Raw genomic sequence first — 288358 nt, forward strand, 5'->3', positions numbered from 1 at the left:
CTGTTAGCTGAATACCTGCTATCTGCCAAGATTTGTGTTGTGCACTTTGCTTTCGATTAGTCCCTGTAATAAGTCTGGGAGGTGGGCACATTTTTAAAAATTTTATTTTATTTTATTCTATTTATTTATTTAAGAGAGAGAGAGCATGAATAGTGGCGAGGGGTAGAGAGAGAGAGAGAGTAGCAGATTCCCTGCCAAGCGGGGACCCCGGTGCAGGACTCAAACCTAGAACCCTGGGATCACGACCTGAGCTGAAGGCAGATGCTTAACCGACGGCGCCCCCCAGGAACCCTGGTGGTACATTTCTTATTCCCATGGTACAGATTAAATAAATGAGGCAGATGAGATGAAGTGGCTTCCCAGATCACAGAGCTCTGTCCGGATCACCCTGGGAAGGGGACCCCGTCTGTCCTCACAGCCACAGTCTTGTTGGCACGCCACGCCACGCCACTTGAATCTCAGATTTTTTTTTTTTTTTTTTTTTAATATTTATGTCTCTTGTGATTTTTCGTACGTTGCTACTAATAGATATGGAGAGAATGTTTCTGGAATTGATTCTTGGCTTCATGCTTCTCCCAAACATGGCAGCCATTCTGCCATTAAAGATAGAGTAAACATGACCTAGAGGTCAAGTCCTGCTCTAGGTTCTGGGGACCCGGGTATGATGAGACACAGCGTTCCTGGCTCTTAGTTTTCTCGTGGAGAAAGGGTTGTTATCTTTTTCAGTGGTTGTCCACCCGCTGTCCACAGCTTTCCATGACCCGATCTTATACCCCGCAGGTGACCAAGGCGCAGCGGGATGGCAGGCAGCTCTGGGACTCAGGGACTGGACCTGGAGGACGGTCAGTGCCGCAGGCTCTTCATGGCCAACTGAAAAGTGCCTCCAAACCCACTTGCCCTCTGTCGTCGCCTCCCTCTCGTTGCCGTCAGCGGGAGAGCTGGGATCTCCTCCCTCTCGCGCACGCCCCCGACATGGGCTCCAGAACCCACAGGCTGCAGTGCTCAGGCTTGGGTGGAAAATGTGATCTCTGATGTCCTTGGGGGGACAAACCCACAAACCAAAAGGACTCTGGCTTTCCAAAGCAATGATTCCCTTGTTTGCAAGAAAAAGAAGAGAGAGAGAGAGAGAGAGAGAGAGAGAGAGAGAGAGAGAGAGAGAGAAGTTTGGGGCTTTCTAAAATTTCCCAGATTTTCTCTGAAATCAAATGAGATGCTGTGGCCTCGGCCGAACACTTAGGCTTTGTTGGGGACAGAGTGGCCCAATCACGACATCTTGGGGCTTGTGGCCATCAGCCCTGGAGCGTAACGCTTAGCTGTGAAACTTGTTGCTGGAACTTCTCCGACCTGTGGCCGCTAAGCTGGAACTTCTTACCATCTCCCTCTCCCCAGACTAGTCGCACATTTTGGGGCAGCTTAGATGATCACATCACATCCCTGCAATCTATCTTTTCTCTTTTCTTTTCTTTCTTTTGTTTTCTTTTTTAAAGATCTTGTTTATTTATTTGACACACAGAGAGAGCGAGCACAAACAGAGGTAGTGGCAGGCAGAGGGACAGGGAGAAGCAAGGAGCAATAAGCCTGATGTGGGGCTCGATCCCAGGACCCCGGGGATCATGACCTGAGCCGAAGGCAAGTGCTTAACTGACTGAGCCACCCAGGAGCCCCTGAAGTCTATTTCTAAGGTAAAATGGAAGTCTAATTGGGAAAAAAAAAATCAATTTTTAATGAAACAAAGTCCCCTCGAAAGCAGATGTCAGATGTTACTGTGCCATCCCCACTCAGTTTTTGACCCTGGGGCTAAGCCACCCCATTGAAGTAAAAACACGTTCATGGCTTCTTTATAATGTCTGGGTTCTCTAGACACAATCGCGTAAGGAATTGTGGAGGAAGCATCAAAATGTCTCTGCCATATAGTGGCTATTCTGTTTTTTCTCTCTCTCTCTTTTTAACCTGCAAAATCAAGGCATTGGACTAAATAACATTTAAATTCTCTTAACATGCACCAATGTCTGTGTTAACCCAAAGGTAAAGGAAGACCTTCTAAGTTTATCCGTACAAGTACTTCAGCATAGATAATTTACATGCTATAGGAAATTGGATTCTGTCCCACACTAAATATATTTTCAATAAAAGAAGGCTTCCTGATGCCTGTCTTAACACCAGCGAAGAAGAAGTTATCTTCTTTAGCCTGCAAAAGCTGGGCCATTAGCAGAGGACGGAGCGTGAGGCCTTCAGTGGGGTGATCCTGAGACCCAGATTCTGAGTAGGGCTAAAATGTTAGGGAGCAGTTGCACTCTGGGCCAGTCAAATCCTTCTTTTATCTTTTTCAAAATGTAGGAGACTAAGCTCCCTCTAGTCCTTCTAGTAATCTGAGGGTTCCTAGAATTGGCCGATTCCCTAGAAAGCCATCTTGAGTCTAGGTTGGTTCTTGGCTTGGCATCAGTAATGGTGACAAGGTAGAGGAATAGATTTTGCTGGACAACAGTTTAAAAGAACAAACAAGGGGAAAAAAAAAGAACAAATACGAAAGTACATTCAACAACCTCCAGACAAAAGCCTGGTGGCTCCAAAGTTCTGACCCTGTGACAAAACTTGAAATGACTTCCGCCTTTTCTCTCTTGAAGAACATTCTAGAAACTAAAGGGGCCAAGCCAGGCTCTTCTGCAGGAACCACTAATGGTCACAGCGCCCACCGGCAGACAGTCTGAAAACATTCCAATTCTTACCTTGCGATTAGCGTAGGTTTACCCGGAAGATGGCAAAGTTAAAGGAGTTGTGTTTCTGAGATCCGAGCTGTACCATAGTTCAAAGTCGCCTCAAAGGATTTCAGAGATGGAATGAGATTTTATTATGTAAATCTCCAGTTAGGCTCTGGCTCTTATTAAAAACAAAACAAAGGAACAACAACTGGGAGTATTGGAAAAGGTCCATAAAAACAATTTAAGTTTACTGAGTAAATAAATAGTAGACAGTTTAAAATTCTCTTTGGGGATAATTGAGAAAGTGACTCAAAGAAATTAGAGATGGAAGAAGCTTGTTTTATACAGCCCTCCAGGGGATGCTTTCCTTGGGTTCTTTCCTTTTGGATTAAAAGGTCAAAATGACAATAACACTAATAATAAATTATATACTCCCAGTGCCTTCTTTTAAGCCCTTTAATAGCCTTGTGAAGAGTGGAGACATGTAGCGTTCATGTTTAATGTGGCTCCTGTTGGAATTATGACTTCCCATAAGCCAGCTACATCTGAGGCCGAGACCCAAGAGTATAGATTATGACACTTGGCCAAGGGGAGGGAGTCTAGTCCCATGATTTGTTCTGAAGGCAACCTCTCTTACTCTGATCCAAGGGGAGGTCTAGCAGAAGAATTGAAAAAAGTTTTTGGTGGCATTTTGTGTTTTAGAAATTATATAGATGAGTGGAATAAATTCTATGGTAATTATATACTGTAGTTTACATAATAGACAATTTCATTTCCTCTTTCATTGTAACCTCTGACCTGAGAGAGCATCTTTCCCATCCTCGCTGTGGGTGCTTTCCTTGGAAAACAGGGAAGGAGAAAGGATGCAATTATGCCAATGAACATGGCTACCAGCCTCCCAACCTTAACCGCAGGTATCAGGCATCATTTTCTCTGTTTAACAAATTGCTTTTAGGATTTGGACAGAATATTTCCCACATAGTTCCCAATCACTAGCTCGCGAGGGGACCTTCTAGGGAACTCAGTACACAGAAGCATTTTCAAAGGCCAGTGAGGGAAACAGAGCATTCTGATGGCAAAACATGTATATAGAGAAGCCAGAGGAAAAAGATTGGCTATTAACAAGTACCTCTAAAATGAAAATCTGTAAGGCAAATTATTTAAATGAGACAATGTAAATAAACAAGGCAAAAACAGGAGCCTTTGGATCATCTTATAGTAAATAAATTATCCTAAAGCACATAGATAGGCACAGGACTTTGTTTTTATTTATTTTATAGCCTGTTTTTTTTTTTTTTTTTTTAAGTCCTTGTAATAACTCCTGGAGGAAAAACAACAACAACAACAATAAACTTTTTCTTTCTTTCTTTCCTCCCCATTCTGCTATTATGTCAGCTTTGATGAGCTCGTGTGATTGGACTCCTGTAAAATCACAAGGCTCATTTATCCAGAGAGCCGTCGGGGGTTACAAAGTAAAAGAATCTCCATTTCTATCCCTGTTGTGTCGCTGCCAACATGGCTGGACCGTTTGTCATAAAATGGAGGAAAATACACTGGTTTTTGCACACGTGGCTGTTCCAGTCCATCAAAACAAAAAGATCGTAGCCTCTGGCCATGACTGAAGGCAGAGGACATAGGACATGTCAGTGTCCTTTATCTCAAGGCCCAAGTCACTCATCCTGCTACTTTCTGTGCTTCTCCACATGGAGACTTCCTCTAAATCTTGGCTAACGCACAGGAATCTGATGTTTAGAAAGTCACTTTCCTGTCCTTATAAACAATTCGACCATAATAACCTGGCCGCTGGCACCAGAGCTTCATTTAAATTTTGCTCAGCTTGGTTTACAATTAAGATTTAATTAGTAAACTCATTACAAAGACAGGAAATCTCTGACTTTCCCCTAATTCTCTCGCAGGCTTTAGCGAGGACCCAGCCTGTCCCTTTCGGTTTAGGCACTCGCACAGTTTTCTCTAAACACTGTTATTTATGTCAACCTTAATTTTAAGATAAAATATTGTCCTTTGCTTTTGAAAATAGAGGGAGGTAGCCCAGTCACTTAGAATTTAGGGTTTCAAATTCTCTACTTTGAAAATAGCCCTTGTGCGTATTTTTAAACCTTCTCAATGCTAAGAGTCTGTTCAGATCCTTCCAGCTTGTCTCAAATGGTAGAAAGAGCCACTGAGGTGGGGGAATGGGGTGAGGAATGTCAGTAGAGGTGAGGACAGCAAGGCCAGAGTAGAATCACCCCATGGTGACACCATCAGAATCTTCCAGAACACTGGGCTAGTTTGCTATCACTCTCAGAACACAACAGGATGGTGGCAGAGCTCTATAAAATGGGGAAATATATAAAACAGGGTGATGCTTTCATATTTTGCCTCAAAGAACAGTGGGAAAGTATCTGCTACGGAGTTAGGAAGCATGAGGGGTCTAGTTGAATTTTCAGCTAAGACAGAAGCTTAGAAGAAGAAGCAATTTTAGAAGCCTAGGACTAAAATATTTGGTAATATTTTTATGGGGCCAAAGCTACATAAATTCATTTTGTTCTCAAGGTCCCGATGGGAAAATGATGGTGAACTTTTGGATCAGAGCTGAAGTGTTTTACCTCAACTTGCTTCCTATAAAAAAACAAAAACAAAAACAAAAACAAACAACAACAACAAAAAAAACCTGAAGCTTTTTGTGGGAACTTTGATCCTTAAGGTTAGATAAGTGACTCTGTTTCGGAAATTCAGTGTTTGAAAACTTAGTCATTAGAAGTAACCATAAGTGGTCCTCCGTTTTAAATAAATACTTGAAGTCACGAATTAAATCCTTTTTAGATCAGTTCAATTGTTACCAGAGAGCCTTATTCTCTAGTGATTTCTCTACCCATACTATTTTTTTTTGGTCCTAACAAAAAAGAAGCTATTGATCAGAAAGGTTAAGCGACTTCCCTGAGATCACACAGCAAACTAGTAGACAAGACAGAAATAAGGTTTGTTGGTTTGTTTGTTTGAACTATGTACAGAGCTCTGAGCCAACTCAAAGGGAAAAGTTATTAGTAGCCGTAAAAATCAAGAACCATGATACTTAACGGGTGTTTCCCTTGGGCAGTCTCTGACAGCTTTTATGAGGCTTTGGAATGTGTCAATACATACCACTGTGACCCTCTGGGAAGGAGCAAACCCGACCTCTCTCCTCTGGGAAGTGTCAATCCTGTTTGCTGTGAACATTCTCAGTAGGAAGAGGAAATGTGAACTTTAAGTTCAAAATGGCTCAGAAGAGCTTGGAGAATCCAGGACTTAAGCAGGTGCTAGTCCAATTAAAGAGAAGTCTATACAGCGTCAGATAGGCTCACTGTACAGTTTTGAATAATCTGGAAGTAAAAAGAAAGCTTGTTTCCCTGTCTCGTTGGCCGGTGGTTTGGAAGAGTCGATCCCCCAGTGTGGGAACACGAGACAGGCCAGCATCCCCAGATTTCTAGTCTCATCTTTGAGATGCGAGGTGCCAGGTTGATGGAAGGGACCGCAGTGCAAAGGAAGAAGGCAGAAGGATGCCCAAAATAACAGTTGAAAAAAAAAAAAGACGACAGAAATAATGAAGGCACAAGGGACTATAAATCTCCCAGGAAACATTAGCACTGAGACGGGTGAGGACTGGACTCCCGAGGTTGCTGTTTTCAATTGAGGTTTCATTTAATGGAAATACACCCATTAGAAACCACAACAGATGTCCCTCTGAGCTGCGTAAAGACCAGCAGAAGTAAACAGAAAGAGATCTGAGCCAGGGGTCCCCTAATTTCTCCGCATCAGGAATTCGACTTGGGAAGGTATATTTAAACATTTTACTTTGGAGGAGCCTTTTGCAGTTATCAGAGACATTAGGTCCCAAATGCAACACATGAATCTTGACTGAATCCTGTTTGGAAAATAAGGGCTTTAAAAAAAAATTTGGGGGCGCCTGGGTGGCTCAGTTGGTTAAGCAGCTGCCTTCAGCTCAGGTCATGATCCCAGCGTCCTGGGATCGAGTCCCGCATCGGGCTCCTTGCTCCACAGGGAGCCTGCTTCTCCCTCTGACTCTGCCTTCCACTCTGTCTGCCTGTGCTCGCTCTCTTTCTGACAAATAAATAAATAAAATCTTTAAAAAAAATAAAAATAAAAAAAAAATTGGTACAATTAGGGACAATGAAATATGGATTTTGGGATGTAAATTATTACAAATATATTTTTATATATTGTATAATTATGTATATTATATTAGCCTTGAATATAAATTATTACTATGGATAAAATGTGGATATAGATATTTAGATATTTTGATAGATTATATTAGGGCATTATTTTTTTTAATTTTTTATTTCTTTTCAGTGTAATAGTATTCATTGATATTATGGAATTATTATATACTTTCCTGGGTGTGATTATATTATTGTGGCTAAGTAGTTTATCCTATTTTAGGCACTAGATCCTAAAGTTGGGCTGATGTACAATTATGCCTGAAACTCAAAAAAAAGCACGTGCGTGTGTGTGCATGTGTATATGTGTATACGTACATATACATAGGTGTAGTGCTCGCTTCGGCAGCACATATACATAGGTGTAGACACACTCAGACTTAAGCAGAGGCTGGATGGAAGAATAATGAAGTCAGGGGCGCCTGGGTGACTCAGTGGGTTAAGCATCTGCCTTCAGCTCAGGTCATGATCTCAGGGTCCTGGGATCGAGCCTTGCATCGGGCTCTCTGCTCAGTGGGGAGCCTGCTTCCCCCTCATTCTCTGCCTGCCTCTCTGCCTACTTGTGATCTCTCTCTCTCAGTCAAATAAATTAATAAAATATTTTAAAAAATAATGTTGGGAAGCTTCTAGACATCGTTGGTTAATTATTTGCTCATGTTAGATTACTAATAGATTCAACAAGAATAGCAAATAGTTATGCAGCTCTTGCTGGATGTTTTATGTGCATAATACATATCTTCCCAACCCCCTCTCTCAAAGCCACAGAGAGGGTTAGCTATCCACAGTTTAGCTGAGGTAAAGAAGTGACCCACCCAAAGTCACACGATACCCAGGCTATTGGATTTGGGACTGAAATCTCAACAGTTGCTGTCAGAGTGTGTTTTTAGCTTGTACACCGTATTTTCTATATATCTTGACAATACCTGTACTAAAGAGTATATGACATTATGTTTATTGGATCAAATCCTGGAATTTACCTAGAATTTGTCCTAGAGAAATGATGGGGGAAATGTGATGAGATATACCCAGGACAAAGTATGGCTCCTTTAGGTGTAAGGTCTCAGGGGCTTGCGGCTGGAGCTGGGAGGCGTCAGGCTACTACCACCCTCAGCTGTGAGACCGTGAAATCGATCCTCAGGGAGACAGACGGGCATCCCAAGTGTTTTCCCAAATCATGTCCCCACTCAAGTCAGGCATTGTTTTGGCAACATCCTGTGTGTGTGAATTTCTCAAAAATGCAGAGGGAGAGAGAAGGAGAGAGAAAGAGAGAGAGAAGTGGTGGCCAAACCAGGAAAATGTACAGAAGTTCGGAGAAGAATATATTTACGTTAAATGCTTTTAAAAATTTTTTTTTTAAAATATTTTATTTATTTATTTGACAGACAGAGATCACAAGTAGGCAGAGAGGCAGGCAGAGAGAGAGGAGGAAGCAGGCTCCCTGCTGAGCAGAGAGCCTGATTCGAGGCTCGATCCCAGAAGCCTGGGATCACGACCCAAGCTGAAGGCAGAAGCTTTAACCCACTGAGCCACCCAGGCGCCCCTATTTATGTTAAATGCTTAAACAAAAAACTGCCAAGCCCTTGAAGGGAACCCTTCCCTTCTCCCTTAGAGCATGCCGGGTCCATGGTCTGTGTGAACAGGATGAACTTTGTCTCTAACTTCTGTCCAGACACTCACATCACTCTGTTGACCTCTTTTGTCTTCTTGGATGTCCAAACATACAAATGCCTCAACTCTTGACCTTCTTCTGTCTTTTTCTCTTCTTGTTCATGTGTTTAGAGTGGCGTGGACATGCAGGAAGCTTTGCCTTTCTTCCTTCTTTTGTTGGAGCCCCAGAGTTAGAAGCCGCTGAAACATTGAGACTCGCGGTCAGACTTAAAATTCCAGATTCCAAGCAAAATCTCCCACCAGGTCCTTCTTCCAACTCTCCAGACACCATCTCATTAAGCAGTGTGGCCATGCGGTCTGTTTCCAGGGGGTAGATTCGACCCGTAAGTCCCTCAGCACTCAGGATGAGGCCATGCCCATCGTGGATCTTCTCAGATCTGTTTTACCTGTACTGTGGTTTTCAAATAGCCTGTTCAAGTAAAGACAGCATGGAGGTATATTACACCTCATGCAGAGAACAGTGATGCTCTCCCAGACTTTTGCACCTGATCAGATGTTCATGACAGTTCGATGAGTTCGGGAAAGATAGTAGGACTTCCTGCAGATGTGATGCTGCTCTGTTTCTCCAGGTGTGGGGGAGACAGGACACTGCCCAGCGGGTAAGCTCTCCCAAAGTTTCTCCTATCTAATCAGAATATTATCAGTGGGTTTTTTGTTCAGTTCATTAATGAATATATGTTTGATGTTCCTCCTTAGGACTATTATATAAATACGATGGAGGATTGAAAAAACGTAATAAATGAAATTGTTCTCATCTGCAAGGAGCTATGGTATAATTAGAAAGACAACACGTGCAGTCTTTGTGGTATTCTTACGAATATCACAGGACGTGTAAAGCAAGGGATAGATATTTAAGAAAGCTTTTTTTTTTATTTTTAAGAATATATTCCTTTGAGAGAGAGAGAGAGCTCGAGGACAAGTGGAGCAGGGAGGGGCAGAGGGAGAGGAAGAAACAGACTCCCCACTGAGCAGGGAGCCTAATTCAGGGCTCGATCCCACGACCCCAGGATCATGACCCAAGATGAAGGCAGACGCTTAACCTACTGAGCCACCCAAGCGCCTGAAGAAATCTTGTTGAGTACCTACTGTGTTCTAGGCATTCTTCCAAGCGCTAAGAACTCAAGAGTGAGTAAAAGAGATAAAAAGCCTCCCCTCTTAGAACTAACATTCTAGATGGGAAGAAAGACAAGGTAGATAAAAAAGATAAATAAGTAAAATGGGCGCTCGGTTAGTGGGATGACACGGCAGAGGCTGACAGTGGTTACGGTTTTAAGTAAGATTTCCTGGAAAAGCCTCAATAAAAATAGAGTCATGTGAGTAAAGACCCAAAGGGAAAGAGGACCGAGTTATCCAGCAGTGAAGGGAAGGGCATTTCAGGCAAAGGGAACAGCCAGTGCAAAGGCCACAAAGGACCCTTTCATCTGTGTTGAGGAAGAAGGAGGCCAGTGGGGCTGGAGTGTGTGGCTGCGTGAGAGAGGGGGTAGAGAAGGGATCAGAAAAACAACCGGGAACCAGACCCTGCAGGGACTGTCCTTGGCAGGGACTTTGGAGTTTCCTCAGAGTGCAATGGGGAGCCACTAGATACTTTTGAGCAGTGCAACAACATATGTGACTTGACAGGTGACAGGAGGTGAGGTGAGTGTGTCCTTGGGAGGGCTATCGTAATAATGAAGGCCAGAAATGACGCCCACTAAAGCTGGGGGTTGGGGGGGTGGAGTTAGTTTAACTGGGCTCAGTCCTCACTCGGCTTGCGCGCAGTCGCACACGGGGATGCCGTGGTGGAAGGGTTGTGTTCACCAGGCTCAGGATTTGGCCAAGGATGAGGATATGAGAGAGGCAAGGAGTGGAGATGAACGGAAGGGCATGGTTTTAATGAGGGGCCGTGGAACCAAAATGGGGTAAGGGGAGAAGTGAGAGTGTGAAGGGAATGAGGAAAACAAACAGGCCGCGCAGCGAATAGCAGGAAATTCTGGGGTGGGTGGGGCATTCTCTTCCGTCAGGTCCAGTGGTAGAAGTGAGAGGGCTGTGGCTTCAGCGGAGTCTGGAAGGACAGCCAGGTTTCTGTTAGAGCAAGACGCCAAGGAAGTTTTCTGAGGAGATCATGGGGATATAGAGGTGTGTGGATGGCTGAATGGAAGCACCAGAAGGCACGGTGAAAGGGCTTCACAAGATGGCGGTGAGGGGTGGGTGGGGGTCAGAGGAGGCTGTGTGTAAGCTCAATGGGAGTTAGCCTGTGGGGATTGGGAGAGCATGGGAGTTCTGAGTTTCTGACATGTCCTGGAGTCAGGGGTGGGCTAAAATTACTCTGGAGGGTCCCAAGTCAAACATTAGGGGGGGGGGTTATGGGAGGATGGTGGGGTCTGAGGTTTCTAATGGATTTCCCTTGGCTCTCGTAGGTGCAGACTTGGAGTCCTGAAGTGAGCTGGTGTTCCTCCCTCCCGGGAGCACTCCTTGACTCCTGCCAACAGTGGCCTGCGTGGGGGAATGTCCTACGCTCAGCTTTGGGCCAATGTTGAGAATTCATCCTCCATACATCATGGGTTCACAACAGACACACTCGTTCCTTCAACTGCTTTGAGCCTATTTGAGAGTCCGAGGTCCAGCTGGGTGCACGAAGATGAAGCGAGTGGGTCCCTGTCCACTTCCCACCATTAGCGTCGTCAATGGTCTAGAATAGGTCCGGCCACCTTTTCTCTATAAGCACTCCTTAGGTGACATGTATCCGGCTCCAATTTTTGAAAGGATTTTATCCATCAGGTTAAATAAGATGCATCTTTTGTTCTGTTGACTCCAGAACTGAGTTATCTGACCTGACGGCCTGGGTCAGAGACAGGACACGGAGGATCACCTTCATGTCTTACCTCTTCAGCAGAAGTTTTGGTCCTTGACACCAGATTCCCAGGGATAAGAGGACCACTCTTTGTTCAAGGACCTCTAAGCGACTGAACCTTTGTGGAAGCTTTTAAAATTTATTTGCAGGAAGTAATAATTCATTTCCTCATTTTTTATTATTCAAAGCAAATAAAATTGAATGTGTAATGGGAGCCAGTGGTGTTTGGCAAACAACACATGACAAGAAGAGATAGTAAACTGATTTGTCTAACAATACAATTAAGGGTTTGAGTTACATTATGTGTCTTCTTCAAAAGCAACACAACTATTTCTAAGAGGGTCTTTGAACTATTGGAAAGGGTCATCAAATTCTCATCAATATGTTTGGAATTCAAGGACCCCAGTTAGGGAATCTCCGTAGTGTAATTAAAATACAGAAATAAAATGCCCCCAACAGAAAACAAAAAACAAAACAAACAAACAAACAAAAAACCCCTACAGTTATGTTTCTCAAACTCTCCAATCAACACCAGAATCAGTCATCTGTGCTTCCTTGCCACTCTCCATGAATGTGAATATTTGAGAAGCATGGTTAGAGTCCTAAAGATTATCCTTGTCAAGTGTGAGTGCCTTTGGAAAAGCACCAATCTGGGGAAGATTTCTCAAACTGGATTGGGTAGTACCATGGGTCATGGTGCCATATCAGAATATTCCATTTGAAGATGGTTTAGAAAAGCATGTATTCTTAATGCACAATCTCTTATTTGAAACGAGTAGAAAAAATATTGTTTTCATAGCACAAAAACGCCAAATAAACCTTTACAAAATTGTCTTGGTTGTAAGAATGTGAAGAAGTGAGTCTTCACCTTTGGGACATAATCCCGACAGACTGGACTATGGGAATCCTAGCAGAGAAAAGGTATGAGATTTTTTTTTATCTTTATAGAAAGAGGACGGACATTAAAAAAAAAAGAAGCTGAACAAAATGGATTTAAGGCATGACAAAGTTTCCCTCACAGAATATTCAAGAATCGCTTTAAGAATCATCTTACTGGTAAAAAAAAAAAAAAAAAAAAAAAAAAAAAAAAAAATCATCTTACTGGTAAGATGAAGCCAGAGAAGATCCAACTGTGCACTCCAGAAGAGGGCAATGTCAAAGCCCAAACATTCCCTGAGAGTAGAACAAGCCATTGCAACGGTCATAGCTTCTCAATTTGTCAGCAACGTTGAAGCCACTGAACTCTTCCGAGAGCACAGGATTTCATGGACTAGACGAAAAAATGCTTTTCAAGTAAAGGACATTTCCAGCTTCTTCCTTGAATTCTGCTCTTTGTTTCCCCTCCCCTTTTCTTTTCTTTTCTTTTCTTTCTCTCTCTCTCTCTCTCTTTCTCTCTTTCTCTCTTTCTTTCTTTCTTTCCTTTTTTTTTTTTTTTTTTTTTTTTTTTGTAGCAGTGTTTGCCGGTGACTCAAGTATGTTTAGCCTTAAGTGAAACTCTTCATTTTTCAAATTGCCTGTTCTTGTGTCATGGAAATCTCTGGAAAGAACTTTACCTGATCTCGAGTCCACACACGTTTAGACGTGGCCCAGGAGAGCTCCCTTTGTTTTACCCCTTGACCTGTAGGCTTAACTTTACATTTGCTTTCGGGAACAGAAAGGGTATACTCTCAAATATTGCTTCCCAGGCCCGTTGTTGTCAACATTTAAAACATTTTCAAAGGGAATTCCTTGATGAAATGGAACTCTCCCACACTGGTCATTAGTCACTACACGATCATGAAGCTTTGGTGTTATCCTCTGTTAGAACGGAAAAGGATTTGTGGCAAGAAGAAAGAAATCACCTTGGGGTGCCTGGGTGGCTCAGTCATTAGATGTCTGCCTTCGGCTCAGGTCATGATCCTGGGGTCCTAGGATCGAGCCCCGCATCGGGCTTCCTGCTCGGCGGGAAGCCTGCTTCTCCCTCTCCCACTCCCCCTGCTTGTGTTCCCTCTCTCGCTCTCTCTCTCTCTGTCCAATAAATAAATAAAAGCTTTAAAAAAATTAAAAGAGAAAGAAAGAAGTCACCACCTACAATATTGGAGTTGCAGGGGGAGTGAATCTACATTTCTTAAAAGTGGTGAATTATGTGGAATTAGTCTTTTCGGGGCCTTGGCTCCCCTTCCCATCCACAGGCCCAGGATGTGGGATTAACTCACAAGACAAACAACTTGGTGCAGGGAGTTCCATGGCAAACAATGCCTGTCCGGCAGCCTCCTGATTGCTTTTGTCTTCCTACGTCTAATCCCACGATAAACCTTGTTTCCTACACTCGATGTGCCTCTCTTTCACTAACCCCAAATCCATCAGCCGCATTGTGGTTGGCTCACGGTGCGCAAACAGAATGACAGTTTCCTTCCTCAAAGCAAACAGTGCTGGTGCTTAGCCACAGTTCAAAGGGTTTAACACCCCACGGTGCCTGTTCGTTTAGGGGGCCAAGGAGGGTCAGCTCTGACTTCTAATTAAACCACTTCATTCCCTGCCATCATTCCCAGTTTTTCCTAAGAGAGAAATACCGTGTGATTTCTTAACCAGTGGCCTCTTGTCCCAGCCCCCGCTTCTCATTTTTTTTTTTTTTTTTTTACTGTTCACTAAAATAACCATTAACAGGGCACCTGGGTTGCTCAGTCGGTTAAGAGTCTGTGTTCGGCTCAGGTCATGATCTCAGGGTTTTGGGATCGAGTCCCCGTGTCAGGCTTCTTGTCAGACTTCTCCCTCTGCCTCTGTTCCTCCCCCTGCTTGTGCTCTCTCTCTCTCTCTCTCTGTCAAATAAATAAATAAAATCTTAAAAAAAATAAAATACCCATTAACCCTCACCCCTGTTTCATTTTCTTCCCGTTTTCTGCCAGATCTCTCTCTGCTTTAATCCACGATCAATTGCTAAGAATCCGGTCAGCATGGTTTTTTCTCAGCCTTCCCCCTCTTCTGCTTCTCATGGTTGGTTTGCTGGAGGAAAGATCAAGAAGGACCCGGGGCGGCCCCCTGGCCGGATGGAACGCTGCAGGTGTGTGATGTCATGCCAAGGGCTCGGGAGAGCACGCTCTGGGAAACAACATTGTACCATCAAGCAGGAGCTCCGACTGCCAACGGAAGACCCGTTCTCATGCTTTCCAGAAGACAAACCATCACATTTCCTATTGTTCCTTCAGGCACTTGCTTCCTTCTGTTTGTTTCACTTTTCGTAAACCAATGAGTCATGTCACTCGCTTCTGACTCCAAGTGACTTCCCCCCCAAGGGTCATTCCAGAGCGAGCCCCATCAGAGATGGGAACAGGGGCTGGGACATGAGTTTTGTTTGGGATTTTGCTGTATTATTTGGGCTTTGCTTTATAATTTCTTGTAGGCAGGTGTCTGAAGGAAAGGACTTCAAGTGCCCTTTTTCTTCCGTGACAGCAAAATACTCACAACCACCAAACCCGGTAGAACCGTCTATAGTCTATAGTCATAGAACCAGTGTTCTATGACTGCAAGGAACATGTTTGGGACCCCATTAGCTGATCATTAGCTTACACTGCTCGGGGATTTTCTTAACACAACATCCATTATGAAAAATGTTGCTTAAGCATTCTTTAGGCAAGTGCTATGAATGGGCAGCAGGGTGGAGGGTGTTTTTCAGGAAGCTTCCCCAGGAAGTATGCCTTGCAGGGGCTCTGAGTGTCCTGGATCCCTGGATGCCCCCCTTCCTAAGAGGCAGCCCGTTTGAGCAAAGGATGGTGCTGACAGAGATCGTGATGCCGGTGTCGCACAGAGCTGCGCCGGTGGCCCACCGCAGCGGGCTTGGAGAGGACCTCCCGGTCCTGCTTTTACCGAAAGTAGCAGGTGGAAGAGGAGGAGAAAATGGGCATTTTATATCAACCCTAATATGTATAAATAGGAGACGTATGCCACTTTTGGAAAGAAATTGTTTTTGTTTGTTTGTTTTTAAGGGCACAAGGAATTTATGACCTTGTCTCCTGACAGGAGTGAGCTTTGAGATGGAGCTCGGAAGAGGCAGAAACAGCTGGCTTCTTGGTGCTTCCTGGGTCCTTGCGTTTCAATCCCTCACCTGCTTCCTTTTCTCTCCATGACGTCTCACCCCACCCACTCTGCCTGTATCAACATCTCACTTGGGTGTAGAGATTCTGTGAAGTGCCCTCAATTCTCACATCAGGAAATCTGGGTTTTTTTTTTTTTTTTTTAAGATTTTATTTATTTATTTGACAGACAGAGATCACAAGTAGGCAGAGAGGCAGGCAGAGAGAGAAGAGGAAACAGGCTCCCTGCTGAGCAGAGAGCCCGATGCGGGGCTCGATCCCAGGACCCTGAGATCATGACCTGAGCCGAAGGCAGCGGCTTAACCCACTGAGCCACCCAGGCGCCCTAGGAAATCTGGGTTTTATTTAGACCTGTCTCTGACACTGACTTTGGGAAAACCACAGGACTTCTCTCTGGAGGCTGTGATATCTCCACTCTTTGAAGTAGGGAAAAGATCTCGTTGGGGGCAGGCGGATGGGGGGGGGGCTAGAGCGGAAGAAGAGGGTCCTCCCGGAAGAGGTATTCCAGTGAAGGTTGTGAACAGAGAGGGGGTCTGGTGTTCAGGGAAATGAAGGAGGGGCTCCGTACCTGGAGCGTGGGGTGGGGTGGGGGGGGGAACTAGGCCAGATTAAATCCAAGGAGGGAAGCAGAAGCCAGATCAGAAGATGTTTATATGAGTATTTTAAGGGTTTTTGATATAATAAAAATAAAATAAAATAAAATGAGAAGCCAATGAATCATCTTAATTAAGGAATTAGCTAAATAGAGCATGACACTGACCTATTCTCAACCCATTGGCACCAGAAGAGCTGGACTCAGGCATAGAATTGTGGACTTCACGGACCCAATATAAGGGTTTTTAGATTGCAGGCATAAATATAATATCACCATCTTAAGAAAATTCTGCCAAAAAGGGACATGAACAAAAACAACAGAAAAGTCTATGATCATTACCAGCACTGTCCCCCACCACCATCATTCATCCTTTCATAAAAAAAAAAAAAAAAAGAAAGAAAGAAAAGAAAGAAAAAAAGGCAGGGGAGATTTTAACAGAAAACAACAGCAACAATAAAAAAGAAAAAGAAAAAGAAAAAAAGAAGGATGATTTCAGAATATTCAAAATTATTTAGATTTATTTAATATGCCTTTATGAAGAAAATGGATGTTGTTGCTATTACTATGATTTTGTCTTGGACCTGTGAAAACTTTTTTTACAACTGGCACTTGTCAGTGTCCTGACATTTGGAAACCATTGGTGAAGGGGAGCACTGTATTTGGATGGTAAGGAGAAACACAGGGCTTGCGGAGAAGGAATTGTTATGTTCGGTTTGGGCGCATTTAGGAAAGAAGGAAAGACTAATGGATAAGAAAAGTCCCTGAGAATCATCGCACCACAGCAGATAAGCAGGAATAGCAGATGAATTTTTGCTCGAATTTGGTAATAATAACAGTCAGTCTTTATAGGATGAAAATTTGTAACTATTGTTTTATTGGTTACCCCTTGAAAGGTAGCTAAAAGGGATGCTAATCTTCCTATTTTATGAGCCCCAAATCAGAAAAATTTAAATGACATGTACGTTTTTCGTTGTGTTTCTGACAGTGCTGTTCTAGACTGTGCTAGAAATGTTTCTTTCCTAAGATCAGAATTTTTTTTAGGGTGTCTTGGCTTAGGACGTGGAAAAGCTCTGTAACCCTGGGCCTTAACACAGGGACCTTCAAATCCTTTGGAGCGACGTAAGACAGTCAGCCTGTCTAGCCCATTTTGCCAATGAAATCGAAATAAAAAGATCACGTCTGGGTTATGTACAGATTCTTACCCGCCAGCATTTGTGGAAACAAAGCGAAGAAAAAGAAGGAACAAGCCCACAACATTAAAAAGAGAAATGGAAGAATTACAAGATCATCGGTGTTTTAGTGATTACGTGTGGAACTGAATATGGTGGAGAAGGTGACAAAAGACGTTGGTGTCTTGTACTGTGGGAGAATTGATACAGTTGAGAGTTGATCCTGTAATTTCTAATTAGCTCTCTCTGTCCCAGATACCGGCTAGAAATTAGTACATTTCTTTGGTGACCTTTAAATGTGATGCGTAACAAATTACTCAGTCAATTAAAAAAAAGTTGACATATGCATTAGTCCCCATATCTAATTTATCATGGTGTTGGCAATAAGTAATCCATCCATTTATTTATTCATTAAGAAACCTCTAGAAACTCCGTATACACGTTTATCCCTCTTTACACAGTATCCACATTCAGAAACTCGCCGGCCAATGCGCTGCTCCCCAAGAGCCTGCGCGGTCAGGCTGGGGCCTCGGGGGGACGAGTGTGGACCCCCCCGCCCCACGCCCAGCTCCTCTGGGGTCGGCCTTAGGTCAGGACGGCTCCTTTCCCGCAGCTTTTCTCCTGTGCGTGTTCTCCAGTGACCGCTGACCACACAGTGGCGGTGAGGTGCGCCAGGATGGGCTCATCCTCGGGGGACAGCCACCTGCCCCGGCGCTGGGCTCACGGCTGCACAGCGGCTCCCGGTCCTCCCGCCCCATCGGCGGCTGGTGCTGCGGTTCCCCAGGTAGGAGCTTGTGTCCTGAGCCCTCTCCTGCGGCTGTCGGGGAGGGTCGCCCTGCTGTCGTGTCTGCACCACGTAGTGGCGCGTGGCGCGCTGGCCAGGGTCACCGCCCGCTGCAGATGGCTTTCCAAGATTCCCCCCCCCCCCCCAGCAGCCCGGATCTTGGAGGGTCGAGGGGTCGAGGGGGTTGGGGGTGTGCTCCAGCAGGAAGCGGACCCCTTCCCCGGGGTGGTGCCCACGCGAGAGCCAGGAGCTTGGGACTCTGCTGGCCCCGCGCACGAAGTCACCCCCAACTCTGTGAGGTTCCCGGAGCTCCCACCTGCAGAGCCTTTGGCAGCCCCCATCCGTGTTAGGGGCAGCACCCCCTGGCGGTGACCGGGCATGGGGGGAAGGGAGGGGTGGAAGACGGGAGGTGGGGCTCAGGAGGTCGGGCTGGGTGGATGCGGCAGCCCAGCAGCTCTCCGTCCGGAAGAGAAATCGTGTCCTGTGTGATCTCAGTCCCATAACGGATGTGCTCGTGGGCCCACTCAATCCTGCGGAAGGGACTAACAGTGGTGGCACCACTTGGGGGACTGTTTCTGGCAAGTGGAGGACTTAGCTCCAGCACCCTTGGGGGCTCTTGCTGGAGCCTCTGGAAGGGGGTACAGCAGAGTGCGAAGTCACTGTCTCCTAGGACCTTGGCAGTGCCAGTGGCCCGAGGCCACCTTGAGCTCTCCTTGTGCTAATGTAGGGCTTGGTAGTAGCACTTAGCACCTCATCTGGATCTGCACAGGTGGTATTCGGCTGCCTGGCCTGCTGCAGTCTGAGGGCAAGGTTGTGCAGGCTGAGGCCGGTGCAGGAAGCCGAGACCTCACAGGGCTCGCCATCACCTGCCCAGGATAGCCTTGGATGTGGTCAGCACTGCTTTGGAGCACTGCCTCAGTCCCTGGCCGTGCCTAGCCACTTGCAGCCCTGCCAGGGACTTCAAGGTGACGCTGATGACTTGGCCATAGCCATCACGGAACCACTGGGGCTAGAAGTCTTGGTGCTTCTCAGGTTGGCCCCAGGGCACAGTGCCTGCCCCAGCCCCTTACATGGGGATGCTTGGGAAAACAGTGCACTGGGCTTTCACGGGGTAAGCACCCGATTCTTCTAAAAGATTCCCGGTGGGCCAAGAAGAAGCCACAGATCTTCACTTTGGGTTTTTTTTTTTTTTTTTTTTAAGATTTTATTTATTTATTTGACAGACAGAGATTACAAGTAGACAGAGAGGCAGGCAGAGAGAGAGAGAGAGAAAGGGAAGCAGGCTCCCTGCTAAGCAGAGAGCCCGATGCAGAACTCAATCTCAGAACCCTGAGATCATGACCTGAGCCGAAAGCAGCGGCTTAACCCACTGAGCCACCCAGGCGCCCCTTCACTTTGTTTTGACATGCGCATAGAACCCTGTAGGAAGAGGAAAAAAACCAGGTTTTTGATGGAATTGTGAAATTATAAGGAATTTTAATGAAAATGGACATTTTTAGTTTCTTGCTAAATTAAGCTTTTTTAAAAAAAATTGTTTTTATTTATTTTATTTTTTTTTAATACTAAGCTCATAGAGCTTATCATCATGATCTGTAGGTTTTTCTAAAGGATGTTCAGCCCAGCCAGCCAGACGCCTCTGCAGGCAGGTCCTGGTTACCACTGGGGGCCTCCTGAGCCGCCCTGGGCATGGACATCTTCCCTCTGCTGAGTCAAGAGGGTTTACAACCGGGCCCAACTAGCTCCTGATCTGCATTTTACACCATCAGAAAAGTTATGAACTGAAGTCACAATGAGTCAAATGTCCCAGTGAAATTGATGGGTAAATGTCATCCACCCACACGGCCTCTTGAAACTAACTCCTTTGAGGTCATCCAGGGGACTAAATCCAAGGGGCTCTTTCCGCTGTGTTACTCGACTTCCGTCCTGCATTTGACACCGTCTTCCTCTGCTTACCTTGAAATCTTGTCCCTCATCTCCTCGTGCCATTCTAGGTTTCCTCTCTAGACTCTCTCCACTGACCCTCCCCACACGTAGGTGTTTCCCAGCGTCTAACTGTGGTCTTCTCTTTTTACTGTGTGCTTCCTACATGAGCTGCCACGAGGAGCAGATGCAGTCCAGCTTCTTATTTCTACCTCTTTTCTACCTTCTTATTTCCGGGTCCCAGCCCGCTGGTCATCTGTACCCGCACGGATCCTAGGACCTGCAGCTCCCGAGGTGAAACGGAAGTCATCTTCCTTCCCTCTCTTCCTTGGCAAATGGCGTCTTGATCTGCCCATTTCCCAAGCTGAGATCTGGGAGTCTTTCTTGACTTCTCTGTTATCTCCCACATACCTTCGGTGAGCAAGTCCTGACGATTCCAATCCCCTCAAAAATTCTCGGAATTATTCAGAGAACGCCTCAAGGCGTTGACCCGTGTTATTCTCATTCAGAGGACTAACGTCATGACGTATGCTATAATTTTTGAGTAAAAATGAGATGTTTTCCTGCACGTGTTTCAGTGTTCTCTCCCCTCCACCTCTTTACCTCCCTCACCCCGTCGTCAGACTGTAGTTTCCGAAACTGAAATTTGATGGTATCCTCCACTGTGTAAAGTCTTACAGTTTTCAGGAAATAATCCAGACTCTTTAACAGGTCCTTCTTTTTTTTTTTTTTTTTTTTTTCAAAATTTTATTTATTTGTCAGAGAGAGAGCATAAGCGGGGGGAGCAGCAGAGGGAGAAGCAGGCTCTCCTGGTTGAGCAAGGAGCCCTAAGTGGGACTCCATCCTACGACCCTGGGATCCTGATCTGAGCTGAAGATAGACACCTAACCGACTGAGCCACCCAGGAGTCCCTAGCCGGTCGTTCATGAACTAGCCTGGTCTTGTTTTTACCTTTGAGCGTTCAAATCCAAATCCCTCCCTCTGGCCCCACCCCCCGCACACCCTACCCCGCCACACACACACACTCGGGGGATCACACCGTGCCCTAATCCTGATCTCTTGTCTCTGCTTACAGCTTGTCTCCCACGTACAACCCCAGTTTCGGCATGAATAACTCCTACTCATCCTTAAAAGTCACCTTGGGGGTCATTAGCTCTGCGAAGTCGCCCCTGTGACCCTCTTGCCTTGAGTTAGCTGCTCCTGTCCCTCATCTGTATTCTCTCTCTTCACACACGTTGACCAGGATTTGTTTTGACCAATGAGAAACGCCTGTTGGCTTTTCAGGCTGCTCAATCCATGAGCCTACTGGGCAGTCCCTGTACCTTCAGTGCCATCATAGCAAAATAAAATGCAAGTTACCAGAAAACAAAGGAGTCAATGGTGGCCAACCTAGGCAGATTTAAAGTTACAGGGACATGGAGTGGAGAAGAGATAAAGTGAGAAAATTAACCAAATCCCCTCTTTTGCCCTGATTAGAGATGGAAAAGTTCTCTGTTTTATTCCACAAAGTCCCTTAAAATCACCATCCAGCCTTCGGTCCCTCCATGTCTAGAGGTTAGTTAAGGGGAATGACTGGAACTGAGGAGTCATTTTGCATTACTCTGGGTAGACTGAAGGTCCAATTGTTTCTGGGACTCTGGACTCCACTCCAGGCTGAACTCAGTTTCCCAACTTGGTCCTGCTATAACCCAACCCCCTTCCTCCGGGACTCACTTGTGATCAAGCTAGGTCGAGGGTTCCGGAATGCCCACACCTACTCAAGTCTCATTCTTTGGCAGATCCCTCTAGGTTCAGAGCTCGTGTGTGTGTGTGTGTGTGTGTGTGTGTGTGTGTGTGTGTGTGTACCTGAACAGAAACACAGATGGAGAGAAAGAGGGGGGAGAGAGAGAGAAAGACAGAGGAGGTGGGAAGTGAGAGAAAGACGGGGCCGCGGAGGAGGGAGACAGACAGAGGTGACGTACTCCACCTCCTCTACCTTTCATTTTTCTCTCCCCTTCCCTCCCCTTCGATTTTCCACGCACTCAGTGCTAATTAAATGCCAGGCATTCTGCTAAGTCCTATATATACGCTCCACGTTGTGCACACACTGTTTAATCCTATTTATCACACAGACTGGATCCTCACGAAGTTTTAGACCAAGGTTTAGACTACGGAAATCGTTGGCCAGGTCACCCCACTTGCAAACCGCAGCCCCGCCCTGAAACGCCGGTCCTTCGGACTCCACAGGGGTCTTCCTAATTTGTCTGAGCTTTGACATTAAACTGCATGTAAAAATCCAACTTGCAAGTGATGGCTGATGGAGGCCATGCTCTGCTTTTTCCTTTTTCCCTTATTCCTAGGAAATGGAGAGTGAAACCGATGACCAGCAAGGTGTGTTGTCCCACAATAAATGATGTCGCTTTGGGTCTCCTATCAGGAAGCAGAACGCTTGCCGTTACGTGGGACTGACTCACTCTCATCAGTATACTCGAAGGAAACAGAGACCACGTACTTCATTTGTTTATTTTTTTGCTTGGTACCAAACCTGATGAGCCAATATTGACTCTCAACAGGACATTTATGCTATGAACTCCTACCTGGAACCTGGAAACCATCCTGTGCTGTCTCACTTCTGCCCTTCTCCCGCCCAGGCTGGGCCTGATTTTCTCATCCTTTTTCTCTTGTTGCGACTGGGGGACAGGAATGGGCTTTGGAGGGAATTAAAATCAATTTAAAAAATGTGGGCTTGGGTCCCCCTGCTTGGTTAAGCCTGGTTGTCAAATGTGGCGGGAGCTTGTGGAAGGGCTTGGGAGGGGAAGGATGCCGGGAGAAAGGAGAAGTTTGCACACACAGGCATGGGGGCGGGGGTCGCTTTGCAGTGGTTGGAACTCCTTTGCCTGGGAATGTGGTCCCTGAATGAATTCTAGAGCTGCTCAGCCCTCCTATCTCCTGAGAATCAAATGTGGCTTTTGCTCCCCCATCTCACAGGCCAGGACTGACTTCCCTCTTTTGTGCTTCTTGAGGCCTCTGGTTGGAAGTCAGTCACCTGCTTATCTCCCGAACCCTGGCGTGGAGAAAGGACAGACCAAGGACATCCTGGCTGAGCTGTTTGCTAGGGCTAAGAAGAGTGAAAATCTGCCCCTCATCCTTGCAAATGTGTTTTCCTTTCCTTTGAGTTTTGAGTGACTGGAATCTGGGACCCTAAACATATTTTGTTATGTAAATGCATCCTCAGCCCCTTCCAATCCCTTCCACAATTCCTTAATTACAGAGCAGGCGAAGAAGAGTCCTTAGGAAGGCCTGAAGGAACTGGCCAGGGTTGCCCTGTTCAGAGGGCGAAATCTGGGTACGTATTCTAATTTTTGAGCAGAAAATGGGGGCATTTGTATGCACCCAGGTTTGGGAAAATCCCCTTTGGATTTTTCTGGTTGTGTGTTTGAATCCACTTCGTTTTGGCTGCGGGCTCGCCTCCCTGAGAAAGGCAGCAGGGCAGTGGCTGAGCACAGTGAGAAAATCAAGCAGAATCACAAAGGTCGCTGGCCCTGCAGGGTTCTCAGACTCCGAGGAGCCAAGCTGTTTACCCCAACAGCCTCCGGACCACTCAGAGACAATGTCTGTGTTTATACAGCTTTGTGGCCTGAGCTCCTCGCAGTGCCTGGCACCTGCTAGACATTTCAGTATGGCTCTCGCGTAAAGAAATGGCGCACAGTGGAGAGACGTCATCCCTCTCAGTGCCAGGTGAGGGACACTTCTAGAGATGCTCTAAGCGTGACTGGGGAGTGTTTCGCCCATATTTGAGCTCCTTCTCGCAGAAGGAGGAGATTAAAGGAGTAAAGTGGGGAAGCCTGTTCCCTGGGGCGGGGAGATGGTGGGTACACTGAGCCTCACTCTACCAGTCCGGGCTCGAGAGAGTTTATGCTGGAGAATGAGCTTTAAAAGCACTGGGGATGCCTAAATATTGAGTGCCATCAGCTCAAGGCATGTGTAATTATGATTTTATTTTTTTCTTTCTGTTGAAGATCAGCTGTGGTATGAGATCGATGAACATGGTCATTCTTACTGACTGTACGGGGCTGCCAGGAGTCTGGGTCTGGGTGAAGGGCGCAGAGGACGTGGTCGATTGATTTAATAGAGGTCACGGTCGTTCCTAGACAGAATCCAAGACCATGCTCCACCGGGAGTGTGAATGGCGATGCCTTTGCCTCAAAGAAGGGTGTGTTCGTTCCTTTGAGGTATTTCAGTAAATGTTTAGCCTATTCCTTTCAGCTTGACTTCTTGCTGTTTCTTCTTGTTGTTGTTGAATGGTTAGCTCGGTTGAAGAGTTCATTTGGTGTGTTTGCAGTAGGATGTGGGTATTTTCCACATCCTTGAGTTGTGAAACCGTCTTGGAGCAGTGTTTGCCTCCCATTTAAATGTGTGAATTTGCAACATGGAGAGAGGTAAAGTCCAGGGCTAACCTGGCTCTTCCTAGCACCCAGGGTAACCTAGGCCTGGGTAACCACCAGGAGCTCCAGGACTTCCAAAAAGCACTTCTAGGAAATCCCATCATCTACTCCAGCTCCACAAATGAGGAGACTCGTTTATGAATACAATCAAATAGGCAAATGCAAATGAAAGACCAAAAATCCAGCTCAGAGGAAAGTACCGAGGGAATCCCAGCTTCCAATGAGTTTATAATTCATTGGGGATGGGCGTACCTCATCTGCACGGCGCGGGGGTGTGGACGGGGAATGGGATCCACATTTCTAATGGAGAAATATACAAATATATACAAATCAGCAAGATGCAGATGAAGCCATCATTTCTGAAGGAACGCAGAGGAAAAAGAGATAAAATGTGTGCTTAAGGGGAAAACATCCCAAACATAAAATGGCTTGAGTGGATGCATTTTTGTCGGTACGGTTGGAGACCGAAAGGTTCTGACTCAGAGTGGAAAATGAATAAATTTTTTTGTACGAGTGAGGATAAGTTACAGCCACATAACCAGATAGGGCCCTGAGCTATTGGGAGGACAGGAAGTAGGTTGTATACTTTGCTCTGCATAACCTTCTGTGCAGAAACACAGAGGGATTTGCATGAAGCTTTTCTTTTCCATTTTGTTGGCTGCTTTCAGTGTGTTCGATGAATCAGTCATGCCAACCTTTAAAAGTTAGGGAGAAAAAGATTTGAAGAGAGAATGGTGGCATTTCTAAGCTCCACTGAAGCCTGCTGGATTAGGAGAGCTTCAAGGATGATGGTATTTCTTATTTTCCTCCCTTGACACCTTGCAAAGAGCGCAAGGCCTGTCAGAGACACTATCTCATTAACTCTTTCAACATCCCAGTGAGAGAGGTGATGCCAAGAGCAATTTGTTATCACTTTACAGATTCAGAAATAAGACCACATCACTTTCCAGAAGCTGTTTAGGAATCTGGGCTATTTCATAAAAGTCACCAGGAGATGTTGGTCCATTTCTAGTCTTTGTCCAGAACTCTCATCTCCTGCCCATGTCTCTTTGATCAGATGTCTGAAATGATAAAAAAGAAGAGAATATAAACACATTTTTAACAGATTATGATCTTCTACGGTTTCAGCTTTGGGCTTACTTGAATGGAAAATCTCTAACCTTCAGACATGGTCCATATCATTCTAAAACCCCAAGATTCATGAGCAAGTCTTTCTGGGAATTTCTGCATCCCGGTTTTGCATTTCCACCGAAGGGCCTTTCTTTCCAACACCGCCCTCGATCTCCTTGACCGTACTGTGGGCTCTGGGGAGGGAGACATCGTGGGCTTTTAACTTCCTCAGCGCTTGATGCCTGGCAAGGAGTCTCTCCAAGGCAGGCATTCAGCGAACAATAGTTGACTGCTTGAGCAGTGGGCTTGTTGACAGGTGGGACACCCCTGGCCAGCCCCCGAGTTAGTGATTTAACTTCAGTCTTTGTTTTGTCCCAGTAAAGGCTTGGGGATATTCCGTCCAGAAGAGCACATTGTGCTGTCTATGCTGTTGTTAATGGGTGAGTTTTTGGAGGCCCAGCCTAGCATAACAAAGTGTAAAGAAGTTGGAACTTTTCCAAGACAGGCCCAATTTCTGATTTGAACAGAGACCCCCTGGGTCCCACCCAGCTGGTTCCATAATGGCGACGAGTTTAGATAGGACATCCAACGTCCCTCTAGAAACCTCACTGCTTCCCCGTCCCCAGTCCCCACCCCCGCCCCACACTGTGTCCACACCAGGTGTCTAATTCGGTCAGTCAGGGACCCTGCCCTCACCGGGTGTGGACAGCTCACATTCCGTCCGTGGCTGACTATCAAGCCGAGTTACCTTGTTTTGGTGAAGAACTTGGGTCTCTGGGCTCTCCATAGCACAGACTGCAGCCTTGAGAAATAAAATGGGCTTTTCCCCATAAAATCAGCGGGCAGAAGATCCCTCTTAGCTACTCTGCTCATATCACAGATGACCCTTGACCCAGTTAGACCTCCAGGAGCCTCCGAACAGTTGGGTGTTCCTTGACTGTCCCAGAGGGCAGCTGTGCTCCATCAAAAGGCCATAAAGGGGTGTGTGTCTGTTGGGGGTGGGGGTGAGAAGAGGGGGGAGGGGGAGGGGTTGGTTCTCAGGGATTCCTCCGGGCTTTGGCCTTGAGTGGTTCCCTCTTTTCCTTGTCTCTCCCTGTCCTTTAAAGGATATCTGAACTCAATTTATTTTCTCGGCCGGGGATTCTGAACTTTGGGTGAGCAATAGAATTCATTTAAATAAGGTGAAAAAAGAAGTGACAGCGGAGGCACTCCCTATCTTTAAATTTCTGAATGTTTCTGGCCTCCTGAGGAAACTTCCACAGCTTTAAAGAAACCCCAGTGATATTAAAATGCAGAAGATTTGCTCCTTTTTCTTTTTTTTTTTTTTTTCCACTGGGCATGCGAGATTCAAATTCCTTCCCAGAGTATGGAAAAGTTGGCTGGTTTCAGCTTGTCCCTCCAGGAAACTCAATTAAATTGCATGAGGCAGGCAGGTTTTTTTTTTTTTTTTTTTTTTTTTTTTTTCTTTCTTTCCATTTTGTCAGCAGCTTCATTTATGGGTTTGTAGTGGAGGGACTGGCCCTTTAGGAGTAGGGTCCTAGAAAAAACTTTTGCTTCATTTGAAGTTAAAAACTTTTTTAAAAAAATGACCTTCTTCTTCTTTTTAAATCTGTGATGTTGGGGAGCCTGAGTGGCTCAGTGGGTTAAGCCCCTGCCTTCGGCTCGGGTCGTGATCTCAGGGTCCTGGGATCGAGTCCCACATCGGGCTCTCTACTCAGCGGGGAGCCTGCTTCCCTCTCTCTCTCTCTGCCTGCCTCTCTGCCTACTTGTGATTTCTCTCTGTCAAATAAATAAATAAAATCTTTAAAAAAAAAAAAAAAAGAAAAAAAATCTGTGATGTTTGCCTTCCTCCTGTCTACTGTAGTTTTCAAATTCTTAGTTTCACTTGGAATCTACCTTTTGAGCTACATTCATTTCCCTTGGCTACCTATGGTTTGCACAAGTTTTGTGGTTGTGTTGTCACTCTGGTCATCTTAGCAATGTGGAGTATTTGCACAAAATAGAACAAGCCTCTTATGTTCCTTTACATCTTATTGGGAGAGAGGTAAATTTTATGCACACCTATCAATACTAGAAACCTGTTCTCTTTCCCATCCTGCCAACAGGGAATGAATTTTCCTGTCTCGGTGTTTCCTCCCTCAAAAGATCAACAAGGATCTGTCTAATAACCTTGTTCTAATCTGAGCGAATGGATGCCTCTCTGCCCCCTTCTATTATTTTCCATCTGTCATCCTGTCTTTCTCTTTCAAAGTAATTGTTCTCTTCCAAACTCAGCAAGAGCTGACAAGGACAGAGCTTATCATCCAGGTATAATTCATGAGGACGGATATATCAAAGAGTCATCGGAGTGTGAATTCTGGAGTCAGAATGCCTGGAACTCTGGTTCTACAACTTGCCCGCTGTGTGACTTTGGACTTGTGGCTTAACTTCTCTGAGCCTCTTTCCTCTTCTGTAAAATGGGGATATCCTTAGAACCAACGTCACTGGAAAGGTTAAATGAAGTACAATGTGAGAAGCTCAGCGCAATGCCCACCACAGAGTAAGAACTCAAATATGGCCATCAATACTGTTACTAATGTCAGTCTGAAAGGGCATCAGTCCCATGAGATACCCTGAAAAAGAAAGCTATGGTCAGCTCAGGTGGGGGAACAGTGTGTATTAATCTACCTCTTGGTGATTCAGAATGACGTTAACATAATGAAGACTCAGAGAAGACTTGTCAAGAAAAATATTTATTTTATTTGAGTCTATGTTTACCCAACTTATTTGTCTCTGCAAACTCTCTTCTTCTCTTGAATGGTTCTTGGAACACACTTGGAGAAATGTTAAGCTGGTGTGATTTTTTTTTTTTAATTTTTTAAAAATTTATTTTTTTAAGATTTTATTTATTTATTTGATAGAGATCATAAGTAGGAAGAGAGGCAGGCAGAGAGAGAGGAGGAAGCAGGCTCCCTGCTGAGCAGAGAACCCAATGTGGGGCTCGATCCCAGGACCCTGGGTTCATGACCTGAGCCAAAGGCAGAGGCTTAACCCACTGATCCACTTAGGTGGCCCCCAAATTTATTTTTTTAAAGATTTTGTGTGTTTATCCTTGCAAGAGAGAGTGCACACAAGCTGTGGGGAGGGGCAGAGGGAGAGGCAGGCTCCCCATTGAGCAAGGAGCCCGATGTGGGGCTCTATCCCAGGACCCTGGGATCATGATCTGAGCCAAAGGCAGATGATTACTGACTGAGCCACCCAGGCATCCTTTACAATTTTATTTTATTTTTTTGAGAGTAAGAGGGTGAGTGTGAGTGAGTGTGGAACAGGCAAAAGAAGAGGGAGAGAATCCCCGCTGAGCGTAGAGCCTGACATGGGGAATCAGCCTCATGATGTTAAGATCACGACCTGAGCTAAAATAAAAAATTGGACACTTAACTGACTGAGCCACCCAGGAACCTCTAATCCAGTGTGATTTTAAACCACTCTCTTCCCCAAATTACAGAAGTTTGTATTAACCCTCTGTGGAATTGACTACATTGATGTATAACAGATAAACCCCACAATTTGCCCCAAAATGTATCTTGGTCAACTTGAGAAACACAAGGGCGCATGCCCTGAGGGCCACCTGGTGATCTGACGTGTTCACTGGTCCAAAATTTTTAACCATTTTTTTTCTCTTCCTCCTTGTAAAAGTATCAGTTGATTTTAAGCCACTTACGCCTAAAGTGAGTATCTAAATTCTTACCCAACTTTTCCCCATCGATCTGATTCTGTTATGAAGTCCAGCATCCTGGAACTAAAAATGTAGATATAGACTCATGGTGACCTTCACGGTAGATACAGAGGTATTTAGCGAGCCAACGGCGCTAACCAACGCACAGACCGGTGCTAGCATTGTGCACTGAGCAGGTGAAAGTGTGACCGAATGGTTATTATAATAAGGCAATCCTGTCCCCTACAGGTCCGCACTCTGATGGGACCCCTACAGTGTGTAGATGAAGAAACAGAGTGGTGCCTTCCACTGTTTCTTAGTTTTTAAATCCAGTGTCTTGAGGGCAGCGGGTAGTGGAAGAAAACGATTATAGAACCAGTGGGATTGCCTTTGTAATCTGAGATCAGGAGACTTCTTTATCTGGAAAGGTTTAGAACGAGGGCTGTGATCTCTGAACCATGCTCAGGTTTGGGATGTGCATGTGGGGAGCAGCTGGTGTAGGGTCCAGGTGAGCTGCGGAGAGGGACCGGGCAGGAATGCCACCAAGGGCGTCCCAGGGAAGGAGCTTCCCAAACGGGGACTTCTCTCCCGGGCTAGGCTCTGAGTAAAGGCAGAGCACAGTGTATATGCTCTTGCTGGGGAATGAGGATTCTCAGGACAACCCTCCCTGCAGATACGGTGTTCCATGGTCTCTATACCTGTACTCTGGAATATAGTAGCATCACAACCAGATCTTAAATTAAGACCTCAGTTACTCACAGCCCCGCCCCCCTGCCCCGGGGAAGGGTCAGGAAGGGCAGCCCTGCCACTCCAGCCGTGTATCCTTTTCCGTACCTCATTTTGCTTATTTACAACACGAGGGCTTGAAATAGATTATTTCTCCGTTCTCTTGGAGAACAAAGATTCTGGTGCTGTGTGCAAAGCGTTCTGTTATTCCCCTGTCTTCAGGAATTGTTACCGATTGTGGAGTACTCTCTGTTTTCCCGCCAGGTGGTTTTTAGTTTCCAGAATGGCATGTATTAATTTGGAGCTCCCAGCCCTGCCCCTAACCATGACAGCTGCAAATAACCAACTGGGTGATTTTTCACGATTGAAAATGTTGGAAGAGGTTATGGTAATTACTCCCTGGTTAGTCAATAGCACAGTTAGTAGTAAAAATGTCAACTATTTAACAACCCACCAGGTACTTTTCCTAAGCTGCCCTAAAGGCAGACAGTGCCAAACGCTATCAGTGTTGTTTTCTTTTTTTAAAAGTAAGCTGTATGCCCAACGCAGGGCTCGAACCCACAACCCTCAGATTCAGAGTCCTACGGTCCCCAACTGAGCCAGCCAGATGTCCCAATAGCTATCAGTTTAGATCTTCCTTCTCAAACCAAGATCCAACCCCCGATCCCAGTTTAAGAACGGGGCGAGTGTTTCATCTGGCCATAGGAGAGGACTTGGGAGGGAGCAATTTTTGTCAAAATGGGGCCAACTCTTGGGAGATAATATAATGAGCTTTATCCCTCCACCTCCTTTCCCTGTGTGATGTTTTGTTTGTCCTGTGGTCCTGCAAAGGAATGCCAGGCAAAGGGCATGAAAATGAAGATCAAGTGTTTCTTTAAGAGAGGCCCCGTATACAAACAGAACCCTGAAGACAAAACAGGCCTTCTGGAGCCACTGTTGGTGGGTGCTGGTGTATTCTATGGGAAGAGCACCTCAGCCCCAACGAGGCAAGTGCCTGTGAGTGTTGTCTCCTAATGCAAGAAGGGGGCTTTCTGATCTCTGCTCTAACAGTGATAATTGAGTTAAATCTTTCACTTCCCTGGTCTCCAGTCTGGGCACAACAGGTCTCCTATGAGAGTTGGTTCTAGTGGCTGAGACTCAGCTGTGCCCTAAGTACATGGACATTTACCCAACTTGTTTGTTTTTTTTTTTTAATTAATTGAGATACAGACGCATAACATTGTATTCATTTCAGGCATATAACATCAGGATTCGGTATTGTATATAGGGCCAAAGGATCACCCCAAAAGTCTAGTGAACCTCGTCATGTCCAACTTGTTTTTAAAGCCATGTATTCCAAGATTTTAAGAAAGTTATTCCCATTAGAAAAATACATTCATTTTTGTCATATCCCTTCTGAAAGTTTGAGTATAGAATTAAAAAAAAAAATAATGGTTGGGTAACTGTTGGATGAATACGTGAATGGAGGAATTCATGAATAAAAAGGAAAAATGAATGATGATAGAGCGAGATCAGTCTCGCAAACAGTGGTCCAGGAGTGTTGACGGGGCCGCATCTCCCTGCTACAGCGTTTGACCCCCGCCTGCTATTTTTACAGACCTGACAGCAGTACTTCAACCTCAGACCCATCCAGGGCCCTCAGGGGTCTCCTACTCCCTTTTTACTGGCCCATTTTCACCATCAGGCTTGTAAAGCACAGGCCAGAATGGAAAAGAAGAGACGCAAGTCGGGGCACGTTGTATTTCTTTCCGGCTCTCTGGCATGACTTTCCCTAGGTCCTGGCCTGGTTTTCTTTTACCCCTGGTCATGTAGTCTGGTGAATTTTATAATGATTGTGCTCAGAAGGTTTCTTCTGTACTGCAAGATTCCATTACCATGATTCGGTTCTTCTCCAAATAGGAGTGCCCAACGAATCACCCCTGGAGAATTAGAATGTCAGAGGAGGGGTAGAATTTAGTTCCATATCTGTCTTGAAATTCTCCTTTGATTTAGGAAGTGATATACATAACACCTATAGGATAAAAGATGAAAGAAAGGAAAAATCTCTTAAGTGAGATCGTGGATTGTGCGCTCAAGATACATACCTGTATTGAAAGAGGTTCTGATCCCCATGGTAGACTAAACCTTTTGGAGTGTGGCAGTTAGACCCCATAGTAGGTGCTCAGTTAACATTTTTTTTAAAAGATTTTATTTATTTATTTGACAGAGACAGATCACAAGTAGGCAGAGAGGCAGGCAGAGAGAGAGAGGAGGAAGCAGGCTCTCCACTGAGCAGAGAGCCTGATGCGGAACTCGATCCCAGGACCCTGAGATCATGACCCGAGCTGAAGGCAGGGGCTTAACCCACTGAGCCACCCAGGCCCCCCTCAGTTAACATTTTCTATGAATGAATGGATGATAAAATTTTAGAAATTCCTTCCTTTGATGTTATAACAGCCCATCTAGACTCTGTAGGATTTCAACATTTAAGTATTTTAATTTAAAATTTGTTTTTGTTTTGCATTATCTTTAAATTTACTCTAACTTACTCAGAGCGTGTACTCCATGCTGTATTCTGTGGTGTGTAACAGGCATACCAGGGAGAACAGAACAGATGAGTCCCCTGCCCCTCGTATGGCTCTGGTGTCATGGTGGAAATGGGCATCACACTCTATTGTAAATATGTAGTTAAAAATTCGGAACGTCCTATGAAGGAAAAGAACATAAGAATACACTGTGAAAGAAAATAATTGGCTGGAGGGGCTGGGATGTACTTCAGGTTCAGGTATTGTTGAGGTCCCTGAGCAAGTGACATTTCAGCCCTCATCTTAAGAATGAGGGATGAGAAAGCAGGGAGAGGAGAAAAGGCATTGCTAGTGACAGGATGGGTGTGTAGGAAGGACAGAGTTAAGAAAGAGTTTGAGGGCATTTGGGGAACAGGCAGAGAGCCAGGGTGGCTGGATCATAGAAGATAAGGGTGAAGGAGGTGGTCAGAGAGTACAAGTTGAGGCTGGAGGAGCAAAGAGGGGGCATCCAGGAGGGCTTCGTGGCCAGGGAAGTGAGTGTGAATTTTATTCTAAGTGCGATGAGAAGACACAGGGGGTTTTGCCTTGGAGATCGACCTCATCTAATTCATATTAAAATAATTTAAAAAGGCTCCATGACCAGTGTGTGGAGAATGAACTGGAGATGAGCAAGAATGGGAGAAGAAAGACCATATGGACAGCTGTGGTCGGATGTCTCCTCACAAGCTTCTTTTCATCAGAGAGTGAGGCTGGGCCATGAAGGAGCGTGGGTAACCCAGTGACAGAGCATTTGAGAGATGGTCTGAAGACCTGAGTTGAGGTCCAGGCTCTGAGACTGATTCTTTGTAGACGCCTGCGCGAATCAGTAAACTTGACTGGAATCCAGATTTAGAATAGTAGAAGCGGTCACCGGTGCCTGGAGATTCTCCTTCTCTTCCTCTTCAGAAGACCTTTCTTCTCTTACTCATCTGGAAAATGCAAACCATCCTTCATAGCCAGTCCTCACTTTCTCTTGTGGTAACATCTCTCATCCTAGAATATTTACTGGTGTCCCTGCCTCACTCCCAACACTGGGTGTAACTGAAATCATGTTTTAAAATCACTTTGTTGATCGGCTGATTGATTGATTGATTTACTGTTGCAATTTTGTCATCTAAACCCTATGTAGAGGGCTTTGCTTAGAAATGTCTGCAAGGGGAAAAAACTATTGCTGATTCATTTCTATAAATCAATGTTTATCTCCTTAAACACTCTTAAATTTTGGTAAATTTCGCTCACAATCAAGTTCTCCCATTCTGGATTATTTTGAGGGAAAGTTGTGGTGCTGTGGGTGAGATTATTTTAAACATTATTATAAAGGTTTTAAATATTATTTGAGAGGTCTACCATAAGATTTGTGGGGGAGAGAATTGTTCTATTATTCTTTTTCTAGAATTTGTTTACAAAAAATGCTTGGATTAACGCAAACAATAGGCTTCTGGCTGATAGCAAAGAAGGGACGTAGGAAATTACAGTTTGTCGTAATGGCTCTCTGGGGTCTTCCTGCTATTATCTTTTTAACCCTCAATGCTCACTTTAAGTCCCATATTCTTCACAAAGCCTTCTTGTCTGGGGGCCAATATTGTACCCACCTCCCCTGAGCTTGGGCCATTTAAATGAGGACAGTCTCCACCAGCATTGCGGAGAAACAACGTGGAAGGAAATTGGGTCCAAACAATGTGGAAGGAACTTGGTGACCATTGAAGGACAGCAGTTCACCTGCCTGGGCTCTGGGCTATCACAGGAGGCAGATGTCAGCTGTTCTGTTATTTGACTCACAACATTATTGATTTTTTTTGAGTGGGGGGAATAGCTAAGCCTTTTATTCTATCTATATAAAAACTGGTCCCTGGAGCAGAATGCTATGGTAACCAAAACCCAAAATATGTGTTATTGAATCGGATGTTGGTATAACAGATAGGATCATCTGGAGTGGTTTTTTAGAGTGTAGTAGCCTTTTTTAATGAACTAATCCATGTTTGAGTCTTCATTTTGGTCCATGTTCGCCTCTGCAGAACTTCCTTAGTACTTTTGATTTGAATCTTAGTTCTTTCAGTGACTAGTCCTGCATGCTGGAGGAACACTTAATGTGTCCTAATAATCATACATGGGCCTATTGTTTTATAGTTTTCAGAGTGCTTTTACATTTCTCAGTGCATTCAATCTTCCCCCAAATTATGAGATATTGGGATTTATTTATCCAACATTTATCGGATGTCTTTTACCTGCCATCTAAAGGACCGGGTCTGCAAGTAACTTCTCCAACTGGGGTTTTGTCTAAAAATGATTTCACTTAAGAACAAATTAGAAGGACAAATAGGAGTCTCCAGTGAAAATATTGTTATCATGCTATTTTTGCATCTCCCTCAAACCTGGGTCGTTAAATGATGTGCCGCAAATTGCACAGCTGGTTAATGTTCCATCTGTTGGATGGGTATTTATCAACTCAAATGCTAAGCTATTCAGAATTTCTAGAGGTTTATAAAATGTATTGATTAAGTACTTCAGTTCACAATAATTTTCATTTACATATTTCCATCCATGGATTGTAATGGTGGAGTAAAGAACAAATCGTATTGATTGTACCCAGTGAGGCTGTGGATCTCTCTGTCAATAGTGAGTTCATTAAATTCTTAGAGCCTAGGAAGTGAGTGCTTTTGGGGGTAAAATGTTGCAGACCAGTACCAACTTCAGACCAACTGGAAACAGCCCTTGAGAAATAGTTGAATTATGTTGTTTCTCAGAGTACCTAATACAGTACCTTTTTTTTTTTTTTTTAATCATGTTATAACTCAAAGGCTGATGGATGATTTGATTTCTTCCTGGGTCACCTTGTAAAGACAAAGAAGCAGAGGCATCACGACAGCAGTGAGGGTGATAGCAAAATAAAATATATGAGAGAGGAGAAAGAATCACCAGGCAAAAAGATGGTGGGTGGGCAGGGGAGGAAAGAGCTGAGTGGGGACCTGAGCAGGGAACAGAATAATTAAAAGAACTCAGGGCTGGTGGGAAAATGGGTGAAAAAAACAACTGTAAAAGGAGAAGAACTAGAAACACTGTCTTTAGCCCGAATTAAATAGCTTGGAACAAAGAAGGTGAACAAAATGAGAGACTCTTCTGTGTCTAGGTGCCTTGTTCAATGTAGCTTGAAAGTATAAGGATGTTGAGATACTGAGATTTAAAAGACCTTGAATTTATTCCCGAAATACCTGCTGAGTTCTTACTCTGTGAAAATCCTGGAAACTTAATGATGATGTAAAGAGAGTGAGGAAATTGCCCCCTTGGAGCTCACAGTCGAGATCAAGGCATTGTAACAGACCCACGTTCTTGCGACCCTCCTCTGCCTGCAGAAACGGGAGCTGGAGGAGGTGTGCTGTCTTTATCCCACCTTCGGGATTAGAACAGACGCAGCATTGAGGGGGTAAGGTCTGGACAGCCGAGGTTTCCAATTTCTTTCACCTTTCCTTGCCTAATGAGGAAAGGACACGGCCATAACTGGGTTTGAGATGGGGAAAATGAAGTGGTTTCCTGAGACATCTGTTGACCTCTGTCAGCTCAGTAGAAAAGGACCCTTGATCATAAAGGTTTTTGGCTTGACTTCTCTCTAGAAAGTGTCCCCCAGATCATCACTATGGTTTCTACTGGTGTCAAAGCATTGCTGAAAGAATTTGTTTGTTTGTTTGTTTTGACTTTAGGCTGACAGGCTTGCACTGTAACTATATCTGCTTTTCTACATCTTTTGTTTGACTCTGGGTTGACCTTCCCTTACTTCATACTTGCTAAAAAGAAACATATCTAATACCATCCACCTTTGTGATAAGAGCCAGGGAAAACAAACAGTGGAAAGACCTTCTAGAAGCAGATGACCTAATACGTATTAGCTGTCAGAGCCACGCTCTTAAAAGAGGCCAAGAGACTCCAGGGATGTCCACCATAGGGTTATCATGGGAAGGAAGCTCAGGGTTTAGAACTTTGTTCTGTGCAGTTCTAGGCTAACCCTGGTGATAGTTCGCCTTGCGTGATAGATTCAGTGGATCGATAAAGTGAAATGTAATTTCTTAGCCTATGATTCTGTTTTGCACCATAATTTCTACATTCAGGCAAGGACCAGTGAGCTCAGACAGATAGTTAGGTCATAGCATGAGGAGGAGCCTCCAGGGGTATCCAGTCAACAATCCAGTCAACAATTCCATCATCCCCTTGGAATGATGAGCTTCTCCCTCACCTCCATTTTTCTTCCCTTGGTTTGACACAAACTGCTTGAAGGTCACCGAAGCCCCCTAGGTTGCTCTAGGAAGAGGACTTTGGGCCACCTCAGGGACGGGAAGCTAAAATACAATGTGCGTCTGTGAAATATCAGTTGCCCTGAGTATTTTCGAGAAATGTTAATACTGACGATTTTCCTGGCCTCGCACTTGCACAAGTACCATTGTCTTCAGGCAGAGAGAAGAGGAGATTAAAAAAAAACCAACTTTGAGTTTAAGAAAGAAATCCTATTTAATTTATGTAATTGTTTTAACGTAGATGTCATAATGTATTAACTGACGCATCGACCGAGGAGAAAGACTTCTGAAGATGATTTTAGGTTTCAAAAGCCAAGTGTGGGGATTAGCGAATGTGTTGGAGGAAGGAAAAGAAGGAGTGCAGATATGCAGAAGGAGGCTCCAGCAAGGCAGGCATCGGAAAGTAGGTGAAATCCCAGGATTTCAAGCAGTGGAAAGCCTCCATGGGGGAAGGCTCCTAGATGTCGCTTCCATTTCATACCTTCACTCCTGTGCTGTCCATCTCCAATAGATGACTCATCACACTTCATGGCCAGCCCCGCCTTGGACTCTACCCCACCTCCCAGGCTTCTTCAACCACCTTCTGATCATTATACTTTGGTATTTAATAGGCATCTCAAAATTAACACTTAAAAGATAGATCTTGGTTCCACCTTCCTTGAAAACTTATCTATCTTTGCCCCTGGTGAACCTTCTACTATATAGATATAGATATAGATATAGATATATAATATTTAGTATATTATTAATATATAAATTTATATAGATTATATAATTTTATATGAATTAAATAATTTTATATAAATCATATTTTAATAACATACTAATTAGATACTATATACTAATTATATATAATATTTAGTATATTATTAATATATGATTTTATATAAATCATATATTATTATTTATATGTATGCTTTTATATAAATGATTATATGATTTTATATAAATCATATATTAATAATATACTGAATATTATATATTTATAGTCATATAAAATTTATATTTTATGATTTATATAAAATTTATGATTTATATAAAATGATATTTTATATATCTATATAAATATATATATATTATATATATATATTATATATACTAAGCACAAGCACAGTGACTGGGTGCTTAGATTGGGTGCTCCAAGTCCATCCAGTGGCCCGTGAGTAACTACAATGATCCCGTCACCTCTTCATTCGCATTTCCTTGCACTGGTCACTTCTTAGCCTGCCGTATTAATTAGCTTATTCCACAAATATTTATTGGAATACTTTCTGTGTGCCTCGAGCTCTTCCAGCACTCGGGAGAGATCAGAAAACAAGGCACAGAAGAATTCCTGTGCCCTCAGAGTTCACATTCGGCAAGGGGAAGTGGACACTAAGGTGTACACACAAAAAGTTAAGCTTGGAAATGACAAGTGCTTTGGAAAAAAGAACATGTTGGATGGATGAGGGGCCAGGGTCCAAGGGAAGGTTGCAGAGGTGGTCTGAGAGGCTATAACTCAAAGGTGAAAAGGAAGCAGAGTTGAAATAGTTGAGGGAAGTAGCCAAAGCAAGTTTTTGGGAGAAGAGTGTTCTGGGAGGGACAGCATCTAGAGGAGAGGTCCGCATGTAGGAATGTGTGTGTGGTGTGCTCTGGAAACTGTAAAAAGGCCAACGGTCTGGAGAGTTCAGTGTGATTTACTTTACATTTAAGAAGGATCTTTGTAGTTGTTGCCTTGAGCATAGACTGTCAAGGAGCAAGGATTGGAGTAGGAAAGAGGTCTAAATTTCTTGCAATGATAGGCCATGGCTAGGCCCCAGATGGCTTACCTTAACTTACGTATTTAAGGAGAGACTCACCAAGGGCTGTTTAAGTGGCCCTGAGACCGAGTGCATCCTCTTAACTTTATAGTCTAGGTGCAGACCGCCCTCATCCCCATTCTGGAAGTCTGCCACAATCTGGGTGGTGAGAACTGTCGTTTGCACTGGGTAGCAGCCGTGGAGATGGTGAAGAAAGATTGCATTCTGGGCTACTGGGAGAGTGGAGTCACAGTTTCTTGCCTGATTGCACAAGGTGGGTCAGAGAAGGAGAGGTGTCGAGGATGCCTCCCAGGTTTTGGCCTGAGCAAGAGCACAGTTGCCATGACTTGGGATCGGGATGTCTGTAGGACGCTACTTCTTTGATTCAGAAATCTGAATTCCAGATTCTGGCTCTAACACTTGCAAATTGTGTGATCTTAAGCGAATTGCTTGACTTCTCTGATTCTCCTTATCTATAAAAAACAATGATCGTGGGATGCTTGGGTGGCTCAGTCAGTGAAGTGTTGGACTTTGGTTCAGGTCATGATCCTAGGGTCCTGAGATCCAGTCCCATATTGGACTCCTTGCTCAGCTGGGAGCCTGCTTCTCCCTCTGCCTGCTGCTCCCCCTGCTTGTGCCCTCATGCTCTCTCTCTCTCTCTCTCTGACAAACAAATAAATAATAATAAAAAAAAGAATGATCGTTAATTTACATAGAATTATAGGAATTTAAAAAGGTGATATATGGGGGCGCCTGGGTGGCTCAGTGGGTTAAGCCGCTGCCTTCGGCTCGGGTCATGATCCCAGGGTCCTGGGATCGAGCCCCACATCGGGCTCTCTGCTCAGCAGGGAGCCTGCTTCCCTCTCTCTCTGCCTGCCTCTCCATCTACTTGTGATTTCTCTCTGTCAAATAAATAAATAAAATCTTTTAAAAAAAAATAAAAAAAAAATAAAAAGGTGATATATGTATTAATATGCTTGGAAGATAATAGGTACTCAAATGTTACCTAAGTGATATTCAAATCAGTTTAAAGATTCCAAAGTGTTTCCACTTGTATGAAAGTGTTTCCTAAAAATACAAATCCCAAAGGTACGTAATTCATTTCAAGTCCATGAAAAGAAATGCCTTTTCAGTCGGTTAGAATGCTTTAAGCTACACTTCCAAGAAGGTTCCCTTAAATAGATTTAAACAAGGAGGAAAACTTACCTTACATAAGAAAAGACACTATTTAGAGTGATGGCAGGGTTTCCTTGATACATTCTTCAGGGAGCCCGTACCTTTCCATGCTTTCACTCCGCTGAACCCAATATGTTGACTTGGTCTTTGGGTTGGGCGTATCGTAGTCCCAAGACAGCTGCTCGGGTTCTAGAGATCACATCTCTACACGGTCTGAGGCGCGTCAGAGAGGAAAGCTCCTATCAGACTCTGTGTTCTGTCTCTTGGCCAGAGTTTCATTACATATCTGACACCAGGCCTGTTGCTGGCAAAGGGGAGTAGGTTTGACACTGATGTTCCCAGGGGACGTGTACTGACGGCAACATTTTCTCCCTGGAGTTGGGGCGGGGCCCGTTTTCCACAAGCATATGACCTCTGATACTTTGAACAAAAATAGTGTTTTGCTAGCAAGGAAGAAAGCAGGGGAGGAAGGAAATGTTTGTGGTATAGGTAACCAACAGTGTTTTTCACACCATCCTCATCTTTTTTGAAGGGAGGAGGGAGCTGGTGGTTATGGCAGAACTCAGAAGGAGACTATGTCATGATGGCGGAGAGACTGGAAATTGCAGTTGTGTGGTCTTTCTGCTCCGCCATTGACGGTCCTTTTTCAGTGCCATTGGTTCTATAGCCCAAATACATCACGAGCACAGGAAAACGCCCGTCACTTGGAGAAAATGGCTTTCATGACTCTTCTGGTTTTGTTTTTATTTGGTGGGGTTTTTTTAGACAATCCATTTGTCCTGCAGACATGAGTGAAGGGACACAAAATCAGACCTTGATCTAAGGAAGGAGAGAAAATATAATACAAAGAGAAGGAACTAAAGAGGAAGTAGACATTTAGGATACAAATACACTAGAAGACACGGCAAGGAGAATTTAAAGGATTATTTTTCAGAGTAACTAGCGTGGAAAAAGCACCATTTTTCTGTGATTTTCCTGTTACCTGGTGTCATTTTCCTTTACTTCTTAACATTGGCCTCGTATTTAGCGTCGCTTCATTTTCTATCTGAATAGCTTGTGCTTAATTCGTTTGATGTTTTTAATAGTGTTTTAATCATTGTATATGATCATGCAATGCCCCAAGCACATTGGCTGGAAAATGGTTTATAAATAAAATTATTGTTATTATTGTTATCTTTATCTCTTGTAACAATACTCATTATATTAAGATTATATCTAGGGTAGAAATAGTTCGACATATGTGATTATATGTAATCAGTCTATTTTCTCTGCTTCTTTTTTTTAACACTGTGCTCGCTCTCAACTTTGTTCTTATCGCTAAACAAACTATGGCTTCTAAGTTGCGAGCGACTCTGATTTGCTTTGAACAGTAATTCTTTACAGGTTTCAACAAGAGTTTGTTCCTGGTAGGACTGGGTTCCAAAGGAACTCCTTGTTCCCAGGGGACGTATGTTGATGGCAGGTGTAACTGTACGCAGAAATTGAGTTGCCACCATTTCCACCCGGAGCCTAGGATCCTGAGCGTTTCCAGAGGCGAAAATTGTGATTCGTAAGAATTAGCAGGGAGGCCAGGTTTAGCTTGATAACGGAAATAACTGATAAATGTAACTACTGTCGCATACCGATGGGGCCGGCGGTGGTTGTGAGCTCCCCATCAGGGGGAGTGTTCAAGCCGACTGTCAGGCGACTGATTTGGGACTCTGTGCAGAGAATTCAGATGTTCCATGAGGGTGGTACTCAGCGGCCCCTCAAGTAGATTTCCTTCCACAGACTCTACGTGTCTTAGTTTGTCTCTGTGACTGAGAAACGACGTTGACTTAGGGCCACGTGTCCAGTGTCCTTCAAGGGCAAAATGCAATGCACTTTCCAGTCAGCACATTTTGATATGTTACAAAGAACATTATGATGCTTATCAGTCTTAAACAAGGGGTAATAGTTGTCTGGTGGTATAGCTGGTTGGTTTTGGGGGTTAGAGGTTCAACTGCAGATCAAGGTTTCCATCTCTGATGCTCTATGTGGGTCAGAGCATCTCCCTCGTCTCTGTGTCTGTTAATGGGTCTGTAGTACGTAAAATATTGGTAAGAGGAAAATTGTATTAGTTAAAGGTGTTATTTTGAAGGCCACTGCCCGTGCCCTCCACTGGCTCTGTGCTTTTGCCAAAGCAGGCTGCTGTTGGCATCAGAATTGACCGGAGAGGAGCATCAGCAATGCACATGCCTCCTGAGCATCCAAAAGACAAATCCAGGCAGGCCACTGAGAATGGTGCAGCAGTAGGAGATGTTAGGTTAAGGTGGACATAGCATTAGTGAGGAATCTGAGGCCACTTTGCCAGACTCTCTGAACAGAGATGCTGGTGGCTTTCGAGGGGACCCTAATTAATTAAAAAAAAAAATACAATGAAAATTATATTTTGGGTTGTCAAGTTTTCAAACCTAGCTCAACTCCAGATTTTTCCAAAACTCTTCCTGGGCTATGCCTTCACAAATTTGGAATCTTCTCTGGGTTCCAGACGGTTTAGGAAACCCATTTGGTCCTGAAGTATGTATTTTATTGCTACTAAACTCTCACAGTCTTAGACGTGAGCCAGGTGTAAATACCTTTAAAAAATCAACAAGTAATTTTTTTCCAGTTATTTTTGTAACCATCAGATTCTATAAAGCATTTATATATCTGGTTGTATGTATATATTTTTAAAATTTATTTTGTTTTAAAGTTAAAGTAAATGCCTCCTGGCCTCTCTCTGTGAAATTTTTTTTATACCCAAATTCCACTCCTCATATTTGAGTTTGCTCACTCCTATAGATGTGTCTGTTGAAGCTGACGAGTTCCTATGCTCCTAATCCCTTGTGATGGTAGGTTTCTTTGCAAGGCTGCTGCCATCGGGGCTAGTTCTAGGCAGACTCATGGTAGACCAGGTGTCCATGGTCTCTTATGGTTTTGCTGTTTTCAAGCATCCCGGAAAGATGCCAGTTTCTGTTGTTCAGAGTTTTTGATGTCATGCCAGGTATTATTCGTGTTTTCAAGTAGAGTGTAAGTGTGCAAATAAGAAGTAACTTAGTGTCAGACAGTACTGAAAGGCTGAGAGGCACCTACGAGATGCCCTTTTGGCAGGGATGCGATGCAAAGAATTGACCTTCTAACCCTGGACCAGCTGCAAAGAGGCACAGGAATTCTCACTTAGGTAAGTAAAAACTCCCTACGGTTCTGCTTTTTTAAGTTTTTATTCCTCTCTTGCTTGATAGATGGGGAAACAGGAATGGCAGCCCCAAACGAGCAAACCGAAACCTTCATTAGTCCAGTAAACTTGCACTATAATCTGTCACTTAACGCCCTCAAACCATTTTCTCCTCCAGCCCTGCTACATTACATCCCAGGGGCCAGGAGTTCTCTTGGGCAGCCTGGCTTGGCTTTGAGGGGTCAGAGGCTTTTCCAAGGGAAATGAGCAGCAGCTTCATTTCAACTCATCGAAGACCCTCTTTGTTAGAAAATCCTTGCCTCTGACTGGGTTGAGCAATGATAGCGTCTAGTTTAGTATCACAAGGAAGGACGGTCAGATGCCAGGTCTAAGTGCTGCTCTAGCTCAGCGTTTGGTGTGTTCGATACACGTGTCAGGTCATGGGAAGTTCAAGTTCTCATTTCACACACATGGGTTTTCTCCCACTCATCTAATTTTTCTTTTCTTTTCTTTTCTTTTTTAAGATTTTATTTATTTATCAGAGAGAGAGCGGGGAGAGAGCGAGCACAGGCAGAGGCAGAGGGAGAAGCAGGCTCCCTGCTGAGCAAGGAGCCCCATGCGGGACCTGATCCCAGGACGCTTAACCACTCAGCTGCTTAACCAACTGAGCCACCCAGGCGTCCCTCTAATTTTTATTTTCAAATTCTTTCACTCTTTTTAAATTCAGGTGATTCAACGTTTCCTTTTCAGGTTTGAGCAAGATTAAGCTACAAAGAGGGTTGTGTATCCATATGGAAAAGTCTTTTCCTTTGACACCTAGTTCTGTGCTATTCTCTGGAATAATTAAACATCTTTGATTTTGTGAAGAGTGACCTATGTCAGTTTATCCTAAGGTTGATAATTTCTTTTTCTGAATAGTTCCTTTCTGATAACTGTCCTGGAACTATCACTTTGCTTTTGGGTAAACCTGGGCCGATTTAATTTCTCAGTGGCCTTCTAGTGGCTTTGAAGAAAGAATCCCATTGGTTAAATTGGAAAATTAAAAATCAGGCTAATGGACATCCACTGGTTTGATACCCACTCTCCAAAGCAAAGGAAACAGTAGCCACTGAACTTCTTACTTGTCATGAAACTTTTAATTTCCTTAAAATGGCTATATGTAATGTAAACACTTGCTGTTCTTAATATTTAACTGACTATATGCTCTATTAGATTTTCTTATTGTTTTCTATATTGTATTTTAATTTTCCACTGGTGTGTCCCTTTTAAAATTTTGACTCTAGATACATGCTGTGTCTCTTCATATTCCTTACTGCAACACGCACGAGGCTGACCATTTGGTAGGTACTCACCATGTTTATTGGTGAGTTCATTGACCAAAGTCTCCTGAGAAAGAAGTTGTGGTATATATATATAGAATATCCGCTCTCTGTTGTTGGTGATTCCTTGCTAGTCCTTTTATTTGAGTGGCTTGTGAAGATCCTGATGTGTAAGGTAGGATGATAGAAAGAGGACTTTTAATGCTGGGACATTCTCTGGTGAAGTTCTAAAAATTTCTTGAAAATCTTTTCTAGGAAAAAGTAGAGACTTTAATTTTTATTCCATCCTCTAGGGCAAAGTTTCTCCACCATGGCGACATTGCTATGTGGACCAGATCACCCGCGGTCGTGGAGGGCAGTCTGTGCACTGTAGGAATTTATCCCTGGGCTCTATCTACTAGATGCCAACAGCAGAGTGACAAACAGAAATATTTCCAGACATTGCTTGGTGTCCCCTGGGAGGCACAATCACCCTGCTTGAGAACCTCTGTTCAAGAGCAATGTCTACACTGGAATCATTTTGACGTAAAGAGCCAACAGAAAGACCAGAGATTATTGCTGTCTGAATGACAATGTTCTGGCCTTTGGGGGAAGTGATCCCAGGCCATGTGAAGCCTAATCAAGGCGAAAATTAATAGCAATTGATAAAAGTGTCATCGTGTGTCCCCCGCCCTCCTCCCTTCTGTCTTCATCAGGGAGAAAATATTGAGGGCTCCATGCCGAACACTGAGAAGCCTTGCCCATTGGTGCTCAGCACAGAACAGGTAGAACCTTTTCCAGAACCTCCCTGGCTGCTGGAGTTCTGGCCTCTGTGGGAGAAGACTACTTTCTCCATAGCTGATGCTAGGTTTTTGGTCTGGGGGCTCTTGTATGGGAAAACATGATTTTGTTTTATTATTATTATTATTATTATTATTATTATTTTTTCTTCCCACGGAGCTATGGAAGGAGAACCAGCAGATAGAGCATCAAAGCAATGAAAAGCACTTGCCACATTCGGGAGTTTCCTTCTCTATGTCAAATTCTACTTTCCTCTTTTTGTCTCTGGTCCCCAAGTCCTACAGTGGCAGGTGATGGTTTGACTCTTGGGGGTATGCTACCTCTCAGGCATGGAACCACTTCTCAGTGACCAAGTCTGATGAGCCCTGAATTGGAGGTGGAGGATGAAGCCTTAAGTTTGCAGCTGAATATTTGAAGAGCTGCCAATCAAAAGCAGAGTCACTGAAACTTCCCACTGACCCAGATACTCTGCTATCTTGAAAGCTTTATCTTCTAAGACAATGTTGACTAACAGCTTTTCTTTTCTTCTCCTTTCTGTTTTAAAAGAATAACAAATAAGCTTAATTCTTCTCAAAATCTTCAGCAAATGCCTTTTAATCCAACACAATGGTAGTTATTTTAAGAAGGTTGGCAAAGGACTCTGGTGGTTTTCTACTTTTTGGTCTGAGTTTTTTTCCTCATACAGAAACATTCAATCACATTTAATCTTGGCTCACACCAAGCCACATTAACTTTGTTTGCACAGAACTGATATAACTGCTTTCAGCTTTCCTATTCTCTCTTTGTCTTCCTCCTAAGCCTTACAATTTAAATAACAGATTAAAATGCACGCGTGCGCACCTGTGTGAACACACACACACGCACAGAAGAGATTGATAGATACCATATATCTTTGCTCACTGTAACTTCTAGGACTGGATTCCACACACAGGGTATATTTGTTGAAGGAAGACAATGGTTTACCAAAGCGCCATGTTTACATGGAGGGAGGGAGGGCGAGAGAGAGAATGAGAGAGAGAGGGAGAAAGAGAATGCCCTCGGGAAAATACCTGATGTTTGAATGAAATGACCCTCTGAGAGGACTCCTTGCAGAGGCTGGAGAGATGTGCTGCCAGGTGTGAAGCGATTGAAGTCTTCCTTGCCCAGCAGAGGTGTTGGTGACTCCATTCCCCAGAGATAAGAGTAATCCAGACATCACTCATCTATGTCACCAAAGGGACGGATCCTCTGCACACCTCAGGTGGCATTCCTCTGGTTATTATCTGTCATGTAAGCTTGGAGTTTTGAACAAACCCTTCAGTGCTCTTGTGGCCCCAAGTTTCTTCTTCCCACCTTCCAGCCCCACCCGATTTCTTTTAAATGATTTTTTTTTTTTTTTTTTTTTAAATCATGGAAACACCTTAGGTTTAGAGAGAAAGTGAAAGGATAGTGCAGCGTTCTGGTCTACCCCTCATCCGGTTCTCCCCTAGGGTTAACATCTTATATTACTTTGGAAACCCACCCCCACCTCATTTTATGAGCTCACTTTCCCTTCCACTCAGAAGGAAAGCACAGACTTCCCTATTAATACCAGTGATGATTAGGATAAATAAGTACTTTAATATTTTGCCAGTTGTTTCACAGTGTCCAATTGGGGTATCTCCTGTTCTTCTAAAAGGCAACATTTCGTAGTTAAGCTCATTCTCAGGGGGCTCCTGGGTGGCTTGGTTGAGTGTCTGACTCTTGTTCTTGGCTCAGGTCAGGATCTCAGGGTCGTGAGACTGAGTCTGCATCAGGCTCTGTGCTTCGCGTGGAGTCCGCTGTAGATTTTCCTTTCCCTCTCCTTCTGCTCTCTCTCTCCAAAATGAATAAATAAATCTAACAAACCTTATTCTCAGGTAGGCACACTGTGAAGTATGAGAGCGAGACGGCTTTCTTAATGAAGGATGGGTAGGCAGGGTTAGATCAAGGTTTGGATCCACAATCTTGTTCATGGATTAGGCCATCTTACAACCCAAAAATCTTAGCAATTGCCTTCAGTGCGACCCCAGCCATTTTATTTCTGGTAGCCTTCTTTGAGTCAAACATACATTGCTAAGAGGAATAAATGGATGTAATTAATAGAGCTCCTGTCCATAAAATGATTTAAAAGACATGTTGGAGAAAGAAACCATGAGAGGTGGTTAAGCTTTGGCTGATGTCTGGTACACAGTAGTTATAAATAACATTGCTGTATCAAGATCTATTTCTGGGTGTGGGAGTTTAAATAATGAAGTCTCTAGAGAACCCTGAGTGGCAGATTTATTTTGCAAACAAAATGAAGTGATTATAAAGAACTAGAAAAGACTGACCTGGGAAGGCCTCACCACCATGGATAGACTCCAAGGAGGTCACTGTTTCTCTTTGTCTTCTTGAAGTTGTAGAAATAAGGGCACGGACGAGAGAGGGCAGTTACGAAGGAACTGTTGTCCTATTGCACCAAAGTATAATGCATGTTAGGACAAGGAGAGAGTGGTTCACAGGAAGCCTTCCGGTCCCAGCCATGTTCATTTCCAATCCGCGTCCACTCTATTTCAGATTGAGGTCCTGAGTCTCAGAGCCTTGTGTGGAATTTGCTTGCTTAGGCACACCTTGCGCAGGTACACGCCCCCCCCCCCACTTTCTTCCACTTCCATCTTCCCACTCCTCAGTCCCATCCTCTGAAAGATCTTGCTTGTGCACCTAGGAAAAACCCTAGATGAAATAAGATCACCTTGCTAAGGAGGAAAGATGGAATTATGGCTATCAGGTGGATTCAGATTTTCTCCATAACCCTTTGACTGTAGTTAATAAAATGATTGTTTCTTCTAATCCCGGGGAGGAGGCTTAAATCAGTACAAATAGTGCAGAAAAATGAACCATGGGTTCCCTTGTCATAAACCTCGTTTCACCCCAAGAGAAGAGTGGAACCAGTGTACTTCAGACATAGGCACTTTTCAGGGAAAAAAAAAAAAAAAAAAGCCAACAAAAACAAGAATAAAACAAAACAGAAAGCTTAGGCTTATAATTCCTCTCCAGGGGTTCTCGTTGGGGAATAAATGTCGACAGAACATTCTCATTTCATGTGTCATGAAATCATTATACAGATCTCTTGTTATATAGGAATCCAAGCAGAAAGCTAAATTTTGCTCCACTCAAAATGAAACAGGGACAGTGACAAATGAATGGGGGCTGTTAACGGAAATGGACGATTTAATTTCCAAAGTGGATTTTTATCCCTGTGGATCAGATTGATCTCGACTTGGGTGGATGGTACACTTTACGTCTTCCGGTTCTCCGTTCCATTATCCGTGTCAGGTAAGGGCCACGGTCGAATGCCGCTTCTCTGTGGGAGCTTTCCATGGTGTTCTCCAGTGCCCTTCCTACTTCATTCTTCCGTGTTCCTTGACACAGAATCCTCATGTGTTCCTTGACATCATGGCAATATGGAGCCGGCCTTCTCATCCGGGTCATTGTGGGATCCTCATCACACTGCAGTTGGAATACTGGTGTTACTGGTTTGCCTGGGATAAACGGCAAGTGTTGTAACACTAATGAAGACTCACGTCTCAGCTTGTTAGGTGGTGGGTAGTGGGGTTGCTTAACACAGCACTTCAGTTCAAAGTGAAGGCAAGAGGGAGTGGAGATCGTAGATCATAGATCACAGAGCAGATGCTAACCCAGAAATGCTTGCACTCCCCAGTTGCAGAGCAAACTTGCAGGCACACGAATTATCAATGGAACTCACCAACATGTGTGCGGGGAAAGGGAAGCCAGCAGAGCAGTTGGAGGACTCCAGCCAGCGACTAAGAAGCTTATAACTCTTTGGCAATTTGTTTAACTTGGGAGTTATTGCAAAGTCAGAAAGGTATGGGGCCCTGGGGATATTGGCAGTGTTGCTGGGAGTCTCCCACTGCGAAAAGCAAGCTTTGCTAATGTGATGGTTTTTTTTGTTTTTTTTTTTTTGTTTTTTTTTTTTAAATTCAGGTGTTCAGTGTTGAGTTTTTCGGGCCAAGACTTCTGGAAAAAGCAACATTAATCACCATGGCATGTTAGGTTAATGGGACTGGTGGCTTCGCGAACTTGCCTATTCTAATAGGTGCTACTAAGATCTTCCAATTTAGATGTTCTGATTCATTTATTCACTTATTCATCATTAAACAAATATTTATTGAGGTCTTACCATGTGTTCCGAGCCATACCAGATACCTGAAGACAGACCCGGCTGAGACCTTCCTTCCCAAGTCTCTGACCGTACTTCCCACGTGCTTACGCTCTATTTCTACAACTGCATCCTTATGTTCTTTGTTATTTTCTTTTTCTTAGCTCCTCGTTCTGGAGTTCTGGTTTGGAAAAAAGGTGTGGAGAAAATCCTCGCAAGGAGAAAGAGGTTGTAATACTAGTGGCTTATTTATTTAATCATTTGAAACCTATCAATTAAGCAGCTTTTAAATGCAATGTTCTTCAGGAATTGGTGATTGGGATAGACTTTCTGTAAAGGAAAAGTTGTCGATCTACATTCTGTATGATAAACTTTCTTAGGCTACACTTCTTGGACAATACAGAAATACACATTAATTGCTTCCATATCTTGGGGTCCCAGGAACATCTGAATTTGTGGGATTCATAGTTTAGGGTGAAGAAAAACATTAGGAAAACTCACTCTTTGATGCTTCTGGCTCTGGGGGACGGGGTGGAGGCCACACTCTGATTTGGGGGGTTCCCACACACACTTTCCCTTTATTCTCCTCTCTTTCCCTTTCTCCAGTCTCTAGCCAGGTTCTGGTGAGTTTACCTGTACAGTGTTTTCTCCTACGTGTCGTGTTTTTCTCCCTGTGTATGTCGATTGCCGATTGCTTTAGTCCTGAGCCTTTCCTGGCTCTCGCGTATCTATCATTACAATAGCATTCAGGTCAAAGCGCTCCTCGTCTCCAGACTTTCCCAGGTCTGGATCATTTTCCGTCCCGCTGCCTAGTCCGTCTGCTGTGTTACGCCGGCTTCCCCTTCCAAAACATCACTGCTCCCATGGCCATGCGGGCGAAGCGTATACCTCCCAGCTGAGGGCCATGTACGGCACCCTGCACGAGAACGGCTGTGAAGAACGTGGACTCCGAAATCAGAAAAACCTATGCCGACATCCCAGAGTGGGGCCAGTCGAGCCTCGCTGTTCCCATCTGGAAAAATGAGGATGATGGCCGTAACCCCAACGGGCGGTGAAGGGTGAAATAGAGCACTTGGAATTCTTGGCACACTGGGTAGGCAGTCAATAGTGATATTTATAAAAGCATTAATAGCAATTACTATTTTATTCCATAGTGCGTGTGACTTCCTTCCTAAAACATCTGTATTCTCCCACCTGGTTTGGAGCAGAATGTTCTTCCTCTTTGTTAGCTCTGCCTTTCAATGGTCTTTTCAGCTGGACATCGTACATCATGAAGCCTTTTTTTGGATTCCTCTGTAAACCAACGTTTTCCTCCCTTTCGTCCACCCCTTGTCTGCATCCCTCTCTGTGCTCTCCACTCTGCTGGGTTTGCAGTCAGACCTCCCCTGTCTCTCCTTTGCCGTTTCCCTCTGTCTGGCCGCGGCCTCCTCCAGGGCGGACAGAGGCTTTGCCTTTCCCCTAGCACAGAGTCTGCCGCAGAGGATTCTGGGAGTTGGCTTGTTCACTCGTCAAACGTTGACATGGACTCCTGGTGGCTTGGGAGTGACCGGATGGGACGGCTACCTGTCCTCGGAGCTCTGCCCAGCCGCTGGGCCCCGAGCAAGGATGAGATTGTATCACTTTCCAATGCCAAAAATTCCCAGGCCCCTCAGAAGTCCTCCTGACTCTGGAAGTTCCTGATTTTCAGGATTTCTTGGATTTATCTTCAACACTGGTGAATTTCAGAGAAGGCTGAGAGACACATGGAAATCTTTTACCTCAGCCTTTTTGTTCCTCATGTGAGTTTCTTGCTGAGCTAGCTCTCCCTTTCCTGGAGAAACGTGCCCTAAAACTTATCTGCAGTGAATGAGTAATTTTGTCCAGTACTTTCTATGCGTCTGGTCGTCTTCCTGCTGAGGCATGGTCATCCAGTATCGCAAGTATTTTTGAACATAAAGCCTCCCACAGTGGACCTCAGTTCTCTGAAGGCAAGGCAGGGGCTCGTTGTCTTTACATCTCTCGCACTCGTGCAAGGCCCAGTACACACCGAAGAGCTGGTCAGTATTGCCTGAACTGAGCGGAATCCAAGGAGGTGAATCGATGGGGCTCTTGCATCTCATAACCCAATTCCCGGGCCATGACCTTTATAGGGTACCAGTCTGGTTCCCCCCATCGCCTTCCTGCACTCTTCATTCTGGAGGCCTAAGAAAAAGGCAAGTTGATAATTTGATAGTTAAAGGACTCGTAAAAGCATAAGAAAAGCTCTGAGCAAGAGAAATCACTTACCTCTGACAGGAAAAAAAAAAAACCCAAAACAAAAAAAGTGATTACATTGATTACTTTGGTAAGTAAGAAAAGCCACATGAGACATAGACAGGTGCACTAACAGTTTTTCCTTCCTAAATATCAGCTCTGGGGTACTCGAGAGGCGAGGAAACCAGGTCCCATTGCTGTATCCTGAACGTGGTGGTTAGAATCACTAGCAGGGTTAATAAAGGCTGTTGAAGTTGAACTTCCGTTGGTGGTTAACCCCCTCTTGTCTTCAGGTTCCTGTGAGACACCTGACAGGGACTATGAGCTACAGATGCGTCCAAGCTCGTTGAGTAAGCTCCTGGTAGAAATTCTGTGGGGTAAGCTGGTGGGCTGAGGGAAAAGCAACATTCATGATAAGATGGTTTTTCACTCTTGTATAATTTAGAACTCATCTACGCATACGAATAAGGCTTGCCCTTGAATGGGAAATGCCAAAGAGGCACCAAACATAGAAATTCATACCAATCGAAGTAGGGACCAATAAATGAAGCAGAGTCGGGGGAGAGGCTCTGACGTTGAGCTGTAGCTTTACCGGAGTGTGGGTAAGTCATGGCCTGAGATGGTAATTCGTGAGGTCATGGATAGCCTTCCTGTCCAATGCTCCTTCCTAAACTCTGTGGGCTAGGCCACTTTAGAACCAGGACCACAGAATTGCCAGAGACACAAAATTGTGGAAGGGAATTCTGTTTGCCCCTTCGGTCAAGTGTTGCCAAACTGTATTCCTTAAATATTTCCGATGCCTCAACTGGGACTAAAGGGCATGCACAAGTCTCTGCCAGGGCAGAGTGGGCACAGTGGATTTGGAGGCAAGAAAGAAGTAGGTTTGAGTCAATGTCTGTTGCTTTCCCAGATGAAAGATAGTAGTGGGAGTCAAAGACAGAGTCACCAAGGGATGGCTGGTGGAGGCCAACTCTCTGAAGCTTTCTTATCTGTGAGATGGGCTCATCCATACCTTTCTTGCTGGGCAGTTATCAACGGGGCTTTATATATTGGATTTGTTGGGATTCTCTCAAGAAACAGAACCAATATCAGGCATATGTGTACAGAGAGAAATTCATTTTCAGGAATTGGCTCATGTGATTGTAGGGGCTTGTGAGTCTGAACAGACAGAGAGAGAGAGTCTAGGCTATTGGACCAAACAGCTCATTCCATCACTTAATGAGTTGACTCATGAAATTACCCAGCAAATATGCTGTTGTGAAAATGCTGAATTCTGCCCCAAGATTGCAACATAAAAATTCTACCTAGCTTCCATTCCAGCCTGCTATCCCAGCATATTTCCATCTCACTTCCCTTCGTAAAGTGACATCTAAAAACTGACAGTCATCTTTGAAGAGAGGGAACTTGTAGGCTTAAAGCCTAGGGCTGTTTTTGAGAGACTCTCTTTTCTGGTCCCAGAGGCACCCCTACTCACCAGAACGGTATCTTCTTTTTTTTTTTTTTTTTTTAAAGATTTTATGTATTTATTTGACACAGAGAGAGAGATCATAAGTAGGCAGAGGCAGGTAGAGATGGGGGGGGGGAGAAAGCTCCCTGCTGAGCAGAAAGCCCAATGCGGGGCTCAATCCCAGGACCCTGGGATCATGACCTGAGCCGAAGGCAGAGGCTTTAACCCACTGAGCCACCCAGGCGCCCCCAGAACGGTATCTTCTTAATGCCAGATTTTAGGGACAAGATGTCCAGTCATCTTATAAAATCAGAAATTACCTCCCCTTCTTTTCTAGTATAGAATTGGGTACCAATCAGGTAAAAAGTAACTTTTAATAAGACCCATTGTTAGGCTCCTATTTTCCCAGAATAATTTTGTATCCCTTTCCCCCTCTGCATTCATCCATTGAGAATGATCAGGTCCATAATAGTTTTCTCTGGGTTCTACATTCTCATTTCCTCTGCTCTGAGACTCACACATGTGGCTATCGGTATCTACCTGGGCCGCTAAGAGAATATTCAACCTGCAACCAGTGCTTGTGTCTTGCTTTCCCCACTAACAACAAAAGCAACAACAAAATCCCAGAAAAATCTAAAAAAAGCAAGAAAACGAAAACTTCAGAACATTATGTTTACTCAAGTCCCTTCAGATATTTTGCTTGGTTTCACCTAGGTTTGAGCAAATAATAGGTTAACAAGTTTACTTAATCAAATCTGTAAAATTTTTAGTTCTACACTTTTGAGTATTTATTTCCCCCAAGGCTCCATATTTAATTTTATTTTAAAGAAGTGCCTAGGTGGCTCAGTGGGTTAAAGCCTCTGTCTTCGGCTCGGGTCGTGGTCCTGGGGTCCTGGGATGGAGCCCCATGTAGGGTTCTCTGCTCAGCAGGGAGCCTGCTTCCCCCCCTCTCTCTGCCTGTCTCTCTGCGTACTTGTGATCTCTGTCAAATAAATAAATAAAATGTTTTTTTTTAAAGATTTTATTTATTTATTTGACAGAGAGAGATTACAAGTAGGCAGAGAGGCAGACAGAGAGAGAGAGGAGGAAGCAGGCTCCCTGCTGAGCAGAGAGCCCGATGCGGGACTCGATCCCAGGACCCTGAGATCATGACCTGAGCCGAAGGCAGCGGCTTAACCCACTGAGCCACCCAGGTGCCCAATAAATAAAATGTTTTAAAAAAAGAATAATTTCTTTAGAGTATAGCTTTTTTTTTTTTTTTTTTTCTATAAACACCTACCTGCCCTTCCCTCTAATTTATGAGTTCAATGTGCAGCGATCATGTCTGGTTGTAATTTTTGTAATACTCTTATTATTGGAAATGAGTTAAAGCATCACAATAATACAAATCAGCTACAGCAATAGTATTAGCAATAGTATTAGTATTAGCAATAGTATTAGTACATTTGTTGAACACCTGCTATGGGACAAGTTTTATATCTATCATTTGTACACATTTTTAAAGATTTTATTTATTTATTTGAGAGAGAGAGAGAGGAGAACAAGCAAGAGGTCTTGCTTCCCCTCCTCTCTGAGAACACTGTGGGTGCTCCAGTCAGCCATTGCTGGGGGAGAACATCTCCAAACTTAATGGCCTAAAGTAACTACATCATATTGTTGTCTCTTATGGCTCTCGGCTTGGTGCAGTGATCCTCCCGAGAGGAGGGTCAGGTGGGACCTTCAATAGCACCAGGCCTCCCTCATGCTTCTCCCTGGTCTCTTCATGACTTCTCTTCGGTTGTTGGCTTCTGGAAAATCGGAATTATTTCATGGTGGTTCAGGCTCCAAAGATGTGCGAAGAGAGGTAGAGATGGAGCGGGAGAGAGAAACATGTCCGTCCATGTGTCCGATGGTGAGCTAGCCCCGGAATTCACGTGGCATTATCTTGTTCCGTCCACTTCCTTGAAGCTGTCCCGGGGGGCAGGGGAAGTACACCCCCACTTCCTGCAGGAGTTGTGACAAAAACCAGGCGGAACCCCTAAATCCCGCTCCTAACCTTCGTGGAAGACACACTCCGCTGTTTGTGGTGTTGCCTCTGAACCACTGGCTTGGCACGTGGGTCTCTGTTTTCTACTCAGTGAAGAGAATGAGTTCCACCAGCGGGGGCTCCAAGAGCCTTTGCGGATTGTGCCCTCAGGTGTCTTGCAAATGAGTCAGTCCATCATCACACTACACAGTCTAAGACCTCAGTGGCTGACAAGTTCTCCGGAGACCACATCTTCTGCGGTGGCTTACCATGCAGTCCTGGTCTCATTTCAACAAGTTGGGTCTGAAGACAGTGCTCCCTGCGGATGGTCCCTGGAGGTCTAGAGGCATCTGGCCATTGCAGGGCAAGTCTGTTCACATCAGTGCCTCTAGTGATGGCAGGATATACGATCACGTTAATCTTGCCTAACTTCGCCATCTCCCTCGCCCCCCGAATAAGAAGAAGGAGTTTCATAGCGTGAATGCGCGTAGGCTAGTATCACATTAAGGGATAGGCTCAAAATGGGATGGCATTTAGAAAGAGGAAGTTAAGATGGGGGATGATTTTTAAGATCTAGTCATAAGAGAAGTGGTTGAAGAAATCTTTTCCTGGAAAAAAGAAGACATGCAGATATTACTTTTGAAAATATTGGTGCTTCATATGGAATCAATGATGATTTAAAAACATGTCTGAAATTTGGCCTAGAGACAAGGCCCACCTTTTCTTTCCAGTGGTTTTGTGTATGTTAGTTTTGCCTACAGTTTATACTCATACTTATTAAGTGAATTATGTACTCTTTAAATATAGAACGAGTGGGGAAAATGTCTCATAGTTATGTCGCATCCTTTCCCAACACCAAGTAATATTCTGGGCACAGACTAGATAGATAATAGGTATTTATCCGGTGCTACTTGTTGATCATTGATTATTGATGGATACTCAGTGTTATTATTGGGACCTACAAGGCAGCGCCTAAAGGAACAGGGTTTTCTGAAAGATACACCTGCCAATTGTGAAAAACTGAATAGCCCGGATGTGCCTCAATCAAGTAATTGTCCGAGTAACTGACAGAGAAGTCCTTTACCATGTATGATGCTTTTCATTACAGTTAACATTACCCCGAAGTATTAATATAATGACAACAGGATTAAGAAACAGTCGATGAGCACAGAAGCCACATCTAAACCGGCTTGTTTTGTTATAATTAAACAGACTCTCGAAAGGGACAATTGAAGAAAAAGGGAATCCTGTCTATCCTCTGCCCCCCCGGACAGTCATTGTAATTGATTAATTTACAACATAATCATTTAACGACATTTTTAAACAATGGAGTTATGACTTAAAAGCATGTCTGAGACTGGGGCTGCAGAGCGGGTCCACTTTCTATTTCCACTGACCTGTGTATTTTGGTTTTGCTTATAGTATACACGTGAAAGTTTTTATTGAGTGCGTTCGGTACTAAATATTGACTAAAGACTTGACTTTGGCCCCTCATATGGTTGATGCGAGGGCGATGTAATGCACAGCTCACGTTGGGTCTTCTTAATGTGGTGAAAATCACAGTGATTTAGCCATTATGTTACTTTCAATTTGCCAGCCGTATTTTATGGGCACACAGTGGGAGACACTCTGTTAGCTGAATGTTAAAACCATATTTTGTTAATTAGAGGCCTATAATAAATACATCACTCATTTTTATGGTGTATGAGCCCACTTGATTCTGAAAGTTTGACATCTGGCTCTGATTAGGTCTCACGGTGTGGCTGGGGAAATTCCCTGACCCTTTTTTTCACCTGTTTGGGGAGAATTAGGATGGAAATTTAAATTCTACCAAGAAAAGGTGGAAAAGGAGGCTTTGATCATTATAAACAGGGTTATATGGGATGAATATAGCAAGTTGAGCAAACACCCATGACATCAGGACCCTGGGGAAGATTTTCAGGGTTTGCAAGATTTTACTATTTCTTTCCTTTTTTGTTCTGTCTGTGGAAAATACCAAACGATATGCTTCCTTGAATTCTTTGTGGGCTGAGACAAAGTGTAAATAAATCAATATACTATTTGTATAGCAATTTGGGGCAAAGTATTATTTCTCTTTAGGGAGGTCCAATTAGAGCAGTAAAGTGTGTTTTATATAGTGATTTTCCTTATTTGTTGTTCAAATACAAGCTAATAGCCAGTGTGTCATAGATTAGATTTGGACAGCTTCTGAACAGGAGCTCAGATCTGTGATCTTTAGGTTTGTATGACCTTTACGTGCGTCAGGTTACCTTTCCGCAAACTGGGCTGGGGGATAATCATAGGTTGTGGGAGCCGATTCTTTGTGCAAGCTTATCTCGGTGTGCTCGCCGGTCTCAAAATGCAAAAAATCTATTGTAATTATGAAGAATAAGGACAGGCTGTTTTCCTGAGGAATCTGGGAACCCTTGGGAACTTGAGTCTCTCAAGACTCACAAGAATCCATAACAGAGCCTAAAAAGCTTCTCTCTCTTACTTATCAACCAAGTATCTATTGCTACCAGTAGAAGCTTCTTTGCTCCGTATGCCAAGAGGTGCAATGCTATATACACTGATGCCATCACTTCAAGATGCTCATAAGCCTGATTTATGTAGCCCCAAGGTGAAGGGGCAGGGATAAGTCTTGGCTATGTGTGTTCAGTCCTTCATGCAGTCATGATTTAGCCAGTATTTATCAGGCATTTTTGCTAGGTGCTGAAAATTCAAAAATGACTAAAAGATATCTATCTTGCATGGAGCACTGGGTGTGATGCATAAACAATGAATCTTGAAACACTGAAAAAATAAAATGAAAAAAAAGTTTTTTAAAAAGATTTTTATTTATTTATTTGACAGATCACAAGTAGGCAGAGAGGCAGGCAGAGAGAGAGAGAGAGGAGGAAGCAGGCTCCCCACTGAGCAGAGAGCCCAATGTGGGGCTCGATTCCAGGACCCTGGGATCATGACCTGGGCAGAAGGCAGAGGCTTTAACCCACTGAGCCACCCAGGCGCCCCTAAAATGATATCTATCTGAAGAACTTAGAAAAAAAGGTTAAAAAAAAACTAAAAGGAAAAAAAAAAGAGCTTAGGATTTGGTGTGGAAAATAAGATGAACAGCTACCTAAATATTCTCTGTGTGGGGGGGGCGGGGTTGGGAGGCAGCTCAATGGTTCACAACCTCCAGGGGGCGCTCAAGGGAGCCTTAGTCCATTTCTTTTCTCCATTCACTGCCCCACTCTCTCTTAGACTACTGCATACCTTCTCTTTCTCAACATCCTGGCTAAAGATCCTGCTTCCTCAATCATTAAGAAAATAAAAACAATCACAAAAGAACTTCCTAGTGTCCTCACCAGCACAACTACTACCCTATCGTGAGCACCTTCTGTTTGACAAAAATGTTCCTTTTTCAAAACGAGGTCAATCTCTCTTTTATACACTAGATCCCTCTCTCTCTGACCTACTCAAGAACTCGGGAACCTACTTGAGACCTTAGCATCTCTTTCCTGTGTTATCAACTTTTTTTCACTCTTCTGGTGTATCATTCCCATTATTATCAAACTTGCTGAACTCTCTAGTCTAAAAATCCCTTTTCCCTGCATTCATTTATAGAAAACTCTTTGAAAGCATCTTTTACAAATCACTGTCTTCACTTCTTACCATCTTATTCTTTCTTAAATCAACGCTGATCAGGATTTACCTCCACCAGTTGATTAATTTTTTCTCAAGGTTATCAATGGCTTTCGTATTACCAAATCCAGTGGTTAATGCTTAGTTCTCTCCTTACTTGACAGCGCTTGGCCCATTTTGCACAGCTGATCTTCCTTCTTGCTTCATGAGGTCTAGGACACCAACATCAGTTCCTCTTTACTAACACAACTTTGGAATATTGCAGGGTCCTGAAGCTCACTCTTGGATTTCTCTTCCATATATACTCCCCACCCCACCACCAGTGATTTTGCTTAATCTTATGGCTTTAAATACCTATATAACCTGTCAAACTCCCCACACTTACATCTCTAAACTAGACTTCTTCCCTAATCTCCAAACCCGAATATCCATTTGCATAGTCCTTATGTCCTCTAGGGTGTTTAGTAGGTATCACAAGTATTCACCAACGAAAAGGAATGGGTTCTCCCTTCCTCCTCCCAGGTTTTTTATCTCAGTAAATGCTCCCTTCGTTCTCCAAGTTAATCGAGCAAAGACTCTCCAAGTTACCCTTTGCTCCTTTTTTTCTGCCATGTACACTGGATATATTAGTAAAACTTCTCAGTGCTATCTTCAAAGTATATCTCGACTCTGATACTTTTTGTCGTTTTCCCCTTATATAGTTCAGCCACCCACATTTCTTTCTTTCTTTCTTTTTTTTTTTAAGATTTTTATTTATTTGACAGACAGAGATCACTAGTAGGCAGAGAGGCAGGCAGAGAGAGAGCAAGGGAAGCAGGCTCCCCGCTGAGCAGACAGCCCGATGCGGGGCTCCATCCCAGGACCGTGGGATCATGACCCAAGCCAAAGGCAGAGGCGTTAACCCACTGAGCCACCCAGGTGCCCCAAGCCACCCACATTTCTTTCCTGTATAATTGGAGCATCCCCCTTCTTAACTGGCCTATCTGCATCCGCTGTCTTGCTCTCTTCCACAAGCTCTTTGTAGACTAATTCTTCTGTGTCAATCTGTCCCTGTCATTCTTCTGCTCAGCGTTCTCCAAAGGCTTCTCATCTCATGCAAAGAAAAAGCCCATCTTCTGTCTTGTTCTGCAAGTCCCTATGGAATCTGCCCCCTGTTTCCTTCCTAACTTCATCTCCTGCCCCTCGTTTGCTCCACTCAGCTCCCAGCTTCTTGGAAGGTGCTGACCACAGTCAGTAGGTACTTGCCTCTGGACTTTGCACGGCTCTCTGCTGTCTGGAGTGCTCTCCACTGGAAATTGTACACGAGTCCCTCCTTCTTCTTTCCAGTATCTGGTCAGTCTCACCTCTTAAAGAAGGCTCTCTTCGTCCACCTGATTGAAATTGCAGTGCCCTCATTCTACCTCTTGGCTCTCCTTGTCTCCCTCACACTCTTCAACTTCTCTCTAGAGTGCTTATTGTCCTCTGATATATTTTCTTACAGATTTCTTTATCATTTGTTTCCCTCCACTCAAATGTAAGCTCCTTACAGGTAGGGACTTTGTCAGCTTTGTTGAATGCTCAGTGCTTAGAATAGCAAGTAGCCCATGGTAGATGTCCAGTGAAGAATTGGTAAGTGCATGAATAAATGAATGGCCAAGGTACTATGAAAACATAAAGGACCATATGATTATTTTTGTCTGGAAAGTACTGCAAAGGCTTCGGGATAGCTGATGAGCTGGATTTGAAACATTGCAGAGGTGGAAGGAGGTGTTTCTTTGCTGGTCCACAGGGACTGATGTTAAAAGCAAATCATGACATAGACTTAGTGGGGGGAGATGTGGACAGACTGTGAACTCTGTCAATCCCTTTTTTTTCACAGGTGACGAAAGCCAGTGAACTTCTCATTTCTGCAGGGGTGTGAGCTGATACGATTTAGATTTCAGGTCATTTGGTGTGAATGTGGAGGGTTAAGGGGTACAGTGGGGGAGGGGTGGGAAAGTGAAGCTTGGAATGCATGACATGAACACAATTGTCCAGGAAAAAGTCTCCTAAAGACTCGGGGTGCAGCATAGACTTAGCTTTCCAGCTCAATACGTGTGCTCATAATGGTCCTTTGTAAGGGTAACAGCTCCAGTCCCAGACAAAGGATTTACCCTCTCAAACTGTAAAAGCTCACATTATAGCTGGGGGGTATTTTGGTCACTTGTCATGTGGGTAGACAAGTCTGGGGTAGTACGGCTGAGGTTTGGGGACAAGCTCTGTTCTTAATTTGGGCAGGGGTGGTGGTGGTGGTGTGCATATAGTTATGAATGGGGTTTGGGGGGAGAGCACATCCCCCCTGACTTTTCATAGAACACAAACAAACACAAAACCCTGGGGATGGATAGACCCTGAAGCTGTCTCAGGATGGTACCATCTTTTGAATTCCATGTTAAAATTGTTGTGCTTTGTATGCTGAGATGATAACTGAGCCAATATGTGGTTCTTTGGGTCATATCCCATCAATATTTTTTATTTCCACTGCAAAATCTCCACACAATTGTTATGATCACTTGTTTACCTTGACGATTGATACTGATCACCATTGTAGAATTCATGTATCTGCATGGATCCCTAAAATGGCTGCAATGGTTGGCCTAGCTGGGACATGGTCCTGGTCATTTTCCAAAATTCTATTATAGTTTTAAGTCTCTGGAGCTATAAACATATAGATACAGATATTGAAGTACATATACATATGAACCCTTGGTACATTTTTTTTTTTACTGCAAAACATATACTTTATAAACAGTAAAAGAGCCTGAGAAAATTAGAAAGTCATTCCATAGATGTCAACCCCAAATTCTGTACAGGAAGTAAAACTTTCACAAATAAAAAAGAAGACGATGGTGAAGACAAAGTCGAAGACGGAGAAGGAGAGGGAGAGGGAGAAGGAGAAGGAGAAGGAGAAGATGATGGTGATGAACATGCGTGGTATAGAGAGAGAATAGGTACTTTTTTCCCAGTTTGGTGAAACTGAAATTCGTTATCAACACAGTTGAACCTAAACGGCAGTTTTCTTATAGTGAAATGATCTCTTGTGCCATGTAGGTCTGACATATATGCAATCAGTTCAGCATCTTTTTCTTGTTCTAATATTCCTGGTGTCAGTATGATCCTGTCTTCTACTTTAACCTGACCTACTCAAAGATTGCTCCCCACCTTCTCCCCTCCTTTTTTTTAAAGCCACTGGTTTTGTGTTTGTTCCCCCCTCTCTGTGACTTCCCAATGTGGGCCCTCTTCTTTTTCTCCACTAGCAAAGGGAAACTTTCTGCAGCGGCAAAAGCTGTTACTTGCCATAGTGGGTGGTACTTATGGTTACTGCGTTCCAAGGGCTCCTCCCTGCTTTTTCTCTCCTGGGATTAACTTGCTTCTTTATTTTCATTGTAGCATGGCTTAGAGGAACTGGCATTCCAATATCACCCATTGTTGCATTCATTGTCTCGTTCTTTTATTTATTCAGACAATTATCTTATTTAGGGAGGAAATAGTGAAAGCTAGATGACATTTCTCCCAACCCCTTCCTTTTCTTATGTTTCTGTCTTTCCCATATACATCTGAAATATTGGAAACAAAACGTGGTTTGCAAGTGTGATGTGCCTTTCAATAATGCTTAGAAAGGGAAAATCTACCTGATTATTTCCTACTGGGAGGAGAACAGGGTTGCAGAGCAGACATCAGCTCTCAGGAAAATGTTTCTCTTGAAAATCGTCTACAAACACTCAGGCAGCACTCAACCTCAGCCGGCTAATGCAGTGTGGCGGCCAAGAGCATGACCCTGGAGCCAGAATGCTGGGCTTAAAGACTGGCTTTGCCTCTGACCTCGGGATTCCACTTAATCCCTCTGAAACTCAGGCTTTCTAAACTGCAAAATGGCAATAATAGTGCCTACTCAATGACATTGTTGGAAAGGTCAAGTGAGCTAACACCCAGGATGCACTTATTCCTGCTACCCATCATAAGAGATGTTTGCTAGGGTGGTTCCTCTTCAGATTTCGCATCCCAGCTGGGAACCTCAGTGGCTTGGCTGCTTGGTTCCAATTCCCATCACTTTTCAAACTGGTGCTTCCACTTTCTGTTGCTCTTGTCTCCCTGCATGCCACTTTCTCCCTTTCCTTTGGATTAATCATTTTCTCCGTACCCACTTTCGTAATATGCCATCTCTTCCACTTACTTCCATACCTCCAACCATGACGGTCTGGGTTACCATCTGTGGTTATTTCCAACTCTCTCCACACATCATGGTCTGCCTATTGGACCAGATGTTTCCCCAGCACCTTGTTCTGGCTCTGCTTCCCCAGTAGCTCCTCCATTCCAGCTGATTTGTCCAATTCTGGGTCTTGGTCACTCTCAGCAATGTCTGAGATAGAATGTTACTCCTTCCCTCTTTTCTGTAATCTCTTTCTTTATAAAATAACTTATTCCTTCTCTGAATCTCTTGATTAACTTGGGTAATTCCTTCCCATGGAACTTACAGTCTCCTGTTTTATATCAGTGATTTGCCAGTCCTTCTCTAATACATTATTAGTTCCATGAAGGTATGGCTTTGTCTTAAACTCTATGCTCCCTTAGGTATCTTAAATATTGTGGACTGCAGAAATTGCAAGAAATATTTAAACCTCCCTTTCAAAAAATGTTAGACTTTGTGGGCCAACATAAGGTCTGACCATGTTAGCAATTCAGAATCTAAATATTCATTGGCAGCTTTCAATGTGACCCACCCTGCTACAAGAATCTGCCTGTGGAATTGGGTACACATCAAAACTGAGGTGGTAATGATACTCTCCTGAAATTCTCACACTTTGGACTCCTCAACTTTCAAGTAAGCCAAAGTGGGAGAAAGAAATGCTAAAGCAGCAAGACAGCAAAATTTCAAGCATTAGAAAGTTAGATTATTAAATACAAGTGAAATGAGTGGGAATTGTTTACATCTAAGAAGGCTGTTGAAAAGTAACTTAGTGTTGCTGAGCCCCAGACGTGTTGCAGTATAGAGAACTTTGGGCCCAAGCTCATTACTATCTCTAATGAAGACAAGTAAAGAAGTTCACTGATACTCTAGAAAGGAGAATGAAAGTTAGTTATGAAGCAAGTGGCAATAATTACTTGCATGTGATGCTGGTGAGGTAGGGTGGGGAGAACACAGCTGCCGACATCTTTTAAACTTATCTGTATTGTAGGTTCCAAGGCTCCGAAGCAATAGAAGGGCAGGCACAAGAAGAGCACACATGCCTTTTAGAGGTTCCTTTCAGTCCCATTTTCTTTCATTTTATTATAGCTTCCTTAAATTTTACCAAATGCTTCCAGATTAAAAGATCTTTCCTACCTAGACAGTTCACACCAGGACTGATTCGTAGAGGCCCTGAGTATTCCCAACAGCGCTCTGGTGGCTGGTGGAAACTCTCAACCACAAAGCCTGTCCAAGTCATTCCCCACCCCCTTTTTTTTAATACTTTACCAAGAACACTTGCCTTATCAACAATATTTAACCTAAAGAAGAATTCCCAGAGTTATCTTAAAACCACTACTTCCTTTTTTTCTAGAATCTAGAAAGACAAACAAGACCCCAAAAAGTGAGAGAATAAAGTACTGAGTAAGTCTCACGGAAGTATGCATTTGATACATTTTCTGGTTTGGCTTTGTGATTTGCATAACTTTCCTCTTCAAATATTGTATTATTTTGTACTGGGCTGTTGGCCTAAAGCCATGATATAAGCTATGTTCGAGATCTATTACTTGTCAATAATTAATTAGCATAGGTTTCAGTTATGAAGAGGAAATGGATGGTGATATATAGCTATTGTGTTTGTGTTGCTTCACCTTGAGGCTTAGTTGGTTAATATTTCAACTCTTGGAGGTAAGAAAGAGATGACATAATTGTTTGTATTTTTCACATTAACGAGGAGAAAAAGTTTCTCGGTGTACACTCAGAAGAACGGAAAAAAAAAATGAGGGGCCTCCAATAATATAGAGAGTGTATTTTCACTACTTCTCTCTGATACCGTTTTATTTATAGAAGTGGGAGAAATGCAAATGTCATAGAGGTTGTTATAGGGTATCAGGAAGGGGAGGGGATTATGGTAAAAAATAATAAATTAATATAAATTATATATAAAAATTAATATATAAAATATAATTTAATAAATTAATGTAAACTAAAAATACCAATGGTGCCAGAAAACATGGGATATATCTCCAGAAAGCTGATGACAAAGAGAAAGTGTAAAAGCCAAGAAAGTGGGTGATAAAAAAGGACAGAATTGAGAGGGTTCTTCTGAAAAGGGTGTTGGGCAGCCTCCAGTAGGATACAAAGCCATTGCACGCACCTTCTACCTAGAACAACTTCTGGGATTAGGCCAACTGGAGGTAGTCAGGTGCCAAGGGTATCTTCATTTGGAGGAAAGAAAAGAGCTTTTAGGCCATTCTTTCTGATTTCTATCTCCCCAACACCCCTGAACTGAAAGTTAGCCTGTTCACTGTAAAAGTTTGACTCACACTTACTATGGGTTTAGGAATTCCTCAGATCTGCTCCTGGTGTCCGTCTGTCTGCTTGTTGTCAGAAATGCCTTCTATAGAGCATCAGACCTTTTCATTCGATAGTTAGGAACTAAAGGCAAATGTATGAATGGGAAAATACTTTGACATGCATCCATGCTCAAGTGCAACGGACCAGTAAGTGAAGAACGAATGAACGAGTGAAACAATATGCTTGAATAATTGGTATCTTGGTATCTCTTTTCTGTGTGCACGTAGGGGGGTAATTAAACCGAGGTGGACAAAGGGAAGTGTCCATGACAGTGAGGCTGGGAATGGCCAGGAACAGTTCAATAGTTTGGGCTAGAATCAGTTCCTTGTATTTTTCAAATGGGAGCCCCCTGTGGAGCCGTGTCGCTGTCCAGCTGCATGCGGTGAGAGGTCTTAGAAGGAATACTTCCACTAACTATAACTATAAAGTGCTTCTTCACACTTTGCACAATTGCTGAGGCTTTGTTTTATGAGGTTAAATGCACTGCAGAGGGCTTCATTTCCAAAGGAGTCATTCATTCATTCATTCATTCATTCATTGCTAAATTCACAAATACTGGTGGACATCTTTAATGTAAACCTTCCAGATTTCTCTCCCTACACATCACGTAACTCTAGAGGAGTAGGACGCTATGTGACTTGGGCCACAAACAAACAAACAAACAAACACAGGGTCAGCTAAGGAACTAGTTGGGTCTGAAGTCCAAGTCCCATTTCCTCAAACACAGAGAGCCCTGGCGTCCCGCTGACCATTTAGAAGTCATTGCATAGTATCAGTGGACTTTATCTTTACGCTTCCTTTAAACAAATGCTTCTATCACTGAAGTCTCTTTGAATTCCCATCCCTTTCCAAGGTCATTCAGTCTGACTGCTGCTTCCATTTTGGCATTTTCCATCATTTCATTAACACGTAGCCCTTACTCCATTACTGAACCAATCCTTCTTCCCTTTGTACTGTTTCCCATTAATTACACAACCTTTTCTTAATGCTCTTTGCTACAAGTCAACAGGCAGTCTTAACAACTGTGATACAGGATGTCCTTCAAGGTAGCCACTGTAGGGGACAGCCTAGATGGCTAGTCAAAGTACAAGTGAAATATGCCTTATTTATTATTAAGTCTGAAAACATGTCATTAATTCATATCAGTTAAATGATATAGTCATATTTTATAAACATGGATACCTACCTTTATGAAAAGACTAAACAGGTTTCACTAGGTCTTTAAAAGTTCTCAGTGGGGGGCCTCGGTGGCTCAGTAGGTTAAGCATCTCATTAGGTTATGAACCCAGAGTCCTGGGATGGAGTCCCACATTGGGTTCCCTGCTCAGCAGGGAGTCTGCTTCTCCCTCTCCTTCAGTTGCTCTGCCTGCTTGTTCTCTCTCTTTTTCTCTCTCTCAATACAGAAATAAGATCCCAACTTGCTTTGAATTTGTATGGAAAAATTGAATGGTTTCTCCAGATGAGCAAATGAACACATGAGGAGACATTCCCTAAGTGAGTCTTGCTTAACAAATTGACAATTTTATTACCTAAGAATTTTGATGTCTGACACATAAAGTATGAGGACTCACAGAGATAAGTCTTAAAATCTAGTAAGTAATGCAAAAAACATAGTAAACAGAGTGGGGGAAATCTAGCTTCTGTTGAGATAAGCTAGATGATCTGAAATTAATTCATTTTCCTGTCCCTCAAAATCTCATCTTGACAAGAAAATGTGGACTATGTAAAAAGGGTAAAGAATAAAGCACAAAAAATGGTGTTAAATTTAAAGAACTTAGAGATTGCCACTAAGTTTACGAGAAGTTGTTTCTTCCTAGGTCCTAAAGTTCAAGTTTCAACAGCCTAGCCACAAGCAAACAGACACTAAACAGAATTAGCTGGAAGTTAGAGGGGTTGACTGGAGTCTTCATCATGTCTGGACTGATGAATTGTGGGCTTACAGGCCACACAGTCATGGATGGCTTGCTTGTGGTCCTGATTTTGTAGACCTCTCTGTATAAATGTCTGGAGAGTTGGGGTGTCTTACAAGGCCAAGAACAAGGATTTTTAAGCCAAGGCAGACTTGTCAACCTCAAGATTTAGAGAGCATTTATGGGAGCTGCAAGCCCGTTATGAGAGCATCTTACCAGCTGAAAGGCACCTGAATGGATGTTCATGGGATAGAAGATCAAACTTTGAATTTCAATAAATTTTAATAAACCACCAAAAAAAAAAAAAAAAAAGGAAGCAAAATATCACACATCAGTTCTTTACCCAGATATAACATTAGTTAATTTGGTTGGTTACCTTTTAATTCTTTGCCTCCTTTTGTGCTTTTGAGATTTTTACATGATGCATAAAAACAAAGGGAGTTGTTAAGAAAGTGGATTTATCAGGTTGATCAGACTCATGTTCCCTCAGACTTTGGGGCTTTTGAAGGCAGGAGGACATCTGGGATGAGCCAGATTCTCCTCTCCAGTATCAGCTCTAAAAGGCCACAGAGACACCAGTAAATCAGCAATCTTCTGAGCTCCCTTTACTGTCTTGCATAAAACTAAGAAAGAGGATCTAGGGTCTTCTGTAAACATAAATTACCAGCACACTGAGCAGGATGATTACTACAATAAGGACCGGGATTTGTTGACTGGTTACTACTTGTCCTTCTGTGGAAACCCTCACAAAAGACAGTGAGATTGGAGAGCGTATTTCGTCTGAATTAACCAGGTATAGACAGGTTAAAGAGCCTTTGCAAAGTAACTCAGCTGGTAAGCAGCGGATCTGGGATTCAAATGCAGGGCATCTGATTCCAGAGTCTGCACCCGTGAAAAACTGCGTAAAGCTGCTTGTTAGAGTACTTGAAATCCTGTATTTTTAGGGAACATTCCGAGATAGCTTTTGCAGAAAACCTGTTTCCGCCTGAGGAGGTCCTGGCGTATCTATTTTCAGATGCCACCATAGTATTTATGTCTGGTGTCAAAGAGTTACTTAGATTTACTCTGTTTTATGGGGTCTCAGTAAAATCCAAAACTAGTGCATGGACAAATTTAGTGCATATGTAATACACCAATAAAAATCTCAATCCTTCCACTTTTAATCCTCTTAGTTACTCTCATTGGTTCATTCCCTATGACAATCTTCTCCCTTGACGGAGGAGTAAAGTCCTTTCACTTTTGCCCCAAGATGTCTGCCATGGAAGGACACTAAGCATGTGTAGACGTCCGTAAGCCTCTGATCTGGACCTGGCCTCAGAGATGGAGATGTGTGTTAGGTTTTTTTTTGTTGTTGTTGTTGTTTCCATGGATTCCTCCATGCCTCTGGGAGATAAAAAAGTATAATTGTCTCAAATTTTCCTATAACTATTTCTAACATTTTATCCCTCATGGACTAATCCTTATTCTAGCATCTTCTTCCTGTTTTAGCATAATTTCCTTTTTTTTTTTTTTTCCTTTAGTCTTTATACAAATACTGTTCCAATTCCCCTATGTCTCAAAGCATAGAATTCTACCTCTGGCTCATCTCACAGACATTTATTGAGCACTGCCTCGGCAATGCAAACGCAGAGAAGAACGACCCAGTTCCTGTCCTAAAGGAGCCGTGTGTCTAGTGGGAAGGCGAGAGGCAAGGACAGAAATGAAAGTATGGCCTGAAAGATGCCCCGATCGGAGTGAGCACATGTGACCGTGCTCAGGGACACGCTCTCAAATGCGAGAGGCATCAGGAGAGCTGTTGTCTGTGGGTATAAAAACTCACCACATAAATTTTATTCATAACACGACTTCCACTTCTATTCTTGAATTTTTCTCCCAAGCTCCGTAACCTCAATGACAATAGTGTACAAGCAAGGAAAATGCAGAAGGGATTGAAAACTGTGCTCCAGAAAAGCAATTCAACGTTCCTTTTGAAAATAATGAAAAGGAATATATCCCCAAACTCAGCAAAACACATTTTATTAATAGAAATGGCCCTAGGTGGTTCAGTATCAAAAAGAAACAAAAGTCCTTCAAAGATCTGACATCACCAGGTGATGATAATGTGGCCTGGCCTGCATACCCTGACAGGCCCAATGCTGAAAATGAAAACACAGGCACACAGCCCATGGCGGGGAGGAGGGGGTGATCCATGCCCCTTTGCTAAGGCTTGGGCTTTGGTATGATTTCCTATCGCTAGGCATTGCCTGTCATGCGATGTACCACCTCCCCTGGTGTCTTCGCTCTGGGCAGAAACACCATGGGAACTGCTATTCTGGAAACGTCTTCATTCCAGAAGGAGCAGTTTGGAGTGATTCTATGGAACAGCGGTGGTCTGCAAAGATGAATTCCAAACAACTAAGAACTTCTGTTTTTCCCTATAAATGTTCGAATCACAAAATGCTGAAGTCGTGGGCTTCATGATCTTACATAGGCTTCGTGGGTCTTTCACTGAGATGTAGGTCCAGTCAAGCAAGGGAGATGCACTTTAAGATCGAGTCTTTTGGATTTTTTTTTAAAAACCGTATTATCAGGACGCGCTGCTTTTCCGAGGCCCTGTTACTGTTTCTTACTGTTTCCTACTCCTCTGAATTTCCTTGGAATGAGCAGTCTTTGAAGTTAATGAGAGTCACTGAATCTGGGTCAGCAGCACTGTGTACATCCACAGAAGTTCCCGTGGAGATTGGCGTCGACTCCTGTTTGCCTCTGTGGGTGTTCTTCATTCTGTCGCGAACGTAAAATGCACTTTATGATTTACTTCACAAGATTTGTCTTATAAAAATTAACTTTAGCCTAGCTCCATTTTTGCACTGACCTTGAAAACAAGGGCACTTTGGGACAGTGGCATTTGTCCTTACCCCGATGGGCATTCCGGCATAGGTGGAATTTGGGTAAGCAGAGAGGACACAGCTCAGGAATGAAAGAGGAAGGAAAGGCAGACACTCTTACAGGCATCGTCGGGGATCTAAAGTCGGAAAACTAGTGTAAAATCCATGGGTGATGTGTCTTAAGAAAAGGGGATTTTCGTTCAGAGTGGTAGAAAATGGAGTCGCTGGTGTGTGTGTGTGTGTGAGAGGGTGTTTATCAATTAGAAGGCAACAGGCCGAACATGATCTTCATGCAAGTTTAGTCTGTCAGTGATGTACAAGGAAGTGAAAATAAGGGTGCTATTAGTCAGTAGTTCACACTGGCAAGAATGTGAGGGTCTAGTAGCTTCCTTTCTCTGTGGTTTCTGCTCCCCATGGTCAACTGTGGTTTGGAAGTAGAGGATCCTCCTTCTGACGTCAGGTCAGAAGGTCACTAGTAGCCTCCCACTACGTCACAATGCCTACCTCATTCACCGACCTCATCTCATCGCGGAGGCACTCTGTCATCTCATTCACCACAAGGAAAGTGAGTACAGTCCAATCTGATACCTTGAGAGACCAAGAGAGGAGGGAGATCACATTCACACGAATTTTATTACAGTATATTGTTATCGTTGTTCTATTTTATTATTGTTGTTGTTAATCTCTGAACATGCCTAATTTATAATTTAAGTTTTATTATAGGTGTGTATAGATGGATGGAGAGGGGAAAAAAACAGAAAGCGCAGTATATATAGGGTGTAGTTTCAGACATCCCCCGGGGGTCCCGGAATGTGTCCACACGGCTGAGGGGGACTAGCGTAGAGTAGAGTTCCTGAAGGGGCAGAGGAAGGGGTGCGTGTTGTACCCGCGTGTGAGAGAGAACTTCACCACATGATTTCTAACTTGATCCAGGAAAGAACGAGAGCCACGCAAAGGCTTTGAGCTTGGGCAGGAAAAGAAATGGCGGCACCACTCCCGAACCCAGTGGGCCTGGAAGGTTGAAATGATTTAGTGTGAGCAGAGGATGATTTCAGTGTGCACATGCCAAATATCGGGGCTGACGGACCATCCGTCAGAATGTAGAGTTCAGCAGGCTGTTCACGGCTAGGAAGCCACCAACCTAGGAGAAAAACAAGCAAAAATTCCAAGGCCAGTCAAAAGAGTCCATCTCCTAGGGGCCTGAACAAGATTTCAAGGAAGACTTTCTGGAGGCTTGGTATTTCCGCACCTGAAAATTTTGAGTAACAAACTTAATGAGATTTCTCCACAAATACCTAGTATGTACCCAGTCTTAGTCTGTGTTGTCTAATTTGACGAACTGGTCTAAGAACACATTTGACTCCAAAAGCTAGAGCCCAAAGAGAAACTCCTCTTCTCTTTTACAGTCTTGGGGGCAACTGTAGCCCTTCTCTCTTGAGGTTTCATATTACTGAGAGCCTGGCTATAATTTTTCAATCAACATGTTCCTGATAAAGAACTACATAAGGGGTCATTTGGGGGGCTCAGTCGGTTAAGCATCTGCTTTGAGCTCAGGTCGTGATCCCAGGGTCCTGGGATGGAGCCCCACATTGGGCTCCCTGTTCACTGGACAGTCTGCTTCTCCCTCCCCCTCTGCCCCTAACCCTCCTCGTGCTTTCTCTCTCTCAAATACATAAATAAAATCTTTAAAAAAAAAAAAAAAAAGAAAGAAAGAAATGCATGAGTGTAGTGACGGGTTTAGAATTAGTAGCAATAATAATAATTCTTAAACTCTGGGTGTCTGTTGCCCTGGGAGTTTCTGAACATTCCTGACCCCAGACCAACGAAATCAGTGTCTCCAAGGGAAGTATCTGGACATCATTGTTTTGTGAAACTTCCCAGATAACTCTAACGTAGATGTAGGGTTGAAACCACTGGACAGATGGAAGCAGTGGTTCTCAACTTTCCACTTCACCGTGGAATCACCTTGGGAGCTTTAGAGGGAGGCCTGAGACCTACCCCTCAGGATCCCAAGCCTGAGGAGTTTTTCCAGGTTCCCAGATGATGCTCTTGTGCAGCCAAATCTGAGAACCACCAACGAGTCTCTGGCTGTCTTAAGGCACACTTTCCAACTTCACCATCTCAAACAAGTTTTTACATCTGTCTCGGAGGGCAGGATGAGCCCAGCTGGGGGAGGAGGCATTTGATATTTTTGCTGTAGGCATAATGAACTCAGTTGTCAGCTAGCTTCGGATTGTGGTGTCCTGGTTGATAATGATGTCAGAGGCAGGAAAACATCACGAGGGTTCTCAGATCCCAGGCTGACAGAGCCGTGTTGGCCGCTGGAAGGTTCATGTCTTAACTTGTATACCTGAACCAATTTTCAGTGAAAATAACTGTGACAATAAATGTCATTTTACAGGGAGCTTCTCTGGGGGAAAACTCTTTCTAAAACTCTGTGATGAAAAGAAATGTACACATCTGTGAACCCGGGCCTAGAGCTTCAGTTTCCTACAGGGAAATTTGTGATTCAGCCAAGATTCTCTTCTGATATTATAGACAAGAGGGCTGTACGCAGAACTCTCTCATTATTCATTTTTCTAGCCCACACACACACACATCATTTCCATGTCCGTACATCTATGCGTGTTTTAGATTTATTCTGAATATCTTTAAGAAGCAGCATAGAAATTCATTATTCTCAAGTTCAAGAAGAACTCTTATTTAATATGCTGTATACCTATGGGCTGATGTGTTGTCAGAAGGGAACTCCCCCTACCAAGAGTGCCCCTTCATTTATTAAAATGTTACTTCTCCTGCTGACTTGCTTAAACCAATTTGTCTGTTGTCTAACTCTCCATGGGCAGCTCTGACAAAATATCATAGACTGGGTGACTGACACCACAGATTTTTATTTCTTGCGGTCTGGAGGCTGGACGTCCAAGATCCGGGTGTTGGCCAACTCAGTTCCTGGTGAGGACTCACTTCTGGTCTGGCTTGGAGAAAGAGAGAGAGAGAGAGATAGTGTGTTCCCAAGCTCTTTGGTCTTCCCTTAGAAGCACCCTAATTCTGTCTTAAGGACCTCCCCTCATGACCTCATCTAAATCTAATTAGCTCCCAAGGGACCCATCCACTGATTCCATCACACTATTGGGTTTTGAATTTCAACACCGGAATACCAACATTTAGTCTATGACCTCTTCCTCTTTCCATTCATACCGATTCCTCCCTCCTTTGTGTTCTTACCATGTATGTAAACAACCTTGTTTGGGCTTTTCTTTTCAACTAGATTGGAAGTCCTTTGAGAGCAGAGGTGAAGGATGGTGTGATTATATGTTCTCAGCCCACAAAAGCCTTTCACATAGTAGATGCTCAGTTAATACATATTGGCTGGTAATGGATTCCCATGTTTTGTTCTGTGATTTGGGACAGGTTACCTAACCTCTTTGGGATCAGTGTTCCTTATCTGTGACATGGATGTAATGATGCAGATCTTTGGAGTTGTGGTGAGAATTTAGAGATATATAATTATTTAGCAAATCTGATACATAGGGAACATTTCATGAGGGCTTACTAAGTATTACATAAATGGACTGCAGCTGAGAAAGTCAGGTTTCTCTGTCTCCATAGAGCCAGAGAGGGCAAGGAGTGTCAGGCAGGGAATTCATCCAAGAAGGGAACAGAGTAGAGTGGAGGTACAAGCTGGGGAACAGCTGGCCGGAGAAGGGGACAGCAAGTGCACAGGTCTTGAGACAGGAGTGGGTTTGATACACTAAAATAAAGGATTAGGGATTAATGAAAGAATGTCAGAAAATTTACAGGCTCTTGGAGCACTTTAGGACAGTGGAAGGACCATCTGCAATGGGTGGTCCATAAAACATTCCCTTTTCTGTAAATTCAACTTCAAGTTTTGTGTATGCCTGGCATCTTGACATATTTCAAAGTGATGGTGATGGAGGCAAATGGTTGTGAGTTGTGAGAGCATCTGACTTTAGCATCTGTCTTCGTATTAATACCCTGAATGTATTTGGTTGAATATGCTCTATTCTGGGCACATATCACTTCCTGCTCTAATACTGGTTTCTCCCAGAAGCTGTGTCCTACTTTGAGGGTGATACATTCATTGAATGAAAAAAAGACAAATTTGAATAAACTGTGTTTGAAAATCCTTTTTCCCCCCCTTTCCTGCTGCTTTAATTTCCAAGTCAGTTCTCCTTATCCAAATGAGTTAGGTAGAGTTGGTACTATTCTCTCCACTTTACTGATGAGGAAACTGAGCGATTTCACGATTTTTTCCCAATTGATGCAAGCATAAACGTTTTTATAGAAGTGATTTGTAGAGAAGTATTTGTATACGTGACAAATGGAGGTCAAACCATTTAAGCTTCTGTCATGAGATTCTATAATTTTGAGGCAAAAGGCCTTTCATGAGATGTTTTGGTTGGTGAAAGACCATCTCTTGAGAATATTTTTAGGATGCTTTATCAAGCTCATATGGGAAGATGGTCTATGGTGAATTTGACATAAGTTTGAGAAAATGTAGTTACAAACCTGTCGTGGTATGGCATATAGATCATTCAGAAAACCAATGTTAAAAATATGTAGAATTCGGGACATTTGGGTGGCACAGTTGAATAAGCATCTGACTCTTGGTTTGGGCTCACGTCCTGATCTCAGAGTAGTGAGATTAAGCCCCACCTCAGGCTTCAAACTCAGTGTGGAGTCTGCTTGGGGTTCTCTCTCTCCCTTTCCCTCTGCCCCTCCCTGGTTTGCACACTCTCTCTCATAAATAAATGTTTAAAAATTATGTAAAATTAAGATTTATTTTACTTGTGTTATCTGTGGAGAGTTAACTGTCAAAGTTATTATGAACTTTCAAAAATTATGTTAAACTTACTGTGTTAAAGCCCAGCCACATGTATTCTCTTTTCTCACCACAAGGAACACATTGAGAGACCAGGTCACCACTCAGAGAAACAGTTAAGACTCGCCATGCTGGATTACAGCCATCAAGGAGTCATTCCCTGAGAGACCATGCTTACAAAATTTTAAAATATGTTACTGTTTTATCTGTCTTTTCTTAAGAAAAGACCTTTTCTTCTACACCTTTTCTTAAGAAAAGACCCCTTCTTCTACACCTTTGGCATGGAGTCCTATTTATTTTTATTTCTAGAATAAAAGTGAACTCCTTTCCTGACGACATCAAGCAGGAAGTATGTGGCAGCCATACTGGGCCAAGAAAAGACACTAGGCTTGAGGTTCATCTCTGGAATGTTGGGTACCAAGCTTGGCTCTAGTCAGTGTTCCACTGGACTCTTCAGTCCCAGAGGACAAAAATTCCACTTGCCACAGTTGAGACACTAGCAAAGGAGCTGCTATTTCCTTTAACATGGGTGCTACATTTCCAGTTTTCTTAAGCTGAGTCTGCACTGAATTTTATAGAGTTCTAGAAGCATCTGTTTCTGATACATTTTCCATGAAGTCTAGCACTTCATAGACTTTTCTTGTTTTGGATGCGGTTATAACTAAAAATTATCTTTATTTCTTATTTTTTTAAGTGAAGATATTTCATGATTTATTTTTTAAAAGATTTTATTTATTTACTTGAAAGAGAGAGAGAGAGCACGAGCTTGGGGGTGTTGGGCAGAGGGAGAAGGAGAAGCAGACTCCCCACTGAGCAGTGAACCCTATGTAGGACTGGACCCAGGACCCTGATATCATGACCTGAGCCAAAGGCAGATGTTTAACTTATTGAGCTACACAGGTACCCTAAAAATTATTTTTAAAAAGCAGTTCATAGCAATTCCTATATTTCTTAATGACAGATCAAAAACTATCTATTTTGGATTTTTTTCTCAGTTATTGATCGTATTCTACATTGGAAAAAATCTAAATCAATATTAGTGTTCTGGTCTTATTGGGGGAGGCCACAGAATGATTCAATGATATACATATCACATATCATGGCTGTTGATCAACATATGTTAATAGGATCATTAGTTACATCAAGGATTAAAATTCTTAATGTGATAGTACAGTGGTAGTATTTACCAGGCATTCTGAAATTTCTCTGTTCACTTGCCAGTAAGTTCCATCACCTAAACAATGTCCTGGAGCCAAACTCTCCACCTGTGGAGGAAAAGTACAGAGGTTTGCTGTTGTCACTAAGTCTAGGAGACTCCATCCAGAAATTCTAAAGCCGATAATCCCTCTCACACTGCTCATCCCTCCCCAAACTGTTCCCCACACAGACACTCCCTGAATTAATAAGGAAAGAAAACAAGAACATCTTTCAGAAGTTTAGCGACAGTAGAATATATACTTATGTGAATAAACAAAGAATTTATTATATAAAGTAACTCAAGCTTTTTGAAACCATAATTGCAAAATATTACCATCATAACAAATTTCTACCAATATTCAATCATTATTTTCCCTCTTCTTTTCCATACAGGGAATTCAAATTTTATGTTCTGTGTTTGTAATAAAATTATTATACACGTTTTCTCATGGGGACTCGGTGATAAGTAGGCAGAACAGGAGGGAGTAAGGCTTAGGGGTTGAGAGGTGGCAGTTTGGATTCAGAACAACTTGGATTCACATAGGTGGCTCCTAGTTTACGAATGAATCTTCTACCACTGTATAGACAACAACAACAATAACAGCAGCAATTGTTGAGTGGATTTAATGAAATAATACAAGGCAATTAAATAGTACCTAATTAAATGCTCTTTGAGTGTTGGCTATTACATTTTATTCATTTACATATCTGCATAAATGTATCTTATTTATATATATTTATGTTAAAGGATAACTATAAATTTATTTTACATATTTGTGTTTTACATGTTAAATTAGTTTTTGTGTTCTATTTTTAAAAAAATGTCCTGGAAAATATATACTTGATGACATACTATGTATTATTGAGGGAGCCAGTATCCAATCTTGTACAGATGTTATTCAAATCATGATGAAATAGAGGTATGTCTTTCTTTACTCTTCCATGTGCCTGGGGGGAGTGCCAGTGGATAGTATTGTTTTAACAGTTAAGCATCCAAAGGCATCAGATAGTCCCTAGAACATAGCTAGGATTCCCTATAGATCCAGAGGGAAGAACGCCACCTACTGAACATCAAGTTTTCAAAATTTATCTCTTCATCATGAGAACTTAATGATCATAATAAACTTAATAAGATGTAACACTTTATAATCATTAATTAGTTAATCTACAAAACATCTTTGTGAAGTAGAAAAGGGTCATTACCCTACTATGATGGCTTATAGGATTTACAGATAAAGCAGTTAAGACTTAATACCAATGAGCACCCAACATCAAATGCTCAACTTCCTTGGGTGACTCAGGAAAAATTTCATCTGGTAGGAAGGACTGGAATTCAATGTTTGTCCACGAGCACCTCACTGCATTGCATGTTTTGTTTTTATCTGCCTGAGAGATCTGTAGGGCCTCCAATCTTTGTTCCTATCTGGTTCCTCCAGTCATTTCTCACCATGAGAAACACAGTGCCAAAGACTTTCCTTTTTCTTGTTTGCTTGGATATTCCAAGAAATTGTGGATGTCATCAGCTGGCTTGCACATATGTTGTCTTGACTTTATGAAGGTAGTAGGCCTCCTATTTCATTTTCTTGAGGATAAAAGATATTTGATACCTTCCAAACTTCTTGGTATTTTGCCAAAATTCATGATCATAAGAAAGTTTATTGTGATTCCTTTATCCTTCAATATATTCTCCTCCAACAAGTCTACTTTAGAGGGCTTAAGAAACTCATCCCTCTTCCCCCGTCTTCATTTCTGCCCTTGCATGTTGTAGTAAATAGGCAGAGACTTGATTTATGGCGTTATTGGGCTGATATTGATATCACTGAGAAGAATTTACTTTATAACAGCTGACCTGATACAAACTCTGCTTACTCTGAATTATTAAGTCCATATTGTAAGTCAACTTTACAATATGTACCAAAATGAAAGCAGAGATGTTTAGAGCATATTAATTTTAAAATATCCTAGTTTTTCTTCATTTAGTCTTTTGTCAAGATTCAGTCTGTAGACATATACTTGTGCAGATTCAGTCTATAGACATTCTTAAGACCTTTGTATCAGGATATGCACCAAATATGGAAAAAGCAATTAGTGATTTCGGCTTATAAACATTTTTACAAAGGTAATCGATAATTTAAGATGAATAGAGCAGAGTAGTGCTTAAGAAAACCGGTTTAAGACTCAGTCTAGTGTAAGTTCACATCTCCGTTTTGACACATACCAGATGTGTGACACTGGAGAAGTTCTGCCTTCCTGAACCTAGTTCTCGTCATCTGTATGGTGGAAAGTATAACCTCTTTGCCATGCTGTTATCAAGAGGATCACATAAAATAACACATGTAAAGCAAATGATGTATTGCTTGAAATACTGCAATGTTCAGAAAGTCTAGATGTTTTTATTTTTGCTTATGTTTTTGTTTAGGGATTCCCTTTAGATTGAAATCTACCGGGAAGAAAATCTTTTAACCTGACCTGTACATCTTTAGGCCTGGAACTTCAAGTTCCCTTTCCAACTGTGATGCTGGAAAAAATTATCTGAAATGACTCTAGCTATTTCTAGATTGGCCAGAAAGTTGCCTGAGAAACCTAGAGATGTCTCCTTTCTTAGTAGGAGGGACTGCACCCAAGCCCAGAGTCCCACAAAAGGTGAATGCCTCCCAAAGTAAAGTATTATAAAATCCTATTTACCATATGGACTTCACGTGCTGGACACTTGGCATTACCAGGCAAATCCAATAAACAGCTGGTACCCTATCTCCAAACTGCTGCTTTCTCAGTAGCCTGTGTATTGCCCGACTGACAAGACTGCTTTCAAAAAAAAAAATTTTTTTTTTTTTTTTGTCCTATAAAAACAGTAAATGGCAGGGAACATTAGACCTCTAATGGAACACAGGCCTACACTATAGGAGCAGACGCCATCTAGACCATGCATCCCTCTCTGTGGGATAATAATCCAGTTAGAGGATTCATGTCTTCTGTTCTCTTGCTGACCTAGCCTCACTGGTTTTCCTTTTCCAAATAAATTCCATGCCATGTGATGATGTAGAGCTCACATCAAACCCACAGGTTGTGGCCCAGAAAGGACTCACCTGACACAATGCATTCATTTTTTACTTTCCTCATGAATTCCTCTTCAGTTTGCCAAATTTCCTAATGGGAATGATCACAGAATTGGCAACAAATCCTGGATTCATCCCATTCTGCAATTTTACTATTAGAATACTTTCTTCTCTCCTTTGAGGAATTATTTTTAAAAAGGCAAATTGGTTACTATTGCCATTTTAAGTATTTAGTTAAATTAAAAGTGGTTTTTCTTTTCCACAAAAAAAAATTGATATAAATTTGATATAAATTATACAAATAATTTAGTAGATTTAGGAATGTAGCCTGTTCTTAGTTCTGTTATTCCTATGTTAATGTGATAACTTGCTTTTGTCTCATTATCCTAATAAGTAAAATAAAGAGTGATTCTAATCAAGTTTACTATTTTGTTTGGAGATATAATCAAACCTATTGTAATATATATTTCTGGTGTTATCAAGACAACAGTCTCTCTAACTTGGTGAAATATTTGTGTCATATCTATACATGCTTTCTTAGATAGATAAGAGAAAAAGAATAGTGTAAAAAGCATAGGTTTTGGAGCTATAATAAATAGACTTGAATTCTGTTTTTGCCTGTTCCTAGCTCTGTGAACTTACTGACTCTCTTTTTGTTTTACTTTCCTCATTTATAAATAAGGATAGAAAGTGGTGAGAATGAAATAACTAGTATGTACAAAGTGCTTAAATTCTATGCATTATAAACAATATGAATATAATTGTGTAGTTGGAATTTGAATTCTTAACTTCTAATAGGAACATTAAGTCCAGTATCTCCCTTTTTTAACTTGTTATTATTAGCATGTAGGAAAGCTTTTGATTCCTGTGTATTTTATTGCTAGCCATCTTAATACAACTTCTTAGTAATTCTAATAAATTTTCAGTTTGTTATTTTTAGCTTTCTAAGAAAGTAATTATCTGTTTACAATGATACTTCTATATGCTCTCCAAAGTTTATGCTCCTTATTTATTTTTCTTGTCTTACTGCATTGTCTGGAGCTTCCTATAGATTAGATCATAATAGCATTAGGCATGTGGGGTAGTCTGCATGTTCACAAATATTTGTGGCTTCTCCCTAGCCAGAATTATGCTTTTCTCCTCCAGTGATTAAGACTTGGCTATATGACTATTCTGGCTAATGGTATGTGAGACATTATTGGAAAGGAGTTCTAAAAGCCAGATTTGATTCCCTATGCTCTCTTTTCCCTTCCTCAAGTGTTTATCAACTACTGCATTAGTCTGGCTCCTGGAGAGAAATCACATGGAGCAGAGTTAACTGACCCGTAATAGGCAGGTAACATCAGTAAGAAGCAAACCTTTGTTGTTGTAAGCCACTAAGATTTGGGGTTTTTTGTTTGTTTGCTTGTTTGTTTGTTTTAACAATACCATCCATCCTCAATTTAATTTTTCTTTTTAGCAGTCTCAAATTTATTCTCTGTGGTGACTTTTAACTACATTTTTTTCTTGAATTTCTTCTTTCTCACCAGATTAAAATTATTCCTAAATTACAAAGGAAATGCTATATCATTCTTATTTCAAGCAAGTAGGACCACATTTAGAATAGACACATACTTGACACGATGAGAAAACTGAGTGTAACTTATCATAACATTAAATCCTCTGAACACACAAGAAATAGTCTCTATCCCAAACTTGTGTTTTTATCTAAATTAGAGGAGCCAAGTTAGAGAATCACTGCAGGACATTCTCTCACGTCTACAGCCATTATTAGGCATCTTCATTGTATTGTTTTGAAAAACTTTTTTTTTTTTTAAAATCAGTGGTTATCTTTGGGAGGTATAACTGGGGGCTTAAAAAATTCCTTTATCCATTGTATAATTTTCAGACTTTCCACGGTGGGAATATATGTGGCTTCTATAAATAAGAATTTTTAAATTTTTGTAAATGGTCCCCAGAAGAGTTGGGTGTGAGATGCGTAAGATGGTGGGGTTTAGAAATGAATTGATACCAACATGAAAGCAGGGAGGGCATTTAGGAAGTGGTGGCAGTTGTAGAGGTGAGAGATGGAGGGCTACCGTGGTGGCAGTGGGACCACAGGATGAGCAGGAATAGGCTGGAATGCTTTTGATATATGTTTGCGAGTTCAAATCAAATATGACAGAATCTGATGATGGACATGGGACATTGCTGAGTTTAAGAGGGGGTTTAAAGGACAGATAGGAGTTTAAGATGATGCCCATGGTTTGATGGAGGTTACTCCGTAAAACCTCATTGTGAATAACCAAATCACAAGGAGGCCATCTTAGTTTGAGATGACTGTGGGAAAATATACATGTCAAACTGAATACATTTTTTCCATCTTAGCTTACTTGGTAGAATTTCTATGCGATGTAGACTATTGCTACTCCTTGCATCTAATGGTAACGTTGGAAAAACTGGAGTGTATTTTATTGAAATATTTCTGAATATTTTCTGGAGTAAACTTTTCCTGTTTTCTCACCAATCCTAGAAAAGATAAATTTTACATCTGTATAGGTAAAATTGGCAGCAGCAGAATACAGACCTCTCGGTATATTTTAATATTCCAACATTTTATTGAATGGAAAGGAGGGAGAAGATTGGAGTTTATTGGTTTATTTATTTTTTGGCCTCTGTGTTTTCTTCGGCCATCTATGCAGATTCCAGAGAATTTTGGCCATAACAGCATTTTCTTATTCAGAGCAGGATTCCTTTCCTCCATTTTGGAATATCTGAGGGTGTTTCCCTTTATCTTTAGGGCTGTGGTAGAGCTTTCAAAAGTATCAAAAAAGAAGTCAGTTTTAGTTCATTTGAGTTTAACAATAGAGTCTTGTATGGCATCTATTTAAAAGGATAGTAAAGAAGTCGTTTCTCAGGCTTGTCTTGGTAATTAGAAGCTGGGCAATTACTGGTGCAGCATCTCATGCTCAACTCAAGTGTGTTACGTAGGAAAGGCAGGGAACCAAAGGTCTTTTCCCAGGTCAGATGCTTAAGCTCTTTGCTTCCGAATTCCTTCATCTGTAAGAATGAGACCTGTATTTGCCTTCCCCAACTACATTACACAGCTGTTATTGAATGTTAAGTGTGATTATATACATGAAACTGCAGTTTATATGAAACTGTCTAGAACTCCAAAGCCCTATATAAATATTGGTGATGTTTATCATTTCTCAATTATCTCTTTATTTTTTCTCTCCTCTGGCCTGTTTGAGAATGTATAGGAATGAATTCTGGACATGGAGAAGTAGCATTTGGCTTTAGAGAAAATTAGGGAACAAGAGACATATCTTTTTGTTACTGGTTTGCACAAGAGTTAAGTATCTAGTTAAAATCAGAGATAAATGGGGCCCTCGTTCATGAATCTGTTCAAAGAGAAAGGGTTTTTGGAACACCTGGGTGGCTCAGTTTGTTAAGCCGCTGTCTTTGGTTCAGGTCATGATCCCAGAGTTCTGGTGTCAAGTCCCGCATCGGGCTCCTTGTTCAGCAGGGAGCCTGCTTCTCCCTCTGCCTGCTCTGCCTGCTGCTCCCCCTGCTTGTGCTCCCTCTCTCTGACAAATAAATCTTTTTAAAGAAAAAGAGCAAGGGTTTTACTTCTTACATGATAGATATTATATCATGTATATTATATATTAATATTTAATGAATACATAATTTAAATTTAACCTATAAGAATTAATAATATGATTTTAACTAAGATCTATATCATGTAAAATTATTCAGGGTTATGATGCACTTAGTTTATTGACATACTGATATATTATACTAATTAATTAAATATAATAATAAGCCTCTAGGATCACTATATAGAAAAGCCTCCATGGCTTATAATTTACTCATTTTCCAAAACATTCACTTCATCATCTATAATTCTTTTACCCAGTGAAAACCATTATTATTATTTTGATATAGATCTTGTTGCAGTCTTAGTCTTTTTCTAAACACATCATTATTATTCTTTACATAAGTCATGGATTTTTTTCCTTAAATATAATTGGGATTATATTGCATATACTACTTTGTAATTAAAAAAATATTGTTTGCAATTAATGATAGACGTTTCCTAAATCATTGAGTATGGACCATATAATTACAAGTAGCTTCAGAGTATGGTTATGTGGTTATTTAATCAATTTCTTAATATTGACAATTTGGCTTATTTCTAATATGTATGTAAATTGGCACTATATATGTATGTGTATACATATAGTTCAAGATGTATGTACATACATTTCTGCTGAGCCTCTTTGCAATTCAAATCTTACTTGAAATGTTGACATATTAAACAAGCACATGTTTATCTGCTCTGATTGGCCCTAAAATCTCACAGAGACTTTCCTGCTCTCTCTCCCCACGTCCCTTCTCATATTCCACCTTGAACCGGGTGGCTTTGGAGAAACTGTAAGTAATGCACCAATATCTCATTTGTGAATCCTAGTTTGCATACATGAATATTTTCTTAGGATGGAAGCATATATATGGTCCCTTTGCCCACCAGGCTGTACCATTCCCAACAGCAGTGAAGGAAGTGGCAAATTTTTGCCCTGTATTATCTCCAAACACTCTTTGTCAACTTGAATGGAAAGGAATGGCATATCTGTACTGTTTTAATTTTCATCTCTTTAACACAAGTTAGGCTGGACTTTTTTGGTCTTCACTGAGAGTTTTTATCTCTTCTTTTGTGATTTGCTTCTTAATATTATCAAAAAATTCAGATAATCTTATTATCTGAAAGCATGTTTCAGATTTGAAAATTCTTTATATGTTGACATTTTAAGTCCATATATCCTACTATTTTATCATTCTGTCATTTCTTCATTTATTTTGTTTAGGGGTCTTTCAGTCATGCGGGAATTCTACATCTTTGTATAATTTAGCTTTTTCTCTAGAGGTTTCTGTTTTGCTCATCTGTTTAGTGCATCCTTCCCCCTAACCCAAGATTGCAAAGATACTTACCTATATTTCTTTGTTTTAAAAGCTAATTGTATTTATTATACATTTAATTTAATTCATCTGGAATTAATTCTGCTTTAAAAGATCATACAAACATCTATTTCTTCCCAAAATAATTAAGGCTTTTTTCCTAGGATGATTTGTTGCATAATCCCTTATACATTTTTTATACTTACAGAAAGAACTCCCTCCTAGCTTCATTTTGCTCAGAAATCTCCTTCGTGATGGGGTACTTCTGGACCATTCCTTCCACCACAATGCCTCTGATCGCTCTCTCTCCGTTTACCCTATTTTTTTTCTACATCACATTTTTCATTACTTGACATTATACTTGGCATTCTGTATCCTTGTCTGTGTATTTCCTGTCTTGCTCATGAGAATGTAAGTTCTATGAGAGCAGGGGCTTTTGTGTTTGTTCATCACTGCATCTCCATGCTTTGAAAAGATCCTGCGTATATAAAAACACCTTGTCTCTAGTTCTTGAATAAATGCATACTAAAATAAAATGTACCTTTTCTGTCTTTCATGCTACCTGACCTTGTAAATATTTTCTCTCTTATACTTCATCTTTCTTCATACAAAACTGATCCAGTAAAAGATGGAATAAATTACTATTTTACTGTCTGTGCCCTTTTTGAGTAACTGAGTTCAATTGTTGCTTATCCTAGATTTCTTATTTTTTTTTTTTTTTTTTTTTTTTTTTTTTTTTTAAGATTTTATTTATTTATTTATTTGACAGACAGAGATCACAAGTAGGCAGAGAGGCAGGCAGAAAGAGAGAGCGGAGGAAGCAGGTTATCCGCAGAGCGGACAGCCCGATGCGGGGCTCGATCCCAGAACCCTGGGATCATGACCTGAGCCGAAGGCAGAGGCTTTAACCCACTGAGCCACCCAGGCGCCCCCTTAGATTTCTTATTTAAAAAAATTTTTTTTTGTAGTTATAGAAGCTCTGGAGATGTTATATGTTGCAGTGAGATTTTGAATGGATGCTCTTTTAGTGTGGACTGCTGAAGTAAATGAAATTAAATAACTTATTTTGTTATTTCAGATGCTCTTAAGAAAACAAAAGCAGCAACTTCTGTAAAAGGAAGTTTAACTTGTTCATAGTTTTTGTCTTTTTTAAACTCCTTATAATGTAGTGTTATCCTTAAGAGGGCCTGACCTTTAATTATTCTTTATTTTATTTTCCATGCAACAGTTGAACAGCACTTTTCCCCCTGCCCGTTCTTTTTTTTTTTTTAAGATTTTATTTATGTATTCGACAGATAGAGAGAGATCAGAAGTAAGCGGGTGGCCGGGGGGTGGGGAAGCAGGCTCCCTGCTGAGTAGAGCGCCCAACGCAGGGCTCCATCCCAGGACCCTGAGATCATGACCTGAGCCGAAGGCAGAGGCTTAACCCACTGAGCCACCCAGGCACCCAATCCCCTGCCAGTTCTAAGACACATAAAATCATGATAGAAGGAAAGAAGGAAATTGATCTGATTGTCCCTGCCATGGTAACTGGCCCTAGAGCAGGAACCTAAATCTATTCTGAGTTTCCATGTGCTTTCTTGGAGAGTTTTGTTAAGCAGTAGGGAGTTTGCAACTGGAATTCCAATCTATTGCTACCTTGAAGGCTAATTGGCTGTATATTATTACAGAACCATGTGACCCCAGCTGAATGCCATTTAGGAAAGGGTAGGGTCCACAGTGCTAAAGAGAACTGTATGCAATTTGTTAGGGGTAAGGTCTAAGTGCCAACTGCATAGACCTTTTAGTCCTCTTCTAAATTAGCTGAGGATTGAACCTCTAATTCATTTTACTAATTAATGGATTTAGTTTAATTGCTATACATGTAGTTTTGTGCAGGGATTTGGAGACCTTAAGGCACGTATACAGGTCCTACATCAGTCACACATCTAAGTCAACACGACATTTTGAGCAGCTTGTCTTCCCAAATGACCATCCACCAGGACCATCGTTCTTCAAACAAAGCGACAGAGGAAGGGCTCATTTATTCTTTCCAGGGAAATCCTCTTTGACTTTAAAGAAAAGGAATTGAGTCATAGGGCGAATCTGTGTATGCCCAAGGTAATTTCATCTGTTTTTCATCTGTTCTAAAGATTGTTTTAGCCTCGCTGTGGCACGTTTTGGGCAACTTTCATTAAGTCTTGGCTTATTTCCTTGTTGGCACAGAGCTAAGGAATCAAGGACAAGGATTTCTGAGAGAAGGCCACCAAGATTTGGGTTCAGGAGCAATAAAGTTCCTTTTTATGTATGAGGTCTGGGAGCCCTTCAGGATTTCCAGCTCTGGGGATGCCAATGGTCATCTCCAATGGGGCATTGCAGGGGTAATCCTATAAAGTTGTTCAGGAAGCCATGATATAATCAGGCCTGTCCAAGGTGGGTCAGACCAGCTCCCAAGATGGTGGGGTCCATGGCATATTGCTCAGAGCTGAAGAATCTTCTTGTACCTCACCACCTTGGAGACAAGTATCCCAAGGGAGCAGGAAGATACTGAGAAGTTAGTTCTCTCTCTGCCTCTTCTTCCTGTGTTCATGTCACTCTTTTCCTTCCAGAAGGGGTTCACTATGTAGAGACAGTATAGATGGGACACTTTTCCCATCCCTCCAAATTGCAGGGTGTGTGTGGGGGTGTGGAGATCCTCCAAAGCTGGACAACATCTTTATTCTGTTGTGGCTCATAGGTCACTGGGGACATGTCTGCCTGCAGATCAAAAGATTTGTCCTTTTGCATGGAGTGAACTCTTAATCTAGACTGCTGATTGGGAGTCACTATTAGCTCTCTTAGCACATGGGGCATGAAAATGGGACTTTTGGTTAAGGATGTTAAGTTCTCAAGATAAGTTAGCAAAAACGGGTTCCTTAATGATACATTTGAATCAAGCACATGCTAAATAAATATTTTGCTGTACAGTTCTCTGAGTTTTAACACATGCATCGGTTCTTGTAACCACTACCACAAAGAGAATACAGAACAATTCCAACACTCCCTCAATATTCCATCATGATTACCCTTTGTAAATTCCTCCCCACCCTCACTTTAATCTCTAGATTTGGCAAAGAGTTCTTAAATACGACACCAGAAACATTATTTCTAAAAGAAAAAAATTAATAAGCTGGACTTCACCCAAGTTTAAAACTTGGCTCCTTGAAGAACACAGTGTAGAATGAAAAGAGAAACCATAGATTGGGAGAAAACATTTGCAAATCACCTATCAAAGGACTCAGTGTTCAAGGCACTTTGAGAAAGAGAGAAAATTGAGTAAGTCATGGTCTTTTCCTGCAAGAAGCTGTACTGGAATGGTGATAGAAATCAATATGGCAAAAGCTGCACAGGAAGAAGGACGTGATTATTACTAACATACAATGCAGGAGCATTGGAGAGAGGGAGGGGCCACTGTTCTGGCCTGTGGGATTGGGTGTGGCTTTGGGGAGTCAGGCAGATGGATGGGACAGGGTATTGAGGGGGAGAAAATCACATGAGAAAAGCCATGGAAGTGAGAAAATGTGGAGCAGAAACGGGAAAATGCAAGTAGTCTTCACGGGTTAGCTCCTGATTTTGTCATTTGCGTTGCTGATGGCAGGATGAGATAGAACAGTATCTGCTTCTTTTTTTTTTTTTAATTAAAAATATGTTTTTTTCAGTGTTCCAAAAGTATCTCCTAATACATGCGTGTGAACCCGCATTGCAGAATTTATACCTTCTAAGGCCACGGGGTGGCGGGAGGAGAGGAAGGTGGTGTGAAGCGGAGAGCAGCCCTCTTGTAAGGAGCTGTTACTCCCTAAGAATGGACTCATTGGTTCTGCTGAAAGGTAGGAAACCATTAAGGGTCGTTTAAAACAGGCTGAAATGTCAGGGTGGTCTATTAGAAATGCAAATGTTAACTGCACTGTGATAAGCACAATAAACAAAACAATGAAACCAATTAGAAGGTACTTTTGAGTCCTTGGGCTTTGATTGGTTATAAAGGCAGAGAAAAAAGACCAGATTCTTTGATCTTGTTTATCTGCAGGTGGAGTCAATAATCTGAATAGTTTTGAAAGGTCCTAAATGTTTTGGGTCACTTAGACCCTGCCATCAGCTCCTTTGTTGTTAGATAATCAGCAGCTCGACTAGTCTTCCCAAGTCCTTTTTCCTGTCGTCCGGCTTGGATATCAATGACCCATCAGCATCTTTTCTATTGGGCAGATTTCCTGAAAGAACTGATTCTTTTGCTAATGATGGACAATTGAAATTAGCATACAATTAACACATAAATTATGTTAAACAATGGAGGAGTGTCAGAGTACAGATTTAGGCCACTTGCATGTTTTAGATACAGCGCGGCAGGGTTAAAGGCTGCTTTTTATTGTTTTCTTTAATAGAAAGATTTATGCTTGGGAAAGCTCTGATTCATGTCATTTACATTCATTTCCCCACAGATAAATTAGTTAGAGGTGACAGATTTTTAGAAACTTTGCATTCATCGTTTTTTGGTGTATAGTTCTCTGTGTCTTAACACGTACACAGATCCGTGTAACCCCTACTACAAACGGGATCCAGAATGATTCAACAGCCATAAGGAATTTCCTCATTCGGAGCCCTTGGAGATAAGCCCTTCCCGCCCTGGGTTTGGAAAACACTATCCATAAAGGAAAATCAGTGAGCTGGATTTCATCGAAATTAAGCATTTCTCTTAAAAGCATTAAACATTGCTGTTTGAGGAACACAGTGCAGAGACAGAAAAGACAAGCTCCGATTGGGAGAAAACATTTACAAATCACATACCTAGCAAGATCTTCTACCTGTCTGCCTACTTGTGATCTCTGTCTGTCAAAAAAAATAAAGAAAATCTTAAAAAAAAAAAATCTACCCAAAATAAAGAACTCTTGAAGTAAACAAGCAACTCAGGGAAAAGTGAGCAAAAAAATTTGAACAGAAATTTCATTAAGAAGATAAAGAGTAGGAAAATATATTAGACATTAGGAACGTATAACTTAAAACCACAATGAAATGCCTCGGGGGCTCAGTCAGTTAAGCCGATGTCTTCAGTTCAGGTCATGATCCCAGGGTCCTAAGTCCAGGCCCACATTGGGCTCCTTGCTCAGTGGGGAACCTGCTTCTCCTTCTGCCTACAGCTTTACATGTTTGTGTTCTCTCTCTCTCTTTCTCTCTCTGACAAATAAATAAACAAAATCTTTAAAAAAAAAAAAAAAAAAAAAATTTAAAACCACAGTGAGGTGCCATTACATGCCTGTTAAACTGCTAAAATAAAAAATACCACTGATACCAAGGAATGATGGATAATGGAGCGACTGGAATGAACTCTCTTACATTGCTGGTAGGAATGGAAAATGGGACAGCTTCTCTGGAAAACTCTTTGTGAGAGTTTCCTCACAAAGTAACCATATGTCCCATATGACTCAGCGATCCCACTTCTAGGAATTCATGTTAGAGAAATGAAAAGTTAGATTCCCACAAAGGCCTGTACATGAATGTGTACAGCAGCATCATTTATGATCATCAAATCTGGAAACATCGCAAATGTCTGTTAAAGGGCAGAAAGAAAACCACTCATGGTACGCCTCTCCAGTGGAGTACAAGAAATAACATGGCCGAATCTCGAAATACTCCTCTGAGGGAAAGAAGTTACATTCCATTCCATTCCATTACATTGCACCGAGGAGCAATTTCTAACTTTAAGGAATATCTCTTCTCATCCTGCTTATGAAATCTCTTGCTTCCCTCATTCTCTCAGGCTTCAAATTGTTTCTCCTTTTTCATCCAAGGGGCTTCCATTCTGATAATCTCATGTGTGCATGTTTCTGGTATGTTTTGCTGCATAAAAACCACCCCAAACGTAATGGGATAACACAACCACTTTTTTACAATACTCATGGATTCTGTAAGTTTGAAATTGTTTTCACCCCGAGACCATATCTTCCTGACCTAGGATTTGATCTTTGTCCTGGGGCCATTTCTTATTTTGCAGACCCTTGGCTAGCTGGTTAGCTCTTGTACCCTCTCCTAATTTGTTAGTTGTTAATTTCTTTCTATCATTTTCCCTCCAGATTATAGTCAAAACAGAGTAATTAACTCTTTAGTTTACCTCTTTTATTGGCTCAACTTATTTTGGGGTGTCAAAAGCAAGATGATACCCTCTACACTCTTCCTAAAATTCCTCTTGTCTTGATTATTGAGTTCATTATGTTTTCACTTGCTTTCAAGACCTCCCTGATAACTTCCATGGGGCCCATCAGACTTCTGTCTATTGATCACTGGGCAGAAATCCAAGGCCTCACATTCTAGATTTTGTTAGAACACAACCCACTTTTAGGTACCAAATGCTGTTCCAGTACTTGTCATCTATTAAACTACCCTAAACTGGGAGTTGTATCATGCTCATGTATTCTGTGAGTCAGGAATTTGAACAGAGCACAGTAAGGACGACTTGCTTCCCTTCCATGTTACCTTATCAAGAACATGGTAAACCATTCGAACAATGGGAGGTGGGGAAGTGAAGTCTTCTTCACTTATAATTCTGGGTATTGAGCTAGGATAACTCGAAGACTTGGTGTCACCTGACTTTCAACCAGAGCATTGGTATATCACCAGGGCTTCTCACAGAATCACAACTGGGGACATCCAGTGAATCAACATGCCAAAAGAAGCAGACAGAAGATGTGTAACCTACAAGGTCTAGTCTTGGATGTTACATAGCGTTGTCTGCTCCCTGCCATTTCAGCCATCCGTCTTCCCTCCAGCCATTAAAAAGCCTTTCCTCCAAAGCATTTATGAGTCCTTCCAGACTCACGGATAAGGGACGTCGATCTGGGCTCTCAACAGAAGTGTCAAAGAATTAGGAATCATGTTTGAAAACTCCCATGGTGCCCAGGACTACACCCATCCACCATGTCTGCCTCTCCCCTCCCAGATTGGTGTATCTGGCCTTGACTTTCTCCTGAATAGTAGAGGAGCAATTCACATGTCCAATAAATACGTCACTTGAATTTACCAGCTTCAAAAACAGAAATGGACCCACCCAGCATCCCATTTCAGAGCAATTTACTATAAGAAAAGTACATACATGTCCTCAATGTAAGGTGATTTACAATACCAAAAAGCTGCAAGTAAGCAAAATGCAACCATAGGAGAAACTATGTAGTGTATCCTCTGGAGGAGATGGATTGAATCCATGAAATGTAAGCATGAAGATCCTGCAGCAATGCCCTTGAGACAGCCCGTCACAAAAAGAAAAAAAGTGCCCTGCAATGGGTGCTCTCACCACAATTAAAAGCAAAAAGATATACAGTAAAAAATTGGAAAAAGAACATTGGAAATAATTGTGTTGGAATAAGTGACATTATGGGTGATTTCTTATTCTTTGTCACTTCTACCAATTTTCCCTTCTTTTATTACATTACGTTAATGACCTAAACAGTGTATTTTAAAAACCAAAAACAAAAGAAGGGGTCCCAGACTGAAGTTGTCATTTCACACCTGCTGCTAATCCCTTGTTTGTTTTCTTTCTTTTCCAGACTCTTACTACATAAAGCGACTGTCCTGGCCTTAGTGGCCCAGATTGGATACTTCAGAGTCATCATTCTGTCCTTCAAAAATTTTTTTTTCACAGTCTCTACCTACAATTAACCTTTGCATACCTTGAATTCTATTTCTCCATTGTCTTTGCAATGGATAATTGTTAAATAATTAATGGATAGATCTAAAATTACCTTTAGAATTACATAGAATTATACTAATATATACTGGATTCCAATCCCTACTTCTTTACTTATTCTCTAAGTTTGGGCAAGTTTCTCAAATCTCTCTGGATGCAAGTTTCTTCATCTTTAGTGTGAGGATAGCATACTTGCCTTGCGTATAATTTCCTGAAAGTAAATTATACTATATGTGTAAAAGCTAATACAGTGCCTGGGATATAGTAGGCACTTAATAAATGTTATTTATATGAAATGTAAGAATCTTTCCCTATAACCACTTATACTCTCATGGTCCCTAGCACTTCAATGAGAAAACCAAACACACAACACCATGTACACATTTAAAAGCACAACTATTCATTGCAATAGCTCTATCTAAATGTTCCCACTCACTCTCCAATATAACAACAAACCAACCAACCAACCTGCAAAACAGGTTTACCATCAGAAATAAGATGCAGAGAAAAATCGATAGCTTTTGGTCAATATTAATCTCCCGTCAATAAAGGCCCATATCTTTCCCTCTTTATGGTAATTGCCCCAATGATCTGCTTAAAGTCCTTTAAGTACTTAGAGGGGCCTGCTGATAGCATCTTATCAGGGCTGGGAGTAGCAGTGTCAAGGAGCACCCAGGAGCTGGGGCTGGTGTTCTTGAACGTGCTGTTCTAAGTCTGACAGAGGGTCCGCAGGTGTCACAGGCACTAGCTTGTGTTTGCCAGTGAGTTTGCCAATGGGTCTGACTTCCCTCCCTCCTCCCGGAGGCTAAGGTGGCTGTCCTTTTTTCCTAGTGAGGCTTTTGGTGTTCACTGAGACAAAGTAGGCTCAGGTCACCACTTAAGCCAGTGATGTTCGGACTCTCACTGAACATGCACTGGAAGGCTTTTGACGTGAAACTAATTACTCTGCTGGCAGAAAACTAGATGCATTTTCTCCATAGAAGTCTACTAATATGCACACTTAGAGCTTTTAAGTAATGACAGCTGCTGTGTAGACAGTCCCATTTACTGTATAGTAAAAGTCCGCTATTCCTAGAGATATCTTACTTCCTTCAGTGACTTGCCTTGTTCTCCAAATCAACATCAAGTTTGGGAATTTATAGATCCCACTCCCATGGGTTAGTATAGTTGAAGATGCCCAGCAGAGCACAGGGGGCGTGGCCTGTGAGATGCTCCGCCCCCCTCACTAGTTACTCCTTTGCTTCCCTTTCTCTGTGGCAACCCTCCCACTTCTGGATGTCAGTGTAGGTCTGGAGGCTATGTATGGAGGCAGGAACCCTTTTGAGCTCGGTGCTTCCAGAAACAAAAAACACACTTTTGAAGCCAGGAACCCATGCGAGGCATTTTTAATTGCATAGCAATGCCCCAAGTCTAACACACCCATACACACATAGTCTTACTAGAATTTAATGTCCAATGGGCTTGTCCATTTTTTAAATCGTCCTTTAAACTTTTTATGGGCAGAGTAATTCAGAAATCTACAGGCTATCTCACTTTCTATATGCCTGTATTCTATTTCAGTTAGTCGACCACATCCTTTTTTATATTTTACCCAAACCTTTCCAAGTGGCACATGCTATTTGAAATCATAGTGACAGACATTACTTTGATGTTACTTTTCATTCTTAACTTAGCCATCATTCACAGCTGCTTCTGCTTCAATTGAAGAAGGCACTTTTAAAAAAAGGGAAGATACTATTTAAATTAAATTTTCATTGCTTTGTAACATATCAAAAGATTGTACCATTTCTGATTTACAGTTAGGATTGGAATTAACTTCAAAAGACAAGAAATGGAAAAGTGGAGGCATATTCTTTCATGGTTATTACTGAGAAGGGAGAAGTGATGTGTTGATAACAACAACGTTTCTCCTCTTGAACAAAGGAGGAGATGAAATATCCATTTCTCTTGCACCTGTGTGTTTCTACCCGTTTATAAGTTTTGTCTACCTCTTAACCCCTGGGACCCATATCTATGATGCCAACCACTCTTATGATGTAATCCATTTTGTACCCAAGATGCAACTATGGAGCAACAGAAATAAGAGCTTGGAGACACATCAAGGGATTGAGAATGTCCAGTCTGTTGCTTTCAGGAAAACGTAGTATTAACAAAACCATTTGGATACATGACATTTATCAGAGTTTACCTGTCCCATATATACCTGGCTAGTGAGAAAGCTAACCTAGAACCAAGTCTTTGCATCCATCCTCCTTCAGTATTCTTCCAGCCACTGTACAAGGACCGTTTTGCAATATTAGTGCAGAAGGCTCTTTGGGAAATGGTTGATCTGGTGGTCCCAAATTCTGAGAGCCTCTAGATTCCTTGTGTACCTAATGTTGACTGCTCCCCCACCCCCAGGTCCCTTCCCTTGTTGTTGAACCTAACCCCCTGAATCTTGTGCCCTACCAAGTATAGCTGCCTTAGTCTTTGTTAGCACCAGGCACTTCTCTGTTGCTCTGGTCCCACACTTGGTGTTCCCAATCTCCAACCACACCCTTTTTCTTCTCCTCTCTTCCATGTCTTTCTCTTCTGCTTCTTCTCAGTCTTGTCTCCTTTTGATTCTTCTCTCTTGACAAGACTTCTCTGCCTTCAACTCCATACCATCAGCCAATAGGTAAGGCCCTGACTAAAACGCAATGCTCCATCCTCTATCCTCTCAGACACTGTTTTTAATCTCCTGATGGCTTCACCACTGGCTTTGTCATTTGCTGCCCTGAGAACCCACATCTTCATAACTTTCCTGGGACCTACCTAGGCACTTTGCCTTTGTAGGTTTTCTCCTTCACTAAAAAATATTGAGACTCATATTTTATGACTGCTTTGGTATAAAGATGACTCTCCTCTTCTCCCAAAATGTTCATTCCCCTCACCCATCTTAAAAAAACTTAAAACATTTTCAGGGAACCCTGAAATTATTAGAGACAGTAATTTCTGTGTCTACTCAGTTTGATGAATAAGTCAGACCTGGGGTCAAACTATAGCAAGGTACAGATTCAATCCTATTCAGAATAAACTCTTCAGAATGGACTTTGAGAGTGTCCAGGTGAACATCCAATGTTTATCTCTCAGTACTCCCTGTTGGTATCTGAGATTTCCCCATTCCCCACATGTGTGTATGTCTGTGTGTTCACAGAGCATAATTCATCAGCCTACTTACACTTCCTTTTATAGACAAAATTAAACCCCCTTGTAAGGTCAATTATCGCCTTGTCTGATTCTTACAAATCTTTCTTTATACCCAACCTCTTACCTTCCCCATCCCTTTCACCTTCCCCGAGGAGGAGGTATCTGCTCTTTGCTTCTTACTCAGTCCTGACTTTTATTCTATGCCTCACCTTTTATAACCCCTCCCCCACCAACACCCTTTGGAAGCTAGTCCCTTTCGAGAATCTCTTTTCTTTTTATTTGGTTGCCACTGGCTCCTCCTCTTCTGTTCCCCAACCATCACAGATCCTTCTTGCCTACAGTGTCTCTGGTACCTACCTCCTCATATTTCTTCTCTATTCCTCTCTTATATTCATACTTAAACTTCTGGTTTATTCCATTTGTTTCCATGTCTCCCTCAACACCTCTTTTCTTGTAAGTAAATTGATTGATCCCCAGATTATAATGCATGCTTTCTCTACAAATTAGAAAATACTGAACGCATAATGAAGAAAACACAGATTGCCTACCTGTGCTCTCTCTTGAACTGTGGCCACTTGGTTTCATGATTTATCTCTGCACTCATAGTTTATTTTCAAAGTCAATATTGACTCTGTTTTCAAAGAATAGAGACTGGCTTAAATTTTATGCAAGTCCATGTGCCTTGGTTTCAACTGTGCATATTGTTAAGAAACATTGACTGGAAAGACGAGAAAGACTGATAGCTATAATCTTTGTTTTGTTCACAGGTTTAATTGGATGCCTTAGCTGTTATCACCTTCTCCCCTTTTCCCTCCTGGCTCCTTCCAGGATTTTCTTTCTCCATGTTTCTACACATGGTTTCTTGGATATTGAGGCAGAACTATCATTCTGATAGTTCTCAAGCAATCCCAGTTTGAAACTCAGGATTCCTTGTGATGATTCCCTTCCATTCTCATTCATGATGCTCCTTTTTGTCTAATCGGTATCTTTGACATTTCTCATTCACATTTGTGTCCTATTTTGTTGAATGACAGAACTTGGAGAAGGAAACCAGCGAGAAGTATATTTTTATTTTCTGTGTGTGGCATATGAGTGCCTCAAATTCTTCATGATTTAATAGGAATATTTGGTTTGGAGCTAGAAAAACTTCATTTTAGTTCTCAATCTCCTATCAGCTAATTGGGTAACCCTGGGAAAGTCATGCCCTCTCTGGATCTCAGTTTTCTTATCTATGAAATGAGCCCAGTAGTATCTTATTTACCTAAAGGGAAAAGGTTATGCAACATAATCTCTTGAAAGCCCATCAAACATCATCTGATGTAATAATGACAATGAGAGGGTGAATATTTTTAATTTACCAAGACTATTAATTGCTGGGTTATCACTTAAGAATGTATCATCTCCACATAATGGACTAGTTTTAATTCCAATATAGATCTATATAGATACATAAACATATATTGATATATATATGGATGGATATACAAATATGCACACATATATATTTTATAACAACAATTTTTGTGTATGGTATGTGCTAACTTTTGGGCCACATCATGGATATCTTACGTAAAATCTATTAAACATAAATATTAGAATAATTATTGCTAAGTTTATAGTTGTTTGGAAAATGATCATCAAAATGTTGGGTCAATTAGAACATGCTTTGGCTTCTTGGTTGTAAATATCAGATTGTTCCTAAATAGAAATTTTCTATAATTTTGAATTCAGTTACAAAAATATTTAACGGATACCTACAGTGTGCGAAGAACATGGAAAGTTGAATAAAACACTGTTTTTGCAGAAAGGCCTGATGCAAATGTGCAACAGGACTAAATATAAATGGAAAAAGACAAAAAAAAAAAAAAACAAAAAAGGAACAGAAAATTCCAGGATTGGAGAAAACCCATTCTTTTGGAAGTATCGTGAATCAGGGGAATCATGTGTATTTGTCCATTTCTGATTTAAAAATTTATATTTACTCTAAAGAATGTATACTTAAAACATATTGACAAAAGTACTTTCTAAACTGGTTATATTATTTTATAAGCCCCATCACTGTATATGGAATTGTTCATTTCCTCATGCTCTTTCAACATTAACAACTATCCAGTTTTTAATCATTGCAGATGCTCATTCTCTAGGTCCATTTTACCCTTGGAGTGTTGGGTTTTTATTTATTGACTTATGACTAGTTTGTATCTTCAGGTTGCTATTGTGAGTGAGAAATTTCTTTTCCCTTCTATTTTCTAACTGGTTTCTATAGCCTACATGGATCCTGTGGCTTTGGGGTGGTTTTTGTAAGCATTTTTAAAAAATCAGTTTTAGGCTCACAACAAATTGGAGGGCAGTACAGAGTTTTCCCATGTACCCCTCCCTCCCCCCAACTGCCCCATTACCAATATCACTGGACAGAATGGTAAATGTTTTTGGTTTTGTTTTTGTTTTAACCAAGGATGAAACTTCATTATACATCATAATCACTCTAAGTCCATAGTTTACCTCGGTGTTCACTTTTGGTGTTGTACACTCAATGGGTTGGATCAACATATAATGACATATAGTCACCACTGTAACATCACGTGGAACTGTTTTACTGTCCTAAAAGTCCTCTGTGCTTTGCCCATTCATCCACCTCAGCCACTGCCTGTCAACCACAGTTTTGCCGCGTGACGCATAATTTTTATTACTCACTTTACTAAGCACTTTCATTTGTATAGTAGTTTTCAACTCGATTCTAGGTAGAGAAACATACATCTCTAAATGATAATTTTATCTTTTTCTCAATATGTATGGAACTCTTATTCATTTTCTTGTCCTATTTACTTGTCTGAAACTCTCAGAAAATATTAAGCAACAGTCAATTCAATGACATTTCCTTGAATAGTTCACTATTTGGTATGTTAAAGAAATTTTCTCCTATTCATATATAAAATCAAAAGTAGATATTAATTTTAACCAAGTATCTTTGTGACATCTATTAATAGTAGAACAGTATGGGGGGGGGACCCCAAACCAGGAGACAAAATAATACATAAAATGGTTATCTGTGGGATTTTTTTTTTTGGATATTTTTTCCATTTTCATTTTTAACATAATAAGTATCATTGTGTTAACAATAAAAATATTACAAGCATTCTAGCGTTATTAAATATTTTTTAAGTGATACTTTAATGCAGTATATAATACCACCTTTTGTATTTATTGTAATTTAATTAATGGTCTGTTAATGGAATATTTAGTCTATTTTTTTCCAGTATAAATGAAGTCACAATGAACATCCATGTACATGAAGATTTACGTATGTTACTGATTCTTTCCTTTGAACAAGTTCTCAGTATGATTTTACTAGGCAAGAGTATAAATCTTTTAAGGCTGACTAGATACGTTGCCAAATTCTCTTCCAGAAATGCTATAAATTTCAATTCTTACAAGCAATATGTGAAGACACCTACTTTTCTTTATCTTTGCCCACATAAGGATATTTAAAAAAATTACTCCTTTAACTTTTGGGGGATCTAATGGGTGAAAATAATTTCTCATCACTGTTTTCTTCGACCCTTCTTCAGTTTTTAGTGAAGTTAATCATTCTTTTATATGCTTATTGACCACTAAAGCTTTGTTTTCTAAGTTGTGTATTCCTATTCTTTGCTTTTTTATTGTTACGTCTCCCCTACACACACACACACACACACACACACACACACCCTGTGAAAAACCCTGTAATACCCCTACCTTACCCTCATTCTTTTATATTTTTGTTTCTTAAATTTTACTTTTTATTTGAGGGGTTAGAATCTTGATAGGTGAATGTAGTGAAGAAAGAAGAAGTAATTATAAAAGAACAGAAATAAAAGGCCACATGTGGGAGTATGTAAGGTATTCAGAGAAATGAAAACAGAACGAATTGTGTACCTAGATAATAGCTGATCTTGAAGGAGAGGTAAAAGGAAGGGAAGAGATTCACAGCCATCTAGCATAAGGGCAGATCTTTCTAGTGAACTTCTGATCTATATGTCCAATCTACATGTCCAATCTATATGATCTATATGTCCAACCACATATCTGTTTTATCCACATGGACATCCATATCATGTGGACACTCCTATTTAAACTTACACTCATACTCGTATCTACATGATTAAAATTGAAAACCCTTAATCATCTCCCCAAGTCTACTTGTGTATTTCCAACGTCAGTGACAGTGCTCTCCAAAGATTGCCTTAAGTCAACAGCCCCAGTGCTGTCCTGGACTCTTGCCTGCCCAGCTCACATTACTGCATTGGAAGAACCTGTTATTCTCACCTCCTCAATAGCTCTGGAACCACCCAGTTCCCTCCATGGCACCACTACCACAGTGGAGAGCCATTCATTACCTTAAGGCAGATTACTTTCTTCTCTCACCCAAATTAAAGCAACAGTTTCCTACTGGGTCTCCCAGATTTTGGTCTTACTCTTTTCCAAGTTATTCTTAGAGCAGCTGTGGTGGATTTCTAAAATGGAAACCTGAGTGCTTTAAAAAAAATCTTCGAGTTGTTACCCATGTCCTATAGGATAAAATTCCTTAAATCTTTTCTGGTCATCTGATACAAGATAACCCTCCAACCACTCCCAAGCCCATCTTTGCAGTCAATTTTCTTTGTCGTATTTACTCTTTTTTGCATGGAATTATATATTTGTTTGCTTTAAAACAATTTTTTAATGGAAGTATAGTTAATATACAGTGTTATGTTAGATTCAGATGTACAATACAATGATTTAAGCTTGCTTTAAAAAAAATACTGTTTTGAGCTCTCTTCACAAAAAGGTAGCATTCACGGGAGCTAGGATGGGCTGTCTCTTTCTTTTTTAGAATTAAAAAAAAATTTTTTTTTTATAAACATATATTTTTAGGGCTGTCTCTTTCATAACTGTATTCCGGCATGTGAAAGGTCGCTGGCACACAGAGGATGCCCATGAATATTTGTTGAATGCTTTGAATATCCTCTACTTGTTGCCATTAAGATTTATTTATATTTCTCCTTTCTCAACTCTACGATCTCCACTCTCTCTCTTTTTTTTTTAAAGATTTTATTTATTTATTTGACAGATAGAGATCACAAGTAGGCAGAGAGGCAGGCAGAGAGAGAGAGAGAGAGGAGGAAGCAGGCTCCCTGCTGAGCAGAGAGCCCGATGTGGGGCTCGATCCCAGGACCCTGGGTTCATGACCTGAGCTGAAGGCAGAGGCTTTAACCCACTGAGCCACCCAGGCATCTCTCCACTCTCTTTTTTAAAAAAATATTTTATTTATTTGTTTGAGAGAGAGAGAGCGAGTGAAAGAGAGCACAAGCAGGGTAAACTTCCCAATGAGCAGGGAGCCTGATGTGGGACTCGATCCCGTGACTCCGGGATCATGACCTCCGGGATCATGACCTGTGCTTAATCGACTGAGCCACCCAGGCCCTCCACCCTCTTTTATCTTAACTATTAGTGATCTTTTTACTGATTCCCTTCTCTTCAGTCAGTGGGTTTCCCTAATACCCAGCATATTCCCTTGACATAGCATAGATTACCCTGTGGGATAAATGTTTCTCTTCCCTGTTCTTGTGGTAGAGAGGAAGCTACCTTAGTGAACTTAGGTCTTAGTTATCATTGTATCCCAGGACCTGGCAATCACAGCAGCTCAATACATACCTACTGGAAAAGTAAATAATCGTATATAATATTTATGTTCTCCTCATTTGTCATTTACAAATATCCTCATTGTACTTAGGACTTCACAGAAATGTGCATTATGAGCAACTGAAACAAAAATGGTTAAATAATACAGATTTTTTTAAGAAAGTATAAAAATAGAAAGAAGTTATAAGTACATTTCTACCGCACTTGGTTAAAAATAATATAAAGGGATAGACCTCAGTTATCTAGAAAATTCCTCGACAATATTGGTGAGGTAAGTTATTATATAATAATTCACGTGATTACTTTCTTTTGTAATGAACACTATATTGGCTCACTTCTCTCTCGTCCCCTTAAAAACAAAGACCAAACGAGGGTTTCTGGCGGGAGGTTGGGGTGGTTGGAGGTAGTGTTATATCCAAGAAGTACTTCCCTGTTGCAAGGAGACTTGCTTCCCTCCAACATTCTGTTGAAACACATTTTATGCATTTCCGACATGTAGTTATGTCTGTGATTTACCTGCAACATTTTTCTAGGTCAGGATCTCTACCCAGTTGGTGAAATTTGATCTTTAGCTAATGAGCTGAATTCCATTTGCATTCTTTAGCTTTTTTCAAAAAAAAAAAATCTGCTCTGGGTTGGTCAATCAAACCTTTCTTTGGGAGGCAGGCGAGCTTCAGTAGAACGTCTGGGATGGCTTTCAGGGCAGTCTGAAATTACGGATGTGGATCTGCCTCATCACGAAGTCAACGGCGATGAAGGTATATGCCATCCAACAACATGGCAGAAACATCATCCCACGGAACCGTAACCACTGATGTGTTTTGTTATTTAAGATACGAGAAAGACCCCCAAACGTCCACAACTGGATGTTTCTTTCCATTTACCCTTTGCCCTCTTGGAGACATGTTTCATCAACCATCGGCAAAGGCTGAACATCCAGTTTTATTGTTCAGAACAATTAACGCACCTTCTAGTTTAACAAAGGAGCATGTCCCCCTCCCCCCCAAAGAGGTACCTATTTATTGACAATTCACTTATCAGGAAACAAAACTATGACTTGTTTGCATTTCTCTATTTGATTGGAGAAAAAATATCGGGGTGGAGGGGGAAGACAGATAAACAGATTGATAACATCTTTTAAAATAATAATTGCAGTCATCAAAGTTAACATATTTTGACAGGTTAGTATATTAAAAGCCATTAAAAAACAGCTGTTTCGCTGTAGGGAATTTCACTCTTAGGCTGAATCCAAAGATACATGTCGGTATTTATTCGGTAATCAATCATAGAAAGAAAAGACCTCGAATTTTCGTTGGAAGTTTTCATTTTCATCGTTTTCCCTACTCCTGGTCTTTAAACCTGCTCTGAGGAGAGCTCTACATGCCAGCCTACTGCTCATCAAAAGCGAGCAATCACAGCGAAATCAGCATGCAAAATGCCACTCAACCTTGGGCCTTTATTAAAATTTGCTGGGACTCAATTTGAGATAGCGATCATTCTTATTAAAAAGCAAAATGTAAGATAGTTTTTTTATATAAATCTCTGGATGGAATGGAATTGTTAATCAGCATAGGCTGATGTGATTTCTCTGTTGCAAATCCTGCCGAGGGCTCAGAAGTGGCACATTACCATAATTCGTAGGCTAGAGCTGGCAGCTTGAAAAAGACCTGCAAGAATCTTTAAAATGCTTAAGCAAAGCTGCAAGTCACAGCAAAACAACACAGTCAGAGCTGCTCCCCGGTGTTTCTCTGCCGTTCCCTCACCCCTCACGAAGTTGTGGCCTCTTCCTCCTCACTTGCTTTTCTCGATGCTTCCCTCTTGTGTGTGTGTTGCCGGGCGTTGTTTATAAACAACGTCTCAACCAGAGCTTTTCCGCGCGGCGGAAACCATCCATCTCCCGTGTTCTGGCTTCGCCGTGGAGATCCATGGAAAGAGCCTGCGTCCTCCCCTGAGTGCAGAGAGTGGAGCTAATCAATTAAGCACGTGGCACTTAGCGCATTGTTTGTCTCCCCTGCCGTATCCTTTCTCCCCGGTTGACATCACCCTCTGTAATTTTTGTCCTTTGGAAAAATAGAGCAGCTTCCCAAAGATAGAGAACTCTTGGGGGATGCACAATGGCCTGTTTGTCAAATGCCTATTTTTCACCCCCGGAGGTATACTGTTTGATCGGGGGACCGACCCTGAGACTGAGTGAAGTCAGAAACTTGTCTCATTTTTTCCCCACCGAGGGAGGGTGGGCATCTCTCTCTCACCGAGAAACTCATGGCTTCCCCACTAGGAGATGTCTGCACAGACGACAATGAACGTGATCGGTTACGTGGTGGAGGAATTGGCCAACAGAGTCCGTCCACTCTGTGGGAGCTAATGGTGGCCTGGCCTGACTGAGAAATCACAAGAATTTTCTATGTGTTTATGGACCCCTACCCCCTACCCCCCATGAGCTGCGCATCCTTCTCCAGAAAAGCCTGTCTCACTTGCTCATTTGTGAGCCAAACTACTATGGAATGCTGATGTCTCCTGAGGAACTGGGGGGGCTGAGTTAGGGAGCCCCTGCATGTTCTGGGGCCTGCAGGGGTCCATCTTTCTTTCCATCTGTTGGGTTGTAGCTCTGAGTTCATTGTTTTGTTTGAAGCCTTCACTACAAAAAAGTGAAAGGCTCAAACTTTTCATCAGGGGGTCCATGATAGCCGTAGAGGGTCAAGCTTATTTTTCCTCCCCCAGAGGCCGAAGGGCAGCCTTTGGATACTTCTGGATGTGGAATGCTCCCATCGGGGCACTGAATGGCCTCCGACTGGAGTCCTGGCTCTTCTTAGAGTGCATTTAAAGGCACCTGTGTTCGTGGACCAGCACACGGGTTTAAAGAAAACCATTCTCCCATCTGTCATGGTGACTCCTTGGGTCACCCTGCGAACGCTCCTCGGGGGTGGACTCAGGGCCCAGCAGCCTTGGCGACAGCGGGGCCATGTCTGAAGTTGTGTTGGACAAGTCTGAATTAGTTCAAGTTTGAATGGACATCCGTGAAAGGCACTGGCAAATTGATCAAGTAGCATTTGGGAAATCCGTTGGGCAGATCTTCACGGGAACACGTTAAGACACGAGAACAAAATTAAACAAGAGCCTGGAAGGACACGCGAGCCAGATTCAAGTAGCTGTTCTACCTGATGTGTCTCCTTTTGACATCCTCCGGAATCCTTCATTAAAGCCAGGGAGCTGGAAATGGTTTTCTAGTTAAACACAGCAATCAGATTAAACAGATTAGGTGATTCACATATTTTTCAAGTCCCAAAACACAGGACGAGGGCATTGTTTCGGAGCACGGGCACCGGGGGGCTCCTGGCATCCCGTGCGCGCCCCCCCCCCCCGAAACCTCTCCCTGCTGTCCCCCTCCTCGGCGAGCGGGGCCGTGATTGCTCAGCGTCAGCGCACAGCTGGACTTCACGTCCCCATTTGCCGAGGATGCTTCATCTGAAATGCTGGGAGTATTTGTCAGCCTGGAAGTGTCTTGAGGCTGCTTCTGGGAGATACAAGGAGGAAACTGATAAGGAAAGCATCAGAAGGGCGGTTAATTGCCTCCAGTCTCTCGGTGCCGGGAATATTTAAAATCTATGGGATTAAAGGCAGATTAAAAACTGTGGAAGCAGGGGCCCAATAGCGCTGAAAGATCGCAATCAGCAGGGTAATGGCGGAGAAAAAATGAATGTGGCAAATAAAATGACAGATAGGAAATTCAGATCCGCTTCTAATGCTCCGAGTTCCATCTTGTAAGCACAATTCATCTACGTGTAAATCATTTTTTGGCTTCAAGCTTATCAGCCAATCGGTGAATTAAAAATGCTCTTTCCTTGGAGGATTAAAGAGGTTGATTGAAGTCAGTGTGAAAACTGGCTAATAAGTCTGGAAATGTCAGGAGGGGGCTTCAGAGGAACTCGGTGTACTCTTTCCCCCAACCCCCTTCCCTTCTCTCCCTGGAAGCTTGACACAGGAAGTTTGCAAAGCTGTGGAGTTCTGCCGCTTTGAGAAATGCTTCTGCATTTTTGGTGGGGGTGGGGGGTACTGCAAGTATTGGGACGGAGTGTTTGCATTTCTGTAAGGTGCATGGGGATATTTGCATTGAAGCCAGGCAGGTAGGATAATAGGAAGGAAAACAATTGCTATTTCTAAACATCAGTTCTCCAAAAGAAAGATGCTACAAACCTGGGACCTATAAAGTTACCGCCATGTGTCTGTATTAGGCTGTCACACTGGGTTCAAGGGGTATTTGAAACTGGAGCCATCAGTTTAATTGGAAAAATGATGTTTACTGGGGCTCCTGGATTAAATACACTATACGTTAAAGAAAAAAAAAATACGTTAAAGAAAGAAAAAAATAATGAGAAATAGCTCATTTCTCGAAGCAGTTTGAATACCAGGCAGGGAATAATTATTAATAATAATTAATTATAATAATAATAATATCCTGTTCTAGAGACTTGCTGTCTCAGGCGACTTTTGTTTTCAAATATGCGGCCGCTTCATCTCTGAGTCCCGTCTTTCTTAGAGGGGTTCTTAGTAGAGAGGTGGACGCTGCGTGATCAGGTAGCGGAAGTCGCTTAGGAAGCTGGAGGACACTCCATGTGCACAGGTCGCCTTTCTTCCCAAATGCCCAGTGGAACATGGGAACTTCTTGCACGAGCAGCAAGCTGAGACAGGGTGTAGGACTCTGAGAACGACTTCTGTTCGGGTGCTTACCCTGCACTAAACTTCATGTTGGTGGGCGCTTTTCATGGCACACCTCGTGTCACCTAACTGCATTGTGAGGCTGGTTTTCTAAGCCCCGGGTTACAGATGATGAGCCGTGACACAGAGAAGCCAGCAGCCTTCTCCAAGTGTCTCAGGGGGAAAAAAGAAAGATCTAGATTCCAAGCCAGGTCTGTGTGATGCTTGGAGCCTTTCCTGTCACCTCCCCTTCCTCTAGCATTTTGAAGAATAGGGACAACACACACACACACACAGACACACACACACAACTTAATACAGAGAGATTGTCTTAAAAAACAAGTTTGATCTTGGGATCCTGGGGCACAGCTGAAGCAAGAGATCTGCTGCCTGATTTGAAGAGTCTTAGGAAAGGGACTTTGGTCCTTGAGCTCTAGGATGCCGCCATTAGCAATTTGTGTCATGGCATTAAGATTTTCCTGTAAACTCAGCAGGATTTAAAAAAATCCTGATCTGTCTTGGTAAATTAGCACATTCTGTTTCTAATGCTTTAATGTGGACACATTTACTAGATTGGAGCCGGAGGCCGGAGGGAATGCCAAAAAAGAAGATTCCCTCTTCCCATTGTCACCAACACAGTCACCAGGGACTGGCTCTGAGGGGCTTCATTCACGACTCTGGGGCTACTTACCGTCTTTATTTGGACTAGTCTTCCTCTCCTTACTTATTCAATAAAGTTACTCATATATATTTTCCTCTTTTTTTGTTTTCACTCTTTAACGTCCTCAGAAATTCTGAGAGGAGGAAGGTGCTTTGGTTTGGCAAATGTGTGTTTGCTTGGCTATAGGTAAAATTCGGAGGGGGACAGTTAGTCTCTGCTGTTCCACACTTGCCCTGGATGGCGGTGGGGTAGTTTTTCTCTGGAACTCAAGGTTGGCTCTAGTGTCTTGGCCGGCATCTTGAAGCCTCTTCCAGAACTTTCCTTTCTTGGTTCTAACAGTGCCTTATTCTTCACACGTCCGACTGGGGGATGGCTCAGGGCCGGCTCCGGGCAGAGGAAAAGTGATGAGGCCAACCAGGTTTTCTACTAACTTAATTCCTTGCTTCAGTCTCAACTCTTCTATCTTTTGCCTGGAATGGTGATGATCAATCTTTACTCGTTTTTATAACAGTTGGTGTTTTCTTCTGTTTTAAAAGCATTGTGTGTTTGTTACTAAAGATTTGGAAAATGTATAAAAACATCCGGGAGAAGTTAAGAGTCCCTGCAATCCTATCAGGTAAGGATAACTGTTGTTAGTACTTCTTTTTTTTTTTTTTTTTGAAATGCACATGTTATTTTGGTTAAATAAAACTATATTTATTTTTAGTAAACTAAGAATTAATTTTTATTCAGTGTTGTTAGTTAATTTTTCATGTACTGTGTCATGAGTTTTATGCCAAAAAACATTCTTCAGTGTTACATTTTTAAATTGTAAGTGCATAATTCTAATATATGGATACTTTATTAGTATGGATATTTTATTTGAACTAATCCCTATTAATGGGTACTGTTTTCTGTTTTCAGTTTTTGTTGTTATAAATAAAATACTCATGATCATCCTTTCCTATAAAGCATTAATGAGTCTTTTACACATTTTTATGGCCAAGCTAATCATATTTATTATAGGGAATTTAGAAAGTGTGTAAGGAGAAAAAACATGAAAAGAATCAGTCATAATTTCCACCACCAAGTCATTAACATTCATTCTATGCTCTTCCAACCTTTTTCTGTAATGTGTGTGTGTGTGTGGCTACAAAAATGGGACCATCTGGCTAGTGATTCTTTTTTTTTTTTGAGATTTTATTTATTTATTTGGCAGAGACAGAGCAAGAACACAAGCCAGGGGAGTAGGAGAGGGAAGGCAGACTTCCCACTGAAAGGAGAGCCTGATGCAGGGCTTGATCCTAGGACCCTGGGATCATAACCTGAGCCGAAGGCAGAGGCTTAACGACTGAGCCACCCAGGAGCCCCTAGTTACTGATTCCTGATGCTATTAATAGCTGACACTTAGTACTTACTTTTGTCATACACTATTCTAAGTGCTTTATGTAGGCTAGTTTGATTGAATTAATATTTAATAGGCTAATTTATTTAATTAAATCAATATTTAATTCAATAGTCCTATGGAGTAGGTGCCATTATTATTCACATTTTATAGATAAGGAAACTGAGGCCCAGAAAGGCTAATTAAGAAAGTGGCAGAGCCAGGAGTCACCTGGAGAGTGAAGCCTTTGGACAACAGACAGGCCCCTGGAGTTCATACTGAGCCCAGGGCTAGCATCTGGGAATGGATGCCTGACAGCCATGTGATTCTCTGGTGACTTGGATTTCTGGGCTGATAGCTTCCTGCCTGGAAAAATGACTTTGGTCCTCAGTCCCCTTCCCTGAGGAGAGCAGGCCTCATTAAATGTACCTGTCCTGTGTTTCTTTCCCTCAGGGCTAGGCTAGGCAAATCTGATAAACTAATCTGCTAATGCCATAATGAGCTAATGTAGGGGCCCTTTAGGGTAAAAACATATTTACATGTTAAAGGGGGCTTTCTGGAGACTTTCCCATTGCAGAAGTATTTAGAAAACTGGAGAGAAAGATTTGTAGGGGCAGCAAATCTTTTTTGTTGTTGTTGTGTAGACTCTGGAATGGCACCTCATAACTCACAATTCTCTCAGAAGTCTGCTTTCCTTGTACACACAAATAGAAAATCCTATTAGCACGGAAAGTTTCCTTTAAGACCGCCACTCTTTCCATGGTTTCTACATGGGTCAATTTCATTTTAATAAAGGAGTCAGAAAGTGCTTCCTATAAACGGAAGTGATAGCCTAAGAGTAGAAGGGTTCATGCTTAGGAATCCTAACAGAGGGTTCAAAGTCGAAAAAAAACATGAAATGGGCAATCCTAGGCGTGCAAAGGGTGTTCAGGGACCTCGGGATATGACAAAAAATACTAGATTTTCTTAAAGAATAGAGCCTGCAGGAAATAGGGTCTCCTAGGCTCTTTTTCCTCTTTCATGCTGATGAGAGAATCAGAACGGTCATTTCTGTCTGGCAGTTTGTAACGATGAGGTATCCCTTCCTCGGATGAACAGAGACTCTGTCTCTCCAAGGAGGGGTCTGGCCATTTTATGCTGTAAGAAATGAGCACGAGGAGAAATGCGAGAAGCCTCCAGTTCTCTTTGCTCTCTTGCAAGTGTCCATTTGAAGGGCAGCTTCGGCAAAGGTCCTGGACGTTGCATAAGAATACAGAAGGTTCTAGTTAGTTGTTCTCCCAGAAACCACGACTTTGCTGTACCTCTTTGCCTTTCGCCGTAACCTCAGGCGAAGGGCTGGAATTGCCAGGGCCGAGAATTCTTTCGTATTTTGCCTCACACAAATCTTAGGACCTCAGGACTTTTCCATTTAATTTTTACGTTCCGTAAAGGGAGCTTCTGTCACACCCCCGGGGACCCAAATCCATCTTTATCTCTCTTGGCTCCTGAGGGAACAATCCCCAACAAGGACTGGTTTTCTGAGAATGGGGAAGTAGCAGCCAAAGTACAAACTGGGCCCAAACATTTTCATTTGGGAGGTGGGCAGTGCCTTCCGCCTCTGCAAGAGGGCAACCCTCTAATTCCAGGGGCTTTATCTGTGCAAGCACAGCAAAGCCATCGACCAGGACTTGCAAACAGCACCCTGGTGGCTCTACAGCCCTCCTGGAAATTCAAACTGCTGGTGGTACTAGCTATAGGATGCAGGCAGATCCCTGCTCTGTCTGCTGCTCTGGTTAACAGAAGTCCCTTGTCAATATCGCTGTGCGGGGTGTCATCCTCATAAACTCGCAAACACAGAGATTGTTTTCGCTCATCCAAATCAGAGCGCCTATCACCATCCCTCCTCTCCCTCCCTGAGCAGAGATGAAGAATTTCAGATGCTGAGAAACCTCCAGAGCGCCCCTCCTTCCCTCTGCACGTCGCCCGTCATCAGATGCCCTGTGGTCCCGGGCTAGGCTCTGATGATAGGGATTAAGCAGCTGCCTGTTCCATCTACGTACACACTGCTGGCTGTGCACCACCTGTCTGCCCTTTTTTACTTGCAAAATGGAAATCTCTCTGAGCTCTATCATCTTTGACATTGCTGTAAAAAACCAGTTTCAGTGATAAGAGGAACCAGGCAGAATGGTAGCATGGGATATAGGGCAGGGATGTGTTTTTGACCCCATATTTTAAAACTTTGGATGCAGCAGACATAGCTAAGTAAAGTTGTGCCTTGCCTGCTAAAAGGGAAGATTAATATCCAATAAATTACTTCCCCAAGTCCTTGGTCCTGAATTTTAGTTCTTAATGTGCAATACCGTGCCTCATCATGGAAAATCAATTCATCTTCTTATTCTACTTTTTCTCTCTTTTTTTGATTAATGTGTTTTTATTTTCACAAATCTCTCAAAGGTCCTTGCATATTATGGGATTTTAAATATATTATTAATGTTTGATTTTTTTTTCTTTTCTTTTCTTTCTTTCTTTCTTTTTTTTTTTAACCAAAGTCACAGAATTTTCCTTTCTGAATATTTAAAAGTGGAATAGGGGTAAAGGATTATCGTTTGAGAATTATTTTGATCCAATCCTTTCTGGAGGCTGTAGGATTAATTTGACCTTTAAATGTCTATGCTTTTCTAAAAACATAATCTGAGTTAGGTAGGGGAGAGCAAAATCTCTACTAAAATGGGACATAATGCATACAGTAGGTACTTAATTAAGAGACAAAATCATCTAAATGTAAAATATGGTCACTAGATCAAAATTAGAGATTGTTCCTTTTTCCCTTTGCATGTGTCCTGCATTTGGGGTTCAATAATGAACACATTCTAGGGTTGGATGACAGAATATATTTTCTAATTTGAATCTTATTGTGTGATCCTAGGCATATTTGAGTTTCTCTGCCTCGTTTCTCTATCCATAACATGATATAAAGGTTATTACTTCTCACCCTGAAGGCAGTATAATAGGGTGGAAAGAACTTCAGTTTTGAAGTCAGGCATACCTGAATTGGGACTTCATTTTTTTCACCTTAATATCTGGGTAATATCAGGCAAATTCCTTAATATCTCAGAGTTTTATTTTACTCACCTATAAAATGAAATAGTTACATTTTGATCTTAGTTTTATTATGGGGGATCAGTGAGATTTTACATATGTATACATAATTGGGCATTTAGTAGATGCTCAGCAAATATCAACTCCCTTCATATGTGTGCTCTTTCTTCTTCTAGACTGTTACATTTGACGAGAGTTTATGATATTGTAGCAATACTATGAACACTTCTACAGCATTTACTAGGTATTAGGGAATCTGCTAGGCACTTGATAATTTTATGAACTCATTCAATCCTCATAATGTCCCTATGAAATGACACGATTGTCTAAGCTTTCCAGAGGAAGGAACCAAGCACAGGAAAGTTACATAGGGAATGAAGGTCACAGAGCTAGGAGGTAAGGTACCTATGGCTTTGAACCTAGGCAGTCTAGGTTCTGAGCTCCCACTTTCGACCACTATACTTCACGTTCCATTAGCAAGTCCAGCCTGTCTAACCAAGGTGAGGCTGATTACAGCGGGAAGAAATCTTATCTCTGTCTGCCAAACTGTTCTGAGCACACACAGGATTCTCAGTAAAATATGTTTGGGAAATTGCAATTAAATTGGTTTATCTGTTGAAAAGCTCTGTGAGAATGTCTCGGGGACGCATTTCATGCACTAAGGCATCTTGCAAATCTCCACGGTTATGTGTGTATATAACACATACAGTGATGCCCCCGAATTATTGGGCCACCTACATCTTTTGAAGGAACACTTGGGAACATTTCTGAGGTGAGTGTCATCCAACCTTCCTCTCACACGCATGGGGAAACGGATGTTCAGAGATTGGATATGACTTCCTTAAACGCCAGACGGTTGGTGGTGGGGTTTAATATTCAGGTCTTCAGGCCATCAATCTCAGCATGCTTGCCCCAGCACCATATAACTGTGGCCCGGATAAAGAACCACAGTACTAGGGCCCCTGGCTGGCTCCGTAGGTTAAGCGTCTGACTCTTGATTTCAGCTCTGGGCATGATCTTAGGGTTGAGAGATCGAGCTCTGAATCGAGCTAAGATTCTCTCCCTCTCTCTCCCTCTGCCTTTTCTCTCCCACTCCCCTGGTCATCCTGCCCAAACTCCACTGGTAAGTGGGCGGTCTCTGTCTCTTAAAAAACAAAACAAAACCAAACCCACAGTATTATTTTCCAGTGTTCTTGCCTAGTTCTAATACCTTGATTAGATCTGACATGTAGCCCTTGTGATATTTTCTTTTTTCTTTCTTTTTTTTTTTTTTTAAGAAAGGAGACAGTGTGACTTTTAGGTGCATAATTAGCTTAATTCACGGTGGTATTCTTTCCCTCTCACTCTTGCTTCTGGGGCTCTGTGTGGAGTTCTCAAAAGCCAGGCCTCAGCCTCAGAGCTGGATCTTTCTTGGTTCTCTTGCCTTCAAGTGCCTGGAGATATCACATCTCCCAAAGGCACTTTAGAGGAAGTGGGTCACACGAATAAAACAGCTTTGAAACACATTTCTAAAATCTTTGAAACAGCATTAACCCTATCAGAGATTTGAATATTACATTTGGATAATCTAAGCCACGCGGGGTGTCCTCCAGTCCACAGAAGGTGGATTCGGGCCAGGTGGTGGATTGGTAAATTCCGCAGATCCAATCTGAGAGGCAGGTTGCTCTCCCAGTTCTGTAAATCCAAATTCCCTGTACTACGAAGATAATGGGACGTGATTTGAATGGGTAGCCACCATCATCTTGTTTGGAATTTAGGGGGAAATTGTTACCAGGGAAGACCTAGCCAAGACCACCGATTTCCCAGGGTCCCTGATTCTCCGTCTCGATAATGCAGTTCCCTGAGTCGCCCGTACAGTCTGAGGAGGCTCCACCTGCAGGGGTCCAGTGAGGTTTGGGTGGCAGGATGCTCAAAGTTTAAATGTTGGAACATTCTGTGTTGCGTTCTGGTTTCAGGAGAGTAGGTAACTTCCATTAAAAACCAAGTCAATCAGCCAATCAACTAAGCATACAAAAGCAAGCCACAAGAAAGATCTTGATTTCTGGAGAACAGAGTCTGAATGGGAGGCGAGAATAACCCCCGCCCCCCTTTCTTCTCCTGTAATCACAGTGGTTTACAGATGTTTCTCTGCAGCTGCAGTAGGCAACTGGTTCTTAACTGCCCGTGAGCAGCTGGCTTAAAATGATACATTTGATATGCAAATTAAACGGCATAAAAAAACAGTGCCGGACTGATAAGACTCAGGACCAGTTTCGAGTGAGGGTCACAGTGGGGGAATCAACGATACTCAAATTCATGAACTAGACTTCTGTATACGCCGTTCTTGTCAGAACGAAATATTTATTAATTAAATGGGGCAAAGCTAGTGGGGACCGAGGAGCAAATTAACACATCAAGAGCTTGGCCGAGAGTTGGAGAGAGCACGGAGGGTCCAGGCAGGAACCTGGGGAAAGAAAGAGAAGCCACAGTTCTTCCAAGTTCATTCTGATAACGATCAAGTGATATCCAAGCGATTGATTAAATCAAAGGGAAAAACTTCCTGGAACAAAAGTGCCATGAGCTCGTTTAAAATAATTTTTAGCTTTTTAAAATTTTATTTGCAGCAGCGATGAGAGTAACTTCACAGAGAATGAGGACAGGAGATTGGCAGGAATTACTGTCCGATGAGAACTATTTCCACTCAGCAACTCTCTGAAGAACATACAAAGTGATGATCAAATTAGACCCAAACATGGTCAGCTTGGTAAAATGACTTTCTATGAAGATTCCCTTTTTAAAAAAATTGTTATTATTATTATTATTATTATTATTATTATTATTTTACCACAGGGTGATTTTCCTAACTATCCAGTTCTGGAACTTCAGAGTCTGTTCTCATCTTGCTTCCTCCAAACTTCAGACTTCTAGTAAGTTCCATAGATCTATTTCTTCCCAAAGCTAGCTCCCTAGTACCTACACAGTGGGGGATAAAGGATTTAAGTAGGATTTACATTTTCACAGGGGACTGCCCATCTTTCCACAGTTCTCACCCTTGGCAGCCATTCCCGTATTTCTTCTGTCGCTGGCAGCCGCCGCGCCCTTGCTTTTCCTTATAATTGCTTTATTTTAAATTATTTACTATTTTTTGCTGCTTGTTGACGGCATTTTCTTTGTGCGCTCTTGACCACACAGGCAGATAATAGACAGGCCACCTCACTCTCTAGATTACAAGTACTTAAAATCAGCATGAACTCTGTGGTTCTCAACAGTAGCTCCACGTTTAGGATAATCAGAGAAAATTCTCATTTGACTGTTTTGGGGTGGGGCCCGGGCACAGGGATTTTTCAGAAAGCTAGGGATTTATCGTACAGCTAGGGTTGAGCACCACTGAATTTCAAAAGCCTTGCTCCTTGAAGTGTAGAAAATGATTCCTGATCTCAAACCACACTTCTAATACACGTATCTATTTATATACTATTTAAAACATTAAACATATATATTCCTTTTTGGGTAACAAATCCTAAATTATGCTCAATCCCAGATAGTTTCTCAATTCAACTCTTAGATCAAGTAATTATAATTCCTTCGAACATCACCTTTTGCAAAATTCTAAGATACACTTTGTAGAGAATTCAGATTTTTTCTAGAATACTTTTTAGAAATTCTCATTTTCCTTCAGTTTTTTTCCTCTGGGCTACATGACTCTAGAGAGATAACGATTTGGGTGATCGAGGGTTAGAAAGAAATAGTAAAAGAAAGAAAAATTTATACTCTTGTAAAATCTTGGAGAAAAATACTATTGGGACATTAGAGTTTTCCAGCATTTTGGAGATGTAAAAACTGTATTTTCGTTTGGAGAGCTTACTTCTGACCCTGAGGGAAAAAACATGGCTTTGCACACATTTTTTGAGTCGTAGATTGTTGAAGGACAAGCCAAGGTGTTGGTCAGTGCAATTTTTATCTATTCTTTCATATATCAGATTACGGCCCTCGGTAATCTAGGGACAGAGCGCCCACAAGGATGGAAATCTTCGCTTCTCTTACCACTCTTACCAGAATTAGGGTGAATGAGAACTATTTTTTTCACTCTCTGTTAACTCACTGGCTACTTGTCACAAACAAAGAAGAGAAAGGGAGGGGTAGGACTCCTCAACATTTGAATCTTCCTCTCACACATCTCAGAGGTAGTTTGATGTGAGATCTGGGATTCGGGCTGAAATGAAAATCCCTTGTTAAGGGGTAGTGGTCATCGTTAGGAGACAGGCTTATCCAAACATAATCCTAAATTAGGTTTTTTGGTTCAGCCCTATGGTAAGAAGGAAAAAATGAACACTCCCTGCTCCCCTGCCAGCAATATATTCACTTCCAAATCCCTAGAAACAATGACTGTGGTAAAAGAATAAATATTATAATATTATAATTATATATGTTAGGTATTATATATACATTATATATATTATATATACTCTATTACATTATATATACTATATATTACAATATATATTAAATTATATACATTATATATTCATTATATATTACATTATACACAATGTATATTATATATACATTACATATATTACATTATATATTATACTGCAAAAAATGTGATTGGTTTAAGGATCTTGAGAGGAAGAGCTCATTTTGGATTTTCCACATGGGTCCTAAATACATCTGCTTATACGAAAGGTAGAGGCAGACAGAGACCCACACAGAGGGGAGAGCCATGTGAAGATGGGGGTGGACATCCAAACGGGGGGCCACAAGCCAGAGAATGCCGCAGCCACCAGAAGCTGAGGACACAAGGAATGGCGTCTCTCCCAGAGCCTCGGGAGGGGGTGTGGTCCTGCCAACAGCTTGATTTCCCGCTCCCGCTCTCCACAGCTGTGAGAGAATGAATTTCTTCTGTGTTTTAAGCCACCAAGTTTGCGATAATTTGCAATAGTAGCCACGAGGAATAATGCAGGACCCAATACACGCACAGAGAGGGGACCATAAGGATCCCGGTGCTCAAAGTGAGTCCTCCTGCCAGTGAGGAGATGTGACTGGGAACAATTTACAGAATGTGGTATTCATTTACCAATTATTTTCCACTAGCGTACTTTTCAGCCAATGGTCTTAATACATACTGCAATAATATCCCTGTTTGGTGGATGGTAAGCCTCAGGCACAGTTTGATCAAGCAACTTCGGGTCTAGGTTTTGGGTCTAATGAGAGTCACCGTTCAAGAGAACGCACCACAGATTCTGAGATCCGACTAAACTGTAAACCCAGAGCACATTTCCCTAGAGTTACCTGGACTTGACATACAGAGCAAGGCTGAGGCTCTACCCTTCTCCCCTGCTCCCATGGCTCCCAAAGGAAATTTCTAAACAGAAGCCTAAATCCTTGACAAGATCATGGTAAAGGAATTTCTTTAAGATGCTTGAAGTTATTATCTGGGTGCTCTGCCAAGTCTATCAGCCCATGTTAGTTAGAATCCATTTGGAGGATGAGAACACTCATTAGGTTGTCCTTGGAGACCCATTCCAGACCAAGCTGGTAACTGTGTCCTCGATCCCACAAGGAGGGCTGCTTTTCCTGCTTCCCCTAACCCCAAAACCTAACAGAATCACACTGTAGCGTTTGTGGAGAACCTTCTGAGATTCTTCATGTTGATGTGCAAAAAATAAACTTTTCTTCAAAATGAATTTTAGTTCCAGAACTCTCCTCTCCAGTTAGACCACCCTAACGTGGGAGCTAGCATCTAACTTGTGACCTTGGGATAAACTACACTCCTTCAACTCCTTTTCCTGGGATAGAAACACCACCTAATGGGCTGGAGGATTTATTTCTGGACTTTTTTTTTTTTTTTTTTTTTTTTTTTTTTGCATTCAGAAGATAACATAAATCTGCAGGTTTTCAGGACAACCATCAGCTGTCCAGCTACATTAACTAGTTTTCTGGTTTTTTAGTTTGCTATTTACTATAACAAGTGCCACCATCAACACTGATGCTTACACAGCAGAAATGTATTCTGTCACAGTTCTGGAGGCTAGGAGTCCAGAACCAAGGTGTCCCAGGGTTCTGATGGTCGCGAGAGAATGGGCTGTTTCAGTCCCCTCTCCTTGGCTTGGAGATGGCCGTCTTCTCCCCGTGTCCCTCCACATTGTCTCCCTGCTTGGTGCATGTCTGCCTTTGTGTCCAAATTTTCCCTCTATATAAGGACAGCAGTCATATTACAATAGAATTCACCCTAATGACCTCACTTCAACTCAATTACCTCTGTAAAGGCCCTATCTCCATTTAAGGTCACAACCTGAGGTACTGCAGGTCAGGGCTTCAGGATATCATTTTTTCCAGGGAAGGAGGAACATGATTCAACCATAACACTGGAGAAGACTTAGAAGAACCATCCTCATTGATGTCTTTACTCATCTTCATGCCTATGCCTATGTGCTGGTTGCCATTGGGTCCAACTTCCCCTCTCGCTTGGGCTCCAGTGGACCTAGAGTTGGTCATGAAGATGACATTCAAGGTCAGATAGACTGCATGACATGCTTATGCTCAACTGGGCACATTAACTGCCCCGGGATGTCCTAAGTGTTGTTTCCTTGAAGATTTAAATCATTTTGGAGAAGCAATGAAGATTGATGATTTGGGCGGTAGGCCCAGGATGTTGGTAAAGGAATCCATGCACATTTTGGAAGGATGGTAATGGGGGTCAAGTGAGAAGATCTGTCGAGTCGTGGCTTCATGTTCAGTGAGAGTGAAAGAAAGCCTGGCTAGAGCTGTGGGAGAAAAGGCCCATTTCACTTTGGTAAAACTTTCCACTTTCCCCCAGGACTAGAAGAAAGAATGCCGCATTCTCAGTTGTACCCTCCAGCTAATCCGACTGTTTACTGTTCATTATGCAATATTTTTCTATATGGTGCCTGGAGGTCTTTAGAGGGTTTCTAGTCTAAAGACTGAATGAATAATAACTGATTAAACACACACACACACACACACACACACACACACCCCTCAAGGCTTCTTCAGGATGGGAAGTCATTGAAGCTAGATTATGGCAAAGAAAAAAGTCAGGTAGGGAAAGGAAAATCTCACGCAGAGAGGGCATCTGTGGGCACTGATCCACAGTCGCACTCACCATTAGGACCAGTGTTAAAATCCCCCATCCGAGGGTCACTTGGGTTCAATTTGGTGTCGTGAAAAGCCCGTCAGCACTAGAGTCAAGAGTCAGACAGATTTCGATCGGAATCCCGAAACCAGCATTTATCAGCTGTGTGACCTCAGGGAATTTATTTAACCTCTTCAAAGAGACACTTAGGCTTACAGAAAAAGGGTTTTTGTGAGGATTAGAGAACAAGTCTCCACACAGGCACCTTTAGTAGTGTCTGTCCCATGGTGGAAGGTCTTTGCGCCTGTGTCTCTTCTCTGCTCCCCACCAGTGGGTGCTCAATGGGTTCCAGAAGGTCTTAAGCTCCAAACATTGTAGAAGAAATGACAGAGAAAGGCACAGATACATTGGTCTTGGTCTGAAATAATCCCGGATGGTTAAATTGTTTTCCTTCTGGGTGGGAAAGGCTGGAGTAATGTGAGAACATCTTAAGGTATGGGAGAGGGGGGACTTTGGTGGTAAGATAGGAGGCAGGTGCCTCGGGGATCAGAAAGTAGGACACATCTGGATTAGAAGGCACAAGGAAAGGATCTGGGGACCTGGAGAAGAGCTAGTCTTCTATTTTTCTTTTGGAACAAAATGGTCTTATCACTTAAAACCCTATGATGTCATTTCCAGGTGGGTTGTTGCCTCAATTAGCTCAATGAGGTGCAGAGAAAAATGAAATTATGAAATTTATTAAGGCTGATGATTTTGGTAAAGAAGAAATTAAGATCATCCCCATTCAGGGGTGCCTGGGTGACTTAGTTGGTTAAGTGTCTGCCTTTAGTTCAGGCCATGATCTCAGGGTCCTGGGATGGAGACCCACATTAGGCTCCCTGCTCAGTGGGGTGTCTGCTTCTCCAGCTCCTTCTGTCCCTCCCCCCTGCCCATGCACGGGTGCACTCTCTCTCTCGCTCTCTCTCTCTCTTAAATAAATAAATAAAATCCTGGAAAAAAAAAGTAAGCAATCTGATTTGTGAGTGGTTTAAATAAACATTCAAGATGCTTAGGAGATACTAGAAGCTTAAAACCTTCTAATGGGCTGGGCGGCTTAAGCACTAAGCATGTACTTCTCACAGTTCTGGAGGCTAGGACGTCCAGGCTTGGGGTGCCGGCAGATTGATCCTGTGTCCAGTGCAGACCAGCTTCCTGGTTCACAGACAGCCGTCTTCTTGCTGTGCCCTCACGTGGTGGGGGGTTATGACGGAGCTCAGTGGGGTCTCTTTTACAAGGACACTAATCCCATTCATGGGGGCTCTACCCTCATGACCTCCTCACCCCCAGCCATCCCACTGGGGGTTAGGATTTCAACCTTTGGAGGTGGGGACGACACAGACATTTCGTTCCAGACAGAGGAACTGGCAAATTGTGTCACCTTGATCTTCTGTAATTCACCCACAGCTGTGAAAGCTTGGTCTCAGATGGCCGTATATCAGTGATACTGATGTATATTTTCACTGTTCTATTCTCAAGGCCATGCTATTTGTTTAAGTAACAGCAACAACAGTAAGTAAGCACTGATCAAGGGTTTTATGATACAGAAATATCCTTTTTGAGCCTGATTCCTTAAATATTAAGCAGAACAGGTTTTCACGAATACGGCCACCCCGAAGTCTGGATCTTTTACACAAATAGTCAATTTGTCTTGAGAATGGAAAACTTAAAGCTTCATCAGTTAACTGTGGGGCATCAACACAAAAAGCCTTTAATGATGGACAGGGACCAATGGTTTGTTGGAGTGATGCGTCTGCGTTCATGTTCCTCCCTCCGATCTTTGTGGAATGTCTAGTTCAGTCTGATCATCAACTCTGTTTAACAACAACAGACGGGACAGTTGTGCGAAGGGAAACCCCGAGTGGAGACGCCTGACCTCAGCCGGAGGTGACAGGGCGCTCACTGTCTCTGTTCTGCAGGGCTAGGAAAACACACAGTCATGGAAAGAAGGAAAATGACATTCTCTGTCTACAGCCAGAGAAGGACGTGGAATGAAGGTAAAGTTTGCTAATGTGACATCAACGGAGAAGCCCTTTCCAAATCATCTCAGTGAGTTTATACTCTGCTTTCTTCTTCATGCCTCGAGGTGCAATTTGATAGGTATTTGATACTTTGATTTTCTGAGGCAAGATGACGGCTTCCAGATGATTCTCTTTTGGCCATGGGTGGTTGGCTCCTAGGTGTTCCAGCAAATCATCACATTTCATTTCAGGTATTTAATCCGGGACTAACTCAAGTCAAAAGTATCAATTACCTAGGGGAATTTTCATAAAACCCCTTTTGGGTTCTTTAATTCCAGTGTTGGCCAGGAATGAATTTATTTAGCTAGGAATGCTAAATATAGCAGCTTAGTATTAGGTGACAGACATCAGAAGCAGTTTGCTTTGAGATTATCGGCTGTTTATTATAATCAAGGAAGTAATGAGAGAAATTCTAAGAGATATCTCAAGGAAGATTTCCTTCTGGGTTTTCTTTTTCTTCTCTATATGCAGATATCGGTAGATTGCTTTGCACAGCCTGATCCCCAGTGTTTCAAATTATTTTTTCAGGGCAGGGTTTCAGGCAGGATGTCATTTCGTTGACTTTGAATCTCTAGACTTTCTTTTCTGGACCCATTTCCTGTTGGTGGGCCTAAGAATCAGATCCTACCTTCTCTCCACTTCTACCCCTGTTTAAACACTGAGACAAGAGTTACAGGCAAATAGTGGTCGCTGTTTTAAGTATGGCCCTACCCAAGAATATTTGCATTTTAGCGGGGAACCAGACATTAAGCTAAAGGAATGCAGTTCTAATAGCCTAATTTTAAATAGTATTAACAAATGAACCAGGAGGTAAGTTTTGGCCGTAGGGCCATATGACTAGCCCTAAAACCACTCCAAAAAGATTTGCCAGGCTAGTCTTAAATCAAAATAAATTACAGTATTTGCAAAATTTATGATGGCTCAAAAAATTATACCTGGTTCACGGAGTGGTTATAGAGCCATTATTTTATAAATCAGACTTGAATTTATATGTTCAATCTCATTTTTCCTCCTGAGGAATCTCAAAGTCCAGGAATTCCACTTTTAAAAAATCATTATCAAATTAATCCCATGGCAAAGCCTTAAAATAAATGTACACCCGAGAAGAAAAAGTTCACTGTCAGATTATGTTTTTCAACTAGGGATTCAGAAAATACAGATATCCTAATTAATGCTATTCTAATAATTTGCAAATTTGTCTTCATGGTGGATTGAAGCAGTACACAGTTTGTGTTTTTAAGGCCTGATGCCAATTTTTCGAAGAAGTCCGCAAATATTTGAAATCCACAGATTTGTTAAAAGGAAACATTCTTTCTGGTGGAAGTTAGGTGAGCCCCAGTGCTGGTTTCACACTCAGGGGTGGGGGCAGTGCATTGGCCAGTAGAAACACACACTTCTGGAAGCCTCTTCAAACTGTAGTGATCAGACTTATTAGTATACGCACTTTTCCTCTCTTTGCTCACAATGCATTTCTGAACAGACACTTGTGGTGGAAATGTGGGGGGGAAGGTCAGTAAAGGAAGAAAAAATGAGAAGACTCATATCGTTCTTTTTTTTTTTTTTTTTAAAGATTTTATTTATTTGTCAGAGAGAGCGAGCGAGAATGAGCACAGGCAGACAGAGTGGAAGGCAGAGTCAGACGGAGAAGCAGGCTCCCTGCGGAGCAAGGAGCCCGATGTGGGACTCAATCCCAGGACGCTGGGATCATGACCTGAGCTGAAGGCAGCTGCTTAACCAACTGAGCCACCCAGGCGTCCCGACTCATATCGTTCTTAAATACAGCATCTTCTTGACCATATATCCCAGCATCACCTGTGTGACTTTGGATTTTAGGTAGCAGTTGTTGGCTACCTAAATGCTAGAGTGTGTCTAGCATTCAGGCCCAATACTGAAGATAAACAAACAACCCCCAGTACCTCTGCTTTCAGACTTAACAGTCTGGTGGAGGAGACAGGCAGGTAGATCAGCACTGAGCAGTGTGACCAATATGACTGTTGTCCCAGGAGTCAGGGGACAGGGAGCAGCTCCTTCTTGGGCTGAGGTCAGAGGTCGTTCTCACAATGCATCTGAGAGCACCTGTTCTAGGAGGCAGAAGCTCCAATGAAGGCAAGGATGTGTCTTTTCACTTCCGGAGTCATCGTAGATTCTCAAATCACATCCACTGACTGATTGGCTAACTGAAGAACAAATGACTAAGGGGAGAAATGAACACAGAAATGACAGTGGTGACCAAAACCAGGACAGCGTCTGATCTCAAGAACCCTCAGAGGTGACCAACTTTGACAGAGATCAGTGAATATTGTCATACACATGCCTTAAGGAAAAGTACACATGGCACTACAGAAGATGTTAATGGGAAAGGGCATTTGCTGGGGGTGGGGGGCGGTGGTCAGGAATGGGATCTTGGCTTGAGAATGGGCATGAAGAGTGAGGGCTCATATTTGGCCTCTTGAGTTCGAAATATCTATGAGCCATCCAAATGGAGCCATGATGTATGGATTTGGATATGTGAATCTGAACCTCGGAAAAGAGATCCGAGCAGGAAATCCAGATTCGGGAGTCGAGTTAGGGAAAGCTGAAGACAAGGTATGATTTGGAAAGCTAGTGGCTAATGGCCACGAGTTTCGGCTGCCTAGCCTCTAAGCCATCTTTGTATGCCTGGGGAATTCCACTTTTTATGAGACTTGGTGGGACACGGAATACCTCGCTTCACAGGTGTCATGAACATTGCAGGCTTGGTCCTGCAGGCAGGCTGTGAGCTGTAGCTCTGTGAGCCGTCGCACTTGTCCTGGGTCTAGACTCAAGAGATAGTGAGGTCTCTCTTTGCAGCTGTCGTGGGGGCAGCGAAACCATTCGCCAGGCCGTGGTGCAGCAGCATTAGCGTGGTGAGGCTGAAGCCATATGGAGCTCCTGGCCCAGCTGCAGGGTCCACTGCTTGGCTTGCTGATGATGGACTCCTGCCTCCAGGGATCAGTCATACCTAGGATAATTTGGGGGGTGGGGGTTTCCTAGCTGCTCAGAACACTTCATTTGAATTCCTTGTCATCCACCTTTGTTACCACTGCTTTGAGCTAAGAACCCTAACTGATTTAGAGAAGAAGGAACTTGGAAGGGCGTTGAATAGAAGGACATTTAGAAATACAAAGAAATTTTTAGCACTGGCTAGAACCCTAAGAGGAAACCAGGACAGTGGGAATCATGCAGAACCAAATAAGAGTGAGAGGCCAAGAGGGGAAATGCTACTGAGAAATCACTTAAAAGCAAAGATGGTTGCCTTTGGCATTTTAATACAGAGACCGTTCATCCTTCGGAAGAGCTTGAGGTTAAGGACCAGGTGTGGACAATGAGCAAGTTAAGAGACGTTGTGCGGATCACCATTTTGAGAGGTCGGGCCGTGAAGAGAAGAGAGCAAGATCAGTACCTGGAGAAGGAGATGAGGTCCAGGTTTTTGCACTTTTGAGGTAGAAGCCATTTAGAGTATATTTGAACTTGGCATATGGCAATATTGGGCAAACCCTGGTGAGCGGATGAACGGATGGATTAGCCGAGCATTGAGGGCTAAGTCGGAAGTGAGTGGGAGGAGGAGACCAGGAAGAACTTTCTAGGGAGAGAACACACAGGAGCAAGTTACAGACACCTGACACCCACCAGCCTTACTCACTTGTTCATTTTTCTCCAGGGCTGCCTGTACTTTTCCCGTCCCGAACATGTTTATTAGAAACCTAACAGCCACAGCATGTTTGCAATAGGGAAAACACATAAAATAATTACATAGTTTCAATGTTTCCAGTGTCAGCTTGCATCAGAATAATAGCTCGCAACATCTTACTATTTGTCACCCACTTTCGCCCACGCGCTTCGGGTTCACAAAGAAATATTCCCTCGTGTTCTCTTATTCAAGCTGTGCGACCAATAGGGGACAAAAAATGAGACATGTCTTAGTGTAGTTCCTCTAAAGCAGAAGCTGAAGCGGGCCCTTGGGTGCCCGTCGTTCACCATCGACAGCAGGAATCGAGGGCAGCGAGCGCGCTGTGGGCAGCCACAGAGAAACGCCATGCAAACCCACTTCTGCGGGGTCCTACCTGAGACGGGTGGGCTGGGCCTTTATGCAGGGACTCCTGTCCCTGTAGCTTCAGGGCTGCTGGGGACGAGCCTGGGGTCGGGATAGTCATCTCCCTGCCTTTTAGGCTGGGCCGGTGCCTGATCCGAGTGGTGTCCAAGGTCCTCAGAGAAAGCCTGGAGGCAAAAGGGCTGCAGATATCCAGTCTAGGGCCCACGGTGGACCTTTTCAGTGGACCTGGAACAGTCATCACAGCTGCCCTGAAGTCAGGTGGGCCTCGAAGTCCAAATATCTTCATTCAAGAGGAGGAGAACGATGCTCCGGAAAAACTGACTTGGTCAAGTCCGCACGGGAAGACAGGGTTCAGGTGTAGGTCGATCTCACTGCAAATGCCACATTCTCTTCAAAGCCATTGTCCAGATGGCACACGGGTCACTGTACCTTACTACCTTCAGTACGGTTGCCAGCGATCCCGACTGCGCCCTAGAAGCATCGTAAACAGTGTGGTGGGCTTGACACATCGCTGCGGGTCAGATCACGCGATGTGTGGAATCTGGAAACAGAATCTACGAGCGTTTAGCAGAGATCCGTGGGGAAGTGTGAACCTATTTTTCTCTCCTTTTCCCACTTTCTCTTTTGAAAGGCTGGGAGCTCCCTGGTGGGCCTCACCTCAGCCCGAGACTGAGAAAGCTCTTTTGCTGAGACGCACGAGTCCATCGAGAGCCTGTCGTCAAAGGGACCGTTTCATTCGCTGGTTCCTTTTGGCGGTGTCTCAGAAAAAAATCTGACTTTCCGGAGATATCTTGCCTGATTCCCTGTGTGAAGGGGTTTGTAGCTTTCGAACAGACCGGCAAACCTATTTCTCAAGCCCACCGGGTTTGCATAGGAAGGGTCCTCTGGGATTTTGTGAGGGCATGCCATCCTAAGCATGTGCGGTGGTTGCTATTCCAAATGAAAGAACTAGTTTGTTTGTGTTTTAATTATCTCTTCTTACAAGATCTACCCAGCAGTATTGCTCCACACGGCTTGAAAGAATTTAATTAAACAAACAAACAAAAAAAGCCCCCGCTTTTGTTGTTGTTGTTTTGCCGTTAGTTTCTGGAATGAAATCAGACTATGATTGTGCCAGTATGAAGAGATATTTTTTCCCCCTTATTCTCATAAAGAAACTGCTATTAAAACTAAGAACATAAACACTTATGAGCGAGGCAGACAGAGGGCGGTGATCTCCAAGGAGGAGGGCACCAAAGATGAATGCACATGTCCACAGCTTTGTTTCAGGTTGACCTTGACCCTCCACCCCTAGCCCCCCAACACCTTTCTGTCAGGCCTCCAAGCCATTGCTCTTCTAGAGGGCAGAGGGGTGGGTTGCTGGTCACCCAGCAGAAACCACCGCTGCCTGGTTGACTTAAAGCTACAGTTGAAAGAATAATGTGACAGACCCATTACTATATGCGACAAGATCGCCTCTGCCTTGTTCTTAAAATAAATGTTAAAATCCAGACTCATTCTGCAGTTTCCCAGAATGATCCCATTTAGATTTTTCTTTTGTTCTAATTATTTAACTTATCATCTCAGCATTGCATTTTTCTTTGACTGTGGGGTAGTCTTGAAGTATAAAATAACAAAAGTCGGTGGGATGTAATTTTCTACACCTAGAAAGGTCAATCACCTGCAGCTTTTTAAAATTTGAAGAAACCAAACACGACCTCAAATGACTATCCCACTTTCCAAATTCGAAGCTGAAGAATTATTTTATTTTCCAGGGTGTACACACCCCTGGAAGCACGGGTTTATAATTGAAATGTTGACACAACCTTAAAGTATCACAGCATGAACAGTGTTGTTCTAATAAATCTTGTCCCTAATCCTTGGAGAGAACCTAAAGCAGAGATTCACTTTCTGTATCAGGTTTCATTTACTGAAAGGCTTCTGGAGATAAAGCTCGTAAACTAGGCAGGGACAGATACAATGTGGGGTACGGGGTTACGGGACTGAGAAAGCTCTGTAATTCTCAGAAATGGGAAACAGATGTTGTTTGACATTTTGAAGCTCCGTTTCCTTCTCTTTTACGCAGTTTTCTGCTATCATGGTTTTCAAAGCAAAGACGTATTACTGTAAATGAGAATTGCTCTGCAATGGGTTTCTTGCGTAGAGAACAGAGGGACCCAATATTAAGACTAATTTTTATTTAATATAGGGGCTTTTCACATAACAGAATCACAAATTGAGCTTGGAAACTGAATGGCATTGGTGCAGTTTATCATGGAACCTTGGGAATTGAATAACACCTCATGAAATGGAGTACATATAATTGGAAAGAAACGCTGCATGAGCCTGGCACTCTCCTACATATTAATTGTTGCTAGGGGGAGCTGCCCTGATTTGCACTGACTTCTGGAGACTTCTAGTGACTTCTAGACAGATAAACACCTGCAGCCGCATCCTTGCCGGTGCAAGCAAGAATCAGGACTTGGCATTATGTTTGAGAACGAGGAGGAGGAGGAGGAGGCAGAGTGGGGTAACAGTACAGAGAAGGCGCTCAAGGGGAGGGAAGATCCAGACTGCCACAGTGCTCCCCCAAATGGGAACCATGAGAGTCGGGGAGCCTTTTTAGCGCCGGAGAGAGTACATGGTAGGGGAGGAACGGAACTGAGGGCGGCCACTGGGTGAGCAGACAGATCAGAGACAGTGCTAGGTTTTGCAAGCTATGAGAGTAAACCTCTTTTCCATCCATCTAATTTCTACCTCTGCTACCAGTCATGATGTTTATTTCAGCTTATTGTGACATCAGGCTCGTGGGCGCCTGGCTGGCGCAATCGGTGGAGCGTGTGACTCTTGATCTCAGGGTCGTGAGTTCTAGCCCCATGTTGGATGTAGAGCTTGCTTAAAAATAAAAATTAAAAACAACAACAACAACAACAACAAACAATGTAAAGCATAAACAGTTGTCATGGTGGCTCTTTTCGTCAACTGGGGAGATTTGTGGGTCCAGAGGGATGTCAGATCAGAGAGAGAGTTAACCAGGTGGACCAAACCATGTGAGGTGTTGGCCCCCTACTGGATGCATTCCCATGGCTAGGGAACCATAATTATGTAAAAAGTGTGAATTTTCTGTGTCTTATGAAGTTGAGTGTGTGTGAGACTGTATTTACTATTTAGGGGACTAAAACAAACAAAAGCAACAATATAAGCAATGGTAAACATTTTGTAGATAAATGTAGCTGAATATTTTGCTAAAGCTACCATGACAGGTGCATTAAAAAAAAAAAGAAGAAGAAGAAAAAATGTGGCTTTTGGGGGGAGTAGGAGAGAGGCGAATGCTGCCAAATTTTCGTTAGCTCCATTTTCAGTTGGCAATGAAAGAAAGGCTATTTGAGTGTCACTTCCTTCCTGAGATTTTTCCAGATGCCCCAGCCCACCATAGCTTGTCTTTCACATATTCTTGTCCAAACGATCCACTTGGCGATTGGATGCTGTCAAAATCAAGCATAAAACATAGCGAAAAACAAAAAGAACAAAACATATTGAGTAAAACAAACAAACAAACTCTCCAAATGTTAACGATCAACTGTAAATATTGGTAATTTATCTCAGAGATGTCGATTTGGATAAATTAGCAACTGACCCTCAAGGTTTAAATGTTATGAACACACACATGCCAAGGTCTAAATACATTAACTCTAGGATCATTTTTTTCAGTTCTCATCATCATTTACTCAAAATTGATTAAATTTCCATGGAGAAGGAGAGCTAAATGTCCTCTGAGAGCTTTGCTTCTTGAAAACCCACTTGTTTGGTTCTCTATTATGTTATCATGTTTGGTCTTTGGCTTTTTACACTGGTAAGACTTTTTTCTGGGCTGATTTCTTGAATACACAGTGAATTCTAGACACTGGGATTTGTTGGATCTTCTGTTCATTCAGGAACAGTGCCTTTGTGTAATATAATATAATATTTGGCAAGCTTTTCAGCTCTTCTCTTTCTGGTTTGCTTAGGCTGATTTACCCTCTGCATGCTGAGCTTTTTGATGGTCACCTAGAGTTGATCTATTTAAACATTTTTATTGTAAGATTGAGAAATACTTATGATAAAAAATACCATTTAGTAGAGTCATGTGTATAAAGTAAAAGATACCCTCTCCCCATGCCTTCCTTCTTCCCAAAGGCATTGAATTTATATTCAAGTATATTTATAATAGAAGCCAAATATTTTCTTATGATTTTATTTATGTATTTTAGAGAGAGAGAGAGAGCAGGATGAAGGACAGAGGGAAAGCGAGAGAAAGAATCCTAAGCAAGTTCCCAACACAGGGCTTGATCTCACAACCCAGAGATCATGACCTGAGCCAAAACCAAGAGTCAGAAGCTTAGTCGACTGAGCTACCCAGGTACCCTTGGAACCCAAATCTAAAACTAGTATCATATTTAGTGTGTATGTGAAAACATGTCTTTAAAGAAAGTGTCTTTAATGAAGTGTTATATTTATTTCTCTAAAATCACATGTGTTCTTACTAAAGCTACCCAACCCAATAATGACCTCGTGGTTCCTCTTCCTCTAAGATCTTTGTATCTCTTTAAATCCATCCTACTCCCCACTTGGGTGAATTTGAGTAAGTCTGCCAGCTTGGCCTCAGACTCTCCGATCTTAAAATGAACTAGAAAATCACTATCTTTTCAGTCTCTGCTGTTCTCAGCTATAGGAGAATGATTAGGGCCTAACTAAGAATTTTATGTCTAATAATTGCCAGTACCTGCCCCCACCCCATGCCTTGTATGCGAGTCAACATAGATAACTGTTTGTTCTTGATACTCTTGATATTTGTCATGATCCCTTATCGGATCTAGAAAAACGCAGTATATATGCGGTTCCCATATAAGCCAAATGTATCATGGAAATCTATGGCCTTGGAAAGTCTTCAGAGTGTTTCTGATATTTTGAGGTACAGCCTGTGTTTCTCAAGGCTGTCAACTTACTTCTCTGGAAGTTCAATGGCAGTCATGTGCTTTAGGGTACAGAACAGGGCCAATAAGCGTAGGCACGTTATCGTCATCTCCTCTAGAAAGAAAACAACAGTCTTTATCTTCATGGCACGACAACACATGTAGCCTAGCCAGAGCTTTGCAAGATGGGCATTTGAACACAGCTCACAGAATGGCCTAGGCCTTGCTTTCCTCCTGCTGTTATCCTTGTCATCGGAGATCTGTCTGTTGCTACGGGCTGGTAATGCTGCCTCAGGTCTGGTGAGAATGAAGGAACACAGAAGATCTTACTCTTCCAAGGGGCAGAAGGGGCCTCTGCAGGGGCCACTCTTGACAAGTTTGGAGAAGGCAGAGAAGCAGCTGAGATCAGATCCAACCTAGAAGAGAATCTAAAGGCTTCTACCCGCATTAGGTACCAGGAAACCTGGGAAACCACCCAGAAGCGTACACAATGGCATTATACTGGCTTCCTTATTAAGCTGTGAGTGAGTGCCCGTGCCTTTACGTGTGTGTGCCCAAGATTTGTTAGCACACCCTGAGTTTTGAGGGAGCAATAACGCTTTATATCCTGACCTGAGAAGTGGACTTCCCGGTGGAGGTAGGTCCCTAATTATCTGCCTCCTTTCAGCTCAAGGTTCGTTGTAGTTATTGATGGGGAAAGCACACAGAGGTCCTGTAGATAGACTGCTGACCCCTAAGAAGCATGGGACTCGTCTAAGTTCCGCAGTCACCATGTGGACCTGAGCAAGCGAACTCAGCTCTCTGGGTCTAGGTCTACAAAGTCGAAACATGGGTTCATGAACGACAAGGTCCTTGCCAGCCCTAAAACTCTTGATTGTTATTTTCTACTATGAAAATAACATTGAGCCCTTCCCAGCTCCCCCTCCCCCAATCCCTGGCAATTTTTGCTGTTGTGCCTGGGATGGATAGACAGTCCCTCAGAGCGAGGATTATCGAAGAGTGCTGGGCTCTGTGGCGACTTGTCTCAAGGAGCGTTATGCAAGGTTCAATAGGAATTGTAGAGCTTTTACCCCCACGCCACCTCTCGTGCCAGAAGATGCTTTTGCCCCCAGAAAGCCCCATGGTTTGCTTCTTCACCTCCTCTGGCTTGTTGTTCAAATGTCACCATCTGGAGAACTCTTTCCTACATCCTACGTTGCTTGAAAGCCTCCTCACCTCAGCTCCTCTTACTCCTTACCTGCACTTTGTTTCTGTTTTTGCTCCCTGGAACAATCACCATCAGACACACTGCATCAGCCAGGATCAGCTCAAGAGAGATACCGCATAATTCAATGAAGAGCGAGAGTTTAATATAAAAGAGTCTTAATCTAGTATTAGAGCAGTGAAAAGCCCCCCCCCCCCCCAAAGGTTTCACAGAAGTGGTTACTGTAATAAGCTGCTAGGGCTATGTTTGGGAGAATTAGGGCTTCCCCAAAATTTATAGATTGAAGTCCTGAACCGTAGGCCTTCAAAATGTGGTCATATTTGGAGACAGGGCCTTTAACGAGATAATTAAGTTACAATGAGATCATTGAGGGGGGTCCTGATCTCGTAGGATAGGTGTCCTGATAAGAAGAGGTTAGGACACAGAAACAGAGGGAAGACCATGTGAAGACCCAGGGAGAAGGTGGCCAGTTGCAAACCAAGGAGAGCAGCCTCCGAAGAAACAGCCCTGTCTTCGTCTTGATCTCTGTGACTTCCAGCATTGAGAGCTAAGAAAATAAATGTCTGCTGTTCAAGGCTTCCAGTGGGTGGCATTTGTTTGGCAGCCCTTAAAGGACTAATGCAGGGTGGGGAAACACCCGGAGGAAGCCAAAATTATTAAAATTCAAAGGCTGGTAGGAGGGGCTTTCTGAGCTGAAATTCTAGCCTCTGAAGAAGGGGCCCTGCCTGTCTGGGGTGGGGGTTTCTGAGGAGGTCCAGTAAGACTAGTTCTTGTGGAAAATTGGAATCACCTGCAGCTTCCACAATCAACTGTGGCTAACGGGTGTTGAGCTGTTGTTGGGGTGCAGTTGACAGAAGACAAGAGGCAAATGAGAAGAGGCAGGTGCCTTCTGTCTCCCCAACCATTGCAGTCCCCTTCCAGCACCCTCTGTTGGCAGAACCTAATGAGCTAACGGCCAAGCCAACATGGCGGCCACATGGTCCCAGCCCCACCATCAGAGTGACCATAACGTAATAAACAGTTTCCTCCAACTCTCTTCCCTGTGTCCCCTTCTAGAGAATAAACTACATAAGGACAGGAATCTTGTTTTACTTCTGGATCTCAAAGACTGAGAAGAAATTGGAACATTTTAAGTGCCTAATAAATACTGAATGAACAAATGAATGAATGAATGCCGTATACATTTTGGAAGACACTTGGGGTAGGGAGGGTGGGAAGCAACATTTTACCCATGAGAAAACAGAAGTTCCAAGAAGCTAAATAATTCTGAAACTGAATAAGGATTTTAGAGGCACAACATATTTCTGTCAGTCAAATAAGTATGGATCACCCGACATGGCAGCCTGGACCCTACAGATATTTTAGAGCCCTTGTGTTCTTCTGTCTGTTGTTTTGATGGGTCTTTGTGTCAGTGGTTGAGCTGATGTTTCACCTGAGTCAGAACACGAGAGATGATAGTTTTGGCTAAGAAGAATTGGTTGGCAAGAGTGCAAGGAAATGTGTGAGGATGTTAGTGAGTATTTTGGGTGATGTCCTAAGTAAATGCTGTTCAGATTATCTCTGTACAGTAAGGCTTAGGATGTCCATTTGAAACAGAAGACTCAAGATAAGTTCAAGGCATTACTCACTGCATTCTGCAAATGAGTGGCTCTGGTAGGTATCAAAATACCTACACGTGTGTCTAAGTGTGGAGTTCCAGCTCCCGACAATTTCCCTTTAGGCTAATCCCATTAGACAAACTAACAATGACTCTACTATAACAAAGACTCTACTATAAGATGTGGTTTTTGTTTTGAGGAAGATAACTTCTGATTGCAAGTGTCCTATCCATCTTCTTTTATCTTCACCTTTCCACTAATCCATTCTCTTCTGATTAATGTAACTAGAGCATTTCAATGATCAGATATTAATCAAAGACTTCCAGATTTATTCTATTAGAATTATATTCTCTTTTGATACAAATAACCTAAACCAATGCAAATAACGTAAATTAACAACGACTCAGGTTCAAGTTTTTGGTTCGCGAAATAGGAATCTGGAGGTGGGTAGTCCAGAGTTGGTATGGAGCCTTGATATATTTCTGGGACTCAGGCTTGCTCTCTCTCTTTCTTCCCTTCTCTTATCATCCCTAACAGGTGTATTTCCTAACGTGGCTCCTGAAATATGACCAACAGGTTTCTGGTTGTGGTTGGAGGAGAAAGACAGTTGGGCCAAAGGAGGCATCTAGAGTCAGGTGGCTTTAAGCAACATTCTGGAAACTCCAGACCACTGTCTTACATCTTATTGATCAGATATTAGTCCCAAGGCCATATGGGCCATGCAAAAGAGGCTGGAAATGCAATGTTATCTGGGTACCATGTCGAAATAAATAAAACTGAGATTCAGTTCCTGATGGCAATAAGCTATGTCAATGACAGACAGTTCTCTGCACCACCTTACTCTGCCGGGTCTTGCACCTGTTCTTAGCCCTTTCTGGTCCCTAGGACGACTTGAGTATTTGGATACCAAAAAATCAAATATTTTGAAGGAAAGAGGACAAAGGAGCTTATAGGGCTCAATACTCAAAAGGCCAAAGTAAATTCATGAAGCGTCTTGGAGATGGGAATAGTGATAAAAATATGGGTACCATTTAGTGAAGTCTTGTTATGTGCCAAGATTTATGCCAAGGTGTTTTATATCTATTTAATACTCAGAGTAAACCTATCAGGCAGTTCTTATTACTATTATCCCCATGTTACACCTCGGGAGACAGTCCCAGAGAGATCTGGTGGCTTGTCTGATCTTACATAGCTAAGGATGGTAGAGATGGAATTTGGTTTTGGGACTCACTCACTCATTCCAAAGACTGGCTTCAACTTCTAGGTTCCTCAGCCTCCTGCGAAGAGAAGGATAAGAGGACAACAAGGTCACGATGGGAAAGGTCTGTTTGGAAGTGATAATGAATACTCTCCTCCCCTCAGTCTGCTCGTGGTGCATGGAGGCAGCCAGGTTTGTCCAGGGACTTGGACTCTTAAACAGATCTCACCAGTTCAGAGACAGGCATGGCCCCTAAAATGCCTCATGACGAATCCTTTCCTTGGAATGTCCAGTTAGTAGGACTGGAGGAACTGAGCTGTGGGGGAACAGAAGCTGCGCAGGGTCCGTGCCGTTCTGGCCCCAGGATTGCTCTGAGCTCAGGACTGCTTTCTGGCTCCAGCTCCTGTGAAGTGTGGCTGGACACTTGACCTTCGTGGCCTCAAGCGCCTCTCTCAGGCTTGCAGTAGAACTCTTCTTACTCAAGTTCATTTAGGAGTGCTTCTGATTTTTATAGCCAAAGGACCATAACTGTTCCGGACAGCTGCATTTAGAATATATTTATTTTAGAGCGGAAGGATGAATGGCATGGACTCAGCAGCCAGACTCCTCCGGTTCAAATCTTGCCCCACACTACGTATGAGCTGCGTGGCCGTCCGCAGATAGCTTTCTTTCTCTGGGCCTCAATTTCTTTCGACCATGAGGCGTGGCACGTACTTGATACCATACATGCGCTGAATAGTATTATTATTCTTTCTGTTACGTTTTATGAAAAAAATACTCTGCCTCTGATCATCCCAAAACACAAGCCTATAGTCATAAGAAGATACTAATAATGGCCACTATTTATTGAGTAGATAAGAGAGATTCACTCAAGGCTCAGTTACTATCTACTAGTGCTCTTTTCTCCCTTCGCTCTGACCAGCAAATGGGTCATTCTGTCTGCGTGTTGAGCACTCAGCTTTCAGGGGATGGGCTGTGGATGCAGTCTGAGACCGGTGGTAGCTGCGTATGGGGCAGTGGGGGGACATGAATGATAGAAAAAAGAGGCAATCGGTGTTGAAACAATAGCTCACCAGCAGCAAAAGAAATCCCCTGTGAATTTCCGCACTCCACTCTGTGCGGCAGGAGCCAGAGAGACTGCAAGCGGGAGTGGTCTCGTGTCTTCTAAACCCATCTTGGCAAATGAGCTATTTTGTGCTTTCAAATATGCTCGGGCAGCTTGTGGTTGCAGTGACTGACAGGCTAGGGAAATCTGGACCCCGATGGAATAATGGTCTGAGGGAAGAGAAAAGAAAATTCTCTGATTAGATGTCATTGAAAGCTTTATTTGTCCTATTCACAAGGCGAAATTATGAGGATACTATCCTGACTTGATCTATTAAAAGGGGCTGAAACAGGTCTGGGAATGACGATACAGGTGCTTAAGTAGCGGAGTCTTAAGTAAAGCTGGCTCTCATCCAGGCTGGCTTGGGGAGGGGGAGAGGCCAAGTTTGGGGTCAGGTTTGGGCAGACGCTGCTACTATTTCCAGACCCCTAAGAAAATTTCTAGAGTCTTAACCCCAGATCTCTCCTACTGTTTTCTTTACTGTCCATTTTTATTTTTCATGTCCCCTTTATCTTTTTTTTTTTTTTTTAAGATTTATTTATTGATTTGGGAGAGAGGGAGAAACGGAATCTCAAGCGGGCTCCACGCCCAGCGCAGAGCCTGATATGGGGCTTGATCCCACAGCCCTGACACCACCACCTAAGCCAAACCCAAGAGTTGGGACACCGAGCTGACTGAGCCACCCAGGAGCTCCTTCCTGTCCCCTTTAATAAACTTAAAACTTTTTTTTTTTTTTTTTTTTTTTTTTGGTCAGATCTTAGGGGGAAATGGACATCAGGACTTAACTCGCTTTGTGTTTTGACAACAAGAAATGAGATTAGTGTTCCACACTTCATTATAGATACTTCGATCTGACAGACAAAAAGGTTTTAGGACTAGTCACAGAATCCTGTCCAACCTTCTCTCCCTGGACATGGAAGGTTATTAGAGAACCCAGTGCTAGGGGTGTTTTCAATTCGGTTCAGTCATATTTTGCTTCATCATCTAAGCTGTAACCGTGGTCGACTCCGTAATACCTTTATGCTTCGCTATGTAACGATTTCTTCATGTGGCCTTGCGAAACAGCACTGGCATTAATACCCAGCTGAAATGACGCTCCTATAGCAAGGGGGATGGCCAGACTCAAAATATGATGGTTTAGGAAGTAACACATCATAGTTTTTCATTTCATAAACTTCTAATTGAATGCATTTTAGTGTTTTTTAGACAATACCCTACAATCTTATGATCGTAGAGCATCAGGTACGAAATATATGGTATTTTTTTCCCCAGTATTTAGAGTTTGCTAAGCATTTTCACTTGCTATCTCCATAATCATCTAAGTCAGCCGTCAGTCCCAATCTGTTGAGGGGACATAATTTCTTTTACTGCGTGAGGACCAGAGAACAGAGGAGGAAGAGCTGTTTTGACAGATAGCTACCTACCCCCTAGAGCCAGAGGCCCAGCCGGACCCACCAGAACACGTGGTATTTCTCCACCTTCCTATATAGGAAGCCTGAGACAAGATGCTGATCTCTCAGTTTGAAATCAGTTGGAAAACCAAAAAAATTTATTTTATTTTATTTTATTCATAAAGGAGCTCCCATTCCTTGCGTCATTCCTCTCCCTTTTAAATCCTTTTCTCTCTCTCTCGCAAAAATCACCCTGGATAAGATCTTAACCTTGTGTTTCCAGCAAGAATTCAGATTTTTATGGGTAAGTCGCTTGCCCATTGCACACGGCTCCCCAGTTTCCCAATGCACATTGCACAGCATCTCCATTGTTCCCATCCAATGGCATGCGTATAGAAGGAGATAAACCATGCAATTATAGGGTACAGCTGTAATTACCTCTGCTTTCTAAACCACAGTGTAGGATCCTTACGCTACTTCCTTTTGAATGCGATAGAATTAATTGTGATTACAATGTATCATATAGCATTAACTAATAAACCCAACTAAGCTACCTAGTAATTCGGGAGTCGTTGCACAACAAAGACGGTGGTGACTTAAGCCCGGTCAGCATTTATGAAACGTAACAAACCGCCTTCACCACTATTGTAACCCTTCAGACTGTCATTGTTTGCCTTCAGCTGGGGATTACAGCGCTCAGAAAAGCCCGAGGGGGAGTGCGGTGTCCTGAGCCCGAGGTTCTGGAACACCTGGAACTTCACAGAGGCTCCAAGCCCCGGCGTGACTCCTCAGTTTAATGTGACACTCAGTGCAGTGTGCACGCATTTAGAAAGAGGGCTGCGAACTGAAATTCCATGTGCACCTCCCGGGACTCGGGGGCATTTGGGGGAGAAGTAGGAGCGTCTCTACTTTCAATCAGCATGGAAGCCTGTTATACTGGAAATGTCAGGTAGTGGGGAGAATGGAAGAACTGGTTTGGAAACGTTAGAACGCCTGTTCATCCCACTCACGCTCTGACCTATCACCCAGTTTTTTTTGTTTTTTTTTGTTTTTTTTTTTGAAACGTCTGGAACTCAAGTCTGAAACATTTCTTTTCTCCTCCTTGTAATGCACATTCGAGTTCTGGGATAACAGACGGGTTATCCTTCCAGTTAGATGGTGTACCTGAATCTGTAAGCCGATGTACCTTGGTATCAGTCTATCTGTGTATCTCCCTTTATATCTTTATGGGACATGCTGGCACGAATAGGTCCCGATTACTAACTCTAGCCTGGAGTTCATGGATAACAAGAGGAAACTCGAGAAGGGCCTGAGTAAGTGTGGAGCCTGAGGCTTTCTGGCTTTCCAGAAATCCTGCAACTCCTCCTCACCAACCCCCCTCCCCCGCAACAGGTTGCCTGTGTGATGTCTCTTGCATTTGTCTCTCCATGCCAGCTCAGCTCTCCATTAACCAGAGACTGGACTGTTGTCACAGTCCTTTTTCAGAACCAGGTCCTCAGCCCTTATCCTTCTAATCCATCCCAAACCACGTTCCCTATTGCCTGTTCAGACCAATAATTCCCCAAAGCTTAGCTGGGGGTAGGAGGCCCTTTGTGGATTTCCTTGTCGGTCCTGCACGGCGCCTTCCTCATTTCCATTCCAGTCAGGACTCTTTGCTTCAGGCCCCCTGGCGTGGCTGCTGTTCCGGGACATGACACAGCATCTGTCCTGTCCCATTTCTTGCGCGAGTCTTTCCCACGGAAACGCTTTTCCCCATGGCAGCTTTGGACAGGACAGGACAGGAAAGACATTCTGTCATTTCTGATACTTAAAAAAAAAAAATCTTCTTTGATTTCCTCAAAGAGAAGTCACCTGAGATAGGCCACAAATCCCCAGGTGGTTGTCATTCTGTTGCACGGAGAAAATCCTCTGGGTATTTGACCCGCAGGTGGTTGGAAACCAGCCTCTTTACGAAACGTGGAAACCCCTTCATGGGTGAATAGGTGACTGCTGTAAGTCAGGCTTCCTCGGATGTCGTTCTGCGAGAGGCACTGGGACTCTTGATATCGGGGTTCACGCTAGTGATGCGAATATTCTGCCACTCCTGTGCCTTTTTACACACCAGACTTCATCCCCACTGGCACCCTTCCCAGTGCGGAGGGAGCCCCTCATCCTTAATACAGCTCATGGGTGACCTCGGAGTCCTTCTAGATTCCCAGACATAATTAGGTCTTTCAACAGTGCCTTATTCGTTGTTACTTACTTAGAGGTGCCTAGATCCTACAAAGATTTAAAGAAAATTTTTAGATATTTCCAAATTTGGAATAAAGTCCAATTACCCACTCTTTGTCATTGCTTGTATCATTTTATTTTATTTTATTTTATTTTATTTTATTTTATTTTATTTCTTTTCAGTGTTCCAGAATTCATTGCTTATATATTAATTCATTTGTTTGTATCTTTTTAACTTTTTTGGGTTGGTTTTCTCCAAGAGAATGATTGCAACTAGCTAGAGAAAAGTGATTCTTCTGAATAATGAACCAGTTTTTTTGCAAGTGTTTCTCTTCTTCGTTCCCCAAATATTGTCCTTTGCCACTGCAGAGTTTTAATATTGATCTGCACATGTCCTTGGCAATGCACGTCCTGCCACATTTGCCTCTGTTGTGTCTCATTGGAGCATACGATGTTTTACTGCAGATGGAAACGTATACATTGTGACCTAAGAAGGTTCCGACCAATATTTACAAAACTGACAAGCTTTGGGCAACGAGAAATCATATTTCTAATATGCAGTGCTGTTGGATAATGCTATGACTCTCCTATCTATAACAGAGGACTCATATTGGATTCTTTCTTTATCTTTCTCCATCAGCCGATATCTGATGTCTAATTATGTCAACTGTATTTCTCTAAGATCTTTCTCATCTGTTCTTCCCTCTGCATTTCCACTGCCCTAGTTTGGGCTCTAATAGAATATCCCTTGACTGCTCTGATTTGTCTCTTTTCCCAATTCCCAACAAATCATCAAACACATATTACGTATATTCTTTGTTTCAGGAAGTGTTGATGGCTGGTGTAGGATGGACCAGTAGTACTAAAGCAAAACTTAAATATCTACCTCTGCCCTGTTCAAAAAATCCTTAATGAATTCCTCCGTCCAAGAGAATAAAATTCAATCCCCTTTGTATGACTGTCAGAAGACCTGTCTCTCTTTTTGTCTTAAATAGGCTCCATGCCCAGCACAGAGACCAGTGTAGGGCCTGAACTCATGACCTGGAGATCAAGACCTGAGCTGAGAGCAAGAGTCAGATGTTTCATCAGCTGAGCCACCCAGGCACCCCTGTATGACTGCCCCAGGATCTAATGGAGCCTACATTTTTGGTTTAAAAAAAAAAGATTTTTGTTCTTATATATCAAACATTCTTTTTGCTCTGCTAGACTTTGATATAATGTGTATTTATTGTTACCCTCTTCAAGTTCTGGTCATAGGTGTTCAGTAAAAGCTTGGAGAATGGTTGAGTAAATTAGGACAATGACTCACTTAAATCAGTTTGATCAAAACCATTCTAAATGACCAAAAACCTTAGGAATGTTTATCTGGTGCCTATCTGGTGGGAAGAATGGACATGGGAGAATGGGGTCTTGTGATTTTTTTTTGTTTTTGGATGATTCCCTTTTGGATCAATGCATGTTATTATATTAGCAATTCAACACTAAGCCTCCATTGGCGAAGCATTGAGTTGATTAGCATAGCGGTATTCTAGTCCAGTTTCGTGTCCTTCATAAACCTGTCCTTTGAGAACTATCATTTCAGAAGCTGAGCTAAGTCCAAGACAGCCTGACAACACATGGAGACATTTGCGTGGCACACTGAAACGCAGAGTAGGCTTATTCTTCTTCTAGATAGAAATTATTAGTGGGTGCCTTGAGGTCATGGCAGTGGGAAGTACTGAAAATATTTTAGAAAGCTTGAAATTTCATTTGATAAACTCCCAGCTCTGACACTTTCTAGCTAGATGACCTTGAGCAAGTAACTTCACCCAAGCTTCAATTTTCTCTTCTGTAAAATGGGAATAATAGCCTTCCATAGTGTTGCTGTAGGAGTAAATTATTTTTAATTACATCCTCAGCATAGTACTTTTTGTTATGCTAGAAAGCATTATATAAGTTCTACTATTATTATTATATTTGTTATTACTGTATAGTGCAACTGACAAAGATATTTACATTTTTTTTCTTGATGGAATCTTTGCCATATGAAATACTTTATTTGCATGCTGGATGAGCTCAAAGTATATCTATTTAGGAAATGAATGAGTCTCAGCCTTGTTGCATTTTTCATGGAGGGTCCTAGGTTGCAAAGAATTCCATGACAGTGTGTAATAGGGAATACCGCAATGAGAGAGAGATTGCGGAGACATCTGTCCGTTGAGGTCTTCAGGATTAGGAAAGTAACTCATTTGTGTCATCTGAAATAGAATAGTGCTTGGAGCAGTAAGACCGGCAGGCTGATGAAGTCATATTTATTTGACAATTTTAAAATCGTAAATATCAATCCATCAATGATGTGGACAACACTGCCTTCCGGCATATGACTCATCCCCAAGTGATCTGCTTCGGAGAGTCTCAATTAAATGCCACTGAGGGCATGACTTGGTAGGTTCCTGCAACCCAACATTTGAAACTCTTACATGTTTGTAAAAAATACAAAAATGATCACTTTAAGTCCTGAGAAGATCTCTTATTATCAAACATATTCCTCTTCTGGTTCTCACAAGGCCTGAAACTCCATAATTATAAATCCATTCTTTTGTGGTAACACACTTGATCAGAATTATCAGAACCATCTCTCCCCTTTCAACATGTTCCTATTACAAAGAGGGAAACCTTAAGTCCTGGGACTATTAAACCCTGAGACATGTTTTCTTGGCAGTGAGTGAGGAAACGGGGCGTGGACAAAATTCTAATTTTCACGGAATTAGGAGAAGTGCGGAGTGCGTAGGTAGAGAGCCCAGGACCTCTTATGAGGGCCGGCCCCAGTGATTCGGCTTGGCTAGGATGGCCAAGTGTGGGGCCAAGTGTGGGGCTGGAGGCAGGGAGAAGTGAGACACAGCAGCCCTGGGAAGGTGTTGGAGGAACATTGCTGGTTTCTTGGTATAGCTCCGGTCTCATGACCCACGTATGTCAAATAAAGGTCTGGTATCAGGTATGATGCTGCTCAGCCCTCTTCACGTGCTGACCCTGTGGGAAGGAATGAGGAGAGGTTTGGGTGTGAAGGCATTGGGGTGAGGACCTGGACCACAGCTACAGACAAGGTGGACGGAGCACGCAAACCTTTTTTTGCAGATATCTGAGGACCCATCTGTGCTCAGGGGTTGCCTAAGCCCCAAGATCCCGTCTAGCTCTGACATCCTTGGATCCTGTAAACTGTTCTCAGCCTTCTGTTCTGCCATGCAGATGTGCTAAGTTCATGAATTCAAAATTTATGAAGACTACTCCTTCTAACAACTTGAAACTACCATGTAGGTATATGTGATGCGATAAATGGATCAATTACAAACCCAAACACAATTTAGCACTCCTCCCTCACTTATCTCTTTATTTCAAGTACCAGAGGTTTTGGGGTCTGAATGCTCTGTGTGAATTGTCCCACCATTTCCCTTCAATTTCTGTATGGAGATAACTCAAATTATGGCCGACGTTACGATTGCCCCCAATCTCTTTTTGGCTTCAAGATAATAAACATCTCCTCACAACTGGGAAAAAAAAAAATTGAGATGCCCTTTTCACTTTGACCATACAGATGGGAAAATTGTAAATAACAGATCCTTGACACTCTTCAGAAATAAAATGTGATGAAGAGTTCAGTCGTCTGATTAAATTCCCCCAATAAAATCTCACCTAGCTTATTCTTACCTCCGGGATAAAGGGCTGCGCACACAATGTACATTATTTTTCTTTTGACCATACTCGTATCTTGTCAAGATGTCATCAATACAAACACTCTGGCGTTTTTAGTGCGATGATTGGGAAGCAGGTTGAATTTTTCAATCCTCTCAGCCAATATAAGTCAGTCTGAGATACTTAATTTCTATTTGAGATCCTTCGTTTCTATTATAAACAGATCCCGCCGTGGGAGATAAATTTCATGGTAACAGTTTGGACTTTTTTATGAACCACCTGCAAGTTTTCTGCAAACAACATGTTTTATGGGAGCTCAAGGCAATGTTCACCTATCAAGACCCGACAGCAAGAGGAGGATGGATGGGGCCTTATCTCGGGCACACATGGAACCTTCCTTGTCCCCTGGCCTGACCTCCCTCTGCACTCATTTATGAAAATGATTCATCTTTAAAGAGATTCCTCACTCTGCCTGCAGGCTGTAGATCTTTCTGCACCAGACTTGTGTAGGCTGAGGTTATAAACTTCAGTGTGTAAGCCATTTGGAGGGGCTTAATTTTGAATATTGGAAGAAGCCAAGAGCACAATTCACACGTTTCCTTAAAGGAACAGCCCTGGGACTTTCTTCGGCAGGACGATGCTCCCGGGGGGTTTCATTGACAAATTGCGCTGGGATTCAACTTTTATTTATGTCACTACAATGTTGTCACAGTTAGCGCATTTAAATGCAGGGTCCACTGAGCCTGGCGGATAGAACCTGAATTGGGTGGTGACAGGAACACGTCACCTTCCACGTGGAGCTGGAGACTCTGCTCCCTGTATTTCATGTTTGTAGAGGGTACTGTGAAGGTGTTATTTGTGGCAGAACTAGTGGCCATTGCTGGCATCCGTTGGAGTATTTCTTTGAGCTGGAAAGCCTTGGAAGGTAAGAGAAGCAAGTGTCACTGAAGGGAATAAAGATCTGAACAAAAGTAAAAATAGGAAAGGAAAAAAAAAACAGTAAGAATTGGTTCATTCATTCAGGCTGAACTCACAGGCTGTACAAACCAGGATTATTTCCACAGTTCCTGGGAACTGGTTCTCACACTGGAAATACGGCAGGGCACCCCAGGAAATACATACGTGTGGGAGTTTGGAGTTAAGAGAGAAACTGAAGATACAAATATTGATATACTGATTTTAGAAATTCAAGCTTTTGTGAAACACGGTTTAAGTAGAAATGAGATGGTCTCGACCAGGGGGTAAGCAGACATTTTCTGCGAAGGGCCAGATAGCAAGGGTTTAGGCTTCGTAGGCCACATGACTGCTGTCACAACGACTCAGCTCTGCAACTGTAGCCGGAAGCTGACAAAGACCATTTGCAAATGAAAGGGTGTGGCTGTATGCCAATAAAACTTTATTTATAATGACGTGAGATAGTGGGAATTTGGCTCTCTGGCCCTGTCTTAGTCTCCTCTGGTCTGTCATCAGACTTCAAGCAGGCCTGTGGCTCTCTCTGCATTCCTAGACCAAGACCAAAGCCTAAGGGTGGCAATAAAGGAAGAATAGCATTCTGCTTTGTACAAGTAGCAAAAATGAGTGTAACAAAAGCTAGTATTCTGCAAGATAGTAATTGATCGTCCTTGAACAACATTTCTAAATGTGAGCAAGTCTTCTGGAGACTTTAGTTTTTCAAAGGCAAAGTCTAAGAGCAGGGGTGGGTGGCAATATTTCCCCAAATTGTATGTCCATAGAATCTTTTTTGTATTTACATCCCTTACCATCTTAGGACACCAGGGTTCCTTGACATGCAGCTGGGCAACACTTCCCTCTGAAATTTTCTACCTGCCATTTCACATGGCAACAGTTGGATTATGTGCCTGGATACATGTCTGCCCTACCCAGCTCAGGCCATTCTCCCAATCTCCAGAAGCCACCAGAGTAAAATTTTTCATGTCTCTTTAACCTGATGACTGGTTTCCTAATGCCAGTTTGCTCTTCCTGAGGAGGTAGTCATACGCTTTCCTGACCTATCTGATATTTGCAAAAACAGCTTGAAATTAGATATTTCTACTCTAGTTCTTTCTAAACTCTACTTAGAGATATCACACACACACACACACACACACACACACACACACAACCTGCCTTCTGGAAATTTCTGATGCTATGATGTCCTCTTCCTAGAAACTATGTCCTAAAGTGTTACCTTCAAGTGAATTCACTCAACTTCATGGAAAGCAGCAATCAAACCCAATGACTGTGGAAATTCATAAAGGATGATAGTTGTTCTCTGGCATAACGTTCTGTGCATTGGAGAGTTGAAGAGTTCAGCCCCTCTCTACTGAGCACCCTCCACATTCATGACCCAGAGCTAGACTCAATGGAGATTAATACACTTAATAAGCTACTAGTCTCGTCTTGGAGGAGATTTTAAATTATGCAGTGGTTTTAGAGTATTAGGGTTTTAGGGCAGTGGTTTTCAGACTGGGGAACCCTGAAGATCTACAGAGCTCCTCATGGAATGGGGCATATAGGAAGGGGTCTCTGAATCCCTGACCCCTGCTTCAATCAGAGTAGCTCTGATGTTACCTAGTTTATGTTCTAGAAAAATAACAGTCTTTGGATTTGGGAAGACACATCTCTTCTATTTACCTTGGTGCCATTTAAACCTCTGAGCCTGTTCCCTTATCTGTCAGATGTGGAAGGCACCTAGACTTCACAGATTTGCTTTCAAGGTTAAATGAATGGATGCATATGAAGTCCCCAGACTGGTTCCTGGTACATAGTAATGCCTTAATAAAGGACAGCTAAGATAATAGAGTAGAACACGATAAAAGTCATGAGTAAATCACAAGGTGCCCTGCATTTCATCTCTTGAATAGTTGGACTCAAAAACATTTGTCGAAACAAAGATTGAGTGGGGGAAAAAAATGAATGAGAGAAGGGTTGGGTGACCTGGCTGGGGGATCACATAGGAGCAGGAACACTTAACCTGCACTTTCTTCCAGTTCCCGAGTCCCAGCAGCCTGCTGACCAGAAAGGAAGGATGCCAGGTGTATCTGCAAAACTGAAATGCCTCAGAATCTATGGGAGTCATCACTAGTGCAGATAAGACCTAGACCCCCTACGAAATGTCAGATGATATTATGGAGAGGTTTTCCTAGAGATACGGAAAGGGAGGAGTGGAGTCAGAGGGGTGAGGGAGGGACAGGAGAGAGAAGTTATAGTTCTAAAACAACATAATGCCCACTGTGTGGAAGATAATCCTAATTTCACGATTTGACTTTTTTGTATTTTTTCTATGAATCTTTGCTCTGCTATAATAAGTAGGTCTGCAATTATATTTTATGGGTGTCAAATTTCTTCTTGAGAAGATCCCCTGAAAAATAAAATACGACTTAAGTTATATTTTTTAAGATTTATTTATTTGAGTGAGAGAGAGAGAGAGAGAGAGAGAGATCTCGTGAGGGGAGAGGCAAAGGGAGACAGAGAAGCTCAAACAGATTCCATGTTGAGTGCAGAGCCCAACTCAGGCTTGATCTCCAGACCCTGAGCTCATGATCTGAGCCCAAACTAAGAGTCTGCACTTTAAACGACTGAGACACCTAAATCCCCCTAACTTAAAATATTTTTGAAGTTAGGTACTAAATTTATCCAAATCCTCAATCCCCTAAACCTTTAATTGAATGGGATGGTTCTTTTCACTATAGACATGAGAAACATTTTTCAAGGTAGTTTTGTAACATCGAATAGTGCAGACAGACAGAAGCCAAATTAGGGAATGAAAAATTTAGGGGGAGGGAAAGGTGAGGCTGGGAAGGTCTCCTGGTTCCCAACAGAGACCACCAGGAAACCCTTAGCATTCAACTGAGAGCAGAGAAGGAATTCTGGGATTTTCTTTCAGTATTTACGTACATGATGTCTATCTCCTTCTCTCCAACACTTACAAGTGAACTGGATTAAGAATTGTAGCTCCTCTCCTTTGATTTCCTCTGTGAAAATAATAGTATTATGGCAACATGGGGGATACAAGACACAGCTACAACCTAAATTTTGTTGGGTCACACTCCTGTTTCCTTTTTAGCCCTCTGGACCATGACTCCCCATCTCTCCCACCACCCTTATAACTGGATGTTGAAAGGAACATTTCAAATCTACTCACTAACCCCCACCCAAAAGCAAAACAAAACAACAAAAAAAAATTTGTGTGCCTTCCCTTGAAATTGGGGAACCAGTAATGCTGACCCGGTTTCAGTCTGTTCCTGACTGGAAACACTTGTCTGCTGGTGTTCCCACCACTCTGGCTGTGCCTTGCTGGGATGGGTCCTACTGTGACACTGGCTATACCCTTGTGGCTTCCAAACAGATCAGCCAGGAAATACTGCCATTTCTCCTCCCCTACAGATCTTCGCCATTCTCAAGGAGCTTATGCTATATAACACCAAAGAATGTCACTCTTCTCTTCAGGCATTACATTGCATATCTTGACTAAGAGTGCCATGGGGGCTCGGCGGATCCAAACGCCAGACATTGGGTTGTCAGAATCACCTGCTTTTCCAAATGTAACACTCTCTAACTGGGACCATTTTTGCACGATTCTCGTCTGCCCGGGATAGTCTTCTAACAGGAGTCTCCTCGGCCTGCATACAAATAGTGTTATTTTTTCATTCTATTCATTCTGTAAGTGCACCCAGGCATGTCTTTGAATAGTCAGTGTAGTTAAGGCTCAATATGAGATTCCCATTCTTTATAAAAATAAAGGAACTAACAATCGCAGTGTCAGTAATGGTGCTGTTTCCTGTTAGCTTGTTTGAAAAACTGGGGAATGAAGAGGAACAAATCTTGGGGTTCATTCTAGGTTCACAAACAGCTATTTCAGGGAAACAAATAGAATCTGGACATTAAAGCTGAAAGGGGGTCCTAGAGATTATCTCCCGAAATGCTCTAATTTCACAGATGAAGAAACTGGGGTCCAGAAAGACCACAAGACTTGCACAATGTCCACCAGCTATTTAATGGCAGAATTCAGATTTCATAATACTTGGGCCCATAAAATTTTCCCTCTGCCATGTTGTTCATCAAAATTGTGTAGAGACCCATCCTTCCAATGATTTTATTAGACTTTTAGGTTAAAAAAAAAAATGAGTGCTGTTCCTTCGTTACACTCTTTCAATTAAGCAGGAATATGTGCAGGTTCATTTGTCCTGTTATTACAGCAGGAAATCTAATGACGCGAGGCCAGGATATCTATCTCATGGGATGCTTCACCAAATTTCTCTTTTCTCCTCCTTTTCCCTCAGACTCATTGGCTTTTGGGAAGGTCTTTGCTATTACTTTGTATTTCAATCAGAGAAGAGGCAGGAGAAACAGAGATAAAAATCAGAACAATAAGTGCAACCATTTGGAAGAAAAAGTATGGTGTGAGGGTTGGGATTATCTGTGGACTGCACTTAGCAGTGTTCATTGTGCTTACTGTGTTTGAGGGAAGAGGGATGAATGCTGAATCTGGACACATCAATCTTCAGCTGGCAGACCCCTCTAATGAAGACCTTGGCCTTTTGTAAGACGTTTAATCCATGAAATTCTGATCTTCACCTTCACTTTCCTTCAGATGGGATTACTAATAAAGAGATTCTCTATTTCTCCATAATAAATTTTTTGTAGAATAATTCTTTGTATGCAGTGGACTTTGAAACATGCATCTGTTCCATAAGGTGGGATGTTCTGTAATTCATAATATGTGTTGCTCTATTTATTTCTAAGGTATTTGCTTTCCCACCCTTGCTCTTGGCTTTGACTTGTCTGGTTGGCCAAGCTCACTACTGTTTCTGCAGCATTTGTACAGAGCCTTTCTTCTTTTGAGCCCTCTGTGCTGCAGTACAAAGATACAAAGCTGTGTAATTGCTGTGTGAGTGCCGGCTGGAAAATTGACACAAATTGATAGAAAAATCTGCCTGAGTCTTGCCTTTGAAAATGCTTTTGCCTCCAGTCCTGTCTAAGGGTTAACAATGGTGCTCCAGAACTCATCTGGTGCTTCTCATCTTCAAAGTCTTTTGTACCCATTAACTAATTTATCCTTATTACACTCTAGCAAGATAAAAAGGACAATCATGGTGGATCAGAATATTAGGGGACCCAGAAGTCCTTACAATATTACATCCTGGGTCCCCTCAATAATGCCTCCAAACACAAATCCCTTCCAGGTTGCCCGAATCTCCAGGGTATTTCTCTCCAAAACAGATGTTGCTTTTGTTGATTCCAAATTTAAAACTCAAAAAGGGGGGGAGGGTACATTTTAGCCAAAATGTAGACCAAAGACCAAAACTGAATACTTACAAAGTCTGTCCGCCTTACTGAGCCACAGAGCACTGTTATTCTTTTCTTCCATTGTTTAATAAATTTAAAAAATACATTTTTTATTATTATGTTCAGTTAGCCAGCATATAGTACATCATTAGTTTTTGATGCAGTGTTCAACGAATCATTAGTTGTGTGTAACACCCAGTGCTCATCCCACCTGTATCCTTCTTGCCCATCGTCTGGTTACCCCACCCCACCACCCCCGTTCCTTCTATAACCCTGTTTGTTTCCCAGAGTCCAGAGTCTCTTGTGGTTTGTCTGCCTCCCTGGTTTCTCCCCTTTCAGTGTTCCTCCCCTCCCCCTGGGATCCTCCATGCTATTCCTTAGGTTCCACATGGGTGAAACCATATAATGATTCCTCCCTTTTGGTGCTCCCTTCCGCATGGCTCACAAGTGTGTTCAACTGCCTAACCAACATCACAATCAAGATGTAAAGCCAGTCCATTGTGCCACTGACGTCCTCCACCACTTTTCAGTCAATCCCTTGTCCACCAGCACTGTGGTTTCCATACATTTGTCTCAACAAAAATCTCATATAAATGGAATCATGATACACAGCCTTTGACCTGTGGCTTCTTTCTGACTTAGTATAATGCTAGCTGCTGTTTGCTATTGCCTGACTTAGTAGCATGCTCCTTTTTATCATTGGTGTTTGCTGCGTGGATGTACCACAGTGTACCATTCTGCATATGAGGGATCTGTGGACAGTTTCCAGTTTTTAGTGACTACAAATAAAGCTACTATAAATATTTGTGTACAAGCTTTTGTGTGGGTGTAAGTTTTTATATCTTTTGGGCAGAGTTATACTTAAGAAAAAAAATTTTTTTTTTCAGATTGGAAAATAAGAGCATATCTAAACACTCAAAGCAATGTACAAGAGAACTATTTATTGGCTCTTGACACTTAAACTTTTTGAGGAAGAATTTCTTTAGGCTTTAACTCATAAGGCCCCAGAACTTAAAAAAAAAAAAAAAAAAGTGTCTTCAGCTTGCTTCCAAACACTTGATGAATCCGTCACATTTTTGGTCATTTAGGAAATACTAATTGAGTGACTACTATATGCCAGTCACTCTTTGGGCAGCGTTCTTGATAATGAAGTAAGTGACAAGGATGTTTCTGAACAAAGATGCATTTCCTGCCTTTCTACACCAGGATTCTCTATTCTCAATACTCTTTCATCAAGTCTCTGCACGTGTGTGGGGAGGTGAAGGGTAGAAAGAGCGGAGATGTTCCTGAAGATCCCCTGTATCTTCTGACAGGGAATGAGGACTTGCATTCTACTATCTCTTAATTCCTGGTAAGATTTTATAAACCTGGAGCATCTAGGTGGTTCAGTCAGTTAAGCATCCGACTTAGGTCGTGATCCCAGGGTCCTGCGACTGAGCCTCGTGTCGGGTTCCCTACTCGGCGGGGAACCTGCTTCTCCCTGTCCCTCTGCCACTCTCCCTGCTTGTGAATGCACTCTCTCTTTCTCTCTCTCAAATAAATAAATACAACCTTATTAAAAAGAGATTTTATAAACCTCTGTTTACAGCAGGCCTTCATCTCTCTTACTACGCCTCCCAATTGGGTAACAGATTGTGAACTTACAGCGAAATGGCCGTAGATGTGTTGGCGGAGTGTGTGAGGATGGGCTGTCGGCTAGTGTGAGAGGAGAGGCCCCCAGAAGGGTTCTACTAGGATGCTCCATCCCCACTGTCTTGTTATAAATGTGTGAGCAGCTGCGATGGGATAGTTACTGCTTTGCGTTAGCATTATTGTAATTAAAAAAATAAAAAAATAAAATGAAACAAAATAGCACATCATACTGGAAGGGAGAGTGTATACTCCAGCATCACTTCTTGGTGTTAACTAAGAGGGATCCGGCCCCAGGAAGGCACTTCCAAGGAAGCAGCAGTGAGGAGGTGGGCTCAGAGGCGGTCGTGTGTGGAGGTAAACTCTGCCTACTTCATGTTTTCATCTGAGATTGATTTCCCAGGAAAAAGAAGAGGCAGAGTTCTGTGTCCAATGATTTCTCTATTCACTCCTTAAAGCGCTTGATTTTACAACGAACTCAAGAAACTAGTTGAGCCAATAGGTTCACCCTTAGGATTTCAATACATTGAGTAGTTTTGTGGTTCCAGAAAGAAATAAAATAAAACATTGGATCAACCGAGTTGGCCCACATAGACGGCTAGCTGGTCTGGGAAGCAGGAAAAGCTGTCACCTAATAAACGAAATGTAGCTTTGGAAGCCATGGAGTCAACCCTACAAAGGAAGACAGGACTTGAAAAATTCCAAAGAGCCTATTTCTTTCTCAAAAATGGCCAGGATCCTTCTTGCTCTCCAAGACCACTGGGGCTAACATTTGGCTCCAGTGATATGGAAACCTCAAAATGACGCGTAAGGCATTTTCTGGGAACCCGAGCTCGCTCCTTTTCCTGATGAATTGTCATGCCCTTCTGAGAACAGAACCCGTCCGTCCTCTGAACTAGAGAATCAGATAACCAAGTCATGCTCAGCTGATTTGCCAGCCGATAAATGAGCTTCACGGGCGCTCCCTGCCCACAAGTCTTTTGAGAAAAAAGCAGCGAGTCTGAGCTCATGAGGCAGCCGGACCCAACAGCAGAGTCATGGTGTTCCTTGGCCCACACAGTGAGGGGGTAACTTCCGTGTCTTCCTCAGCACCCTGTTTGTGCATTTTACCTGTCGCTTTCGCAGAAATGGCCCAAGAGCTTCACCAGGCCACAGACCCAGCCGATGCTCAGGAAATGCCAGAGAAGGAGGCTCACGGTGGTGACAGCTGTGCTCAGAAGATGAGGCAACACGCTTCACCAGATGATTGTCTTCCCTCCCGTCCCGGAGAAGCATTCTACACATATATGGCCCCATCAGATAAGAAAATGAAATTATGCTCGTTTTAATTCACAGAGACTCCTTATGAAGGTTTGGTATCTCCTCGTTCTTCTTATGACCCAGAAGCATTGCAAATAAGCACCGACAATCAAAGACAAGTGAAAGGTTGGTAATTAGTACAGATTAGAAATTGGCTGGAGGGGCGCCTTGGTGGCTCAGAGGGTTAAGCCTCTGCCTTTGGCTCAGGTCATGATCTCAGGGTCTTGGGATCGAGCCCCACATTGGGCTCTCTGCTCAGCAGGGTGCCTGCTTCCTCCTCCTCTCTCTCTGCCTGCCTCTTTGCCTACTTGTGATCTCTATCAAGTAAATAAATAAAATCTTTAAAAAAAAAAAAAAAGAAATCGGCTGGATACGGCAGGGAGTGAGCTCAAGACCAACAGCTAGAATTCTCTGTAGATGAGATTTTTTTTTCCTAGACTGTTGAGAATATGGAACAATACAGAAATACAGAAGCATATATATATCTATTTTAATATATTATATATATATATATATATATATATATATATTTTTTTTTTTTTTCCCCTCTGTAGGGGCTGTGTTTGGGTTGTGGTACCATGAGGAGAATGGGGACAATATTTAGAGGGCTTTTTTTTTTTTAAGATGTTATTTATTTATTTGAGAGAGAAAGTGTGCACAAGAGAGCACAAGCAGGAGGGAGGTGCAGAGGGAGAGGGAGAAGCAGGGTTCCCACTGAGCCGGGAGCCCAGACTGGATTTTTGGCTGCATCCCAGGACTCTGGGATCATGACCTGAGCTGAAGCCAGACACTTACCCCACTGAGCCACCCAGGCACCCCTCGAGGACTTTTTTTTTTAACTCACCTCCAAGGTAGAACATCAGTCAACAGAGAGTTGCAGAGATGAACCTCAGGGGAGGTGCCATGTTCATTTTCTCAGCTGGAGCATGATGGGGTTGATAACAATAGTTGTAATGATAATGATACTAGTGGTAATAAGAGTTAACATTTATTGAGAGTTTACAATGTGCTGAGGGCCTGGAAGATTACTTGGCATGCGTGATGTAATTGAACACCTACAACAACAAGACCTGTGACACAACTACTGTTAGTAAAACAAGGAAGCCATGACATAAAGGTTATGGTAACTGCCCAAGGCCACATGGCTTATTAAACATGGAGATCCCAACCAGATTCCGCAGCGGCACTGTGTGGGTTCAAATGATAGGAAAAGGAATGATGGAAATAAATACAAGGTGAAAAATGCACAAAAAAAAAAATTGTCTCCAATTGTCTTTGTTTTATTTTTTTTCAATCTTTTTGATTAGGGATCAGCAAACCACGGCCTGGGTGGGGGGGGTTGGCAGATTTGCCCTGCTGCTTGTTTTCATAGGGCCTGTGAGCCAAGAATGGTTTATACCTATTTAATTGAATATTCAAAAGAATATTTTGTGACAAAGGAAATGGCATGAAATTCAAGTGTCCCTGTTCATAAATAAAGTTTTATTGACACACAGCAAAGCCCACTGGTTTAAAGTAGGAGATGGCGGCTTTCAGTTCATTATGGCAGAATGAGCCGCCTAAAACAGTTACTACCTGAGTCATCCCAGGCCAAGCTTGCCCATCACGGCTTTGATTATCTGTAGAGATGGAGTTGGGGACAAGGGCTCCGGTGGTTGCCTGCTGGGTCTCTATCCTGTCTCCCTCACTTGCCAGGAGTCAGGCAAGGATAGCTTAACCATTCTCCACCTGTGTTCTCATCTGTACAATGGGAATGATGGTGTCGACCCCAAAGGGCTGTAGTCAGGATATTAAACAAGTCACTTCGTGAAGGGGTTTCGAAGAATGCCTGGTATGTTAAGTGTTCCGGCCACAGGAGCTGTAATTGTCATCGCCATGCTACTGAAGTTTCCCCATGATAGACAGCAGTGGCTCTCCCAACACCGCGTAGCTCCATTGCAGATTTGTTCAGTTAAGGAAAGGGAATGAGTCTATTTTCACTACATCTCCCTGACCTACAGTGCGTCTTCCCTTATTAGAGCCAGAATGGTTTCCAGGGCTCCCCTTGCCTCAGGCCAGAAGCAGGTGCGGCCCAGATAACAAATCCACACCTCCCATCTCTCCAATTACAGCTGGCTCGCTCCTCACTGCCCTTGGCCTTGAACTGCAGGGCCAGGGTAGTTGTTTGGGTGGGTGTGGGAAAATACCTGTGGATTTAGAGATGGAAACATGATGCAGGACTTGCTGGGAGCATTCATGACCCCAGAAGGGTAGGAGGCTTAGAAGGCTATGATGGGTCTATGGTTATGACTGAAGGAAATGGGCTGTCTTGTGTGTGTGTGTGGGTGGGGGGTGTCAGCTGTTGCCTTGAGGTGACTTCTAAGGGCTCCATCACCGGCTAGACCACATCAACTCTATTGGCGGTCATTTTACTGGAGGGATTTGTTACTTCACCAACAGAGGGTGCGCAGGAGGGCATTGGTGATTCAGAGGAAGAGATACTAGGGAGAAAAGGAGGGACGCAGCACCTAAACCCAGCTTTGCCTACTTTACAGCGCTGCAGGGTGCCGGCTGCAGATAAGTGAGATACTAGCATGAGGAGACAAGAAGGTGGACCTGGGTGCTAGCCACAGAGATGGTTTCCTCCTTAGACAGAGTCTTTCTGGAGCCTCATGCATATGATTCTTAAGCAGAGTGAGGACGTGAGAAGGATATTTCAGAATAGGTCATTACCAAATAATTAGTCACCATAGCTGGGCTCCTCATCATCACAAGGCAGTAGGGCAACATTCTGGTTTCTTATTCGAAACCCACCATCCACCTGTATCCAATGCTGTATTATGTCCTTTGTTTATCTTTGTTCTGTTTCTCAGGGAAATAAACAAGAATGGAATTGGAGACAGGTTGACAGGTCCACACTTCCAACTCCATTACTAACCCTTGAGATGGCTAAACTTCGGAGACTGTCAGTGGATCCTCTTCGTAATCTCTAAGGAGAGAAGGGAATGTATCCAAGGCATGCTGGTTTAATGCATGGACTCTGGATTTGAATCTGATTTATGCAACTCGTAGCAAGTTATGATCTTCAATACAGAAATTCACATTCACATTTCTGTGGGTCACTTAGTGAATAGCCATAGGATGCCTGGCCCTGGAACAACATGGGTCTGAACCACACAGATCTCTTCCCACAGCTTTGTTCTTTATTAATACAGTACAGCACTGTTGATATTTTCTCTTTCTTATGGTTTTGGTCAAGAATATTCTTTCTCTAGCTTCCTTTATTGGAAGACTACAGTATCTAATACATACAACATACAAAATATGTGTTACTCAACCGTTATGTTGTCCAGAGGCTCCCGATCAATCATAGGTTATTCAGGTTGGGGGGGGGGGAAGTCAAAAGTGATGCATAGATCTTTGTCAGCACCTCCAAACCTGCATTATCGAGGGGACAACTGTATCTCCCTCATGTGGTTGTTGACAGGCTTGAGTTATTTTAGATAGAATGCTTAGCATCGTGTTTATTATTGTTTATTACTGTTGAATTATTACCGCTCAAGGAATAGCCATTCCACTGAGTGTTAAATATGTTGTTACATTGGATCCCCATGGAAACCATCTGAGATAGGGATGAGTCCAATAGATGAAGTCACAGCTCTGTGAGGTGGAATGACTTCGTTAAAGTCACAGGGCGGGAAATGAGAGCGCTGATATTCAGACCCAGTTCGACTAACTGCAGAGCCTCTGCAATTTTTCTTTCTTTCTTTTTTTTTTTTTAATTTTATTTATTTAGTTGAGAAAGAGAGAGCATAAGCAGAGAGCGAGGCAGAGTGAGAGGGAGAAGCAGATTCCTGGCTGAGCAGGGAGCCCAGCACGGGACTTGATCCCAGGATCCCAAGATCATGACATGAACCAAAGGCAGACGCCTAACCGACTGAGCCGCCCAGGCGCCCCGAGCCCATGTACTGTCTACAAGTACTCTCTTGCACATCTGAGATTCACAGATCCGCCCCTCAGACTGGGTCTCACCAGATAAGGTATGTTAATTACTTTAATAATTAATAAGATAGCATACTTTCACTGGAACATTTTCACGGAAAGTGTTTGCCTTACGTTCTCTTCATCAAGCTGTTAAAATGTGAAGTCAAATAGCCAATGCTGTTTAAGATTAAGTTACATGACTTTGAGGACTAAGTTTGAAAAAAAATTTTTTTTTTCCCACTGCCAGGCACTCCGTAGAAAAGCTAGAGACATTTTATTTCTTATCTCTCTCCTGTGAGTGCCAAGCGAGTGAACCTTATATGAGTTTGTAAACTCAATAGTGTGTGTGACCATGTGGAACAGGTGATTGAATGTTTGTGGAGGTGGGAGTAGGAAAAGGGAAAAATATAATTAATTGTTACCAGAGGGAAAGGTTGAACTGGGTGGAGGTTCAGAGTGACTCACCTGGATCTTTGACTCAAGTGACTTAATGAGTTTCTGCAACGCCTTCTGATAAAAGTTTGGCCAAGGAGACGATGTTTTGTTCAGGGCGTAACCACTCCGAGCCTGGACTGCTGTTTGGAAGCCGTGCCTGCCATTTTGCAAAAGATGACTCAGAGATGGAGAGGCGAAGGGGGAATAATTCGCCTTCGCTGGACGGCTGATTAAGGATTCCCAACGGCACAAGCATGCAATGATGAACCTATCAAGAAAGAAAAAATAGGGGCACCTGGGTGGCTCAGTGGGTTAAGCCTCTGCCTCAGCTCAGGTCATGATCTCAGGGTCCTGGGATCGATCCCTACATTGGGCTCTCTGCTCAGTGAGGAGCCTGCTTCCCCGTCTCTGCCTGCCTCGCTGCCTACTTGTGATCTCTGTCTGTCAAATAAATAAATAAAATCTTTAAAAAATAAAAATTAAAAGAAAATCAAGAAAAAAAATAAAGTTTTAAAAATACCCAGGAGCTAAACTGTGTTCTCAAAGTGGGACAAAACAGCCCAGGAGGTAGGGGAAAAAAAAAGAAAAGATCAAAGTTGAGGAAACAAGCCTTCGTTAGAGAATCATCCAACCCAAACAACAAAAAAAAACAGGTGATGGCAAAAATGGGCTTGCCTTCCTATGAAAATAATGGATTCAACAAGCATTTGTGAGTTCATAATGAGATGTTTTAAATCACTGTGAATCTTGCTGCTCTTGTAATCCTCATCTAGTGTGCGAAACTTGGGAGCTATCTCTTGCTGTTAATTTTTAAGCTTTTTTAAAAAATAAAAATAAAAATAAATTTAATTCCATTTGGTAAATATCCAAAGAAGGAAAATAGGATGACCTTTCTAAAGACAAACAATTGTGTTAAGACTTTTCTCAAAATCTCTAATGGGGGGCACCTAGGTGGCTCATTAGGTTAGGTACTGTCTTCAGCTCGGGTCATGATCCCAGGGTCCTGGTATCGAGGTCCTACCCAGTGGGGAGGCTGCTTCACCCCTCCCCCTCCCTCTGCCACTCCCCCTGCTTGTGCTCTCTCGATCTCTCCCTCTCAAATAAATAAAATCTTGAAAAAAAAAAAAAAAGCGCTAATGGTTTGCATTTGCCAAATATATTCTGGGCTTGTGAGCATGACATACTGATCTTTTAAGAACTATGAGGCTGATTTTTTATTTTATATCTTATCACTTCTTCCATGAACTCTATACTCCAATTACTCTGGGAGGTTTGGCCTTCCTAACACCGTAAGTATCCTTAGGCTTTTGGCCTTTTGGCACAGAGAGTGTAATTCTCAATTTTTCTCATGTGAGAAACTTCAGTTTTCCTTCAGGAGCCAGATTTTAAGCCTTCCAAAAAGCTCGTATTTGGGCGGCATTTCTTCTTGTGCCCATTTATTAATTTCCTCAAACATTTGTGGGGGGGGGAACAGGTTGTGCAGCAATATGCAGATATCAAAAATAATTTCTCTAATACTCAGGGAGTGGCCATTCTTTTTCTTTTATAAATGTATCACAGTAGTTGATCTTGCATATTCATCCCTCTGGGTTTTATTGAAGCTTTTGTAGGAAACATTTTTAAAAGCAAAAGGACTATGAGCACCTGGGCGGCTCAGTCAGGTAAGCATCTGCCTTCTGTTTAGGTTGTGATCTCAGGGTCCTGAGGTCGAGTCCTGCATTGGGCTCCTTGCTCAGTAGGGAGCCTGCTTCTCCCTCTGCTTCTCCCCCTGCTTGTGCTCTCACCTAAATAAATAAATAAGTAAATAAATAAATAAATAAAATCTTTTAAAAATAAAAGCAAGATGACTAGATTGAAGATTTTTCATATTTTTGGACCCTTGGTCCCAATGCCCATGCTGCTTTCTGTAAAGGTAGATCTATTCACAGATTTATCAAGAATGCGAGAGTACTTTTCTCAAAAGCTCCTGCATGTGAAGGAGCTGGACACATGGTTCATCTATATTCCCCTGCTGGATGGAAATGGGGGGCCCATGAGATTGTCACTGGGTTGAAAGAGATTGATAGGATTTGGTTTGTATCTCAAAGGAATCATTCTGGTCATACAATGGACCATGAGTTGGAAGGATGCAAATACAGTTAGAAACCGTGTGGTGGTAATCTAAAGCAATGGACAACTAACCCCAGGTGTTAGTTGTCCATGCAGATTCATGGCAGCCTAGGAACTGATCAGATGGGAAGGAAACAGAATGAGGAGGAATTACGAGGTCTTCAGGAAGAGTGAGGCTGAGGATGGCTTCTCGGTTTTTGGTTTTGGCCACTGTGTGGATGGTTGTACATCTTCTGAGATGGAAAACATAGAAAGCGATGCCATTTTCAGGATGGGAAGAGTGAGAGGGAAGAGATGACAAGTCAGATTTGGTTTTCTTCAATGGGACATTCTTGTGGGACGGATTGTCTCAGAGGAAGCTGGTGATGGAGAAATGGTAAGGATTTGGACTTAACACAAAGTCCAGAGAAGAATGCTGGAATATAGAAGAGATATGGAGTCCAATCATGGGTTCAGGGATGTTATGTATACTGATGTAGGGTACCAGGAACTGTAGACAGGAGAGATTTATCTTTTCAGACTATTGCTTTATACGTATCCCTAAGAATCAGACCCTTAATGGTGCTTCAAGAAAAATTTAAAAAGAAGTCATGGTGGCCACTGGGCTCAAAGCCACTGAGTAGAACAAGGAAGGTATATCATTTTGGTGCTGTCATTCATTTTGTATCATTCACTAGCTTCTATAAAACTTCAAACTTTCATCCGTAAAATGAGAAGAACAACTTGATCTATGTAAAGTTGAACACAATATGTCTTAAAACTAACAGCATCATTGATAATTTAAGGATCTCTTCACTACATTTGACATGTGATTTCTAAAGTTACTATTTCTTTTGCTTAACAATGAATATTCATATTTGTAAGGTAATTATTTTTCCACACTTTAAAAAACATTACATCATTTGGCTCTCACAATGACCTAATGAAACAGGTAAGAAGGTCACTTTTTTTAAAGTTTTATTTTAATCACCTGGTGTTCATCACACAAGTGCACTCCTTAATCCTATTACCTATTTCACCTATCTCCCCCACCATACCTCCCCTCTCAATTTGTTCCCTATAGTTAAGAGTCTTTCTTGGTTTGTCTCTCTCTCTCTCTCTCCTTCCTCTTTGCTTGTTTTGTTTCTTAAATTCCACATATGAGTGAAATAATATGACATTTGTCTTTCTCTGATTTATTTCACTTAGAATTATACTCTAGTTCCATCCATGTCATTGTAAATGGCAAGATTCCATTCTTTTTAATGGCTGAGTAATATTCCAGTATATATCTCACATCTTCTTCATCCATTCATCAACTGATGGATACTTGCGCTGCTTCCATATCTTAACTGTTGTAAATAATGCTACTATAAACATACGAGTGCATGTATTGGAATTAGTGTTTTGTATTTTGGGGTTAAATACCCAGTAGTGCAATTGCTGGATTGTTGGTTAGTTCTATTTTTAACTTTTTGAGGATGCTCCATGCTGTTTTCCACAGTGGCTGTGCCACTTTGCATTCCTACCAACTGTGCAAGAGGGTTCCCCTTTCTCCACATTCTTGGCAACACCTGTTGTTTCTTGTATTGTTGATTTTAGGTGTTCTGAGAGGTGTAAGTGATCTCATTGTAGTTCTGATCTGCATTTTTCTGACGGTAAATAGTGATGAACATCTTTTCATGATTCTGTTGGATGTCTGGATATCTTCTTTGGAGAAATGTCTGCTCATGTCTTCTGCTTATTTTTTAATTAGTTATTTGTTTTTTAGGCATTGAGTTGTGTCAGTTCTTTATACATTATAGACACTAACCCTTTATCTGATGTGTCATTTGAAAATATCTTCTATTCTGTAGGTTGCCTTTTAGTTTTGGTGATTGTTTCCTTTGTTTTGCAGAAGCTTTTTATCTGAGAGTTTTTATTATTCTTCCAGTTTGACACATGAGAGACCTGAAGGTAGGGGAGAAGAAATGACTTGTCCAAGATAAGTCACTGACTCTGAAGTAGCAGATTTGAAAATCTATTTCAGGTTCCTGGACCCCAGATATGCATTGTTATCTTACAACTATTACCTGACAGTCCATTGTTCCATCTTTGTACTCAAATTAAATGATTTAACTACGTCAGTTCCACCCTTCAGATTGGTATAATTGACATCGGTCCCACACCAGGCATTTCATAAGGCTCCAGAAAGACTTAAAGACAAATACACAACATGTCTGGGAACGGAAAATCTATGTGAGGTCATTTAAAGAACAGGAATAGAGATAGGAAGGGCTAGCAATAGTCCAAGAGATTGTACATGTGGGGAACGGATCACAAATACGGTAAGGGTTCAGAGAGGAAGCAGTTTGCCAAAACTTCATGGGGGAAGCATAAATTGAGTTTAGCCAAGAAGATAAAAATGAAAGCCTGTCAGGCCAGGACACATGGTGGACAAAGGTGAAGAGAAGGGAAGGTGAAGATACACATGGTTGACAGTAGACCCAGTTGGCTGGAACGCGTGCATTACGCAACAACGCCATGTTGGAAATCCTGTGAAGGGCAAGTGAGCCAGATGTTTGAGAGCTTTGAAATATTAATCTAAAGGACCTAGTAAAGTTGTGGGTTTTTTCCTGAATTATATCATCAGATTAGTTTTAAAATTAGATAATTAACTCAGCAACAGATTTCTGAAATTCCACTCTACAGATCAACTAGTGTGGTCAAATGGATCACTTTTGTTCACTTTCCTAATCACCACTTGGGAAAACCCTCAGGCTCTGGCAGAAAGCAACTGCATTTAAGTAAGGAAAGTTGAAGGCAGGAATTCTGTGCTGTTTTTTAAATTAAATTGCTAGGGTCTTTGGAAAGCTATTGACTAAGGATCCTTGGAAGCTGTTAATTGCTAATGGACACACACTTACTCAAAGTTTTTTGGGACTTTCCTGAGAATTTCCCTAAGGTTTGTTCTGTTACCCTCACTGGGATCAAGGATTAACACACTGAAAGCAGCAACTTTTTCAAACAAGAGAAAGCAGATGTCAGAAGCTGGCCATGAAGTCAGCAAGTTTAGTGGGTCTTTGGCATCTAGTTGGAAAAGATGAGCACGTGGGGCAGTTTCAATCCCTTGTTCTAAACCAGCAAGCGAGCAAACAAACACTGGTACCTAAGGGAACTACCCCTGAGGCTACTTTTAAATTTTATCAAAACCATTATCAGGAAAAGACAATAAAAATACTGTATGTTTTCAGATAGTTCCAGTCTTTATTAATGTCTGACAAATTATATAGCCAGTAGACACCTTTGGGTTATCTTCTGGAGATATCAGTGATATTACAACATGGAGGATGGCTCACCATGAACAGTGACAAGAGACTAAAAGCTTCTGTACTGACATATGATTATGCAATGTTCAGAATGTGCCAAAAACTTTTGATGCTGATGAATGAGTTCTAAGAAATGCATTACACGCACTTTTGCATGAGTTCGGACACATGCATCAGGAAAGACGTTTCATGGGCCCAGGGGAGATCTATGGCTGGAGCACTTTGAAAGGACAACGCTTCCCAGCTAGACAAAGGTTTCACTGACACTTGATGAAACTGAATCGGGACAATTTTGCAAGTCAACTGAGTTAAAGCAGCATCTGTGTGTATAAATGGCCCTTCCCTCTGATTCCATGGAAGAGGTAATTTCTATTTCTAGAGCACGTGTAGACTCTTAAGAAGGATGGATCTTGGGGGCACCTGGATGGTTCAGTTGGTGAAGCGTCAGACTCCTGGTTTCAGATCAGGTCATGATCTCAGGGTGGTGGGATTGAGCCTACATTGGGCTCTGCACTCAACATGGAGTCTGCTTGAGATTCTTTCTCTCCCTTTGCCCCTTAAACTCGTTCTCTCTCTAAAATAAATAAATAAATCTTTAAAAAAAAGAAAAAATGATGGACTGATGGACTTTGTGAAATTAAAACATGACAGCAACAATTTTGAGAGATTGTCCCTTCAAACCACTACCCTCGGGATCATATGATACAGGATAATAATAATATTTTTGACTTGAATTATACAGAATATCTTGCAACTCTACTTGGCAAATAATAATTCTGGCCATATATTTTTGATATGTTGATAATATAATGGAACTTCATAGACTCTGAGGATAACTTCTAAGCATGTTTTCATTGTATATGACTCTGAACAATTGTATATAGTTCCTGAATTTTGGTGATTGGTTGTGTTTATTCTCAGGAGCTCTGTTACTATGCTTCTGAGAGTAGAATTATGTCAGATATGGCTGACAGTAGATGCTACCCATTACCTCTCAAAAAATTCACCACAGGGCCACATTTGGCTGGTATGATGCCAATCTGTAACTTTCAATTTCTTTCTATTCCTTTTTTTTAAAGATTTTATTCATTTATTTGACAGACAGAGATCACAAGTAGGCAGAGAGGCAGGCAGAGAGAGAGGAGGAAGCAGGCTCCCCGCTGAGCAGGGAGCCCGATGCGGGGCTCGATCCCAGGACCTGATGTTATGACCCAAGCCGAAGGCAGAGGCTTTAACCCACTGAGCCACCCAGGCGCCCCAATTTATTTCTATTCTTAAGCGACTTACATGGACACCATATTTTCATGTCTGGGTGGGTCGAAAACAGAGCTCCTCCAATTTCTAGCTTGAGGCTTTTCCCACTGTATCATGCTCTCAATTTTATTCTACATATTTCTTCCCTATCAGAAGAATCTACTACATTAAATTTTCTTTTCCTTTTAGGAAAATGAAATACATCCATGTTCTAAATTGCTTTCTCTTAATAAAACTCAGTTTTGTGGGAACTCCCATCAACTTTCATAAGTTTTGTATAAAAAGTTGAAAGATCTTGGTGCTTGTTTTTAAATTAAAATAATGCAGGCCTAAGATAAATTAAAACAATTATGGGAAAATACCTTTGTTTTCTGTCTTCACAATTTTTATTCTAATCATCACCTGACATGAATGCTTTGATTAAAGGGAGTACAGGTAGATTAAACATAGAAATGCCATTTTAATAATTCAACAGCTAATTTTATTATTACTTTGTAGAGTGGAAACCCCTGGTTACCCACCCAACACCTATTCCCCTGTATTCCTTTGTAAGGATCCTAATTATTTATGTGTTTACCCCTCCCCGAGATGACAAAGGAGTAGATGACTTCATTCTCTACTGTAGGAGTAGATCGTGCCTGATCTGGGGTGGTAAGGGCAGGCATTCTTCTGGCTTTTTGATGGATCCACGGGTAGGTGTGTAACTGGAGTCCACCCAACAGAGGGAAGGACCTGTGCTCACTGCCTGGGGTACAGCATTTTCACTCTACCAGACATGAACAAGAGAGCACACACCTCCAATTTCAGACTCCAACTGATGACTATAAGGCCACCCTTAAGATGAAGCTGATGTTGGGGCGCCTGGGTGGCTCAGTTGGCTAAGCAGCTGCCTTCGGCTCAGGTCATGATCCCAGGGTCCTTGGATAGAGTCCCACATCGGTCTCCCAGCTCAGTGGGGAGCCTGCTTCTCCCTCTCCCTCTGTTGCTCCCCCGCTTGTGCTCACTTGTTCTTTCTCTGTCTCTGGCAAATAAATAAATAAAATCTTTGGGGGAAAAAAAAAGCTGATGTTGAGGGCAAGAGGGAGGAAAGAGATAGACACGTCGACGTCGTTGACATTCTTGTGTCACTGATCAGACTTTGCCGGGAACCCTCCTTTCCCTCTCTGGTCTTGCAATGACATGAAACAATACATGTCCTTGTTATCTAAGCCATTTTGTGATGGGGCTTTCTATTATCTGTGCTGAAAATACCACAGTAGATATGCGAATGATGCTAGAAGATGAATCAGGCTTACCTAGGGAGGCTTAGGTGTGGTCAGTGCTGATTACCTGGCCGGATCTTCTCTCACCTTCTGTCCACTTCCCCATTGGGAGACAAAGAACCTCCGGACAGCCCTGCCACCTGCATCACAGTACTGGAGATGCCAGACCAGGAGAGCTGAAAGAGGGCCAGCAAAACTGGGGAGAGGTTTAAATAATCACCAGTGACATCTCGCCAACAAAGGGAATGATCAAAAGCAGATAATCCCCTAGCCTGTAAAAATGTGACTAATTATGAATGATTTTAATAGAAATAGTTTGAGAACTAAAAGCTGCCTTGAACAGTATACTAAATGTGATTCAAGAGTTTTCTGATGACTTGAAGTCATGGTGGTGCCCCCATGATTCCATGATTGCAACTGTGGACTCTGTTCACATCAGATCACCTGCAGTCCGTCTGGCCCACAGGGTGTTTTTCTCCCAACATTCTTTCTCCTTCCTCGTGCGGGCTTCCAATTTGCTGTAGTCTAAGAAATAAGATAAATGTGGTCACCAGAACTGCACATAGCAGATGAATCAACGGGGCATGTGGGACCGATCGACAGCATGATACATGAGCTCAGATGAACAAGATCTGAGGAATGCTCCTCGTGGCCACAGGGACTGGGGAGTCTGGATTATTAGCTGTATTCTCTATGACAGTCCCCAAAGACTGAAAGAATTCATTAGGTCGTCTACTCTGACCTTCTGCTCTACCTGAGGACATTGACTCAGAGCTAGTAATAGCGGCTCATATTTATTGAGGATTTTTGATGCTGCAGACAGTATTGTATTACATTGTATTTATTTATTTAAAAAGATTTAATTAATTAATTTATTTGTTTATTTACTTACTTATTTGAGAGAGAGAGAGAGAGTGTGTGTAAAAGCAGGCACAAGCAGGGGGAGCAGCAGAGGGAGAGAGGGAAGCAGGCTCCCCACTGAGCAGAGAGCCCGATGTGGGACTCAATCCCAGGATCCTGAGATCATCACCTGAGGTGAAGGCAGATGCTTAACTGAGCTACTCAGGCGTCCTCATTTTATACCTACTGTCTCATTTGCCCTTTGCCACCACTCTGAACTGGAAGCAGTTATCCTCCAACTCTTATAAGAATACAGAGGCACGGGAGGGTAAGTAACTTGCCTAAAGTTAGGAACTATTAAGTTGTTGACAACTTGGCCAGGAGGAACCCTTGAAACTACCACAGGAAGACTTGAAGAGACTTGCGAGAGGTCAATCAAGAAATCGGTGAAAGGTAACGATTAGAATTCAGGTCTTCTGACCATCATCCCTGACATTGTAAAAAATAGTGCCGGGATATCAATTTTTGTAATTATACACCCTCTCCCCCACCCCACACACATGTCCTTCTGGCTTACAAACTTTTCCAGAGTTGTTTTTCAGCTCAACTTTGTTCTTTTTCCTCCTCCCCTCTTCACACAACTCCAAAATAATTTCTAATACAAGATTAGGGCCTGGATGGGGATTTGGGATGTTTGGAATTCTGCTCCTTTGCAGGATTGTCCTGAGGATAATGATCAGTGAATGTTGGAGAAGAAAAACATCTGGAGAAATCATCCTGGGTATTAGCTTTGTAACAAGAGACCAAAATTGGTGTGTAAAAGGTTTTTTTTTTTTTGTTTGTTTGTTTGTTTGTTTTTTAAATCGAGCTAGTGAATTCAAAAAATTTTAAGAGGGTATCTCTAACTAGAAGTTAATCAGTGGCTAATTAAGCCATTCAGGTCTTTCCCAAAGTTTCCCAGAGGTTGGAAGTCTCTCAAGGTGTCACCTTTATTTCTGCTCTCTGTGTCATGCTTGTTTATCTTTCATTTAATAGTGTCATTTTCATTTATTAGTTGTCATTTTAAACAAATTTCCAGTAAAGTATTCTTTTGAGGGGACGGGGCCAAAGTTTAGGATATGTACAGGATTTGTGTATTTGGTATCTCTGATCTCGAGTGGTAATGTTTGTATTAGAAAATGCTAGCTAGGGGCGCCTGGGTGGCTCAGTGGGTTAAAGCCTCTGTCTTCAGCTCAGGTCATGATCCCAGGATCCTGAGATCAAGCCCCGCATTGGACTCTCTGCTGCGCGGGGAGCCTGTTTCCCTTCCTCTCTCTCAGCCTGCCTCTCTGCCTACTTGTGATCTCTGTCTGTCAAATAAATAAATAAAACCTTTTAAAAAGAAAGAAGAAAAAAGAAAGAAAATGCTAGCTCGATCAGGCAATAAGGCAAGCTTTGGAAGTAAAGGTCGTGACACCTGTTCTGAAATCATCCAGCGAACTAATGATTACTGTTACTTTCTTAGACTCGTGGGCACATACTAAGTGTTCTAGGAGAGAGAGGGAGAAGTTCTCTTCGGTCCTCTTGAGTGTTGCTTTCCTGAAGTGGGACCTGCTGTGGCACCGGGGACATGCTCCTGTACATCACTTCAAACCTGGGCGAGAAGGCAGTCCATGCACCATGGCCGGGAGTGGCATCAATCAGGCACAGCCACGAAGGCATCAGAGAACGGGGTCCTTGGCTCTAGCACTCATGGTCCCGTACTTCTTCTTTCCCCACTTCTTCTCCCCTTGATCAGGCCGAGTGTGGATCCTACGTGCATTAGGGGCTGGTGTCTTCAACAGGGCCTCTGTGTTCTAGAACACATTTGTATTTCTCTCTGCGGGAGTGCGATGCCTGCCCCACAGACTGGTGCATGCCTCCAGATTCACACATACAACATACAGACATGACTGACGGAAAGCTACACATAAACGCACAGACATACGCATCTAGACGGACACATGGACGGACACATGGATGTTAGGATGCGTGCCTATACAGACACATACAAAGTCAGGCACACAAGCATACCGACAAAGGCGAAGACACAGGCATGTCTCTGCCCTCCCTATGAAACCCATGTTGGTCACCTCTACTTGAATGAAGGTTCGATCTCTCTCTGTGCGGGAAGTGAAAATGCTGGCCAGAAGTCAGGAAGTGTGAATTGGGTTAGGTGCCCTTGAGCACTTACGGGGGTTAACTTGACATGCTCTAGATCAAGGGATGAGAAACACGGTCTTGGGTTGATGCTGGAACCCAGCGCCTCTGGGGCCCCTGGAAGGAGGAATCCATCTTGCTCGGGCAAGCCGTGAGCAGGGCAATGGGAAAAAGGAGCCCCGCTCCTTCCCGTGATCTGACACCTGCTCTTCTCCGACGGGAAGCGAGAGGCAGAGGAAATTGGCAGAGAAGAATGTGCAGTGGAAAGACGCTCTGACGGCTCCCCAGACACCCGGAGCTCCCTTACCAGATCGTAACTGTATTTGGATGCGCCTTATCTAATTATAGCTGCGCGGCTGTTAACTTTCTTCCTTTGGCTAGCACGCCTATCCAGCTTTTCACCGTTGTATCTGCTCTAACAGATCTTCCAGACACAACTTTCACCATCCGATGTCAGTGTTTCATTTGAAAGCTGACTATTAAGTCCAGGAAACCCTGGCTTGGGTACTCATTATTTCCCAATCAGGGTTGTGTTGAGGATATCAGTTCATAGCACTGTGGTTGGTTTTGATGGGTGAGTGGGAACACTCCCTTGCCTTCTGGAGCGAGAACAGACACCTAAGTATAAGGTAGATCTGATAGCAAAGGAAGACAGAGAGGAAATCCATTAAATAGTTATAAATAGTAGCTGCACATATGGGTCACCTAGCGTATATCAGCCACTATGCCAAGGTCTTGGCCGGCATTACCTTTAGCCCCTCAACAACCCTGTGAGGTCGGGTTGTTCCATTACATGGATGGGGAAACCCGGCTCGTGCTTCTTGGATGTGAAATGTATTTAACCATATGGGCTTGCGATGGAGAAAATTCAATGAGTGGATTCAGAGTCCCAGAATTCAACAACGGATGTGAGGAAATCGCCTCTGGACACCATACGCCACTTTTTCCTAAGACTTATTTATAGGATTTAGAATTTTTACTTGGATCAGATTTGATAAGTGTGCCGATTGCCAAAAAAACTCTCCAAAGCCATGCTCCTGAATTGTTTCCAGCAGAACAGGAGGAAGAAAGAGTGTACGTCTGGAATCAAGCTGCCTGGATTTCAATTCTGACTGTGCCACTTAGAGACCGCGTGACTCTGGGCAAAAACAACCCACTTTCCGCATCCGAAGATTCTGGTCTCTAACATGGGGGTTATCACAGCACCCATGCCCCTGAACTGTGAGGAGGAGTACACGAGTTGGTCTGGGTAAACTTCTCAGAACTCCGTGACACATGAGAAACAACATGACAGTGATTACCATCATTTTTATTTCTAATCATAGTTGTGGTCACAGTTTTACACGTGACTGGAATGTCCCTCCTCCAAAGGTGAATAGGAAGAAGGAAAAACGACCTATTCCTTAATACTTGTCTCAACGGATTGAACGCTGAGTTGAGAACTGATCCCAAGCAACACCTTATAAAAGGAAGGACGAAAAAAAAAAAAAGAGTCTGTGGTCCTAAAGGACCCCACCCCCACCCCTTCGTAGTCTCAGACACAGTGAATTAGCCAGATTGTTGGAGCCTTGAGAGTAGTGGAGGCAGCAGGAGCGTTCCGGGCCACAGCCTTGCTTTGTTAAATGGGAGGAAGGTCGACGGGCTGGTATCTATGGCAGTAGGTTAGTCAAACTGAGGCTTGACTAAGAGACTGATCATAATAAGGTAGCAAGAAAAACGAGCAAGACTGTTGAATGGCAGGGCTGTGTGGGTGGGAGGCTTGCTGTTAAACTAACTGATGCTCTAACTTTATTGCACTATTATTTCAGTCAAGGGAAACATCTGTGACAAGCCAAGACAGGGCTCTGAAGCCATGCCCGCTCTCTCTTCTATTCTTTCTCTTTCCCTTTTTTCTCTCCTCTCCCCTCCCCTTCCTTTCTTCTCTTCATTTCTTTTTTCTTCTTTTTTTCCCTCCCTTCCTTCCTCTCCATCTCTCTCTTCCCATCCCCCCTTCCTTTCTCCCTCCTTCCTCTGTTTTTATTTTCTCTAATGGACACTCAGCTCCGACGCCTGTGCGATCGTCAATGAAATGACCTTGCCCTGTGGGCCGCTGCGGAAGCAGCGGTGTCTCCCTGCCACGGGGCGCGGGGGACATTCCCGTCAGCACAGAGCTGTGAAAACGTACGGTGGAAATTGTCTGAACACATGAAGTCAGTGTTAGAAACAAGTATGGAATTGTGGAGAAAGTTGGGGCTAGAATGGCTAGACATAACAAAGGAACTTAAAAAAAAAACAAAAAAAAAAACCATGACTGTCGTCCTCACTTCTTCATTAACTTTGTTTTTGCAAATCTGCTCCGACTTGTTGGAGCTCCGAAGACGGGGATATCAGAAGGGCATGCGAAGGAAAACAGCATAATTACTCGGTGCGCTCAGAGATTTCTTCAACACCCCTGCCCCGTCCTTCTGAAAGCAGTCGGCGAATCCAGCCTCAAACACTCCTACAGGGAAGGAATAAATCAAATCAAACAAACTGAAAACGTAACACAAGGAAAAGGCCCTTTTCACATTTGTTTCTGAGGCCGCTTCCTCCGGGAGAGCATCTTCGATGAAGTGAGGTGGGTCGGGGACAATGAGATGTTCAGGGAAATCCTGAGCGTAATGATTCAGCGATAATGATTGTCCTACCTCGAGACTCCTTTAGGTCTTCAACGGTGCAAACTCTGTCATTTCTTCCTTTCCTGGTCACGTCGGGTGCCTGTGATCTCACTTTTTTGGAAATCCCATAGGATGTGTTTATTGCTATAGTCATACTTCAGTTGTCTTACCTTTCATGGGTCACTTCTTTGGCAAGGATGTCCTCATGTTTAAATCTCCTGCTCGCGGAGATTAAAATCCTGGGGGCCTGGATCGTATCTTTGGCTGGTTTGTGTCCGGCGGCGGTCTCCTACATGTCATAAAGAGAGGTTCTCCCTGGATCCTGGATGCCTGAGTGATAACACGCTTAGGTCCTGTTTTGCATGTGGGTTTGTACGCAACAACAGCAGGATATGAGTGTCTCTTTTCTGGGGCCTGTGTGGTTGCCATTGACGGGATTTTCCTCCTGTCCACTCTCCCCTGTCTTAATATCTGATGTCCCTGTACATAGGACGATCCATTGTTGGAGCAATTTCAAGTTTGCTCTACTTGGGAGTCCAGGAGACGTTACGCCTTTGCCCATGAACTCCCGCTGGATTTACAGCATTGCCTTGCTCCCGCCAGTGGCCTGGGGAGGGTAGGAGTAGGGAGATGAGAACAGATAAAGAATAAGCTCCTTGGGTCGCTGTCTGGTCTCACTTTCCACCTCTCCTGCAGCCAAATCCAGGGAAATGAGAAAGAAGCAGACATAGCTTGGAGGTTCAACCTTATTTTCACAAGGGATGGGGTTCTCAGCAGGTGGCAAAGTAGACTCTCTGTCTATAGGTAAAGGAAAAAAAAAATGGAGAGGCAGGTACATCTCCTTTCTATCTCCATTTGGAAATAGACTTAAGGTACTACCCTTGACCTCAGCCTGTGAATATCATCTGAACAATTTTCCAGACTCTTGGTTTTAATTTTAAAGCCAATCTTGGAGTGGGAATGTTCAATCACAACATACAGGTAACAAACAAGCAAACAGACAAGGTTGAATTTATCACGGACTGTTCAGGTCATCTGCTAACCGTTCCAGGTATCTGATTCCAAAGCAAACATATCATCTAGCTATTAGGATCCCCTGGAGGCATTTAAGCTAAGTGAAAGGGCAAGCCATGGTCTGTGGCAAAGATTGCCACTGCAGCCAGTCACTAACATTTCTGGAGGCGGAAATTTCATTTTGTTACTTTTGCATTAAATTATTCAGTACGGTTTTTCCCTTGTGAAGTTTTATGGAAATGACAATTATTTAATTGGATATACAGATAACACTAATAACGGCAGTAATTACTGTTCACTCCCTGCCGGCCACCCGGGTCTTTCTGGGATATTGATCAGCCTCACGGACCTAAAAACCCCTTTCGGCCCCCATGAACACAGGCAAATCGGCTGACTGTACCCCCAGCTTCTGCCTTGGTAATAAGGTGAGAGGAAGCCATTAATTTGTTAAATGTTACTATGTTTCTGATACACAAAAAGAGTATTACTTTGATCAGCGGCAGGAGCAATTTATTCAGAAGAATTCTCCGGGAAAAGTATCTAGAATAGGAATTGCAATGATGAGAAAAAAAGAGTGTTTACACCCCACCACTTTGACTTTGTGTCTCTGGGGGGGTTGGGGAGTAGGAAGGGGCATTTGACCTAAAAAGAGTATCACTTTAGAGGGTACTGTATTACACAGAGTTTGTGTGAATTGGCCCAACAGAACCCATCCTTTTTTTTTTTCTTTTTTACATGTTTGTTATGTAAACTTCTACGTTAGGCAGGCTGAGTGACTTTGTATTCCCTACCAAAAAAAAAAAAAAAAAAAAATCAGAATTATTAAGCACTGTGATCTGGTGTTGTTGGCTACAGTTTTGTTAACCAGAAGGCAAAAAAAATAATAATTTTCAGATGACATATTTACTGGCATTTCTTGGCTTTGCAATCTATATTATTTTCAGTACAGAAGTAATAATACTTAAAAAAAAGCACTATATATTTTTTTGTGATTGTGCTAGTCCATCTTACTCAAAGCAATGTACTGTTACCAGCTTTCATCTCTAGAAGCTGGGTTCTTGGAGGACTACACGCATCTCAGCACAGATGCCCCCACGGCTCAGGCTCAAATCTCTACCATTTATTAAATTCACTACGTTGGAATGGATTCTTGTGAGATGCCAAGTAGCTACTGGATAATTAGATATTATTATGTGACTGGGTAGTTTTCTGTTTCACTTAACATTATTTAACCTTTTTTGGGTCACTATGTTTGAGGTTCTTATAATTTTTACCCTATATACTTCCTTAAAGCTTGTTTTTTATTAAAGCTTGTTATTTTATTTTTGAAAGACAGCTTTCAAAAATATTTGTGTATGTGCGTTTATGCATGTTGGGAGGGCATACCCACTCTTGTGGGAGTGTATTATCTCTAAATCTGTACACCAGACCTCAGCGAGTCTCTAAGGAACGAGATCGCTACGCTTCTTGGAGATAGGATGATAGAGACAGCCCTCTCTGTCTTCTCCTTGGACATTTTTGTTATTTCCAACATTGAATCGATTCAAATTAAGCTGGATTTTCCAAACTTGCATGATCAAGAGCAATACTTAAAATGCTTTAAAAATGTCTAATGTTCAGGACTCTTTTTTAGAGATTTTGATCCCTCGGGACTAAGACAGTGCTCAGGAATTTGTACTTTTAGCAAGCATCCTAGGAGAGTCTCAGGCTTACGCAAGTTCGAAAAACATGCTGCTGAATAAACACCGGAGTCCCCAGATTCTCAGAAATGAAGTGGCCATGTAGAATTTAGCCGACTGAGTTAGCTTAAAAAAAAACAAAAAAACAAAAAAACAAACAAAAACACTTTTTTCGCTTAAAATAATTCTTGTTTGTATTTCTTTTTTTTTTTAAGCTTACAATAATTTTTTAAATAAAAAATAAGCATTCCACAGGTGTCACAAAATTAGAGAAATAAATTCTCTCCTTTTGGTTGTGAAACCGTAAGCTCTTAGAAGACTGCCGACGCAGCGTCGGGGGCTGGGAGACCATGCAAGTCTGATTCTCATCACAGTCACCATTCCTGAAAAATCCCAGGCCGGTGGTGAAAAACACCCACCCAGTTGGCCGAGTCCCCCTCCTCCTGCTGCAGATCTCTGGCAGAAACAGACTCAGCGACCACCGTCCGGCTCAGGTGACGGTGTTCCTACTTGGTGTAGCATCGAGATCGTGGGCACTGTCTGGGAGTGAGTGCTCAGGGATGGGTGCAGAATTATAAGGGCGAAAGGCAGGACCCACTGCTTTCCCGGCCGACCTCGTGCATACCAAGAGGCTGTCTTCACTCTCCCCAGCGCGCTATTGAGAAATAATGGCCAAGCTTGTTTTTCTTGCCCAAGTTCACCGCAGCCAAGCCCACATGTGCAGAGACTACACCGACTTCTTTAAAGCACACCAAAAAAAAAAAAAAAAAAAAAAGTTTACTGGATGTTTTCTCCTCAATTTTCACAAGTTTATGGGTCTTTAATGAGCATTTTCTCAGAGCTTGGCAGTTTCTGCAAGTTTTAAAATCATTTTTACTAGCAACTTCCAAAACACACCTGTGTGGTAAGTCTGTGCTTTCAGCCATGTTTTTACAGGCTGTGTGCGAGCAAAAAGAGAAAGGAAGAGAGACAGAGGTTCACCTTCAAGTCCTGTCCCTGGTTCTCCAGCGCAGGGGAGGGAGGCAGGACTCGTCTGCTTACTCGTGTGGGCCACTGTCATCAGCGCCCTAAGTGATGCGGTTCCAATCTGCAGGTGCTTTCATTTCTTCTCGGTTCCACCAAGAAAACCTCCTCAGAAAGAGGAAAGCAAAGAATCCAACTTATGAGGTTGGCTGCGTGGCTTAAAAACAAAACTAAAACACCCACAAGCTGCTTAACCACCGCTCTGTCCCTCTAGCTGCCGGGAGGCACTCCGGCAGGGGGACTTTTCAGTTCAGACATGCGACACGTTGGCTCTAACGACATCAGTGACACGTGCACACCTTTGCTGGTGCAGAGAGGACGTTTCATGGACAGAAACATAAGCTGGTGATTAAGATCTAGGAATTTTCCTTAATAACTTTCCGATTCTCTGGCCCACTCCTGGAAGCCGTCCTTCACTCTCAGTCTGCGGGAGCTCTCGCAAGAAGTAATTACCGCAATGCCTAATGAGTTCTGAGCATTCCATTATTTAACCCTTCTCCAGCTCAGTCGCTTTCTCTAGTCGCTTGATCGGGTCATTTATTGGGTCTTTGAACACGTGAGCTTAGAGGCCTAGCACCCCCCTTTATTCCTCTTTTCTTCCTACGACACTTGAGATCCATAACCAGGAGGAACCGAAGCTGTTAGCACTGCATTAGTAAAGAATATACTCGTGTCAAGTAACTTTTCCAGTAAAACTTACAAGCGTACAAAAGGCATAGTTTTTCTCTCTCCTCCAGTCAATATTGAAACGAATCGATGGCAGTTTTTTGCTCATTATTCTGACAAATTGGGGGGAGACTCCAGCTACTTAGAGATTTGTGAAATTATTTTATTTTGATACATAGATATATCTGTTTTATTTTTATGTGCATAATTTTTACGAAGTTACAATGTGATTTTCATGATACTAAAAGTTGAATTTATCTCTCTGCCTTAGCTGGACTGAAATTAAAGTTGCTTCTTACGCTTCCCCTTTTATGTGCCACGTTCTAAAACACACAGTCTAGCAAGTGGGAACCCAAACCCATGCAAAATCTCGGATATGTGGAATTGGTGAAAATGGAAAATATTTCTTTATAGTTAATACCTTACTAATTGAGGAAATTGATTTCCTTTATCAAGACAAAAATAAAAATTTGTATTTAGGACAATTTATTTTCTCTTTTTCTATTCGATGTGAGTCCACAGACTGAAAACAAGCAAAATATATATTTTTGAGAAATATGAAATTATGTGCATGCATCTAAGGGTAAAATGTATGACAAAATAGGTTAAACATTTTTCTTAAGTTTTTCAGTGCGACTACACATACCATTATGTCTTAGCATATTTTTATTTACTTTGTTCTGATAATTTTTTACTTCACACATTACAAAAATGTTTTACATTCGTCTCAACTTATGCATTTCCAAATGATGCAACAAAAAGTCAATCTGTATGTTAACAATTATTCTATTAAACAACTTTTGGAGGGGTTGCATGAGATGAAATAATTTCACCCAAAGAAACACTGAGCAGACTAAAATTTCTTAAGTGGGATTTGGTGAGACTTATAAATTAGACAGGGGCCGAGTCATGCCAGGATAGCTGTTAGATCAAGTATAGGGCACTAAGATTAATTGTTGTTTTCTGTCTGTCTCTCTTTTTTAATTAATGTTGATGAGCACCATCGTTATTGAAAATCGGACATTCCTCATATATGGTCTTTTCACAGAACTTTCTTTGAACATCAGTGGAGGGGCCCGAGTGCCGGTGGCCTGTTCTCCTGTGGAAACCTCTTCACAGACACAGTGGCCCGTGCTCTGACAGTTTTTGTATCTTGGCTTAGGTTTGGCTCCTTTGTAGTTTCTTCTGTGGCAAACTTCCAAACCTGTCTTTAAGCAGTTATGCCTCAAGAGCAGTGTCTGCTTTGTTCCTTTCTGCTTAGTTGACTGGGGAAAAGAAGAAGAGGAAAAGTATGGAAGTGAACTGCCTTGTACAAAATAGGTGATTTCACTGGAACTGGAATTGGCTGATACAATCTCTTCCAGGCTCTTCACTATAAAGCAAGGGGCAGGAGTGATTTCTCCAAATAGTACACAATCTCACAGTTGAGCGCACTGTCCAAGGATGACGATGGCAAAGATATGATTAGCCGTCATTGTAGGCAAGTTGACTCAACTTCCTAGGAACAAACGTGTTAATGTTTTTCAGGATCTTTGAAACTCACGTCCAGTCTGTGCTACTCAAATGCTCAGGCGGATCTGTAGAATGAGAGCTCATTTCCTACAGCCAAAGGATCAGACTCGGAGAGTTACTTTACCTGTACTCATCATCCTGACGGAATGAATCCAGAATGCTACCCATGTACCCAAGGAACACAGAATGCAAAGTGTCACAGAGACCAAGCTGGTCGCAATGATTCAAAACGTACATATCAGTGCATGACCCCGGAAAGAAACACACAGACCCCTTCCAACAATCCACTCTCCAGGCATGCACAGGCAAACAGAGAGAAACCCAAGACTCACAGTTCATTTGAATTCACAAGGGAAAGTTTTCGGGATGACTGTTGCTCTGACGTCGTCTAACTGATGCAGTGGGAAGCCAAACCTGTTTTTAATTGCAAAGCCCAATGGTTTATGCATGGGCTCTGCCATGCTTGTGAGAACATGTAGCTTTTACAGCCCCCTCCCCTTCTGTGAACACGAGACTAGGCTTGCCAACACTGTGAGGAGAGCCACGTTCAAAACGAGAAGCCTCGCAGGTATTTTTAAGGGGGGAGGGGTATCAATCTGTCAGAGATGTCACTCTAAGTGGGTCTATCTGCCTATCTGTTACCACTTGCTAATTATGGATTTGGGGGATAATTGTCATAAATCTTGCCACAAAATGTGCAATAAAGTGCGTGTTCTGGGGGCAGGGGGTGATGTGTGCAGAAGGACAGAGTGAGAATCTGAGGGTTTGTGACCCACGGATCACAGAACCTGTGCTGTGGAATTGTTTCACTGTTTAATAGGCCAATGAATACACATATTGTTGTGTGTGTCAGGTTGCTTTAGGCAACATTGCTGGCATTCCATCATAGGACTGGTGAGTGTACACAGCACAGAGTCTGTGGAGAAGTTTCTCTCCATATGGCTAAAAAAGGCCTTCAGGGAGACGCCATCCTTACTGGAGCCATCCTGGAGAGGGCTAAGAAAGTAGCCGAATAAAGGACTAGTGAATTAAGAAATTCTCTTTTGTTTGTGAGGCCAGACCAATTGCAGCCAAGGCAGAGCCTGGAAAAAAAATCTCCAGATGGGTCTTATGTATCTGTTGTTCCAAAGATGACTTACAGGTGAGGACGAGAAAAGTCCGGAAAAGGAGGCCCATGATTTGTAAAGAAGATCTACGTTCTTTTGCAAAGAGTTGGCAGGAACAGAAATTGGAGCCTAAAAATAGTTTCTGCTTTTGTGTCCAGTTCTTGAAGTCATTGCCACCAGCAGCTGCTGACTCATTAACTGTCACAGTCGCCTTATCTTCTAATCTCGGCTTACTTTCCCCTCGTCAGCTGTCATCTGCACACGTGCACACGCGCACACACCACACACACACACACACACACACACACACACACAGCCTGTGGCTTTAAATATTAATTTTAAAGTTTGCAACATGAGTCCAAATGTTCAGGTGAAGAGGTCCACTCTGTCTTTAGTGAAATAGGTCGGTATCTTTTTCTGACATTCTGAGAAAGACTGAGTTTTCTTAGGGGCAGGGCTGGTCACTTGTTACTCTTCTGCTCTCAAAGTAGGTGTTCACTAAATATTAAGAAATAAAGGATTCTTCCTAAAAATGCTTTCTTCTGGGAAGGTGAGTCAGAGGATGACCGGGCCATCAGAAGCCCAAGGGTGCCTCTGGACACTGGTGCTTACTACCCTTAACTGTAATCAAGCAAGCAGCTCTTGGCCCACTGGAAGGGAGACCTAAAATAAAGGACTATAGTCCCTATCTCTACATATCCTGTGTTGAGATACAGACTGCAGGGTCTAAGTTACATATCCCATATTCTCTACTCACACACACACACACACTGAACAGAATTCATTGGCCAAGGCCTAGTAGTGACGGGTTTGTACGACTCCAACGGAAGAAGAGCCTAGAACATTCTAGCCTGGACTTCAAAACAAAATGTTCTTGGGCTGCTGCTCCCTTTGCCCCCAGCCTACTGTGTGCACACAGATTGGTATAACCAGGAATAAGAACAGAGTCACGTACATACATGGCTTATATTTTTTTCCCCCCAACCTGGTGTGCCTACTCTTTACTTAGCGTTATAGACCAGACCTGTTTATTTTAGGCTCCAGCTCATCTGCGCAATCTTCTGAACGAGGGAAGCAGGGTGTGCAGTCACAGCGCCTATGCCTACTGACCATCCCAGGGGATGGGTGCTATTTAGCTCCTTGGTCTTTGTTGGGTCTTCAAACATTCAGCAGGTGTCTCACTGATTTGAAACCTAATAATAGAAACTTCCTGAAGATAGGAATAGTAATAATAACATCGGTTATGTACTCTGGATCTACAAAATACACAGCAAACACTGTAGAAATGACAGGCATATATCGCAACCACACTCTCCGGGGCTACGATGATCATGCCTGTTTAAGAAAATGAGGAAATTGAAGCTCGGGAAACTTGACTGGTTTGGCCAGAGACGTGAGCTAGAAGCCAATCTGGGAATCCAACTCTGGCCCATAAAACCGTATGCAGTTATTTATGTCTTCCATTGCCCTCGGAGATGAGGGCATGGTAGACTGGAGATGCCACCAGATGGAGGAAGGGGTTGGTCATGGGTTTCGAGGGAGTGTTTCTTAGGTAGACTATTGGCGGCTGTGTTTAGTTCAGTGGGATAATGCAAAGACAAGGAAACAGTTCTCCTGTGGGGGACTAGGGGAGAAAGGGGTTGGTATGCATGTGTGAGGAGGTGATGGAGGAGAATGGGGAGGTGAACCTTGAGGGGAGGAGATGTGATTTAGTGTAACAGTGTTTGTGAGTGACTGGTGTTCAAGGTCTTGACTAGACAAGAGAAATGACACAGACTTCTTGTCTTTGCCATCCAAGAACTACTTAACGGTCCAACGGGGAAGAGAAAACATGGAAGCCAAGCCAATGCAGAACAAGAAGTGATCTAGTGATGCTCACTGAGGACTCTGGGAATGGAGAAGACAGCGATTTAGTCCAGTTGAGGCAAGGGAGCTGTAGTGAATGAGAGAATGGCTACGATGGAACCAGTCGCTCCAGAGCAGCGGGAGTGTTACTGGTCTTGCTTCCCCCAACACACCAAGAGTGTCTGAGGCTACGTAGTGACTCAGGCTGGGTGGGATGAATTCCAACAAGAAAGGGGTGCCTCGGAAACACCATGGCTCTCGGGCCCAGGGAACATGTCAATGAGGGTGGGTTACATCACTTGCAGACTCAGTGCAAAATAAAAATGGGGGCCTCTTGCTCAGAGAGCAGGAAAAAAATGCCATTAAAGGCATTAAAATCTAAAACTCCTTCTCTCTTCTTCTAGAGACTCTGTGCTATTTAATGTCATTCTAGGTAAAGGAAATTTAAAAAACTTAAACTCTTAGCACAGATTGTACCATTCATCTTTATAGCGTGGGATGCCAGTTTTCAAAGAAATTTTAGGAGCGTTTTGTTCATAAGCACGGAAATCACACAATGCCTGTTTCAGCACTTATATATGCATATGTGGTTTATGCTTATCAGAACACTGCAAATGCCGCACACAATGCACTCAGCTGTTTTTATTTCCCTTCTCGGTACCTGCAACTTCTAGCAGTGCCACATGCTCACCTCATGCTCTCCTCGAACCTCTGTGAGTTCCACACATCCAAAGTCAAGGGGCATCCCAAAGGCTAGACAAGAATGGGACAACTGGGAACGGAGGAACACTCTGTATGTTTCCTCTGCTCACATATTCCCAATTGTCTCACTGGATTTCACTTAAAAAACATCCGTCCAAAGATAAAATTCTTAAAGAGTTGCAAGACAGTGACAGCAGAGCATTAAATCAAACCCAGGGTCCTTCTGAGCACAGGGTCTGGGCTGATTGCACAGGTTGCTGGCCCAGGAAGCTGGCTTTGCTGTCAACACAATTTCATCTTAGACAACAAAGCAAGGTCAAGAGATCAAACAGGAATTCTCTGCTCTTTGACCCAGGCTAAGAGACCCACTACCCTTCTTCTTACAGAAGTCCAAACCGGGAATACAACCTGATTATTCAAAAGGAAGGATAAGTCATTGTCCCACATGTATGAGCGTGAACTTGAACAAGAGTCCCACTGGAAATGCACGCACAGATGAGACCCTCCCGTCCACAGCCTCAGTTATCCGCCCCCGTGGCAGGAATTTTTCCTCATTGATAGTAATAGGGTAAAAAAAAAAAACAGTTGTCACTCTCTTTTCTGGGCACTTTGAAGACACAGCAAGGACCTTGGGCAATGATGGAGATGGAGCTCTAGAAATGTGTTACACTCCTTTCTTTTCCTCAAAAAACACAACCTGCTGGAATTAAGTTGATTTTCCTTCTGTGTTGGATTTCCAGCCCCAAACTCTATCCTGGGCAACTTTCCCTTCAGTTTCTTCCCGGCTAATCATTCTCCTCAATTTCATGCCCAGTATCCTGGATGTATTTCCTTTGAGCATTAATATTCCAGCGTTCAAATCCAAGGTGATCCCCTATTTTTATACCTGTTGCTCATTCTCTTGTAGAAAGTTTTTCCTAGAATGTTGATCTTTCCGGTTTTACTTCGGTGCTACCCAGTCTACATTTTGAGAAGCAGCAGCGTATGATCTTATTAGTAATAATATAATAAAATAATTTTCTTAAATGCTTATTATGTACAAGGCACAATGCTAAGCCTTCTACAGATGTCAACTCACTTGACAGAACAACTTAATGAGGTCGGTATAATTGTTAACTCTAAAGGGCCAAGGTTCTTCAGTCGGGATTTGAATCCTGGTTTGGCTGTGCATTAGCTGGAGGCCATGGACAGTTGAAGCGCTCTGTGCCTCAGTTTCCTCATTGATAAAATAGCGGCTGCCTCAGATGATGTACTGAAGAAGCTAATACACGCGGAAGGCTTTGAACCATGCCCGGCACAGAGGAACATTCAATAAATGTTGGCTGTCCTTATTTTTTTTACTCATTTTTCTTCAGAAAGGACTTCCTTTGCAGGGGCTGAGTGCCTTTGGGATAGGTGTTTGATCTCGCTGGGCCTCTTTTCCCTCCTCACTGAAACAGTGATGATAGGAGAAGCCCGTAAAGATGAACTAAGGTAGAGCATGGAAAAATCTTGGACACGGAGTCAACTCTTGTCAAGGATGATGAGTGTTGTTAGGGAAGGCCTCCCCCATTCCTATATCCTCACGGATCCTTGAAGAAATAATGATGTTTCTTCTTATTTTTATTGAGATATGTTTGGCCGAGAGCATTGTACAAGCGTAGGGTGTACAATGTGTTGATGGAAGACATTTACGTGTGGCGATCTGATCGCCGCCGCAGCGTCCTCCAGCTCCTCTATCACGTCGCGTATCTCCTAGCGGGGAGAATCAGGAGGATCTCCTCGCGTAGCAACTCTGAAGTTCACAATGCAGTACGCTATGGCTGTGCCCTGGATCTTCAGACCTTATTTATCGACTAGTTGCAAATTTGTACCCTTAACGTTTACGTCTCTTTGGTCTTCATATAGCAATAGTATTCTGCGTATGGTATCACCCTTAACAAATTTTTTCTGCTTTTTATCTAGACGGAAGCTCTGTTTAGTTCTTCCTTTCACTGTTTCCCCTCCTCCCCTCCATCTTCTGTCTGCTGTCAGGAAATTCCACCTGTTTTATTTTGTTTTTTGTTTTTTTGTTTTTTTTGGAGATTTTATTTATTTATTTGACAGAGAGAGAGAGAGAGCGAGAGAGAGCGCACAAGCGGGACAGTGGCAAGCAGAGGGAGAGGGGCAGGCTTTCCGTCCAGCAAGGAGCCTGATGTGGGACTCAATCCCATGATCCTGGGATCATGACCTGAGCCAAAGGCAGATGCTTAACCGACTGAGCCACCCAGGGATGCCTCCGTCTGTCTTTTTATAGCACACTTTTCTGGCACCTTCCACCATTCCGAAGCTCTGCTTTCTGTTGGGGTCCAAACAATGACATGAGTTGGTGATCGGGGGAGTGCCTCTCAGTTCACCAGGGTGGCCAGCATCCCAAGAAAGCACTAGGGAGGATGCAAAAGATGGCAACTGGACTCAGGAGAAGGGATTCAAAGTATCAAAGTGCATTTGTAGATGATGGTAGGTGTTCAGCTTCCTGCCCTTAACCGAGATGTTCTGTTCGCTTTGGGATGCCTGAACTACCAGCTCCTTCCTTCATCATATCTGCTATTTCTTTCTCTTCTTCAACTTAAGTCCTCTCCCCCTTGATTATAAGTGAAAAAAAAAAAAAAAAAAAAGGAAAACGTATTAGATAATTTCCTGAATTATATTTTGAGGTTGACATTTCTTTACGGATTTAACCCAGGTTTAAGCCGAGAGTTAAGTTTATTTCTGTCTCCTAAATACTGTTACGAATCAGTAATTCATAAGGGAACAAATTAAAAAACGCCACCATTTACATTCTATTTTAGGCTACTTACTCAGTTTTCCTAGGAGTAAAATAGTACAATAACACCTCGTTGTAGAATGGGAATAAAATGAATTAATTCAGGTGTGTCAAGTAGAGTAGGTTCATGTGGACTTTGTAAAAAAGCTACTTGGAGTAAAACCGTCACCATATTTTACAGCTTGAAGCCTAATTCTGCCTCCAAAGCAGCCTCATTCACAGCCTCATTCCAGATCCCGGGCTTTGATTAGGGAGCTCCTCTGGCTGCCTTCTTGCCTCTCCTCCTCATCACTCCCAAGACCTCATCCACTCAGACCTTACTGCAGTGGGATTGTCAAGTCACCTAACTGGACGACAAGGAACCACTTTTTCCCCACCCGCAAATTTATATTATACATATACATACATGGCCAAATCCATGACAAATGAAGAGTTAGAATGGACAATCGGCCTCGTGAGAGTGATACTTACCACCTTCCCTGACAATTCAATATTCAAAATACATCAGCAGCTATAAAAAGAATTATGATGTAGCAGAGTTCTCTCTTAGAAGGCAAAGGTCTCGGTTTGGGGACAGTTCAACCAACACCCCATGGCGTGAGCGTGGGTTCCAGTCCCTTCCCCCGCGAAATGGGGGAGAGTGATTCTGCTTCTGATAACTTTCCCCAGATAGCATGACGAAGCAGGAACATAAATGTGTGTGTGTGGAGCGGGGACTCTTCCAACCCACAGATCTGTAAGCCCATGACAAGGACTACAGAGGAGCCCTGCTGTGATCTGAATATAGCCAGCAAAATGAACAAGATTTGAATGTTCCTGAGATCATCACTGCTGGATTCTTGCCTAATTGTTCCTGAGAAGAGGGAGTCCTGTTAGTGAATTCAGAAGTTATCTCGAACAACATCTAAGCCGCCCATCTTTACATAATACAAATTCCATTTGCTTGTTATTTTGTTCTTTCCAGAAGGGACGTTTAATCTAATTGGCCATTTTAGAGTTAAGATTCCTCCCCAGAGAGCAGAGCAGACCTCTCCTTATCTCTCGAACACGAGTTTGCATAAAAATAGCAGTGGTCCAGCTGCTGGGGTGGCTTTCCAGAAGCACGCATGAAGGACAGCCATCTCTGTCTGGGGGCTCATGTGCTGTCTCTCACCCAGACAGAAGGACCACCGGGGCACATGCGGCAGAAGCTCGGAACTCAGGAAATCTGTTCACATCCAGGATTTTGGAAACTTCAATCTCAGAGAGTCTTATGCCAGGGCGGGAAGGATCTTAGCCATGTTCCTGCTTCACTTTATAAAAACATATTCTTATAAAGGGTACTGGAGACAGACGGGATAGTTCCGTCACTCATGAGCGTGTGTAAAATCATGTTTTCTGTTCAAGCAAGGAAATTTTTTTTTTAAAAGGTGGTAAGGAAGGAGAGACAAGACGACTCTGAATTCAGTAAAATCAATGTTGACAAGATAATTTTAATTTATAGGCACTGAACATGAATATGGGAGCAGGTGACCTTCCCACTAATCACAAGAAAAGCTGGACGTAAGTCCAGCTGGTTTGAGAAGATGGACAATCTTCCCAGCCAGGAAAAACTGAGAAATGTAAAAGTTGAGGAGTTTAAGTCAAGATATTGAATGCATCATTTCCTACTGGGCTCCTTTTACCCTGCCCATATATGCAGATCGGGGTATTAAAGCAATTCCCTGAATCATACTGTCCCCCAAAACATTTCACCTGAAGTACTTAGATGAGGTGGGTAAGGTGATTTTCATGTTACTGCTGTTACTCTGGTCGGCATTATGTTTCTAGAGAGTGATTTGAGTTCTTAGACTTTTGCTGCTGAGTTTGGTGGCATAAATGACCACGGAGGACAAATGCTTCATGAAGGAATTCAGGGGCATCTGGGTGACTCAGTCAGTTAAGCATCCGACCCTTGATTTTGGCTCAGGTCATGATTTCAAGCCCATGTCAGGTCCACACTCAATGAGGAGTCTGCTGGAGAGTCTCTTTCTCCTTCTGTCCCTCCTACCACTCATCTGCTCTCTCTTCCTCTCTCTCAAATAAATAAATCTTGAAGAAATAATTAAGGCACTCGGTTGTTTGTTCCCAAGGTTGCCATCCAAAGAGAAGACTCTTTATCTCCTTTTACACGAAGATGTTCCTTTGGGTCTTAAAGGTGCTCCTATCATGTAATCAAAATCCCTGTCCCTCTTTCGGACCCTCTTGACCTAAAGCTTATATACCCAGTGGGTATCGTGGTATACTACCGTGATATAGTGGTATATGGTCTACTACCACTACTACTAATTAAACAGTTGTATACTGCTTTATGCTCTTCTCTTCCTTCATACATAATATTTGATTTGGTTTTCTTGTGTTGATTTGTTAGGTAATAACCTTACTTTACAGTTAACAGATCCGACTTAGAAAATCTGAATGAATTTCTGAATGTCAAAGAGCTAATTAATGTGGCAGATCTTATGATTTCAAGGCAAGTGCTTTTCCTACCACTCTGCGGTTCTGGCGTCTCGTACCTTATCTTTGGGCCATTGTCTCAACTGCCAATTTGAGAAATAATTGACACACAGCACTGTCTAAGTTTAAGGTGTATTTTAAGGTGTAGTTTAAGACTTGACGTACGTAAATCGTGAGCAAATACCATAATAACTTTAGTTAGCCTCCTTCATCTCCTAGAGATACAGTAAAAAGAAAAGAAGAGAAAAAAAAATGTTCTCCTTGTGATGAGAACTCTTGGGATCTACTCTGTTCACACATCCTCTGTATGTCACCGCGCTATGTAACCCATCCCTGGGACTTATCTTCTAACTGGAAGTTTGTACATTTTGGCCACCTTCCTCCAGTTCCCCCTCCCTCCAACCCCCATTTTTCACAACCACAAGTCTGTTTTTTCTTTCTGTGAGTTTGGTGGTGGTGTTCTTTTTTAGATTCCCTATGTCAGTGAGATCATACAGTATTTATCGTTCTCTGATTTATTTCACTTGGCATAATGCCTTCAAGGTCTTCCCATGTTGTCGCAAAATGGCAGGATTTCCCTTCTTCGTGGCTGAATTATACATGTACTGCAACTTCTTAATCCACTCATCCACTGATAGATAGATACAGGTTATTTCTATGTCTTGGTTATTACAAATAATGCTGCTATAACCGTGGGAGTACAGATATTTTTTAGAGTTAGTCTTTTCATTTTCTTGGGGTAAATACCCAGAAGGGAAATTGCTGAATCATAGGGTTGCTCTCTGTTTAATTTTTTGAGACACCTCCATACTGTTTTCCACAGTGACTACCCCAGCTCCTGTTCTCACCAACAGTGCACAATGTTCTCGGTTCTCCACATCGACACCAACATTTGTTATCTCTTGTCTTTTTGGTGGTGGTTGACGGCCAGATCTCAGCTGAATCCAAAATCTGATTTCTAACATTATTCTCTTTAACCCCATTCTGTTTCGTTGTCCACTCCATCAAGCCATTTCTCCCATCTTTTATTTTCCAGACCCTAACCTCAAACCTACTGAAACTTTCCTGTTATTTATTTTTAAAAAGATTTTATTTATTTATTTATTTGAGAGAGAGAGAGAGACAAAGAGAGAGAGCACAGAGGGGTGGGCCAAAGGAGAGAGAGAGAATCTCCAGCAGACTCCACACTGAGCTCTGAGTACAGAGCCCAATGTGGGGCTTGATCTCAGGACCCTGAAGCCATGACCAGAGCCAAAATCAAGAGTCAGATGCTTAACCAGCTGAGCTACCCAGGCATGAAATTGTCCTTTAAAAAAAAAAAAACAACAAAAAAACAACCCTATAGCGTCCTGATGATCAGTTCATCTCCAAATGTCTCTCCCTAACTATTGGAAACTCCAATAGTTTTCAGGTGGAAACTCCAAGTTTCCATTCAATCTATCTCATTCCCCTGCATCTGCCAGAGACTGAGCAAGGGAAGAAAACACGGGTGAGAGCAGGTGGGCCGGTATTGCGAGTGCAAGTAGATTTCACGAGACAGGATGAGAAGAGGGAAGTTTGGGTTGAAGTGGTCTGTGTCACCAGCAGAGGAGGCTAGGGCAAGGAATAGTAGGGATGGAGCCGGGCGGCAGTGCACAGCGCCCCAGGACAAACAGATGATAGAAGCACACGGCAGGGTGTTGCTTAGCAGAGATTTTACTCGGGAAGACCACACGGGCAGTGGTGGGCGTGTGTGTGGAAGTGATGACACTTCTGGGGTTAGCGCTATAGACCTGGCATCTCACTGATACGTAATGCAATCCAATATGAAAAGAGGTCGCTCACCGCGTATGTATTTGCTTTTTGATCCATTTGTTTCATGTCAAGTCATCCCAAGCAGAGACACTCTTTAGATTCCAAATATATCTGTAGCAGTTCCTATGCAAACATATCTTTTTTTTTTTTTTTTTTTTTTTTGAAGGTCAAGCAAACATATCTTTTATTACATATGTCTTTTTTTGGACATGATTTTTCCTTCCATTTTAACTGTAAAAATTTCAAACGATCCTAGGCCCCACCACAAGGCTTCTTGCCAGTTCTGTTCTCCTGGGCTGATGGTAAGTCATTGACGACCGCTTTCTGGAGGCCTCTGCCCAGTCAGCTGTGCACCCGCTGAATAGTTGTGTGGTTTAGATTAGATCTCCCCAGTTTGTTGATGAGAATGTCAGGTAGGACAGAATCAAAGGCTTACAGAAGTCTAGGGAGATTACATCTATTGCATCCTTTTTATCTACAAGGCCTGTCACTCTATCATAGAAGGAAATTAAATTGGTCTGGCATGATTTGTTTCTCTAAAAGCCATGTTGGTTCCTACCCAGTCTGTTTTGCTCCTCTAGGTGATTGCAAATTGATCATTTTGATGATTTATCTTAGTAACTTCCCAGGAGCTGGGTTTTGGGCTGACCAATTTCCTTTTTTCCTTCTTTTAAAGGTGAACATTACGTTTACCTCTTTTTCTTCTTTAAGGATTTTCCTTGGCATGTTTAGTTTTTGGTAGCATAGCTCACAGAGGTCTGACAACATAGTCTAAAGCACTCATATTGTTACCACCCATCATTTTTGTGATTTTCAGCAACTGATTATTAATTCAGCATCTTCATTCCTTTTATCTGTAATATCTCTGTATTTAGTCACTTATTCAGTATTTATTGAGAATCTAGGATTTGGAAAAGCAATAGGTATATAGACAATGAATTCATAAGCCTCTTGAGAAATTCACAGTCAAGTGTAGGAGACATACAGATAAAGAGATGATTGTAATATAGTCCTGAAAGCACTGGAATGGGGCTACGATGGAACACCTATAATCAGCATTTACTGTAATAGATCAGGAAGGCTTCCTGGAGGAGGTGGTGTCTGAGTTCTCACAGCTAAGCAGGAGTATAGTAGGTGTTAGACGGAGTACAGCAGAGAGGAAGGGAATCGGGGCAGAAGGACTAGAATTTACAAGGCAGACTCTGAGTGTACAGATGCACAGTGTGTAAGCAGTGGGATTAGAGCATTCACCTTTTGTGTCTAGGCATCGGGGAAGCAGAGTTGTAATACAAGGCTGGGGAGTATGGTGGTGGCAGAGGATGAAGATCTTCAATGGCAACAAAATAACCTTGGGATACTTCTTGAGGGCAAGTGAGGGCATCGAGCAATTTTATTTCTTGAGTACCCATCATTGTAATAATGTGGATGGTCTTCAAAAGGAGATAGAAAAAAGATGTAGGATAAAGTACTTGCAAACTACTCAGAGAATGTTGACTTAACAGACACAAAACAATTGAATTACAGTAGAAGTAGTTTAGGTAGGTCCAAAGACTCTCAGAGAAAAGTTACTAGGAATGCAGAGGGCAATGTTCAGATTGGACTTATCTATTTTATTTAAATTAAGGATGAAGCAAGAAGCATCTGTAAGCGTCATTTATTTGGGAAGATTACAAACATTTTTAATTATAAATGACACTTATGTTCCTACAATTGTTCACCACCAGCCACAGTTCAGTTTGCCAGTGTTCCCCACTGCCATAGTAACAACTGAAAACAAACCAAAACAAAACAAAGGCAAGTGGAAAAAGAGTTACTTCTTCCGATAATGATAAATTAAATATTTCGAATCACCTTCCCTGCTGAAAGAAAAATAGACTAGTTGGAAAAAGGAAAGTTTTAGAAGTCTATTAAGTGTACTGGAGCGAAGACAAGTAAGAGATAAGCAACGGAACCAGGATTTGGGGGAGGATGTAGACTTAGGGTAATAACCTCAATATTTGGGGTTCTTTTAACCTTATGGTTTTTCCTTCTTTCTCTCCCAAGTGTGGAAAGAGTAGGTGTCATTTTTAACAGTCTTGCAGAGCGAAGTTAGAGTAAGTAAGTAAGAGTCACTCTAGATATGAACACCTGTGAAAAATTCTTACTCTAGTTAAGATCCTGAGGGTTGCATCCTGGGAATATGGATGAATCAGGAATAAAAGTCCTACAAATAGAAAAGCCTAGCTTTATACCATCTCAATTCCTAATATTAGGTTAAGAGTTTCCTGGAGTATTACCACTACCAGGTCCCTTTCATACTCAAACAAACTGATCCCTTCTCAAGAAATATAACATCGATTTGGGTCTTAAATTATTTCAAGAATAATTTGAACATGGGAAGACATCACAACACGAAGGAAAATAAGCAGAAGTATCAGATCACAGAAACACACCCATAGGAACCCCAGATACTGAAATATTCAAACATAGACCTTAAAGTAGCTTGACTTTTTTTTTTTAAGATTTTATTTATCTTTTTTTTTTTTTTTTTTTTTTTTTTTTTTTACAGAGAGAGACACCACAAAAGAGGAAACATAAGCAGGGGGAGTTGAGGAGGGAGAAGCAGGCTCCCCACCGAGCAGGCAGCCTGATGAGAGGCTTGATCCCAGGACCCCCAGGATCATGACCTGAGCTGAAGGCAGATGCTTAATGACTGGGTCACCCAGGTGCCCCTAAAGTAGCTCTACATTTTATGTTTAAAGAGATGAAAGATAATTGAGAACTTTGTTAGAGAACTGGAAAGTGTAACAAGAATTAAAATTAAAACTCTAGAAAGTTATCATATATGATTTTAATAGAAAATTGTATTTTGATTAAACAGTGGATAATATACAGCTGAAAAAAGACAGGAAGGATCATGATGCAGAATCAAGAAGCCCTATAAATTCCAATAACTGAAAAGAAAATCACACTTAGAAATCACACACTGCAGCCAGGGTAGAGAGGGCAGGGAAGAAGCAAATTGCTTTTAAAGGCATAACTGTTAGACTGGCTACTGAGTTCTCAAAATGAAAAATAGAAAAAGTTATTCAATGTTAAGATGCATAAAAAAAAGTTGGAATAACTATATGAATGTCTGAAAAAGTGAATTTCAGAGGAAAGAACAAAAATTTTAAAGGTCAACTTATAATGGTAAAGGAGGCAATTCATCAAGGGGTACAAAATTTTAAACAATTGGCACTACCTATTGACAAAGTTTCAAATTATATAAAGTAAAAACTGATGGACTTAAAGAGAGAAATAGATAAATTTATAAATATAATCAGAGGTTTCAATGATTGACAGAAAACAGACAGAAAAATCAGTAAAATTATATTTGACTTGAACAACACTATCAAATGATCTAATTTATATTTACAGAAATACCTGCAATCAGCCTAGTTGGCAGTTTCAGAAAACTCTACCAAACAGCAAAGAACACACCTTTTTTTTCCTCAGCGATCATAGACTATTTTCCAGGTAGAGGTGCAATTGTTATGAGAATAAAATAAATTTAAAAACTGTAAAATTATTAAAGTCATATAAAAAGTATTCCCTGATTAAATGAAACTAAATCAGAAATCAACAGAAATATTTTTGGAAAATTTTTAGGTATTTGGAAATGGAAGAGTAATAGAGAGAGTAATAGAAAGAGTAATAGAGAGAGAAAGAGTAATTGCTAAATAACTTATGGATCAAATAAGAAATTTTAAAAATAGAAAATATTTTTAATTGAATTAAAATGGAAACACAATATTTAAAAAATTGTGTGATACAGACAAAGCAGAACTTAGAGGAAAAGTTATAGCGCTAAGCCCAAACTAGAAAGGAATGAAGATCACAAACCAATGACCTCAGCTTCTAAATTAAGAAATGAGAAAAGAAAAGGCAAATGAAACTTGAAGTAAGCCCAAGATAAGAAATAAATCAAAGAAGCAGAAAATAGAAGAACAATAGAGAAAAAGTAATAAAACCAAAAGTTAGTTCTTTGAGAAGATCTATGAATCTTATGAAAACCTGTATTCATATCAATTAGGAAATAAAAACACAAATTAGCAATATCAGAAAAGAGGAAAATGATATCTTTTTTGTTTCTACATGTATTAAAAGAAAAATATGTGAGCGCTATGAGTCATCTTAAGTTATTAAACTTGAATAATTAAAAGTAAAGGAGAAATTCTTGCAAGGCATAAGTACAAAAGCACACCAAGGAAGAAATGTATAATCTGCTAACACATTTATCAGTTAAAGAAATTCAATTGCAATTAAAAACCATTTTTAAACATCCTATAGGCAACACCATACTTATGATGAATGAATGTTCATCATAAGAACACTGAATATTCTCTGTTAAAGATTAGGAACAAAACAAAGACTTTCACTTTTGCCACTTTGATTCAACATTGGTTGTACTGAAGGTTCTAGCCAATGTCATAGGCAAGAAAGGAAAACCATTCAGATTGGAATGAAAGAAGTAAAATTGTGTTTATTTGCAGACAATTGTTCCTCTATGTAGAAAATCCTGTCTACAAAAAAGCTACTAGAAATAATTGGTGCATTTAGCAAGGTTGGCTAATGTATGATCAGTACAGAAAAATAAATTATATTTCCCAGTGCTGGTGATGATCAATTAGAAATTGAAATAAAAATACTGTTTATAATAACAAAAAATATGAGAGAATGAAATACTTAAGGATACTGAAAACTGTAAAATTTTGCTGAAATAAATTTAAAGATTAATACACACAGATAGCTCAAAATGGATCATGGACATAAATGTAAAAATCACTTTACAAGTGATTTTACATTTTATAAATGTAAAAGCATGAAAATTCTAAAAGGAAATACAGGCCAACTTTGCATCATCTGCTGTATTAGTCTGCTTGGGCTGCTATAAAAATATACTACCATCTAGGTGGCTTAAACAATCGAAATTTATTTCCCACCTTTCTGGAGGCTGGCAGGTCTAAGATCAAGGTGTTTGCTGATTCAGGTTCTGGCAAGAACTCTCTTTCTAATGTAGATGGATGCCGTCTCACTGAATCCCCGCATAGCAGAGAGAGTGCGGGTTCTCTGATGTCGATTCTCATAAGAAAACTAATCATCTTGGATCAGGGCCCCCAGTGCTATGTCCTCATTTATCCTTAATTACAGCCTCATAAGTCTTATCTCCAAATATAGTTATGTTGAGTTAGGGCTTCAGTATATGAATGGAAGGGGCATCATTCAGTTCACAGTACCTGAGGTTAAGCAAAGATTTCTTAGATACAATGCCAAAAGCATGATTCTTAAAAAGAAAAAAATTGATAAATTATAATACATCAAATTAAAACTTTCTGGTTTTTGAAAGAAATTATTGGGTGCCTGGGTGGCTCAGTAAGTTAAACTTCTGCCTTTGGGTCAGGTCATGATCTCAGGGTCCTAAGATTGAGCCCTGCATCAAGCTCTCTGCTCAGCAGGGAGCCTGCTTCCCACCACCCCCCTGCCCCGCCCCGCTTACTTGTGATCTTTCTCTGTGTGTCAAATAAATAAATAAAATCTTTTTTAAAAAGAAAGAAATTATTAAGAGAATGGAAAATAAACCACAGAGCAGAAGAAAGGATTTCAAATCATATATCTATTAAGGGTTTACACCCAAAATAAAGAGCACTCACTATTCAATAATAAAAGAAGCCATCCAATTAAAAAAAAAAAATGGGCAAATGACTTGAATAGACACTTCCCATGGGAAGATACATGAAAACATGTTCTACTTCATTAATTATCAGGGAATTGCAAATTAAAAGCTCAATTTTATAGGATTACACACTTCTTAGAATGGCTAAGATTAAACAGAGTGGTGTGGATATAGAACAACTGGAACACTCATGCATTGTTTGTAGAATAACACAAAATGATTCTGATAGGCAAAACCAGTTTGATACTTTTTAAAAGGTGAACATATGCCTATCACACACTCCATCCATTCCATTAAGAGGGAACTATACATAAAAAATGAAATCATATGTCCATACAAAGACTTGTACACAAATGTTCATAGCAGCTCTATTTGTAATACTTCCAAGCTAGAAACAACTCAAAGGCCCATCAACAAACAGGTAAATAGACAAAGAAATTGTGGTATATCCATACAATGTAATATTCCTCAACAATATGATGGATGATTATTAAATAAAACAACATGAATGAATATCAAAATAATACTGGTGACTGAATGAAGCCAGATTAAAAAAAGTACATGCTTGGGATTATGGACATTGGGGAGGGTATGTGCTTTGGTGAGTGCTGTGAAGTGTGTAAACCTGGTGACTCACAGACCTGTACCCCTGGGGATAAAAATATATGTTTATAAAAAATAAAAAATTTAAAAAAAAAAAGTACATGCTGTATGTACCCAAACATGAGTTTTCAATTTATGGTAATTCATTGAGGTATATTTATATTTTATGTACTTTCTTATATTTCTGTGATGTTTTGCAGTTTTTTGAAGTGGAGGAAGAAAAGAAGTTACGGAAATCAGGAGCATCTAAGGCAGAAGTGAGCTCAGTGGTAAATTTCTAAGTCCCAAACGATCTTTTTTCCCATGCTAGCAGTTTGCATACCATTCTGTCTGAAATATTACATGTAATTTCACCAATTATAGCTTCATTGTCACGTACAAAGCACTTTTTGTAAAAATGCAAATAACTCGTGTAACGAGGGGCGGTCATTACAAGTCTCTTGTTTCCATATCCCAGAAATCTGTCTAATGAGTCTGCAATGATTCATTTGCATCTTTCACGTGAAACCGTCTTTCCCGAGCTAGACAGGAATTTTGCTGCCATTTATAACATAGTGTCTACAGAGATTAAATTCAGATTTAAATTCCAAAACAAAGTATTGGAATATGATCTATTTGTCATTGGAGAATGCCTGTGCAGTGACTAGCATGATCTACGGGAGAATGGACAGGATTTATATTTGGATTAACTGGTCTAAGTTTTGGGTCTACTGATTATTAACTATTTTACTGTGAGAAAATTATTATGCCTTTGTCAGGCTCAGTTCCCTTATTTGTAAGATGTGAGTAAAAAATACCTATCCCCAAAAGATGTTATGGGGCTCGAATGACATAAAACACACCATAACCCTGAGAAATAAAGATCTTGATTCACAACAGGAGGAATAAACTTGGATAGAAGAGATAAAATAGACTAATAAGAAGGTCAGGTATGACTAAATCATTGTTCCATTCTGCTTGTTCCCATCTCTCACATTGTCAGTGTTTTGAGCAACTGCCTCATAATTAAATCTCTCTTTATTATTTTCAGAGGCTCAGAAAACATCCATGGAGCACCTCTTCTTTGACTCATGTAAACGTGTGTGAACTAACCATCCATATTTTCAAGCTCCTAATCTTTCTCTGGAAGAGAAAAGATAGTGTCTGGCGTATAATCAGCCACAAATATTTATTGAATTTAAAACTTATCTAGAATCTCTTTATATGTACAATTTGGACCATATCTTGGGATGGAATGATTGGTATAGGCCCTATCTGCCACCTAAAGGGTGGACTTTTATTGGTCCTATGGTTATTTTGGATGGATTTAGGATATTCTCCCTAGATTTAGGATACGAGAAAGGGGACCCACATCATTTACAGCCATTACTGGACATTGAGGAAGGTTTTGAGAATTTTTCTGTGAAATCTTCAGGCATAAGACAACATGTATCTATTGACTTATTTACATAGAGTGTTTAGTGTTTTTATTTTTATTTTTAAGATTTTATTTATTTATTTGACAGAGAGAGAGAGAGATCACAAGTAGGCAGAGAGACAGACAGAGAGAGAGAGAGAGAGGGAAGGAGGCTCCCCACTGAGCAGAGAGCCCGATGCGGGACTCGATCCCAGGACCCTGAGACCATGACCTGAGCCGAAGGCAGAGGCTTAACCCACTGAGCCACCCAGGCGCCCCAAGTGTTTAGTGTTTTTAAAAAACAGAGATGATACCATTGACCTATACTAGACTTTATAAAGTCCCGAGACTTCATGAAATTGTAAAAAATCCATTTTTAATCTATTTGTCCAGATTCATCACCATCCCTGTGACAATGAGAGATGCCTAGCCGTGATGAGGGGGTGTGTGCTCACAGTCATTTCACAGGAGTCAAAGTTGTCTGGCCCGTGGAGCAAATGGTTCTGCTAACTTAGTTCCATGCCCGCTGAGCCAATGAGCAGTGCCACAGAGAGTTAGAAGCCGAAAGGACTGGAAGCCACACATGTATTTTTTTTTTTTTTAATAAAACATATTCTTTCTAGAAAAGAAGTCGTTTTGTGACTATGTATAATACAAGAAAAATATTTGGCTTTTCCATTCCTCTGAAACTTCAGTTTCAAAGTTTCTGGTGTAAAACATCCAAACCCAAACACAGATCTTTGAGATGCCTCGAGATGTTCTCCTCCTCGCTGTGACTGAACCAAAGAGCGGGTCCCATCAACGAGAGCTCAGAGTCTCTGAGAGAGAGATGATGTTGAGGACTGAATTAGCTCTGTAGGCTGTTGAGCTTTGGTCCAGAAAACCATTTGGACAAACAGAAGAATCAATAAGACATTGCCCAAGGGGCCATTCCTCCTGGGAATTTTCCAGCTGTCTTTGTGGACTGCTTTTCTAAACATCCTTCAATAAGCTATTTAATTTACCATTTAAATTTAAATCAGAGGGCTACTTAACCCTTGGGTCCTGGCTTTGAGTACTGAATTAATCAAGAGAAAAGACACATTACCTTAACTTCACTAAAGTGGATCTTTTCTCTCATATAATTATATTTTTAGAGGAGGAAAAAAAAAAATCCCCGTGTATTTATTTTACTCCCCCACTGGAGGTGGTCTACCTTTTAGTGAAGGAATGGCAGGGAGCTGGGAGAGGGAGCAAAGACAGCAGCTTCTCCGGTGGTGATAGTTTTTTGTAACTTTCCTGGAGACACACTGATGAAGAAATAACCCAGTTGTGGTTCTATTGTCTTTGGTCCAAAAGGTCAGGATGGCTTGTAGAGAGAAGCGGAGTTGGTTTCGTGGTGACCCAAAATTATCCTGGACTTCAAAGAACTTCCTCTTCTCTCTGCATGAAGAACTCTTGAAAGAAGTCCTTTTTTCCTTTTACAAGGTGAATGCTTCAAAGCACGTGGGAGGAGTATTTCCTTCTCGCTGTTTACCTTTCAGAGGTGAGGAGTTCAGAGACGTGTCCCTGTTTGTACAGTAGAATCTAATCGTCGGCTTGGAGGCGACGTTACTACTCCCGTTACTACTGTCAGGAGTTTCCCGTGCTCATTTTTCACTTACTGATGCACTAAAGAAGCCGTGCCAGGAACCAAAAAAAAAAAGCAGCGTGACATTCCTCTGGAGTATATTTCTGTCAACATTGTATATCCCTAAAAAAAGAACCCGGTTCTGTTTTCAAAGCTTTCCTTTCTTTCGCAGGTTACAAAATGCTCCCTGAGCAGCCAGGAACGACAGGCGGAGTGGAAGCGTGGGGAAGCACAGAGACGTTCTCACCAGTCAAGGGGGGCGGGGGAGACTGTGAAATAATGCAACAGATTTTGAGCCCATCCGTTTGATGGATTTGACCAATTGCATCCAAACACCTCCACGGAAGCGCAGGGCATGTTTTCCCCAAGACATCCAACAACGGTCAACAGGGTACAAATACAGTTATGGAAGCCTGCTGAAATCGATCACAGGTCCTGCAATGTATTATTTGATGTCATTTGTAACCTTATTTTATCTGCCCTGGGAAGCTCCTTGAGGGTGACTGCAGAGATTGTCTCTTGTTAGCCTAGAAACTTCCTTGGAGGAATAGAGCAATCCACGTACACTTTGTTGGGATTGTTTTTAAAAAGGTGTTTTTCCAGGGCACCTGGGTGGCTCAGAGGGTTAAAGCCTTTGCCTTAGGCTCAGGTCATGATCCCAGGACCTGAGATGCAGCCCAGCATCGGGCTCTGCTCAGCAGGGAGCCTGCTTCCTCCTCTCCCTCTCCCTGCCTCTTCTGATCTCTGTCTGTCAAGTAAATAAATAAATCTTTAAAAAGAAAGAAAAGGCGATTTTCCCATTAATATGGAAAATCTCCAACTTTGGGGTGGAATTTTATTTTTGAAGACAGCTGAAGATAATTAGAACAGAATCTGGTAACATAAATCACTAATCTTTGTAATATTGTTTAGCAAAAGGCATAAATACATTAAAAAATTAAGGTTGAGAACCATAGACATCCTATGATCAGGTGAATAAAAGAGTATCACCCTAGGGAAGACCAAATGAGAGAAAACACACCAAAATGTTAATATTAGAGTCTTTGAATTCTGAACAATTTTTTTTCTCACATTTATAGTAAAAAAAGATAAATTCTTGTTTAGGAAAAATAATGAAGCACATTTTCTTTTGCAATGAATATACTGTCTCTGACTGAGGGAAAATATATGCAAAAAGATCAAAAATTGTTTTCAACAATGTAACTATCATTGTAGCAATATAATTGTTATATTTTAACTGTTACATCGTAACTTACTTAAAAGTAAAATAAAGTTAGCTGCTGTTTATTGAAAAGCTACTATGTGTGGAGCACATGATTCTATCCTGCATGCACATGATCTTGAACCCAGAAAGTATCATGCAAGGTGAATATTTTAATTTTAATGGCATTTTACAGAAATTGAAGTGTAGAGTTGAAGTAACTAGGTTCCAAGTCCCACGTCGTGTATGGGGTTGATTGTAGGACTTTTAATCTGAAGCCTGTGATCTCCCAACATCAGAAAGCCTCTTCCTGGGTCCAGTGAACCTTCACTTTGGCCAAACGCAACTACCCTACATTCAAGGTGTCTTACAGATCAACCCCACCTGACCACCTTACCTTACTCCCCTTCTTCCTGGGCTCACCAGGGACATTCCTGCCCTCAGCCACCTTCCCTGAAGGGTCTTTTACCCTCTTGTATCCTTGCACAGCCAACTCAGTCTCCAAACCATAAACATCCCCGGACCTATTCGGTTTGCTGGCATCATGCCTACCTTTGAATTTTTATCAACTCTGCTCTTCATCAGGCGTCTGCTTTTTGTCAGTTTTTGTATTTTTTCTTATTATCATTCAATATTTTACGTACACGTGGCTTACTCCACAGTTAGAATGTTCTCTTCTCGAGGTCAGGTGCACATACTCTCTGTTGGCATTTATTTCTCTTTTTTGAGATTTTTATTTATTTATTTGACAGACAGAGATCACAAGTAGGTAGAGAGGCAGACAGAGAGAGAGAGGAGGAAGCAGGCTCCCTGCTGAGCAGAGAGCCCGATGCGGGGCTCGATCCCAGGACCCTGGGATCATGTCCTGAGCCGAAGGTAGAGGCCTTAACCCACTGAGACACCCAGGCACCCCAGTTGGCATTTATTATGGCATAACATAATGGTTAAGAGAGGAGAACGCAGAGTCAGTAAGTCAGTGGCTCCTACCACGTCCTGGTCTTGAACACGTTATTTAATGTCTGAACGCCATAGTTCCCTCCTCTGTAAGCTGTGATTTAGAGTTAGTATTAATAAATGCAAAGCAAGTATTGGTACATTCAGGAGACATGGAAAGCACCCAATAAACATGATTAACCAAAAAATTAAACACTTTTTTTAGTGCTGTCCTCTTTTTAACCTAGCAGTTCCTTCACTGAGGAGTGACTCATCACAAGGAAGCAGGTGGGACTCAGGTGACGTTCTTGCTTGTCGGTTGGCAATGGTCAGTGACTCACAAGGGTCTCTCGTGGGTGCTCACTGTTTGTGACTAAGGTTGCAAAACTAATAGATGTTTCCAACACATTTTCCAAAGAATCAAGATGCCCAGTGATGCAAGCCCATCTCTTACGAACTTTATCGGAGAAAATAAATGACCTGCTCGATGGAATTCACTTTCAGCCTCAAAGTTATTTTAAAAAGTCAGGTCCCAAAGCAATTCTGTTCTATTGACACTAAAGCAGAGCTGCCTAGCATCACAGGAAGACCAAAATAGCTTTGGAAGTTTTAGGCAGCTGGGGCTGGGTGGTTCGCTCTGCTTGGGGCTTATGTGTGAGGTTTTAGGTCTTCTGCAGGTGGCAGAAGAAAGGTGACGAACTTTGGTTACAAACATGAGTCATGAGAGTGATCAGTCAGTTGTCCTGACTGTTGCTGCAAGTCGTCGAGTACTTAAAACACCGTGATCATGTGTACCATGTGTACCATGATCGACTTAGAAAGAGCCAGCAGCCCCTGCGTGTTAAACCTTGGCTGTATCTGGAACATCAGCAGGCAGGGAGCTGTCTTTCTCATGTTAAGTCATTATATTATCCAGAACCTCTTTCACCACTCTGGTGGATGAGAAGACTGCCAGGGACATCACTTAGGACGAGCTAAACAACGCACACAAGACCTCAGTAAGGAAAGATCCACACGAAAAATACTTCCGAGATGGCACACATGGGCTATTTTCATCTATAAGAGGCAAATGATTTACTAGGGCATAGCAGTAACCACTGATGGAAAACTGCTAAGTGCCGGATCCTTTGCGGGACAGATAATCTTCACTCTGGTTAGAGAGATCTTCCTAAATTCAAAAGCAGAGGCTGTCCCTTTTCTGCGGGCCACGATTCCGTAGCTTCGCATTGTCTCCAGGGCATGAACCTCACGGAGCCGTGCACAGGAAATGGCCTCTTGGTCTGTGTCTCAGCTCCACTGCTTGGAAGCTGAGTTCCCGTCCTTCCACTCCTGCCCACCGCATACCGCAGGTCTCCAAAGTGCCTTGTGGGGGCATCCCCCGGGTCTTGTTCTTGCTGTCCCTTTTGCGCTGGGAAACCTGTCTTCCAGCCCTTCCCTTTTTCCAAACACCGACTTCTGTTAAGGTATCACCCCCTCCGCAGGGCCTTCCCTGAGCATTCCTTCCTCCTGAGAACTACTTAGATTTTTCTCCCAGATGGTCCCATAGCTTTTTTTCCCCTTTAATTGAGATATAATTGACATAGAACAACGTATTTCATGTAGGTGTACAAAATAATGACTGGGTATATGTGTCTATCACAAAATGATTGCCAGAACACGTTTAGTTAACATCCATCCCTAAACACAGTCCCAGTGTTACTTTCTTTTTTTTTTTTTAAGATTTTATTTATTTATTTAACAGAGAGAGAAAGAGATCACAAGTAGGCAGAGAGGCAGGCAGAGAGAGAGGGGGAAGTAGGCTCCCTGCTTAGCCGAGAGCCCCATGTGAGACTCGACCCCAAGATCCTGAGATCATGACCTGAGCCAAAGGCAGACACTTAACGACTGAGCCACCCAGGCACCCCAGTCCCAGTGTTTCTTCTTATGATGGGCACTTGTAAGATTTACTCTTTGCATCTTTCAAATAGGTGATGAGCTTTATTGACTGTAATTACCACGCTGGACATTCGATCTCTAGGACTTAACCGTTCTGATAACTAGAAGTTTGTACCTTTTGACCACCTTCACCCATTTCAACCACCCATTTCAACCACCTCCTGTAGGTAGGTCTTTATTCACTCCCCAGCCTGCACCAGAGTACTCAGCCCATGACCGGAGCTGCTTCTTCGCCTGTGGATTGTCTCAAGACACAGGGTCTATGTCAAAGAATTCAATAAATATTGGTTAATTAAATCCTCACAAGAACCCATTCCAGATAGGTCATTATCTTCCTCCTATAGTGGATGTGGAAACCAAAGCTCCATTCGACTAAATAAGTTGTTCCAAATCATGCCTTAGTACTTGGCCAAGCTTGATTGAAACCAAGATCCCTTTGCATCCAAAGCTCAAAGGCTTTTAGTGCACCACCACTGACCTCCAAGATGAGAAGCTACTGAACACCGGTTGGTCACGATAAAACCGCTTGATTGTTCAGAAAACTGATACTGATCTCATGTATGGAATCTGAATGACTGAAAATGACTACATGTTGGCTCCATTTCAGGCTGACCAACAGAAGACTGTAAAACTCATATTAAATCTGCTCCTTGAGATGTGCCTAATGGAATTCTAGAGTCTTGATGAGGGTTCTCTGTAGGAAAAGTTCCAGATATCCTCTTGGAATATCAAAACATTTCCACCCTGAGAGAAAAGGCTCCTGCCCACTCCCGCCTTGCCACTCCCCACTGAGCAATGGGTTGGATGGCCTCCAAATTCTTCCGAGTCATCTTGCCAGCTGAAGCATGGAGTGATGGTGTGATAGAATTAGCAGGAATTGGGGGCTGGGACTATGAAGCGAGATATTGGAGGTGGGGATGGAGACAAGGGCCCCTTTCCCAGCAGACACTCCGATGGCAGTTTTGGTCAAGGTTGGATTTTCTGGCTACCTCTTTATTCCAAGTGGTACGAGAATTGGATGTCTTATTTGTCCTTTATTGGGATGTCCTGTTGCTTCCGGTCTTTCCCTCTCCCTTGGGAATGAATTTATCTGACTATAGCCTTAACAGTGATGAAACAAAAAGGGATTTTAAAGATTCATTTCTATGACCTTGCCTCTTCCCTCTTTTTTTTGTCCACTTAGATGCTGTACATGGAGAAGGGATGGGCGAGTCTTTGGACATAAACTATTCCTTTTGTGTCAGCATCCTAAATTCAAGGTTTCAACAGGGGGTGTGAGGGAGGGCTGCATGGAGTGTGAAAGCCAGGATGGGTAACAGGACAGAAGTTTCATCAAGAGAAAGTAGAAATAATGAGATTTGGGTATGCAGACCTCTCTCTTCCCTCACTTGCACTCCATCTACAGAAACCATGCTGGGCTGACCTTAGCGTGAAGAGCAGCGGTGAGTGGGAGTATGGGATCTCCCAAAAACCAAAAAGGGGTTTTAATGATGGGGAGAGGGAGAGTGAACAAAAGAGAAAATTCCATCTATAACAATATGGGGAAGAAACGGGTGTGTCTAGAGTGAGCCCCTTTCTTAGGATATTTTTCTGGGAAGTTCCAAGTAAAGGCACCAATCGGGAGTTCTCAAATTTTAGGATGTGTATTCCCTCCGAGGTTGTTAAAATGCGGGTTCCCAGACTTTACCCTTTTGTTTTTAATCCAACAGGTCAGTGGGGCTTAAGAATCTGTATTTTTTAAATACCACAGGTAATTCAAATCTAGGTGGCTTACCGTCCAAACTTTGAAACATATTAGCTGTCCTCATTTTTGGAGATTCAGAAGTCAGTCCATGGTCGAAGACAGTCGGATGACCTTGTGCTTTTCTTTAATGCATGAAGTTACAATCCATTAATTAAACAATAGCATTTAATTTAAAATATATACTGAGAACAAAAGACCTCTTTTTGTACATCTAAAGCAGATATCATTTATCTTATTGTTGAAAGTTCTGTGGTAATGTTGTGCTTTTTCTCCAAATAATTGGCATTGTGATGTTCTTCTATCTTCATTTTTTAATGGTTTAATATGATTTTTCTCCCTGTTTCAGCTGCCTATTTAATCTGCTACTGCCTGGTTAAATCAGCTTCCCTTCATGGCAAAGACTGAGGCTGCTTTTGTTAGATTAAACATTTTTTTTTTTTATCTGACCCAGCTTTCAGCTCCATCTACTTACTTACATCATTGGTTGGGTAACAAAAATTGCCAGGATGTCACCCAGTGGGAAAATCAATTCAGGAAAGAAGCCTAGCACTGTGTGTTTGACTACAGAGCATCTCTTTTTCTTCCTCCGAGCGTATCTGTCTCAGCACACCTGGGTATTCCTCCCCGGGGCTGAGAAGAAGTTTGAACTATCCCACTCTTAATTAGCAACATCCCTTTCCCCTGATACTACAGGTGAACATGATTTATTCTCTTGTATATATTCCTAAGAGAGAGACTCACCGAGAAAAGACGCAGCACGGTACAATGACGAGGAGGCCAGTGGTGAGGTGCTGGAGAGGTAATTTCTCTCTATTGTTCCAGGAGGCTTTTTAAAATAAATGTTTCTCATGATACAATCCAACATCCAACTAGGAGTTGGGAATGTTCTTGTTCGTGAATTTAGATGTTTCAAAGATACCTCCCCCACCCCTCTGACAGTATCTCCTAGCCTAGCCTTTGGTGTAACTCAATCGGTTTTTAACTTGTACGTAGGTATCTCTCCCAGAGCACACAGCACGCATAGACTTCTCCAGGTCTCTAAAATTCCTGTTTGTGCCCTTTTTGGAGGCGATCTTTTTCAGATTTCATGAGGTCTCTCTGTGGGGTATATGCTACCAGGAGATGAAGAACCATTGAACAAATGGCCCAACACGTTGCCCTATAAAAAATTAATCCCATGTTGCAATAGTGGTTTTTTTCAAGGGGACTCAGTTAATTTCCCTCGGAAGCTAAAGTTAAAAGGGAACTTTCTTCCTCTTGAGAACTCTTCTTTTAGAAGAATTGCAAGATGATCCGTGCCCTTCGAGAGCCTAAGGGGCCATTTACCTCCGAATTACATTCTATGAAGTGCTCTGTGATCATCGCCATGAACCAATCGCTGGGCGTTTAATTGTAATTAACTGTCTCGCTCCATTTTAAGGTCTAACTTTTTAAGTGCATTCTGACTATCGATCAGTTTTTAAGGATGTTTAAAGAGAAAGTGGATCATAAAAAGATACAGTACGTAAAAATTTACCCCATCCCTCTCCTTTAAAGCTTTCTGATACAAGGATTCTTTATTTTAAAAACAAGGCTATAGTCAAAAGGGCAGGTTAATGGCTCTCATGTAAGGCATCAGATTTCAAATGGACACTGAGGAGAAATAGGGCATCTTAATGATACCATGACATTTTTTCATTATTATTGACTAGCTGAGTCTGCTAAGTTTTACCTTAAGAAAGTGATCTTGCATGTCCGATACCATTTAGATGGTGGTAAAATCAAGAGTTTCAGGTTTGTCACCTGTATGATGGGAGTAATGAGATCATCTTTTGCACAGGCTCTATAGAACAATTCAATAAAATAATTAAGCACATGATTAGAATAGGGCTTGGTCTGTGTCTGTACAGAATATGTTTGCTATGATTATATTAAAATATCTTTTGAATATAAACATTGAGACATGCAAAAATGTGTTGCTTCTGATTTTTGTTTAATCTTCATTGGATTAGAGTTTTTAATGCTTTGCTGGGTTTGACAGTGAACTTTTGGCTAAATATACAGATGAAAGGGTCCTATCTTAGTCTTTGCTTATTTGCGTGCTTTCTCCTTTACCATTTTCTTCTCTGATAGCTTTATGACAATTCCTTATTGTTCTGGATCTCTCGTCCTGACCTGAGAAACTTGTATTCAGTTTTCTCAGGATTCTATTCCTTACAGTGAAATGAGTTTTTAAAAATTATTATCAAAGCTGGTAAACATTTTGTGCTACTGTGTAACTGATGCCACGTTTTACACCTTTCTGATAATATCTGCACGTCATTAGGTCTCCTTGGAGATTATGTTCATTGGAAGGAGGGATCTTACTGACAGCAGTTTGGGATACACTGAGGAAGTTTTTTTTAAAAGACCAATAGGACTTCCAACCTAGACACTTTATAGAAACACTATTCTGCCCACCCATGGGCCGGGTGACCACACATTACAGAGACAGTTGGGGGTTTGCCTCTGGTTCCAGACTGCCTGGATTTTGTATCCCAGCTCCAACTTATAGGCTGAGTGACCTCGAGCAAGTTGCTTAGCCTCTCTCTGCCTATGTTTTCTCATCTCTATAAGAGAAGAATAAAGAGTACCTACATCAGAGAGCTGTTACAAGAATTAAAGCTAATGCAATGCAAAGCACTTAGAATAAGAAGTACTGGATACATGCGCTTAGATAAGGGATAAGGGTTTGCTCTTATTCTTTCTAGAACAATTCTAATTTCAATTCTGTTTTCACAAAATACATTGCTAATCAGAAATGAATCCTTTGTCAAACCAAGTATCTTGACTCTGAGTACTGACTTATCAAGACCTCTTTTTATATGAAGGCTGGGTGTTGTGTTTTTCTTTCTCTCTTAGATGAGAGGATCAAAGAGTTAAAATAAAATTAAAATCACCTGAAGTTTCACCCAAACGGTGTGCACTGCAAATATTACTCCAGAAAGTATGGACACATTATGATCATGACCCAAGATAGTGAAAATATCCGAGGCCATTCTTCTCTGTTGCCCATCAATATGCAAAAAAAAAAAAAAAAAAAAAAAAAAGCAGTGAGTAAAACAAGGAACAGGGACAAACCAAATTCTCAGTCATTCTGTTAAGTCTCAACATGAGTACGACCAATTCCCTTGACTCGAGGGTTTCCCTTCCAACTAATTTCTCCTGTGCCTCTTTTTTACACATGTAGAGAGATGAGCTGAGCAATAATGACTTACTTCCCCAACACTTTAACTCTAATCCCATCAAACTGCCCACTTGTACAAGAACTGCACCACACCCCGAATGTATGTCCAGTCCCAACCTCTGGAACACTCCCATGCCTCACTTTACCGTTTTCTCCTCCTGTGCAGGAGACAGGTTGCCTGAGTAGTCTTAAGCCCATGACCTAATGAATGAGGGCCATGGTGGTCCTGCCTGTTTAGCAGTTTGTAATTAATCTGTGAAACCCATGATGCCAAGGCAGGACTCTGACATGTCATAGAGCACGTTCCTAACAGGGATTAAATATTTACATGTGAAAAAGAAGAGCATTTGTGGCTGCTCCATTTTGGGTTAAATTACAGGCCTATCAATCTTAACACCATAGAGCATGAAATCAGGAAGTATTTTTCCCTCCACTGAATAATGCATCGCACAGTTCGGTGTACGTCAGGAGAAGTGCTTTGCATGGGAGGAAAAGAGAGAAAGTAGAACACACCAACGACAATGAATTCAACCAACCTTCCAATTATGACTTCAGTCTTAGTTTGTATCAGGGGTTTTCAATCTCTGCCCTCGGGCCTGAGGCTGATGAATCACACCCAGTTCTTTCCTGCTCCTCCTGTGTAGTTATCACTGAAGTCACCGACATGTATCTTGGCAACAGCAGGACAATATGGAGATGCCCAGGCCCTGGTTCCAAGAAAGCTTAGACAGGTTTTATGGTGGTGGTTCTTTTGTTTGCTTGCTTGAGAGAGAAGACAAGGACAGAATTAATGATTTGATGGCTATCCTTTTGGTCACATTTTTGCAAGCATGGAGGGCTGAGTCCCACTACTGGCACCAAATTGAGAGAACAGGATTATTTTTTCTTTTTTGGTTTGTTATTAAAGTTGTTAAAGGATGTATGGTAGAGTATCTTTTTGTCTGAGAACTGTTGGCACGTAAAAAACAAAGCAGTCTTGATTTGTTGCTGTTACTAAAAAGGATGGCAAGAGAAGCTTTAGACCTAAGCGACCCAGCATAGCACACGTGGTACTGAGCCCCGGAGATGTGGTTAGTCGGAATGGATGGGCATTGGACGAGTGTATTACACACAAGATTTCATAGACTTAGTATTGGCTCAGTTACGGTTCCATTATTTTTATATTTGTTGCATGTGGAAATGATAATATTTTGGATATATTATGTTAAATAAAATATATCATTAAAACTAATGTCATGGTACAACAACTTTCTTACTTCTTCAATGTGACTACAAAGAAAATGCAAACTTAAAAACGTTGCTCACATTTGTGACTTACATTATATTTCCACTGGGCAGTGTTGCTCTAGGTCAGGTCACCTGATTCAGCAGCTCAATATTTCAAGTTAACAATCGTAGCTGGAACGAGTACCAAAGAACACTTCTTCACATAACTGCAACTCAGAACGTTATCTGTATTCTCGGAGCTTGAAAGAACAAAACGACTTACTCCGAAAGACTTCCTTGATGCAAGTGCTTCACATTTTCCAAATGTCACCTGTTGAATATGCACATAATTACAAAGACTATTTTTTTTTTAATTGAAATTCTGGAGGCAATGTAGTTCTGTTTTGTGAAGATATGAGTTCTACCTGACGCACACAATGGCATTAGTTCATGGGTAGGAGAATTGTTTAGGAGCCAATCATTAGACAATGTGAATTGAGGTCATGTGTGTGTGTGTGTGAACACAGATGTTTGAGCATTTCTTTCAAATCTTCCACAAACCAAAAAATTAGGGGATTTCTCCAAGGTGTTGGTGGTAAGGGAGTTTTTGGAAGGACACAAAGTGGGATACCTAAAGACCCATTTAAAAGTTAAGAATCAATGGTCAGGGGGAGCCTGGGTGGCTCAGTGGGTTAAAGCCTCTGCCTTCTGCTCAGGTCATGATCCCAGGGTCGTAGGATTGAGCCCACATTGGGCTCTCTGCTCAGCAGGGAGCCTGCTTCCTCCTCTCTCTCTCTGCCTGCCTCTCCGCCTGCTTGTAATCTCTGTCTGTCAAATAAATAAATAAAATATTTAAAAAAAAAGAATCAATGGCCAGGTAATGTAAATTAGCTAGCCATCTGTATAGGTTGCATTAGCTTAAGATAATTTTTAAATTGATGCTTGATTGTCAATATTCAGCTGAAGTTGAATAACTAACTAGAACCATCCTTTTAATTTTGCTACAATCATTATGTATTCCCTCTACTTGGTATGCCAATCAAGCAAATGATGTTTGCTTCATACCATGAGCAAGAATATGTCAGATATGGTGGCAATTTTAGGTGATTATAGACTTCATTGTTCAAGATTCTTTGCATCTTCTGGCTCAGGGAATAAATGAGTTAAGACCTCATGTTCTGCATCATTTGAAATGCCTAAGAAATGCCATGAGCTGTGTCAGACAGCCCAATTATAACCCATAGAATTTTAGGAAATTTATAATTAACATTCCAAAATAATTTTTACCTTGTATCTGCTTTAGAGATTTAATAGCAACTGTTTTTTAAAACTCCTCTGCATTTTTAAAAGAAAATTTTATTTACTATTTCAAGGAGATTAACACCTTAAAATAACATGCTGGTAGCAAAAAGACAATTAGAAAGGAGAAACATGTATAAAAGTCTAGCAAACTGAACAATGGACAGGCTGTGGGAGTTGTGAGTTCTCATTGTAGCTTGGTGGTAGATGAACAGTTTATTTGTCTTATCAGTCAAAGGTTGATAACCTCTGTTATCTAGTTCCTGGGACTTTTGTGAAAGAGAACTAATAAAGCTCCCAAATATTAAAGCACTTGGCCCAAATAAAAGTTCTATATAAACCAACAGAAAAGCAGTGGCTGATGAAATGAGAAGTTTCCACCTCTGCTTTACGCTCCAGTGAGATGTAAGATATGGGGGAGGTTGACAAGCAAAAGAGTTTATTACAGAGAGTCAAGAACAGTCTGCTTCTGAGTTGGTAAAATTCTGAATGAACTCAGAGTAGAGAATCTACTTTAATTTCACTATAATTAGTAGACACAAATCCTCCCCCCCCTAAATTATTTACGAGGACCAATATATAGTTAATTTCCAAATATCAGTATATAAATAATAATGATAAGAAGTTAAGTATCAGGACCCCAGATCCCAGTATATCCAGTAATATAAGATCCTAGGATATTATAATATGGCAAGAAGAAAAACTGTAGAAATGTTGTTGACATAAGAGGATATATGGTGTTTGTGCTTTCTAAGGAACTCTTATGGCTAAAACCTACAAGATGCCTGAGGAAGAGGCTAAATGCAACCATAGAATAATCACTAATCCGTGCAAAGGAATCACGTGAACTCCTACATGGGATGGCATTGTGCAAAAATCAAGGGCAGTCCTCATCTAGATGGGGAGTCACAGCAGAAGACTATTAAAAAGTACAAGAAAGCATACAGTTAAATCTACACTTGTGTGATAAAGTCAGGGGATGTGGTGATCAAGAAAACAGAGAGCATCACAGGCAGAGGACATGGGAATAACACTTAAAGGACTTGAAGAATTAAGAGCTAGTATCCAAAATCTATAAAGAAGTTATCATATGGTTTCACTTATTTGTGGAACATAAGGAATAGCATGGAGGACATTAGGAGAAGAAAGGGGAAAATGAAGGAGAGATATCAGAGGGGGACACAAACCAGGAGAGACTATGGAATCCGGGAAACAAACGGCGAGTTTTAGAGGGGAGGGGGGTAGGGGGGGACGGGAGAGCCCGGTGATGGGTATTAAGGAGGGCGCAGATTGCATGGAGCACTGGGTGTGGTGCATAAACAATGAATCATGGAACACTACATCAAAAACTAATGATGTACTGTATGGTGACTAGTGTAACAGAGTAATACATACATAAATAAATAAAATCGTTAAAAAATAATTTAAAAAAAGAAAGAATTGCTCAAACTCAACATCCAAAGAACAAATAATCCAATAAAGAAATGGGCAGAAGACATGAACAGGCATTTCACCAAAGAAGACATACCAATGACCAACAGACACACGTCCATTGACAAGGATAAACAAAATGTGGTGTATGTACACTAGGGAATTTTATTTGGCAACAGAAAGGAAGAGGTACTAATGAATGTTATAATACAGATGGACCTTGGAAACCTTATATTGAGTGACAGAAGCCAATAAATAAAAGGTCATATATGATGCTATTCCACTGATATGAAATGTCCATAATAGGCAAAGCCACAGGACGGAAAGCTGATTAGCAGTTGCCAGGGGCCAGGGGCGGGGGAAGTGGGTTTGTTGGTGGGAAGTGGGGGGTGGGGTGGGGAGTGATGGTAGCAAGGGTGCAAGTTTTTGACGATGATACAAATCCTCTGAAATGCACTGTGGCACTAACTGCGCACCTCTGAGAACAGACTAAACGCCACTAAATTGTGTGCTCGAAAGTGTGATTTCACAGTCTGACTTATGTCTCAGTAGAACAGCGAAGAACAAATGCTTGTTGCTCTACAGGTCAGTGAGCTCTTCTTGTCCCACTCCGTGTAGCCCAGGCTGGAACACACACAGTTCAGGTGAGAGGCGACAGGACACACTGAGCCAATGGACCAACATTCCAACTACAGTTGTCTGGAAATGCTGAATAAGCTACAGAACACCTTTTTTTAAGATGTCAGCTGAGCCCGCAGGAAAGACAGGGATTGCCTAAGGGGACTCAGAGTAGACCTGCAAATGATCTTTGAGCAGGTGAGTGACCTAGGGGGAGAGGGAGGTGGTTCCAACAACAGCCACTGGGAAGCAGTGGATAAGAACCTGTCAAGAAGGAGCTGCAATGGAACCCCAGCTTGGAGCCAGATGTCTGAGGGGCTATGTACAGAGCAAAAGGGGACCAGAAAAAAACCTGCTCACGAGCACAAGGAGGAAAAACAGTCTTATTCCTTGTTGGTTTCAAGGCAAAGCCAACTTTTCTTATGAGAAATCAGAATACCAGTCTTGTTCCTTTAGCTAGGATGGGAGTTTAAACTTCTAGCTGAGAAATTAACATAAAATTGGTCAAAGGCCAGGGCTGTTTCTGGGACATCTGAACGAATCAAAGTCAAAATAACTCTAGAGAGGCTTTCTCCAATCCAGCCTGTTGGGACCCAAAGTCCTATGAACGATGAGCTCACAATCAAACGTTGAAACAGACACAAAAAACAACCCATTGCGATTAAGACTCTGTAACAAGGAATCTTGGAACACTGAAAAACATAAAATTAAATTAAGATGTTCAAAAAAAAGATTTTGTAACATGTATCAACCAAGAATATTATCCCTTCACTCCCAGAACTTGATGTAATAAAATCAAATTGGAAAGAAACTGAAAAATACAAGTTTATAAAGACGTGAGTTATTGATAGGCTGATGACATAAATAGGACCGTAGGTGATCTCTCTAGCACAACGGCATTTACGTATAGAAGAGAAGAAACAGGAATGGGAACTGGGATAAAAAATAATGAAATAGAATAGTAACAGGCTCCTGTATGGATGGGAGATGACAGCGGGCCAGGTCCTAAGAGGACTGCGGCACAATAGGACGGACACAGACTTGAGAACCAGATGCCTCCCTTTTATATCTTGGTGCTGCCCTCTCATTGACTGGGTCCTGGGGGTTGGGCAATTATGTAATCCCTCTGTGCCTCAGTTTCCTCACTTCTAAATGGCAGCTGGTCATGGTGCCTTCCCCATAGGAGTATGAAGAAAGTACACAGCCCTTGCCATATGTCTTGTCTGTTGTAGTGGCTACTGTACGGTGCTGCCTGGACTCATAAGGTTGGAAGGACTTGCCCTCAGCTGCTGGGAAGCCTTAGCTGTTAGCCCTACTTTGGGGACTGCCCTGCCTAAAGCAGGTGCCTCATCCAAACTTACCCTCCCTTTCTGGGTGGCCCGCACCCTGTATGTGACATTGCAGAGATGCACTGGTTGTCCAGCTTTTCCCTGCTCCCCCCAGGGAGGCATCCCCACTCAGCTTCTCTCTTTGCTCAGTCCAACTCCCTCTCTTCCCTCTCCCAGAATGTTGAACCCACGATCATCACTAAGCCAGTCCCTACATCTAATCGTTGTCTCGGGTCTGTCTGCTTTCCAGGGAGCCCAGCATGTGCAGCAGCTAATATTATGATCTGGACATATGCTTAATTCAATTCTCTGAGCCTAAGAGTCCAAATTAAAAAAATATATACATAAAGTGAGAAGAGAGCGATAAAAGAAGACAAGGAAGCAGAAGGAGAAACAAGCCCCTAAGAAAAGAAGGAGATTTGAGAAGAAATTCAATAGAACTTATGCAATGAAAAAAATACATAATCCTGGAAGTTAATACCCTATAGGCAAAATAAAGTGTGGCTTAGACGCAGCTGAAGAAAGAAATTAACTGGAAGAGAATAAATTATGAATAAAACACCCAGAATGTAGCAGAGAGAGTTAGAAAATCGTAAGAACTTAAGAGACACGAGAATAGAAAACACTCTAGACATCGGTCTAGAAGAGTCGGAGTTCAAAAGAAAGAGCAGGGTAAGGGAAGAGAAAATATTAAAAAGAAGATAATGGCTGATAATTTTCAAAAGTGATGCAAGGTACAAATCTTTAGAATGAAGAAATACATGAAGTTTTGGAAGGGTATGTAACGTGTCCCTGACCATGTCGTGGTTAAGCTGCAGAACACCAAAACCAAACAAAACAAAGTCTTAAAAGCAATTTGGGGGAACAGGCTTATATTAAAAAAAAAAAAAGAACAATTATCCAACAGGTGAAATCTCAAAAACAAGAAAGAGCCCAGTAAACAGCAGAAGGACCTCTCCCCGCTGAGGGAAATTCACCGCCAGTTGAAAATTCTGTCTGGCTGTTCCGTTATTCAAGATTGAGAGAAGATGAAGACTTTTCCTAAACCAAGAGACTCTTTATGCATCCCCCGCCCCCACAAACCCTACTAAGATTGATTTGGGGGTAGACATTTAACTGAGAGATTGTGGGGAGCTGTCATGCAAAGAATAATTTGGGACCGAGAAACTGGCGGTCATCTGGGTAGATGCAGGCACTGACATAACAGCAGCACCGGTAATCCCCACACTGGGAGAGGACAGCAGGGACAGCAGGAGCAACCGCCATCGATTTCAGGTGGCTACAGTTTTAGACCATTGCAAGAAAAAAAAAAAAAAAAAGGTGAGAGAGCGAGAGAAACCAGAAGCAGTATTTCCCACTTGTTTTTCGTACAATAAACTCCTTTCTCCCATCAGTATGCAATCACGGAATCATAACTTAAAGAATAGGACTCTCTTACTCTCTCTATTAGATTTTCTCTTTGGGGGGCTCCTGCATGGCTCAGTGAATTAAGCCTCTGCCTTCAGCTCAGGTCATGATCTCAGGGTCCTGGGATTGAGCCCCGCATCGGAGAGCCTGCTTCCCCCACTTTCTCTGCCTGCCTTTCTGCCTACTTGTGATCTCTCTGTGTCAAATAAATAAAATCTTTTAAAAAATAGTTTTCTCTTTTTCAGCAAGTATAAGTTGGAAGGACTTCCCTTAGAAAGCAAAATGTTGGTTATTCTTCCACCAGTGACTGAACTAATTGTTAAAAACTTCGTCCTCCAGCTATATGTAGAAGAATGAAACTCGACCATTCTCTTACACCGTACACAAAGATAAACTCAAAATGGATAAAACACCTCAATGTGAGACAGGAATCCATCAGAATCCTAGAGGAGAACATACGCAGTAATCTCTTCGATATCAGCCACAGCAACTTCTTTCAAGATATGTCTCCAAAGGCAAAGGAAACAAAAGCAAAAATAAACTTTTGGGACTTCATCAAAATCAAAAGCTTCTGTATAGCAAAGGAAAGAGTCAACAAAACAAAGAGGCAACCCAAGGAGTGGGAGAAGATATTTGCAAATGACAGTACAGACAAAAGGTTGATATCCAGGATCTATAAAGAACTCCTCAAACTCAACACACACAAAACAGATAATCATATCAAATAATGGGCAGAAGGTATGGACAAATACTTCTCCAATGAAGACATACAAATCGCTATCAGACACATGAAAAAATGTTCATCATCACTAGCCATCAGGGAGATTCAAATTAAAACCACACTGAGATATTACCTTACACCAGTTAGAATGGCCAAAATTAGCAAGACAGGAAACAACATGTGTTGGAGAGGATGTGGAGAAAGGGGAACCCTCTTACACTGTTGGTGGGAATGCAAGTTGGTGCAGCCACTTTGGAGAACAGTGTGGAGATTCCTCAAGAAATTAAAAATAGAGCTTCCCTATAACCCTGCAATTGCACTCCTGGGTATTTGCCACAAAGATACAGATGGAGTGAAAAGAAGGGCCATCTGTACCCCAATGTTTATAGCAGCAATGGCCACGGTTGCCAAACTGTGGAAAGAACCAAGATGCCCTTCAACGGACGAATGGATAAGGAAGATGTGGTCCATATACACTATGGAGTATGATGCCTCCATCAGAAAGGATGAATACTCAACTTTTGTAGCAACATGGCTGGGACTGGAAGAGATTCTGGTGAGTGAAATAAGTCAAGCAGAGTCAATTATCATATGGTTTCACTTATTTGTGGAGCATAACAAATAGCATGGAGGACAAGGAGTGTTAGAGAGGAGAAGGGAGTTGGGGGAAATTGGAAGGGGAGGTGAATCATGAGAGACTATGGGCTCTGAAAAACAATCTGAGGGGTTTGAAGCGGCAGGGGGTAGGAGGTTGGGGGAACCAGGTGGTGGGTATTATAGAGGGCACGGATTGCGTGGAGCACTGGGAGTGGTGCAAAAACAAGGAATACTGTTATGCTGAAACAAACAAACAAACAAACAAACAAAAAACCCTTTGTCCTCTTTTCTGGAGTCAGGCTCAATGACGGGAGAGGAATCGATACTGCCCAGGCCCTCGGGGCTCGGGTTCCTGACCTGAACTTCAAAGTCTTGGGAGGTGCCCCACAGATCTCCGATGACTGCATCATTTGCTCCTGCATGAGTCAGTCGAAGAGGCAGTGCTCGCCTCAGATGACTTTCTGGCAGGCTTTCCCCCTCAGGTGGCACGTGCTCTGGGAGGGTGGCGCGGCTCCCCATCTGCTTCTTCGCAACCTCCACACTCACCTCCCCACCACCCAGAGGGGCCTCGGCACCTGCCCGTTCCTTCTCTCCCCTCTCCCCCGGCACTAACCTTCCTTTTTCATAATTGCCAGCACCCATCGAACTGGGCATCCCATGGAACAAGGCACAAACGGTCCTTCTTTACTGTGTCATATGTGCCGCTGGGATGCTCAGTCGGTTGAGCGGCTGCCTTAGGCTCAGGTCCTGGGATCAAGTCCCACGTCAGGCTCCTTGCTCAGCGAGGAGCCTGCTTCTCCCTCTGCCTCTGCCTGCTGCTCCCCCAGCTTATGCTCTCTCTCTCTCTCTCTCTCTCTCTGGAAAATAAGTAAATAAAATACTTTCTTAAAAAAAGAGAGAGTAAATGATCAGACATCCAGGGTTTTGTTCCATGCTTTTACTAGAGAAATGAGAAATTCGTATTATTTTAAGATTCCGTCCCAAGTCTTGAAAGAAACTGCAGGCTTTCTGGGGTCTAGCACAGGTCGTACTCATTCCTTCCCTTCCTGTGTGTCCCCAAACATACAGGGTGTATGTGGGTTCCTTTGCCCTGAGCCACGCATTCGTGGGAATGGTTGCAAAGCGCCGATGGCTGTGAAGTTTTTTATAAACTGTAAAGTTTATGTCACAAATTTATATGAAAGCTTTCATCATACGGATTCATCAGAAGAAATACTCTTTTCTTCCCCGTCGCTGTGTCCTGTGTCCCTCTGCGCTCCTACCGATGGGCGCTCATCCCCTTGAAAATGTTTTCTTTCTGGCTTTTTTCCTAGGGATTTTTCCCCTCTCCCAGTCTAAGAAGCCTTCACTGTAGCTCATAATCTGGAGTGATGAAAGCCATTATTTGAGGTCTTTTACCTACCTACTCTGTTAGCAGGAAAATGAGCTAGCACTTGTAACAAATAGAATTGTTTGATCACCTCAGGCAGAAAACACAGGACATTCCTTGTCACCGCAGGCTGCCTGTCCCCATTGTCTTTTTGTGTCCTAACTGAACTCACATTTTTTTTTTTTTAAGTAGGCTCCATGTCCAATGTGGGGCTTAAACTCACGACCCCGAGATCAAGAGTCGCATGCTCTACCGACTGTACCAGGCAGCACCCCTAAACTCACAATTTTTAAGGTTCCTGGAAACTTATTTGTCTTATCCGATAACAATTAAGCTCTGGGGAGAAAATTCAAGTTGTTGGAGGTCTCAGGATATTTCCACACATACCAGATATGTGGTAATTCCTGCGCCGACTCATAAAGGCCACCTTGCTCCCCATCATAACTTGAATGAGGACAAGGCAAACTTTTACTCTGAGCAAAGAAATGACTTGTGTCCACAAACTCGCAGTTTATGCGTTTGGGAATGGTTACTGCACGATCGAGTCAAAATTATATTTAAAACACAGAAAGCGGGCTTTTTCTTTCTGTTTTAAAAGTAATTGCTAGGGGTGCCTGGGTGGCTCAGTGGTTAAAGCTTCTGCCTTCGGCTCAGGTCATGATCCCGGGGCCCTGGGATTGAATCCCATATGGGGCTCTCTGCTCAGCAGGGAGCCTGCTTCCCCCTCTTTCTGCCTGCCTCTCTGCCTGCTTGTGATCTCTGTCTGTCAAATAAATAAATAAATAATCTTTTAAAAACATTGCTATTCATTGTAGAAAATTTGGAATGCACAGAAAATCATAAGAATGACAATAAAAATAGACCAACCCCCAAGCTCTGCCCACAGGGGGAACAGAAACGTGGGGGGTAGGAGTCGTGAATATAAGGTGAGGCATCCTGGGGTCATCTCATCCATGAGATGCCAACACGCAGCCTGGTCACACACCTGGGATCCCCGTGCTACTGACATTACTCCGACGTGTGTGCTGTGGGGCCGTCGAATAATCGTAATGCTAGTATTAAACTTACAGGGCTGGTTTAGCTTCCCTTAGCTCTTACCCTGTGCCGGGCATGCTGTAAGCACCAGCTTCATTAATCCCATGAGAAGTCTTGAAGGTTCATATTGTCGTTATCACCATTTTTAAGATGAGGATACCGGGGCATAGCGAGGGGGTGCACTTGTTCAAAATCAAGTTTACGGAGCTAGAGACCAGGGCAAAGGGAGCTCCAACAGACCTTTGACAGTTCTTTACTCTTGGGAACCTTGACGACCGCTTCCTGCTTTCCTGAGCTATTGGGGCTGGAAGGGATCTCTGCAGTCACCTTTTCCCAATTTTTTATTTTATAGAAGGGACAACTGAGAATCAGAGATACAGAGCAATTGGCCAAAGGAAAGAGAATCAGTGAATACCCGTGGTCAGTGCCCTGGCGTCCTGGCCACAACCAAATATTCATGAAATTGAGCTGGGCTCCGGTCAGGGGAGGTGGAGAGGGTGTTCCTGACCACAGGATAGTTTCTTTAGGGGGAACTGTTTCATACCAGTCCCTAAACATTCCCTACGTCATGGTTTCTGGTCATCCTCAATGACGCATGCACACATCTGCAATGTCATTGACTTTTTCATACGGTATAAACTCACCCAGGAAGCATGCAGGTCAGCCTCCAGGCCGATAAGCTCCAATTCTGAGAAAATGAAGGCAATGATTGAGAGCCCAAATTCCAGTCCCACATAAGCCACGAGATGGACTTTTGACTGTCCAGTTGCCAATATTAATCCACTGAGCATGTGCAAGCATAGATCAGCTACAAGAGAAACTGGCCTGAAAACTATGTCCCTAACCATGGGGAGGAGGTCTGGGGTTTTTTGTCTTTTTGTTTGTTTGTTTGTTTACAGGGTTTGGGGGTTTTTTGTTGTTGTTGTTTGTTTGATTTTTTTTGGTGCAAAAAATAGATGAAAGATAGCAAGCACTTTAACCTCAGCTCTGGTGAGAAAGACCCAGGTGAAGCAGGTTCTCTATGTGCACGACTACGCAACTCTTCCATTTTCTATCCATTTTTCAATCAACAGAAGCTCCTGGTATTGAAGGGCAGAGGAAGGCACAAAGGCAAAGGAACCAGGCCGTCAGGGAAAAATGTAAGGTCACAAGGTGAACCAGTCTCGGGAGCCAAGAAAAGAATTCCAAAGGAATCATCTGCAAGAAACAATGGATTCTGTCTTCTCCAATGTTCCGAATGGACAAGCCCACGTTGGGCAATCTCACTGCTTTCTTCTTGAACTCCTTGTTCTCTGTCTCTGTGTCTCACCCTTTTACCTCTTACACAACATATTTCTTTAACCTCGTGCTTGCATTGAAAAGTAGGGGAAAGGCCCACAAGAGCTATGGCTCAGAACTCTTGCCACTAGAGTGTCAGAAGGATGGCCAGATATTCCCACTGGCTGGGCAGTCCATCCAGTGTGCATTTCCCAATGCAGCTCTTACAACTCCTAAAGTGCAGCACGAGGGCACAGCCTTCTCTCTGCACCGAAGCCTGCTCGAAAAAAGTGTTCCAGGTTTTCCCGGCTCCTGGAAATTCTTGCCTCACTTTGTCACTTACAAGGGACCTGCTCTCTGCCTGGCTTTTGGTGTGTTTTTAATTAGACGTGTGTCTTTGGAGGTATTTCAGGAGAGGTTAAACATTTTTTTCCAAATGCAGAGGAAAAAAAAAGTCCCCCATTACTTCACTTCTTGTGTAAGGCTTTATTTGCAAAGTTAGAAACATTCTGTAGTCGGAAGAGACCCTATCAGCCAAACATGTCTCATGTTTCCAGTGATGTCAGTTCCGTGATTTTTAACAAAGAAAAACCATCTGGGGGTTGATGACTATGTTTGGCAATAATTAAAATCATATTGACTTTATGGGACAATTTATTGGACTTATTAGAAACTTAGGTAGGTGAAAAGAACACCTTCGATATTATAAACTTCAGCATCACTTAAGGAAAGTGCCGGAAAAGTCACATTTAAGGCCTTGGTTTATGGTGTTTTGTCTCTTCTAGTGCTCAGATCCGCTGTTAAAAGTTTGGCATAAAGTCAGTGTTAAACCCTTAACCTCCCTCGGGTGCTAAATGCTACCTCCCCATTTTGAATCTTTGATGGTGGGTTGGTTTCAAAAAATCTACCACGGATGTGTTTTCCCCCATGATAGTTTATCAGTGCCATTATCATTCAACTAAGGAGAGTGGCCTGGAATTGCCCAAGCTTCCTGAGGAATTAAAGATAACCATCGTCAATAAATATTTATTGAGCACCCTCTCTATGGCTAAGGGACTGTGCCAGGCACTGTACAAAATTAGATTACAACTCTACCGCTACTGCCCATAGGGGCTTGCAATCGAATTACAGATGACCAGATGAGATAACACAGATGACAAGCTCTGGCCAGGCAACCCCATATTGTTCACCTAAGAGAAACAGAGAGGAAAGATAGTACACTTTATTTGGTTAAAAAGAAGACTCTTCCCACCCACTCCCTCTCCCTAACCTTCGTGTTTATTTTAAATTGCGTTTAGGGAAATCGCCATGATTTGGGTAAATGTTGGTGTCAGTGAGGTCCTTATCTAGGAATGCTTAAACCCGAGGCACACTGCCTCATTTTTCTGGTCCTCTCCCTCCTCTTCTTGTACAGTCCAGGGTTTGGGCACCCCTTAGTACCAGTTAAGGCAGGAACAGGAAGCCTCCAGAGTAGCCTTTACAGAAGCAAGGACATGCAGAGCTGTTGATGTGTCCTGGATCGCCAAGGAAGTCAGGAGGGTCGGCTGAGGAACAGAACGAGGATGAGGGGCTGACAAATGCCTCTCGTGTTGTATATCAATAGTTCTCCAAAAGAGGCTCCCACATCAGCACCATTAGCATCATCTGGGAATTTGCTAGAAATGCAAATCCTCTGGCCACCCCTCTGGAATCAGAGTCTCTGCTGAAACCCGACCACCTGGGCTTTAACTAGCCCTGCAAGTGATGGAGGCACCCTTCCTAAAGGAACCTGGTTTATATGCACAGCGATCACAGTGGTTTTGAGGCCACTCTGTTACTATCCCTATTTGTTGCCAACTTGTATAAAAACCCCAAAGCAGAGACACACTTAGATTGCTGTCTAATTGAGGTTGAAAAGATGTCTCCATAATTTCACAATAAATAGGATTTAAGACTTTCAGAAGGAATGACTGGACAGATTGGGGGTGGGGGAGAGGCCAAGTAGGCTTTCTGAAGGGACTTGTTCCTGCCTGGGGCTCAGTTTGCTTCTGAAGAGTCTGAGGGTGAACACAGGGGCAGGAGCTTCTGTTTGTCATGCCAGTGAATTTTGGGTTCTGTCAGGAACTTCCTGAAGTGTGAAAGCCACCACAAGTGTATCATCCCCAGTGACCGATGCTCTCCGTCCATCAATGAAGATGTTGTGAGTGGAAATGTTCTCAGATGGAGGAGAATACTAGGAATTTTAAAAGTTCAGGGCTTCCCCTCAGAAATAGAGGAGATGACTGAGGCAGCATGGAGGCAACACCAATCGAACATTCCTCCAGCACAAAGGAAACGCAATTATATGACTTCGGGTGGTCCTTATTCACTGGACAGGTGTAGGGCTCGGTCATCCAAAGAAAGAATAAGAGAGAAGAGGGAGGAAATAAAAGTTTGAGAACCAGTGAGATATCTGGGGGGCAGGTCAAGAGAGTGCCGACAACTTTGCATATATTATCTCAACTAACACTCACACTTGGCTCAGGTTCCCTACAGTTTGGAAATGTGGGAGCCAAGGCTTGAGCTCAGGTCTGTTTGACTGCACACCCTACAGAATACTAATATGTATAAAATCCTTACTACACGTGGAGCTGTAAATGCTTGCCTCATTAGATCTCACGATGGCCCTCTTTTCGGTAGTGGTTATCACCGCCAGTGTGGCAAACAGGCTGAGAGAGAGAGAGAGAGGAAGCAGTTTCATTAGCAGAAATGGGGTTTCTGGAACAGAGCCCTATGCGCTGTGGTTTGATAGGGAAGCCAGTCCTCCATTCGATGCCAAGGAACAACAGATCTCAGCCTGGGGGGAGCCCCATGGATGGGAGCGAAGACCCTTTCTGGAAACGATCTCAGGCCTATGCTTTGATTCCTTGATGGGGGAGAACTTATGTGATCCTGGTTAAGGTTTCGGAGTCCAGAAAAGGACCTGTCTTTTGTGTCTCGTGGGGGTGATGGGGGAGAGATTACATGGGGAATAAGCTCTTCCATTCAAGACAGCCAAGTGTTTATAGAGCCCAGTCCTGCTCTCTTCAGAATCACTGAAGTAGCTACTTCAAATACAGGAAAGAGTGCCGGGAGAACCAACCATGGCACTAGGACTGAAGATGGCAAAGCTTTTTGATTTAGGGTCTCGAGAACTCCTATTCCTGGAAGGGACTTGGCTTCAAACCAGAAGCACCCTCAGAGACCTCTACAAGGACCTATGAATTACCCAACCAGTTGGGAGCTCTGATATTTTTGCTTCTCAAGTTATTTTTCAAGGACAGTTCTTAGCAGTGGGTAGGCACTGCTGGAAGTATAGGACTTGAAAGAGAATAGAACATCCTATTAAGAATGAACTAATGTAAAAAAGAATGCATCATTAATTTAAATTTAGATTAATAGGGGCATGTTATTACACACTGGTATTCTAGGATGCTCAACAAGAACATCTAATTTTCAAGTGAATTTGAAATCCCCCACCCCCAATGTTTTATATACAGCAGTTTAAAAAAACTAATTCATTTAGCCATAATGTGCCCATATATATTCTTTAACGTAATTGTGTATATATGCCACACAGCAATCCATTTATAGAATTAATTATGTATGGTTTTACAGATTTAAGTCTATAAAAATATAATATTTATAAAGACTTATTAATATTAAGCACTCACATACATCTGTGTATACCATTAATATTGAAACGGCTGCAAAAGAAAACATTAGGTGGGCTGTTTTCAGTTTATGCTTTGTTATAAATGGAGAAGTCCCATTTTAAAGATTTGTTTGCTTTGAAATCCTCAGCAAAGTTATCTATTACTATAGTGCGTGGGTTTCCTTGATAAAGAATGATACCATTTAAAGCCATACTGGGTCATTATGGCCTAATGACAAACATAATTAGGAATGTCTGTCTCCAAATTTCACAAGAATAGAGAAAAAGTTGTTCAGCTGAACCACATCATGCTACGCCATGGAGTAATTTAAGCCCAGGCTGAATTGGGACAGGGACAGGTGTAATTGGCCTGGTGTCTGCTCCTTCCAGCCTTGCAATTACCATAATAAGATCGACTACAGAGAGGTCAGAAGCTAACGGCCAGTTTGGCTGTAGCCTTCTAAGACTGTCATCGGTAGGAGAACAAGGCATCCATTCGGTCAGAGGCAAAAGCTAAGTAGATGCTGTAATTGGCCCTAGTGACAGGAATGTCTGCCGAGAGACAACGGAAACAGGCAGCGGCATTGAAAGCGGAGGAGCAAAGATGCAATAATGTGGGAAGAATGACCTCAGTGAATTTATAATTATATTGTGAATAGGCTGGGGGAGGAGGCCTTTACCATCTCTCTTGATTTGTCCAAAGTGTCCAGGCCATCATGCAAATCTCCATGGAAGAGGAAACTCTCCTAGTCTATCTGTAATGTGTCTAGTAAAAACAAAATTTCCTAACAGACCACTCCTGGCAAGTGTACTTTAGAATGGGATTCAAAAGGAGGGATCCCTTAAAGCACAGACTGTTCTATTTCTTCTGATAACTAATATGGTTGACACTCAAGTTCGGGTGTGATCCATTCTCTCAGGGCACATATTGTGCCCAAGGATGGGATCATGGGACTGGGACACTCATTCTATCGACCTTGGACCTGCAGGAGTATTTCTAGAGTCTAAAGCAAGAGCCCACCGATACCTCTTGCTGCTTCTACCCCTTTTGGCGCAGATCTGTGTCCATCTATTACCTTGGGCTCACTTCCTTGTGTGAATTGAAAGCTTAAAGAATTTGCTGATGCTTCTTTACTAGCCTTTCCCACTGAGTATGAGTTCTAATTCAGTAAGAACGTTCTTCATGGTGCTCCTTTTTGATAACTTTCTAAAGCTGAACAGTTATTGCTACAATAAAATTCAGTTCAGTGACAATCTTCTATGGTGGACCCCTGTGGCATTTCTAGGAGTAATGTAGAGTATGTAGTAATGTGCTTTGGAGGCCAAGACCTCAAGTACCAGAAGAAAAGCAAATTGGGTAGAGAAGGTAGAGGCTCTGGCAACTTTGACTATTGGCCTACAGAACATGGAAATGATTTCATCTCTCCTACAGCATGCATACTCTGTCCCCCTACACATTTTACATATGAATTACTAGACATGGAATAAATGATTGTTGAATGGATAAATGAATAAAGAAAAGAGATCTCTAAATGCAGAAGGACTCTTGTGCACTAATACTGGATGGCCATTGTTGAATTGCTAAACTCTTCTCTGGAAAATTTCTATTTCTCTATCTATCTATCTGTCTGTCTATCTATTATCTATCATCTATCTATCTATTAATCTATCATCTATCTACAAATGTTGAAGAATAAAGAAGAAACACTTAGTCCAGCCAGGTGCACAGATATGTAGGATTATGTGTGGAAGTGAGAGAGAAAAAAAAGATATGCCTGATACGAGTTGGAATTTATGGAAGAATTGAGAACTTGAGCAAAGGCACAAAGTCAAATCAATAGGAAAATGGAAAGACGAGAAGTGGTGGAAGATGATGTTGGGGAGATAGAAAGTAGTTGTACTGTGAAGCGATTTGTGAAAACAAATTTGAATGGATTAAGGCTGTAACCAAACACTTCACTTACAGGATACCACTTGGTGATTTAAAGATGGGAATATCTAGTCAGATCTATGTTTTTGGTAGGTAACTCTGGTGTACCATTGTCAGACTCAGAAAAAAACAAAAGAACAGAAAAACAACACCCCCCTCCTAAAAAAAAACCAGGAAGTCTAGTTAAGTTTGAATTTCAGATAAGAAGGATTAATACTTTGGCATAAAACATACCTATTCTAAAACATTATTCATTGTGTATCTGAAATTCAAATTTAATTGGGTTTCCATCATTTTAGTTGGTAACTCCATTCTGGTGAGTGTGGATGATGCAGACGTTGGCAAGGAACCAGTTAGGTGGGCATTGAGAGGCTTGAACTAGGGTGGGGCCACAGGAATGCAAGAGGAAGCTGAAGGCATCTCCCAAAGCACCCAGTGAGGCAGAACCAGATTTGATCTCAGGTCTCTCAACTTGAAACCCAGGCTTTTATCCCCAGCAGTCTACTCTTCCGTTGACTTCGTATTCACTCCCTGTTTCCTTATTAAAATTGTAGAATCGAACAGGACTGAAGATTATATCATTATGATTATGCAAAACCACCCCAGTAGATACTAACCAACCTTTGAGGATCCACAGTTCCTAAACAAGGTTATCATTTCTGGATCAATTCATGGCCACCCCTTGCCCAAGGTCAACCAAGCGGTTGCTGCAAGCATAGCAGATTTTGTCAGGGCTCTGGTTAGCCCGGGAACAAACTGGAGGAAGTTGGAATGATTTAGGGGTGATTATTCACTATGGTTTGCTCTTTTCTCCATTGCGAATGGAGAAAAATCCTTATTGACTTACTATATTCTTTTAAAAAGTTTTTATTTGCGTATAGTTGACACATAATGTTCAGTTACTTTCAGGTGTACAACAGAGTGATTCAACTTTTCTATCTGTTATGTTCACTACAAATATGTTATCCCATTTAATTTTCACTTTTACCATAGGAAGTGGGCTTTATTATTGTTTTTAATTCATAGAGAAGGAATCAGAAATACAGGTAGGCTGGGTAATTTCCCCAAGTAAGCGAATTGGGGAGTTGCAGAGTAGGGTGGTTAATGAAGGTTCAGACGAGTGTCTATCCCCAAAGTGTTTGGGTGTCTAAAGGTGGACGTGGAAAATGTTCAGGATGATTAGAAGTATTTCTAAACTTTAAAGTAATTATGGGAAAAGATCTCCGGAGTATAGAGACGGAGATACAACTTGGGAAACACTTTCTTATTAGCTGTATGAGCCTGAGAAGTTTACTTAAGCACAGGGGTTGTAAAATGGGAAAAATTCTCCTTTTCAGGATTTTATGAGAAGAGCATGTTTTTTAATAAACCAAAGGAGTCTTCATAAATTTTGTTATAAACATAGTTTTGGGGTGATATTTTTAACTTAATGGTAATTTCCTGCTTATAAGCCAGATAGCATAATCACAACTGGAAATATTTAGTTCTATTAAATATTCAATTATTACAAGGTAATTAAGATGATCTGCAATTAAGCGATTCAGTAAAAAGATTTTATTAGATAGCATTTTATTATATAACATTTTTAGCTCTAGTTCTCTTGTTCTATTCTACTTTTTGTTATACTTTTTATAAAGTGGAGCTTGTTTTAAGATTCATCTCCCTTGGACCACATCCAAGGGGATTTAGTTCTTGAGTACAAGAATGATGTCAATTAAATGTACTCTTCACTACCTAAGGTGTCCCTTGCCATGCGCCCAGGACAGGATAACATAAAGCCTCCAATGTTATGTAGTTTTGGTCTCACTCTCCTTGTAATAAGAGATATTAACTGCAAGAATGAAATGGATTCCACAAGAACAGTCAGATTAAAGATACATATATATGGAATGACCAGATTGGCCACACTGTAAGTATGCTAACGAACTGATTCATCCAATTCAGGCAGACTACTGATAGACCCGGCTTCTGAGTGATGCAGCCACATAGAGACATAAACCTCCTTACGGTGAAAATACAGAACACCCAAATCTCATTTCAAATATCTTCACCTCTCTCCCCTTCTTTTGTATTTTAAAAGCAAGCCTAATGCCTAATAACACAAAAATTCCTCAATAAATGCACATTCCGTTTTGTTGTTCCTTTTTTTTTTTTTTTTTTTAAATCACTGAAAATGCTTCTGTGAGTTAGTGGAACCCACGCAAATACTGCTTCAAAGAAAACCCTTCCTTTTTGTTTCCTGGGAAGTATGTATTTGCTTTAAAGCAAGATTTTATAGCAAATTAAGAGAGGGACTAAGTCCTTTTATCAGTTTGTCTGGAAGTTCATGAGAAGTCAAAGAAATAAAAGAAATGAGGCAAACACTACTGCGTTGTTTTATGATGTCTGAGAATAAGCTGCAGACCTTAGGGCAGAAGCCTGGCGGATCTGTATTATTTTAAGCTTGGTTGCAAATACGGGTAATTTAATAAGACAGTTTGTTTCTAGTTGTCCTGGACTATAACAGCCCCTGTCCTCTCCCTTCCCTGTCCAATTCAGAGGCCAGCCCCAGGTCAGATTTGGAGGACAAGTCCCTATAATATAAATATGCATCACAGTTCAGTATTAAGAATGGAGTGTGGGATCCAAGATCCTGCCCTCTGGCTTTTTATTTCTTCATTTTTTGGAGGGAATGTTGATTGAAGTTTTTAAAAGCACTTTAAGTTGGCATGCTGTCAATTTCTCGGCCCAGGTGGCAATTATCTAGAGAAAAGTAGTTGATTGCCTCAATATAAGACTTTCATCTGGGTTTTCCAAGGCATTTTTATGAAAATGAATTAATTAACTTTACTAAAGTTGTAGGTAGAATAGCATTTTTATGGTACTTAATGGAAAGGTTAAGCTATGTAACTGGGAGGCGAGTGTCCTGGAGTTCAGAGTGGCTGTTCCAGTCACCAGCTTGAAGGGCTGAAGACCAGTTAAAGACAAAGACTGAAAACAGTCACGGAAATAATTTAATTGCCATTTCTTCTCTCCCCACTTCTATGGCTCAAACCTATCTAAGGAAACTTGCCCTACTTTAGACATGGATGTGGAACCCCATGATAAATCTATACTGGCAAAATCTGGCCACAACTCTGTGTTTTTCCAAGTTGCTATGATCTATGTTATATTCAGTAAGTTTGTTCTGAGTATCTAAATGTTTTCATGAATTCTTTGGTAGCTATGGATGGAATATTTTTGGTAGAGATTTAAAAAGAAAGATTTTCTTCTTAGATTTTAAATCCTTTTTGGTGCTTTTAATAACTCATTTGTTTTCCCCAATCAGGCCCATCTCAAAATAAGTTTGCATTCCTAGATAGATATAACTGATAGAAGAAAAATCAGCATGTTAGCAGACTAAGTTAGGATTCAAAACTAGCTCTTAGGTAATAGATGATTGGTCAGTTATTTAAGCCATGACGGGAAGGCAGATGTTGATTATATTTTTCTTGCCTGGGGTCCAGGATATTAGAGAGGGGCAGATCATATCTGCATAATTGCAGAATTTCTACCACTGATTCACTTTTCTTTAATTTCTGAAAATGACAATAAATGAGATGAATTTAAAAAAATCACAAGGGTGATATATATTTGGGGAAGTAATTTATACATGGGAAATATATGAGATGATCAAGATGTTTAATAACAAAATTCAGTATCTCTCCTGGAACGTTTAATACAATTATTAACACATTCATTGTGAGGAAATACGTTTGATGCATGGCCGGAGACAATATGATTCTTCACCGGGAGGCAGCGGTCATTATGAATCTGAAGGAAGGTATGAGTGGGGGCATTCTATTTCCCTTGAAGAGCCTTGGAAAATTCTCATCATTCAAAGCCCAATTATCCATTGCTTTTTGAAAGCCACAAACATATAACAGTTTTTCTCCCAGCTTTTTCCCTTCATGGGCTACAGACACAGATCTTGTCTCCTGATCTGATAATTTCTTTTGATTAACAGTTCAATGGGTCATGGTTCCTGGTTTCAATTTTAACAGAATTTTTATTACTCATGGTTCATAATTTCCTTTTAAAAAATTTAGTTCAGTCTTTAGTCTGGGCTAGGCATTAGGCAATTTACTCATTTATTTACGAACTTACCCAAAATAAGTATCAAATGGTATGTCGGGTGAAGACCATTTTTGGTCTTGTCTGCACATTGACCTAGGATGTAATACGGGAGAACTAGCTGACCATGGGAGAGGAATCAGCACGGTCCAGAGGGAAAAGAATTGCCTGGGACTCGAGTCCTGTATGCCTGGATGCCTGGTTCTGATACCGATTGCTAGAGTGACCTCACAGCAATCATTAAATCTATACTGGCTTCATGTGTTGTAAAATTGAGTTGCACTAGTGCCTCACTCCGAATAGGTATTCAATAAATGAACAATGAATGCAGTTTCCTTCTGTCTCTAAAATTCCTTAATTTTATGATTATCATGATTATAGAGATACAGAATCTCAGGGATAGAATTACTTGTCAGGTCCACAAATTCAACAATGGCCAATGTTTCCTCCAATGGCAAAATGAAGGGAAAAGAAACGAGAAAAGAAAAATCAGGTGTGTAAGTGAAAAAGGCAATTCATTCTCTTTCTTTTATGAACACAATGTAATGAACAAAATATTTTCCTATGGTACACTCGTGTATTTCCTTCCAATGACTTATAAATGTGTCTGACAAGTATAGAAAGGAGTCAACTCTCTCTGATTGACCTTCATTCCGGCATATCTGAAACTCTGAGTTCGATTATGTTGTGTAATTTGTATCCACTTTTCTATTTTTTGCATAAAATCTGGCCAGTTTGGTTAGTTGGCTGACTGCTGTTTTCTGGTTTTATTGATCTGGAGTTGGCCCAAAGCCTCTCTCGTGTGTCACTGTTTAATTTTAAACAGTTCACACTAAAGCAGATTAAAATGGAAACGACAACAAAGTGGTCTTTTCCAAAAATGCAAACAATATTGGTTTAAAGTAGAGGGGATTTCCATTACCAGGAACGTTTTTTCATTTCCCTAACTCCAGAAGAGTTGTTTTTCCCAATCTGGAATTGTGAGATTCCACTGACAGGCACTGATGAAAGATGAGTTAGAGATAAAGACATGCCTGAGGAAGGAATGAAGCTAGAGGTTCACACCCAAGGGAAGGGCACGGTGTGCCTGAAGACTGTTGAGGTGCCATGGTACTTGCTGTTCAGTTTTTGTTTTGTTTTATTTTTAAAGAATACCTCAACCATGCCACGTATCTGTGGCTTCTTCGCAGAGTTCAGTACAGGGATTTGATGGACAATCTTCCCAGTAGATGAGACCTGAAGCCTGAGCCCAACATCTGGGGTCTAATTTCGCAATCCCGTCTTTACATCACCAGTGAAGAACTGCTCTCTGCAAATACTCGGTCACCAAACAGGGCTCTTCCACAGCATAAATAACTGGCCTGAACAGTCGTTATGGCATTTCTTTCTGTGGTATTGTCCACTCAAGAAAGAGTGCAAAGGAACATTTTCTGAAAAAGATACCGTCATCCAGAAACTTCGGCCAAATGCCTAGAATTTAGCTGGTTAAATAAATGGTTTAAATGGTTTCATCTTCTTAAAATATATGATTAGATGTTGTGGTGAGGAAGGAAGAGATCTATATGGAGAACCATGGCAGCTTGGCTCCTTGAAGTTTGGTCTTGCTTTTGTGAAGTATTACGTCCACTCCACAAATACAAGCTAACGAAGAGTTAAAGAAAATAAATAAATGTTAAACTCATTGGTGGAGTTGAGGAGTAGTTCATTATATTTAAGAGGAATAGTTCCATAGATTCTTTAATTCAAACATGTCGGCATCAAGATAAATGATATTTATCTTTATTTACCAATAATTTGTTTCTTTACCCCAAAGGAGTAAGTGGGTCGAAGAGTCTCTATGTGGTATTTTACATGATAACTGAGAGAAATGATGTCTTCATGGAGAAATTGGCACAAGGGGGATCTTGTGTTTTTCGCTTGCCAGTTGACTTCCCTCTTCAGGCCGACAAGGCTCATAAAAACGACTTCGTTCATAGACACGATGTAAAAGCTGTGAGATGCATGTAGCTAGAGGGCTGTTTGGATTCAATCTGGCCTTTTGACGAATTAATGGAATGAAATCTTGTGTGTGAAAGCCCCTTTGATAAGTATGCAGTACGTTTGCAGTTCTTTTTTTTTTTTTTTTTAAGATTTTATTTATTTATTTGAGAGGTAGAGGGAGAGAACACAGGCAGGGGGAGAGGCAGGAGGAGAGGGAGAAGCAGGCTCCCCAATGAGCAGGGATTCCAGACATGGGGCTCCATCCCAGGACCCAGGGATCATGACCTGAGCTGAAGGCAGACGCTTAACCGACTGAGCCACCCAAGTGTCCCAATAAATATGCAGTTCTAAATAAATGCACAGCATTACCTGTTATTGTAACTTTCCCATCACAGAGTACAGCATGTTTCCAATGTCAGCCAGCTGAGCCGATCTTTTTCATGATAAATGTATCTACAAAAGCACTGGCTTCTTCCTTTTTTGTGTCTTTGGTCGTACACTGAGTAGATTGTCTTTGCAGCACATTTAATGTAATCATTGGCCCAAGTCTAGACAAGGAAAGGTACTTTAGCAGAACTAAAGAGGTAATTACTGTGGATAGCTAGTTATTAAATTAATATTGAAATAAGACATGGCTTTTTAGATGGCATAATTCTAAGAGAATGCACCTGCCTTGCCCCTACAAATGAGAAATGCCTCAGGTTAGACCTATTCCTAACAATCAAATAACACTTGATCCAAATAGAATGAGATACAATTCTAGAAGACACTGACTACTATCACTGGGTAAGACCAAGAAGCTCCACTTTGCTTCGTGTGAGACCACTTAGTTTTGTTTCTATAGCTTTAGTAAGAAGATCAGCAAAGCATGTATTATTCGAGTGAAAAACGTCTCTGATGAAAATCCTACTGCTGTTATTTAGTTCATAATTTCATTAACACTTAAGGACATTTGTCACAAAGAAATAATATTATGTATGTCTCGGAATAAGCAGAGTTGAAAACATCTGATTAGTGCCTGCAAGTATTAACATCAGAAAAATGTATAAATTCCTCAAAATGGATTGAAGACCTAATGTGAGACCTGAAACCATAAAAATCCTAGAAGAGAGCACAGGCAGTAATGTTTAACATCAGCCATAGAAACATTTTTCTAGATGGTTTCCCAAGGCAAGGGAAATAAAAGTAAAATTAAACTATTGGGACTAGATCAAAATAAAAAGCTTCTGCAAAGCAATGGAACCAGTGAACAAAACTAAAAAGCAACCTATGGAATGGGAGAAGATATTTGCAAATGACATAGCTGATGAAGGTTTAGTATCTAAAATATATAAAGAACTGATACAACTCAACACCCCAAAACCAAATAATCTATTTTAAAAGTGGGTAGAAGACATGAATAGATATTTCTCCAAAGAAGACATCCCAATGGCCAACAGACACATGAAAAGTTGCTCAACATCACTGATCCTCAGGGAAATACAAACCAAAACTACAATGAGATTTCACCTTATCACCACAGCCATACCTATCAGAATGGTTAAAATAAAAAATGCAAGAAACAGCTAGTGTTAGCAAGGATGTGGAGAAAAAGGAACACTCATGCATTATTGGTGGCACTGTAAACTGGTGCAATCACTGTAGAAAACAGTATGGAGGTTCCTCAAAAATTTGAAAATAGAACTATTCTATGATCCAGCGGCCACACTACTGGGTACTTACCAAAGAATAAAAAAAAAAAAAAAACTAATTCCAAGGGATACATGCCCCCTATGTTTATAGAAGCAGTATCTACAATAACCAAAATCTAGAAGTGGCCCAAGTGTCCACTAATAGATACACACACACCCAGGAATATTATTCAACCATAAAAAAGAATGAAATCTTGCCATTTGCAATGACATGGATGGAGCTAGAGAGTATGATGCTAAATAAAATTAGAGAAAGACAAATACCATAAGATTTCACTCACATGTGGAAGTTGAAAAACAAAACAAATGAGCAAAAGGGGAAAAAAAAGAGAAAGAGAAACCAAGAAACCGATTCTTAACTATATTGAATAAACTGTTGGTTTCCAGAAGGGAGATGGGTGGGAGGGAATGAGTGACACAGGTGATGGGGTGTAAGGAGCGAACTTGTCGTGATGAACATTGGGTGATGTATGGAAGTATGGAGACACTGTGTTGTACACCAGAAATTAATACAACACTGAATGTTAATTAAACTGGAACATATATACATATACATATATACACAATTCCTCATAGTGAAAAGCAGATATATTTAATCTTTTTGTTTGTCTCTTGAATGTCAAGGAGCCACTATTTATTTCAAACACAAAGGGACAGAGGTCTTATGAATAAGAAGATAGCTTGTCCAAATTCCTCATCCTCATGTAATTTGGTTTAGAGAGACGAGGAATTAAGACATGTAAGACAAAGTACGGTAAGGGTTATCCTTAGTTTCATGCTGGGGTGCTGATCTGCATGCACTCATAGGAAATTAGGTCAGGCCACTTGAGACTCTACGGGTGATGACTGATAGGACTTCTGGGAGAAACAATAAAGAACATATTTTTCGGGGCGCCTGGGTGGCTCAGGGGGTTAAGCCGCTGCCTTCGGCTCAGGTCATGATCTCAGGGTTCTGGAATCGAATCCCGCATAGGGTTCTCTGCTTAGCAGGGAGCCTGCTTCCCTCTCTCTCTCTCTCTGCCTGACTCTCCATCTACTTGTGATTTCTCTCTGTCAAATAAATAAATAAAATCTTAAAAAAAAAAAAAAGAACCTATTTGTCACATTTTTCCAGGTCACAAGGTAAAGAGGCTCAAAATAGAAGGAGTAGAGAGTGCAGTTTAGCCTCTTTGGGAAGTGCACAAAGAAAAGGGGATGAGTTGACCCCAAAAGGAGAACCTGGGGCTGCATGCAGGACCATCGGTTCCCAGGAAACAGAGAGTGACGCTTTTGAGGCCGATACATGATGAAGCCATTCACATGTCTTTCCACTCACTCCCTGGGGAATTTGATCTTAAATCTTGGAGAAGAACAGGGACATATGTCAAAAGTGGAATAAACAGCTCCTCAGTTGGTGTCCGTAAAAAGGTCAAAAGCTAGATTTTCCAGTTGTGGAATGGCTTACGTTAGCTCAGGCTGCCATGACAAAATACCATCGATGGGATCGCTCATACAACAAACAGTTGTAGTTATTCTCACAGTTCTGGATACTAGAAGTACAGTTTGGTGTACCAGCATGGTTGAGCTCTGGTGGCCGCACTTATCCAGGTTATAGACAGTCAACTTCTTTTCTCCTTCCATGCAGCAAAGAGTGCAAGCTAGCTCCCCAGCCTTTCTCATAAGGGCACCAATCCCATTCAGGAAGACCCCACCCTCATGACCTAATCCTCTCCCTAAGGCCACACCCCCAAATACTCTCACATTGGAATTAGATTTGAACCTATGAATTCTTCAGGGATGTAAACATTCAATCCACAACAAGCCATATTATAACCCACTAATCTACCATTCTGTAACTGGACATCTAGGTTGTGCAAATAAGTTATGACATTAACTTGTGGTTTTAGATCTACAAGTTACAGGTATATCTTGCCCTCTTTCCCTATCTAAGACTTTGGGTTCATTGAGTCTCTGCGATTCTATCTGTAAGTTCCAAAGGCAAAACCTGCTAGACTCCATCCCAGCTTTTTTCTTTATAAACCCAGGGTCTTTAGGGGAAGGGAAGCATGCATTTTGGGGGTGGGAAGTGAAGAAACTGCCTTCTAATTGCTCCTTTCTTTTCCCTTGTCCAGCACCTCCTACGATAGTCACACCTAGCTGGAGTGACCTCGCTACCTTTGCAATTAAACCTTACAATCTTCACTGCCCTCATGGGGACCAGAAAAAAGTTGATCTCTTCAAAATCAGAATTGTACCAGTCTGTTCGTGTTCATCTCTAATACACCCCATTAAATATGGGCTTCATCCCCCACTCTTCCCACAGGTTCTCTGTCTCCACAGCAACAGTGTCCTCCTCGGGTCTTTTCATTTCCTCTTCCTCTTCCCCAGAGTACCTGCTCTGCTTTCTTCTCTTACTAATTTCTACTGCTGCTGCTTCTTTTTTAAGATTTTGTTTATTGATGAGAGAGAGTGAGAGAGCACAGGCAGGGGGTGGGGCAAAGGGAGAAGGAGACGCCCCATTGAGAAGGAGCCCAATGCAGAGCTCGACACAGGAGTCCATCCCAGGAGCCTGCGATCAGAATCTGAGCAGAAGGCTTTTTTTTTTTTTTTTTTTTAAGATTTTATTTATTTATCAGAGAGAGAGAGGGAGAGCAAGCAAGCACAGGCAGACAGAATGGCAGGCAGAGGCAGAGGGAGAAGCAGGCTCCCTGCCGAGCAAGGAGCCCGATGTGGGACTTGATCCCAGGACCCTGGGATCATGACCTGAGCTGAAGGCAGCTGCTTAACCAACTGAGCCACCCAGATGTCCCACTCCTACCTCTTCTTAAGGTTAGTTAAAAGTCACTTCTTCGAGGAAGCTTCTCTGGACCCCAAGTTTGCATTAGGAAACATTTCTCTAGAGCCCCATAAGCACACTGCTTTGTTTCCCATCAGAGGGCCTATCACACCGTGTGTTCTTGTTGGCTGACTTGGATCACACGCTAGACCAGAAACTTCAAGACATCAGAATCCATGTCTCGTTTCTCATTTCTTAACATTCTGAGTCATCTTTGCCCTTCCTCACACCAGCCATACCAAACTATTTGCAGTTCTGGGAACTCCTCATGCTATCTTCCTTTTTGTGTTTGCATATACAGTCCACTGGGCTAGTAGCACCGTCCTCGCACATCTCCTCCACGCAGTCTCCATCCAGAAAACTCCTATTCGGTTGTTAGAACCCATCTTTAACACCTATTGCATCTCAAAGCTGGATTAGTTTTGGATTAGCTGGATTCCTGGTTCCTCTACGTCTTCTAACACCCCTCTTTTTAAGAGGGTGTTACCTGTGTTACCTGTGTTATAATACATATAAAAGCAAATTATAACTAACAATATGAAGAGCTCATCGAAATACATTTTCTAGAACTTGTTAAGGGGATGCTCATCTTTTATCTTCAAAAGGAATTATTATAAAAGGAATTATTCCTTCTCTGGTTTCACAAATAAAAATATATATCTTCATTATTTTAAAAAGTTCAAATAGTGGAAAATCAACAACAACAACAACAATATTAAATCACTACAAATCCCCCTCCTTAAAACAAGTAGCATTGACTTTTAATGGACATTATTTCAGGGCTCCCTGTCCATCGAGGGTGAATGACTGTTGGAGAACAGAATTTAAATGTTAGACACCTTGGCAAAGGAAGACAAGCAGGTCAACAGAAATAGTTTTATAACAATGAAACCATAATCTGCATGCCTTTTCCAAAAACAGATTTTAATTTTACTTTAATTGAATTAGATAAAGAATTTATTAAAAGTCAAATTTGTTTCACAAGGGATATTAGTGACCAGACTCTCATTTACGATTTGAAAATACTGAATAAAAGCAAATATGGCAAAAAATTAAGAACCATGATATTCTTTTTTTTTTTTTTAAGATTATTTATTTATTTATTTGACAGAGAGAGAGAGAGATCACAAGTAGGCAGAGAGGCAGGCAGAGAGAAAGGAAGGGAAGCAAGCCCCCCACTGAACAGAGAGCCCGATGTGGGACTCAATCCCAGGACCCTGAGATCATGACCTGAGCTGAAGGCAGCGGCTTAACCCACTGAGCCACCCAGGCGCCCCAAGAGCCATGATATTCTTAAATTATTTTCGAGAGCAATGTGTATCAACTGACCATCTTCAAAAAAAAACTTCATAATTTTGTTGTTCATGTAACTTTTAGGACATTGATTGCTACTATGTCTACATAAAAATATACATATATTTATATTTTGCTCTGCAATAACAATTTCCCCTGGTGTTTAATTATCAAGCATTTCTTTTTCTTTCTTTCTTTTTTTTTTTTGCATTTCTTTTTTTTTTTAACTTCCAAATTTCATGTTTCCTGTGTTCTTTTTTTGATTGTTCTTCATAAGCAGTATTTCGTCAAGTTCTTTTGTTTCTGTCCAAAAGGGCTCAAAGATACTCAAGAGCTCATTTATGTTTGAGCATATCTGCATTACCATTAGATTTTATTATCTATGCATCTATTTATAGAGAGTGGTGCTTGTCAGCTGTGGGGGTGGAGGTACAGAGGGAGAGAACCTTGAGCAGGCTCTACGTCCAGCCTAGAGCCTGACGTGGGGTTGGATCCCATAGTCCCGTGATTATGACTTGAGCCAAAATCAAGTCTGACGCTTAACCAACTGAGCCACCCTGGTGACCCATCATTAGATTTTAAAGGCAGTTTGGCTCCATACTCTTGTCTTCGCCTTCTCTTTCCTCCAGGACCCTAAGTGCTGTTTCCTCTGTCTCAGGAACTGAAGGGAATTGAACCTCTCCCCATCCTCTTACTCTGCCTCTGACATGCCCCTCTTTTGGCATGTTGCTTTCTCTTTCCAGGCAAGATCTGGAAGTCCTGTGGGGTGGTGGTATGTAATGACTGTGATTGTATGCTTCTATAGGACAAGGGGTGAGGCAGAGATGGGTATACTGGGGGAAAAAAGGCTTTTAAAAATAGGGTGGACAGGGCGTATTAATCTGGCTTTTGTGGGAGGAATTCATAGCCCTGATGTAGTTTTGAGGATTTTTTTTTTTGGTGGGGTGGGAGGAAGGAAGAATGTTAAGTTTACTTTTTTTTTTTTTTTTCCTAAAACCAAGTTCCCTCAATATTATTCAAGAGGAGAGTCTTATCCTTTGACGTCCTTCTATCTAGAAGAGCTTTAATTCCTCTGTGGTCTATGCAAGCGAAAAGAATAATGCATGTTGAAGTCAGTACTGAACAAAGGACTTGTGACCATGTTATTGAGTGACACAAAGAGACTGTTTATGGGGAAGACTTACATTGCAGCATTGGCTTAACACTCACACTCAGTATTTTCCAATTTCTTCTATCATAATGGGAAATTTTCTTTTGTACAAAAAAAGCTAAATAATATTTAAGTGCAGTTTGTTTTATTTTTGACAACATAGTCTTATTGCTTCCAAATGCATCTCCATGGTATGACCATAAGATAGGATGTCATGAGGAGAAAGACCTCAGTTATATATGCCTATTTGGGGGAATAATTAATAGCATGGTTTTTCCCATTATAAACTACAATTTTATTTAAATAACTTAATATAAGCAGTGTTAATGTGAATGTTATGTCTACATAGGATTACCCTTTAGAATACAATTTGAAGACATAAATACAATCAGGTACATATATACAATCACATTGTAGATGGTACGAGTCTCCCCACAGATTTACACCCTGTGTTGACCCTTGACCAAGAACCCAGATTCCCTCCTCTCAGGGACCTTAGTGCCCTCAGGGACCTTCTGCCAGGGGAACTTAGGAGAAGATGTCCTCAAAATCTGCTCGACCAGGTTTTGTTAACTTCAAAATCTGTGGGGTTGAAGCCTGTAGGTTGTTATTCTTCCTTTTCTAAAAGTTTCTTTGTGCAAATTGACTCAACCCTAACTGTCCTCTCTCCTTGCTCTGAGCAGTCAACATTGCCTAGTGAAGTAAAATATTCTGCTATACCTTTTCTCCTGAATGACGAGCACCTACTTTCCTCATGTTTGCCTTTCCAAGAGAGGCACTTTAGATTACTTCTGAAGTAAGTTCTCCACCAAGCTTTCTGCCTATAGAAAGGAAACCCTACTAAGCTCCCTCAATTAAATAAAAAACTTCCTATTAAAAAATCAAGGCATGTTTGGAAGCTAGAGTTCAATTCAAAGACAGTTCAGTTCAAGGCCCTGCATTCCCAGAGGCTGAATCTGAGTTCCAGAAGTAAGTCACATGTATCACAGAGCATATTAGTACAAGAATTAGGACCAGAATCTAGGCTGCCGCTGGTGCCTCGTCACATGATCAAGTTTGTGTTTTTTTAATTTCTGTTTTTTCCTGAACGGTCAGATGTGGCCAAATGGAATGTCTCCTCCAGTTTCTGGCAAGAGTCACCATGAACTATCACCAGCTTTAGCAATGGGGACTTTTTTGTTCTATGGCTATATACATACAGAAATGCAAGATCGGGCATGCAGATAAACCTTTTGTGTGCATGATTAATAATTAATAAGGTGTGCATAATTCACACTTGAGTTTCTGTATCTCATTAAAGGTAGTTGTCTCACCTTCAACGAGAGAAGACAAGCTTTATTTTTGTAGTGCTTTGCCCTATTATGTTCAACAATAATAATTCACAGTGACAGATGTAATCCACCAAACTCATTATTTTCAACCTCGATCCATTTATTTTGCATTACCAATACGGTTTTGATGCCTATCGTTCCCTGGACTGGAGTGCTTGATGAAATGTTTTATTGCAATATGTCAGAGTCTAAATAATTAACAGCAGGAGTAAGGCCGGAGCCTTCCAAAGTTAACTGTGTGTATTATAAAATTGTATGTAATGCGGCCTGTACTCCCAAGAACATGTCCTAGAGATGTGGTTTTGATAAGATGATTACATTTGGGGAAAGAAGAATGGAATACATCTCCTGTATCTCCCAGGTAGCAGGCCACATCTCTCCAAAGTTTAAAAAATATATATATACGTACTCAATCTATCAAAGAGGCAAGTAAACAGGATTCAAGCCTTTTTTCTTCTGCAGAGCTAAAAATCTCCCAAATCTATCGTGAAAAATCCCAGTCGTAATTTAACATATTGCACTATAAAAACAGTTTGCTTTCTTTTCTTGATTTATATTCTGTCCCAGTCCTGGGGTAGCACAGAAGGATACTGTCACGTGATAGGCGGTGTAGAGCTATGTGACTTCCCTGACTTTAAAGGAATCGCGGGGAAGCTTGAATTGCAACTATTCAACCTTGAAGGGAGAGAAACTAAATGAAACACCTGTTTTTCTGATTACTGTACCACAAGGCCTTTTAATTAGTTTGTGGAAATAGAAGTTTTAGTTATTGAAGCATATGGTTATTTTCCCCCAAGAAAATGGACATGTGACCACACATCATTAATTTGTGATTATTATTAAAATAAGAATGTAATTTGAAAGATTGTACATTAATAGATATATTTTCCAGGCTAGAAAAGAGGTTGAGGATAAGGCAGAAGGAAAATCCACATAAAAATGCTAGTCTTTTATATCAGCCCTGTGGACTGGCTGTGTTCTTCGTGGTGGTTGGAATATTTATTTACAGAAGAACTTCAATGGGAAATGAATACAAATATGGATCGTGATTTTTTAAAGATATTTATTCTTTTAATATCGCCCCCGTCATCTTCCTCAGGCACTCAGAGAGCAATAAATCAGGGTAGAAAACAAAAGGTAGAAAGATGGGAATGGCCAAGGTGGAAATACTCTTAACATATTCCGTCCATATTGTTTTCATCACACAGAAGCGGAGGTCTCTCGGGTGTGTTCTAGCATTTAATGTAGGAGTCAGAAAATCCTGCTGGGCTGTTGGGCAATCCTTCCACTCAGCCAGATGGCAACCTCAGGTCAATGTAAGGACCTCCAGCTCTTCATGAGATGGTAAAGGAAAGAGAACCAATTTGGCTTCTTTGAAATTTGTCCATCATGACCGCCACAACTAAGCTGTGACGAGGATGCTTCTGTTGGGGCCACTTAGGATATCAGACTCTGACACTTCATGGGCATTCACACACACATCCTAGATTTTAGATGCTAAGTGCATGAAGTATTAGCAACCTTGCGATCATGTCTTATAGTACATTTTCCCCCAGAGACTCCTGCTTTGGGCACAGGAGGCGTTTGATAAATATGTGAGGCCTCAGTCTCTCTCCGTGAGACACTTGAAATGCTGCTCAGTAACAAGTGAAATAAAGCCTGGGGAGCAGGGTAGAAGTGTAATAATTTAGGGGCACAAAAACCTCCCAAGCAAGAGAACAGCTTTATTGTCAATAAAATCATGAGAGACTACAAATAAACTACAAGCATTAACAGAGGCAGAAATGACTCAACTATTGTGAAATTGGAATTTCTCTCATTGTTTATGTCTAAATATGAAACATACCTGGCAACAGCATGGGACAGAACATGCCTTCTCATTTTTCCATATTATTTATACCATGCGTTTGGCCAAAAGTGTTGATTACAAAATAGGGCTGCAGTTGGACAGCACAGCAATATGGATTTCCACACCTATGGCATAAGGCTTGGTTTGTTTTGATTCAAGAAATAATTGTGATCCTGTTTCATAATGTTGATCACAATTTCATCACCTGTGCCTGGAAGGAGAGGATAATAGATGAGGAGTATAGCAAAGTGCAAACTCATTAAAAACTCTCCGTAAGAAATTATGATCCTTACATTTAGAGCGAAGGTGTGGTATCGTGCTTAATTAAACAAAGTTTTCGAAGTGTTTTATGAAGTTTGCTTGGATTGTGCAAACTTAAACAAGGTACTTTATTAAAATTTATGTTGCAGGAAATATTTGGAGAGCATATAACTTGGGAAGCAGAGAGATAAATTATCATGAAAAAAATTCCTTTTTCTTTCTTGCTTAATAATTTTTTCTGCTTAAAACAATTTTTTTTTTTGCTTAAATTTTTTTTCTTAATATTTTGCTTAGCAAAAAAAATCTTATTCCAAGAAAGGGAGATACAGGAGTCCTCGTCAATGCTTGAATGTCAAAATCAACATATTTTTTCATAAGATGTTTACAAAGGATATAAAAAATATTCTAACCCATTCGTCCTTGGCTACACATTAGATTGTTGAAAGATAATGACGATTCAGCACCGAGTTCTTGGCTTCTATATGTTATTACACCTAGGTGCATTCTCCGGTGATTTTTTTTTTAAAAAGCTGGTTAACACACATGAGTCCTAGGAAAGCATTTCAAACTTTAGCAAACTGTGGATCTCCTTTGTGCCTTCACTCATTATCTCAACGGAGCTCTAGAAGAGAGGCTGCTGAAGATAATGGAAAAATACGCCAGGTGCCCTCTCACTGATGGTAAAATTATTTGGCTTGAAAAATATTCCCAAGTACCCGGAAAAGAATGAATTAACAAGCATTATCTTTTTAATTAATTAATTTTTTTCTCACCATAGCACATACCCTCCCCAACGTTCATCACCCAGCCACCCCAACCCCTGACACTCTGCCTTCCAACAACCCTCAGTTTATTTCCTGAGATTAAGAGTCTCTTTTTTTTTTTTTTAAAGATTTTATTTATTTATTTGACAGAGAGAAATCACAAGTAGTCAGAGAGGCAGGCAGAGAGAGAGAGAGGAGGAAGCAGGCTCTCTGCTGAGCAGAGAGCCCCATGCGGGACTCGATCCCAGGACCCTGAGATCATGACCTGAGCCGAAGGCAGCGGCTTAACCCACTGAGCCACCCAGGCGCCCGAGATTAAGAGTCTCTTATGGTTTCTCTCCCTTTCTTGGTTCATCTTGTTTCATTTTTCCCTCCCTTTCCCTATGATTCTCTGTCTTGTTTCTCAAAGTTCTCCTATCAGGGAGAGCATATGATAATTGTCTTTCTCTGATTTACTTATTTTGCTTAGCCTAATACCCTCTAGTTCCATCCACATCATTGCAAATGGCAAGATTTCATTTCTTTTGATGGCTGCATAGTATGCCATTGTATATATATCCCACATCTTCTTTGTCCATTCATCTGTTGATGGACATCTGAGTTCTTTCCATAGTTTGGCTATTGTGGACATTGCTGCTATAAACATTTGGGTGCACGTGCCCCTTCGGATCACTACATTTGTATCTATAGGGTAAATACCCAGTAGTGTGATTGCTGGGTCATAGGGTAGCTCTATTTTCAACTTTTTGAGGAACCCCATGCTGTTTTCCAGAGTGGCTGCACCAGTTTGCATTCCCACCAACAATGTAGGAGGGTTCCCCTTTCTCCGCATCCTTGCCAACATCTGTCTTTTCCCAACTGGTTCATTTTAGCCATTCTGACTGGTGTGAGGTGGTGTCTCACTGGTTTTGATTTGTATTTCCTTGATGTCGAATGATGTGGAGCACTTTTTCATGTATCGTTTGGCCATTTGGATTGACAAGCATTATTTTAAGCAACATCTGCATCTAAATTTGAACTGGGGTTTGTCCTTCAACTTTTGCCAGGGACTAGTTTTTAGAGAGAGAATTCAGTTATCCAGGTGTATGGCAAATATCATTCTTTTTTGTTCAATTAGGCTAGAGGAAGTTAGGTGCTCATTTTGAGTAGATACAAAAAAAAGTCTAAGAAATAAACATTAAAATTTTTAAGTGAAAACCCTCAAGTGAATATTTTAATAGAAATATTTTAACATAAACTTTACATTTGAAAAATTTAAGTTACTGATTCATTTTTCAATATTTTTCATGTACCCTAAGGAAGAATCTCATGCCAAGAAGCTTGGAGGAGGGGGGAAAGAAGATTATTAGTAGTGATGTCAAGGGAGAGACCACATGAAATATTACATGTTCTGTATCTCGAACAGGTGAGTGGAAGAAAGCCGTGAGGTTTGTATTACAGGTGCAGTGATCAGGAGGGCATGGAAGTTAAGGGTCTGGAATCTACTAGATGGTTAATGGGGATGTGGGCTGATCAGCTTACGCCAGTGGGCAAATGTCATGATGGTACAATGTGGGACCTAATGGTGGATTTGAAATAGATGAGATGCTCTGGTACGTTTCAGAAGTTCCAGTCAGAAAGTCCAAGCTCGAAGGCCCAGCAAGGGTCTTCAGAGATTTCTGGGAGAACACTGAGTCTGAGTTGGCCTTTAAAGAGGAATCAGTTGCAACGGGCTGGGGAGAGGATCTTTGTGCACAAAGATGCAGTTCTAGGAAAGAAGGCAAACACGAGACTAGCTGAGCCTAATGACACCACATAGTTTTAGAACACACTGCTGCTTATGGAACTTCTTCATGTGCGGGATCTCATCCAATTCTTGGTGCAACCCTGTGAAACGAGGTGAAAGAAGAGGGGACGGGTGGGGGTATTACACAGTTGTACAGACGTGCAAACTGTAGTTCAGCTGCCGCTGAGTCGCAAACACACATAACTGACATTTCCTGGCTTACTGTCAGAGCTCCGGCGTAGCCTGAGGAATGCCGTAGTCCGGTGGACTCACATGGAAAGAGCATCAGACAGTAGAACAGCTGAAGAAGCGCAAATTCACACAAAAAAATGGGAAGGAATGAGTTGTTGTTGTGTTTTTTTTTTTTTTTTTTTTTAAGCCTGGGGGCTTCTGGGTTTCTCAGTTAAGTGTCTGCCTTCAGCTCAGGTCATGATCCCGGGGTCCTGGGATTGAGCCCCACACTGTCAGGCTCCCTGCTCAGTGGGGCGTCTGCTTCTCCCTCTCCCTCTGCCCCTCCTCCCTACTTGTGCTCTATCTCTCACTCTCTATCTCAAATAAATAAAAATCTTAAAAAAAAAATAGAAAAGCCTAAGTATAATGTGAAATAATTCATGGATTTATGGTAACCAGTAGTGAAAGGATAAACTTATTTAAATATATTTTCAACCTAAAGCTAAGCAGAAAGATAGGAAAGGAAGGAAGGCAGGCAGGCAAACATGGCAAAAACAAAAAAGGAAAGAATGGTGACACATATCAAGGCAAAACTGAGTTCTGGGTGTGTGCTTATTGTAGGCTTTACAGTCCCTGTGGATTGTAGCTCACCTGTTGTAATTCAGCAATTACTGTTCATTGTGAAGTCAGCGCAATCTCCATACATTTCACTATGGCCACACATGACCTTGCTACCCGAAGACCCGTCACCCAGCACAAGGCCATCTTTCTAATATGTCAACAAAAATAGATCATTTAAACAGAGTGGCCTATATTTTAAGGTCAATTTGTCTACCAGCATGAGTTCACCTATCTCAAAAAACCAGAGAAGCAAGAGTTTAAAATGAGTAAAAATATGTTCAATCCAGAATCAAATGAAAATGTTTTGGGATGGGCGCCAGAAAATCTTCCTGAATTAGGCTTTCTTCAGCACCTAAATTTAGCTATCTGGCATTCTATTCTAAGAATTATTCAAATTTTTGAAATGAAGGATTTGCCTTTTAATGAGGAAACCATAATTTTACTGTAAATATGGAACATGTTGTCCTTGACTCTGAATGTACTCACTTCCCTAAGTTGAAGGAGGTGACCTCATCAGCGACATGTTGTACAACCAGCAGTGAGGAGAGAAACTGTCAACCAAAAAAGAGTGTTGTCCTAGAATATTAGTAATTGTCACAATGAAAATTATTGGTTAGAGGAAAACAAGGTCCAGTCTTGTTAGTATGGGCTGAAGAGTTATAAAATATAAACAGTGTACCAAGAAAGTCTCTTAAACTACTGATTAGTGGGGGAAGAGATCTGAAATCTTGGTAAAGCATGTAGTGCTCTTGCATTTTTTTCCATAAAGATTCTAAGTTTACTTGGAAGGGAGAAGTGAGTTGGGGGAAATCCAAAGGGGAGTTGGACCATGAGAGACTGTGCACTCTGAAAAACAATCTGAGGGTTTTGAAGGGGTGGAGGTGGGGGGTTGAGTGAGTCTGGTGGTGGGTATTAAGGAGGGCACGTATTGCATGGAGCACTGGGTGTGGTGCATGAACAATGAATTATGGAACACTGAAAAGAAATTTTTAAAAATTAAAAATTTTAAAAAATATATGTTTACTTGGAGCAGCATTTGCTATTAATCGAGTAATCTGATGGTATTACAAATATTGAATAGTAATACTATTTTAAAAATTAAGGTATTTTAAATGCAGTTCAACACTACCAAAGACAGTTGTACCTAAAATTCCTGCAGGAATATTACTGTATGACATGGAGTCTTCCTTTATTTAACAGATATTATTATTTGACTATTATATGCCAGATATTATTCTAGCTGTTGAGGCTTCAATTATGAATAGGAGAAACATAATATCTGCCTTCCTGAAGCTTCTAGTCTAGTGAGAATGATAAAGAAATGAGGTTCTGGCATAAAACTATGCACTTCTGATTAAATTATTTTTAAACAAACTGCTATGAATTGTTCTAATTCTTTCTGTAGATTCAAATTGTATTAATTCTAATAGTGTCTACCCTTTGCCAAGCACCTTATTAAGTCCTTTGTATTGATTCATCATATGTTTAACTCACACCAATGGTGGTTTGAAGAAGTAGATGGTATTAGTCACATTTTAGGAGACTGAAGCCAAGTGGGGTAAAACAGCTTCCCCTGGTCACATTTTGGCAGCTATCTGACAGAATTGGTGATCTTCACCCTATGTTATACAAGCTCCGAGTCAGTTCTAGCATGTGGTGGAATAAGTACTGTCTATTGACTAATCAAAATTCTTGATTACAAAGACATTTCATTGTAAAGACTTTGTATAAAAATAATTGCTTTATTTTAAAAATAAACTTTAAGACAAAAGTATTAGGTGTCTAGTGCTATACGACATATTGCCCCAAACTTACTTAGTAGCTTAAGACAACAAACTTTTATTATCTCATATAGTCTCTGAAGCCAGGAATCTGCAAGCAGCTTAGCTGTCTGGCTTTCCATTTCCATCAGGGTTTCCCAAGTAGTTGCTGCTATGATGGCAGCCAGGGCTGAAGTCTCATCTGAAGGCTTGGCTGAAGCATCCATGTTGAAGCTCCCTCATGTGGCTGCTCACCAGAGGCCTCAAGTCTTCACATGCTGCACAGGTCATGGTGGTGAGCTTTCCCCCAAAGCATATGATCAGAGAATGGAATGATAAGACAGAAGCTACAGTGACTTCTATAACAAAATCTGGAAGTGATCGGATCAGGGTCCAGCCAGGAAAGAGGAAATACACAGCAGTTCAAATAGGGAAAGTTTACTATAAAGAATCCATTAACCATAATACAGAACTGGGACAATGAGGGATTAGCTAAGAAAAAAACAAAAACAAAAACAAAAATCTCTATAGAATGTAGGAATAGATGAAATAAGAAACAACCATTACCTCTAGGACTAAGAAAATGCTCAAGGAGGAGACCCTTCCTCAGGACTAAGATATACTCCTTGCTGCAGAAGGTGTGACCACCACTCGCTGGATGTCAAAGAAGCCTACACGGTCTTGCTCTTGTGGAACTTGCTAGAAATCTGCTTTCTGGAACATGGTGGAAATCTACCCCCAACATTTCTGGGTCAAGCTCTTTCTGCATATGTCTCACTAGAGACACCAAGCTCTTGAGGATTTTGGTGCTAGAGAAGCTGGCCTTATTGTAGGAGATGGGAGTGAGAGAACCATAGCTTCAGGAGCCTGCCAAGAGAGCCCAGCGGAATGAGGGAGAGAAAACCTTTCCCTCCTGCAAAGTCTCTACAGTGCCCTCTATTGACAAAGCTTAACATAGTGCCAGGTGGCAAAGGAAGAATATTTAAAGAGCAAAATACATTTTCACCAAACAGGCAAAAAGTGACTTTGGAGCCGAGAGGCAATAAATCAACAGCACAGTAATATACCGCCACTGGTGCCGTAATCTGTCGGCCACACAGATTATTTCTGGTGCACTCTGAAAGGGGTTTATGCAGGGTGTGAATCCCAGGAGGCAGTGATCCCTGGAGGCCATAAGTTACCACAGTCTACCGTCCAGTAGTCAATAATTCCTATCCTTCCCACAAGCAAAGTACATGTGTATTAGTTTCTTATCACTGCTATAGTAAGTTACCACAGACTCAGTGGTCTAAGACAACACAAAGTTATCTAATGGTTCTCTAGGTTAGACGTCTAAGACCAAGGTGTTGGCAGGAAAAATGGATCCCTTTTTGAAGAGTGTTAAGGAGAACCCCTTTCCTTACTTATTCAAGTTGTTGAAAATTCAGTTTCTTGAACTTACAGAACTGTTCCCTCTTCCTTGTTCACTGTCAGATAACCCATCTCCAGATTCTATGGCTGCCCAAACTCTTTGTCATGTTCCTCTTCTGTCTTCAAAGTCAGCATCAACCCATTCAGTTCCTCCCACACTTTGATTTCCTTCTGCAACTGTTTGTATTCAAGAAGATAGAGATCACTAGAGGACATCTTGGATGCCAAGTCTTGGAATAAGTATTTTTCTGGTTATGTTCTTTAAGGAATTGTGAATGTTCCTTTAAGGAAGCAGCAATCACAAAATTACAGTTGAAATTTTGCCTCCTAGTTTGAAAAATAAATAGCTTGGTTGCATGATTTATAATGGGATTTTCATAACTACCCAATAACGTAATGATACACCTAGCACAGGAAAGACAGGTTTTGATGTTAGGAGTTATAAACACATTATGAAATAAAACTTTTATGAAAAGTATTAATGAATTTTAGAAATTAGTTTAGTTAATCTGACTAATTTAGGCAAACATACTGAATAACTTCTAATTTATTGGCCTGTGAGTTTTAAAGGTTTGTTTCTTCTCATACTTCTTAGTTCTAATTTATCGCAAAAACACTTTCCTGCCAGAAACTACTTTATTTGTATTCCACTATCATTCACAAATTACTCCCAATTGAAGCAGCAAAAAGTCTGTAGTTGTGGACTATTTTTCACTTCTATATTCCTTTTTATATGTTTCCATCCAGCAGATAGTGACCATCATATTTAGTGAGCTTTAAAGAGCACAGCACATCAGGTTCATTTGAATAATGGATTCTGTATGATCATGAATAATGGAATGATGGATGCATATGGGAAATTAATATAAAGGAAAAGCCAAAGACAATCATGGAGAGATAATAAAAAAAAGAAAAACCGGTATCATTATTAATTATTAAAACTATCATGTTGCAACTATATTTTCAATATCTTCCAAAACATCCATTAACCTAGAGCACCAGTTATTACTATTTTACTTGTCAAGAGTCTGTCTCCTTTGAGAATGTCATAAAAGCTATGACTGCTTCCCCCCACCCCAAGAATGCACACATATGTAATTCATACATCCATGGATCTCCTGAAGCCATAAGTAGAATATATTGTACCTCCATATGTCATTGACTTCGAATTTAAAATGATCAGTTGAGTGTGAGGAGGGTCACTTAGGGTCAGTCTTATTTCCTGGTGATACTATGGTTGAGAGCTTCTTTTTCTCTTCTCTTCTCCTCTTTTTTCTTCTCTTCTCCTCTTTTTTCTTCTCTTCTCTTCTCTTCTCTTCTTAAGAAAGATCCATGCCCAGAATGGAGCCCAACACAGGGCTCAAGCTCATCACCCTGAAATCAAGACCTGAGCTAAGATAGAGTCAGTCACTTAACCAACTGGGCCACCCAGCCACCCTGAGAGAGATTAGTATTCAAGGCTGAAATGTGTTAGAACATGACACGATCCTTTACAATAAAAGTTAGCCTCTGCATGAATATTAAACCAAGCAGATTATGGGATACCAAATATTTTGTGTTTTGTTGGTGAGACAGCCCAGATTTCTTATTTTAGGGGCATACCCTCTAGGTGGCATTAAGAATACTCCTTCTACCATCTTACACATATACTTACTAATCATCCAGTTTATTCTACTCATGTAGCACTGAGGCTGGGCAGATTAAGCTAACCTTCTTTTAGAGGTTTTATGTAATCATGGAGTCAGAAACTTCCAGAATGTCAGTTCATATTCCTCTAGGTATAGGCTTTCTGATGGGCAGCACAGGAAACCAAAAAAAGCATGGAATAAAATGAAAAACAGTTATGGATCCAATTATGATGGCATTAGCTTTTTGAGAGAAAATTTGCCCAGGAAAGAAAGTGTGTCATCAAGCAAGACAAGCCAGGGCAGAGTTTTGTACATTCCGGTGAAAGTTTTCAGGCAGTTCTGTCCACGGTTGTACCCTTAAAGGATGTGACCCAGGTGAGACTTACCTGCTGAAGGCAACTAATCCACAATGAGCAAATTATCCTCCCCTGAGGGGCATGCTATAATGTCAGCCACATGCTTCGGAAAGAAAACAATCATGTATTCCTAGAGGAGGAGGAAACCAGGGGCTAGCGGAGGCTTGCCTGGAAATGGAATTGAAATAAAAGCTGAGAATTTTTAGTTGATTTAGAATGGGAGGGTGTTCCAATTAGGTTACTAAATGCTTCTGACAAGCAACAGATTCTAATAAGGGAACAAGAGTGGCCTCGCACAGAAAGGAATGTAACCAATCTTGGCACTTTACTGTGCCCTAAGGAGGTGAGTAGTGAAGAAGAACTTCTAAAATCGGGGCTGATTTGGCTCCGATATGGTGTGGAAGAGCTTAAAAATAATGAGTAAAGCATAATAGCCATCAAAATAAAAAATATTTCTTCATTTTCCCAGCCACCTTTTTCCTTCTACACACGTGTGCAAATGAACACTGGGTCCCTCTCTGATCCACAAACTTCCATACATTTATGGAGGCTGCACAGAACTGATAGTTTGGGGAGGATGCCTCAAGATGCAACGAAAAATTGGGACCTCCAGTTACTGAATCCAAAAGAGAATAACATGTTTATTTATGGATAACAAGAACTGAAAGGGACCACCTTATCATGCCATTGAATATGGGTGCGAGATATCAGCAACGGAAAGCGAAGAAGGCATGTCTGTATCTCGGAAATTTAAAAAACGTTGTTTTGTAGCGGCAGTGATAGATTATGTGAAGGAAATTGTCCAGTGAATAAAAGTGCCATTCTTTATTAGGCAGGTCCTTGACATTTTTTGCTTATTTATTTTTTAGTAAGGCCAAAGATATAATTTAAAATCAGTATGCCTAAAAAAATAAAAAATAAAAAATAAAATCAATATGCCTAAGTCACATGGATGACAGATAAGGGATCATGATATAGGCGTTAACATTCCAACTCTGTTTTGACACTGTCGAGTATAAACCACAAGTGGCTCAGCAGGTAATGCTCAGAACAGTTGACCTTTATATAAACTTTTTCCTTTCTGTTTACTTGGTGTAAATATGTACTTTTCTCAATGATGATTTGTCTCTTACAGAGGAAGTTATGGCTGTCAGAGAGGAAAAACAAGACAATGACTTTAACTTGTTAGTATGGGATTACTGTAACAGTTGCTTTGGATAAATTAAATCTTCATTTTAACTTTATCGTCAAAGTGTTGACTGTTTAATGATTAAAAAACAGATCAATTCAGATAGATATAGCATAGATTTAGATATAGATATGGATATGAATATACATGCATCTAGATATGTGCATAGCACTGTTAAACATGCATCAATTGTTCATATTAAATTTAATTGTAAGAGTCAGAGGCTCTTTATAACTTAAACATAATGAAAAACATACTTGTACTATGCTTCCATATTTGACCATATGATTTTATCTTCTATGATGACTTGGTACTTTATTCACACAACAAATTTTAATTCTTTGCTATTCTTCTTTTACTGAACCTTAGAATTATCTAGTTTATCAGCTAAAATCTCCTGTAAAGTATCATGGGTTTCCTATATATCAGATTACAGTCAAATACATTAGAGAAAAGCCATAGTCACAAACCTCTTTAAGACGGGCCCTTTTCTACTTTGGCCTGTGAGTGGGAGGGTGTAAGATAAGCCTCTTAACATTCTTTGACACCTCTTTGTCCTGATGAGGGAAGCCTTGAGGGGCTGACTTCTGTCTGTCTGAGGTCTTTATCAAAGAACTTCCAGCCGCATCCTTGAATTCATCTTGATAAAGTTCTACTGCACTCTTGTATTTGTTTGTTTCCTTAAAGCCACTTTTTACTTTGAGGATTTTTGGTTAATTGGACAGACCTCCCCAGGGCACTCCATATTTCCATCAAATTTTGATTAAAAAACTAAACAGTTTCTTTTTTAGCTTATTTCTCTCTTGTAATACCTTATACAGAGTTAAAGGAGGACAACTGGCACCATCAACATTTCCTCCTGGAATCTCCTTAGCCAAGTCTACATGTTTTGTGTTGCTTGTTCCATCCTATGAGTTACTATGGGTGGCACTTTTACTAATTTTTCTTCTGCTATTTAACTGGCTTCTGTTTTTTGTTTTGTTTTGTTTTGTTTTCCTGTCTCCAAAGCAGTTTCCTTACTACCTTTCCAGGCTCCGCTGAACAGTCTCATTGCCGTTTTTCCAGGCTCTTTCTTCTCCCCACTCCTAATGACAAATACACATGTTTTGGGTTTTGTTACAGGAGCATGTTGCCTGTATGTATCAATTTCTGCATCAGTTGTTTCTTATTGTATACAAACATTGCAAAATGACTGGCTTAAAATGATAATATTATTTAATTTGCTCATGATTTTATGAGGTAAGCTTTTGAAAAAGGCCCAGCCTGGATGGCCTGACTGTCCTACAGTGCTCAAGGCATCGGTTAGGAGGGCTTGGTCATTGCAGTCTGGCTGAGATGGTTAGCTCTCTTTTTTCCCCTCATCATCCGGAAGAGCCTTACTCAGAGGGTGCTGGCTGTTGGTTGGTTTGCCTTGGTTCTTCATGTGGCTTCTTACCCTCTGTGATCTTTCATCACTGAGTAGTGGAATGTGAGATTCTTTACCTGGTGGCTGGTTTCCAAGAAAACAAAAACGAAAGTTGCTTGTAAAGATGAGGCTAAAAATGTCATACAGAATTCTTCCATCTGTATTCTGATGATGGGAGCAAGCACAGGGTTGGCCCAGATTCAAAAGAAGGGATGTAGTTTAGGTACTTGGTGGGAAGAAGAGGCAGGCAGGCAGTAGAGTCAGGGGTTGTTGGTGGCTTACATGGGCAACTTGCTACTTGCAACCCTTAAAGTTAAACCTGAGCATGGACAGTTGTTACCACTACTCATGGATGTGTGTATGTGTGTGCCTGTGGTCAAGTCTAATAGCACAGGTATCTATTACCCCCACACCTCCACACATAATACATGGTAAAATGTGAGTAATATGTATGTTACAGTCTTGGATATCACTCCCCACATGTGACTAGCGGGAGAAATAGAATTTTAAAATTTTATTTAATTAGTCAATATTTAAATTTACATTTAAGGGGTGCCTGGGTGGCTCAGTTGGTTAAGCGGCTGCCTTCAGCTCCTGCATTGGGCTCCCTGCTCAGCAGGAAGAGGAAGCCCTCTTCTTCTAATCTTTCCCCCTGCTCATATTCTCACACTCCCTCTCTCTTTCTCTCTCAAATGAATAAATTTTTAAAAAATCTTAAAAATCAATCAATCTACTTGCTGAATTTAGGTATTGGGGCTTTTTAAAATTTAATTTTATTTCTTTTATTTTTTAAATTATTATTATTATTATTATTATTATTATTATTATTGTATTGGGGCTTCTTAAAGAATGCATGGAATAACCTGGATGATTCAATGTTGCAACTGTAAATTTCATGGCATGTGAACCCAGATCAAAGGTTTCCAATGAAAATTCAGCTTCCAAGTTGAGTTGTGTTCTAAGACGCTACTAGAAATTTGAAATTACCTCTGTGGGCTGCATTGGATTTCTGTATTTCTAGACGATCAAAAGGTGAGCATTTATGGAGGGAAGTGATGGGATATTTAAACTCAATGATGACCCTACTGTTAGAATAAAGGACAGATGTCTAAGAAGGATAAGACATGGGAATGTTAAAGATGTTGTAAAGCTGAAACAGAAATTTACATTTAGAAGAGGACTTGTTGGAGATAAAACCTGTTTTGGAAACTATTGATTGCAATGGAGTGTCATGAAGTCACGAAAAAAGCTTGTACTTGACTATCAAGTTTTTATGTTTCTTTTTGTTTGTTTTACTAGCTGTTACAGGAAATATTTCTATTTAAAAGACATTGTTTCAGTTAATTATTTTATATAAATGTTGGGGCAGTATGTTGATAGGCTTTTCTAATATTTAGGTGTCTAATAAAAACTGCAAAATTTATCCCCAAAATAAACTATTAAAAGAAAACTTCTGGTATAAATACCAATCCTTTAAACCAAAGAAAACTTTACTTCAGCTTCTATTTTTTTTTAATATTTCTTCCTCCCTTTTTCTTATTAATTATTTTTATTAACATATGATGTATTATTTGCCCCAGGGGTATAGGTCTGTGAATCATCAGGCTTACATACTTCACAGCACTCACCATAGCACAGACCCTCCCCAATGTCCATAACCCAACCACCCTCTCCATACTTTTTTTTTTTTTATATTTCTAAGTGATTTTTGCCTTTGTGGTTAAATTTTCCTTATCTCTGCCCTCCATATTATTTAAAAAATATATTATAATAATTCTAAATACTAAACCCCTAGACTTAAAGAGTGAACATAAATAATTCTGAGAGAGTGCGCCCACATAACAGGAGCGATCCATCGCGTTTTGGTAACAGATACAGAAAAGCATTCTTAAACATTTATGATACTGTAGTTGCTTTTTTTTTTAAAGATGAATCTATTGTTTGAAATCATACCATATCATTCAGATCTAGAGAAAAAAATAATCACTCAGCCTTTCTGTAGTAAATTCATAGGGGTGAGGAAAGGTGTTTTTAAATTAGTGCTGGACAGAAGTTAGTAAAAAATAAAAAAAATATATATATATCTTTATATATATTTATATATATATAAATTCATATAAATTACATATGTATTTATATATATTTATAGATATCTATCTATCTTTCTCCTCCTTCCCCCTTCCTCACTCTCCCTCTCCCCTCCTCTACTCTCTCTCCCCTCCCCCTCCTCCTCCTCTTCTCCTTCTTCATGTTTTGAAACACTTTCCCACATGTCTTTTGGTTAATGGAAAAGCTGGAAATTTCATGAAGGTAGGTGGGGTCTTCTGTTTTCAAAGACACTTGTCATTCCACAACTCCCGAGTTATTTGGTGTCACCTTGCATCTTTTATATTAGACATAGGATTAAGAATTGTTACAATTGTCCCTATAGTTGAGTCAGGGATTTCTTTGGCTTTTGAAAAAGGAGTTTACAAAAAATGATTTGAGTGGAGATGAGAATGGTTCATTAATTGGGTCTCCAGTTGACTGCCCTACACCTCAAGTGCAGAGAAAGTGGAGAGCTCCTGATAAAGGACAGACATTGAAAGAGACAGGCAAACACTTGGACCTGTGATGCTTTGCCCAATTCTTGACACGTCTGTTGCACAAAATAGTTTTCTAAATGATCTGAGAAGAAAAATTTTTCTGAAGACATACAGACTACAGTAATTATTCAAGTCTACGTTTATGTGACTTTAAAAAACAGCCTACATTATTTCCTTTATTTTTAGTTGGTTAGGAAGCAGTAGTACCATTTATATATAAAAGAATATTTATCTATGGCCATTCAAAAGCATATATTTGAAAGTGAAGTTCAATAGCAAAGTGAAATGAAGTATTACACAGTATTTCACGAGTATGCAGATCTTATAAAGTGATCTGCCTTAAGAAATGGTCTACAGAGAATATCTTGCAACCAATGTATGTAACAGTTTGAAAGTCGCATATCTCAAGGGCCTCTGGGTGGCTCCGTCAGTTAAGCAGCTCAGGTCATGATCTCAGGGTCGTGAGATTCAGCCGGGTGTCCAGCTCTGTGCCCTGTGGGGAGTCTGCATGAGATTCTTTCCCTCCGCCTCTCCCTCTACCTCTCCCCCAGCTTGCACGCACACTCTCTTTTTAAAATAAATAAGCAGGGGCACCTGGGTGGCTCAGTGGGTTAAGCCTTGGCCTTCAGCTCAGGTCATGATCTCAGGGTCCTGGCATCGAGCCCCACATCGGGCTCTCTGCTCGGCAGGGAGCCTGCATCCCCCTCTCTCTCTGCCTGCCTCTCTATCTACTTGTGATCTCTCTCTCTGTCAAATAAATAAATAAAATCTTAAAAAAAAATAAAATAAATAAGCAAAACTTCATAGTTGTATATTTCATAGTACACTAATTATTTAAACAAAGGTAATCCAGAATATAGTTTGAGGCAATGCCACTTACCTAAATTTTCCTTTTAAATGAAGTACGTTGACATACAATGTTATATTAGTTTCAAGTGAACAACATAGTGGTTGGACAGTTCTCTATATGTTGCAGTATTCACCACATTAAGTGTGGTTACCATCTGCTACCGCACCAAGTTATTACAGCGTTATTGACTATATATCTTAGGCTGTACTTTCGTCCCTATGACTTATTCTATAACTAAGTTTTTACCTTTTGATCCCCTTCCCCTATTTCACCTACATCTCTACTCTCTCCTCTCTAGGCATCACCAGTCTGCTCTCTGTATTCACGAATCTATTTTTGCTTTTCCTTTTTCATTTGTTTTATTTTTTAGGTTTGACATACAGGGGAATATACACGGTATCGGTCCTTTGTCCTTCTCTCTCTGACTTATTTCAATTAGCATAATTTCCTCTTGGTTCATCCACATTGTTGCAAATGACAAGGTTTTGTTATATTTTATAGCTGAGTAATATTCTGGTGTGTGTGTGTGTGTGTGTGTGTCTGTGTATGTGCGTGTGCATACATCTTTATCCATTTATCTATGAATGGACACTTGGGTGGCTTCTACATCTTGGCCATAGTAAATAATGCTGCAATCAACATAGGGGTGCATACACCTTTCTGAATTAGTGTTTTTATTTATTTTGGGTAAATACCCAGAAGTGGAATTGCTGGATCATATGGTAGTTCCATTTTCTAATTTTTTGAGGAACCTCTAGACTGTTTCGCACGGTGGCTCTACCCGTTTGCATTCCCACCAACAGTGCAGGACGGTTCCCCTTTCTCTGCATCCTCACCAACACTTAGTACTTCCTGGTTTGATACCAACCATCCTGACTGGTATGAGGTGATATCTCCCTGTGGTTTTGATTTACATCCCGGATGATCAGTGACATTGCCGTATTTTTAAGTGTCTGTTGGCCATTTCTATTTACTAGCCTGAATTTTCATTTGAACCAGAATGTCTCAATTCCTGCTCTTAATTGGAGAAGAGAAGAGATTCCATGGGCTATGATTTTGTTAATGGTTGATATTTTGGTATTTGCAGTGTATTTTAATATATATTATCTCAAGTAACTTTATATAACCGTTCCAATTGGTTCACTGTCAGAATGTTTTAATCAATTACTGATACCATTACTTAGAACTATAAAAACTTTTATAGTATGTTGTGAATGACAAGTGTGTATGCTGGTGGTATGTAGATCATTATCATAGCTAATCAATCAAGTAAAGGGCCATCTAAAACTTAAACATGCTAGGCTGCTGCAAAAGTCCATCATCAAAATTTATCAAAATTATTTCTAAAATCCCATCCATGGCTAGTGTCCTCTGTCTGAACCTGTAACACAGCTCCCTCTGAGAGCTACCCAAATCATCCCCTTGATCATGAACCACCTCCCAGTCGAGGAGAAAAAGTGCTCTATCTTTGGGCTCTAGGAATCTTTCTGAGAGCTGAAGGATCAGAATAGATTATCAAAATAGATTTTGTATTTGTAGAAAACAGTGATAATTTTATAAAGATCTTGATAGGTCAAGTTTTTCCTTACTGTGATGTTTCCCTTGATGAACACACAATTCTATGCTCCATGCTTTCCCAAATCTAAAAGATAAATTGTGGCATATTGAAACAATAGTTGAGTTGGGACAGGAGATAGACATTTAATTTTATTATTGTGGCATTTTTTCTTTTGTTTTAATGGATTAATATATGTTTCTGCTTTTTTCTTCTCAATCCTATTGCCTATAGGAATGTTTCCTACCAGAATACTGGAGAACAAAAACATTGGAATTATTGTATTTCAAGTTTCAAAATCTGGCCACAAAATGGATAGGAATTGGAAGAGTAGTTTTTCTTCTTTCAGATTGTGAAAGTGTTCCCAGGTAGGGAAGAAGGGGACACTATCCAGAGGGAATAGAATGGAGATAGATGCCCAGCTTTTGATAGGGGCTTTTGTGTCAATATCTCTCTGTTCAGCTAAGTCCCTGATGGGCAAAGGAACAAACACTAGAATTCCACATGTATTAATTAGGGTGCTCCAGAGAAACAGAACTAGTAGGGTGAATAGATAAATAGATAGATAAGAGTTGATGTATTATGGGAATTGGTTCACATGATTATAGAGGCTGAGCTATGCCAGTGGTATAATTCAGTCCAAGTCTGAAGGTTCAAGAACCAGGAGCTCTGATGTCCCAGGGGAAGATGGATACCCCACCTCAAGAAGAGAAAGAGAGTGAAATTGCCTCTCCTCTGCCTGTCTGGGCCCTCCGTGGACTGGGTGATGCCTACCCACAGTGGAGAGGACAGATCTTCCTTCCTCAGTCCATTGACTCAAATGCTCATCGTCTCTGGAAACCTCACAGAAATGCCCAGAAATAATGTTTTACCAGCAAACTGGGCATCCTTTAGTCAAGTCAACTTGACACATAAAATTAACTATCACACCATGATAGGTTTGAGGACCTGAAGGCAGAAAAGATCTCTGTAGCCTTTCTGGTTGGGGACCAGGAGACCAACAGGATCCCAGGATTAAATAGAACTGTGTTCAGTGTGTTTTAGGTAGGGTGGTCTGAAATAGTCTCATAGAGTTTTCATTGGACCCCAGGAGTGGACCAGAGATTAGTAAAATTATCACCCTCAAGCCTGAGAATAGCACCAGAAGTAGAAAAAGTTCCTACATATCCCACATGGTCATGGCTATCACACGTGGGATCATACACGTCCCATAAACCCTAGCATTGTGTCTTTTAAACACTATCTCCTGGGATCATTCACCTATTTCTCATACTATAATGCAGGAGAAATGTCAGTCACTCCCTCTCTCCTTCCTTTCTAACAGAAGCTCAGTTTTGTTCAAGTCCCAGGTCACCATATAAATCAGTGAACACAAGATACCTCCCCAGCTCCAGAAGGTAGGTCCGTTTCAGTAGGCTTACATAGTGATCCTCAAACTGTAGTTCCCAAGGCCAGCAACATCAGCTTTTCATGATAGCAACTTTTGAGCTTCATCTCAGACTTACTGAGCAAACCAAGGCAGGAAGCCCAACCATTTGGTTGTCATAAGACTCCACACTACTGTCTTGCAAGTTCAAGTTTGAGAACCACTGGTCCAAGGTAATCATAACTTCATTCTCCCAGACCATGATTGGTGTACGAAGGACATAGGACCGGATTCTGTGAGCTGAAACAGATTCCTCCTTGTGTAATCTAGTTGAGCCAAGTTTTCTGTTAATTGCAGCCAAAGCCATGCTAATTGTTACACATGACCAGGGAAGGCTCTCTGAGTCTCTTCAGTCTTCAGTGTAGTTTTAGGGCAGTGATTGCCTCTCTCAAGAGCATTCATATTTTAGATACTCTATTTGTGACTGAAATGCAAGTGTTTTGTTGTAGGAATTTGAAGCATTAGAGTAGGAATGAGGGGTGGTCTGCTTATACTGCATTGATAATATGTGTACTTGTGTGTGGGTGTGGCGGGGGTGACTTGTAGGTGGCCGTTTAGACTAAGCATTTTCAAGGATGAATCCTACAAGTAGCGCTCAAGTCAAAGCTTATATTCCCAAGGCACGAAACTGGTTGTAACATTTTATATTCAATATGAAAGGGGGGTCCTGGGTCGCTCAGTCATTTAGCAGCTGCCTTCGGCTCAGGTCATGATCCTGGGGTCCTGGGATAGAGCCCCGCCTTGGGCTCCCTGCTCCGTGAGAAGCCTGCTTCTCCCTCTCCCACTCCCCCTGCTTGTGTTCCCTCTCTCGCGGTGACTCTCTCTGTCAAATAAATAAATAAAATATTTAAAAAAAAAAAGAAAATGAAAAAATATCTAGTTGTTTGAAAAATCACTCCCCCCTGTTATTCTGGCAGAAAAAGAACAGAACAGAAACACAATGAAGTTTGACACCTTTCTGGGAAAAAAACATTTCGAGAACTGTCTTTGTATCTCATGGGTGTCAAACTGGGAGCCCCATAATATTGATCTAGGCTAGACCGAGAGGGACCACCCACTGATGGGAAGAGAAACATGACCCCCCACGGGAGGAAGGAAGGATGGGCAAGACAGGACCGGCGGCGACTGGTGTTTCCCTCCGCCTCAGGCAGGGGAGGGAGAACACTTAGAAGTGCTTGCCTCCCCTGAGGTCTGTGACAGCCCAACGTAATTTATAAAATAATTAGGCATACATTTTGGCTGGTATGGGGGGGGGGTATATAAGTCCGTCAACTGTCAAAAAAGGAACCTATTTTTTTCATTAGTTAACTAAAGAATAATGTGATTCTCTAGGCAATGCGTGGGCATACATACACCGAGAAGGCGGGCCACTGTTTCCTACTTGGGTGTGGAGCACAGCTGGGTCCTCCCTCCAAGTAGTCCAAACAAAAAAGTCCTGACAAAAGGGACGGGTTCACCCACAGGTGCTCATAGCACATGACAGTCAGTGGTCAACTGGGGGCTGCTTCTGTGACCTCATCATTCCTTCCCCCAACTTCAGTCCGATCCTTGGGTACTTTTAAGACTTGATCCAAATTGTCCAGGAGAGATTTAGAGCTCTGAAACCACCCTTCAAGGATGGGATAGCCTTGAGAGAACTTGCAGATGACCTCCAATAAAGGATTGTCTTCTCTCCTTAATACTTTCATCATCTGCTTTGCAGCAATACTGGAAGTCTGTTCTACCTTTTGCTCTAAGACCACGATTGCTGGGAGCCATGAGGCCTGGCCGAGGGTGGAGCCCTGCTGGGTTAAGGCTCGAGCTGCACCATGCCTGCCCCGGCACGTGATTAAGGCCCCTGGGAAGTTTGGGTAGCATGCCAGGGGGTTTGCAAAGGCTTTAGGGTTAGACAGGCTGGAGTTCCTAGACCTTTCAATTTTCTCTGTATTTTGTCTAAAAACATCTTTAAGATGAACACATGTGTTTTATGGGGTACATAAATTGTACATAAACTTTTAAAGTAAAATATGATACTTTTAAGATATAGCTTGACTTCAGGTGGCTGAAGTGCTTTCATCCCTGTGAATAAGGAAAGGCTCCTTCTTCTCTGCTATTAAAGTAGGAAACACGGAAAATCCTGGTTTGGAAAACTGCATTCCATGAGCTAAGCCTAGCCAAAATGGGCCTGTTAGGGTTGTTCCTATAAAGCAGTTATGTACCCAGGACTCTTAGAACTTAAAGCTATTTGCCTACTTAAAACTTTCTGGTTGTTACATTTTCTTGACTCTTTCATTTGTGCTCTATCATCTTCTTATAAAGGGGAGGGCCTGGGTGGCTCAGTCGGTTAGGCATCTGACTTTGACTCAGGTCATGGTCTGGGGTCCTGGGATGGAGCCCTGTGTTGGGCTCTGCACTCAGCAGGGAGTCTGCTTCCCTCCTGTGCCCCTCCCCTTGCTGGTGCTCTCTCTTTCAAATAAATAAGGAAAAACTTAAAAATATATATTCTTTAGATTTATCTATATTATGTCCTGTCATTGCCATTCCCTTTGTAACCAGTCTGATCTTGGTTCTTTTGTTCAACACCGTCACCACCACCTCCAAAACTACCCACAACCCAAGCTGTGACCTCAAAGCAATCTTTTTCTTGATTACTTGGTCCTACCATGTGCTCGGCACTGTGCACTGTGCTTGATGTTCTGTATCTCATTTAATACCGATAAGCCTGTGAAGCAGGTCCTAGGACTCATTTCAGGGAATAGAGCTAGTGACTGGCAAATGAAAACACCGAACTCAAGTTTTTCCAAAGTGGATGCTATGCCTGGTGGTATCCGTTGGTTGGTGGGGAGCTGAGGGAAAGGGTAGAAAGAAAATTGCTAGTTTATTTACTGTGGTAAAGAAAAAGAAACACGTCAGGTTGATTGACATTCTATAAATCCAACAAACTAATTGAATTTATCACTTTTAACAAGACGTCTCACATGCAAAGAAACTTGACAAGGTGAAATTGACTGATTTTCGCCATGATGGTGAATCTAAAAGATGCCTGTATACAAAGTGCCAATGTCAAGGGAAAGTTAAAACTGGGCTCTTTTGTTCAGTTTAAATTCCGTCCCGTATGACTTCATGATGGTTTCAGAATAAGTAACCTTGTGCTAAGTCAACCAGGGAAGATATTAGAGAAATCCAAGTCATATGAACATCCGAACATCTGAACAAAATAACATGTTTCAGCTTCCACTGCTCAGGAATAGCAGTTACACAAGGGGCATTTGGACATTTTCTAAGCAATGTAGGAAGAAAAACAATTGTTTATAACAGATATTTTTTAATATTCTAAACATTTTGTATTAATGTAGATCTGGATCGGAATGTCTGGATCCTATGGTGATATGGATGAATGGAGTTGTCCTCAATGTAGTCAGATCAAAACTTAATAAAGTATTTCTTAAGCTGGGTAGTATGCACTCTGAGGGGTACAAGTGATATGAGTCATTATCTTTCCTTCCCCCAATTATGTAAATTAGGTGTGTGTGTGTGTGTGTGTGTTAAAAAGGGTATAACTCTAAGTTAGGGAAGTGTAAATGGCATTCCCAGAGCTTTGATTGGTTGGTGGAAGGAACAGTACTTTGTATCTATGGGATACTCATGGGTAGACCATTCCTACTCAGAGGCTTAGCTACATAATCATGCGTTAAATTCTATAATGTGTTCACTAGGTTCATTGAAAAGAATTCAATATCATCATAAATTCCACGTTGTTTTGCCTAATAGTGATGATGATGATGGTAAGAGTGAAGTAGCTGTGTTTTTGTTTTTGTTTTTGTTTTGAGGTTTGCAACACACCAGGGATATCTCTCGGTAACTCAAATCCTCTTTGACTCACAAGACAGACAGAGTTTTAGGAACCTGTCACAGAGATAGTAACTCAAGTCCTTCCTCTGGTTCATCTCTACTCGGATTGGATTCTTTTTTAAGGTTGCATGAAATTTCCTCAAGCCTGTAAAAAAAATTTTTTAATCTAAAAATCAACTCTATACCCAGGCATGTTTCATGGTTGGATAAGGAAAACTATTTATAAATTCCTTTTGGTAGGCTCAGCTGGGAAGTATTCTATTGCATGGTGAAAAGTTTTGAAATTGGTTGAAAATACTTAGGATTCATAGACAATTTTATATACACTGTGCAAAATATCCCAGATTAATTATAATGTCATTTAGGAATAAAATTGACAACAACAACAAAATTATGGCTATCCCCCCTCCCACATGGTTTTTCTTCTAACATCGCTAATGTTCATGTAATTTTGGCACTATGGAAATACAAATAAATCCACCGTTGATTTCCACTGGGGTTTCTCTCTGTTCACTTCCCCTATCCCAGAGCAAGAGACTAATTTTGACTCTGGCTCCTTTATCTGACCCCGGTGATAAAGTAAACAGTGGAAAAAGTTTTTAAATATAATGAAATCCTGTCCCAGTGCAAGAGCAGCCCATGTGTTTTAGGAAGAAAAGCAGGCTCTTTAACTCTAAAGTTTGGATTGCAAAGCAACAATTTTACAGTAGTATCATATTGAATAACAGGCAATAAGCCTAATTGAATTACAGTCATTACGGCTTGAAAGAGGAACAGTGAGTAACTTGTTTTACCAAACGCTATGCAATTTACTCTGTCCATTTAGACTTGATGTACAGACCCAGGTCAATGACTATGATTCTTCAGTGGTTCACAGCGTCCTCCCTGAGGAAAGGGTACGTTCTGGAAATGGGGCTTGTTCTGGTGAAGGAGCTACTGAACAGGTCTCTGGTAACATATGTTACTACTAAATAATGATCTTCCCCAAGAGCCATCCAAATGATGTGCAAAACAAGGTATACGTTTCCTGTGAACATTTCTCTTTATCAGGGGTTTTTCAAAGTAGTAGAGACATATTTCGCTGCACACGCCTTTATTTTGATAGATATGCATTTAAATGAAGTGGGAAGAATGAACGGGACCCCTGGGTATGAAAGCGCCTTTCTTTCCAAAATTTAAAAAAAAAAAAAAAAATCACTTACGAAATCTAGCTAAGTAGAAGGCTCCCAAAGAGGATGAAGTCAGAGAATTCTGCAGGTTGCCAGTACAAATGTACCAAAGGAAAGCACTGAAACGGAACAGCTCTATAACATGCTTAGTCAACAGACGGTTCATACATTCTGTTAAAGAAGAAGAACCACACAGCGGGTCAACATACAAAAATCAAACTCGTTTACTTAAGATTTTGTATAGTAAATCAGACATCTATTTGATTGGTTTTCGTTTATTGCCTTACTTCCTTATTTGCATTTTTCTTGATTGCATTGGCATCAAAGAGACAGTTTTCCTAATTAAGCTCGGCCTTCAAGGAGCAGGGCTGCCCCCTTGAAGCTCATCTGTCAGTCAGTGGGGAGGACCCCACCAGGAGCACCCTCTCCCAGAGGAGCAATATGTGATCAATGGTGTGGCCCAGAGGAGTTTAGGACGAGATGTGCTGAACCAGAAATGGAAACTCACTGAGTTTCACTACACTCACTCATTTGGATTCAGCTCTGGTCGTGAATTTTTCTGATCGTGGTTCTAGATTCTTCGTGGAGTCCTTCCTAGGTGCTTTTGTATCCACAGCAGAGAGTCACCTTGACCTTGGCTGAAAGGAGCTGAAGCGTAGATGGGTGGTGGGGGGGGGGCAGCTCTGGCACTTGGGAAGCCAGAGAAGCTGAAGGTGGGGCAGGGACTGAATGCCCCAGCCGTCCCCAAGCCTGAGGAGAAGGGAAAAGTGCCTCCCTCTATGCCTGTGTCAAACTCCCTGCTCATGATTGCAACCAAGTAGAAACCAACACAAGCTCTACAGTTAAACATCATGATGCTGCAGAAAGCCCTGTGCCACCCTCTCTCTCTTCCATTTGTCACCTTTTGTAATCCCACCCCTAGGAACAGTGTGGCCTCTGACTGTGCCCAGGGTCAACTGGAAATGACTGTTCCCTTCACACACAATCGTGCAGGAGAGGAAAGCAAACCACCATGTGTCTCCATGCTAAAAATGTGATATTTTGTTGGTGGGGGACTACTTGCATTCATTTTTATTTTTTGATATACTGCTTTTAAATATTGCTAATCTGGATTACTGACTATTTGGGGCAGCCTCTTAAATCATGTGCCTCAGGGGGGGTTCCTAGCTCCCTTAGTCCTAATCTAGGCCCAGCCATCATTTATGTGGGAGTGAGTCCCAAGTCAGAGACAGTCTAGATTTGAAAATGTTCTGAGATCTTTAATATCCATCACATTAAAAAATAAGAAGAAGAAGAAGGAAGAGGAAGGAAGGAAGAGAAAGAGAAGGAAAGGAAAGGCTCCCTTTTCAAAGGGTCATATTTACTTTAAAACTCACTGGACTTAAGTGGAGATTTCAGGTAAACAATTCAGAGATAGAAGTAAATCCCCCCAAGATGGCTGGCAGGGCAGGATTTTAATTAGTGCTTCTGAGGTGTCTTTAATGTAATTCATTTCGAAAACAAAATTATGCTCTGAGGAAAGGTAGCACAGGTACAAAGTAGAATTAGACATGATCAAAACCTTGGCTATGTCTTTTGACTGTGACCCGGATATGTCAGTTCCCATGGCATGAGCTGTTTAAAACCCATGGTGAGAAATCAGAACAAGCAGATATTTGCCATGTCCAATTGTGCCCATGTAGGCGAAGCCATAGGGACAAAAAAGAAATAACATGTTTTTTTTAAAAAAAAAAAAGAAGAAGAAGAAGAAGTTAGGTTTCTCACAATCAGCAAAAGGTACTTAGGTCTAATTGCACGATTTGAGATTTTAGGTGTTTTAGCGAATAAGTGGTGTCCAGTTTCTCTCGCTGAACACAGAGACAGGCACCTGTCCAGCTGAACATAACATCTTAGCAATTAGTTGAAAAGAAAACAACTAACCCAAACGTAATGCATGCGGAGCCAAAGAAACAAAAATCATATATATGACCTCGGTGTAGTGACCCCAAGTCTTGGAATTTTTGGAAAGGGTTCAATTTCCAAATTTGATGTTCCACTGTCTTCAGGCTTGCCTCAGTCAAACCAACTGGGCACAAAAGTATGTCCCCAAATAAAGTCATACTGGCAAGGTTAGCATTACTCACACGCCTATTTTGAGGCATCCTGGGAAGGACACTTTATTTCCCAAAATAGCTTCCCATATTCTCCATCTGAAAAAGGTCAAAGTGGCAATACTTCCATCTCAGGACTGCGGGAAGGGTTTTAACTGATGCCCGCTTGGTGACAGACCATTACAGTTCTCCAGCTCTCCTTTCCTAGAGGCCACATGCTTCCAGACCAAGATCAGGAACCAACTTAGTCTTGGAGAGAAATGAAATGCCAAGGAAAGTGAGCATGGGCGGGGGGAATACACTTCAAACAAATGCTGCGTCACCAAAATCCTCAAGGCTGGAACTGAGCTGAAAAGCCAGCAGTCCTCCAAGAAGGCCTGCCCTCCAGAGGTCACTTTGTATGTGGCCCAGTTGGGAAATGGGTAGGAAAGAAGCCCCAGAGCTTGGTGGGATGCAGCAATGGACCCTCCCGGGTCAGAGGTGCCATGGATCATGGCTGCTCTCTGTCTTCTTGTCTTCCTCCTGAATGGGAATGTCCAGCGGGGTTCTCCTGTCATTTCACTGTGGCTTTTTGAGTGGGAGTATATGAGAGAAATGCAGGGGGGAAAATCAGTCCCATTCATACATTTAGAGACCAAAAGGAGTCCTACCTAATTTTGATGAAGACACCATTGAGTATTTCCTGGACTTTGAGTCATGGGCAGGGACTGGCCAGGATTTGGGACTATCTACCATGGGGAGATGGGTGTGTTTTCTGTGTAGGAATAAGGGATCCCAGGGTACCCAAAGAAGCCAAGATCATTGTTGATCAGCCAACATTTCATAACTTCCCTGGTAATTGGGTCGAGGCACCTGATGTGTGCTGCCAAGGCACGGGGAGAGGAAGAAAGGGCTCTGGGAGGGTGAGAAAGAGCCAGTGGGATTCTGCCATGTCTCTCTTTCCCCGTCACTGACCTTGGATGTTCCAAGGTCCAGATCATGAGGCTACAAGGTGCATGCCTTTACGCAAGGGAGAAACAACTCTGAAGTTCTTTAACAAGGACACATTCTTTCATGTGAAGAGTAGAGATAAGGTTTAGCAAGACAAATACTCCTATGAGAGGGAAAGCAAGTTGTCCTATCTGGAAATAAAGGCAGATTATTTCTTGATATCAGGTTTTGCTCCTGGAAGGGCAAAAGATATTTTTGAATGAGGAGAAAAAAGCAGAGGAAACACCAAAGGAAAAAAAAATGAAGCTTAATGTATTGATGGGGAATCAGGACACATTTTGCCCATTGAACTTAGCTTTGGACCGGCCCAGAATGTGGGAGGGGGGAAAAAATGTCACATTTGGACTTTATATAATTGGAAAGGAGATCAGCTCTAGTATGTAACAGAAATATCCTAACTCTAAATGGTTATTTTAAAAAGGAGGATCTCAAATAGCTTTGTAAATTGGGCACTGGAGTGAAGATTGCAACGCTTTCTTGACTCATTCAATCATGCTGTATTAAATACACAGGAGAAGTCTCTAACATTTTATAGGAAAAAAAAAAAAAAAACAAAAGAAATAAACCTTACTCCAAAATTAAAATAGGTCAGGTGTAGCTAGGAAGGCAGAATGTCACCTCACTTAGAGAACAGTGCTTAAGTTTCATAGGTCTGTAAAAACAAACCTGACAAATGTATAACTTTTGAATCACTTAGGATAGGTGCAGTTATTTTAGTATTATGCATAATGAAAGTTTAGTTGTATAAAATTGAATATAGTGAAGTGTTAAGATATTTTACCAGGATTAAGCTAATCCTTCTCTAACACAAGGAAAAATAGTTGCCAATAAACTCTCTATTTTTAACAGCCACTTGAGAGAGACAAGATGAGACTTATAAAAATCCCTTTCAAGAAGTTTCCCAGTACAGTAACAGTTTACACCCAACACATACATAAATACATTTAGAAAACTTTGCCTCTGCCAAGTTACAAAGTCTGACTTGTCAGAGTTACATCATGTTTTTAAAGCATGTTTGAAATGAAGCTTGTCATACATCAGGCTTCAGTGAATCTAGAAAGGACTGTTGCTTCTTTTTAGAAACTTAGTGGGCTTCATTTCCTTTCAATTTTTCAAGACATTATTTTAGTATCAAAATTCTACACATGGAATAAGAACCAGTGGATTTTTTTTTTAATACATTGTTTTTGTTTCTCACATACAATGGGCCTTCCCCTAGCCTTTATAATGTTGGTATCAGAACACAGAGTTAAAACCATGATAGAGAAAATGCTTTGACTGTGAGACCTTCAATATAGACTTTTTATATTTTAGTGGTGAGCTGGGTCAGGAACTGGCGTGGCCAGCAGGAGAACCTGATTCTGGTTTCAAGATTTGCTTGTGGGAAGGAAAATGTAAATGAATGGTTGAGGGTAAAGGAACATAAGAGACAACTCTCTGAGAGGTGGCCTGCTAGCAAGGATTCATTGGAAAATGAAAGATATACCTAAAAAGAGGTTAAAGTTGTATTCTCTGCATGTTTGTTTTGATGATATATAATGAAATTTAGAAAGGGGGGCTCTGGGATCAGAATGCTTGGGATCACATCCATCCTTCGTATTACAGTGAAAGCTAATGAATGTGAGTCCTGTCTGTTTAGCGCACCATCATTCTATCAGACTCTTCCCCGTGTCAGCATTTTGCTGGCACTCAGTAGAAGCTAGTTAAATAAGTGAATGAGCGAATGGCTAAATCTAAAGATCTACCATCTTTACGGTAGGGATGTATCTGGCAACAGGACAATGTTACCAGTTATGGCCTTGGGCTGACCAAGTGAACTTTTTTAAGATACAATCTTTCCTGATATTAAATCCTAACTTTTCTTTGCTAAAAAGCTTGTCCTGTTTGAATGAATATTCCTAAGGTTTGCTTTTGCGATTCCTTTTCCTGTGGTTCAGGAGCCGGGCTGTCTACACATTCGCCCTATAGGTGAGTTAAGGGTGTACTCCGTTTCCCGTATAATCTTGCTGGCTCAGAACTCATTGTAGCTTTTAAAAGACTTCAAGTATTTTAATTGGGCTCATTAACTTTTTTTTTTTTTTTTTTTTTTTTTTTAGAGAGAGAGAGAAAGAGAGCGAGCACATGTGCACATGGGAGGGGGCAGAGGGAGAGGGAGAGAGGATCCTCAAGTAGACTCCCCACTGAGCATGGAGCACAACGTGGGGCTCCATGGACCCTGAGATCCTGACCTGAGCAGAAACCAAGAGTCAGACACTGAACCAACTGAACCACTCAGGAGCTCCTGATTCATTAACTTTTAAAGTTTCTCAAGTGTCAGTTCCCATTTAAGCAATGGGAACACCTAGAAATAGCTGTTTCAATGTATCTCTTGTGCAAAGAGTGTCTATATTGGACCACAGATCTATTTGTAGCGATAAATACAATGATTAAGTCTCATGTCATAAACAACGAACACTGCTGTCCTAGGGCTTTGTGAATAAGGAGGAGGAATTATAGGTAGGTTTGTTTCACAAAAAGAGATACAATTTTGTTTACTGGGTCATATTTCTGATAATATACATGGCAAATTTCTAGATATTATGATCCCCTACTAGATACTACAATAACTAACACAAGGTTAAATTGAGACTGGTTGAAGTCTGTTAAACTAGCAACGAAAGGATGAACTGACCAATATGTTTAACTCTTTCATGCTCTATCATCTGCGATCCTATATCTATCTTCCAATTCCTTTTTTTTTTTTTTTTTTAAGTGGTAGGGGGAGTGACACAGAGAAGAGATGGAGGCACATGCGGACGGATGGAGGCTGGGACTTTTCTGGGGTGGATGGAGTGTGGCGAGGCTTGTCCTGATTGCCATACACACACAGGTCAGCTGTCCCATGTGTTAGGTAGGCCTTTGGTACTCAGGCCAGGGATGCTAGAACCTGGCTACTTGGCTTCCTGCCAAGCTCCTGCTGCAGGACAAGAAGCAAACCGCTGGATCTCCTCTGTGCATAGGCCCATGGGGTGACTTCAAAAGCCAAAACCACCCTGCCATTTGCACCACTACTGTTGCCCCTGAGGGCCTGCACCATTCCTGGAAGTATTGCAACACCAGGGCCAAGAGTAGCCTCCTTATTCCAACTCCCTGCTCCAAAAATCTATTTAATGTATTGTCCTTGGATAGAGGACATATCAGATATTAAACACATAAGAACCTCATATTAGCCAAAAGGCCAGGAAGTAATTATCTTCCAATTCTTAATCCCAAACTCAAATATGTCAATCTTAGATTACGAACTCTATGAAGTATACAAGTATAAGCATGTTTTGTTCTCCCAAGACCTCCTTCGACTGATAGGTATTTCATATAGTCGACTTCTTTACCTTCACTGGTAAGCATATTGGGCAAATGAGATGATTGGAACTCCCTGAATTCTGGTTTACCTTCGCAAGATGTTTGTAACAGATGTGGCTTAAGACTCTCTCATAATGCCTACATTAGCCAAAACAATTGCCACCTGAAGTTGTTAGGAATTGGGTTTTTAAAACAAATTGTTCTGAAATTGCAAAGTGACTCTCTCGTGTTGATGATCTGTGAACTTTCTATGGAAATTTTCTGTAGGAGATGAAGAATTTTCTATTTCAATAAAAAAAGAAGATATTGAAGGAGACCTCACCTTGATCGTCTCAAAGTGCTTCTTGAAAAATGATACTAAGAAGTGCAATTTTGACTTTATGACCCTCAAGCCTGGAGTTCTGCTTTTGTGTATAGTCAAGCAAGCTCCAATTGGATTAACCTTTTTGCTGATAACTCTGTACTCTGGATAAAGCAGTAAAAAAAATAACTATGTGAGGGCATTGGAAGAAACCCCAAAGCAGACAGATCTAGGACGCAAGCCGATTCCAGGAGAAGGGAACCATGTGGTGGAAGTTTCCTCTTCCTAGCTTTGAAGCAGTTGGCAGTCCCCAGTCTGCGTCACGTTCTGCAGTTACAACTCAGTGGAAAACCCACAGATATCATGGCTTGAAGAATTAGTTGAGAGTTTGCAGCAAACAGAGCTGCTGGAAAATGAAAAGGTAAAGGGGAGAGCCAGATTTTCCGGTATAGCCTTATAGTTTATTATCATGACTGATGGATGACTCTTGTGCAACTGGTCACAATGAATATGTATGGGAAAATGAGCTTCATCAAAATAGAGCTAACGATTTTAAATCAGTATAATTCAGTAGCCACACTGAAGATTGCCCAACAGCTAGAATAAATATTATTCATGAGCTAGAGAAATACAAAGGATGCATATATATTTAAGATTTTAGGAACAGAGTTCTGATTCTGTAATTATAATTGATCTTTTACCATCTAGAAGAGCAATTACACCCATTTTTAAGGGTATGGTCTTGCCAATTTATTGACTAGTAAACCAGCATTCCGTTAGACTTTAAGTAGGAGAGATTTCCTTAAATAACCCATCACTTTTTTCTTTGCATTTCTAACATCAATACACTCACTGATGACCCCGGCTGAGAAACTCAGTTTGAATTTCTATCATGATTTCCCTTATGGGTCTTGAATTCATCCACAGACTGACTTGTCCAAAGAATTCATCCAATGGCACCCATCTCTCTAATTGAACTGCTACTCTGCTTCCTAACTTGATTTAATTAGTTCTTTCAAAGATTCTCTGTCTCTCACATCAATTTTGCATTGATGCCTTTCGTTAATATACATGTCACCCTCTTCCATTCGGCGGCACCGACATGGAATGGAGTCCAGGTTGAGTATAGAATAGATTCCTGAGCGTTGTTGAATGAATGAATGAGCAGATGCATAATTAAATTTCCTTGGAAAAAAGCAGGTCATGTTAAAGAGGCTAGAAAGGAAGTTCTTTCACTGGTCACCATCTTCTCTGCTAGAGGAACCATCAGACTTAGCTTTAAGACAGCCTATCAGGAGAGTCCCGGGGGATTCCTTGCCTCCTTTTGTTGGAATACCCTGTTTTTGTCTTCAGGAAAACAACGGAGCTGTAGTCCTCTTCCAACCCTACTGAGGGGGAGACAACAGGCTGAAGATGAATAGACTGGCGTTTAAATTTTGGTTCCTCCATTGTCATCCATGGAAACTTTTGCCCATGCCTGATCCTTGCCAAGTCTGTCTCCGAGGTCTGTGAAGATAATGGGTTGCTCTGGGGGGATGAGATGAGACAATGAAACATTTCTAGTCAAATAATATCTGGGCACAGTAATAATCATAACAATCCCCTTGAGTTTTCCTATGGGTTAGGCACATTATACATATTATTTCAAATAATACCCATAGCTGGTAGGTACTATCTTCAGATTCATTTTACAGAGGGAAAAGAAAAAGACTGACAGCAGGGTTATTTGCCCACCAGATTTCGGTAATGGGTTGGCGTCCATCCACACTTTCTCACGCGCTCCTTAGTCAGGAGTTGGGAGTAGTTACCACCGACATCAACCATCCTAGTGTGTATGCATCTCATTTGTGAAACAGTAGAGCATCATGTATTCTTGGTTTTTCTTTTTTTTAAGATTTTATTTATTTATTTGACAGATAGAAATCACAAGTAGGCAGAGAGGCGGGCAGAGAGAGGGAGAGGAGGAAGCAGGCTCCACACTGAGCAGAGAGCCTGATGTGGGGCTCCATCCCAGGACCCTGGGATCACAACCCGAGCAGAAGGCAGAGGCTTTAACCCACTGAGCCACCCAGGTGCCCCTCATTCTTGTTTTAAAAGGTGATCATAATCACTCCATAGCATTTGGGAGACCTGGGGTGGGGAAGGGTTTGAAGTTGCCAAGCATCCCAAGTTTCTCAAGATCTCTCTGTGACGACACGACCTTCATGAAGTGGGCAAAAAACTGCATGTTCACAACACACCAATTAGAGGATCCTTTGCTTTTTTCCCCCAAAGTACTGTTTTTTAAACTGCCTTCTACCTCCATAATCTCAGAATTTATGCCTGTATGTGTCATAAAGATGTTTAGGATCTGCTTAAATCAATAAAGATAAATGTTCCTGGGAGTAGCCATATTCAGAACATGGTTTGTTTTTAGGATCACAGCTCCCTACCCCTCCAAAACAAAAACAAAAACAAAAACAAACCAAAAAGCCCACAAAAAACAAAAACAAAAAAAAACAAACAAATCCTTACCCAAACCCAGTGTTCACTGTAGGACCCTGTCAACATGGAAACCTTAGGGCTTGTGTCCATCATGGTGATATTTGGGATCCCAGCTCTAAGATGTCTCCTTCTCTCTGATAGACTAGATACCCCAATAAAGGGCTGCCCTTCCACTTCCCCTCTGCTTGGCAAATGCATATAAAAAGGGATCTCCTGGAAAGTGACATTTTTTAGAGACGTTACTCTTCATTGGCTTCAAGGATTGCTTGATAGAAGACAAGCTCGTGCCCTTTAACTCCACCTTCAGGCTCCGAGGCTGGATCCATCAATTTTCCCTTTCCATAAAGATGTCTTAGCTGTCTCTTGAGCTAATTTATGTTTCTGTTCTTATTTGGCAATTTACTTTTATGGTTTAACATCCCAAACAAACAAAACGGCATTTCTGGACATTCTTTACTGTTCTTATTTGATACTATATATATTCTATATATTTTGTGCTTCTTGATCAAATGATCCAATGCCTTTTTAATTTTTGAATATGCTGTGGTGGGAACATTTCCTGTCATTAAAAGCTCAGTGAGATTGTGTTTTAGTGGTTTTCATGTGTTAGATGTGGGAATTGAAAATATTGAGATTAGGAAGAGAGACTTCTATAGCTTTGGATTTCTAAAAATAAATACGATGAACTAAAAATCATTAAGGGGTCAAGATTGTGGTATTGTTTGCAAGTACAGAGAGAAGTTCTAGACTGGTTTCAAAATGGTGTGTTTCTATCTTAATTATATTTGTAAGTACTTTCTCTTGACCCCATTTGTGAAATTTACAGTATGATTTATCTACTTCTATGTAGGCTCAGTTAGGCCAGGGAGGTCAAATATGTTATAAAAAAAAATTCTGAATTTTAATCTTGCACTTTGCATCTGACATGGTTGAAAATATGAAAAAATTAAGCAGTGTTTTTATAATTCTAGTTTTTTTTTTTTTTACCTCTGCAGCATGATTTCATTGTAATATGGATAAGCCTTAAAAGGTTGTTAAGAAGAGAGTGAATATTGTTGAGCTATTGAAAATAGTAAAATGAACATACCCTGAGTTTCCCCTCTAAAGTATTTTATTTGGCTACAGAAGGATTATCGCAGATGCTGTTACATTTAAAATGTTTACCACCATATCTTAAGGCTAAAAACTATGATACATCTGGCTGTCTTTGTTTGTAAAAGGATGTTTCTTTTTTTTTGTTTTTAATTTTTAAAGAAGATTCTATTTATTTATTTGAGAGAAAGAGAGAGCACACACGAGCAGAGGGGAGAAGCAGAAGGAGCAGAGAGAGGCAGACACAGAAGGAAAAACAGGGTCCCCCCCTGAGCAGAGAACCCAAAACAGGGCTTGATCTTAGGACCTTGAGATCATGATCTGAGCTAAAGGCAGACAGTTAACCGACTGAGCCACCCAGAGACCCCACAGGGTATTTTTTTATTTCCTCCCCCAATCTGACTAAAATTGTGAGGAAAGCCAGACTTCCAGGCCGAAAGACATACAAAGCAATATCATGGGTCAGATTTTCTAAAGCAGTTTGGAATAACTAGGATTTGGAGACCTGTACCCTTATCCCCTATTTCTTGGGATCCACTGCTTTCCCTCCCTGTCTTACTGAGTAACTCGGAAGCTGTACATCTTTGGCTGCAGTTGATGGGTCCAGTGATGGGCTTCCGACATTAGATAGGCCCATCTGAATCTTTCCTTTGGGTTTTCCCAACTGGTACCATTCTTTGCGAGCGGTAGTAGCGCGATGGTGTACAGTTCACAGGTGGTTAGTGGCTCTGCCGGATAGGTGTTATGGGGCCCCCACAACCATGGTTCTGTGTTTCTGTGCTCATATCATTCTCCCCCTTTTAGTGTGAGCAGGGTCTGTGACTTGGGATTATATTAATAATCTTGGGCTTCCTAGAATGCTAGAAGTTGGCTACTCACAATAGTGCTGGCTTGGGTAGCTATACTAGAATCTTCCCTGGTTAAACGGATGTTTTGGTGCCAAGTATAGGCTAAATTTAGAACTAACCATATAAAAAGCATTGGCTCTACCTTCTGACTGAATGTAATGTCGTTTCAGTTCATTGATTTTGGTCATTCAAGTGTATGACGTTCATGACAACCCCCTGTCCTTTTTCTTTTTCTTTTTTTTTTCAGATCAATTTTATTAAATTTCAGTTTGAATACAGTTCCCTTCAATTATCGAAGTTATTGTGTCCTTGCCATTCAGGCAATACTACTAATTCTTTGGTTAAAAAATTCCCAGTGGTCTTTGCCAGTCTCCTCACATACCACGGATAACAGAAATACTGTGAAATACAAAGTCATCATATCAGCTTAAACTATGAGGATGGCATTTGATTCTATAGGATTACTTGGTTTTATAGTTGTTATTCCTTTTATTTCTGGATATAACAGCATTGCTCACCTGGCCCTCTCTTCTCTCTCTTTGGCCCCAAATGCTAGAAATTGGCTACTCACAGTGATACTTGTTCAGTTGTCTTAAAATCAAAGTTATTCTAAAAAGACAAATTGATGAAACACAAAGGAACGAAGCAACAGGGCACACGGGTGGCTCAGTGGATTAAGCCTCTGCCTTCGACTCAGGTCATGATCTCAGAGTCCTGGGATCGAGTCCTGCATCGGGCTCTCTGCTCAGCGGGGAGCCTGCTTCCCTTCCTCTCTCTGTGCCTGCCTCTCTGCCTACTTGTGATCTCTGTCAAATAAATAAACAAAATCTTAAAAAAAAAAAAAAAAAGAAAGAAAGAAAGAAACGAATCAACAGAATGTCACCCTGAACTGTACTGTGTAGGTCACATCAGTGCAGTGAGCATTAAACTGGGAAGGGGTGTGTGTGGAAGGCTTCCCAAGTGCATTCTGCATTTGGTTACACTTTCTGTTTTGAAGTTTGGTCTTAAAGACAATGAAAGAGACCTAAAGTATTGAAGATCATCACCTTGAATTGGTGTATGCATTCATTTGCAGATTGTTTACTTAAATACCCAACACAGATATATGATGCACATGATTAAAAGTACTATTGGATGTCAAACACACGGGAGTCCAGAAGAATCAAAATTAATGGTAGAGAGCAACGTTTCTATGGGGATCTTTTTCCTTTCTTCAGTCAAGAAATACCTTCCCTCTGTGTGGTGTCAGCCGAGTCCTTATGTGACAGATCGGTGAGATGAGTAGATGCTCTGACTCATGATAACATATTTCTCGTTCCTAGTACATCATTGCAAGGCCATTCTTATTCCCATTTTGTAGATGGAGCTCTAAGGCTTACTCAGGACCCATCTCCAGTTACATTCGCCGGGCACCGTATATGTCCTATCTTGGTGGATGTTCTCGCAACAGAAGATTCCATGAGCAAGGAAGCATGGTAGATATCCTTCACGGAATTTAATCATAAACACTAGTGGACAGAAAAAGGCTCTGAGAAGCTGTAATGCAGAAAATCAGGCAAAGAAAGGGATAGAGCATGGAGAGAAGGTCGAAGAGAGAAACTGGCTTACCCATTAAACGATCAAACGTAATCATGCCGAGGTAGACTTTTCCCGAGGATGCTTTCTGATATTCTTTGGCCCGTGCCAGCAAACTTGTCCTCCCCACCCCATCTCCAAAGCTTTTCTCTGGACAGGGAGAGGAGAAGCCTGGCCTGGGGTTGTTCATTAGCAAAACAAATGTCGGGGGGGGGGGGTGGTCACACTCTGTGCCAGTCACCGGGGTAGGCACCTGACTTTTGATGTGGAGCTGGAAGGATGCTCCCACCCACCCTCCGAGAGAAGAGATGAGCAGAGAAGGAAACAAGCCGTTGGGACAAAATACGATACAGATGTCAATCAGAGAAAAGTGAAGGATGTTAATAGAGGACATCGGCAGGAGTAACCCAAGATGACCAGGGAGGGAAGCACGGAAGGCTTCTTGGAGGAGGAATAAGGTGGAGGATTTAAGCTAAAACCTGCGTGGTAGGTTTCTGTTTCAAAAGAGCCATTTTGTTGCAGGGCAGAAGGCCTGGAGGGAAAAAACCTTTCGGTGTGGCCGGAGCTGTCCCTGGAGGAATTACTGGCTAGGCTGAGGAGACCGGCAGGGGCCAAATTTTGAAGGGCCTCGAAGACTCTTTTTATTTTTTTTTCTTTTTAATGAATCAAGCGATTATTATTTTTAATGGTTCCCTTTTATCCTAAGATTTTATTAAACTTTTATATAGTCTCTTTTCACTTAAGTGAACGGACAGGTTCCAGGGTTACCAAATATCAAAGCCAAAGATGCCCTGATTTTTATGACTTTTGCCAGATTTGAGAGTGTTTTATGATTGTTCATTTAGCAGCAGTGTCTAAAGAAGAAAATATTGCAACACATGCTCGAGCGTTTTTTTTTTTTCAATTAAACTTTAAATGAATGCAGAAATCGGGGTGCTCCCTTCCTTTAAATGGTTTAAATTTTAACAATACATTTTGCATGGTGAAATAAAGAGCCAGCTATAAATGCAATGAATATTTGTTTATGATGTCTTGGTGGTAATTGGGTTTAGCAAGGCATGCAGAGAGCAGCTTTCTTCAAATGACTTATTGGAAATGTAAAAGGAAGACAAGTTTCCTTTCGACAAGCAAGCTTTTTTTTCTTCAATCCCAGCCATGGTATTATGAATAAATTGCGGCTCAGATTTAACACCGAGCATAAAAGACCCTTGTCCCAGATGCATGGACATAACTTATAATTACTATACTATGTAAAGTATGCTCTTACTATTTGACTTACATTTGCTATAATTACTGGGTATTATTCTTCAAGTAGCTGGGAATAAATGATCATTAACAGATGATGTCCTGTGTAATTCTGATATATGATAACCAGCACAAATTTATTCTTCCCTCTGGAGATAAAATGCTTAGCTTATAATAACAATTTAAGAAGGGGGGGCGAGGCATGTGTTTAGAATCCGCTTCCTGAGCCTTCAGGTTCCCTGAAAATATTTTGCTGCTTCTATAAAATTCCATTAGTTTATTTGTTTTCCTTTAACATTTTTTTTTTTAAACAAGCGTGTGTTTCTTTAGTTAAGAATCATGTTCCATCAGAACTAGTCTGGCCCAGCTGTGTCTCAACTGTTTTTTTATTGCTGTAGGACGACAGTCTCAGGATGAACACAATTGTCTTTAAAGTCAGAGATTTCACCCATGACAACTAGGATGCTTTTTTTTCCAGTGACTGAGTTTTCACCTTCAAATCCCAGAGGTCACACAAAGGTAATGTTTTCCTTAAAACATACCTATTAAAGTGACCTAAGCCTTAACATAAACAAAATCTTTTAAAATGCAGACATCCGAAAAATCCCGGATTTCAATCCTGGCTCCCATGTTTGAATATGAAAAGGAGAACCAGGCATAATGAATTTCCTTTTGAAGCAAGACTTTTAACCCTAGTTTTAGTGAAGTCCCCATGCCTATCCCCATACATTCCTAGCTTGGATTTTCTTCTTTTAATGGAAAAAAAAAAAAATCACTTGTCAACCCTAAGTACCAACTCTTATCAATTATCATCTCTTTCCAACCATGTCATATATTTCAACTGTGTTGACTATGAGGTCATTAGAAAGAAAAAAAAAATCTCAGTCTTTCCTGGCCTAAACTTTCCCCAACAATATTATTTATCACATGGCCATGCAAACCTACCTTCCACCTCTCTGACAATATGACTCAGCGATAAAAGTTTGTGAATGTGTGTTGTCTTAAGATATGATTAAAGCAGATAAGGAAGGAGAACTGAAACTGACGTCTATTAAACGCCTACTATGTGTAGAGTGCGTTTATGGACATATCTTCACTATTAGTCACTTTGTTTTTCAGAGGAGGGTTTAGAAAGCCTGCACCCTGAGTCTTTATTTCTTCTGCGACTTGTTGTTTCCTGAACTTTGCAAGGTTCTTGCAATCTCCACCTTGTAAATTCACCGAAGGGCTGTCTGTCTCTCCAGCTGGAAGTGCCCAGACACGATGGACACACCGGAGCCGTAAAACCCTGCTGGTCTGAATCCCGCAGAACCTGCCCTTCCAGTTTCTGAAGATGAGACCAACTGAACAAGAAAAGGAATGAACTAGATCTTCCCATTGAAAATAATTCTGCTCTGTTTTAATTCCAGTACGGGCTTTAATTCCACCAACAGGAACCGTAGCTCTGAAGACACTCGGGAGAGATCTCCAAAGTAAGGAAATACCACAGTCAGTTATCCTGATGCCAGTCGAAAGAAGGACAACGAATGATGTGGGGGAGACGGCCTTGACTCTTGTAATCTTGTTCCTTCATCTTTTTTAAAATTGAAGTTAACATTCTGTTCGTTTCAGGCAGGCAATATAATGAGGCCACAATGCTATATACTACTCCGTGGTCATCTCTGTTCTTGCAACTCAAAAAAAATTTTTTTTTAGTCCTAAAAAATAGCACGTTTTTGGAAAACCGAGACGTATAAATAAGAAAATAAAAATTAAATGTCATGCTGCCCCCAGGAAATGAGTAGACGCATTTAGCAATAGCAACAAACATGTATTTGAAATTGGAGGGCTGTCCAACGTATTTTGATAGCTGCGATCATAATGCCAGCAGAACCCACTGGAAAACTTCCTTTGCCCGAATCTCTTAGATTTGCATTCCCACTGTAATTAGAGAAGCCTAAAATTTGACTTGGCCCAGCTACTGAGTCCCAGAGGGAAAGATTTTGTTTATTTGTTTGTTAGGCGTTACTGGGGACATCTCCTGATGCTCTTAAATGTACTTGAAGACATGATTTTTCATAGCTGCTTAGTGTTTAGTCCTATAGACATAACATGGTTTATTTAAACAACCCCCTGTTGTTGGACACTTAGTTTGGAACCAGTGTTTTGTTATTGTAAGTGATGCTTCAGTGAACAGTCTTGGAAGCTCTAAAGAGTGGCTTCCTGGTGTGGTTTCCTGCCGCATGGCAGGATGGAGCACGCCAGCTGGTACTCAGCGGTGCTCGATAAACAAGTTTTGAATGAATTAATATATATGTTAATTAATTATATTATATTAATTAATGATGTTATTTATATGATATATTATATGCTTATATAATATATATTATTAAATATAACTAATTATATATAATTATAATTATATATAAATTATATAATTTTAGATAAATAAAATATATATTTTATTTATTTATTTATTTATTTATAAAGATTATTTATTTATTTATTTATTTGACAGAGGGAGATCACAAGTAGACAGAGAGGCAGGCAGAGAGAGAGAGAGAGGAGGAAGCAGGCTCCCTGCTGAGCAGAGAGCCCGATGTGGGACTCGATCCCAGGACCCTGAGATCATGACCTGAGCCGAAAGCAGCGGCTTAACCCACTGAGCCAGCCAGGCGCCCCAAATATATATTTTATTTATAAAGATATTATATATAATTATATTTTAAATATAATATATAATATATAAGTATATATAATATGTGATACATATATTATATATAATTTATACAATATATTATATATATAATTATGTACATATAATTATATTCTAAATTCTAAATTATGTACATATATGTATAAATTCTATATATGTATATATGTATATACAATTATATGTATATATAATTAAATTATATTATATTAAATTATATTCTAAATTATATTAAAATTATATTATAAGAATATACATATAATATATAATATATAATTATATTGATTGATATATATATTTCTGAATCTCTTCTTATTTCTTTGGTGCAGATTTCTAGAAATGAAATCACAGGGTCAAAGTTAATAAACTTTGATGAGACTGCATCGGGAGACCTGCGTTTCACACCCTCATGAGACCCTGTGGACAATGACTTACTGTTACCAAGGCTGCTGAGTCCATGGCAATATACACATGGGATAGAGACACGACTTCAAGATCCTCTGTCCAACACTGGGCACCCTCCTGGCCTTCCAAGTCGACCTGCCAGACGGCAAGCAATTCGATCCCTACTCCCCTTTATAACATGTCCTCCATGATTTTTAAAAATTTCCCTTCTCGCATTCCTCAAAACTCTTAGTAATAGTAACTCTACATTCCCCTTCCAATATATTATTTAGTTGTGCTATATTTTTTCTGTGTGTGTGTGTGTGTGTGTGTGTGTTTGGGAGGTGTTTTTGGCCAGCATTTCCGGTGGCAGTGCCTTATTTTTTTCAACTAGAGGGCAGAGTCCCTGAACACAGGAACTGCAGTGCCTGAGAACGCACTCCATAAGGCTCTGATACCTGATGGCTCGGTGACTTGCCCCTCAGTTTCCTCACCTGTCGGTGGGATTCATGATACCTCCCTCTTGTGAGTATTGTAAGGATGACGCGAGAAAATGTATGTAAAGTGCTTAATACACAGCCCAGCATATATTAATGCTCAATAAATACTGATTCTGTTATCATCTTGTTCTTGTCTGGAAGGACATAGACATCGTTTTGGAGAGGATTGCTCCACTCAGCGAGCTGGACACGTGACCTGTGGGGCCAATCTTGACTGTCCTGTCGGATCAAATAAACGGACAGAAAGAGGATGATAGAACCAGGGCTGGTGTTTCCGTCCATCCCGCTGGGTGTGCGCTCCCACCATTAGCACTACCCTGGGCTTCCTTTAGTGCCCCAGAAGTAGTCTGTAGTCAGAACGATGAAAACAGACAAAAACAGGGTAGTGTTTTCAGTTCAGTCCTCAAGCATTTCTGAGGGACATCTCAAATCAAAGCACCTCCCGGGACCCAAAGTTCGACGTAGACTCAACACCACTTTTCCACTGGGGGAAGACGTCTTCTTGGCAATTCACCTGCCTTTCCTTTTTAAACCATGGGTAGTTGCATGTTTACTCACTTGGTATCCTGGTGATATTTATTCCTTAAACCTGTTTGCCAGGATCCCTTTCAATGAAACATTGGGGAAAGATTGATTACACACGAAAATCTTCCTTTCTGCTATTTGCATTTGCTGTCAAAGTGGACTATCACTCAAGAACCAGGTCTCTGGGGGGTGTGGGGGGCTCAGTCAGTTAAGCATCTGCCTTCGCCTCAGGTTATGATCCTGGGGTCCTGGGACTGAGCCCCACATCGGGCGCTCAGCTTGGCTGGGAGTCTGCCTCTCCCTCTGTGATCTTTTTCGGTTTTGCACTATCTCAAATAAATAAATAAAAATCTAAAAAAAAAAAAAAGAAAAGAAAAAGAAAAAGAGCGAGGTCCCCTTTCAAAGCTCACTTAGCCTGGATCCCTGTCACATTTTAGTTCCACATACTAGTTCCAGAAGCCCAAAATGTGACCTGGAAAGCCACATAGCCTTAAAGGGAAACGAGCTACAATTTTCTTGGCCCCATTATTTGTCAGTGATATTTAGGAAGTGGAAGGTTTTTTTGTTTTTGTTTTTGTTTTTTGTTTTGTTTTGTTTTTGACAAAATAAAACACGTGGTGGCTTTGATGTCTTCAAAAGCCATATTTTAACCACAAAAAATATAATTTCAGGGAAGGCTACAAAAAAACTTCAACATCAAAAATTAGAGAAAACAAGGGTAGAAAAATTGAATTTTTAAAATTTAGGATCCATCTGATGATATTTAGAGGTCAAACCTTAAATTTTACATCTTTTATATTTTGGTTTACAACCAGAACAAAAAAGTTGACCTGGAGATAGCTTCTGGAGGCCTAATTTTTCCTATTAGTTGCTAGTAATTATTTTCCAGTGAAAAATTCGTGAACAGAAGGGGTATCCATGTGTCCAGGCTTCATGTGATAGAGCAACTGCTGAAACCTCTAAGACACGTAGGTTGGGAGGTTTACGAGCTGCTGACCACCTGCGGGAGGGAAACCCAAGTGGGTGTCTCTGAGAGGCACCATTAGGAGTGAGTCACCCTTCTCGCAATACGTACGCTTTCTCTATTCCACTTCTTTCTCTTTTTTCCTTCTTTTAGGAAAAATAGCATCCCAAAGGCAAACACAAGTTTGCTGGGAACAGAGTGACCACTGCAGGAAGGGAAAACAGAGCAGCAGGATGAATTTAAGCTTGCTGGGTTTTTTTTTTTTTTGGTTTTTTGGCTTTTTGGTTTTTTTCTTTTTTGGCTCTTGGATGTGGAACTAAACCCATCCAGGAGAGGACTCGCGTGCTGAATTTATCAGAGACTTTTCCGTGTCTTTCCTTCCTAAACAGCAACGGTAAGAGGCCCGCATCACTATCCTGCACTCTGTAGTCACTGTCATTCCAGAAGCGTGCAGATAACATGACGGAGAACATACTGTATGGTGAAACGCTTACCTGAGTGCCCAGTTAGTAACTGACACTTGGAAAGATGGCAACACTTTCGTCCATCTCCATAATGGCAGCCTCTTCTCAACAGAGCTGGGCCCTTGGGTTGTGGGTCTCAGAAAGCATGTTCTTGTTTCCTTAATCATATCATTCAGTTTGTGGGAAATGGGATGTCTTCTTTAGAATATTAAGAAAATCCCATCATCCCCATCAGACTCTGCTGCCATTTTTTTACCTTTTGAACACATTTGCTCATGTGGATGCTGAACCTACCTTTGTTTGGTTGACGGGGCATGGCATCCTTGGGGAATAGATCTGTGATGCTTGGTAATTCCACAGCCATTGCTAGGGTTTCTGAACACGCCTGCGCAGTATTTATCAGAAGGACTTCTGGAGGGGCGCCTGGGTGGCTCAGTGGGTTAAGCCGCTGCCTTCGGCTCAGGTCATGATCTCAGGGTCCTGGGATCGAGCCCCGCATCAGGCTCTCTGCTCGGCTAGGAGCCTGCTTCCTCCTCTCTCTCTGCCTGCCTCTCTGCCTACTTGTGATCTCTGTCTGTCGGATAAATAAATAAAATCTTTAAAAAAAAAAAAAAAGAAGAAGGACTTCTGGAGAGCCCCTGGGTGGCTCAGTCGGTTAAGCGACTGCCTTCGGCTCAGGTCATGCTCTCGGGGTCCCAGAATCGAGTACCGCATTGGATGCCCTGCTCATCTGGGAGTCTGCTTCTCCCTCTTCCGCTCTCCTTGCATGCACTCTCTCTCTTTCTCTCTCTTTCTCTGTCATATAAATAAATAAAATCTTTAATCTTTAATCTTTAAATTAAAAAAAAAAAAAAAAAGGACTTCTGGAAATTCAGTGTGGCGGAACAGAAAACCCGAGAATCACAAATTATGATTTTTTGAGGTAATACTCAAATTGCATATCATGTATAGAGAGACTAGGCTCTGTTAAAAACAAACTCGAAATGGCATTCTTTTGAAATATCAGGGATATTGTCCCACATGGAGAAACTCACAGGGAAACTGACAGAGCGTTTGGTGAGGAAGCAGAAGGAGGAGACCCTCCGTGGAAAACTCCCATTTGGCTTTGGCGAAGTCAGAGACACTGACTCATAGTCTGACTCTTGGCTTTTTATAGTACACTTCCAAACTTATAATTTTTTTTGAAAAATGTAATAATAAAAACACAAGTATCTTGTATTCACGGGCTTTGCTATTGTTATTATTTTGTAAATACACAGGATTTGTTCATACTTTATGAGACACTGAATTAATTTTCCATTCAGTCCCCATCACCTTCCTCTTAGGCTTGTTAATCCTTTCGACTTTGATTATTGTAAACATTCATAAAATTAACATTTTAAGAGGCCATTTTTTATAGTATCTGTTTAGTTTACAACTGCAAATAAAGCTTAGGAAAAGTCTTTCTAATAGCTGCTGTTATTTTTTACAAGGTAGAAATAATGTCGCTTGTACTTGTAGTGACATCAAGTCGATGGTATTTATTGTCTCTGGACCACAGGCCAGAGCAAAATGCAACTGCCCTTTCTGGTTTGGAGACTTACCATTGCCTATGGGATTAAGTTCAAACTCCTTGAACCTTTTCTTGCTCCATAGAATTGACCGTGACATCCTTTGTAACTCTACTAAATCCGGAAGGATGTTTATATTGCATTCGTACAATTATATTGTTCATATTTGGACATATCTATTTCTATCGCCTATCTATCATCCATCTATCTATCTATCATCTACATATCTACTTAATCTTTCTTCCCATCTTTTTATCCACTCTTACAGAGCAGGGACTCTATCCTAAATGTTTTCATATCCTAAAAAATAAGCACAATGCCCCGTTCTTAATCTAGGTGGAAGTCAGCATGTACGTAATTGAATGAATTCTCTGGGACTTGACTACACTTTGTGCTTGTTGGAGATGGTCCATGAGTAGGACTCTTCACATTCCCAGTGTCTAGCACAGCATCTGAGATGGTAGGTCCTACCTGTGCATTTGGGTTAAATAAATACGGGAGTACACTTAAAAAATAAAAGCAAAGTGGGGCGCCTGGGTGGTTCAATGAGTTAAGCCTCTGCCTTCAGCTCAGGTCATGTCCCAGGGTCCTGGGATGGAGCCCCGCATCGGGCTCTCTGCTCAGCGGGGAGCCTGCTTTCCTCTCTCTCTCTGTCTGCCTCTCTGCCTACTTGTGATCTGTCAAATAAATAAACTCTTTAAAAATAAATAAATAAAAACAAAGCTTTGAACTGAGTTGTCATAATTACTTTTGAAAACTACTGGACTCCTAAATTTGTTACATTTTGGCTTTTAACCTATCAGTGGGACAGGAAGTACTTTGGATGTTCCTGTTTTTTCCTTTTGTGATGATCATCAACAGGGGTTATTCTGAGGGTCTCTGATATTATGCTCGGGTTGGTAGACCAATCGGTAAGCCAATATTCATGAGTTGATTTTTGAGATGGATTTTGAGGTTGTTCCTTAGATAAAAGGGAGGGGGAGTTTGCACTGGCGTTTGGGCCTAACCTAGAAATAGTACTTTTATATACTATTTGATATACTATCTGGTTTTGTCTGCAAATTTTCTCGTCAAATGGAAACTGGGTATCAGTGTAAGGGTTTATTTCTGGACTCTTAGTTCTACCTCACTGAGCTACGTGCTTCTCTTTTATACCAGTACCACACTGTCTTGAAAATCTTAGCACTCTGCTAAATTGTGGAATAAGGAAGGGTGAGTTCTCCATCATGTTCTTCCTTCTCAGTTATTTATGTATTTATTTTCAGCACCTGGGTTCCTTGAGTTTCCACGTGCATTTTAAAATCAGCATGTCAATTTCTGCAAAAAGTTCACATTTTGACAGACTCCACTGAATTGGTAGATCCGTTTGGAGGAGCACGGTTGTCTCGACAATAGCACGTTTTCAAATCCATGGAAACAGGCTGTCTTTCCACTTATATAGGTCTTTTTAAATTTCTTTCAGCACTATTTTATAGTTTACAATGTACAAATCTTGCATTACTTTTAGTAAAACAACTTCCAAGGATTAAATTCTCTTTGTTGCTATTATAAATTGAGCTGTTTTCTTAATTTTGTTCTCAGATAGTTCCTTGATAGTGTATAGAAACACCACTGTTTTTTGTATATGGATCTTGCATTGCTCCTTGCTGAACTGGTTTATTAGCTTTAATAGTTTTGGGTGGATTCTTTAGAATTTTCTACATACATAAGTATATACAGAAATGTGCAAACTGTTTGACTTCTTCCTTTCCAATCTGTGTTCCTTTCATTTCATTTTTCTGGTCTAATTGCCAGAATTTCTGTAAGTATGCTGAAGGTTGAAAGTATTCACACTTTGTTCTCTGGAAACATTAAGCAACTTATTTATTTATTTGCAAGGTAAGAAATGTTATTTTAATTGAAACGTCTTCCAGTCCTGGAGAATAATTTTTTCATGTGCTTATTGGACATTTGTACTTTCTTTTTTTAAAAAAAGACTTTAGTTACTTGAGTGACAGTGAGAGAGAGAGAGAGAGAGCGCAGAGGGAGAGGGAGAAGCAGGCTCTCCGCTGAGCAGGATCTTGATGTGAGGCTCCACCCCAGGACCCTGGGATCATGACCTGAGCTAAAGGTAGATGCTTAACTGACTGAGCCGCCCAGGTGACCCTGGACATCTGTACTTCTTTAGTGAATTCCTTCTTATATGATTTATACACATGCGCCATTTGTATGTTTTTATTCATTTCTTGGAACTTATATATTAAAAATAATAGACTTTTGGTGATGAAATAAATGACACGTCTATGTACTCGGTTGTAACTTCATTTGTATCACTTTTTGATACATTGATGCATTTAGTATGCATCTGTGTGTCTCCCTGGCAGTCCTTTGATCTGTAGCTTCTACTTGGGGCATCACCCATTTATGGTGTCCTTCTGTAAATATGCTCTTTTTGAGAAGATGTATTTGAGTACTCCTCTAACATTTCAGATAGTTGAGCCTGGAGGCCTTTATGCCCACCTGCACTGCTTAGGGAAAGGGAGTCCTCAGGTGACTCTTGAGGCTGTGTTTCCTGCAGCCTCATTTCCAGGGCAAAAGCTATGAACATCTCCCCCAGACGGAGTCTTAGCAGTTTGCCTCGCGGTCAATTTCCTCCGAGAGAATGCCACCTTTGCTGACTCTAATCACAAATACAATCCAATTAAAAGCTATTATGTTAATCTGAATAGAGAGGGAGATAAAACAAGACAGTGAAATGTTTCATTTAGGCCCAAATGAGTTGATTTCTCAGGGCATAAAGAATCCCCTTTAGGTTGGTTTGCTGCAGTGATAGGAGAACATGCAAACCAAGCTACTGATTAAAATCTGGGAAAGAGAGATAAAAGGTTTATCAGTGTGACAAGGGCTGGTTGATGGACTATGAGATGACACGTTTGTATGTTTGCTTTAAAACCTTTTGGCTTCTGTCACACGTTGTCATTGAAAAAACTGCCCTTTTCCGGTAGGTTCATACAGCGCTTATCTGGAAAACAAAATTGATGTACAGGGCGGTGACAATGACAGCATCATTTCTCTGTGCACAGAGCACTTTGTATATTTGATGAAGGTGGCCTAAAGGAGGAAGTTATAACAATCAAAGAAGTTGAGTCCTTTCCCAGGATTCCTGAGTTCAGTGATGTAGTATTAGTCACGAGAATAAAAATCTGCATTGAAGGACAGAAAAGATTTGACTTTTGGAGATTACGTTCCTTTAAATCACATGGCTATTGGTATGGAAGAAACGTTCAAGGTTTTTCATCACCAACGTCGAAGGGAAGAAATTAACATGGGGTACATTAATTCTTTGATAATTTGGTTCTGGGTCCATATTTCATCCTAATTCCATGTAAGACTACAGTTTCCAGTAGGTTAATGAAATAGAGTTGTCATGTGAAATCTATTTATTATGTATCATCTAAAACATATTTTCCATCTGTTTTTTATCTTCTGATCTGCCTTTCTGGGTAAGATATCATAAATATCCTGAGTGTGGCAGCTGAGGTGTCTACCAAAATCCATTTCATCATATTCTCTGGTGAAACAGAGGTACCAAGCATATGGAAGCTAGGATATGTCTCCCAGGCTCCCTTCCTTCCCATGAGGCCGTGAGACTCAGTTCTAGACAGTCACGTGTTGGAAGCAATGACAGGTGCCTCTTCCCTACCAGACACATGCACATTTCCCACATGTCACCTCCATGATGAGATCTGGTGATTTGGTTGAAGCTCTACAGAAGGACTGAAGGTTATTTCTAACCAGAGACAAAGAAGATAGGGGAGAAGAGTGAGGACGAAGAGGGACAAGAATAAATTTAAAAAACACCAATCACAAGGAGAAGAAATACGATAATTTCCTAAAAGTTCTATCCCACGAGTGTAACTCATTGAAAAATATTCTGTATCAAAAATTAGGGTGTAATGTGTTCCTGAATCACAGACTGAGATTGAAAAAGGCTTCCTGTCAATTGATAGATAAAAGATAGATAAAAGCTTTTTTTCTTCATTACTAAAAACACCCCTTTGTGTCCTAATGTCACTTAGTACATTCAAAAGAAAAAAAAAAAAAAAAAACCACCCAAGTCTTCCACATTATCTGAGGATCTCACTACTTCTGAGTTTCTTCCTATGCTTGTACTTTAATTAATTTTTAAAGGTAAAACCAGATTTGCAAGAGCTGTTTCAACTACAAGCATCAGACAGTACCAGAGAATGGAGTCCTTTTAAATTTGTCATTTCCAGACTCTATCCAAAACTTTTAGATCCTCTGTTGTAATGACAATGTTGTCATTCACCTTTTGGGTCAGAAATAAAATTTTCTTTTCTTTCTTTCTTTAAAGGGGGTGGAGAGAGAGGCAGAGGGAGAGGAAGAGAGAATCAAACCCCGTGTTGAGCTCAGCACGGAGCCCAACACAGGGTTTGAACTCACCACCCTGAGATCACAACCTGAGGCCAAAATCAAGAGTCAGATGCTCAACCAGCTGAGCCACCCAGGAGCCCCTAATATTTTCAATTTTTAAAGAAGACCTGTGAGTGCTAGTAGATGTGCAGTGTATTCAGCCCCATGAGTGACCCCAGAAGAAGGCATATGTGTGTTTGCTGTTTTCTCAGCACCTGGCACATATGTCTGTCACAGAGAAGGCACTCGAAAGAGTTTCCTCGACCAACTACCTCAATACATACAAAAGCAAAAAAATCATCACCCGATCTCGCCCTTCTCTGTAGACATAGGAACCTAAGCCAAACACGCAAGAGACACACCAGGAAGAGGCAGGTCTAGCTTTGAAGAGGATGGCACCTGGATTTGCATTGATGATCTACGTTGGGAATGAACAGCTTTGCAAGAGCTGGCTGGGGAAGACGTCAGTAGTTAAGTTCAGGTTTGCTGTGCCCTGTCACAAATTGCTACCCACTTGCTGCTTTTGACTTAAGTTCAATGATACTTCCTGGCTTCCACTAAGACTTTAAGCATACACCTTGGAGTTGGGTGTTTTGTTTTGTTTTGTTTTGTTTTTGTTTTGTTTTGTTTTGCACTGAGCAGGGAGCCTGATGCGGGACTCAATCCCAGGATCTTGGGTTCGTGACCTGACCCGAAGGCAGATGCTTAACCCACTGAGCCACCCAGGAGCCCTGCGGTTTGTTTTACCAGCACCTTGATGATGTAATGCCATTCTTTCATGCTGAAAGGGGTCATTGATATAAAATGCAGAGTAAGGCAGAGATGGGCCTTGCACGCATCCAACCTTACTAAATAGTGATCTGAAAACATCTGTTTTCAGCTTCCTTCATGGATTTGCTATCAGTGCTAGACATGGGACATTCAGGTATAGGGGCCGGCCAAAGACACATTTCGTGAAGAAGAGTGACAGCCACCGTAAAGCCCACTGGGTAGTTCCAATTTATATTTAAGTTCATTGATTCACTCACTCAGTCACTCACCCAATCATTCAAAAATATTTATTGGGGACGCCTGGGTGGCTCAGTTGGTTAGGCAGCTGCCTTCGGCTCGGGTCATGATCCCAGCGTCCTGGGATCGAGTCCCATATCGGGCTCCTTGCTCGGCGGGGAGCCTGCTTCTCCCTCTGACTCTGCCTGCCACTCTGTCTGCCTGTGCTTGCTCTCCCTCTCTCTCTCTCTGTCAAATAAATAAATAAAATCTTTAAAAAATATATTTATTGATCCAGAAATATATAGCAAATATATCCTTGCTAGGCATTGCATAGTGATATGCAATAAATCATAAGTTCAGTGTCATTGCACTCAAGTTGCTGTAAGTCAGGTAAAGGAAGTATCCCTGCTACCAGATGGAATTTCTTAGGGTCATAAAAGCAGTATAAAAAAAGAGCTAAGAAGGTTTAGAAAAGTTGAAGATCATGCTTGGTAGGTATGGTTTATATGGAAATAAATGTTTGATAATAGTATATACACTGAAGATGTTTTCAACATGTTGTTGAACGGCAAAGAGGGCGCTATCAATATGCGTATCTTCCTCTCTCTATCTGCACTGCACTGCGCAAATCTGGAAGAGCATCTCTCTAGCTTGTTAAACACTCACTTCCTAAGTGCAGTCCAAAATAGTAGAGCATTCCATTCTGTACATGAAAAGAAAAATAGAGCCAGGGAAATATCTAACTTTGCACATTTTTATAGTACCCCTTTATTGTAGCATATAGTTAATATCTGTCACTCACAGTAACATTATCTATTGCATGAACATATTCCAGGGTGCTGTGAAGGCAGGTATGTAATCTACGTGGTCGTGTTCTGTACCCGAGCACCATGGAGCCCCACGCTGAGGAGGTTACTAACTGGTAGATAGTGGGCACTGTTATATTCCAGAACTACACGCAAAGCCTGATTTGGGTTTCCTAGAAGAATGTGAGTGAGGTAAAAATCCAAGAGCTGTTGACTCTGCTAATCACATAATAACAGAGCACAGGAAGTTTTAATGGTGCAATGCGATACTTGCAAATTGCTTCACAAAAGACCAACTGTCTCTTTTGGGATTTAGGCCACTGTTTTAACAAGTTTGAGTGGATCTGCATTCCTGGTCTTCTGCCACAGAGGACTAATCCTTAACTCCAGCACTGAGCGCTCTAGAAATTTCTATCGAAATGGGAAGGTACCCTGTGCCTGCAGGTTATCTTTATGTGGCTCACTGCACTGCCAAAGGGATGGGGAGTTGGTAGATTTCCTAGAAGTCAGGTGTGGAAGGAACGAAGTGAGGGCCCAACTGCCAGCAGAGGAGAGTCACAATATACTGGATGATGATACAAAGGAAAATCAAATATAAGGCATGTGAAGAAGGAAGTCTATCCTGTCTCAAATTTCTACTGGGTGTTTAGGGAAGGAAATGAAGAGCTAAGAGCCATGGCAGGTGATAATGTGCCATATAAATGGAGAAGAAGAGCTAGCATTTGTCCCAGTTACCCAACTTTACCTTTTGGTTTCATTCCTAGACCTTGCTGAGGGCATCTGTTGTAAAGTCATGGAGAATGAGATCTGGAATTGTCCAGTTTTCCCAGCATTATTTATTGAAGAGACAGTCTTTGCCCCATTGCGTATTCTTTCCTCCTTTGTTATAGATTGACTGACCATATAAGCATGGGTTTATGTCTGGGTTCTCTCTTCTGTCCCACCCATCTGGCTGTTTTTGTGCCAGTACCATACTGTACCATGTGACCCACTAATCCTACTCCTAGGTATTTACCCACAGAAAACAAAAACACTAATTCAAAATGATATATGCACTCTTGTGTTTATAGCAAAATTATTTAAATAACCAGGATAAGGGAGCAGTGCAAGCGTCCATCCACAGATGAATGGATAAAGAAGATGTGGTATATATACACAATGGAATATTACTCAGCCATCAGAAAGAATTATATCTTGCCATTTGCAACAACATGGATTGAGCTAGAGGGTAAAATGCTAAGTGAAATGAGTCAGTCAGAGAAAGACAGATGCCATACGATTTCACTCATATGTGGAATTTAAAAAACAAAACAAACGAACAAAGAAACAACAAAAAGCAGATGCTAAATACAGACGGCAAACTGCTAGTTGCCAGAGCGAAGGTGGGTGGGGTGAGGGAATTCATAGGGACAAACTTTCAGTTATAAAGTTAATATGTCATGGAGATGAAAAGTACAGCAAAGGGAATATAGTCCATAATATTGCAATAACCTCGTATGGTGACAGTGACAACAGTCATTGTGGTGAGCGCTGAGTCAAGTATGGAATTGTTGAATCAATATGTGTACACCAGAACCTAATATAACATTGTATGTTAATTA

At 41.6% G+C, this 288358-nt stretch overlaps 1 long non-coding RNA gene and 1 pseudogene across 1 annotated transcript; one reads left to right on the top strand and one right to left on the bottom strand.

Moving 5' to 3' along the window:
- The first annotated feature begins 23609 nt into the window (after window positions 1-23609).
- On the top strand, window positions 23610-195860 carry LOC131838092 (uncharacterized). Its single transcript, XR_009356470.1, has 4 exons — window positions 23610-23669; window positions 119126-119255; window positions 190886-190954; window positions 193863-195860. It is a non-coding gene; the product is annotated as an uncharacterized LOC131838092 (long non-coding RNA).
- Window positions 195861-265647: 69787 nt separating this feature from the next.
- Window positions 265648-265814, bottom strand: LOC131840103 (U2 spliceosomal RNA; annotated as a pseudogene).
- Between the last annotated feature and the right edge of the window lie 22544 nt (window positions 265815-288358).

This window comes from Mustela lutreola, chromosome 8 (genome assembly GCF_030435805.1).
Source record: "Mustela lutreola isolate mMusLut2 chromosome 8, mMusLut2.pri, whole genome shotgun sequence".
NCBI classification, from domain to species: Eukaryota; Metazoa; Chordata; class Mammalia; order Carnivora; family Mustelidae; genus Mustela; species Mustela lutreola.